General features: G+C 39.7%; 6 protein-coding genes and 1 long non-coding RNA gene across 24 annotated transcripts; 5 read left to right on the top strand and 2 right to left on the bottom strand.

The window, feature by feature from the left end:
* The first annotated feature begins 10,468 nt into the window (after positions 1-10,468).
* LOC128783697 (sulfotransferase 1C1-like) lies at positions 10,469-17,518 on the top strand. Of its 3 annotated transcripts, none has more exons than XM_053934712.1 (8): positions 10,469-10,553; positions 11,493-11,670; positions 13,347-13,484; positions 14,721-14,818; positions 15,161-15,287; positions 16,516-16,610; positions 16,821-17,001; positions 17,157-17,518. In XM_053934712.1, the coding sequence occupies exons 2-8, from the start codon at positions 11,505-11,507 to the stop codon at positions 17,267-17,269; spliced, it is 918 nt and encodes a 305-aa protein (XP_053790687.1). In that variant the 5' UTR covers positions 10,469-10,553; positions 11,493-11,504; the 3' UTR covers positions 17,270-17,518. The 3 variants fall into 3 exon arrangements, with proteins under 3 accessions (XP_053790687.1, XP_053790686.1, XP_053790688.1); XM_053934711.1 differs by having other exon boundaries at positions 10,500-10,653; XM_053934713.1 differs by lacking the exon at positions 10,469-10,553 and adding an exon at positions 10,995-11,033.
* A 5,079-nt stretch (positions 17,519-22,597) lies between these two features.
* On the top strand, positions 22,598-55,315 carry GCC2 (GRIP and coiled-coil domain containing 2). The gene is made up of 23 exons (XM_053934600.1): positions 22,598-24,783; positions 27,940-28,002; positions 28,657-28,741; positions 29,812-29,879; positions 31,006-31,110; positions 31,914-34,385; positions 35,056-35,125; positions 35,812-35,912; positions 35,993-36,091; positions 37,662-37,781; positions 39,208-39,372; positions 39,735-39,839; positions 40,406-40,568; positions 41,116-41,216; positions 41,351-41,428; positions 42,103-42,240; positions 43,435-43,556; positions 45,119-45,295; positions 46,848-47,065; positions 48,484-48,678; positions 49,490-49,629; positions 50,402-50,603; positions 51,750-55,315. The coding sequence occupies exons 1-23, from the start codon at positions 24,682-24,684 to the stop codon at positions 51,818-51,820; spliced, it is 5,160 nt and encodes a 1,719-aa protein (XP_053790575.1). The 5' UTR covers positions 22,598-24,681; the 3' UTR covers positions 51,821-55,315.
* Positions 55,316-61,858: 6,543 nt separating this feature from the next.
* LIMS1 (LIM zinc finger domain containing 1) lies at positions 61,859-129,789 on the top strand. Of its 6 annotated transcripts, XM_053935601.1 has the most exons (11): positions 110,595-110,776; positions 113,016-113,175; positions 118,393-118,459; positions 120,507-120,627; positions 121,463-121,612; positions 122,798-122,948; positions 123,718-123,810; positions 125,200-125,248; positions 127,360-127,435; positions 127,689-127,880; positions 128,263-128,347. In XM_053935601.1, exons 1-10 carry the CDS (start codon positions 110,595-110,597, stop codon positions 127,834-127,836), a joined length of 1,197 nt encoding a protein of 398 aa, XP_053791576.1. In that variant the 3' UTR covers positions 127,837-127,880; positions 128,263-128,347. The 6 variants fall into 6 exon arrangements, with proteins under 6 accessions (XP_053791571.1, XP_053791573.1, XP_053791572.1 ...); XM_053935596.1 differs by lacking the exons at positions 110,595-110,776; positions 127,689-127,880 and adding an exon at positions 61,859-61,934 and having other exon boundaries at positions 128,263-129,789; XM_053935598.1 differs by lacking the exons at positions 110,595-110,776; positions 127,689-127,880 and adding an exon at positions 64,093-64,113 and having other exon boundaries at positions 128,263-129,789.
* Positions 102,968-110,549, bottom strand: LOC128784219 (uncharacterized). Its single transcript, XR_008429402.1, has 3 exons — positions 110,259-110,549; positions 105,555-105,629; positions 102,968-103,437 (listed from the first exon to the last, which is right to left on the bottom strand). It is a non-coding gene; the product is annotated as an uncharacterized LOC128784219 (long non-coding RNA).
* A 3,476-nt stretch (positions 129,790-133,265) lies between the features above and the next one.
* Positions 133,266-166,963, top strand: RGPD4 (RANBP2 like and GRIP domain containing 4). Of its 4 annotated transcripts, none has more exons than XM_053935592.1 (29): positions 133,266-133,449; positions 135,976-136,043; positions 136,580-136,691; positions 137,588-137,740; positions 138,590-138,820; positions 139,264-139,409; positions 140,842-141,034; positions 141,743-141,833; positions 142,703-142,912; positions 143,442-143,620; positions 143,707-143,882; positions 144,194-144,317; positions 144,660-144,821; positions 145,185-145,322; positions 145,406-145,552; positions 145,974-146,156; positions 146,236-146,319; positions 146,804-146,939; positions 147,112-147,209; positions 147,728-152,093; positions 157,698-157,865; positions 159,211-159,303; positions 160,166-160,359; positions 160,761-160,989; positions 161,465-161,563; positions 161,735-161,874; positions 163,405-163,678; positions 163,797-164,131; positions 166,383-166,963. In XM_053935592.1, exons 1-29 carry the CDS (start codon positions 133,375-133,377, stop codon positions 166,686-166,688), a joined length of 8,910 nt encoding a protein of 2,969 aa, XP_053791567.1. In that variant the 5' UTR covers positions 133,266-133,374; the 3' UTR covers positions 166,689-166,963. The 4 variants fall into 4 exon arrangements, with proteins under 4 accessions (XP_053791567.1, XP_053791566.1, XP_053791568.1 ...); XM_053935591.1 differs by having other exon boundaries at positions 160,163-160,359; XM_053935593.1 differs by lacking the exon at positions 145,406-145,552 and having other exon boundaries at positions 133,267-133,449; positions 160,163-160,359.
* A 1,018-nt stretch (positions 166,964-167,981) lies between these two features.
* Positions 167,982-202,150, top strand: CCDC138 (coiled-coil domain containing 138). 8 transcript variants are annotated; one of them, XR_008429367.1, is made up of 16 exons: positions 167,982-168,062; positions 170,060-170,120; positions 170,812-170,890; positions 171,609-171,724; positions 172,369-172,553; positions 173,560-173,718; positions 174,898-175,017; positions 176,412-176,489; positions 176,565-176,675; positions 178,848-179,012; positions 179,752-179,868; positions 180,931-181,126; positions 183,421-183,597; positions 184,510-184,601; positions 185,140-185,218; positions 196,515-196,587. XR_008429367.1 is itself a non-coding variant. In XM_053935418.1 (16 exons), exons 1-16 carry the CDS (start codon positions 167,988-167,990, stop codon positions 201,952-201,954), a joined length of 1,920 nt encoding a protein of 639 aa, XP_053791393.1. In that variant the 5' UTR covers positions 167,982-167,987; the 3' UTR covers positions 201,955-202,150. The 8 variants fall into 8 exon arrangements, 7 of the variants coding, with proteins under 7 accessions (XP_053791393.1, XP_053791390.1, XP_053791389.1 ...); XM_053935418.1 differs by lacking the exons at positions 184,510-184,601; positions 185,140-185,218 and adding exons at positions 197,743-197,906; positions 201,941-202,150 and having other exon boundaries at positions 171,645-171,724; positions 196,515-196,653; XM_053935415.1 differs by lacking the exons at positions 184,510-184,601; positions 185,140-185,218 and adding exons at positions 197,743-197,906; positions 201,941-202,150 and having other exon boundaries at positions 180,934-181,126; positions 196,515-196,653.
* Positions 202,151-204,999: 2,849 nt separating this feature from the next.
* EDAR (ectodysplasin A receptor) lies at positions 205,000-278,469 on the bottom strand. The gene is made up of 12 exons (XM_053935421.1): positions 278,403-278,469; positions 231,860-231,928; positions 231,035-231,157; positions 229,776-229,957; positions 224,780-224,865; positions 213,978-214,064; positions 212,704-212,829; positions 212,541-212,615; positions 212,164-212,236; positions 211,277-211,436; positions 208,402-208,462; positions 205,000-207,028 (listed from the first exon to the last, which is right to left on the bottom strand). The coding sequence occupies exons 2-12, from the start codon at positions 231,908-231,910 to the stop codon at positions 206,709-206,711; spliced, it is 1,344 nt and encodes a 447-aa protein (XP_053791396.1). The 5' UTR covers positions 231,911-231,928; positions 278,403-278,469; the 3' UTR covers positions 205,000-206,708.
* Between the last annotated feature and the right edge of the window lie 9,889 nt (positions 278,470-288,358).

Raw genomic sequence — 288,358 nt, 5'->3', positions numbered from 1 at the left:
AGAATCCTGAACAATCCATTCTGAGGGACAGTCAGTCTGAATGGATCTTAGGGAGCACGGGCAAGGACCAAGGACAAGCACTCACTGGTGCAGCCTTGCTGGTGCACCTCTGGGATGGAGGCAGGATAGATGATGGGATCCAGGGCACGTGGAGGCTTCTGGCTTACTGCAGACCTGGCTTCCTCCATGAGTGTAATTCAGTCTCTGACTGCAGCTTGTATTTGCTGAGCCAGGAATCTTTCTCTCTCTCTCTCATTCTCTTTTACTTAATTCTGTACTCCCTCAGCACCGGATTTTAAATAAGACTACAATCAAAATACAACATAAATGGAGCAAGAAAATCTGCTTATGGATTTACTATCACATACCCACCTGTGATATATTAAAGAATCCTAGTCCCTTCAGCAGCCCAAAACTGAGTTAGCTTCTTGCAGATATAAGGAATAGGACAAGGCAGCTGGTGGGTGCTCAGGTCACTGTAGATGACATCAGGTGAGACGGAGTCCTTGGATTTAATTTAGACAGAATGCTTCTTTCTGCAACAGTCCTCATGATAGTGCTCCAACCCACTTCTGACATGTGGGAGATCTAGAGACACACTAGGAATGTTTATAAGTAGTGCTGTTGGCTTTTACATGCTGGAAAAGGAAACAAATAGTATATAGTACACAATCCTGCTGTATAACAACAAAGTTCAAGTATTTATCCCTGTAAAAATGCTGGTGGAAGCCTTGCCAACACCAGTTGCTTAAATAGAGGTGATCACTTGTCTTCAAATTTTGAGTGAGAATTAACTTTAAAAATAAATGCTCATTTATGACCTACTTCTGCATTTGTGTCATGAAATGCTCACACTTCTGACAAGTGTGAGAAGGCTTCTCATATTAGTGTTTCCTGGCCTTACTTTCTGAGATTTGCTGCATGTTGGCTGCCAGCTGACAAGTGAATCCAGGCACCTGTTCCTAAATTGGCTGTTCTGGGATAGCAGCTTCAGGTGCTAAGCCTTGAAATTGGCTCTGTGCAGTTTTAGACAATAATTTAGGGTTTTTTTTTACATTTTGTATCTATAACTATCACACAGAATTGCATTTCCTACATCCATTGGGATGTATCCACTGTCTTTGCACACTAAGGGATTGCTGAGTTACATACACAGAGTCCTTCAAGCAAGTCAGATGCTAATTTAGCATATTTCCAAGATGTTTGCCCATGTCTGACAGGCATGACCCACAGGAGATTTCCCTCCTGTAGAGAAGCAATTGGGGATCAGACTGGGGTGTCCAAGGGGATTAGACCCCTATTGCTTAGGCAGTTAAATTCATATAACCCTTATGCCCCAGATTAGCCCATCCCTGCCCCCAGGAACAGCCCCTCCACAGCTTCACCACCAACCACAAAACTCCCTGGAGCAAGCAGCAGCTGCCATCTTCACACAGCTTTGTGACCCTCAGTGAATCACAAGAAATTCCTCTAAATTCATCTCAGAATTTTCCAGTTTGTTACAAGGTTTACCCCAGAGACCAGACTAAGAGAGCACAATGAGCAAAAAAAGTCATTCAAGTGATGACAAACAAGCTTAAGAAGTAGCTGCAGTTATGTAGAAGTATGTCTTCGTGGTTTACAAAAATGAATACTTTTTAATAGAAAGGTGTGATCACTGGTCATGTTTGGCAGGCTATTTACAATAAAAGTTTTATTAAACCTCACCAGCTATGCAAGAAAGAAAAAAAATAATACCTTCTTTGAGAAAAAAAAAAAAGGAGCTTTATTCTAAAACATTTGACCCCCCCCAAACAACAAAACAATTACACAAATACTTGGCTTCAATCATATGCTGAAGTTCCCATAATCAGTGAAATAAAACATAATGGGACTTCAGAGTGTTTTGAATCAGCTACAAACTTAATTTTCCTTTGAACTCTGTTTCAGTTATATTTCATCACAAAATAAGAAGGTCATGAGGAGGGAGTTTTTAACTGGTTTTGGTATTTCTAAATAAATTGATTGAATCAGTCAAATTTAAAAATATGGGTTTCAGAATTCCCTAAACTGAGTGGTCACTAAAAGTCACAAACTTCCTGTTATATCACAATTTAGCATGTTGGCAAAATCCAAGTCCAATTTATGGAGAACAGTATTACCAGTATTATTTAGGTTATGTTTGTTTGTTTTTTTGTTGGTTTTTTTTTTTTTTAATAGCTGAGTTGAGCTGAGAGATTCTGTTTTCCCTCAATTAATTTAGAAAATCTGTGTGGCTAACACTATGGAAAGGGTGAAAAAGACATAGTCTTTCATAAAACCTGGAAATAAGCACAGATACTTGTACAAAGCAAGCAGATTATTTCACTATTTTAATTTGCCAAATTTTAAATTTGGCATATAGGTCAGTATTTATCTTGTAACTACTAGCCAGTGTTACAGCAGAAAGAATAAAATGAATGATCAGCCTGAAGAAAATCACCTTCATATTTAGCCACCGAAACCCAGGATCAATCATGGCTCATTGGTTGAATGCCATGTCAATCAAGGTATAACTCAAAAATATTTAGAGGCTTTCTTACATGTGAAAACACCATGCCTGAAAAAACAGTGCTGTCAGGTAGGTCACAGAGCAGTTAAATGTTCAGAACATGAGAAGTCAGCAGGAACTCCAATCTCAGAGCTTCACAATCACATGATAAAAATGATTGATATTCCACAAATTGAACTCTGAACATCATGTGCAAAGATAACCTCAAGAATTCAAAGCTTAGACAAGAGTCTTTGCATGTTGATTGATGGCCCTGTGTCACTCTGGTTTATGGCTTATGACCATTGGAGACTTCAAAATGAACTAAGCCAAACATAACAGCATCCCTGCTCAGTGAAGCAAGAATGCAGGATTCAGAAGCCAAACTGTTCTGTCAAAAAAGAAAATACTTAGCTCAAAAATTCTGTCAGACTTTGAACACTTTTGACAGCTTCCATATTCAATGAATACAAAAAAGACTAAGATGAATGCAATCAAAGCATCCAAAATATTTCTTTGACATTAAAAATCCCTAATTTGGTATAATAGCCTTAAATAATTCACACATCTCTTTTATGTAGGTCTCTCTGTCTTGGTTGTTCTTTAGAAGAAACATCTTCATTAAAGTAAACGAAAATAAACTATTCTTATACTGGATAGCATTAGAAACTGTCCTTACATACAGTACAAAAGTATGATAGTACTTTAATGACTTTAAAGATGAACAGCATATTTAAAAATATGCTGAAAAATAGCTGTCTTTTAAGCACAGAAATATCAAGTGTGTTCATCTGGTATTAGGACTGTCATTTCTTGTGACAGGACAAATTTTTCTCAGCATCTAAAGTGAAATGTCTATTAATGGTCATAATTACCCAATCCTTGAAATTCAGCCATAGCTGTTATAAAGACATTGCTTTGTAAGATATTTTCTGTTAATATGCAATCTTCTGTTCTTTAATTTAATTGGGAATCCACATGTCTGACATCATTTTAGTTAAAAAAGAAAAATCACATGAAACGGGATTATTAATATGTTGCTGATTTTTTTACCATTTGGAAAGCTGCAAACAGCATAGAGTTTATGAACCTCAGTAAATTCAACAGAAGAGTTTTAGGTCAGACATAAGCAATCTAAGGAAAGACACCTATCCAAATTTATAAAAAAAATAAGAGGCCATATTTTCTTGAATTTGTACTGAAGATACACTTAAAATATTTTAACTGGGATTTAATCATCAGTAGTGACTTTCTAGGAGATATTTTTCAAGACAACTAGAAGAATGCAGAATGAACATTGTTAAAAGGTAAGAACTTTCTAATACCTCAGAAACCATCCTGTCACACTTTTATCATTCATAAGTTTAGATCAAAGCACAAATACATGACCTGTTGTGGGGGGTTTTTTTGGTTTTTTGGTTTTGGTTTTCTTTTTTTTTTTTTTTTTTTTTTTTTTGTTATTCCTATTACATTCTTGCTTCATATCTGTTTTGAATTTAAACTCGAATTTTCTTGTTGGGAAAAACTGACAGCTGGATCTTCTCTTTCTGTCTTGCAGATGACATGTGCAACCGTGTACCTCAGCATCCCAAGGAAGAAGGCTGGACCTACAGGAACAGAAAGTATGAGACAAAATACACAGACAGCCAGAAGCTTACACACCTCCTTTACACTCTCTGGACAAGAGGATTGTTCTCTATGAAAAATGCCATTAAGCAGAGTTGAAAAGGTGTCTTGTTTATTGCAGAATTTTCACATGCCTGTGAGATTTTTTAAACCCTTAAACATTACAATAGTTTTTAATCCCCCACCAAGTTAGTATTCCAAACTAGCTCTTCTCTCATTAAATTCATATATATTACTCTACATTTTTATGGAAGCAGAACTCTGGCACGCACTTTAGAAATTCTACTATTTGTACAGAATATTTTTTCAGACCTTCTGTTCAGCATTCAGTTGGACAACGAAGATTTACACTAAAGAATTTTGCTTATTTCTAGATACACATTTGCTTTTATATAGGTTACTATTCCTCATCTATCAACTTGGAGGTGAGATTACTTAATATGTGCAGTTCAAAATCCATTTTATTGATAGCCATAGTTGAGTCTGGATCTAGCTTGACTAACTTCAGGAACTCAGGCCTTTTGCAGCTGCAGAGAACATTGCCACAACATTGCTTTTTCCACAGCTTTCTTACTGGCTACACTCATGTGATTGGCACTTCAGAAAAATGCAGCTTTTCCTGCTCTGCCTAGGGTTAGGGGTTAGGGATTAGGGTTAGGGGTCAGAAAGCCACAAAGCACTTTATCTGTGTATTTTATTGGGAAAGTACTTTTAAAAGCTGCAGGATTCCAATTATATTTTATCACTTGACTATGCATGCCCACAATAACAAGATTTTATAATAATATTACTGCGATCCAAACACATGTGGAGCTGCTCAGTTTTATACACACTGTAGACTCCAACACTTCTCCTTGGAGGAAATTCTATTGGAGAGTGAATACTTAAAACCAAGAAATTTCAGGAGTGTGATGGTAATGGAACATAAATGCTTCACTGATAGGGATAGCACTTAGGCATCGTGCTTAAATGTGTTTCTTAATTAAAGCCTTAGGACTATTCATTCAATGGTTACACTTAAAATATCCTTTAGTACTTAATTTGCTACTGCATAAATATATCTGTGATGACTATTTCACCTGTGTCTGGCTGGAACCCAATAATAAATACCCATCACAAGATTGGTGGTAGTGTTTGTATTTTATGGACACCTGCAGGATTGTTCTCCACAGCATATGGAGGTAGCCAGGAGACTATGGCAGGATGTATTTGTGATTGAGTCTAAATGTATCCCACAGTACCAGAAGTTTTTGTTACCTAAGGTTGCTCACTGACTTACAGTCAGATCAAGTTTAATTCAGTCACCAAGAGATGAATGCAGTTTTAAAATTCTAGGAGCCTCAAAGCGACACCTTGGTCTGTCCAGAGTGTTCTTTCATTTCTCCAAAGTATGCATTTTTCTGAATGAGGAATACAGGTTGGTATCTAAGGATAGCAACGGCTATCAAATATAATTTTAAACTCAAAATATTTTAACATCTTTTGGAATAAGAGATTGTGTTTTGTCCAGCAGAGGGAGACCTGAGTTTAAGAGAAATATAATACAAACATGAAGCATAACACAGAAGCACATTCTTTCACTGAAATGTATCAGATATAGATTTTAATTTATAAGAAATAGTACCCTATATTATATAGACCATTAAATGTAGGCAAAATATGAAGTTAATCAGACTTAAAACCATATCATAGTGCTTGATACTGATGTAGGATTTGTAGCCTTCATCCCACTTGAAGTCTGATACTATGGAAATAAAAGACAACGCAGCCAATCAAAAATAAAATCAAATTCAATAATAAAATAAAATAAGCACAGTGTGTTTTGGATGAGGAAACACCTGCCACCAGTTTGCACTCAGGAAAAGGTGAATGGAAACCTGATGGAAGTTCTCTGTAGAGACTGCCTGGTCTTTTTTTTAGAGTGGTCCTCTAAATCATTACTCTAAACAAGAAACCCAGTTCCTGGACCAGCCTGTTCCACCCTCATCTCCCTGTTTCAGAATCGAAAAAATTCATTACTCATTGCCTACTTCAAAAGCAGTTTTAAAGCTACAGGCAGTGACTTTTTACCTCACTGCAGCTTATCTGGCACAGTGCATTGTTCAAGGGCTACTCAGATTCACAGCTGCAATAGAAAAGAGACACTCAACAAGCAATCTTGGGTTTCCTTTGTCATACACACAAATGATATGCTTTGGGGATTACTGCATTAACAGGATCATTGCATAACTGAGAGTGGTAAGCAATGTTACAAACCAGTAAATTATTTGCCAGGTATGAAAAGAACAAGTAGAACCAGCACAGGCTTAATACAGAGAGGAAAATGGCAAATCTTCCCATGAGAGAACTTGAAAGTAAAAAGAAAAATATTGTACCTTACCCATATATTCTCTGCTTGTTGTGTTTTAATTATTCATTCTGGTGTTGTCAGCCTTCAGAAGAAAAACCTGGTGTAAGAGTCATAAAAAGATCAAGTGGTTGACCAAAGACTAAAGGAATATTCCATAACATATGATGTCTACTCAGCAATAAAAGCTAAGAGAAAGGAGGAGGAAGAGAGGGCATTCCTAATATACAGTGCTTGCCTTTTGGAGCAACCACTGTGTGTCCTGAAGTCCTGATTCCCAGGAAGTTCCGTACAACACCTGCAGATGGGAAGTAGAGAATAAAATCTTTTGATTTTCATTTACATGACCCTTGCTTTTACTTTAGTAAACTGCATTATCTCAACACAGAAGGTATTTTTCCCTCTTATTTTCTTCCCCACTGTCCTGCTGAGTAGGGGAGTGATAGAGGAATTTGGTGGGAAGCTGGTATCCAAAGTCAACTCACCACAGTCATTTTTGGCACCCAACATGGGCCTCAAGATAACAGCAGTTTTGTATTAAGTGTGCTGTAGCTATAGCAGGTATTACATGGCAAGATCCTGCGCAGGTCACAGCTTGTTGGCTGTGCTGCTTCTCTCTTTATTTTGTGAACATGTTAATACAAATAATGTCTCTGTGTTTTGCCCTGGAATTGCTGGCCTTGCTGTGCTGTATCTGCCTTGTGGAGATGATGAGGGAATACATCTCTCCTATCTGGGACTGACGTGGATGGTTTATTAGTCAGGCTCACAAGGTCCTTGTTTACCCTCACGTGAGTTTTCATAGTAATGATTAACATTGTTAGCATATTGTGGAGCTTGCGGAATCTAGTGTCATCCTGGTATCAGAGAAGACAAATTTTGCATGAGGCAAAATAGTAATGTGCCCTGAAGTGATCATCCCTGGATGGCAGGGTGTGTGGAAGGATTTGGGCATATTCCCAGGATAGTTACCTCCTCTCATAACCTGAGACTTTACACCTGAACAGACAAATCACTCTAGCAGACTGAAAATCAGCAGCCTCTAGCACTGTACTGGAGCCTGGCCTGTGCCCAGTGAGCCACAGTTCAATACTGTCAGAGGTCTGTAGTTGAGGCAGGGACACAAAACGTGTTGGAGGGCACCATGGTTGAGATAGGGATCTAAACAATGACAGTAATTATGAAAAAGTTGACAAGGAGAATAATGGATCCGTATCATCAATTAGAAAGTGGGCAGGAAAAAGACAAAGGGTTTTACCAAGAAGTTGTTTTTCAACAAAGAAATTAGAGGAAGGAGTGAGAGAATTCAAAAAGAAAGAGGAAGCAATACAGTCTCTGGCCACATCCGAACTTTGAGACATGCTAAAAGATTACAGCCAAAACCCAGGTGAGTGGATTTCTGTCTGGCTGCTTCAACACTTGAGTGCTTCAAGCCAGGGAATAGACAACCCTACCAGAGGGGATGTGACACTGCAGCTGGTGGTCAGCAACATAAGCGAGATAATCAGGGACATCAAGATCAGAGGCATCTGAGCTGAGGTGGTCATGCATTGGTGGAATTTGCATCCTGAGGAATATGAATCAGGTGAGGAGTTAATTTAGGCCCTGAACTCTATGAAAGCAAACTTCCAGCTCTTCAAGGAAATAGTCAATAAGATCCCCTGGGAGACTGCCTTCAGGGACAAAGGAGCAGAAGAGAGCTAGCAGATCTTTAAGGAAGGCTTCCATAGAAAGCAAAAGGTATCGATCCCCAAGAGCAAGAAATCAGAGAAGGCAAGAGACCAGCAAGAATGAGTAGGAAACTGCTGATCAGACTAAAGGGAAAGCAAGTCCACAGATAGTGGAGAAAAGAACAGATAGCCCGAGATTATTGAGATAGTCTGGTTGTATGGGGATGGGGTGAGGAAGGCCAAGGTAAAGCTGGAACTGGACACGGCAAACACAAAGAATAACAAGAAGGGCTTCTATAGGTATGTTAACCAGAAAAGGGAGGTTAAAGAAGGTAAACTCCCAACAATAAACAATGATGGAAAACTGGTAACAATGGAGGAGGAGAAAGCTGAGGTGCTCAAAGACTTTTTTGCCTCAGTCTCCAATGGTAACCTCTCTTCCCACATCTCTTGAGCTGAGGGACAGCAGGATCAGAACTGAGGGAGCAAAGTCCCTCCCACTGTAAGGAAAAATCAGATTCATGACTATCTTAGGAACCTGAACCTAAAGTCCATGGCACCCAAAGAGATACATCCCAGAATCCTGACAGAACTGGCTGATGCAGTTGCCAAGCCATTCTCCATGGCAGTCAGGTGACTGGGAAAAGGACAAAATTGTACTCATCTTTAAAAAGTGTAGAAAGGAGGACCCTGGGAACTACCAACCTGTGTTGAAGCTGTGCTCAGGCACATGGAGGACAGGGAGTTGATTAGGGACAGCCAGTATGACTTCACCAAGGGCAAGCCCTGCCTTATCAACATGGTGGCCTTCTATGACAGAGTAACCATATCAGTGGAAAAGGGAAAGGTTACAGACATCCTTTATATGGACTTATGTAAACATAAGTTTTAACACAGTCCACCCCAAAATCCTTGTCTGCAAATTGGAGAGAGTTGGATTGATGGGTGAACTGTTAGATGGATAAGAAAGTGGTTGGACAGTAGCATCCAGAGTGTAGTGGTCAATGGCTCAGAGTCCTAATGGACATCAGTGACAAGTCCCTGAGGAGTCCATACTGATACCAGGGTTATTTAATATCTTCATTAATGACAAAGCATTGAGTGCAACTTTGTAGATAACACAAAGCTGAGTGGTGCTGTTGACACATCTGAAGGACAGGATGCCATTCAGTGGGATCTGGACAGCCTTGAGAAGTGGGCCCGTGGGAATCTCATGAGATTTAACAAGACCAAGCACAAAGTGTCACTTGGGTCAGGGCATCTCCCAGTATCAATACAGGCTGGATGGGGATGAACAGATGGAGAGTAGCTCTGGGGAGAAGGACTTGGGGGCTGCTGATGGATGAGAGCCTGGACATGACCCAGGAATGTGCACTTGCAGCCCAGAAAGCCAAATGTGTCCTGGGCTGCAGAGGAGGCTGGGAAGTGGATTCAGAGAGGTGATTCTGCCCCTCTACTCTGCACTGGTGAGAGCCTGCCAGGAGTACTCATCCAGCTCTGGGGTCCCCAGCATAGTAAGGCCATCAACCTGATGGAGCGAGTCCAGAGGAGGCCATCAAGACAATCAGAGGGATGGAGCACCTCTCCTATAAGGAAAGGCTGAGGGAATTGGAATTGCTCTGCCTGGAGAAGAGAAGGCTTCAGGGTGACCCAACTGTAGCCATGCAGTACCTGAAGGGAATCTACAAGAAAGATGGAGACTTTTGACAAGGGCATAGAGTGACAGGACAAGGGGGCTTCAAATTGAAAGAAAGTAGGTTTAGATTAGTTGTTAGGAAGAAATTCTTAACTGTGAAGGTAGTGAGGCAGTGGAACAGGCTGCCCAGAGAAACTGGGGATGCCCCATCCATAAGATGGAGTTAATTTTCCCCACAGCACCCCCATAGTGCTAGTAAATATAAGTGCAGTAGGCTTACATACAGCAACCACCTGTGGGCTGAAGCTCTGCTTCCTGGGAGGTGTCTGGATCACCTGCTGATGGGAAATAGAGAATAAAATTTTTGAGATGTTTTTACCTTTGCCTGCACACACGGGATCTTTGCAATTTAGATTAGATATTAGGAAGAAAATTAATTATTCCATGACAATGAGAGAGACAATTTAATAATCTTGCTGCAGCTATTGACTGAAATTTTATGTTGTTGTCAGTAAAGAATCACACTTTACATGAGAATTCCAAGTATTTTTCTTTCACAGGATTTGAAAGGATTTCACAAATCGTGCCAGAAAAACTGCTCAGCTGTTGGCTGCTGCTGCACTTCCTCCTTTCCTCATACTGATAGGAAGAATGGAATCTCCACCCACACAAGTTTTCAGCCTACTTGTGCCTGAAGATTTAAGTTCCTGCATAGTTACCAATACAGCCAAGGACTGAAGATATTTAAGCAGGAAAAATTCTCTGGCAAGTTTCTTTTTCCTTCATTTTTTAAAATTTCCTGAGTGACTGCCCAGCCACCAATCCAACATCTCACTCCGCTCAGCTGAATCTGTATGAAATTGCTGTGAGTAAACAAGAAAACTAAAGAAAATAGTCTAGCAATGTTTGCTGTTGGGATTGAAATGTCTTTTTTTTTCTGGATGATATTTTTAGTTGAGATTATTTCTATAGCCTCCCCTTAAGCACAGCTTTCTTCTGACCAGACTCTGGAGCTCTGAAAGTTATGCTTAAGAGACCTCCCTGGGAGAAATTCAGGAATTAATAACTAGTTATTGTAAAACAGATTGATTCACATAATTAAAGTATAACAACCTTTAGTTAATTATCAATCTAGTTCAGGATATTTACATATTACATAATATAACATATTTCAAAATACAGCAAAAAGTTCCAAGAGTGCTAAGATCCAGGAACGAAACACAGAAAAGGTCTGCAAATATTTTTGTAAGTATAAGGCACAAGGGTGTGGCAGGCATTTCTGTTTATTTTCTTCACAGAGGAAGGGTTAGGTCCTGTATGCTGATTTCATTACCTGCTGTTATTCTCTGCCTTCTTTTGAATCACACCTCTGATTACTTTTTTTGCCTTTAGAAGTCCTCATACCGACCATCAGAATTTTACATAAATGTGCTTGATACGAGAATAATGACTTTCTTCTCTTCTTGTTTCTGAGTAAACAGAGTGATTTTTAGAGATGCAGAAAACTACCATTAGCAATACACTATGTATTTCTGAAAATGAGATCCAGCTTTAAGGAGTCTATATATGGATCCAGATAGGCCAAATCATGGCCAAAAAAAATCAGAGGACATGGAATTTAGTCAATAAGAGATACCTCAAGATGAGTAAATTCAGATTTTTTTTCAGAGCAGCCATGTTAATTCTAAGCCTTTCTTCACACAGTTCTCATTGGCCATGGATAAAATGAAAGATTTGAGCCTGGAAACAACAATGATTCGACCTGAGATATTTGAACTGGATGGTGTTCTCCTCACACAACCAATTGTCAGCATTTGGGACCAAGTGTGGAAGTTCAAAGCCAGGCCTGATGATGTGCTCATCGCAACCTATGCAAAAGCAGGTTGGTGCGGGTAGGAAACAGAATAGAAAAGTTTGGCATAGTGATTATTGTTGGGATTGGGATATTTGTTTTTTCTGTTGTGACTGATATTTGTTTAACTCCAAACAAGACATATTTTAAAGACATGAAGCTGTGCCAGCTGTGACTAGTAACTCCTGTCTTCTTTGGCAGATGCAACAACCATCTGTTACTACTGAAGTACAAATGGCCAAAATCTAATGACTGATCTAATGCTCTAAATTTTACCTTTAATTGAGATTATCTACATTTATATTAATGGTGACAATAGGAGTTTTCCCAATACGCAGTGATTTAACAATGCCTAGAAAGAAGTGACCATTACTAAGAAATAATAGAAACTTAACTGTATGACTATGGAACATATTATGTATTTGGGGAGTGATTTTTTTTTTGTGTAAACTAGTAGTGAATTATGAAAATTGATTAATTCTTTAAAATAACCAAATTCATTTAATAATTTTGGCCAACAAAATCAAATGCCACCATTAATATTAGCTATCTGGCATTTTACTCAGTCACTGGACAATATTTCTCCTCTTCATCAAACCCTTTATAATTACTACACAAGAAAACAATGAATAACAAGCATCAATATTAATTCTATATGAATAAAAGCATGTACAGTTTTAGAGATTCAGGAACAGATATGGAAGAGTTTGATCATCATAAAAAATAATTATTTGAATTAGCAACAATTTTTAAGGATTTTTTTTTTTTTTTTTTTGTATGTGTGAGTAGGGGAAAAATGTTTTTAACAAAAAAAACCCACCATTGGTTTTGTAAAACCTGAAAGCTTTTGATTTACTAACTGTATACTAAAGGCAAAACCACATTATTTTATCCAGCTGGGATTAAAACCTTCCAGCCACTGAACTGAAAATAAATGAAGTTAGGATTCCATTTGACATTATGTCATATCTGTATGAGATGCACAACACAAGCATCTTAAGAAGGGCTGAATCTCCTGCCTAAATTGCTTTCCAATTTATCCCTTAGCCTGTTCTCTAGCTGACCTGCCACAGTACCTCAGAGGAGATGTGGTTGACACAGAGATGACAGCTATAATAGAAAAGAGACACACAGCTATAAAAGAAAAGATACACTATACTGTAACTCTTACAAATGTTGCAGTCACTCAGGAGATGAAATGTTGTACAGACCTTCATTAATGTATTTCAAATGGAAACTTTGCAAATACTGCCACTTTTTTATATTTTCAAACTGTGAGTGAAATTTTAACTCACTTGAAGTTAAGGTATTGCATTTTTTTACTCAAATTCAGTATGAAAACAAAATTGAAATACCTGAATTTTTGTGAGGGATTAAAGGAGGGATTTCATTCCTCTGCAAATAATATTCTCTCAACAACAGTGAGTTTATCCCAGTGGTTTTTTTCAGTACTGGTGTGGGGACTTATTTCTTCAGGCAAGAAGAAGTCTATCTAAAATGGAATTCCTGAACTGAGCTTTGAGAATTACCTTTGTTGCTTAATTAGGCATTTTGCCTGTATTATACTCTTTTTCCATTTTGTCTATTATTTTCTATGCTATTCTTTCCCCCTTAGCACAGAGTCCATCCTTCTGGCTTTCAGTTCCCTAGTAGAAGAAACTCTTGGCTATCCTGGAGGGAAACATCTAAACACTTGACATTTTCAGGTACCACATGGACACAGGAGATAGTGGATATGGTTCAACAAAATGGAGATACTGAGAAGTGTAAACGTGAGACTACTTACAAACGCCACCCTTTCCTCGAGTGGTATTTGGCAGAGCCTCCGTCTGCACGTTACTCAGGTGAATATTATTTGTATTTTAAACAAAATGAAACAAAACAAGCACATAGTGCTGATGCCTTTTCCTTTCATGGAAAAGGTCTCACTTGCTTTGTTCTTGAACTAAGCACCATTTTGGCTATTAAGGACCAGTTCAGGTGCTTTAATGTAAACATCTAGTGCTACTCAAGGTGCTTCAAGGCTGGCAGATAGGATTGCTTGAGGTGCCACTGAAGACCATGATGTTTTGGAGTGGTATCTGAAGCTGTGTTTGATACTACACAGTATCTAAACCAGCAGCAGATATGTATAAAATGGCAACATGGGGGCCATTGAATGCTATTCTGTGATTACAGGCTGTAGGGAAGAGAAACAGATGTCATTAACGTATTTCCAAAAGGTGCATAAGGTCTTCAGTGGTTTTGCTACTCTTTCAAAGAACTGCTGCTCAGCTCTAGGGTCTAGTCATCTAAACAAGCTAGAATATTTGGGCAACCAGCAGGCTTCACTGGCTTGCAGTTTCTTACAAAAGTCTCCCTCAGCAAGGGCTCCATTTTCACACAAATCGTTAAGTCAGACTCTCGCATCTGAAGCTAAAAATCTTGACTAGCTCTGCAGAAGTGCTACTTTTTCTCTTTTAAACTAGACTGTGTTGACACAGAGAGAGAGAAAATATGATACATGACAGAGGATGATAGATGATGACAGAGGAAAAATTATGGAGGTCATGATAGATGTTTAAAAGGGAAAGGGGAGGAGATAACACATCTCCAAATATCACCAGATATTCCCAAGTAGTCCCATATATCCATAGCTACTGAAAATCCACTGTCATTCTTCTAGTTTCTCTTTATGTGCTATCCACAAAGTCTAGTCAGCCATCATATTCTTGTATCCTAGAAAGAAACTAAAATTTCTTACCTGTAAGGTGGAAGGAGACCTCTAAATATTGCAAATTAAAAACTTTGGTTGGATAAATAGAAATTGGTATTTATCATTATCCCTTGGAAAGAAGGTATGGGCCCAAGAAAGCCAAAAAAATAGAAATCTTTTCTACTCGAATACACAGGCCAAATTTTCTCTAGAAACATTGAAAATGCTTATGTAATGTTTCTATGTCACCCTGCTAGTAAGTGCTTTGGAGATGAATGATCAGTGCAAGCTGAACTGCTGGAAAGTCACAGTCACATGTGTGAGCATAGGAAAGAAGTGCTAGTGCAATTTAGAGAACAACTTTTCATAATTAAACATCCCACAGGTCTGGAGTTAGCTGAAGCCATGCCATCTCCACGAACAATGAAAACTCATCTGCCCGTGCAGCTGCTGCCTCCATCCTTCTTGGAGCAAAACTGTAAGGTAAGGCTGAAGAGCCCTATTCTACCTCACAGACAAAGAAAGTGACATAAACCAGGGAAGAATATGCTTTCCAGAATCTCTGGGAAATCAAAAGGTCTTTAAAAATATTCTTCCTTTAATGTGCAAAGTCTATGGAAATCTAAAGTCGCAACTAAGTTACCTGAGCTGGTCTAAAGTCACAACTAAGTTACCTGAGCTGGATTTTAGAAAATGGCAGCTTCAAAGCAAAACCACTTAAATCTCTACTAGCGGGCTCTAAGAGAAAACTCCAGGAGATGCTCCATATCTACATTTGTATGTTCAAGTTAATTTCTTTCTCTCTCTCTTTTCATATCGATAAAGATAATCTACGTGGCAAGAAATGCAAAAGACAACCTGGTGTCATACTACCATTTCCACAGAATGAATAAAGGATTGCCTGATCCAGGAACCTGGGAGGAGTTTGTGCAGAAATTCATGACTGGAAAAGGTGATTAACTGCAATCAGTTGTATACGAGATTTTGATCATTTTAAGAATGCACAACATGGATTTTTTAATTTCAGTTATGGTTTGAAATCCTGCACAGACACTATGGAAGGATATCTGCTGAAGATATTCCAGTTATAATTTTCCTTCATTCACAGGTTTTTATTATTACCTAAAGGATTAAATCTATCTTTATGCTCCCATTTTGGGAAAAAATAAAAACACTACTTTTTATTCTGGTATAATTCAGAAACACATATGACAATTTTCAGGCTTCATCTCTTTTCTCTGAGATTAAAATAAGCCATTTGAAAAGGAACAATGATTTAAGTGGTTTTACTCTAACCTGATAAAATTTGAAATTTAAAAAAGAAGTGGAGAGTTAATTTTGCTAGAAATGTGCAGTGTGAATTTGAGATAAGGGAATCTTTGTAGCTAAATTAATGTAAATCAGGCATCTGAACAAAGACAGTTATCTAACTAAGGGCAGACAACCCCAGAAGCTGATTCTTCCCTTTCTAAAAGAGGTGCTGATATCACAGGATATCCAAGAAACAAAACCTGGTCAAGTGGATGACAGTTTACAGTTTGAGTCATTAAAGCTTCCTTAGGTCATTAATATTTTTGCCACCATGTAGGCCTAGAGTAACCACTGTCTGGACCAGCATGAGAGTCACATGTCCAAAGGAGACCTTATGTCTTGTGTTTGACCAGCTCAGCTTCAGAGCTCTCTGTCCCAGTGCAGCTAGAACATATTTACTTCTGTCTTAGATAATCAATTTGACACTTGCTTGAGAGAAGCAGGCATTTCTGGTAGCATAGCAATATTAAAACCAGGTAGAATCCTAGAATAATGCAAGCTGGAATGGATTTTTGTTGTCCATACATTCCCAACCCCTGCCCTGCTCAAAGCAGGGCCAATTAAGACAAGCCTTGTCCAGATGATTAAATGAATACTGGAAATGTGTGTTTCCATTGACTATAATGCATCTGCATTTGTTGCCCTCTAAAGTTACAAATGAATCCTGTTCTGAGCATCCATAAACCTGAGGGATTAATAGCAAAAATGCTGTAATAGGCACAGAGCACAGCAGTGCTTATTATCACATCCATACTGATTCAAAACCAGCTTGGAAATTCACAGGTACTGGTTAAGAGGCAAACTTGAGTGTCACATGTTAAAGACACAATCAGCATTTGTAGCTGCTGCTGCTGTTACTTCTTTTTCAGTCCTCTGGGGTTCCTGGTATGACCATGTAAAAGGATGGTGGAAGGCAAAAGATAAGCACCGTATACTCTATCTCTTCTATGAAGATATGAAGGAGGTAAAAAGCTGAATATATGTTTATAGAGCTCTGAAATCTGTAAGTCTAGTAGAGACTAACTACAAGCAACAGTTTTATATTATAATTCCAGTATCAGCAAACTACAGAATAACCTGATATTCTCTGTGTGAGAATTGTAGCTCTCACACGATGTTTGATTTCTTTGCTTTTCCTAGCTCTGTGTCTTATACCATGTAATTGTCTCTGCAGAATCCAAAGCGAGAAATTCAGAAGATTGCAAAGTTCCTGGAGAAGGATCTGAGTCAGGAGGTTCTAAACAAAATAGTCCATAATACCTCATTTGAGGTAATGAAGGAAAACCCCATGGCAAACTACACTAAAGACTTTCAAGGAATAATGGATCATTCCATTTCCCCATTCATGAGAAAAGGTACTGAGTTTGTTACTGATATCAACTCTGTCTGGTTGTCATTCTGTTTTGAAATAAGCATTGAAGTATAAGTATCCAATAAGTTGTGGATAATGAGCTTCAGGAAATACTGGTAAATCAATATTTTCTCTTTTTTTTGCTTTGCCATTTCTTAGGGACCGTTGCAGACTGGAAGAATCATTTCACTGTGGCACAGAATGAGAAATTTGATGAAGATTATAAGAAGAAAATGTCTGATACCTCTCTTGTTTTTCGCATGGAATTGTAATTACTTGTAATTGAAATTTATGATCTTCAGCCTTTCACATGTTATATATTTTGTTTTTCTTTCAAAAAATGTCAGTGTCCCTAAGATTCCAAGATCTTCATTTCACACATCACAGATTTTTCATTACTGGGAGAGAGTCCAAATTATGCCAAAGTTTAAGTCTCTCTCAAGAAAATAATTCCACTGGACACTTCTCAGTCACCCCTACCACAGTAACTTTCAGCATTAATAAAAATATTTCAGACATGCTATGGGTTTTGATCTTTGTAAAACTGCAGTTGATATTGCTGGCATTTTCAAATCAAACTCTAACAGAAACTAGGAGCCAACAGGAAAAAAGGTGTTAAAAGAATGTAACAAGTTGTATGAACATTAATCAATAAACAACAATGTATAAATTTAAAGGTGGTCAAGTACAAAGAGAGGAACAGAAGTGCACAAAGTAGAATAAATTTCATTTTCTCTCATTTTAAGTTAGACATAAGAAATACTGTTGAAATGAAAGCAACATTTCCAAAAACACCAAACGCCCATTACTTCCTTTGATAAAAATTGCTGAAGGGCTATATAGAGGCATTTATTTACAGTCTAGCTGTGGGCACAGTAGTCCTTATTGCATCTCACATTTGCCTTCTGAACTGGATATCTTAACATTTGGAAAATTCTGAAAGTTGGTATGAACCACATGGAGAGTCAATGCTGCAAATGCCATCCCCTCTTCACTGCTGCAAAAGTGTTCATCAGTTACTTCATGTCATTGCCTTCTCCTTTACCTTACTCTTAATCAAATATATAAACATCTTGTTGAGGGCTCTTAGTTGCAATAGGGCCTGGTAGATACTGGAAAATAAAAACCAGTTCTGCTTTAGCATTAGTACCATAATTACAGCCTTGCTTTGAGCTTGTGCAAAATTAACTAAAGCAATTCATAACCCATTTAATTATAGGCAACCATTACTAATCCACTTTTGGATTTGAAGTGCCATCATGGAGCTTGGCACACAAAAAAGGCCACAAAGACTTCCTGCTTAACTGAGTTTGCACTCTGAATATTAGAGGAAACAGAATGTAGATTACAGCAGCTAAAGGAAAGTACTGTCTTAGTCTTGTTTAGTCTAGTTTAGTCAAGTTTAATACAAAAAAATGTCTGCTGGGGATATTTTCTCTTTGGCTCATGGAGAGTTAAAAGCTAAAAAGCTGTAGCAATATGAGCAGCTGTCAAATGCAAAGCTCATTTCAGGCTACTTATTTAATCCACATATTGCAGTCATTGATGAGGCCATAAAGGGCAGCACATATTTAAAATGAATGCAGTCATAGAGGGCAGTAATACCTTGCATCAATTTGAAAACAAACAAAAAGTTGCCTGTTAAATGTAGGAGTTACATTGTCCTGGCCCACAGAGTTTTCCCCAAATATGCAGGAATCACTGAAACTGGAAGCATGTATTTACTACATTAGTGTAATGTTTTTAAAGACTTCAAGGCCCACAGATTCCTGCCCACAAACAAAGGATATCTCAGCAAAATGACTACCTGAGAAAAATTATCTGTCAGAGGCACTGCTGTTCATCACAGCAAGGCTAAATACCAGCTTGAGGAGCTTTCTGCTACTTGTTTGGGTTTTGTTTATGATTAACCTGATTTACTGTCTCACTAGTATGAAGAAAGGGTGTTGCCTGCTCTTTGAGATATTTCCAGTCTCTTGGGTTGCTCTATGAAACCACGAGTCAGCACAGTTTCTCAATCTAATCCTCATTCAGTGCCACAAGAGGTATCAGTAAATAGAAAACATGCTTAACCCAGTAGCTTGGTGACATTTTATGAGCAGTGCTGTACAAAAGGTCACACAGATGACCTTCCCTTGAAATCTCAAAACTATCAGAAAAGCAAAATGCTGACAGTGGCTGAAGCCTTATTTGAAAAGGGAGTTGCATAGCAACTGCAAGGATAAAGGCACCGTATCATAAGGGACTAGTATCACATTGGGAAAGTCACCTTTGCTCTCACTTCCTTAGGTAACTTTTCGCCCAGCTGCAATTCAGCTGCTATAAACAACACATAAAAAGTACCATGGGTCAGACTGCAGTCCTAGAATACAAAAGGGGAGAAACAACCACTTGATGTGATGGCCACATAAGAAGTGGCCTTTCTTATGCTATTGATATTATCTTTCTATATATTCAAAGACAAGAATCTTAACTATTTTGACAAAATATAGCTGGCAGGAGGATAGAAAAGCAGGGACTTTCTGCTTTTTATGCCTTCTCAAGCCACCATAGCTGAGAGATCAACTTATGGATTCAATCATGATTTGCAAAATGTTCACTAGTGTAAAACTACAGGGAGTAGTTTATTGTTACCAGTGAAAATTATTTGACCTGTAGTTATGAAGAAAATTTGGGAAAAAGGTTAATGGGTTGTATGTATCCCTCAAAGGTCATAGATTCTACCATGGTTTGGTGTCTATTTTGACTGTATGTCAATAGAATTGTCCATATGCTTCTGGGCATATGCCTCATCTAGTGTGCCTTTAACTTCCTTATCTTTAGGTCTGACAGTTGCTATCTGCAGAAGAGCTTTAAATGATGTGTTTGTATATGGAGATTTTTTTACTAATACCAACAAAAGTTGGTAAGAGATTTAATATATTTTTATGTAAGATACTGTAAATCAATGAGCACCTGCAGAAGGAGATTGTATGTGCACAGCCAAATTATATCAAATAATTTGAACTATTGTTACACTTCTGATGCAAACACATGACTCTGTTTACTGTGGAGATAAAACTGTACAGAAAGATATTAGACATAAGTCCTAAAAATACATCCATGCTTTATTTTCATCCAGTTATCTAGATGCACAGTTATACTAACCTTTTCAGATGCAACATCTTCAATGTCAGTTTAACAAGACTTGTGTCAGTTTAGCTAATGCAATCCCACAGCAACTTCTCTGATGCTGCTTGTTTCTTCTTTTAGAAGAAAGTGTCCCTGCTGGGTTTTGATAGTAAAGAAACTTTGTTATTCATCTCTAAAAAATATTTCAAGGTCAGTGTTGATTAATACATGTTAACCATTCACGTGGTTCTGTTTTGCAGCTCTGCATTAACAACTACCAAAACAAACCCTCCCATGGGAATGACTAATGATTCCTGCTTCAATACAGACTGTTTAAAAGACACTGCTGTATTAATCCTAGAATAGTCATAATTCCCCTTGAGCTTGGCTGTCAATTGCAGCTAGGGAAGACACTTTACCTTCACATGGAATGCAACCATTTGTGAAAGAGAATGAAAGAAGCACAGAGCTCCAAAAAATTAAAGAAAGAAACAGAGAAGGGAGCTGTTCTGTCTTCCTAGCTAGCATTCAAAGACAGAGGGACACTGCTTTCCTTTCCAGTAATCCAACTGTAGATGATCTGCTTCATACTTGAACTGAAAGTCTCTGCTTCTCTGGTTAGGAAAATAGACCATACACAGGAAGAAGATTTTATGTAATTTGTCCTATCCATACAGGATATGGATATCATACTTTATATTAGTGGTTTACATCAACATGTTCACAGTGTGTTTTACCTTGACAACAAAGTTAATTATTAATTCTGGCATTTTTCAGAAGTGCATTAATATATTTTAAGCCTGGACTGAAGCTTTCATTTCCCTCACATCCTCAATGAATGCTGCAAGGTCTGTCTCAGCGTAAGCTGTAGGTGAGCCTAGGGGCACACTGAGAGTGAGAGTTAAGCCCTTCATACTTCTAAGATGCAGCCAAACTGTGCTGCCAGACTGAAAGTAATGGGCTAAGGCTGGATAATAAACAAGGTTCTGCCTGCCCTCCAGACCAAGCACTGTGTAGGTAGATCAGGAAAGCCATAATTCAGCAGCACCCTGTGGTTAATGTCAAAGAAGCAAATTACTCATGGATTATTTTGCAGAAGGGCTTTGGCATAGGCTGCTGCAAGGGCAGTTGGTATCTATCAGCTGTGTGTGCTCAAACTGTCTTCTGAACTGAAGGCTCACAGTCAAATTCTATCCATCTACCATGACTGTGGAGACAGAGGCATCATGTTGAAAGCTACACTGGGTCCTGCTCTGGTACAGGCAATATAAGTACAGGTAGAATCTTAGGTCAAGCATCTAAAAATTAAGGTAACTATTTTTTTTTTTTTATTTGTTAAAATTGGGCCTTTTGATTCACAGTATTTTGTTATATTACCAATAACACTCAGCTACATTTGCTACTATCTCTGTGTGCAATTAAAGGTTTTTCATGCTCTGTTAACAGAGCAGTCTTGTAGACAGACCTCATCCCAGGTATGAAAACAAAATGGTTCCTTCTGCGAGTTTTACATTAATCTATCAAAAGGCTTGTTGGCCTTTGCTGGTGAGAACACCAAACTACCCACCTCTGTTTCCTATTACAATTTAAGACCAGAATTAAGGACTGTATATACAGTCCAATTTTTTAACACCTAACCAAATCCTTCACACACAAAATGATACTGAGACAACTCTTTTTTCACTGTACCACATTCCACTCCTGTGGGAATCTGCTGAACCTCAACCCAACAAAATGGCCATAGTCAGCCAAATAATCTGCACAGAGGGTGTGCTTTAAGTTTCCAAACAGAGGAGAACAGCTAACATACTATAAATTCATATGTTGTTTTCCTTTATATTAACCTGGCATGTGAAAAAACACATAGAAGCAGCTCAAAGCAAGAACTCTGACTGGCCCAGCATGGGTCAAAACTAAGAGTCTGCAATCCTCAGAACTTGTTGCAAAGACAGATTCTACAGGGGCAAGTATTTAAAGCATCTGCTCCTTTATGCTGAAAACACATTCCCCAGTAGCAAAATTACAGGTATTTTCTCATTCTGTGCTCTTCAGAAAATTCTTGCAGATCTAATAATTCCAATGATAGTGAACAAGCACTTGTACCCTGCCTTGATGTAAGGGCTAATTACAGCCCTGTGGGACTTGGCTTCTCAACAAAAGCAGAATTGAAAATTTGTTATTCTCTGCCCCAACACATCTCACAAATCTCTTGGCAATCTTGTTTTACATAGACAATGCTATTTTAAAAGATGAATTAATTATCTTTTACAAAGATAATAAAATCATGGGATATAGGGACTATGTAAATTATTCTTGTTTTTCTCACTTATCTTGTCTCAAATTAGCTGCACTTATTATTATGTATCAGCTTACTGTCTCCTTCTAGATAGGTAAGACACAATTCATAAATAGTTTAAAAAAACTTTATCAGACTATTGCAGGTACAAATCAACATTTTTCCTCACAAATTTTAGAGCAACTTGCACTTTATTGTAACAAACTGAAACAATCAACAGTCAAAATCCTCAATCTTTTTTCTTAGTTTTTCTAGGAACTTTTTAAATTCTTCTACCATTCCCTAACCAGGATTCTTTGCAATTGCTATTGCAATTCAGGACCAGAATGAAAGACTGTTAAGACAATCTCAAATGTACAATGTACCTAAACTCTGTTACATAAAACAGAGGGAGGGCTGAGTGGTCCCTAGCCAGAATCAGATACAGAAAGCCTGCAATGAGTTAGCCAGTAGTTCGTTGTTTTCAGTACTAATACCTCTGAAAACTCTTTTGTGTTTGCCTTGGATGAGCTCCAAAATCAATTCCCTCGTAGGTTAAATAATGAGATGACCCAAGAGTTGGAACACAATACATATTGTCTGAAGATGGGCAGAAGGAACAAATTTGCATGAACCATTGTTTTTTCTGTGGTTTCCTAAAAGAGAAGGTTAGTTTACTACAGTGTTCTTCCCAAATATTCAAATTCAGTTGGAGGCTGACCTCAAAGCACAGAGCCAGTATGGAATAGTTTGGGGTGAAAAGCTTCTGCTATGGAATGGTTTTGGAAGGACTCTGTCTCAAAAGGCTCTTCTTGAAATTGTGTGAAATCCCCATGTTAGGTCAGAGCAACACAGGCATAGGTAACTAGTTCAGAGTACCCCAATGTGAAAGGGGAAGGAAAGAATAAATCTGTTTAATGTCCTCTGAAGCTTCTAAAAAGTATAACAATAGAAGTAATGAAAAACCACTGTCATGCTGTTTGGTTAGGGACATCTGTTCCTTGCCAGCAACCTCTGTGAGCATGGAACCAGGTGCTCCTGCTACAGTTGTGTAGCTGCATAAATAGATACATATGAATATATATAATGGACAGTGAATGCTTTGGAGGCAGAAAAAAAATAAGAAAAAAAATACTTTCTTAGGTATATGTGAAGAACCTTTCTGCTTTTTGTCACTATTTGCCATTTGAATTTTACAAGAAGAATGACAGTAAGCAGACTTGAAAAAATGCAATTATTTTTCCAAGACAAGCATTTCAACAAATGACTCTCCTTTTTAATAAAAATACATATCCTCTCATGACATTATAATTAATTTGGTAATATTCAGTATTCACCTAGTGAACCATAAACAGAATAATATGCCTAAATTGTTTTTCCCAGGCAACTTTTCATTAAAAATCAATTACTTATCATGAAATGTGAAAAATTAGTCAGGCACCACCAAAGTTCATGCATGGTTACAATGAAAAATGTGTGCCCTTTAAAGTAGGCATTGTTCCTCTCAAACATGTACTCAAACAGGCATAAAAGGTCTCTTTAAGAACATGTAATTACAAGCCATAACACCTAGGTTCTGCTATTTGCTCTGGTAGTCCTTCACATCCATTTTTGAATTTACGGAATCATGGAATTGTTAGGGTTGGAAGGGACCTCTGGTGATCACCTCATCCAACCACCTGCCAAGGCAGGGTCACCTACAGCAGGTGCCAAAGGTGGGGTTTGAATGTCTCCAGAGGGAGACTCCACAAGTCCCCGGGCAGCTGTGTCAGTGCTCTGCCACCCTTAAGTAAAGAAGTTCTTCCTCATGTTGGGGTGAAACCTCTTGTGGTGTAAGGTCATTGTTCCTGGTCCTGTCGCTGGGCATTGATGAAAAGTCTGGCACCATCCTACTGGCACCCGCCGCTTTTATTTGATAAATAATTTAAGTCACTTTCCATCAAGGTATTAAAAATCGGCCTTAAATCGCTACATTTCCGCCCGAGCACATCACTCTTCACCTCACACTCTCCTTATGGCGGCAGCGAGACACGCGCCTGCAGCACTGCTTTGCCCTTAGGAGCCCTTCAGGAACAGGGAATAGCGGGGTGCACTCGTGTTGCAGCCGTACCCCTTCCCCTTTCCCCGTTTTCTAAAGCGGAGAACACAAGGTCGGCAGCGACACCCACTTCCCAGCCCACGGCCCGCTCCAGGCGGGCTCAGGCGCCCAGGCAGCGGGTCCTCAGCGCAGCCCCGCCTGTCCCCCGGGGCGGCGCTCCGTGACGGACAGGCCGAGCCCGGCGAGCCCGGCGTGCCGGGATGACGGAGGCGGAAGCGGCTCGGGGAGGATGTAGCGGCGCTGGCAGCGGCTGTGGCGCCGCGATCTCCCCGCCCCTGCAGCCGGCCGGCCCCGCCATGGAGGTAACGCGGCGGGCGGCGCGGCTTGGGCAGAGGGGCCGCGGAGCCCTCGGGGTGACCGCAGCTGGGGCGGGTGCGGAGGGGGCGGTGCGTGACCTTGGCACGCAGCACGGGGGACCGGGGAAAGTGCGGACCAGCCCCTCCCACGCCGCCGGTTCCTTTCCCTTCCCGCGGCGACGCGCGGAGAAGCCCGTGGGCCGCTGGGCGCCCTTTGCCGCCGCCTCGCAGCCCCCGCGGGTGGCGCAGCCCCGGCGGGCGGCAGCTGTGAGGGAGGCCGGGGGTGGGAAGGGGGGCCCTGCCGCTGCCCTGCGGAAATGCGAGCGCTGGTGCGGGCTGCGAGGGGCTTGTTTAGTGCCCCTCCTGCTTAGAAGGTTGGGACGTCCCCCTGTTGGCACGGGCTGGGGAGGGTGGGCAGCGTTGACTCGAGGGGGGCGACACTTGGGTGACACACGGCCAGGGCGTTGAGTGGTTACTTGTGTGACAGCACCCACGGGCAAACAAGGGTTCCTTTTCCACTGAGGTGACCCGGTGTGTTAACAGGACGTCAACTGTGAAACACCTACCAACGCAAACAAATAAAACCACTGAAGTACTTGTATCTAGTGTAGCTTTTATAAACACCAAGGCAAATCCAAAGGCAGCGTTGAGGAATTTTAAGTTCACACATTAAATTAACTCTCCTGGTAGTGCCTGTGCTGCTCGTGTGCCACATTCTAATAGAGATTCAATGCCACTGTTGGTTGAAGCAATCACAAGCGTTTTGATGTGACTTGGTACACTTAGGGTTGGTGATGTCTAATAGTTGCACACTGCTCAGAAAATTGCTGTTCATGATGGCCACTAATGCCACAGTTCACAGCAAAGGCTAATATATTGCATTTATACATTGGTTAGGCTTTCTAAGAGTATGTTAAGCTATTGCAAAAGTAAGGGATAAATAGCTGTTAAAATACATAGAACATCTTGAAGTGTGGCATGGAAACCCCTTAGTGTAGGGGGTAAAGTAGGCTTGAAATAAAATCTAAAAAAAGAATGTATGTGTGTGTGTGTGTGTGTGTGTGTGTGTGTGTGTGTGTGTATATCGGTAAACTATGGAAGCATCCAGATTTCAGAATGGTGGACTAGAAACTGTGGGAACCCAGGGCAAGGGGAATATCTCCCTGTCTACCCTGGGGTGCTCTGACTCCCCAAGCAGTGTTGTATTGGGCTCAAAAGTATACTTAGTAGCTGCTGGCTTACAGCTTGGATGCAACTAATCAATGAAAAGTTCAGGGTTTTTTGGTGGCTTATGTTCCTCATTTGTCTTTTAACTCAAGTGGTTGAAGCCCTCTATATGAGCTGCCTCTGGTTTCTGTTACCAGAACAGCAAAACTGGATGCATTGTTTTACACAGTATGTGATTCTGCTTCTGTATGTATTAGCTTAAAATAGTAAGGAGTAAAAGTATTGTGAGAAGAAAATTTGTCTGACCTTGCTGTAGTATGGAGAGTGGTGAGCTGTCATTTTCTGAACAGTACATGCAGTTTGTTATAATTCATTATGCTGTCCAAGTGCTAAAATATTAGGAGTGTAAAGGTTGACAAAGTTTTACATGCTAAGAAAATCTGAAACTTTAACTTTATAGCTTTGTTTTTCCTAATGCTTTGCAATACGTTTTTTTCTAATAAGTTTCCTTTTGCCATCTTAAAAAAAAAAACCCCAAATACTTAGCATATGTGTACATAGATGACTATAACTGCCTTTGTCCTTGGTCTTGAACTCATATGGTACTTGAACTCATATTTCTAAAGGTGATACTTTTTATTATCTGTATCACCTCTTCTGTCTAAATTACTAGTGATTGCCCATTCTCATAATGGTCAGATCCAGTTTGGTTCTTCCTTAGTTTCTACTATAAGGGTTTTGATTTTTTTTGGCAGAACGAAGAGAGTAGCAGAATAAAAGTGAGGGTAGGTGTGTACACATACACACACACATCTAGATATATAAAAATACAAATATTTATATATTAAATATAATTTTATATATTATTAAATATATTTATTTAATAAATAAAATTATTTAATAATAAATTATTATTTAATTTAATAATAAATTATTTATTGATAAATTTATTAATAAATTTAATAATAATAACCTCTTTATTTTTATACTCATGCACATATGATAGATAGTATGAAGAAAAAAGTAGGGTGAAGGTGAAGGCTTGGAAATGCTATTCCTAATACATTGGAAGCATCTGTTCCCTTTTCCTTCGCAGCATCAAGGCTGCATACATTTCTTTGTGTTCCTGATTATACATAAGCATATCCCATATAAACCACTGTAAAGTAACAGTCTCCCAGGTTAAATCTGTGGAAGTTTACAGTGAAAGGCATTTTGCTTGTATTTTAGGGATAGGGAGTCCAGAATTTGCAGAGCCTTTTCAGATATGTTTGTCAGGGCAGCAATCCTAGTGGGAACTAGTATGTTTAAAAAAAAAAAAGGAAGAGAGGGGTTATAATTTGTCCAAATGAGCCCTGACGTTTCTGAGTCTTTTGGAATATATTTGATAGGCTAACAATTGTAGTGATAAGCCAGTGTGTTTAAGAAGGAAACAAGAAACTATTAGTAGCTTATGTGGTTTAAAAGTTCCCAAGGTTTGATTTAACTGCAACTCCAATACAAGTTTTTTTAGGTGTTTTTTTTTGTTGTTGTTTGGGGGGGGTGTTTTGTTTATTTGGTTGGTTTGGTTTTGTTTTGGTTTTTTTGTTGTTGCTCTTGCTTTTTTTTTTTTTTTTAATGTCTCTTTTAAGAACAAGATAGTGAGTCATGCTTTTGAAACTGCTTGTAAATAAAATTAATTTGCAATACTGTATCAGCTAGCTCTACATGTCCATTCAGTAATGGAATCATAAGATCATACTGGTTTGGACATTGGGAGCTTTCTATTCTGCTGTTCTAATAATCACAGTAGATCTTTTTCTGTTGTTTTTGACTCATCCTCCAAATACATGTTGTTTTAAAAATTTTGGTTTAGTTTTTTTCTTGTGCTTTTGCTATATTCAGTTCCTCTCTGTTTGGAGACTTTCAGTTAGTTCTTTTGGTAGTCTTACACCAAAAAGTCTGTTACTGCAGATTGTACTTTATTTTGATAGATTGTACTTTATTTTGTTGTAGGTTCAAGATGCTGGGCAAGAGATGGTGGCCTCTTCTGGAACACCAGGATCAGGCAAATCCAAGGTAATCAGTCCTCACAAACCTAATATATTTGGCTAGCAGTAGTTGCAAGGGTTAACATGCAAGCTGTGACTACTAGGAAGACAAAGATATTTTTAACATTTCTTCTAGACAGGAAAAATTAACTTATAAACATTAAGATAAAGTGTTTTGGAAACCATGAGAAAATAAATCTCTTTTTGTTATGTTCACTTCCTGTTATATTTGATAAGTTATTAATGGCATCTAGTTTTGGCAGCAGTCTGTTTCATAATGGACCCAGACATCTTTGCATACATAGGAAGTAAATTTAAACAATTACAATGTTAGGTCAGCATGCTATTTTCAAAATATTGCTTAAATTGTATTACTGAATTGTAATCCTTCCTGAGTTTTCGTAACTGATGCTGCCCAATTGTGTGTTTCAGAATTGTTTCAGAAATGTACAGAATGAGGAGTAGTTTCTGTTACTGTAATTGAAATTACAGAATTGGATAACAGAACATCAGTAACTTGGACTGTTATTCTTCTTTGAAATGTTACTCTTCTTGCAAATGTATGGTAGGAGTTTCTTGTCCTAAAATTCAGCTTTTTGGGCGTCAGATGCTAAAATGCCTTGTTTCTATTTCCCTCTGGGTTAGAGGAAACTGGTTTCTCTGATACATAGTTTCTTTACAGCTGGACACATTGCCCAAAGAAGACCTCATCAAGTTTGCAAAAAAGCAAATGATGCTTATACAGAAAGTGAAGTCAAGATGTGCAGGTATCTTACTGGAAAGTGCAATTTCTGCCTTAATGCTTGGCACTACCTGACCTTTTCAAATATCACTGTGTGTTTTTGATAGGTAGATTTAAATTCTAGGCAAAAATACTAGACTTTATTTTTCTTCAATTTTGCTATTTATGGTGGGAGGACAAGGACTGAAGTAATTTGATTAAGAAAGAGAAGAAAAGAGGCGTTGCTTTTGTCAGGTATTAAATTAATTTTGGTCTGACAGTATGGCATGATGGAACAGTGTAGCTTGTGGAAAAGTTGAAGTGGGATTTGTCATTTTCTCTTCCCTGTATTGATGCAGGTTGCTTTTCAGGAAGCAAATGGGAGGAGGAATGTCTGATATTTTTTTGCCTAATCAATAGAGTGTAGTTTGTTGTAGAGTACAATGACTTCTTTAAGATACTTGGCTACTTTATATTTGATAATTTATTGCTTTAACAAGAAATTATAAAATATGCCAAACAAAATTTTATGCTTAACACCTGAAAGTACCTGTAAATCTGTGCTCTCATGTGCTGTCCTTGTCCATTCTGCTGTCCCTTTTCCTCCAGTGGCCCACTACTTGGACTGGTGTCACTTCCCCTTGTTTGGAATGACAGTTATGCTGTCTGCTGGTAGCTGCCCTCTGAAACAATAAGGATACAGAAATGGGCTGTACCGGGCTTTTCCTCAGTGTGGTTATTCATAAGATCTTGCTGTTCTACTTGCTGCCTATTTTTAGAGAAACAGTAGAAACTGAGTATATTTCCTCTGATTTAAATTGACCATGAAATAGAAGGTAAGAAGATCTTCAGAAAAATTTCTATCTGTTGTCCCTATCCAAGCAAGGAAGTTTTGCTTCCTCAGGAAACCATGCTTGGTGACAGGACTGGAGAAGTAGTACTGAATATTTGTTCTCTTTCTGTTAGTTCTTTCTATCACTCAGTAACAAACAAAAGTTAATGAAATAAAAGACATCTCTGATTTGAATAGAAGTGTTGTCAGGCACAGGATTTACTAAAAATTTGCTATTGTGATGCAGCATCAATACATACTATCAAATTTCTTTACATTTTAAGAACTGGAGAAAGAAATTGAAGAACTCAGATCTAAAGCAGCTGCTGCAGGAGCTGATGATATTATTCAGGTAGGAATATGTAATTGGTTTCTATTGTATTATGTAAAGTTAGCTGAAATAAATCCACATAAATAATTTGGTAGTTAATAGCTTGAAAACCATTACTCAAATTGAGTGGAATCAATCTGCAGGAATCCAAGACACTTCCTAAAACCTTTTTTTTTTTTCTTCTCCCCTCACATCCTTACTCCACTTGCCAGCAAACACTCTTGGTTCTGTGAGGAATAGTACAGAGTAGTACACTTTCCAGGCACTTACCACAGCACTTCAGTACTTGAAGAGGGCTCATAAGATGGGATTTTCAGCAGGGCCTGTTGCCATAGAACAAGGGATAATGGTTTTAAACGAAAAGAGGGTTGATTTAGGTTAGATATAAGGAAATTTTTTTTTTTTTTTACACAGAAGGCAGTGAAACATTGGAAAAGGTTGCTCTGAGAGCTGGTAGATTCCTCACCCCTGGAAATATTCAAGATCAGGTTGAATGGGGCTCTGAGCAACCTGATGGAGTTAAAGATGTCCCTGCTCACTACAGGGGGTTGGACTAGATGGCCTTTAAAGGTCCCCGCCCACCCAAACTATTCTGTGACTCTATGAATGTCCCCAGGAAGACTTTTCCTCGTGTGGCTGGTTAGACCAGCTTTAGTTTATTTTGGAGTGACCATTGCAGAAAGACTTCAGCCATTTAGAAAAAGTTCTGAGACAGTTGTTTGATAAGATTAGAAATACATAATTAAAGTTGCATGTCACAAGAAATACTTTTAGGATGTTTTTCTCAAGATAAGGGTTATAGCGTATGAAATCGAAAATTAGTAGTGAGGAGGAATTTCTTACTTACAGAATTGTTTTGAATAATTTGGATGGAGATTTCTTTTCTACAGAAAGGGAACTTCACCACCATCACCTGGTAATAAAAAATTAGCTGATCACAACTGCAATTTTTAAAAGAACCCAAAATCATTGCTTTAGCCTACTTGTTTCATATCAGTTGCATTTGGGCTGAAAGCAATTTTTAAATTGCTGACTGATGTGTTTATTAGATAAAAAGTGTCATAATCTATATATGAGTTCCTACATTTTGCAATAATCACTGTTTCAATTGTTCCTTCTTTGAGTGATCTTTCTCATTTAATATTAGGCTCTCACAGAAAGGCTGGATGCTGTACTTCTGGAAAAAGCTGAAAGTCAGCAGCAGTGCATAGCTCTGAAAAAAGAAAACATTCAAATAAAGCAAGAAGCAGAGGTACTGAAATGAGCCATGGAACATTACTGAAATATTTCAGAATTTTGTTTATTTTCTAGGTTTGCTTGTAGTGTATCTATTTTTAATCTTTTTCTTCACTTACCTGTGTTCTAGCTCTTAAAAATGTAAAAAAATATAAAGGCTATATATATAAAATTTATATATTTTCTCTGTACCCTCTGGTTTATAGTAATAAATAGAAAATTCTTATATGCACTGTCTAGATCCACAGCTGCAAGAAGAATTCAGTCTGTGCATTAAAAGCCTACATAGGCTTCAATCAATCAGCTCTATCTTTCCATGGGAACACAAAGGTTTACAAGGTAAACCTTTAGATATTCATGTGAGTTTTACCTCTAGATATTCATAAGAAGGAGTCTGCCAGCCAAGGCACCTATGTTATATCAATAACCTCAATTAATGATAAAGTGAAGACTGAATTGCTTGCAATTGATGGATATTGTTATATTCCAGATACCTGAATTTGATGCACTAAAAGTAATCTGATCCTTAATACATTATCAGAATAATTGCTAAAGCTAAAGTCTATCATGACCATTTTGTGAAATTATGCTGGTAAACATGATCTAGGACTTAGTTTTCCTTTCTCGTTTTGCAAATGTTCTTGTACTCTCTGTAGTGTCTTCTGAATGGAGTTGTCCTAATACAGTTAGATATTTAAAAGCTATAGCAGTTTTTAAAACTGTGGACTACTAGGTTTTCTAATTCATTATTGTAAACAGTTCACTTGGAAATTCTGTGTGCTAAATTACCCGCATTTAATAATTTGCTTGTTTGTTTAGGCTGCGGTGGCTAAAACAGAAGAATTGCAGAAGAAAGTGGAACAAGCAAGAATTGACTCTCTGGAAGAAGTAAAAGCTCTGAAGAGTGAATTAGCAAATGCACAATGCAAGCACAATGAGGATTTAAAAAAGCTGAAGATGGAATTAGATGAACAAGTAAAGAAACAAATAGAGCTGGTGGAACAGGTTGAATGTTACAATGATAGTCAAAAAGAAGTTAAAAGATTACAAGATGATGTCCAAAGAATTACATCTACTTATGAGGAGCAAATTTTGTGTCTGAACAAGCAGTTGGAAGCTGTGAATGAAGACAAAAACAAAGAAGTGACAAATCTGCAAGAAACTATTAAAAGCAACTCTCAGTGTTACCATAATGAAATAAAAAATCTGAATGAAGAGCTTAAAAAATTAAAAACTGCTCATCAGGAAGAGGTGTCAGAACTAATGCATCGGATTGAAATATCATCTAAAGAAAATGAAGAAAAGCAAAATCAAATAAATCAGTTAGAGCACAATCTGACAGAGAAAAATGCCAAGGATGAAATGTGTGCTCAGGCTGACCAGTGTGAATATGACTTGGAGCAGCTGAGAGAAGTCTTACATAAAAATTTAGAAAACAAGAGAGATGTTGCAGATACACAAGAAGAACCTTGTGTAAAAGCAAAAATGGAGGAAAAAGTTAGGTACCTGGAGCACAGTTTAGAAGAACTCCAGTCCCAGCATAGTATATTAAAAGACGAGTTAACTTATATGAGCAATGTCAAGATAAAACTGGAAGAGGAAATCCATCGTATGAAGGATGAGTACTTTCATGAGCGGGAAGACTTGGATTTTAAGATAAATGAATTGCAGCTTACTAAAGAAGATTACTGCTGTGTAATTGAAAAACTAAGATTGGAGCTTCAAGCAGCAGGACAGCACTATGAAACTGCTGCAAAAGAGCACAAATTAGAGATTCAAACTCTGAAAGATCAACACCAGAGAGAAATTTCTGAATTAAATGAAACGTTATTATCTGGTTCTGAAAAAGAACAGATGGCATTCGTTTTTGAAATGCAGGAACTTAGAGAACAACTTGAAAAGCTAACTCAGGAGAAGGAAGAAGCAGTGTCCAGTTACAACAGCCTGAGAGAAACAATGGAAACTCTACAGGCTGAGCTAGGTGAATCTGCTGGAAAGATCAGCCAGGAGTTTGAATCAATGAAACAACAGCAAGCTTCTGATGTCAGTCAACTGCAACAGAAACTCCGAGCTGCTTTCAATGAAAGGGATGTTCTCCTTGAAACTGTAAATCGCCTCCAGGAAGAAGTAGAAAAATTGTCATCTAATCAGTTAGAGATAGAAGAACTTAAATGTAAAATTGTTAGTCTTCAGGAGGACAATAGCACAATGAGAAGTTCCATTGACCAAAAAGAGATTACTGTAAGAGAACTGGAAGAGAAGATTGTTGCTCTTACTGATCAAAACAGGGATATTTTAAATGATGTAAAATGCTTGGGTGAAGAGAGAGAAACACTTCAGGAAACGTGCAAGCAAGAACAAGTTAAAATTCAGGAACTTCAGCAAGCAGTAGATGTTGCTAACCAGGGCAATAATGACCTGAAACAAAAGGTGGAGGAATTAACAGAGAGACTGAACGAAGCTTTAACTTCAAAGGGTGAAAATACTCAAATGCTAGAGCAACTAGAAAAACAGATTGAATCTCTGGTACGTGATAAAGAACAGCTTTCATCTGAAGTGTACACACTTCATGAGGAAAATAAGAAACTCAGTCAGGAAAAAGGTGAATTAAGTGAAAAGCTGGGAAGGACTACATCTGAAAAAGATAGTTGTTTAGTATTGAAAGAGCAGTCTGAAAACTTAGAAAAAAAACTACAAATGATGACTGCAGAAAAAGACCATATATCAACATTACTTGAAAATGAACAAGTGCACACATCCCTTGTAAGAACACAGCTGTACCACCTACTTGAGCAAGTGGGGTTCAGCTTTTCAGATTCGAATGAAGAATATGATTCTCTTAACTTGTTAAAAATTGCAAATGAATGCTTGTCAAAAATTAAAGAAGAGCAGTGCCTTGCTCTACAAAAGGAGGAGGAAGTCATTAGTTTGCAGCGAGAAGTTGAGAGATTAGAGGAAGAAAATACAGCTCAACATAGAGAACATAGATCCCTGATTGAGGATTTTGAAAAAGAAAAAAATCTCTTGAGAGAAGAACTGGAAGGAGTATTGTCTGAAAAAGAAGCGCTTCAACGCGATATCCAGGAGCTGAGGAATGCCAGTGAAAAAACAAGGATTGAAAATCAAGATCTTTTAGCTAATACTGAAGAAATCAGTCAAAAACTTGCTCTTTATGAAAGTCAAATACAAGAACGGCAAAAAGGACCTGAAAAACAAGACGACTTAAATTTCATTCTGGAGCAAAAGGAAAATGAGCTTAGAAATGTGAAAGACGAACTGAGTTCTCTAAAGGTTATATTTTGTTATTGAAGTATAAAGACTAAACCTCTAAAGTCTTCAGAATTAAGGTTCAAAAAATACTTTCAATTCTCTCTTTTCTTGTTTTTTTCTTTTTTTTCCCTTGGCCTCAAAGTGAGTCTCCCTCCTAGAAAGCACATATTTCAGAGTTTTCTAGCACCTCAGAATTCCCTTCTTTCCCCCAGGAAAAAAAAAAAAATTAAACAAAACCAATCATAATGCTTTTTTGACAAAAGTTGCTTGTACTTGAACCTTTATTCCCATCAATATCCCTTGAAGCAATCGATTGACTAGATGGACTACCTGACCTCATAATCTTTCACCTCTAACTTTCTGTGGTTCCATCTCAAACAAAACTTCTTGATTTGCATTAGCTTCAGGTCTTGGGAATTGCTGGTTTTGTAAAGCTGCCAGATGCAGAATGAGGGTGTCTCCCCTTTTTTGTCCTTGGACAGGATGGAAAGCAGTTCTTAAAAGATTGGAATGTTCTGCTTTCAGCATAACTGTGCTTTCACCAAGCTGATGCAAAGTTGCTCATAAGGGCTTTCCTGGTTCTAAGAACATAGTTTAGCTGTAGGTGAAACTTCTGGTGGCTTGTTAGGGACAAAACAGGTACCGCAAAGAAACGTTTGTAATACTTCTTATATCTTTGTTTATGATACAGAATTTAATTGAGACAATGACTGAGAAAACTGATCAACAGTCTTCAGTGGCAGAGCTTCAAGAAAAAATTGGTATCTTTCTCACTTTTTTCCTGTTGTATAAATGGTCTGACTTCTTTGGATATGTACCTTTTCTTTCTTTGCATGATTGTCCTGTATTTCCACAAGTCGAGGAAGATGAGGAAGTGGATATTAATGCATCTTCCTACAGTATTCCTTCCACTGGGGATTTAAAATGTTAGCAATTTTAAGTTAGATATGATTTGGTAGTTTTTAAGGCTTTTTCTTCCTCTGTACATCTGTCTATAAACAGTGTAGTGGTTTTAACCTTTATTTTTTAATATGGGAAATTTATCAGTAAGAATCCCTGAGGCTACCAGAAGGAAAGGGAAGTAACACTGCCAAAACTACTGTTGCTTTATTGCAGTTACCCCAACACAAAAGCAGGAAAATGCTTCTGAGTTGTTAGATTTATGTAGAAGTAGACAGGAGTATCGCTTTTAAACTGTGATGGAAGCTTCTGAAACGGGGAAAGATTGTCTCTAAGATTGCCTCTAAGTTCTCTGTGTGTCTGGATGTTTTAGCTTCAAATTAAGTGCTTGACTGAATGAAATACTTGGACATCTCCCACTGCTTTATATTTTGTTTGGTTTTAAAGTCATGCTGATGTTTGTGTTCTAATTGAATTTCGTTTAATTTCATTTCTTGGGAAGAAATGGAAAGGTATAATTATAAATTTTCTTATGTATTTCTTTTAGGGATGCTTGAAAAAGAATCTGCTGAAAAAGGAGAGAAGCTAAATAAAATTAAAGTGGTTGCTGTGAAAGCAAAGAAAGAATTAGATGCCAGCCGAAAAGAGGTACCCTGACTACTTCCTAATATGAATAAGATTCTGCATGGAGGGCCTTGTTTTAATGACACACTCTTCTTTCCAATAAGATGCAGACTCTGAAGGAAGAGTTGGAGTTGGTTCGATCAGAAAAAGATCAATTGTCTGCTTCAATGAAAGATGTAATTCAAGGAGCTGAAAGCTATAAGGTAAGAATAGTGCTGCATTCACAAAAGACAGTAAACTGTCAGAAAATACTTTGGGTTTGAAGCCTAGCCTGGATATATGTTGCTATTTAATTGCACAATTATGTTTGGCAAAAGAAATTATGTCAGTGCAGTTGAATACCAGAATCAAGAAATGTAAGGTTCTCTAAAGGGAACCATGCAGCTGCTGTCAGAAGAAAATGAGACACTTCCTTTCTACTGGAATGCTATTTTTAACCCTTTTGAATCTAGCATCATACATATCAAGCAATATGTTGCTAGGCAAAACATGAATCCCTGTGAATTCTGAAAAGTACATAAAATTGAAGATCAATTTGAAAATCCTTAAATGATAAAGACAAGCTTGTAATTTCCTGGGAGCAAGTCTTTTTGGAGCACATCTCTGGGCACATGAAGCAGAAGCAGGTGACGAGTCAGCATTGCTTCCCCAAGAGAAAGCTGTTCCCTGTAAGACTTAGGAGAAGCTGAGGGAACTGAGGTTATGTAGTCTGGAGAAGAGCAGGCTCAGGGGAGGCTTATCGCTCTCTCCAAAGAGACCTGAAGGGAGGGTGTAGTCAGGTGGGGATCAATCTTTTCCCTCAAGCAACAAGATAGGACAGAGGGAAATGTCCTTAAGTTCTACCAGGGGAGGTTTAGATTGGATATTAGGAACAGTTTCTTTACAAGAAGGGTGCTTGAGCATTAGAACAGGAGAACAGGGAAGCAATGGAATCACAATCCCTGGTGGTATTTAAAGTATAATAAGTAAACACAGCAAGCACTTTATATACAAGAATATAAACACGGCACTTAAGGACATATGTTAATGGTGGATTTGGCAGTACTGGATTTACAGTTGGATTAAATGATCTTAAAGAATCATCTAAATGATTCTGTGACATCGTCAAGAGTCTTACATCCACTCTTGTCCCTCCTTCTCCCCCCAAACACAAGAAACATTGATAACTTGAAGTGATTTCAGTGGAGGGATGACCAGGGTGCTCAAGGGAATGGAATAAGTGAGGAGAAGTTGCTCAGCTTGGAGAAAACTTCAAAGGAACCTGATAGGAGTCTTCCAGTACCTACAAAGACATTATGAAGGGAAGAGAGGTTATTAATGGTGGTGCAAGATAAGACAGTAGTCCTCAATTGAAGGGAGATATTCCAACTGGAGACATGAATAAACATTTTTATGTTGTGAGAATGATCAAGCTTTTGAATAGGTTGCCTAGTGGAGTAGCCATCTCCATTTTTGGAGGTCCTTGGAAAGACATGATGGGACAAAGCTCTGAGCAACCTGGTCTCATTTCACTGCTGACCCTATTTTAAGCAGGAGGGTGACACCTGCTGAGCTGTCTTCCAACCTGAATTATTCTAGAATGTCATGGACTGAAAGGGGTTTCTCACAGAGCCTGTAAGGGAATGATAGCTTTAATTTTATTCTGATATTTCTGATGTTGCAGTAAGACAACTCATATAATGAAATACTAGGTAAGCATGCCTCAGAGGTATAGAATGTGCTTATGCAATACATCTTGTAAAAAACGATGCCTTTGTGTTTGTATGTGTTAAGAATCTTTTGATGGAATACGACAAGCAAGGAGAACAGCTGGATTCTGAAAAAAGCAGAGCAAATAATCTTGAACGTCAGATAGATGACCTCACAAGACAGCTACAGGTGTCATCTGAGCAGGTCAGTTCCATATGTGGGTCTGATCTATTGATAAGTACCATAAAAATTAATTCTGCCTATTGGGTGCAAGTCCTAATCATGTGATTGTTACTATAGTTTCATAACCTAAGTGTGTTTTAGGTAGTGACTTGAAATTCAGAGTGGTTTGTTTGTTCCTTTTCCACATTTGATATCTTACCTGGGCCATGACAAAGATAAATATATCTAGAATGTCTGACTTTGTCAATAGAAAGTGTTTATTTTATCCCAGGTCAACTCACAGAAAAGAGCAGATCACCTCTGGCTTGATTTTGGACCTACAGCTCTGCTGCAAATATCAAACTTGCACTGTTTCTCTGACTGCAACCTACATTTCTCGTTAAGTGCAGTAACCTTTAACTGAGACATTTTTTTTTCTTCTATTTCTTCAACAAAATGTGGCTTTGGGACTTTTTAATTTTTTTTGTTTAATCAACAGAGTGTTTAAATATACTAAATAAATTATAAATTTTGCATTTTTCACAAGGATGAGACTTTAGGATGCATTGTAGAGTACTGTAGTGGCATTCAGAAGAGTCTTAGATAGTAATTAAGAGGCTGTGAGACACATTTTTGCAAAGCTTACTACAATGGTTTTAAATCCTGGTATTCAGGATTTAAATTCCCAGGCCCCATACACTGAAGATCCACCTAGGCCACTGTTTCCTTATAAACACAAGCCAGTAGTCAATAGCATAGGAAGAAATAAGAAATAATAGTATATATTCTGCTGATCATTCACGCTTTGCATGTTTCAAGTTAGTTATAAAGAATTTGTAAATAAAACGCTGTTTAGGTAGTTGACATATTTCACTTATACTTCATTCTTAATAGGCAAAATAAAGACTAGCATACATCATTGAAAATGTCAAAATTAAATCTGTTAAAGTCATTGCAAAAGTATGCCTGATGCAGTAGAGTTCTTACTATGTACTGGTGGAAGACTTGGTGGTTCAGTCAAAGCTTGCAGTTCAGCCTTTTTTAGGAGTTAGTAGTATGATCATTTGTTTATAAATACAGGCAGCTGTATTTGGAGTGTGGCAATAGGTATTGAAATACTGTATGGTTGCAAGGGGAAGGTGATCATGCAGAAAGCATAAGTTTTTGGGTATTTTTTTCAGATTTCTTTTGATTCTTGCCATTTTACAGAAAGCTGGGCAAATTAACTGAACAAAATAACCAACATGTGCTTATGGCTTTAATTTCACCTGTTTATTTATCTGCATTAACAGAATTAAGCTGGACAAAAATCATCTATAGGAGTGTTGTTTGTAAGGGATTTTGATAGAAATCAGTGTTGGGTATTTTTTTTTTAATACAGAAAATATTTTATCTGTTAACATTGCACAGCTTTTGTTCAAAACAAAATTCAGCTTCTGTTTTTATCATTCCTCTGTGCTAATTTCAGCATGATCAGTTGCGCTCTGCTAATGAAGACCTCCTGGCTCGCGTTGAAACACTGCAAAATAATGCTAAGCTGCTGGAAACTCAGATACTGGAGATACAAAGAGCCAAAGCAAAGGCTGACAAGGAGCTAGAAGCTGAAAAGCTTCTAAGAGAGCAGAAAACAAAGGTAGTACTTCATAGAGATGGTGAATGGGCTAAAGCATTACTTTCACTGAATGTGATTTCTGTTAGACCTTTGTAAACTGTGTTTGTATACACCAGGTTCTGCACTTTGCCTCTGTCTTACTTGACTTTTTTGAAAACTTGGTCTGTTCACTGAAAGAACTTTGCAAGGCTGTCAGTTCAGGTTAGGGGTATTTATACAGAATGTGAAAACCACTTCTGGTTCACAGTGATTTCCTAGGAAAGGAATCAACTATCTTTGTACAACGCAAGTGTGTGTGCGTGTGTGTGTGTGTCTAAGTATAGAAAGATGTTGGCATCTATTTTGAAATTGGACTGCATAATTGACAACTGCTTAAATTTCAGGAACATAGTGGTGCTCTCCGAGAAATGGAGGAGCTTCAGATGCAACTTCAGAAGGAAAAGAAACATCTGCAGAAAACTATGCAAGAGCTAGAGCTGGCCAGAAAGGTAGAGTTGCTATCCATGTTAGTGCTTCATGGACTACTGAAGAGTTTGGCCCATCTGGCTGTGTTGAATGCCTCCCTTTCTGTTCTGAGGATTTTAAAGCTGGAGGTTTGCAAAATGGAGAATGTGAGGGCTTTTGCCCCTGGTTGTGTGCTTGGAGAGCTGAAATGTACTTTTGAAATTGGTTTTGGTCTTATTTTTTGTTTGTTTAGCTTGGGTTATGTGGCCTTTCATGAGCAGAAATAGGAATAGAATTCAGATGTCTGGAGTACATGTATAGTGCACTGTTAAGAAATTGCCTTGGTTGTAAGGACTAAAGATGACAAAAACTAATACATACAAAATACCTACTGATAAAACTAGCAACAGGTTTTTCAAAGCTTTTGATTCTGTTTAAAAACAGATTATTTACTGAGGATATGGAAACCCAGAGGATAGGTAATGTTTGTGGATATGGAGAGAGACAAAATCTTTGTCTGATGGGCAATATAGTTTTTTACAGAATTACAAAAGTCTTAGCAGGCAAGGCAAATTATAATCTTTAAAAATTCATTTTGTATACCTTGCAGGATGCTCAAAAGAGTACACTAATGGATATGGAAATAGCTGATTATGAAAGGCTAGTAAAAGAACTTAATCAGAAGATTACTGATAAAGACAGCAGAATAGAAGATCTGGAGCAAGAAACAGGGATTCAGAAAAAGAAACAAGAGACCCTACAGGAAGAAATAAGTGAGTAAGCTATAAACAGAAGAGTCACTATGGTATAGTTAGCAGTGGTAAATATACAATTCAGAAATAACTTCTCAAGTCAGCAAGTGAGGGTAAGCTTTGCAGGGAATACTAAACAGTTGCATTAGAAAAGCAATTTTTCTTTGATTGATAACCTTTACTAGGTTATCAATCACCTAATCCAGTGTTCAGCACTTAAAAGCCAATTTACCTGCGTGTCATACTGTGTTTATTGCCTGATAAAGTTATGAATAAGTTCTAAATATTGGTGACTGACAAGGGTTTCATTCAGATATACCACACTCATAAAACTTTACTGATTACCATGTGAAAATTCCATTTCTTCCTATGCTCAAGTGTAAATCTTGAAAACATTTCATTTATTTTACCTTTGTGATAACTTAAGAAAAGTTTACTAAAGTTACTGTAAGCTACTTGTTTGCAGCTCTTAAGGAATCTGTTGGAATTTTTAAAATATTTCCAGCATTTTTAAGGAAATATAAGAGGGGAAGTTTCCTTTGCATATAATTGTTTTTCTCTGCATTAGAGTCACTTCAGTCAGCTATGCAACAGGATGAGGAAAGAAATGCCAAGATAAAACAACTCCTGGTGAAAACCAAAAAAGAACTGGCTGATTCAAAACAAGCTGTAAGTCCATCGACTAATGACTGTGTATTCTGTTTTTAAACTAGATTTTAAAAAAAAACAGCTGGTAGCTGAATTTTTAGGTTACTGAGGTTTGGAGGTTTTTTTTTTAATCTCCAGGTAATTTTATCTTGCAGGAAAATGACCATCTAATGTTGCAGGCATCATTGAAAGGGGAACTGGAAGCCAGTCAACAACAAGTGGAAGCCTATAAGGCAAGAAAATTCACATTTTGTTAGTACAAGTTTTCTCATTTAAGTAGTAAGGGTGTGATTTGTCCTGGGCACATGGAATATAGGCTGAAGAATAAAGAGGTGCTATTTTTACTTTTAGGCTACTGGATCTTTTTCTTAAATGAGTTTTGTCTGTTTGCTGCTTTCCCCAAATATTTTTTCCTATGATTTTCTTTATGTGGATTTACCCTTTTTCCTCTTTCCCTTTCCACCAAAGGAGAGGACTGTGGAGTTTGAAGCTTGTAACTGGAAATTTTTTTTATGTTTCTTTCAAAATGGTAGTTGTTCAGTTTAAAAGCAGAAGAGCACAACATTGTCAGCAAAAATCTTAAGTGTTGTGTATCTGTATATTGAATAGAAACGTATTGGAATATAATAAAAGAAGCAGGGAAGGGAGAGAGGTTGGCTTTCTTAAATGCTGCCACCCCAGCATTGTAATTATATCTTCAATTCTCTCTTTAAACAGCATCACTTTTTAAAAATTATGTGGTAACCCATGTCTATTTTTTTATTCTATTTTTATTGGATTTTAATTTTGTATTCACCAGTTATATGCAGGAATTACTGTAGTAGAGTCCTAGGTGCTCAGTGGCATGTTTCCTTGGAGAAGTAAGAAAAGTTTTCATGATAGTCAAGTTTTCAACTGACTTTTTCAGATTCAAGTGGCTGTACTGACATCAGAAAAGCATAAAGTTCAGGAACAACTGCGAACGTCTTCAGAGCAGCACCAGCGTACGATGAGTGCTTGCCAGCAAAAAATTGCAGCCCTGCAAGAAGAGTGCAGAGCAGCCCAGGTATTCCAGTGGAAGAAGTAATCTTAGAGGCTTAAGAAGGGAGATTGCTTGCACTCTTTGCTTCTTCAAAAATATTTTGCAGATTTTTCACTCTTTTATTTTTGCCTGTCAAGAATTGCAAATTACCTCAGTAATTGAGTGGTGGTATAAAGGACAAGCCAGACTGTCCTGGTTGACATGTATCACTTGGGGTGAAACAGCTGGACTTGCATACTGCTATTTACAGTAGGGAAAAAACTTGTGGTAGTGGGGAGACAGGGTTTATTTAAGATGATCAGTAAATATACACTCAGAGAAAAGAAAATTCTTTAAAGAAAAGAGCACAAATAAAAAAAAAAGTATAACTTGCTTCATATAAAACCAATTAACATAGGTATCACTTTAAAGAAAAAAAAAGCCATGAAAAATATATTTGCAAGCACCTTTTAATATGCTGAAATATGAGCAGCTTCTTAATTGGCAGCTGAATTACATGGAAAAATGACACGGTTGCTGAAGTTGTTTTCTTGGGTTTTTTTGTTGTTGTTGTTGGGTCTTTTTTTTTTGTGAGAGGAATATGCAATGTGAGTTCTGGAAGGGTGGCAGTAATCTTTGCTGTGTAGTGTACAGTCAAGGATGACGCTACTGTGATGTGAGGCAGTTTTCTATATGTCCACAGAAACTCAGGCAACAGGTGAATTTAGAAGAAAAGACAGACCAAACACCTTTACAGTCAACTAGAATATTATATCTGGTGCTGTGTAATACCATTGCAAGACTGACTTAACTCCTCAGAATTATGCATAACTTTATGGCACATTAGAATTTTTGTCACCCTTGTAGTATTGGAGAGAAACAGAATTATACATATTTCTGTACTTTATGTTACCTTTGCCTTCATTTAAAGCTGTTCATAAATCTCCTGGCTTATGAATCTCTCAGTTGAATGCAGTTTTTGAATTTTCAAGTATTCTTTCTTTTCTTTAATACTGGTATACTGAAAATCAGTGTCTCAAGTTTCACATTATATGATACTCAGTTAAAATCTAAAGAAACATTATCTGTTATGGTGGTTGCTGTTTTAATTACCTGTTTTAAAGAAGGAAATGCAGCAGGTGGTTTTAATTTTTTTCAGTGTAAGATGCATTTCATTATAGAGAAATAAGGGAGCAATAGTCAATAGTATAACTTACGGGTTTGTTTTCTGTGTGATAGGCTGAACAAGCATCTGTTACATCTGAATTTGAGAGCTACAAAGTCCGTGTTCATAATGTTCTAAAACAGCAAAAGAATAAATCTACTTCTCAGACAGAATCTGAAGGAGCCAAACAAGAAAGGTAAAACTAACATTTTTACTTGATCTGCAATCTGACTGTGGCACTGTCTAGCTGAACAGAAGAAATACTATCAGTTCCTACTGTTGTGGTGCTCTATTAGTTTCTAATAGCTGGATTTGTCTTTTTAATAACCATTATTTTTGTGTAGATCACCTATTGTTACAGTTGGTAGGAGAAGTAAGCTCTTAGGAATTTTTTTATGACTCATGAGCAGAAATTAGCTTGCACATTCTATGTAGTCTTGATGCGTCATTTTCTCTCATGTGAAGTAGCCAAGTGCCATTTGCAACTAAGAAGAAAAGAGCAGATTGGTTCAGTTCAACTGAGCTCACTTTGAACTTTTTCAGGAGTGAGTGGTTAAGTGTAGGTAAAGCTCTGGATGCCAATTCAGTCATCAGTTACTGCAGATTTATGAAATCCTGTATGTTGTATCATATGAGGAAAGACTTGGAAGGAAAGTTACACTACCAAAAGTTCCCTGAAAATCCTTTAAGTACAGTCATAAGCCAGGTGAATTCAGATTTACTTCAGAAAATGTCTCAACTCACTGCAAAAGTCAGTCAGTTTCTGCAAGTTATTTTTATTAGCCATTGACGACTGCCCTTGGTGACAGACCGGGCGTTTATGTGTGAAATGCCAGGATTCGTTTCTGACGTGGACCCTCAGTCGGTACCGGCCATTGCAGCCAAACATCCACCAGAGGGCGACTTGTGCCTTGTTAGAGGACTTGGGTTTAGGGCTGGTTTGGAGTTTTTGAAACATTCTTGCTTTTGAAGCAAACAAACTGTAAGAGTTACATTTCTTTGTCTGTCCTTTATGCAAAATTTTAAGAATTTCTGGTATTGTTAATTTTTTTGTTAGAGAGAACCATCTTGGAAACATTGGAGAAGCAATAAACAGATGACAAATGGTTCCCAAAGAAATTACTTACAAGTATTAACACTAAGGATTAGTGAGATACACAGTTCATGAGATAATGGAGGTGTCTGCATATATAAACACAGAAATCAGTAAAAAAAGAATGTGTGTGACATAAGATTTTTTTTCTTCCTGGTATTTCTGATTTTGAATTGTTTCTGACTAACTGAGTTTATCTGTTATGGACTTGATGTTGCTTTCTAGTAATTTGCTCAAAATCTACTCCAACCATTTGTCCCCTGTATTTGGTCTTATTGAACTGATGTGCATTTACTAAACAAATGAGAAAAAAGCCTCACTTTAAAGAAGAAATTTTTTCTCCCATCTGATTCCCATATATTATTTTCCTTCTGTCTTGTCCCTCCTTGAAGTAGAAAGTGCTATCAGTCATGCTTCCTACCCCAACAGTTGCATTCCCAGCAGTTCAGATGGGATGTGGCAAACCTTCTTCTGTCTATGTTGAAACAGAATCTGATTGTTTCTGCTGTAGCTTATTCTAAGATTATTTTGGTCTTAGTGCGGTGTTGATTAATAAATGCGCAAATTGGATCAGTTATCCAAAATGTAGTGGCTATGATATAGGTTCTGAAATAATGTAATTATTTTAAATGCATGTTGTGTGTTTCTTTTTCTTCCACGTGCAGGGAACAGTTGGAAATGGTGATAGATCAACTTAAAGTTAAGCTGCAAGATGCTCAGCATAATTCACAGATGAATGCATCTGAACTGCAGGCATTGCAGTCTGAACATGACACCCTACTGGAAAGACACAATAAGATGCTGCAAGAGACTGTTGCAAAAGAAGCAGAACTCCGTGAAAAGTATGGTCTGCTGATGAATATATATGGATATTTTATTTTGTTTGAATTTTAAGATCCTAGCATGTGGAAGCCTATAACTGTACTTTACAAAGAAAAAGCATGTTGTTGAGAAAGTGAAAGGAATTTCAAAAGGATTGTTTGCTATTTTTCACAAGCCATCAGACACTTCCACAATGACAGTGAAATAGTAGCTGATAGGGGAATTTGAGATTTCTGCAAACCTTCTACCTCTTAACTATCAGATCTAAAAATTAACTTTTTTAAGCACGCTGACTATTTTTAAGTCTAATGCCCAGCACCATATTTGTGTTGTACCACTCTACTAAATTTTATAGATGTTTCCTATTAAAAAAAATAAGATAGTTATATGGAAAGCAAACAAGTTCACTGACAAAATACCCAGTTCTTGTCCACCAAGTGCCTTTCTTACAGAAGGTACTATATTTTAAGTTTGTGCTTGCCAGAGGCTTAACTTACCTTAATTTGCCTTATTTTTGTTTCAAAATGAATGGAATCTGTTTAATCTGTATCACTCCTTGTAAAGTCACATGAGTGCCTAATACTTGAGCTCCACAAAAAGAGTCTATCATTGTCTTTTCTTCTCCATTTAGGGTACAGAGATATTCACGTGAAGTATTAATTAGAAATTACTGATTGATATTAGGAACTGTTGACTTCTTGTCACTGTCTTTGTACAGTTTTATCTGTTTCTGATAGCTACATCATGATTCACTGTAGTCAACCTAATTAAGTTCTGCGTTTTTCTGGAAACAACCCATTCCATAGTAGGTTCCCTTTATACTTAAACAGTGGTCTTTTCTGCTCAGGCTCTGTTTAAGTCTGTATGCTTATAAGGGTGAGCCCTGGGCTTAGTTTTTCATAAATGCATTCCATAAATGCTTGTGACTTTATTGATTATTATATTATAATATATCATGTCTATACTATATATTATTATTTATTTAATATATTTAATTGCTTGTGACAATTTTGGTGTGTTTCTGGAGTACCTCCAAACCAAGTACAACTGATGAGTTACTGACATTTTTCTTGCTAACAACTACACAATTCTTCACTGAAAGTTGAGGTTTAAAAAAAAATAAACTTAGCTTCTTAGAAAGGTAAGTTTTAGAAGTCCCAAGTAAGTACTTTGTAAATAAATGTTATAGGAAGTGGAATATAAGTGACATGCCCTGTATGATACTATAAACCGTCATGATGCAGTTTTAGAATTTAAGTCTGTTTAGACCACAGTGTCTCTTAAGTCTTTCATTATTTCCCAAGATGTCTGAATATTTTGTTCTGGAAATAGAAGTTGAGTTTATATAGCACAGTCCATTCATATAAAAAATAATGTGTAGCTTTTTCAGTCTCAGATTTTCCCTGTAAAAAGAGGACTTTAAATGCAAAAATGTTGCACACATAGTCATTCTAAGATAATCATACATGTGAAAATTGAAAACTGCCTCAAACTGTAAAAATTTTGAAAAGTTGAAAAACTTACAGTGTTTTGCTGCTTGTATCTTACTGTTTGTGCATGCACTGTTTTCAGACTCTGCACACTACAGTCTGAGAACATGGTCATCAAAACAGAACATGCCCAGGCATTGAGTCAGCTGACAGCCCAGAATGAAGCTCTCCGGAACAATTTCAGAGATCAGGTCAGGAACCTGCAAGAAGAGCACAGGAAGACAGTAGAGACACTTCAGCAGCAACTCTCCAGAGTAGAAGCTCAGCTCTTCCAACTCAAGAGTGAACCAAGCACTAGAGGTAACTTCCAGGCAGAATACCAGGTTTTCATGGGTTACTTAGAGATTTGTGTACTTCAGACTGAAGCTAAAATGTGCTTACAGTGTTTGATTCTGTAAAATGACCAGCAACTTGTTCTGGGAAATCTGCTGCATGCTGTATCAGTCCACAGATACCAAGTCAGGAATGCATCTTTTTTATTATTTACTGTTGCTTCAGAATCCTAAAGTCCTTGAATACATCCAGAGGAGGGCAACAAAAGTGGTGGAAGGACAGGAAGGACTGTCCTATGAGGTGCAGCTGAGGACTCTGGGTTGGTCTAGTTTAGAGGAAAGCAGGCTGAGGGCAACTTCATGGCTGTCTTACAGATTCCTGAGTGGGGGAAGTGAGGAGGGCAGTGCTGACCTCTTCTCCCTGGTATTCACTTACAGGACACGTGGGATTGGTTCAGAGCTGCCATGGGAAGGTTCAGACTGGACATTAGGAAGTGTTTTCTTACTGAGAGGATGGTCATACTTTGGCACAGGCTTCCCATTGAAGTGATTGATGCCCCAAACCTGTCAGAATTTAAAGAGGCATTTGGACAATGTCCTTGATAATATTTTAACTTTTGATCAGCATTAAAGTGGTCAGGCAGTTGGACTAGATACCTATTGTCGGTCACTTCCGACTGGAACTATTCTGTTCTAGAATCTGCACCACTGATAGTGGTATCTGCAATATCAGACAGATGGAAGGAAATTACTTTGTAAACATTGGTGTTCTTATCATGTCTCAGGTTTTGGAGCATGCTGCACATCTGCCTCAAGTATGAAGTGTAAAGCTAAAGTGTATTAGAAGCTATTTTAAGAATGTTTGTTATTTGTATACATGCTATTTATTATACTTGCTATTTGATCCTTCTTCCAATTTAAGATTTTACTGTCTTCAATCTCAAGTGCTATTTTGAAATCTGTAAAGTTTCTAATCAGGATGTAGTTGGACATTTGCCAAGCAGCAGTAACAGCTTAAGAAGTTGCTCTGTTATTAATGAAGTAGAAGGATAATGCACACAGTAATAAAACAGAAGAATTTACACCTCCCACAGGACTGGTTGAAACAAAAGTAAATTATTTTGCATTAAAGGTATTTGTTACCCTCACCATAGCTAAAACACATCTTCAGGGAGATGTACATGAAGGTTTCACAATTACTGAAATAAAAATTGCCAATCAAGTTTGGGTTTAGAACCAGACTTTGATTGGAATGGCCATTTGGAGGTGAAAGGCTGTATTTTGCTATTATAAATGTTATATGCATATCTGGTTATTTCTTTTGGCTTCACCTTCCCCGGCATTTTGAAGACTGTTTTATATACCACTCACAATCTGAAACTGTCACACCTAGCAAATAGCCCTCCCAATTTAATTGTGATATGAACATCAGTAAGTATCTTTCAGGTCCAGCTGTTTCAAATCTGGCAACAAAGAACTTGAGAGAGCGGCGGAGCACTGACCTTCCTGTGCTCGATGTGCACACTGTGGCTAGGGAAGAGGGAGAAGGTATGGAAACAACAGACACAGAGTCTGTGTCCTCAGCCAGCACCTATGTTCAGTCCTTGGAGCAACTGCTGAACTCACCAGAAGCAAAGCCTGGTAGGTAGAACGTGGCTTTCAGAAGTGCTTGCCTACATAGGTTGCAGAAGTTCATGCCCTCAAAATATTTTAGAGCGTTATGTTTTCATGCTTTTAGGTGCAAGACACAAGTCTAGTCAAGTGCCACTGAGTTTACTGTCCTGAATTTGTAGGAGTTTTATCATTGATTAAGGACTTACAGTAGGACATTTCTACAGGTTTTAGTGATTTAAAGATGTCATATTTCTGAGCTTTCAGAGGGAAAAGACTGGATGAGCAAGTCAGTGAATAGTTACAGAAATTTTTGTATTCTGGATAAGTCTCTACTAGGGACAGTTAAGTGCTGATATAACCCCGTTAGTGAAAGGATAAAATTTCTGTTTATCTTAATGAGGCTTATTAGAACAGTACTTTATTCATAAGTTTTTTTTTCTAGGAAAGGGAAATTCAGCATGAAAAAGAATGTTTTAGGAGTCCCCAAAAACCAGAAAAATACATGGTGGCATATAATCTTGTTTTAAAAGTCTACTGAACACTTCATGGATAAATGTTGAAAATCTCCATTTATGGGTAGGAAACAAGGAATAAGTTAAAACCAGGTATCTTGAGGTACTCTAGAACTATTTTACCAGTCCCCTTCTAATATATAAACAGAAATAGATCAGAAAATAAGCATGCAGCAGCAGCATTGATGCCTGTTAAGTCTGCACTCTGACTTTGCATGAATTCTGTTCATAAGAAACTACATTAATCAAGTCCTGATGTTAAGTTAGTATGAAGTAGATGCAAGTGCATTTTCCTTCTCTTAGTTTTCTTTTCTAATTAATTCCAGAACCATCTCAATGGCAAGCAGATCTCACCAAGGATGAACTAATTCAGAAACTAAACACAACAACTAAGAGCGCTGATCACTTGAATGAATTACTTCGTGAATCAGAAGCAACCAATGCAATCCTAATGGAACAAATAAAGGTTAGCAGACACACAAGAGATGTGGGGACAGCTCTAATTTCCATGATCTGTTTCTTAGACCAAATATCTTTCAGAAAATCCCAGTCTATAAAATTTTGGTGATGTAAAACTTAATTTGGGAGGAGGCTTTTATTCCACAGGTCTAATTAGTGCTTCCAGAGTATACTTCAGTTTTTTGGGGTTTTTCCCACCACAGTTTCTAGTTGGCTGAAGAGAAGTGGGAGAGGGGTGTAGGAGTAAAAGCTTCTATAAAAAAACTTCAGGAGCTGGGAAGTTTAATATTTATTAAAGGGTCTGTACTATTTTCACTTAGATAAAAGTAGTAAATCCCAAGGGAAGCATTGTCTGGTTTCTCTTTCTGTTTTAGCTGTCTTAAGTTAGAAGCAGACACATGAACTAATGTATGAGTGAGCTTTCTGAAGACATTTCTCTAAATGTACTAAGCTTTCTTTTCTAAAATGCTTTTAAATTAATATCATCAGATTTCTAGCTATTTAACTGTTCCACTGTTACTAATCTTTTATTACTGATATTGTATCTCTATACTGCACAAATTTAATCCAAAAAGGGTATTTTTAGTCAATAACTTATTTCTTACAACATTATCACATATTTAATTTTCACTGAATTTTTGTCCTGAATATGCTGCTAAACATGCATTATTCTTTTTGAAGCAAGCTGCGCAATTCATTTTTTAGCTCTTCAAAAGACCTTTGTTCAATTACTCATTAAGTGAGGCAAGCAGTATTACATATTTTTTCCTCATCTGCAGCTTCTTAAGAATGAAATAAGAAGATTGGAAAGAAATCAAGAGAGAGAAAAGTCTGTGGCTAATCTAGAATACTTGAAGAATGTTCTGTTGCAGTTCATATTTCTGAAATCAGGAAGTGAGAAGGAACGGCTGCTCCCAGTCATAGACACCATGTTGCAACTCAGCCCTGAAGAGAAGGGGAAGCTGGTTGCAATTGCCCAAGGTAGGTGGTGTTCAAAATATCGTCACAAAAAAGAGAAAAAGAAAGGAAAAGGATAGTTCTGTGCTGTCTGTTGTGTAGACCTTTGAGAAAAAACAAAACTTAGTCTCATAATGCCAATGAACTAGTCATAAAACCATTTTCTTTGTTAGGAAGTTACTGTTCAGTTTTCAATAAACAGAAAAAGTACTGTGAAATTGACATAAAATATAATTTCTTCTGAAACATTCACATTTTAGGAAGACAATGATAAGATGAAAAAATTTAATGTGTTCACATTTTGAGTAGAGTTAATTTTTTTTTTTGTCAAAATAGAGGTTTATATAATGGAATTATTTTCTTTACAGATGTTCTAAACAGATAACTGAAGTGGTCCTCTCAAGGCAGTATTGCAGATCTAATATTAGTTTCAATATAATACATTTAAAGATATCTTAAAATATGCTCTTTGTTGAAGAAATAGAGAGACTAGGGAAAGACAGAGTTAGGTATTTACAAGAAATTAACACCAGATTTCTATGTACAATAATTTTGTACAAATACAAAAAATGTTCTGTTTCTACTTCAAATACTCTCAGCATTTGTTCCCTTAAATGCTTTTTAAGATATTGTTTGTCACTTCTCAATGAGAGTAACTGTAGCTTCTTGTACTTCATTAGCAACTGACCTTATCTGACTTTAACTGATAAACTGATAAACTGACTTTATCTTAGAATTAATATAAACAGTCAGCAACACATGCACATATCAGAACTTAAAACTTGTGAACAAAATCACATTAGAAAGGGAAGTGTTTAAGTATTGCATTCCATGATAGACTGTGCATTTGGAAAAATAAGATGTAAGTTAAGTTCATAGCATGTTGATGTTGTTCTGGCCCTCTAATGAAGACTGAACAGATTTTTCTGGAGAATGGTGATAAACTACATTTTTCAGACATTTTTAACTACCCAAAGTAAAGTGGACTTGGTGGTACAATCCATATCTATGTCAGCCCAAGAATTAATTCCTTTCTCAGCAAGCTTAAGGACAGCATTTGAAAAAGGATAAAGGCAAGGAATGGAGGCAAGGATATGTAACCAAATGATGCACTGTCCAACATAATAAATGTCTAACATAATATAAAATATGTTTTTCTTCCTCCTTCAGGTGAAGAAGAGAGTACCTCACGGCCTTCTGGGTGGGCTTCATACCTCCACAGCTGGTCAGGTCTTCGATAAAGCAGTGGATGCACTGAGTCTTTAAAAACATTCCACAACTGCAATACTCAGAAATCTTACTGTAGATCTGCTGGTGTTGTAGCATTGAACTACAGGGTTTTATTTGTGTGTGTTTTTTTTCAGCTTTTTAGGCTCTACTAAGAAAGAAGCCTGCAGTAGCTCTGAAAGATGGTCCTATGTTATGCTCTGGCAGCAGTGAACTATTTTTCTTGTAAATGTTAAAGCTGATAATAAGAACTATGAAAAGTGACAAATTCATTGCAGATAGCTTGGAAACAGAATTTGTCAACCTGTGATAGCTCTTTTGATATCAGTTTAAAAGTTTGACCTTATATTAACTGGAATAACTAGAGTTTAGATTTTAAGCATTTAAAAGTGTTTACAGTTGCTTTCACATATCACTGTCAGCTAGCTAATCTATATGGTTAGTATTACTCTCTGCACATTTAAGAAATTTTAAATTATTTCCTCTCTTGTGATGACTACAAAATGTACGATAATTAAGAAATAGAAATGGCATTTTCTGCTTTAAAGTTGTTGTTTTTCTTAAACTATTTTGCTTTTGCAGAACATGAAGGCAACAGTTCACAAAATGTAGAGGGTGCAAAAATCTGTATGAAATACAGTGCTTGTCACACCTGGGCATGGTACTGTAGTAGAGATTAGTGGCATCTATGGAAGCCTTAGTATACTGCTCCAAGATTCAGAGATCCTAAGTGAGCTGAAGCTTTGTGAGAAAGAGCTTAAGACAGGGCTTTTTAATCTGAGGTTGAAGTTTGTGGGAAAGACCAGGAAGAAATGTTCCATTACTGTAATGATGTCTCTAATTGGATGGCAAGACTACTCATACTGACTTAGTCATAGTGAAGACACTAAAGAATGAATCTGAGCCCACAGGTCAGACTCCTAACATTAACTTCTGAGAGAAAAGAATGAAGCTTTTGTCAATAGATGCATTTTTTAAATGTTCTAATGATTGAAGAACTTATTCTCTCCCTTGCCTGTGTGTATGTACGTTGTTTGCACAGATATTTGCACAGATGAGATATCTCTGTTCCAGGTTGCTCAACAGAATTTTACAGGTTTTTCCCAAGAAAAATAAATTTCTACCATCTCTTCTTCTATTGTCAACACAACACCTCTTTTTACCTTCAGTTGTCTTCTTCCTTATACAGTCCATAATGTCTTTCACCATCTTAATTTATTTGTAAGGTTTTAAAAAGCATACACATGTGTTTGAATCCAGCTTATGTTTAAACCAGTCTTTCTGTCTTTTTCACTCATACTTTCATATTCTCTGTGTTGTTTTACAGAGAGTCTTTCCCAGGTACCCATACAAATACTAAATAGGGTTCTTCCTTTCCTATCTACCTTAGCTCTGAGGAGATGATGCTTCTTCCTTTAATATTGCCTTATTTCAGGCTGTGATTAATCTGAACATATGGACAGCAGAATGGCAGCATGTTAAGAATAAACTGTTCAGTAAGGTTGCTTTTGGTTTAATTTTTTGCTTGTTGCATATATTTCAGTAAACAATCAACAAAGCCAACAGGCTTTATTTAGGAATTCTAATTCCTTTCCACTGTCTTAGGAACTTCTATTTTCTTCCCCTCCTATATATATTTTAACTGGAACTTTTATGGTTTGTGCTTCTGGGGAAAACATCCTCTGGGGACTTTCAGAACATAGAACTGATCAACAGTAGTTTGAGGGATGAGTCTTTTTAGATGTCTGTAGATAGCAAACAGGAGGCTGTGTTTAGGCTTTCTTGCATTTGCCTTTGGAACAATTCGGACCAGTTCTCGGATGCTGGATTCCAACTCTATTCAGCTGGATTTGGTTAATGTCACTCAGAAGAATGCCAAAACAGCAACAGGAGAGATTTGAAACATATATAAAAGTAAGTGCTAGTCATCCTCCTGCTGTGATTTTAACAATGGATGCACATGAGTAGAAGGGTATGGTTTTGTCTCAGTTCACACTCCCTTTGCAGCTGACCTGATTTAGTCTCCGCTATTGCTTAAGAGCTGTGACAAGTTCCTCTTAAAATGCACATATTTCAGAACTGTAAATTATTGAACACTGTAAGCTGTGAATAAAGGTGTGCAAGTAACATATGACACTGGCTGTATGAAATACCAGTTGTTTATTGACTTCTTTCAAGTCTGAGTTGCATGCTCACTGTTTTTAGTAAAACTTGAGTACTGTACTTAAGAATGGAGTGAACAACTTGCATTAATATATTTTTTTACAATGAAAGATAGAGATCTTAATTAATGTAAAAATATTTTAATAACTGTTACTAACTGTTTTCTGTTGCTAAGATTGCCAGAACTTACCTATGTGGCAATAAACTGACTGTAAGAAAAGAAAAGTTTAACAGACACTTGAGTAAATGGCATAGAAGAACATAAACTGGAAAGAGGATTATTTTGCATAGAGAACTTTTTATATGTCATATATTTGCATTTTAATGTACAGCATTGTAGCTGTGATTTGCTTTCAAAAAGCAGTTTAAAGTTTTAACTAGTACTGCTGCTTCTTGATATACTGTGGTGCTCTTTTTTGGAAGAGCACTGTGCTGACTTTGCTTTCTGGTTCTTTTTGTTTTCTTTACAGTGCCATACTTACTAGAATTTTTCACAGAAAATATCACCCTTGCCCAAAATGTTTATAAGCTCAGGACTGATTTTTATCTTTTAACAGCCTGCCTTCAGTCCAAGCATAAGGAGGGCATAATAATAATAATTCTGCTGTCACTATACAAATTATACATTAAGTAAAAACCAAAAATGGGAGTGATTCAGTGTTCCCAAACCTGCACTGTGGCTGAATTTTCAGCTGTCGAATGCTGACTTAGAAATGGGTTATATGTCTTTCATTTTCCCTTTACCTAGAAGGGAGACTCATCTGTGCAAGCAAAAAGTGCTCCAGCTGAAAGACAGGAAGATCAGAGCTTGTCAAGCTGTTGTATAGATGTGGCCAGTTGAAGGAGAGTAAGGTTGCTTTTTTCTTTCATGACCCTCATTCCCCAAAGTATAACTGTGGGAATACAGGGTTCTATTATTTTCTAAATTTAAATCCTCCTTCGTCTATCTCCCTTCATCTATTTGCTGTGATAAGAGATGATATATCATGAAATTGTGGAGGAATGCCTAAAAATTCTCCTTACTTTGTACTAAGTGACTTTGAAGCCAGATTAAACATACATGCTTCATTTGGCTTATGCCTTAGCTTCACCCAGTGCATCAATACTTCCTAAATTACCTGCTAGTTCTACTATTGTTGGTACTGTGAAAATATCTCCCTTAGAAGCCTTGCAAATAGCAGTCATTACTCACAAGCTGAGAAACCGAATGTATGAAGAGATAAAAATATATTTGTTGTAGTAATTTCAGAATTGCTAGTCTGGATAGATAAGTATTTTGTTTGGAAATATGTCTTTGATGGCCTTTTCATGTGGCCATCACTTCAATAAAATTCACCTTTACTCAACAGAGTGCCTTTTCTTTTCCCTGAATGCCTGTTCTTACCTGAGAAAATGCTACTCAGGTGGAAGGTAGAAAACAAGGACTTTCTGCCATTGTATTGAAGAGATTTTTATGGATCTGGTGTAGTATCCACAGCCTCTGTTTTGGAAGGCAACTACAGCAATGGATTCTTCTGCATGAACAGAAAAGAAATTGGTTTGTTATAGAGTATTTTTAGAAAAAAAATTTTGAAAAGCTCATTTAAGTGACTTCAAATGTGTTACTAGATTGTCACCAGCAATCTGACAATATTAGACATGAAGGAGAGGAGGGTTGCAGAAGCTGTTAATGGCCTTATTAGCAGGATTGCATTTAGTGTGTTTGAGTACTAACTACCTTATAAATCAGCACACTTTTCTAATTGCACACAACTTTGAGATGGCCATAATTACCTCTTCCCTAATACGCTGTGATAATTTTTCTTTATCTGCATAATTGTCCTATTGCAAAGACTGCATGCTCAGTGGATGAAGAGGTGCTTGGTTTGATTTAGCAAGAGTTTGGCGTGTTTATTTTCTTGCCAACCATTTTTCTTAGACCATGCTTATTACACAAATACGTGGTCAGAGAGGGGATCATAAGCTGTGAACAGAAGCTGTGAACATGGATACAAGGGTCAAAAAAGAGAGCCTGATACTTCCAGTCAACTTCTAACAGCTTTCACATAAGTTTATATATGCTATGGGGAAGGGGAATAATAATCTGACTACTTTTTAAATGAATTTGATTAAAATCTGTCACATTGTGAAAGGATGAGAAGATGCATCTTAAATTCAGGAGCTTCCTTCCTTTCCTTCCTGTCCTGTGTTTCTTAGGCTCATTCTGAGGATTCAGGCTGGATTGAATAGTGAAGACTGAGAATAGTAAAACAAGTATGGAAATGAACATCAGTTACTGCTCCAACAGATCAGCATGCCTTGGTATTGGCAAATTTTTTTTTTTTTTTTTTTTCTGTCAGCCTAAAGGCTTCTTAAGAATCCAAGGTAAATGTAATCAGTGTCAAAAACAGTGTGCTCTTTTGGGCATGGGCACAGTCCCAGTCCTCCCACAGCAGCCTTTGAAAGTGTTTTAAATTGATAGACACTGGATAGCAGCTGTGTACAAGCATAGGATTTAAGTGGGGTTTATTGTTTCATTGCCTGAAAATCGAAGCTTGTTCTGAGAACACTCAGACTGTTTCCGGAGGGGAGGTACATATTCGCTCTTGGCTCTCTTGCCCTTTGCAGCCTGCAGAGCATATCAAAAATAAAAAGCATAGAAACCATTATAGAGCTTCAGAAAAAGGCTTCTACCCAAATACTGTTTTACTGTTATTACTCCCCTTTGTGGAGTTAAGTTGCTGATGCTCAGCATTACTCTTGCCAAGGGAGAAGGCCAATCACATCATTTTGGCTTAAGCATCCCTGTATTTATACAGACTAGTTAATATTCCTCTCACATCTAGTTACAGCTTTGGCTTAAACCTGTAGCTGTAGCAGTCCAGGTGAAGCTGCCCACCTTTGCAAGGGGTGGTCCTTCTGCTCCAGGGGGAGAGGGCTACAGCCTCTCCAGGGGAGAAAAGCAGATGGTGGTGATAAAAACCCTAAACAGGTCCTGTTGTTGAAGTGGCATCTCTCTCTCCCTGCCCTGACTACCCACCAGCCTTTCTCTTGGAAACTGGTTAAACCAGTTGATTGCAGTGGTGGGGGATATTGGATATCTTGCAGGAAGAGGATTTTCAGAAAATGCAGAAAAGCTAAGGATAGGTTTTGTAACATTCTGGGAAAGATGGGAATTGCAGTGACAAAAAGCTTGAAATAGAAAAATTACACACTTTTACTATAAAAAATGTGAGAGTAATACCATGATCTCCAAGAGTCATGATTTCTTAAAGTACCTGTTTTGTGGTGCTGCCATAAGTTTTTTCTTTAGCTTTTACTGAGTCTGCACAAGTACTGATCTTGTCATAAAGCAGAAATTTATGCTGCTAAATATGGAATTTTATTGATCAATTTTGCAGAGGTTTGAGATTGATCAATTAAAGTTATATCCTTGGTTTTGCAGTCTACTTCCCTCTTCCAAGAAAAAATTATGCCGAATATACTAAGTGTGTCTAAAATGCATGAAGCAGAAATCTGACTTGTTTTATATGGATGTCAGAATGATCACTGAAATGTCTTCCAGTATTCTGAGCAAACTACATATTGTTTTTAATAATAGAAATGTTTTTTAGAGATACCAAATAGTGGTCAAAACTTATTTATTCAATTGATTAGTGGAGTTAATAATGCTGAGCAAAAATGTGAAACCTAAATAATACATTAACTGTTAATTAAGCTGTTAATTCATTAACAGCTTTGCTAAGAATATTTAGCTGGACACCCTATGTTCAAAAATTATTCCTACTTACATGGTCAAAGCTTCCTTCACTGTTGCTTTAGCTTCATAGCTTTGGAGGTGTGACATGAATACTCACACAGTTTACAATTTAAATCCATTGATTATGTTAAGTAAACAACTATGGGGCTGCTCTGCTAACAGGCTCTCAGAGTCAGAATAGGCTTAGATTGGATATTAGAAAGAAATTCTTTACTGTGAGGGTGGTGAGGCCCTGGAACAGTTGCTCAGAGAAGCTGTGGATGTCCCATCCCTTGAAGTATCCAAAGCCAGGTTGGGTGGGGCTCTGAGTGACCTGGTCTAGTGCAAGACATCCCTGCCTGTGGCAGGGGGGTTGGAACTGCATGATCTTTAAGATCCCTTACAACCCAAACCATTCTATGAATCTACCATCTGCAGTTGCATGAAGTTCTGGAAGAAAGCAACAGCTCAAGCAAATACCACAGTTAGAAGTTCCATACTCATGTCTCTTCATACCACTCTGGCAAAATCATAAAAAACTTTTTCATTTCCAGAAAAAGAACTTGATGTAACGATGCTGATATCTGTGATTAGAGACAGGCAGCCAAATTCTTTGACCAAGCAGCTGCCTTCTCATCTGTCCTCAATAAGCCTTCCTTTCTCACTTCTTCCCCAGGCCTACAATAATGGCCTTGTTCAATGTCAGCAAAGCTGTCCATGCATTTAGCTCTGAATAGGCTCTGTGCTGTCACTTAAGAGTGACAGAATAATTTAGGTTGAAGAAGACCTTGAAGATCAAAGAGTCCAACTGTTAACCTGGCACTGCTGAGTCCATGTCACTAAAGTGTCACTGCCAGCTGCAGTACAATAAGTTTGGTATTTCAACAGTGATGGAAAATGTAAAGTAGTCTGGAAACAGAACATCAAAAGCATATGCCTACTTAAAACTGCATTTTATGCTGGTCTTAAAGGGAGAGATGAGAGTAAAAAAAAAAAAAAAAAAGCATTAATTTTGTGATTAATGTGCTGGTCTGGAGACATGGAGTCCAAATTCCCTGCTTTGCCACATGCTTCCTTTGTGAATTTAATTTCAGCGTCTCTATTTCCTGACATGCTGGGGATAATGGCACTTTTGTACCTGATGCCAAGTACATTAGCAACACAATGTTAAACTTTGTGATGGGTTTGTAAACTGAAATAAGTAGGCAGACTACCATATTTTCTTTAAACTGCATAGGAAGAAAATCACCATAGCCTGCATTACACTGGAATGGAAGGAATGATCTCCTTAGGAGTCTGTGGTGTGTGCTTTGTGAATCCTATTAAATTACTTGCTTAAGTATTCTAGACTGAATTTTACAAGTTAATTAGAATGCCAGCATGGCCTAATGCTATGTAATGGATAATTAATAACAATTAAGAATTGTTATTTCTGTTGTAAAGCAAGACAAAACAAAAATTTAAATCAGCCCCCAAGGCGCAAACTTGCTGCAAAGTGCAGACAGCCTGAGGAGGGAAACTCTGAAACTGAATTCCTGGTTTTTCTTGGTACTTAGAGTTTCCAAAAGCTGCTAGTACTTAGTGTTTGGCATTTGTACGTGCTTGGGGAAGGCTCTCCCACTCTCTATGAGAATGCCTTTGCTACTTTGAGATTATATTGCTAGCAGACTAGGCTTTAGGGATTTCATCTTTAAAAGCCCTGGAAAACTGTACGTTATGCAATTCTTGCTGTACGTTATGCAATTCACTTGCTGTTAAATCCATTAAAGTGCCCTCCAAAGGAAGCGCCACAACGGCTGCGCTTGTTGGCTGGCACTGCCTGTTAATTATTTCCAGAATTTACTATTTTGAAGTCTGCGGCCCTGGTGGTTGCACACCTGCCCAGCCACCTCCCTGCCCTTTCAGGCTGTGCTGGTCAGTGGTGCTGCTCTTTAGCAGCCAGGGACATACATACAGCTCCCCAGGAGGATCGGCAATGAGAGAGACCCTGAAATCCTTGCAGACAAGCTGAGGTTAATTAAAGACATTCATGAAGCTGCCTACAAGTAATGGCAGACTGCCCAAAGCAGATTAGAAAAAAAACTAGAAGGGTTGTATTACCTTCAGCTGGCACAGAATGAGTACTTACTTATTTAGATGATATAAGGAAGCTTTGCTGATAGACTCATTAAAATGGGTGAGTGTTTTGGGGTTGGGCTTGGTTGTTTTGTGGGGTTTTTTTGTTTGTTTTAATTGAAGGGGGTGGTGTGATTGGTTTTTCAACATAATCACACCATTTTTGATGTTGGCATGTATATCTGGAAGTCACTTGTCCAACCTCTGTTCAAGCATGGCTATCTACAGCAAGATTCCTAGGATCACATCCAGATGCTTATGGAGTACCTTTAAGGGTGGAGACTCCACAGCCTCCACAGACAACCTCTGCCAGTGTTCAGTCACTCTCACAGCAAAAATTTTCCTGATGTTCAGAGGGAACCTTCTGTATTTCAGTTTGTTTCCTTTGCCTCTGTTCCTGTCACTGGATTCCACTGAAAAGATACTGACTTTGTCCTGCTTTTACCCTCTCTTTTCAGATATTTTTATTAATTGGTAAGATGTCTCTGAGCCGTCTCTTCTTCGGGCTGAGCAGTCCTAGCTCTCTGTCTCTCCTCACAGGAGAGGTGGTCTAGTTTCTAAATAATCTTAGTGGCCATTTGATGGGCTCTTTCCAGTATGTCCATGTCTTTCTTGTACTGGGAAGCCCAGAACTGGGCTCAGCCCTCCAGGTGTGGCTTGACCAATGCTGAGTAAAGGGGAAGGATCACAGCCCCCTCTTCTGGCATATCATCCCTTCCCTTTTCAGGCATATATTCTATTTTCCTCTTTATGCAGAAATGTATCCTCTGTGATGCTAAAGTCTTGCTGTGTTTGATTCCTCATCCTGGCAAGCAAAACTGAACCCTGCCAAGGAGAAAAATAACAAATAAACAAACAAAAAAAAAGGTACTACAGACAGTCTGTGTTTCTACAGCTGTAGTCCTCTCTAGAACCATGCTTCTGGCACAGCCATCAAATACATTTGTGCATCATAGTCCCCAACATTCACATTCTTTTCCTGTTTCTGATGGATACCAAAGTAGATGTGCTTCATATTTGAATTATTCTTTCTGATCTGTGCTCACTCATCTGTGCTCCACTATGCTGATCTTCACTGGCTTAACATATTCCTTTGATCTGTCTTCTTGGAGCCATATAGATATTTCCTTAATCCTGGCAGGCAAATATTTGCATTTTTCATTCCAACTCGCCACTTCCTTGTTCTGGGACAGCAATGGGTGGCAATACAGACAGCTCAATAACACCACCTTTTCTGTTATGCTCCTTTCATTTCTCCATAGTCTGCCTTTCAAACTTCCCTGATTTGGAATGAGGTCGCTTTTCTCCAAGTGAAGTGGAAGGTTTGGCCCCAGGTTTGGCAGTGTTGGAGGTAACTTTCTTACATTTACTTTATAAACTTCTGAGCCTGAGCGAGGTGCTAGCCTTCCCCCATGCCATTGCTTATTAATGCTCTTACATGCTTAAATAATGTTGATCTAAACCGGACTCTGGCTCCAGCACAAGTCACCTAAGTATATTTGGCGCCTCAAGGTGTGGCGACAGCTTCCTTGCTACAAATTATCCTGCACTACCCGACCACGTGTAGGAAACAGTGAAAATACTTGGAATTGTTTTGACATCAATTTTCGGTTCTGGAAAAAAAAAAAAAAAAAAAAAAAAAAAAAAAAGCCGAAAACAACAAAACCAGCAACAGCCGCTCCCAGGTACCTACTTCGCGTAACTCCGCGGGGCGTTCCGGCCGCCGCATCTCCCGCGGGGCTGACGGAGGAGGCAAGCGACCTCTCCCGCGGGCCCAGCGGGAAGCACATGGGGAGGGGGGACCCCAGCTCTTTGCAGTGGGCTCCGTCCGCTTCTCGGGCTGGGCGGTGGGATCCCATCTCCCGGCGGTGCCTCCCCTCTTTCCCGGGCTGGGCGGTGGGATCCCATCTCCCACCGGTGCCTCCCCTCTTTCCCCGCGCGGGGGCGCAGCGGGGCCGGGGCGGGGCGCAGCGGAGGGCGCCCCCCGGCGGCGGGCGGTGCCGCCCAGCGCCATTACCGCGGCCCGGCGAGGCCCCGCCCGCCGCCGGTGGGGAGCGCTTGGCGGGAGCGGCGGGAGCGGCGGCCGCCGCGATGCTGGGGGTGGCGGCGGCGGCGGGGATCAACTGTAACAGGTAGGAGAGGCGCGGGGGCCGGCCGCATCGTCCCGTCCCGCCTCCCGCGGCGGGCGGCCGCCGAGGGCGGCGCTTTGTCTCGGCCGGGCCGCTGTCACCGGCTGCTGCCCGAGAAAGGCGCTTTCCCGCTGCTCCCGCGGGCGCCGGCGGGGTCGGGCTGCGGTCCCGCCGAGAGGACGGGGGGCCCGCAGCCGTGCAGGGTGTCCCTGTGAAGTGTCCGTTTCACGGAGAAACTTTTCCCTGTCCCGGCAGCCCCGGGAGCCGCTGCGAGGGGCACTGCAGGAATCCCTTCTCTCCGCAATCCCCTGCTCGGCGTTAGGCGCTCGCTCGGAGCGCTGGGGTGGGCCCTGTGCCCTTGTTACGGCGATCGGGAAAACACCCAGAACTGGGGCTCGCACGTCCCGGGAGCGGCGTGAGCGCGGTCTGATGCCCAGTGCGCTAAAGGGTGCCCTGTCCTGGGCGGGCGGTGGCTCTGTTAAAAGCATCATACTAAATAACCTCGGGTGTGGATGTGGTGAGATTCGTGATGTTTATGCATATTCCACAATTAGCGAGTAGTCCTGTCTTGGGGACTGGTTAATGGGGTGGACTACGGAAAGCAAAGGCTGCTCTGCTCATTGCTCAGTGTTTCAAAGCCTCACCCTGTGCAGTTTTTTCTTGGGAAGAAATGGCCCTAATTAAAGCACTTGGCAAAGTGTTGTGCTAATATGTAAAAACACGGAGCTGAGGGAAGGAAAAAGAGTGATTTTGTAGCTGCTGTGGACTTGCAGGTACAGGACGGCTGCTGGCACACAAACTTTAGCCTGTCTGAAGACTGCCTTATCTTTCCTGCGCTCGACTTCTCCTGCAGGCTCCTCCAGCTCTCTGCCATACCTTTGGAGAAAAGCTGTGGCAGTTGCAAAGTCAGGCTGAGTTTGGGCTACAGAGGTGCCATCCTGAGCAAGGTGAGCCAGTCTTCTCCCGGTGTCAGTACCCTGATGTCCTGGGCAGGATCTCACCAGCCTTGACCAGCTGCAGTGCAGCCACATGCTTAGAAAAACATGATAATGTGATTCAGGTGTCCTTATGTGTTGTGGGTAACTGTTTCTTCTTTGGATGTTCCAACAGCCACTTGCTTTCATAGTGGGTGGTAGATGCTTCCAGGCCAGGATTCTTTCTGCATTCCTGAAAGTGGCCGAGTTGTCAGTATTTGTGCCGCCAGCGTCAGTCGGTCGCGACTGCGCGTAGCTCTGTGTCTTTCAGCCCCACACAGGTGCTCCGGCTGAGCCGCCTCTTTGGCCAGGTAAACAGAGCAATTACATATTTGGCATTTGTTCTGCTGAAGCTGTCAGGGAGTGGGCCAGCTGCCCTGCTGGTACATGCTTCCAAGGATATGAACTAAGCTACACCCCTGGCACAGTGAGAGGTTTTGGGACGAAGTCAGACTAGAGCCCCCGCTTGCAGAAACTTGCAGAGATGAAGTAGCAGGGAGGTTACCTGCTGCAGCATGCGGCTGGCCAGCACATCCCGGGACACACTGGTGGCAGCAGAGCCATCCAGGGTGCGGCTGGCGGCTCAAGCATCCTTTCACAGCAGCAGGAGCAATGCTGCCTCCTGGCCAAGCAAATCCTCCCGTGGCTGAGAGTCAGCCTGGAGTCCTGCTGCTGCTGGTGTGCCCTGAATAAGAAATGTTTGCCCAGTTAAGACTGGATGTGGGGCCCCTTGCCTAAAAAGGCTGGCTTCCTCTGTTCCTTTCACCATTCTTTTGGGGTGAATGGTTGTATGGAGGACAAGGGCCTGTGCTGTGGTTAGGGAGGTGAAGGTGCTGTGTGGTTCACTGTCACAGAAGCATGGCTTGAGGGAGCAGAGGGAGGTGCCAGCCAGGACAGCAGGGCTGCTCATGTAGCAGGGGACACAGTGGTGAGAGGGTGTGGTGCCAGCTCCTTCGGATGAGCTCCAAGTCATCTGGCTGAGGGGGTTTTCTATAGACGATTCCAGTCCACTGAAGTTGAAACAAAGGCATAGGGCTCTTGGAGGATGCATTTTGATTTTGTAAAATATAAGGAGGGAAAATTAAAAATTGATGTGTTTTCTTGTTTTGGTTCTTTGGGTTTAAAAAACCCACTAAAAATGTGACTATTTCATTCAAACCTCCTTTTTAACAAAATGTAAAATGATCTCAAAGACATCTGGTCAGCAGGTATGCACAAGGAAATACTTCTCTTTGTAACTTTTTTTTTTTCCCCTCTTTGTTTTATGGAGCTTTTTGAACTTGAGTCACTCCTGTGGCTTTTGTTTTGCAACTAGAGGAACTTGCAGGCTGGTATTGTCACTTGAACAGTCGTTACTGAGGCACAGCTTTCTCACTCAGAATCACGCTGGGAGACCAGACTCTATCCTGGAAGAGAGGGATTTAGGTAAGGAGGGATGCACAGTGGGTCGATGCTGGGTAGTGGTGGGCAGTTCAGGATTGCTTGGTGTGCTGCCTGGGGCTGATAGCTCGTTGTGGCAATGCCTGCTTGCTTTATAAATGTCCTCTGAGTTTTGTGGGCAGCTTTTTCAGCTGGTTGTGCTGAACTCATCTTGATGTGTTGTCATTGGAATAAGTTTCATATGTGGTTCAGAGAAAAACATTAGGTTCTCTGTTCAGAACCATTATTATCTTAAGCTTTTGTAGTTTCCTAGAACAAACAGAGTTTTTCTTTGTAGCAAGAAATGCAGGCCAGCATGCAGCAAAATACTGGAAAAAGCCAGGTCCTCCTGACTCCAAGTATAACTACGCTTGAAAAACAAGTACAGACTCATTGGATTTACAGTTCTTATTTCACTGTAGACTGTGAAGCTGAAAAACAGGGGCACACTTCATGGTGTTACTGGCTCTGATAGGGGTTTCTAAATAAGAAGCTAAATGTGGTGCTGCAGTTTGGTCTCAGTTGTAGTGCACAAGTCTTTTTCTTACAACTTGCTCCATACAGTTACTGCAGGGGAACCATTAATGGTCTGCAATATACAGAGGGTGGTTTGCACAGTTAACAAATTCTTTCTCAAGTTGCAGTGAAATATTTATTATTGGAGCACTTAAGGCAATCCTTTCAGCTCCTGCAATTGTGGCTTCATGCTGTGTGTTAGGTTACACATCCTGATTTGTCTGTGCTTTGTTCTCTTCCAAAGCCCAGTTCAAAAGTTTTTCACTCCGTCGCATAATGCAATCTCTTATTACTTTTCAATATAGGGAGGCTTTAATTATTAGCTGTGCTAAAAGCAGCTTGATAGTCAGTGGGGAAATTACTTGTGTCAGGCCTTTCCACGATGGTGAGTGCTGATGACAAGGAAAGTGAAACTGACAGTCACGTTTTCATAGCCAAAGCCTTCCCTTGTCTAAGCTATGCCTGGTGTGAACCAAGCAGCCGTGTACGTGGTCTGCTGTTCTTGTCGTGTTGGGATGTGCTACAGAGCACGTCACCCTTAACAGCCTGTGCAGAAATGCTGCTGTTGGGGCACAAAGGGTGAAAGATCCTAATTCAGTCTGACAATTAGGGAAAATGTAGCAGGGGACTGTGCCCTGGGGTTAATATTTTTCTTCCAATTAGGATGCTTCTTTGCAATTATTTTAGCATTTCCCTTCCTGTGGTGTGTAAGTCTTTATGAAAATGCTGACTTCTGTGTTTTAAACAGATAGAAGCAGGGGGAAAAACAAGTCTGGATACTGTAATTTCCTTGTAATTACTATGGTTTTGTGTACCATAGGAACTCTTTATGTCAAACAGTTTGCTGAATTTGTCTCAGCATCGGGTGGCTGTCAGCAATATGCAGGATGCCAGAAGCTGATGGTGTGGACAATGACAAACTATGGACAAAGTGGACCTCCCCTACAGCCTGAAACCATGTTCCTCTGCCAAAATGGCATAGTCTGGAGCACCCTATAGTGCATGAAAAATAGCATTACAACATGGTTGGCACCCAGGAAGAGGTTTTATGCTCTGTATTTTTCATATTGATTGCTTTTCTTTATATGATAAATAAGAAGTTCTCGAATTCCAGCTTGGATGATCCTTCTTTTCATCACTTTTTGATTTATTAAAAAACCTCACCAGCCACTTCTGTAGAATTCAGTGAGAAGGTGGGTCCTTAATCATGTGGATTTAGGGTTGTTTCAAACACTGGTTGCATCAAATAGTTTGAAGAACTGAGAACACACTGGTGGATATGTTGTCTGAGTAAAACCTAAACTGGTGTGAAGAGTAGAGTTAAAACCAGGGGGGGTGTGGGTTTATTTCTTGTATCATGGGTGGGGAATTGATGTGGATCTTCTGGGGAGCTAAGGCATTGTAATGACTTTATGAACATTTCCTGGGTGGCCAGAGCAGCGCAGGGTTGCTGCTGTGCTCAAAATTAAAAGGGTTTTCTCTATTAATATGTTGTTTTATTGTAGTTGGGGGCACTGGGAAAGACCACAGCAAAGCAATACAGTAATGCCTGCAAATATTTGGGAGGCAACAACATGGCAAACTGGCTTCAGTCCAGACCTCACACTGACATTCTGCAGCTGTGGGATTGATGTGGGGAGAGGGAACCACACAGAGAATTTCAAATCCACCCTGAGAGGGGAAAAAAGGGACCTTGATACTTTGCAAGGACTCTTTTGTGGGGGCCTGGCCATCCCCACCGGGGCTGGGTACTGCCTGGCCAGGGCAAGGAACTGGCTGTCAGCCTCCTGTCTTGCAGAACAACAGCATCCCTGAGATCTCTTTTGGTGTCTCTTGGCACACTCCACCTCTGATTTGGGAATGAAAAATACACTTGGCGAGTAGGGTAGAAAGGGATGCCACTGGCACTGCTAGGGTAAGGCAGCCCCTGTGGATTCAGGGATGAATTGGCACAGTGGCCTCTGCTTGCAAAACCCTCTGGTTTTCGGGAGGAAACGCTTGCAAATAGGCACATATTGCTGAGCTTTGTGTATGTTCTCTTCTGAACTGTGCTGGTAGTAGCACAGACTTGTGTTTCATGGCAGAGAGATGGGCATTTGTGCTGTATGAAGTAACTTATTTTTGCTAGGTTCTGCTGTGAGTGGGCTGAAATTCACTTGGCAATGGCTGTCTCCCAGACCCAGCTCTGGCCAGTGTTATGATTCAGGACAGATCATCTATGGGCCATGCCAGGGCAGCTGCTCTTCCCATGGGCAGTGATGATTACACAGATGTTTTAATTAAGCATATGGTTGTGTTACAGCCGCCTGGGGTGACATGCACATTCCTGTCCCCCAATATTTCTTGTGCCAGCACCAGGGACTTGAACCAGCTGAAAACCTATGGTGAGGGAGATTGGTAGATACATAGATTTTAAACTGAGTTTGTCTCAATCTGGATCGATTCCTTGATCTTGTGGGTGGCAATGATGTTCATGGGAAAGAGCTTGGGAAAGGTGGCAATAGCCATTTCAGCAGAGAGCGGTGTGAAAAGTGGAGTTGTGTGACAAGGTGTTGGGGATTTAAAGAAGGAGGGAGCAGTGTTTGGTGATGGTCTGGGTTGGGTCTGGGGACTGCTTGTGGCTGCCCTGGGTGCGACGTCAGGGTGGGGAGTCCATGCTCTGATGCTCTGGAAGAAGGATCACCTATCTGCCTACAGGTTGTTGTGGAAGGATTGTCTGGGCAATTTTGCTTTCTGTTGTGGCAAGTGCACTTGAGTGTGTTCTCTCTGCAGCTTGCTGTCCCCTCTTACTGCTCTGCCTGAAGGGAAACCACCCTGGCAGTGGTTTGTCACAGTTCTCACTGAATTGGTTTGCAGAAGTTCACCTTCAAAGGATTCAGAGAAAGGAAGTCTCGTGTCCTGCCCCCCGCCCAACACGTGGTTTATGGTTAGAAAAGGCACAGAGAATAGTGACGCATCTTGATGCCTGTTTAAATCTACCTGACATTTGTTGGTATGACAAGACTTCATGATCTGGAGATGCCCATGAGCTTTCTTCACCCATTGCTTTCAGGTCCCAGAGGAACTGGATGCTGTTTGTACCCACTTATACTGTCAGAAAAAAAAAAAAAAATGGAACAAGATATGCTATGAGCACTTGCAGGCTGAGCTCTGCCATGCAGAGACAGAGCTGTGGGACAGCCACAGCACACGTGGCTGCTGGCTTTTTCTCAACCACTGTGCCCTGGAGACAAAGCAGGCTGTGAGAGAGGGGCTTGTTGGGTGGGAGGTGTCGATCAGCTTCACTGGAACTGAAATAAGGACAGGCACTTCTGTAATGAGACATTTCTGTAGTACTTTAAACAACCCAGAAAACTTTTTTTCTCCTTTATGTGCTTCCTTTTGTGAGTCTATGCAGTTGCAAGAGAGAGGCAATATTCTGATTATATGAAAAAGGATTTGAAATGGAGCATTTTAAAGCTGCTGTTGTTAAGAAAAAGCTGACTTTTGAATCTTTGTTCCTTCATTCACATTTTTTTCCTTTTTGTTAGCCAGTCTCAGGAAATGAGAACATTCTTTTGGCTTTCCTTGCCTGAGTCACATCTTATATATATATCTATCTCTATATAAAAATATGTTAAAACATCTGGAGATGTTTGTTTCAGAGAGGTACTTGTTTTGTATTAGAGTGTCTGAACTTTAAGTGTTTATACACAGTTGGATGTTTCCAGAATTTCCCATACTTCTCTGGTTACAAGGACATGTATATATTGCTCTCAGAAAAGCAGAGGGAAATGTGCTGATAACCTAGGGAATATATACAAATAAGTAAAAGTGAAGCCTTTCAAGAAAGTGAGAATTTTCTATTTTTTTTTTTAAATTAAACTATCAAAGCTATTGTTTACCTTGAGTTGCATCCAAATATGTAGTTGTTTAATGTTTGCTATGTATTAAAAAATAAAGGTGTGAAGAGGGAAATCAGAAAATACTAGTATCTTTTTCCTTGTTCTTTTTTTCTTTAAAAAAAGGGGAAGGAAGTTTTTAAAAGCTTATTACACCCATCTCTGCTACTGAGTGGGCTGACACTGGGCTCTGGCAGTGCTCTGAGTGCACGGTGGGGTCTCCCTGCCTCCCTCTGTCCTCCCACCGGGGTCACACGGAGATCGTGAGACCGCTCGAAAGGAAAAACAAAAATCCATTTAGTTTAAACCAAAGGCCAAATATTTAACTTTAGTGGGGGAGGTGGTGAGATTTAGGAGAACGAGTAAAATTCCCACCCTTGGTTGTTTAACATAGCTGCACTGAAAATAATGGGAAGCCAGGGATGGTGGGTGCTGGTGGTGTCCTGTGCAGGGAGGGATGCAGGGATGGCAGCGGGGTGTGAGGATTCCCCTAATGGGCTCCATCTGCCATGACCACATAATCTCCAGGTGTTCACAGCAGCTTCTCCTCCCACAACTTCCACTGAAATGCCCTTGAGTTTATGGCTTGGATACAAAACCGCTCACTGATCAAATATTTTGATTGCATCCTGGCCTTCCTGTTAGTTTCTTTGATCTTTTCTGATTAGTGGATTATAGCAGACTTTCAAAAGTCTTGTTTGTTGAAATAGTTGTATAAATATGATCCTCGGGGTAGGTGTTATTTAGAAACGTACTTATCTCCCAGAAAAAAGTACTTATCTCCTCCTTTTGCCCCTTTAGTGGGCTCATTTGCTATTGTGCATCAAAGAAGTGTGATTTCTGTAATTATATCAGAGCATAGCAGTTTATTGTTAATTGTTTGAAATAATCCAAAGGCCAGTGGGTCTTATTCTTTTGGCTGATTCCCTGCTCATTCAGACACTGAAGAACTGTTTCAGGTTCACATTTGAAAAAAAAAAAAAGAAATACAAGAAACTCACAGAACCTGGACAGTCTGGGGTGGGGTGGAACTAAAGGCCTCGCAGCCCTGGAGTGAATCCCCCTGTGTTGAATTCTCTCACAGTTAAAATTTGTCTCTTTTCAAAGTGAAAAGGCTCCCCTTCTCCACAGGCATCCTGCTGATATGATGTCCCTTCTGAAATGGCTTCGTGCAGCCTCACTTAATGCCATGCTGGAAGCTGGATGCCTTCAGGCACTGGCACAGTGCTATCTGGTCACCATGTGGGGTTTAGCTTTGTGGAGAGATGAGTTCTACCATAGCTTTGCAGTCAGATGAAGTGAGGGAGGAGGGCTGGAATATTGCTGGTGGCTACACATGGTGTGAGCCTGAAGGTCAAAATTTCCAAACTTTGTCTAAGACTGAAAGCCACATTTTCCTTATTGTCACATGAATGATAGGAATTATCAAACTTCACTCCAGCAGGACCTGGATAGAAGTTGAGGGTTTTCAGGGGTGGTGGGGTGTTCCATGTGTCAGGGCTCTCAAGGAAAGGTGGGATTCTCCTTGGTGTTAGCTCATACCCGAGGCAAATCTCACCCTGCAGCTGCTGCTCTTCCGACCCATCCAATCGAGGTGAACATGTCCCCTGCCCAAGGCAGACCTGTCCTCCAACCCAAACCTTTCTATTATCCCCTCCACAGCCTGCATTAAAATCTGCTGCTGGACTGGGCTTTCATCTTGAAAAGTACAGAGCAAATGAAGCACTGTTTTGAGTGTCATGTATTAACGAGGCTGCTTCATTTTGATGTGAGTGAAGCTCTCTGTGCTTCTGATTGCTGATGCACTGCAAGGGAGAAATAATTTGGACTTCTTGTGTCAAATTGCATCTGAGTCACAAATGTGAAAATCAATATTTTTATCATTAGCATGCAGAGGTGGGCAAACAGTACAGTTAAGAGGATCCTTGACATCACCCTTGGGAGAATTACTAGCGGATGAAAAAATGGCAAAGGATCCAGGAACAGTAAGATTGCATTACTGCTTAGGTTTCATGAGAAATCTTTCTGCTCACCTTGGGCTATTTATTCATTTATGAATAGCTTTGTCAACTTGTACTTGAAAGAGACATTCAAGAAGTTTAATGTCATTGCGTGATACTGGTGTCTTTTCAGGGCAATTTCAGGCAGGACAGATTCCCAATGAAGGCAGGATTACATAATGAGTATTTTGTGTCATCTGAGGTGAAAGTGGTCTAATAATTTTTACCTGATGGATTTTGGTAATGTTTAGCTGTGAAGTGGCTTGATTTCAGTTGTGGATTTTCTGTTAAGTCGAATAGCACACAGATAAAAATGCATGTACAAAAAGAAGCACCAGAGTTCACAGAAGGGATGGGATGGGGCAGGTGCTGGGATCTCAGTCACTGTGTGCCCAGCAGAGCAGCTGTAGTCATCTGAGCCATCACTAGGGTGGCTGAGGTGGTGGTAATGTGGCCTGGGAGGTTTTCTGTGGGAAGAAGGGCTCTGTTCTCCCAGAGGAGGAACTGCACCACTGAAAGCTGTCTTCTAGTGTCTAGCCTGTGTAGGCATGAAGGGTGTTGATGGTACAAATGTCAAACAGAGGACTTTTATATATGAGTAGTGTTCCTTCTTTGGTTTGCATTGTCAGGTATTTGCCAGTTGTCCATGCCACAGTGGGAGGAGAATATACTGAAAAGCTGCTGAGTCCAGATTTTTTAACCTATCATTAATCCTTTGCCATGAAAGCAAATGCAAAATTAGCAGGGCCTCAGTTCCAAGTCAAAAGGTTTTTCAAACTTGAAAAGAATAATAGATCAGCTGTGTTCATGGTTTAAATAGTAATGTTCTTGGAGATGCAAGGAAGGCAGGGTCTACCTGAATTAATTGTGAAGAAATTCACCATTCAAAAAATGCTTTTCTTTATACCACAGAGGTCTTGTGGTTTCAAGTTCATGTGGATTTAAAGTTTAATAAGGCAAAAGCGTTGGTGCTGTCAGTATCCAATATTTCATGTTTTGGTGGTCAAGTGGAAGTGTTGTGAGGGCATTAACAGAATTGCATTAACTGAAAATTTTTCCTATGCTCTTTTCCTTATGATATTAAGAGAAGTCAGGGAGGACAAGGAGATCATATTTGTTTCAAGTATTCTTATCTTAAAGGGAACATTAAAAATGTTTAAAAAGGACACATTTGCTTTTCAGAAATTGATAGAAAGTGAAATGTGTCTAAGTAAAAAGAATCAATTTATTTAGTCTGAAGACAATACAGTCCTCATGCTCATGCAGCGTCCTTAAGTTAAATTTCTGAGTTCACTCAGGTCAAGTTGAGTTTAAATTTTAATTTCCTTGAAGCCAAGAACTCATGTGCAAAACACATGTCCTCAGTTAGCAGGACCTGGGTTCACCCCCACAGTTCGTGGCTTATGTGAGGGTTGAGTGAGGGTTACAAAATCTTTTTTTGTAACATAGATCTATCTGGCATATTAAATATTTAAACAAACCACACAGGTAAGAAGAGTAGCAGGAGAAAATACTTTTTTTTTTTTTAAGTGATTCTGCCATAAATTTTTCCTTAACTTTATTCATTGTGTACAAGCAGGTATTGCAATAGGGTGTTGTCTCCAAATTACTATTAGCAATTGCCTGGTCAGGCATATGAACAAACACAGGGTGCCCCTTCTGAAGTCTTTCCTCCAAGGCAAGAAATGCACCATCAGGAATTAAGATTTTAAAACCTCAGCAGATGATGATGTGGCACCAAAAGCACTGTGGCAAGGGGTGCTTTGGTGCCTGCCACCTCCACAAATAGTCTTTTGACATTTTGTCCTAGATGCTGGAAGTTGCACTTGCCCCTTGTCAGGATGCTGTGTACCAGAGGAGAAGCTGATGGTGTGGCATGGCACAGCTCAGCCAGGGGAGAAGTCCCAAACTCCTCGATGGGAGGTAAAGGTTACAGACCTTCCTGCCGTGTTCATCCTCATGGGCTTCCTTCACTGACATGCAAAGTTTGCTCCATATAAGTAACAAAGGAGTTGAGGGAAACAAGTAGCAGTATTGTGGAACATCAAGCACAAGGCAGTAGTTGTCAGCCTGCATAGTAACATGGGTGTGGGAGCCCTCCTGGCCACCTCACCAGGTGGTAATTCTGCCTCTCCTATCTTTTCTCAGCACCAGAAGAGTTTTTTCTTCTGTACCTTATCATTTTTTTATTGCCTTATGGTGGCATACTATGATGTTTGATTTCCTAATAACTGAGGTATATCCTGTTTCTTTGCTTCTGTAAATAACACATTTTGTGTGCTAAAACGTGTGCTTTTACAGAGGACACAAATCTTCAGTGCTTCATCAACCCACACTGCAGCAGTGCCTTTCTCTTCATCACAGAGGCATGATGAACCAGTTGTACTCATAACTTATGTGCAGGGGGGGAAGAGAGGAAACTGCTGAAGTCAGGGATGGTTGGCTTATTCAGTACTTATGAAGAGCCAAGCTGAGCTCAGTTCTAGCTAGCTGGCCAGGGTGCTACTGCTTGCTTCCTAGAGCTCTCTGCATAGCTACTACTTGCATGACCCCTTACAATCAAGTTCCTTTCAAATCTACAGGGGTGTGTTACTAACTTCAATAGAAATAGATTAATGAAGCTTTGTGACACTTTCTCAAGACTGTATGCATATAAATGGAGAATTCTGCACCAGTTTGATTACCTTCAGCATGTTGTTAGGGGCAAAGAAATGACCGTATGTTTGACCTCTCACTGTTTAACGTTTCTGATAATGTGCAAATTCTAGAGGTTAGTGTGTTAAACTAATACAGTTAAGATAGCAAGTCTTAACCTATTTTCCTCAAAGCCAGTTAAAATTCTACTGCCCTCTTTAATGGGGCTTGATGTAGTCTTAAGGGTCTGCAAGTGGAACATCAATGGCCAAATAAGACAAAATACCTGCTAATACTTGGAAACTAGTTCTGTCAGCTTTGAAACCTTGCTGTTTTGTCTGAGATATAGGGACAAAACCATCACTGTTTTGAATTAGCTCTGTATGGATGGTGCAGTAAGGTCGGCCTTGTAAGAGGAGGATATTTTCCTCATCTCTGATTTCTCATTTAAAGAAGAGCAGCTGGTTATTACACAGATGGGTCCAGCATGCCTGGCTAGTGTCACATCCCTGTGCCTGTAGATGAATGTCTTCAGCTGAAGTTGTCATACACTGGATTTGATACCTATTTTGTATACGTTACACTTGTTTTTATAAAAACTAACTAAGGCCATTTCAGCTTTTTTTTATACAAATTACCTGAATTTAATTTTAAAAATTGTCATTGTAACATATATATATATATATATATATATATATATATATAACCAGTTTTTTGCTGCAGTTGGGGTTTGCCTAGTTTGGCAACTGGCCATGCAGATGTAAATGTGTGAAAGAAAACAAAAATTGGAAAAGCAAAGTGAGCCACCAAAACCACAGGTCTGCTTGCTCATAGGGTCAGAGCCCAGATGAGTTTGGTTTCAGTCTTAGGCAGTGGAGTGTTACAAAGTTGTGTATTAACCCAGTGTACTGCTAACTAGTATCACTTAATTTACATTTTGGCCCAGTAGCCAGTTGGTGGTGGCCTGCATGTTGTTCTTTGGTTCAAACAAAGTGGTTATGGATGGGGAAGCAAGGAGGAGGTTCCTGTTCACTGGGGCTTTTGTGAGTGCTCAGTCACACCTCTCTGAAGTGTGAATTTTACAGCAAGTGAGCTGTGTTCATGAAAGGGAGCTGAGCTCTGGGTTGGCAGTGGAGTTACTGCTGCAAGTGGGTAGGGATTGGAGTGGGGTTGGTGTCTGTGGAACTGTGGATTGTGGGGCTCCTGGTGACTTGCCTGAGAGCCAGGCTCTGCTTCTGGCAGAGGTGAGGTCAGGGGATCTCTTGGTGTGGTGGTGTTCTGCACTAGTTAAATTTTGACAAAGCGTGGGCACCCATTCAAGAGAGAGCAGGGGAGAAGGGCTGTGCCTTGTAACAGTGGTTAGTGAATGATACACATGAATAAAAGAGCAGCAGGGAAGTTGACATTTATACATCAACTTGGTCAAGAGGATTTATGGTGCATCCCACAAGCTGTGGGGCTCTGAATCACCTGTGGTCAGGCAGTTCTGTACAGAAGAGGTTAAAGAAGGAAGGTGAATATAACACAGTATCTAAGTCACAGTGATTTCTAAGAATTTATATTGCTTGCTCAATGTTTCTTGCCTTAGTTGGCATTGTGCAAGTATTTTTCAGTGATATTAAGAACAGCACATTGGGGTTTAATGGTAAAACAGTATTTCTGTTAATTTGGTATCATCCCCCTGTTCCCTATGAACTAGATTTGATTTTGGACAACTGTAATGATTTATCCGTTAAGTTGCTGAAATCATAGTCTCTATGAGTGTTGTATTTTTTTTTTTTTTTCATTTCTAATTAATTTATGCTGTGGTTTCTACTGAGTGCTGAACACTCAGTAGAAGTGTTGGGCTGCTCAGAGCTACCTTTTATTATCTCCTTTGTAAACACTTGTGGAAAAGCCAATTTCTAAAGAGGATCGTTGCAAGGCAATGTTAGAAGAGATTTGCTGCCCTTGCAGTATCAAGTAATTGTGATATTAAACAGATTATTGGACTACTTTTGCTTTCACATTGTAGCATTCCCATTGTAGCATCCCAGAAGTTGAGGGGCTGGGAGAGGGAGTGCTTTAAGTACAATGATTGCTAAAAGCCAGTAAAAAGAGAAGAATAACTCTGCTGCAATGGGATTTTTAGAAGGGGCTAGCATTTTTAGATATGTTTTATTCCAGTTAACAGTACTGGCAGATTTCATTTGGGCTATAAGGAACTCTGGTTCCTATTCCACTTTCTGAAAGATAAAAATGTTGGTAGATTTCAGAGACACACTGGTAAGTTTAGGTGCAGCTTAGGGTTGGGCTTATACTTACGTATGATGCCACTTGGTGGGACAAACATGGTCAGACACAGGCACAAATGATGTGTTTAACTGGGCAGAGCACACAGCACAGTATTTATGCCAGCTGTTGGAAAACTAAAGGTATCTTCATGGTGGTACGTTTTATAGCAGGACAGGTTAGCTGCCACAACTGTTTTTAAAACATCTGGTCAGGGTAAGAAAGTTTCTGTGGACTGGTACTCAGCATCATCCTGTTGCAGCATGTTTGTACCCACCCAAGAAGCTGTGAAACAGGCTATGCGTAAACTGTGTCTCCGAGCTGTGATTTCAAGGAAATAGCAACTTGCTGAAGGTCAGAGAGCAAGCCAGGAATGGTATACAGATTTTGTTGTCGTTGTTTGTTTGGGGAAAAGAAAGCTTAAAAACAAACACACACAACCAGCAAACAAAACAAAGGTAGCCTTTGCTTTCCCAAACGTGTTGCTCTTAAGAGCATCAGCAGCGAGGTACTCTTGAACTGGCATTTCATCTCCTCCCTTATGAGGGAAGAACAGCCCCTATTGTTCCTTAGTGGTATCTGGTTTATGAATTTTTGTTTTTATACTCTTACTTCCAGGTTGATTGGACTGATTGTTCTGTGTTTGGGAAGATTCCTTTGAGCAGTCAAAGCATACTTTAATGATTGGCTTGAAGATAAAGCAACCTCCTCCCTGGGTAGAGGCTGTTGCTCTGAGCCCAAAAGGAGGGTGTTGTTCTCCAGCTCCTGTCTGGAAGGTGATGGCAGCCTAGCACAGTCCCCTCTTCCCTCCCTTTGGGTAGGTACGTGCCATTTGGCATGGTTGGCCAATTTTAATTCCTTAAATTTAATAAAACCATGCATTTCTATTGTATTTTATCCACATACAAATAGCATATTTATTAAGATTTCCCTAGCTGAAAGGAATTCAGTACGAAATCCTGTGGCTGTTCTGACAACAAGAAAATTTTATCTTTATTTCTCTTTCTTTCCTTTTGCCTCTTCCAGTGTATAGTTGCTGTTCCATGGTTCCTGGCACTGATGATTAAAACTGAGGGCTGATTTAATTTTTTTTTTAATATCTTTTGACATTTATAGGCTGAAAGTCATGGACATGGGAAAAACAGAAATTAAAGGAATTTTGTGCCACTTCGAGCATTTTTTTTTGAGAAAATCTGATTTAATTTCAAGTCTTAGGTACAGAATAGTTCAGGATTATTTAAATCTGTATAATTAAAAAGCTGTTTTTCTGTAATGAACCCAGGAAGAGGAGGCACTGGGTTACAAGTCCTGTTTTGGGAACCACTGAGCATCTGAAGCTGTTCTCATTCATGTCAGCGGAAGTTCAGAAACATTTCCCCAACCATTTTTTTGAAGGTGCTCCCCTGAGTCTCACTTTTGCATATTGTATTTCATATAATACTGGTGTATGTCACCTTCTCTGGCTTTATTACTGTCTTGAATTAATTTACTGGAATTCCTGTGCTTTCTTTTAAGCATTTACTCTTAACCACTAATAAATCTGGAACATATTCAGACTTGGTAAGATGTTGGACTTTACAGGATGAAACTTCATTGTTTCCCTTTATGGGCTGTGGCTTCCAAAATACCAATTATGGTAATTGCCTTCCCCTCCTTCCCACCATCCATCATCTGAAGTCCTCTCTTACTGCATCAGCTTTTTCTACCCAAACTGTCTCTGCCTATTGCTGCCTTTGTCTCCACTTCCTGCTGTGGGAAGAAAATTCCCTGCAAATCCCATCTGAACTGCTTCATCTGCAATGACTGCAAGAAGTTTTAAGTAACTTGAAATGGCACAGAAGAACAGCCAGAGGCCCAGCCTGAAAGATAAGATTTGAAATTAGAGTACATGCCTAACATCACACATTTTACTGAATTCTTGTTTTCACCCTTTTTTTTTTTTTGTTGTTGTTGTTGGTTTTCTCTTATTTGTTTCATTTTAAGTAGTTAGCATGGGTAGTGTCTTTTCACATTTCTGTGGCTGCCCCCTCCCCTTATTTTGAAGCTCAAAAATTAGTACTTAAATGTGTCCCATAAATCACAGAATCATGGAATTCTTAAGGTTGGAAGGGATCTCTGGAGATCATTTTGTCCAACCCCCCTACCAAGGCAGGACAGGAAGAGCAGTGACACAGGAATGTGTCCAGGTGGGTTTTGAATGCCTCCTTGAGGGAGGGAGATTTCACAGCCTCCTTGGGCAGCCTGTTCCACTGCTCTGCCACCCTCAGTGTAAAGAGGTTCTTCCTCATGTCGAGATGGAAATTCTTCAGTTTCAAATCTCTAGTTGTTGCAGACACCAGCATTAATTAGTGGATTTCTCTGGCCCCAATCTGTCTGTTCCTGGGTTGCATGTTCGCAGTCATGGGGGAGCCAAAAATGACAAAAAACCTCTGCTTTGCTCCCAATTGTCCCTGCTCGCATTTCACAGCATGGCAGTGATGTGGTGGTCACTGGGGTGGGGCAGGGAGCAGGGCACACAGGAGGTGCTGTGGGGATGTGACCAGCTGGACTCCTATGGCTGAGCTCCTGGCTGCTGAGTGTGGTTGTCTTGGGCTGTTTAGTTTGGTTTTTTTTAATTAAAACTTCCACTGCATTTCCCCCCCTCCGAATATGAAGGAACCCAGATTGTTTTTCCATATGTACATTCAGATGAAAATGGCTTTCTTCCTGTTTTTCTTTCTGTCAAAAGAACTATTGGATTTTTTGGAGTAATATTCAAAGACTTTCTTTTTCCCCTCAGGCTTATTCTTTACATTGGACTGATGCCTCATTTTTCAGTAGCAGATCAGAGCTACCAAAAAAGGAGTCTGATAGCTAAGCAAACTTCTTAAAATTTAATTTGGTACTTAATGAATCAACATTAGTAATTGTATGTTGCTGGCATTACTATGATCTAAAAATGGTAGTAAAATAAAGATGGTTTAGGCTGGGTTTTTTTTTTGCTGTCCTGAATGAATTCTGTTATGGGCTGTGTTCAAAATAGCTTGGTATCCTTGCAGATCTGTATTACTTAGAAAGCAGGAAAGTCAATTTTACAATTAACTTCTTTCTTTTTGAATATCTAGTACACAGAATTCACTTCTACCTTTTGTCAGGCACAACATCTGGGGATTTCCATTTCTTCTGCTAAGTCTTATGCTCAAATTAGGGTGGTGAGAGTTATTCTTAAAGATGTGCATCAGGCTTTTTTGATCTGTATGGCAGCACTATTTTCAAATAATTTCATAAGTTTTGAGTGCCTGTGGAAGTTCCAGGTTAAAGCAATGTCTGTCTAGGACTCATATTTTCCTTATCTATTGCTATCATTGATATAAGCATGTAACTCACCATAAGGGAATTAATTAAGGGGAAAAATAAGCATATAATTGTAATACTAGTTCTGTTACTGCTCTTGTTCTTCTAAGCTTGTCCTATTTTTCACACAAATAAAAATGACCCATACCTTACCCCACACCTGATGTTGCTGATCTTTTTACTTATTTATATGCTGAGTATTTGATGTGCTTCATTACTTGATGACTTGCTATTTTTAAAGCAGTTAGAAGTAAATAGAAATTGAAATGGGAATGCCCGTTGTCAGAGGAAGCACAAATGATGTGCCAAAAACCTACTGTGGCAGGTTAGTACTGACTTCAGACCTCTGTTTTTTTCTGGTTGTCAAGGATAACCCATGATAGTAATTATTTATCTGAACATGATTGTATATATGCATAACACATATGTGATGCATATTTAGGTTGCCTTAGAATCTCTGTGAATGCTCCTTCCTCACATTCTTTCATGAAGGGTGTGTGTCCACAGAGGCTTTAAAAATTACTTTTAAGGGAAAAAAAAAATCTTGAGAAATGGCACACCCTCTTGTTTGCAAAAACCCTTGTGCTGTTTTTCTTTTGGTTATGTTTCCTTTTGTTTTCTTTTTCCTTCCTGAGACTGATGCTACCTGAAAGTTGCCCTGGAGTATTTGATGGTGGTACTATCATAAGAGCCTGTGTGATGGGCCAATACCAGTGAGCAGATGACAGTTGCTGTAACCAGCTCTTAAACCCCTGCAGTCTCCTTGTGTGATGTTAGAACTGTATGCACATAATTTATAAATAAATAAATGTACCTGTATTGGGGATATGAGCTTAATTTTTTTTTCTGATAAAAATACACAATCAAAATAATTTGGAGACCATAGCTCTAGCAGACAGAAAATAAGTTTTCTTTTTTTTTTTTTTTCCCTTATTTGCCACCAGATTATGGCCCTGCTAAATTCAGCCCTCTGCTCATGCGGCCTTCTCCAAGCGTTCAGACACTGTGTAATGAGATGAATCCCCCACGTAATTTGGCTGAATACACCGCCACCTCCCCAACAGAAGACATAAATGAAGGGGTCTGGCTGAAAGGGAAGCCTGTTTGCAGCCTGCCTCACCAGTGCAGTTAATTGAAATGCATCCACGTGATCCCTTCCCTTTGATTTGAATGGGAGCTGGCTGGTTTCCCAGTGCAGGCAAAAGAGCTGTTTTCTTCTCCTAAAGTGAAATGCCTATTTCTGATGTCCCATTTACCAAGGACAGTTAAATGAAGTAAAGGGGAAGGGGCACAGCCAGCCAGTGGGGTGACTGAGGCCAAGAGGTAGCAAGTGTAGTGCCATAATTGTCAGGGCTGGCAGGGTGCAGCAAATGTGGAGATGAGGCAATTCGAGCAGTGTTCCTGCTGATCCACCCCACTGTGCCTCCGGGCCTGGATTCCTTCTGTCCTGCCGCTCCTTTTCTCTTAGAGAAATGCTTCCCTACCCTCTCCAAAAATGAAAATGCAGGAGCCTGCCAAGGTGCTTTGGAGGATGGCCTCTGGTGGGCTGCAGGAGCATGATCTTGCTCCCCATGACAGATAAACAATCTTCAGATGAATCTTCAATGTCACCCCATGTGATGTTATGAACATGAATTTGTCCTAATGGCCACCACAGGAGCACCCAAGTGGGCCACTGGTGCAAGGGAAGTGATTCCCTCTCTTCAGACTGCCTAGTGTAAAAAACTCAGGAAAAGGAGTAGGACAGACAGGCAGATGGACATCTCATCTAGCTCATCTGAAAGCCAGCGCTTTCAGATCTGACTCTTGAATGCGGAGACCATCAGCCCAGCCAGCAAACAGGCTGCAAATCCAAAGTTGTGCTGCTAATGAGGGCATTGCTTGAGAGCCTTGAAATCCTTCCCTTTTGTTCAAGTTAAACTACCCCATTTCTTTTCTCTTCATTTTTAACTAAGCAGCTTTCTGCTAGAGTGTATCTCCAGACTTCATGTGGTCTGAGGCAAGGATGCAAGTCCAGAGCAGGATTTGGTCCCCTGTGCTGCACCATCTCCTGCTCCTGAATCTTTGATAAGTGGTGGTGCCTCTGCCCCAGTTCCAGAGCTGCCAGCTGAGTTCCACACCAGCTTGTTTACAGGAATGCTTGAGGACAAATAGTGTAAGGACCGTGAGATGCTTACTATAGTGTCAGACCTGTGCATAGCAGAGGGAAGTAGCCAGTGGAGGACTGATAGGTAAAGCAGTTAGTCATCTGGGGAATGACAGACTGCCTTGACACCTTCTTCCTTCCTAAAATAAGCAAAATCAGGTAAAGCTGCAAGAGGAATACAGTTCTGAAATTACAGAATGTCTAATATTCCATGTAATTGCAAGCAAAAAAAGTGTTGATTTATGATTTATTATTCAGTACTGAGCAGTAGGGTGATCGAATTTGATTTATAATCAAAGTATTCTTGTTTCCCCTTTATGATTGGTTTTGTTACAGTGAGCAGAATGGAGTAGTACCTTACTTTATCTTGCAGATAAGACTTCCCTGCTTTGCTGTAAAGTACCCCTATTTTTCAGGGACAAAAAAACAGAATAAGATGCTGGTGTCAGCTTGGAAGGTTATTGCATAGCTACTGTCACATAAAGCAGAATTAATAGCAAGAGCTTTAAAATATGTACAATATGTGCATTGACTTCCTACAAACTGGCATTCTTCACAGTTCCTGGTAGAAGTTACACCAAAGTTTATGTTTGTAAGGTCAAAGACAAGATTTTTATGGTGAATAATTACAGAAAGTTGTTTTGGTTTTATCTTCTGAATGGTATCTTTTTGCTCCTTACAACAGGGAGCACACACTTGTGCCTCTGTGTTGCTGCACATAATGCTGCACATTCCTGCTGTGCTGCTGGAAAAGCACCCATACAGAAAGTCCCTGGATAAGCCATTTGTGAGGAAGAGGAGAGTGCATAGGGACTGGCAATCCCTCTGGGTGACAGAAGGGGAAGTGGATGATATACAAGGGTGGTTTCTGTAGATCCATAACCTCACTGCTCTTGACCTGAAGGTGGAGTCGTTCTTGAGGTTTACTGCAGTGATACACAAGACAGACACGTGGACTAGGAAGGGCTGTCTGAATAAAAGTATTTCAGGCTATTATGACTTTCAGAAATAAAAGTTGCATACAATTCTAGTTGTTTATAACATTCTTCTGCTTGGAGTAGATGAATTCTTATACAAGTCTTTACACTGTTCATTTTCTCTGTCTCCCAAAACAGGGTGGGAGAAGGGCAGGAGAGGAGAGCAGCATGGTGGGTGAGGTGGGAAGGCGAATGGTGAGCACAGAAGTTGTCAGTGCCAGATATATGTGGCAATAATATCTGTTTCTTGAGAAATATGCAAATAGGCCAACGAGTATGTAATAAAAAACTTGAAGGCAGTTTCATGTTGGAACACACATTTCTTCAAACTGGGATCCAGCTAATAATGTGAAGGAAGTCCAATAATCCAAACACTTATTCATAGGTGGGGTTTTTGAATTGGAGAGCTTCAGACTCTTTCTGAGTCTCTAAAGTACTTTGGAGTCTTGTGAGAAATTGTACTGAGAACACTTGAAATTTTAAAAGGTGACTCACTGTATTCCCCTCCAAACAATTAAGTTGTTTCACTGAGCTCATCTTCACTGGTCTGGTATGTAATAACTTGTTTTTCCCTCTGCTGATGCCTACATTTATTCCTCCAATAGTGTTCTTAAATGTGCAGCTTCTTTATGAACTTTTTTTTTAGTGCTACAATTGATCAATTATCCAGAAGTTCATAGCTGCATGGAGGATTGCCACAGATAACATAATTCTGTGCAGCTTCTTGGTCTGAGCATTGAACAAAGCGCGCTTGAATGAAATCCAGTCTTTGCAGTGCATTTTCCCTCAGGTTGGGGCAGGCATTTATGCCCTGCCATCTCTTCTGCCCTGTGGTCCAACCCTGGCCAGGTGGGCAAGTCCAGACAGACATCACCTTGGCTGATCCTTCATCCAGAGAATCCTGAGTTGGCTCTGAGATTCAAGGACAAAGTTAATGTCTGCGGGTGCTGTGGATGCAGGGCTTCCTTCACAAGCCAAGCCACTGCCTGTGTTTTGTGAAGGCTGGGGAGTGGGGCAAGCCCTTGCAATGCCCTGGTGAGACAATGCCAAGCACAAGTAACTTGGTATCATTGGGAGGAGAAGGGGAAAGGAGTAATTCCTATTCCTGACTCCTGATGGGTGGAACAGTGAGTAGCAGAAGGGAGGTGCGACAGAAGGGAAGCAGGGTGGCCGGCGGCAGCCAGCTGGCCCCGGGTTGGTGGCAGCATGCCTGGGAGGGGAGATCCCTGGGCCCCTGCCAGGGAGTATGGGAGGAAAGCAGCTACTGATGGTGTTAGTCAGCGTGACTGCTGAGTGCTGTTCAAAGGGTTGGAGCGCTGTAACAAGGACGGATTGGGCGTTATCTCATTTCCTCTTTCACATAACCCCAGGGAAAAGGGAGAACATTAATGAAACCCTGGAGGTGAATGAAGCCAGATCCAGGCTGAAATGTGTAAGGGATTTCTCACAAGAGATTTGTCTTTTTGGTCCTTTTGTACCATTCCATAGGCATAACCTTCGTGGCTGCATGTTGTTTATTTTCCCTTGGCTGCCTCTCTTCCTGTTTAATCCTTAAAGATAATAATATACATTAGTAATGGTGAGGAAGAATGATTTTCCTAACATTAATGTCAAACATCGTGTGATACAATTTCTCTAATATTTTGGCTTAATACTGTGTACATTCTGCCAGCAGCCGTACTGGATGATTCAGAGACTGCTGTTAGGCCTATTAGGGATGCTTTTTCAGAGCTCATGTAAGAGGCCCCAGAAGACATCCAGAAGATAGCCCACAGTCTTTATATTTGAAAATAGTGACAAAAACAGGCTGTTGGAGAACTAAAGCTCAGTCAGCCTAACTTCGAACCCTAGCAAGTCATGAGTACAACTAACAGTCAATATATAAGCACTTACTGAATAATACAGCATTAAAAGTGCCACATGTATTTCTAAGAACAGATCGTTTCAAAGCAGCCAATTTTCCAGGTCTGGCAGATGAGCATGTCTTATAAACAGAATGGAGGAAATAAATTAGGTGTATCTGCTGATGCTATCTCACACTAAATTTCATAAGCAAACAAGAGAAAGAGGCTTTAGAATTTGAGTGACAGTGATTGACTTTGTTGAGCATAAGCCTTGCAAATTCTCTTCTGCGTATCCACTTGTCTGCTCTTGCCACTCTTGTTGTTGTGGACCATTCACATGAGTGCTGCCGATACCTCCTCTTGTTCCTTCATCATGCCCTTTTGAGGCATATTAGTGTAGACTCAGGGCTTAGTTTCAAGAAGGCATATTGCAGTTCGGAAATAATGATCTAGGTGAAGTTGCTGGAAGGGAGGTGTGCAGCTGTATGAAAAGAAGCATTTGGACAGGAATTGATGTTTTGACACAGAGCCACCAACAGCGTCCCCCTAAACAGAACCTGCCTGATTGCACCTTGCAGGAATTCTCTCTTTTATCACTTGCATTTAATAAGTTGACCAGTGACTTGGATGCTGCAGCTGAAAGTTGGCTTACAAAGTTTGTGGATGTCCTTGACTTGGATAAACCTTTAGGGATACAGGAGATTAGTTAAAAATTATCTTGGCAGTCTGAAAAGAGGCTCCACAATCAAGAAGCTGAATTTTCATGAAGAGAAATGAAAAGAGTGGTTTTCACAAAAGAGAATTCAAATGACCATGGGTTGGGCCATTTGAAGGATTATTAAAATGACTTATCATGTTTTATGATGCGCCTGCAGAGAAAAACAGATCTTATTTTGGAAACACTGTGCGTTTAAATATAAAGGAAGGTTGACCTAGATTATTTTGAAGAGACTCTATATTTATTACTGAAAAAGCCTGAGAGTTGTTGTCCTGCCAGAGGAGGATAACAGAGAAGCCTTGTTAAAGCAACAAAGCACTTGAAGAAGATTGGAAATGTACTGGCTGGTGCATGCTTCTTTACTGAAACTTAGGAACAGGGTTGTGTCCATGGATGGCAAATCTATTTTGATGGTATTTTAGTGCATCTGTAGCCTGTGTAAGTGAAATAGAAGGGATATGATAGGCCTACCCAGGAAGTAAAATCACTTTTTTTCTCTGAAGCAGTATTTCCTCCTCCAGTGTGCTCTTGTGTCAGAAAGGAGACAGGTACAGCGATGTAGGTAGTTGAAGTCAGAGATCCTGAAATGGGGCTCATGCCCTGATGTACCTTAGATGAGTGTGTCAGTTTGGCCCATGGCTATGCTGTCCATGCAACAGGGTGTGTGCATCTCCCTGCATATCAGGATGCAGCTGCAAGGAAAAATCAAGTTGAGCTAGGCATTATGTAGCCATCCTGTTTGTCTTGCCCTGTCATGGGCAATGTGGAGGACAAGGTTGGGCAGAATGGCAGGGATGTTGTCTTACTTCTAAATAGCAGTACTCTTGTGGAAAGGTCAAGCCTTTCTCCTGTTTTTCATAGGTATTTTAGAGGAGGGGAAGCTTTTGACAGCTCCCAACATCAGATACTTCCTCTAGTCAGCTGCTGCAACTCCAGTCCTGCAGTGCTAGGTGTGCCATGTGCTCGTGGCCGGCACTTGGGTCCTTGCAGCCTGCTCCTGCTTCAGTCAGCTCTGCCACTGCCACTGGCCCCAGGAGAGGACAGTCGGTGAGGAGAGCAGGTCTAGTGGTGGAGCTGGTATTTCCCATCACTTCCTAGTGAGGAGCCCTCAGTTCAGCAATGTTTACCCTAGGGCATTGCTCCAGGCCTAGCTCAGGTGAAGCAGTAACCCTTTTGAAAAAGTTGTCTTTAAATAGTGCAGTGAGTTCAAGAGAAGACAAATGGCTGTCTGTCCTCTTATCAGTTGAGAGCAGACTATTGGTGCCATTTCATAGACTCGTAGAATTTGGGGTGGAAGGGACATTTAGAGGCCATCTAGTCCAATGTCCCTGCAATGAGCAGAGACATCTTCTACTCCATCAGGTTGCTCAGAGCCCTGTCCAGTCTGACCTTGAATCTTTACAGGGTCAGGGCAGCTACCAGCTCTATGAGCAACCTGTTCCAGCATTTCACAACCATCGTAGTGCAAAATGTCTTATTTGAACGGCTGTAATTGTGACTTTTTACCTGAGTCAGCCTGGCTTGGAGGTCCGGCTCTGATTTATGTAGATTTGCTCTTAGCTTTTGGTGGCCTGGGCTCTGCTTTGGATGGCAGCTGTGATGACACTGACAGGAAAGACTGCAAGGGGAACCCCAGGGGCGTTTGGGGCTTTTTTTTCCCCCATTTTTTGAGCAGGCTTCGCCTTTCCAGCCTGGCAGTGTGGGGCGGGGAGGGCTCTGCGGGCAGGGGCCCTTTCGCGGGCCGGGGACGTGCGGAGAGGCCCGGGCTGCTGGGGCCCGAGCGCGGCTCTCGGGCTCCGCCTGCCGGTGCGAGCGCGGCCGGGCCGGGCCGGGCCGCCTCACGGCGCGGGTCCCCGGCACGGCCCGTGGGGAGGGGGCGGCTGCAGCCGCGGGCTCCGGGAACATGATGAGGGGACATCTCACTTCTGCTGAGCTGGAGGGATACTTCTTGCATCTTCCTCCCTTGTTTTGTGTATGGCACCCACTGGTCCTTTGCCCTACAGCAGCTGCATTCACTAACCCGCCCTCCCCCAAACTTAGTCTTCTCCCATTTTGGTGGCTGGGAGAGAGCTCTTGAGAGAGGAAGACGTGGGCTGCTCCTTGCAGCTGGGGTGAAGGTGAGGGAGGAAGGAGTGTATGGGGAAGGGGAAGGAAGAGCGTCTGAAGGAGAAAAAAGGAACTTGGTGAGCTCCAAGGTCAGTTGGGCCGTCTCTTGTATACACCCTCGGCAAACTGGAACAGCTGAGGCATGAGTACATATTTTCCTTCTGCTTGTTTTGCCCCGGAGACGGTGATTTCAGGGGGTGATGAGGCAGACAGCTGCAGGGTGTGACTGTCCGGCTTCTCCACCAGCTCCTGGCAATGCAGGCTCCTCAAAGGTCTCTTTGCAGACGGTGGCTCTTTTTGCCTGAAGCAGAGAGGACACTGACTTGTCCAGAAGCTGCAGTATTGAGCGTCCTAGAGCGTCTTGGGGGTTTGGCTCTACCTGTGTTCTGCACTTCTAGTTCATGCTGGCCTGCTAGAGGAGCAAAGAAAAATACTCTGCATCTGTGGAAATGTGGATATGAACCAGTGGTTCCCTTCCCTAATTAACTTTTGCTTATAGACTAACTTTTTGGTCTAATTCTATGCTTAGCTCAGGTCCAGTCCCCTCTCTGTTACCTCAGGAGCTTCATTTTCACTGCAGAACCACATCTGCTGACCTCTTTTGCAGGAAGCCCTGGTGTCAGGAGCAGCTGATGGGCTTGGCTGAATCATGTGACTTTGTCTGGTGCTGTTTGGCCCTGCACTTCCCATCAGGTCTGATCTGGGCAACCACAGACTGCAACGATCTGTCAGTGCCCATGAGCATAGTCTCTCTGAGGCTGGTCTTGTTCTACTCTCATTGGTCATAATTTTGTTCACAAGTTTTCTTTCAGCATGGCTCTTTTGGAAAACAAGTTGGTGATAAAAGAGAGCCAACTACTGTGATGTGAACAAAAACTGAGAAATATGGTTTAGCCAGGCTAGCTGGTTAATGAATTACTCAAACATGTTTTAAAATGTTAATTGAAGAATTAATTCTTGTTTTCCTAGTTCCCTTTTAATGGATGCTTATTCACATTAACCATGAAGTGTTGCAGCTTTTGCAGTCATCATGAATCAACAAACTGTCCTTGCCATTTTATAAAAGCGGAACTGCTGGCACACGAGCAATATATTAAATAACATGAACTGGAGTAGCAACCAAGGCCACTCATTCTGTATAACTGGTTTGTTGTGATTTTCTTCATGCTCAAGAATAAAATGCTGTTACCTTGATGTTTGCCACATTTATTTTGAGAGACAAAGCTGTAGTGCATTCTTTTGCCTGGGAGGGTAACTGTCCACTGATAAATTTAATGAAACTTTACTGCTGCTTTTGTACTTGAAGGGTCTTTGCAGGAAGAGATAAGAAGTTCAAATGAGGAAGCACTATGTGACAGTATGGGAAACAGCAGCTTGGAAAGATAAACTTACATTGTTAATTTGTCCACAGAAAAGGGTTAGCGATAATGTTAAGTGGCCTGAAGACAGAAATAGGAGCAAGAAATGGGATGTAGAGACATGATGAATGAAAAGCAAAATGAGGCTCTCTTGGTATGGTATAGCATTATTTTGTGTGTATGGTGAAAGCAGGTGGTAAGGAAACTTTCCTGTCTGACCGTTCCGGAGGGTGCCCTGGCAGTCATGGGGCTGAAGCCTGAAGCCATACTGCTGTACAAACAAGTTCTGCCTGCAGCATGTCCCTGCAGAGATCAGGTTGTGGCCTAATTTCTTGGTCGCTGATGGTGAGGAAGGTTTCAGGTTCCGTTTTTTACAGATCTTTGTAGCAACTGGCAGGGAAACATTGTTGATTTTAAGGGTATTCTTGCTTTAACCTGCAAAGAGCTGCCTGAGGCCTTTGAGGTGTCCCAGGGATTCAGATTGCTTTAGAAAAACTGAGTTTGAGTCTCTGTCCATACAAGAGAGACATATCTCAATTCTTGTTTGTCTGGGCAGGTTCACCACCCTAACCTGCTCTGTGAGATGGTGGTTTTTGTCCCCAGTTAGTCATTGTTCTGTGCTGAGGTTGTCAGAGATGGCAGTAGCCTTTCAGTGTGTGACACTGTCTGCCTTCATCTCAGAAAAGAAGAAAATCAGAGGGTAGTCCTCTTTCTCAGCAGGTGGGAAGGTGGGGAGATGCAGTCTTCCACTCAACATGGCACCAACAGATGCTTGTGATAGGTTGAAGTGGCCCTGCTTGTTTCTTTGCTGCTCATCAGTGTTTCCAGGGATTGCTGCTCCCATAAAAGGACCTGGAATGCTGTCCTACTGTTCTTATGGTTTTGTACTTCTGTACCATACAACGATCGTATATAATGAAAGCTTCAGCCTTTCCTGTGAGGTAGAAGGTTTGCTTCCTCCTCTGTCCTTAGTGGTTTTGAGATGGAGAATTGGCATGACACAGTTTGTGGAGCTGAACTGTGAATTTTGTTCGATTTTTTTTCTCTTTTTTACAGCATGAAGTTTTACAGAGCCAAAGAAGGAAGTGGTTTACTGAGTCACTTAAATTATTATTTTTTTTATTTTATCACAATTACCAGTAATAACCACAGTGAAAACATGCAAACAGCGGGCATTTGATGTGAAGCTTTATATGGGAAAGGCTGCTCATTGTGAATGTGCTGCCAGCAAGGCTACAGGCTGACAGTAAGTGTCCACCTGGTCACTGGGGCTGAGGGTCTGGCTCAGGCATCTGCTGAAGTGCACATTGCGCTGTCTTCTGAGCCAACAGCCTGGCTATGAATTGTATGGGCTTTTAGTCATTCACAGGGAAATTCTTGGGAGCAGGAGCCATGCATGGGAATGGTGATAAATAGAGTTAGGATGAGGAGGAATAATAGTTCTACTTGCTGGGTTTTATTACTACTAGCAGCAAGCAGCACGGTATTAGAGCTTTTAGCAAAGTCCTTTGTTGTTCTGGAAATGCACAGAGGTATTCTGGTATTTCCAGTAGTTTTTTATCCTTTGCTCCCTGGGAGTGGTTTTAGGGACACTATTTTGTCCCCACCCAGAACAGAGGATTCATGGTCAGTTTGAAGATAGACCACTGCTGACGGGTTTTCTGCTGGCTGAGGAAGAGGACACTGCAACAGAATCATTGAACCCAAAACTGTAATTCCAGTGGAAGGAAAATATTTGTCCTACCTGTTACAGAAATTGTGTCGCTTCTGGTGTGGTTGTGTTCAGAAGTCAGTAACTTTGTCAGCGAAACAAAGCTTTTACGGTAGGGCAGCTGTGTATTTTTGGTTTAAGGCTTTTGCTCTGATTTAAGAATATTAAGTATGTTTTTCATGTGCTTTAAAATATTATGAAAAATCCATATGAGATGATATTTTTATGTTTTATGCTGAATCCCAAAGGAATTTTTACAGCATTAAGGGAAGGGGGGATGGCTTTTCCATTTTACATCATCCTGAATGTCCAGGTTGAATTACTTTCATTTCTTTTGCACTGTTTTTTTTTGTTTTTTTTGTTTTTTTTTTTTTTTTTTTCCCAGTATGGATTTTTCTGCTTGGATATGAATTACAAGTTTTAATAATTTTGAAACCAAAATGTAAATACTTAAAAACATAGAATTTTTTGAGTTGCTAAAATTTGCACCTTGCCTGTGATTTTTAAGTGTTTTTACATGTGTTCCGCTTCATTCTTTGTAGACACCTGATCTACTTTCTCTATTTTGCTTTAGAGAATATATGAGTTCTTATATACAATAAACCATCATACTACAGGTTTCTGAGCATTTAAAGGTGATACTTTCTAGAGACCCACCATTTTCTACCTTTCTTGGAAATGCTGGTCAGAATATAGAACTACTTTTCAGTGTGTCTGACCTGTGCTGTCTCAAGTGTTTTCTCTGTGCCCTCACTGCCTCCTCCCCTTTCCTCTGTAATGTGTTTTCCATGCCTTTGTTTTTTGGGCAGTAGAGACTGTCTGATGTGGCTGACAGATGTTTTTACAGGCATAGAGTCAGGATCATTGCTTCTTCTGGGCTGTTAAATTCACCATCTCTCACCATACAACCAGCAGCATTCAAAGGCTCTGGTGCTCTCTTGGGAGCTCAGGGTTGGATTGTCCTTCTAAAACACCAACCCTTGGAGCTGTAGTGTCACCTACTGCTTTTATGGCTGTATTTGTTTGTGTGCCAGGAGGTGGTGATACCTTCAAGCCACGTGCATGTTGTCAGGGTTTCCAGCTCTTCCAGCCTTCTCAAGGGGATTGTACTGTCTTCTCTCCTTGGTATTTCATTTCATTATAAGGAGGCAAAACCTTGATGAGAAGCTTTTCTTTCTCTACTTTTAATGGAGCGTTAGTAATTTGAAAAGTATTTGTAAGACAGAAGGTAAAGGGTCCAGGAGAGTAATTGCTGGTAGTCAACAGAGAAAGCAATTTACAGGTTGCTGTAGTTTTGTTTGCATTTATTTAACCCTGATGAGTGATGTTTGGAGAAAAATTAAGATTTTCTAATAGTCCCATTCCTTCTCTGAAAGGGCAAAGTCAGTCTGGGACCTGTTTTGAGATGTCCCACTAGCTCTCCACCCAAACCAGGGCTCAGCAATTGCCCATCTGATATGTCTCAGTCAGCTTTTCTGCACCCCTGGAAGGGCTTGTGGCTTTTGGAACTGCCAGAGCTAGTAATTCCTTGGGGTATCAGGGCAGCTGCTCTCTGGGCAGTTTCCAGTTTCCTTCATTTGCCACATGTTTTCTAGGTCTGCTTATTTTTTTAATTTTTTAAAACTTTTTTTTTTAAACATGGAGATGTCTTCAGTCTTTTGTAGCATCTACTGGGGAACTTCTAACTACCCAATAAGCCAGGTGGCACCTGGGGGCCTTTTGCCCTCATTTCTAGAGGCAATTTATCTCATCATAATAGAATAAAGTAAACCTTCTGGACATATCTACAGTAGCAGAGTGCAAATAGAAGTAAACTTTTTTAAAGATAAGACTTTTCAGCTTAGGATCTTCATGCATCATAACCAAGGTGCTTAAATGTAAAAGGTGGGTTTCTGACTGGCTTTGAAAATCTCTGTTAGGAAGAGGTTTTTAATTCCAAGACAGTAAAAATTACTCAGAAGGGTAGGTCCTGGATCTAGAAATGCAGGTTGGGAATTGCTTGTGGTTTTTTTCCACATTCTCTGGGCTCTGAAAATGAATCTAAACCGTGATTTTATTGGTTTTAAACTATCCCTCCCCTCATCATTTTGGTGTGGAGTTTTTTTTTTTTTTTCCTTTCTAAGATGTTACCCCATCATATACCAGGCCATATGAGTAATTTTACCCACCTTAAGGCATCAACTGTTTGCCAGCTTGTTTGTCACTCTTTTTTTAAAAAGGCTTAGGTACAAATGGCAGGACAAAACTGATTCATGTTGTGTCACGCTTTCTTCTTTGCACACCTACTCATGCATGGATCATCTCCTGATTAACAGCATAAATTTCTGGCTATGATGCCAACCTGCATCTTCATCCTCTGGGCTCTCATTCATGTCTGCTCTCAGCTTGGCCCTGATCTGAATTACTAAAATATGTGTGGGTTAATCCGTACCTCCTTCTGGCTGTGGTTAGAAATACTGGCACGAGAAACAAGGCAGTGTTTTCCCAGTAGAGGGAGGTATTGTAAAACTCAGCCAAAGCAGGTTTCTGCTTGCTGGAGAAAAGTGTGCTTTTTGCAGAGTTTTTTTTTCTGCTTAAATTAAGAGTTCACGGAGCAGCATGTGCAGAGAGCTTGGAGTAGGAAAGCAAAATACCTTGCTCCATGTTCAGGCAGACAGAAGATTTTCCCATGTTTGCTTTTTTTTTTTTTTCTTATTATTGGAATAGTATATGTGGAATGAGAGCAGGTATCTCTGCCACACTTCACCGAAACCTTGTGGGCTGCCAGCCATGGAGGTGGAGATGCCTTTGGTACTGCCAGGATGAGATAGGACCCCTGTTCTCACCACAATAACCCTACCTTCCCTTTGCCCCATCAAATCCCAGAGGACTTCAGTGGGTTGAGTGCATCACTGCTCTGAAGAGTTGAGCACACCATAGAATCATTGAATAGTTTGGGTTGGAAGGGATCTTTAGGAGCATCTAGTTTCAACCTCCCCCCTTGCAGTGGGCCAGTACATCTTGCACTAGACCAGGTTGCAACCATCATGTAGGCTTTTACTTTACATTGTATGGCAGGGACACACATTAGTAAATGAGGTTTAACAAAAACTAGTAACTACTAAATTGCAATTGCTAAATCCCACTTGGTCAGCTGGAGCATGGACATAAATCCAAAACTCTGCTTTGTAGTGTGGACATAGATAGATCAAGTGCCTCAGTACTTAGCCTAATCCACAGATTAAATCTGCTTGCTTCAGGATAGATTTATCACTAAGTGGAACACGGGAAGAAACATCAAAACAGGTGTTGGAATGACATTAGACAAGGAAGGAAACATATAATTACTTATTTAACTCCTTGAATCAACAGTTTCGGCTCCCATGAAGCTTTAAAATTCTAGTTTCAAGGTGTGTGTCCTTAGCATTTGAGCTTGGTATTCTCTCTGTGCATTTCATTTTATCACTGCCAGTCCCAGCAGGGACCTCACAGTGTGGTACACTATTCCTTGACACCCAAACCCATTAGCGGGGACTCATTCTGCAGGCGCAGAAGGGTGTGAAGCTTTGTTGGCATCAGCACATCATTTGTGTGCTTCAGGGATTCTTGCAAAACTGCCAGAAGGGTTATTGCCACCTTCCTTCATTTTCTGCGGCAAGTCCTTTGCTGAGGTGTATAAGCCTTTTCCTTCACTTTAAAGTATGCTTTCTTCCAAATCTTGTGAGAAATAGTAGAAGACGGTCACTCTTGTACACATTCCTCTGGAAACTGATTCCAGTGATAAACGGCATGGAGGAATGTGCTCCTTTGAACACGCAGCCACCTTGTAACTGTGAGCACACTACAGGCATTCCTATGGTGTTCTTAGAATACTCTTCTGATTATTGTTTTGACTGACTGTGCTGCCATGAAAACAGTTTTTTTCTATCGATTTGAAAATCTTCAAGTAAATTTAATTGAGATTTGGTAGTTTTTTTCAAAGTTTAGAAAAAACCCCAAAAACAAGAACGTGCCACTAGAGTGAATAACAACTTTTCCGTGTGGAATAAGAGACCTAAAACTTCATCTGTTCTGGTTTCTATAGCTAGTGTATATTCTCATATAGGCTTATGAAGAGATGTCCTGAATTTGAAGCACTTGACATTTATTGTTATTCCTAAATTCAATTACATGTTTTCCAGCATAATGAATTGCTGTTCACATCCCTTTGAATGTAGTATAAAGTAGCCAGGCATAACCTGTCTATCTGAAAAGATTTTTAAACTGGAAAATTCTGCTGAATACCTAGACTCACCAGAACAGCAGTACTTTCATAGAAATTTAATGGAGAGCACTGGAGGAGGCCTGGAGTATCAAGGTAGGACTCTGTAGGACTGCTGTGAAAACTCAGCCATGAGCCTTGTCCCGCATAATTAAAAAGTTATTTACTGCTTGTGATGAATGAAGGACTGTATACTTTGTCTCATTTCCACCTTGTGCTGGTTAGACGTGGGGGAATAGTTTCCTCTACTGAAAGACAGGTACCACAATGATTATCCATCACATCACAGCAGCAATGCTGGCTTTCTCTGGGGGCAGGAGGATGGTCAGTTGCATGAGGGAAGAGTCACGCACTGGAAAATGAAGAGTAAACTTCAAAGCACAGGATATACAAGAAAGCTGTGCATTACTGGTAATGAGAAAAGCTGTGGTAACTTGGCTGGTCCTCAAAAATTCTGATGGAATGTGAAAGGTCCAAGTGGCCTCATCCCACATGAGAAGAATGTAATTTCTCAAAAAAAAGGAATTATAAACAGAAGATAGGGGCTAGGAAGGTAAAAAGGGGTGTGGGGAGCAGGAGGCACTCACTGGGGAAGCTCTTCTTGGAGAGCCACGTCTATTGAAGTTGCTTTGTGGAAGCATTTAAGTGAGTTAGTCGAGAAATAACATTTGTGTTCTGCAATGTCTCTGCAAAAAAACACCCTTATAACTTGTATTTGATACTCATAACCTAAAGTTTGACTGTTTGGGTGAATTCAGATTTGAAACCTTGTCTCTTGTGAGGATTCATGGTGATCCCACAGGGCAGAAAATGAGTCCAGTTTGCATTTCTTCTTGTAGAAAACTTTTAGCTTGTTCTGAAGCCCTCCAAGAAAGTGTTTTCTATATCAGCATAGATCCCTGTTGGAGTTTGCTGAAGAGGCCTGTGAAATGGAGCTATGGAGCTGAATCCCTGGTCTTACTTTAAAAACCTAACCATCTTGCCCTCCTTTATATTTAGGTGGATTTGATCTGTATAACAACTCATTTTTGTGTCTGGACTTGCTGTATTAATTTAATTTGCATACTCTGTCTTGGTGCAGCTCTGGTTTCCAAGGACATTTGAGTAAAAGTTGTTGCCCAAGCACAGCAGCTGATCATGCAGATAAATAAACGTTTAATGAAGTGATGTGTTTCGAATTAATGCAATGTGCAGCAAAGTGGGTGAAGAATTGTCCTTTTATTTTTTATTGGCTTGTATCATGTTTAATACAGAAGTATTCAGTATATGCTGAACAGATGCCTACTGTAGTGAATAAGAATCTATGAGCAAATTTATAGGTAATAGTTTAATTTCAACAGTTTACAAAGAGCTTTTTCACAGAAAAAAATGTACTCATCACTTTTTAGATTATTATCTAAAATTGATTATTTGGACAAAAATAAGTCATTTGTACACAGATATTTAAAGCAGAGTATAAACTGTTGGTAATGTATAAAAGCTGCTGTGCCATGAACATCTGTCATCTGCCATCCTGAACCTCCACTCATAACAGCATTAACTTTTCATTGGATCGCTGATTGACTGAGTGCAGGGAATTGGCATTTAATTATGTTTAAGCTTATCCTACTGAGTACTGAGAAAAAAGCTTTAAATACTTCATTTGAAACTGGAATGCAGCGTGTTTAGGCAAATATTGTGATTGTTCTTGCTTTTATTTTCTGAGGATGGGAGCTCAGATGTGTATAGCTTGTTGACAGTTCAGTGTGTGCAACCCTCTAATATCATGTAAATCACTTTGAATTTTTGCAACCATTATCTGTTTGGCATGTTATGTGATTCCTTTTCCAAAACAATTTTGTTATTTTTCCATTGTGTGATGTTTAATATTATGCACTGATGACATTCCAGACTGAAGCATATTGATAGTATTATATAAAACTACTGAGTTTGTGTTCAGTCTGGTAATCTCAACAAAATTGGTGTCATATGATATACCCAGTATTACCTATGTTACACATTTTTCCTTTAGAGAAATTAAAAAATACTCTTACATATATTCTGCTACAAAATAAACACTTCAGTAATGAACTCTGTAATTCATACCAGATAGAACTTGTTTCCTATAATAGTCAAAACAGTCCTTGCAAATTGTTAGGTTTCTTGGCTTTTATTAAATGCAAATTCATTTTAAAAACACACCTTCCCAATTCACCATGTAGAAGTAAAATCTCTGAATTAAGTTTTTTGTTTATATGTGTCAAGAATAATGTCAAAGACATAGTAAACATTTTTCAAGAAGTGGTAAGCTTTTTTGATGCCTCCTGAAATGAAGTGCTTTATTTACTACTAAAATTTTACTATGTGAAATGAGACACAGAGCTTGCAAAATTGCCAGCTAACCGCCTTCCTGCCTTGCAGGAAACTTCAAGCACTTCCATTCCTGTTTTACAATTACACAGGACACTCCATCACTACAAAATGTGACACACTGGTATAGTAGTTTATAGCTGAGAGTAGGAAGACAATTACTTTGTGGTTTTCTTCTGATTTTCAAGGTAGAAAAAGAAAAATGCACAGAGCCGTTGTGTTCCTAAAAGAGCATTTTAATGCTAGTTACTGAAGTTACTTTGTGGCACACTTTGCTGCATTAACCTCCCTGTCAGAGCTTGCCAAAGTGCTTGAGTACCTCTGACTTTTCATAGCTTTAATGACTTTCCTTTTGTCATTAATTAGAACAGGAAAGCGTGAACAGCTCATTGCAGTCCTGGAGATGTGTAGCTTTGTGCGGAGGCGCTGGGAGAGCCGCCTGCTTTGCCCAGCACAGGGCAGGGTCGTGCCTGTCGGGGCGGTGAGAGTTCGAGGAAAGCTGGAGAGAAGGGGGTTGAGCTTGTCGCACACATCCCTTAGGTGTGATCAAGAGATAAAGGAAATGTGGTGCCCTTTGGGAGGGTGTGTACCTATGAGAAACAGGAAGCAGCTCGGCGGGTGCCTGCCCTGCCTGCCTGCAGAGGTTGGTGGCTCCGGCGGGCGCAGGTGTGCTGCTGACACACCGCCCAGCCGCTGCTCTCCAGGCATCTTGGCAGGCGCGCTCCTCGGCTCCCACAGCTGGGAGAGGCGGGGGAAAGAAACCCAACCCAAAGCCAAAACACCCCTCCTCACCTTTAAAAAAAACCAACCCTCCTCCAGGTAGGGGAATATGACGGCTTTGCAGCTGAAAGAGTTGTCACATTCAGGTCTGTACAGGAGGAGACGGGATCGTCCTGACAGTGTCCTGCCCGGGTCACAGGAAGAGAACCTGAGGTGAGTGCAAATGGATGGTACTGCCAGGGCACCGAGCCCTTCTCTGCTGCCCGCTTGCTTCGGTGGTTGTAACAAACAAAATGCAACCACAGCTCTGGAAAGTTGCTGCAAAACATGCATCGAGAAGCAGCCCCGAGGCACGATATAAAAACCCCTGAAGGAGGGATAACAGGAGCCATACGATGACCTTGCGTGTACTGGCGATGGTGTGACAGCCTTCCCTGACTCTGGGAAGGGCAAATGTTAGCCAGTGTTTACTTTGGGATCCCTTCTGATGGCCAGCACTCGCAAGTAAATAAGCATTTTGGAGCCTGACAACTTTGCTCCGTCTGCTTTGAAGCTAGTTCTGGGTCACACAGGCTCTGTGGGCTGTGCTGCTTCTTGGGTTGTGGCACAGTCCCTGTGCCAGGCTGGTGGTGTGGAGCTGGGTGGCTGCTGGGCTCTGGGTTTCTTCATGGGGCATTCTTTGTTGTGGAATGGGCTTTAGACAAAAGCATGCAGCAGGGCCACTTAGCCTGACCTTACTCAGCAAGGGTGACCAAAAATTAGAAAGCCGTTTAATGTCTGGGGTTATCTTCCTGCTGCTGTGAACCTTTTGAAAAAAATTAATAATGAATTTGCAAAAAACCTCTGTTTGGAGCAGAAAGATCTGTTTGTAACTTGAGTAAGTGCAGACACCCCCCAGAAAAAAGTAAAAATGCTAAGATGTTTTTCTAAGTGTGCTCAGCATGAAAGCAATCCATTCCCACTTCAAGCTCCTCAGCAAAGGAACCTTGTGTATCTGCTAACAAAAGCTTCAGTGGAGAGGAAGTACTTCCTATCTTCTAATGTCTGTCTCATTGTATTTTTAGATTATTTTTCCTTGATAATGGTTGTGCGTCAGGTTGGAGTGCTGTGTAATTTGAAAGGTTGTTACTGTGTTTTTTTCAGCTATGTTAGCAATTTCTGAAGAATGGTTATTCGGACCTAGGGGATTTACTCTTTTGTTACAACTAAGGACCTTAATTGTGACAAAATGTGTGATTGTAACTTACAGAGATTATTTGCCATGAGCTGTCAGAAATATCATATCACTTCTAGGAATGTGTTCACTTGCAGGTCTGGTATGTGTGTTTGATATCTCTCTGTAGTATTAATTCTGAATTGGTTTCTGAGATGGATTTCTAATAACATTAGCAGTATATATGTTATATTCATATGACTGCAGTTGGAAGAATAACCAGACTTAGTAAAGTAAGAGATGGGCAGAGATTCTTGACATTTTTACATTTTTTAGTTTATTTTGTACAAAACTAGCAATGAGGAAAAATAGATCTATTTGGGGAAGAGAAAGCCTCTTTTTAAAGCATGTACATAAAAATGAGTACTAGCTCTGTATGGTTGTGTTGCTCTTATTACTATGCGTATCCAAGATGGGAATTAGATCATTTTGGCTGGATAGGGGGAAGGGGTTTGTTTACTGCACCAGTTGAAGTCTGGGTGTTTTCATCTCCTGAGCCTCTTCTGGTTAGAGATGAGAAACACATGAAATTGGTCTTGAGAAATAAAATCCAAATTAGAGGAAATAGCGAATCAGGGGCTTGTGAATCAGCAGAGGGCAGAGTGTTGGAGGTACAAGAAGATGAACAGAGCGTGGTCAGATGATGCTTTTAGAGCAGGGAGACAACCCATACCTGCAACCAGAGCTTATCTTATGTTTGCTAATAGCTTAAGCTGGTTCTTATTCAAACTAAACCTTGCTCCTTCCTAACCTATATTGTGATATTGCAGTGTGTTGCAAGGCAGGCTTATTTGTCATTTTTACTGCATTCTCCATGACAAAAGGCTATGGCACTATAAATACAGAATTATGACATATCAACAGGGCAAAGAGCAATTGGGAACAAAGAGGAAAAGCTCATTAGTTTTCTAAAAATGGAAAGCTCTAGTTTTTTCTATATATTCTCCCAGTGCCACTTAGATGCCTGTGCTTAGCAAATACTTTCAGGGTATCTAAAGTCCACAAGAAAGACAAGAGGTTTCTTTTATGTCAGCTAAATATATCTTGCCATCCATGGCTTTTCAATGCCTTCCCATAGTATCTCTCTCCAGTTCTTTGTTCTAGTGCCCTTGTATTTTGTTTTACATACATATTAATCCAGATGTGTTAAATAATATCAGCCCTCAAGCAACATTTCACTGAAACCTGCTTTCTCAGTTCAAGTAGTGTTCTTCTAATCCTGGGCCAAAATGTACTCAAGATGCCAGTGTCCCCAGGTCACCCTTTGAGAACTTCTGTATTTAAAACCTTTAATTTCAGCTGCTGGATCCAGCCATCACAGTAGGAGCCAGATGTGCTTGGTAGGACAGGGACCTGTGTACCTGCAAACTTCAGCTGAGACACAGCCAAGTGTTGGCATTACAAAGCAGTTCAGCAGGGCTTGGTGCCAAAATTCTGCATTTTTCTTTCCTGGGAATGTCAGTGTGATTTGTACTTAAAATGTGTGGGATTGCTAATAATTAGGGAACTGTGAAACAAAGTACTGAAACTCCTAAATGTGCACCAGAACATATGTTTGTCATATAATGTATGACATACATTTAATTTGTCCTGACAGCACAGCACATTGGTGGGGATGGGAAATTTGACTTCTCTTTCTGTCTCACCCATGTGTCACTTAACAATCCTCTCTGGCAGCCTTTTAATCTGCTGCTAGAGATGCAACTTGTGCTTTACTGACTTTTTAAGGAGCTACAGCCTGTCTGTGCCATGTAAAAGGTGGTCTGGATAGCTCATTCTTTTCTTGAACTTGCGCAGTACAAAAATGTGCTTGGTTTAGACCTCCATTGAGGCCAGGGTGCTGAATGCAGACCTCTCTTTGCCTGTTTGAGCAGACTCACTAGCTCATAAACCTAAATTATACGGGATGCTCCCTGGGTGCAGAGTTCAAAATGCAGGAGGACGCCAGGCACCTTTATCTCTCTCCTGTGTGCAACAGATGCAGCCATCCTTGAACTAAATGCAACCTGAAAAATCTGCTTTTCAGAAGAGACTGTTCTGAAGACTTGTTCTTTTCCAGCTATATTGATTCACTGGGAAAACGATGACATCTTCTGTAGGTCTTGTCTTGCTTTGTCTTTAGAAACAGCATGTAAAAATTCTGACTGTATGCTGAGCTATTCTTTCTTGCTTTTCTCAGCAAACAGGATGCAAAGGAAATTGTACACATATATTTATGATTAATCATTAGGAATCACTTAACAATAGCAGTATGGTTGCTATTTTTGCTCTTTCCCCTTCTCATCCCATGGGTTTTTGTAAAAATAGAATGATTCCTCTAAAAGAATTGATACTATTAGTTCTCAAGGCTCAGTACAAGGTAGTTGCAAAAGAAGAGGCAATTGTCTTTGGGGTTTTTTTTTGGCAATTACACTTAAAAATTAATTTGATCACTGGTAGCTACTATCTGTAGCTCTCTTTTCCAATTCCTTAAGCATTCAAATGCCATTAAAAATATAAATGACTTTTAAAGAGGTTGGTCTCAAGTTTTTTACCAAACAGTAAATTTCAGCATTTACAATAAATAATCATTGATGAGCTTCCATCAGTGGCTGTCGGTCACTCGTAACTCACTGCTCTGTTCTGTGCAGAAAGCACTGTAGGTGTTTTCCATATTAATAGTTTTAATTTATAGTTGCATTCCTTTTGCTCTCTGCTGCTGAAGCTGATGGGTACATGCATGTGAGTAGGTGCAGACAATCTTCTGCTGGATCTGTTCAGGCTCCTGCCTGCCTCTGCACATTGACTCCAGGCTGGAAGGCATGTGGATGTGCCCCAAAATTTCAAGCACAAAGACTTCCTTGCAGATGAAACAGGAGGCATAAGCACATTGTTACGTCCCACTGAGCCTTTGGGGGATAGGCTCTGCACAGCAAGGCTTTTTGGTGAGTGTAAAAAGAAACACATGAATAAAATTCCCCCCATGGGCAACACGGTAGGGCTGTCTCCCTTTCTTTATGAGATACAGCGTTCAGGAGTTTTGCAAGGTCACAAATCTCTTTAACGTGCCATCAAAAGCACATGTGTAGCAGCCAGACAAGGTGTACAGCTGTTTCCAGCCATACATCAGCTCTGAAGACCTGCTCTTCCTAGGAAGAAGGAATGAAAATCATGGTCAGGGACTGTCTGGGAAACCAGGGACCTGTTGAGCCTTCAAATGCTTTAGGGTACTGAGAGCCAGTTAAGCTTCCTGTCTGCACCTGGAAGCTTATTTAAATTTGATTTCTCCTGGTAATGTTTCTTTATAGCATCACCAATGTCAACAGTTATATGGCTGCTTTCTGTGAGAGTTATTTAACTTGCTCACCCTGCCAGTGTCACCTACAGGTGAAGCAGTAACTATTCCATACCTTGGTAAAAAAAGTGATTAATTTATTAAAGCAGGAAAAACTTTAAAAGAAGTGCTAAGACAAAAAAATTGTGCTTCTCCCTAATAACTAAATACACCCTAATAGCTAGAATAGTGGAGAGCTGAGTGCTACAAATACTCATTTTAATCAGGTGCTTGAGAGCTCTGAACTAAGAAACACTTCAGCTTGTCTGCTAGCTGCTCTAATTGAAGAAGGGATTTGTCCATGTAAATGTAACACTGAATTGGTACTATTAATTAGAGTAGCTTACAGCCAACAAAAATATGCTTCATGGTTAGATTTAAATATTGGGATACCTAGAATTTGCATTGTGCCTTTGTTTGAGCTACCCACATGACTAGAGGCTTTACTGTTGATTTGTGCTGTACTTTTCATTGCTCTAGGGGTTAAAATAACTCCTGAGGAACACACCCTTTTTTGCTTGCCTTCTCTCTCACCCCCTGTCTCCTACATTGCATAACAACTAAGTGATTTTGTTTGACTTGCTCACCCGGACTATCACCTCTCATGACTGCAAATGACCGCAGATAGCTGCTTGTGTAACATCAACCAAAGCAGTAACTGCTTTTCCTCTTAAATCTATGATTTTAGTAAACATGTAAGCTTCAATTAGGATTTTAATTATAGCAATTAGGATTTGCACTGCTCTTATTTACAGGATTAGCTGACTAAAGGTAAATTGCACATTTCTTTTGCTATTGTTTTCATGTGTCCTGATGATACCTACCCAGAGGTGTTCTCTAAAGAAAATGTACTGTGATTGCTTATTATTCTTCATTATAATTAAGCTGTCCTTTGAATGCAGTCTGTCATACTGAAGTAAGTTTACACACAGAAGAGAAAAACTAAATTATGCCAATGTTACCACTTAATAAAAATTGCTAACTTGCAGGTATTTGGGAGAAAATTTTAAAAGGTTGTAAGTTTGGATTCCCTTTCTGTATATTTTTATTTTGTTTTCCTGAGGTCTCTGAGCTGTTCTGGGAAACCTGAAGCTAGCTGATACAGTGTCCTCGAGAGGACCATGAGCCTTTTACATGATGCTCTCCAGGCATGGGAACAGTTTGCCAAGTATGCTGCTTCTGAGGATGGTTAAAGGCTGATGCCTGTGGAGGGAGGTAGAAGGAAAGAGTGAGCCTTTTATGGGATTGCCCTTGGTAGTTACCCCAGCTTGCCATCAGCTGTGGCTTAGGGACTTCCTATGGAGTTTGTGGCATTCAGTGTTTTTTCCTTCAATTAACTCTTCTGGTCTTGTTTTGCACCCAGCAATCTCAGGGCATTTATTAAGTCACTCAATGCTCTGAATTTTCATGTGTATTGTCTGATGATGTAGTACACATAGTTATGTGGTTTTTCCTTGCTTGATTTGTCATAGCTTAGGCTGCCATTGTTCAATTTTCATCTTTGATATATTCCAGCTTTGTAGAAATTCTCATTTTAGGTAGTTGCTGGTAGAATTCTGAAATGATGGCTTCATATATAATACTCTGTGAACAGTGTTTTTTGATGATACTGCTCAATTTTGCCAGCAGATTCTAAGTCATCCTGTGATGTGTCTTTATAGATGAACCTTTCTGATCTTTTGGAGCCTTTTGTCCAGGAAGAGAAATTTGGGTTCTGACTTCTGTGACATATTTCCTTGTAGCTCTTCTGCTGTTTCTGGCTGCCCTAATGGCCATAATAGAACTAGAAAAAAATGAATTAAAAAAACTTTTACTATTAGCCTCCAAGGAAGTAACATACTGACAAACAAAGATAGCAATACCTGGCAGCATTTCTCAGCTTGTGCCTTTTTAAATTAAAGATTCAAAATATTTAAACTGTTCCAGCAAGGAATGAGTGGACAAAGATAGAGCAAATGTGAAATGATGTTTGTCTTCTCTAGCATATAAAATCCATGCATGCCACACTCTTCATAGATCATAAAGTTCTTGATCCCAAGGTGAGTCTACCTTTTGAACTCTGTTTCTATGCAACTATTGGACTCCCACTCAGAGTCATGCCTCAAAACTGCCCTGGCTGGTCCCCTTGTTCCAGTCTGGGAAGTTTGCATTGAAAGCTATTTGTCCTGCACAATATTTGGCTTTCTAGTTTTTGTTTTGTATATTTCTTCTCACTGACTTCAGAGACTGAAGTGAAGCATACCCTATATTTCTGATACATTGCAAAGTTGGTCCTAATATATATACTTTTTAAAAGGATATTGTAGCAGTGCAGCTTCAGAATAGGATAACTCCATGAGCTGCCAAGTTGCAGGTTATGAATTTTGCCTGAAATATACAAGTAATTGCATAATTTTAAACTCAAATTCTTTCTAAAATGCTTTCTAAAGCTACTCCTCAGATTACTCCAGGGTATGTAGCAAAGCAAAAGGAAGCTTGGCAGGGCTTGAACCCCTCAGATTGAAAGCTCAAACCGCTGTCATCTTCCCTCTTTCCATTGCTTCTCTTCTGTCAAACAAAAAACCTGCTGTTCTTTTGGATGATCCCAGCAGTATATTCTTGTGAGGGGTAACTTCAATATCTTCTTCCCTCATAGGTGATATAATAGATACTGTAAGTGTCCACTGCTGCTTTACTTATTGAGGATTAGTCAGGTGTTTGGACAGAAACCATTACTTTAAGAAAAACCTGGCAAAAAGGTTTAAAAAAACCTTGCCAAACCTTTTGCTAGAAAAATGCATGGAACTTTGCACAAACTGCTAACTGAAATTCATTCATGTTTACTTGACAGGTGTGCTACTAGCATTGAATAGCTAATAAATGTATAGTGCAAGATGAAGACCTTTAGTTTGTATTTTCCTAAATGTTAAGATTGTCATAATGAACTCAAAATGTTATTTGGTGTTAGTGTTATTTGTTGACACATTACTCATTCTTGAGTCTTATGAACATAAACTGCTTCTGGTTGTTCTCTTGGCAGTTGAATATTAGGGCTATTATTATTTCATGCTGCTGTATTAGCTGCAGATGGCTTAGCTGTCTGCCATCTTCTGCAGGTTTTAAAGCCTGGTGATGCTGTAGTGAATGTAGGAAGAGAAAAATGTGAAACTGAAACCTGGAGTGACTAATAATTACAATTTGGTATGTGTGTGAGAGAAGAGGAACAGCTGAGGAGATGTTTTCTATAACACATTATACTTCTGCTAAAAATTAATTCAGGCAATGAAAAAACTTGCACATCATCATATAGGAGCTCAAACTAATGAAGGTGAGAAGAGATTATGTTGCTGAAAGTGTAGATTAATAGTAATAAAATAATAATAAAAGATGTGTGTAACGTGCGGGTTACTGAAGCTGTAGGTCAGTCCTCAGCATGGTGTCTCCAGTGGAGATGTGACTATAATAAGGATGTTGCTGTGGGCTGGGAAGCCTGGTTTTGCAGTTATCTCTGCCCTACAAGGAGCTGTATGGATGTACTGGAAGTCTTTCCTGATTGCTGGGGTGTTATGTTGAGTCATAGTATTAATTATAGCTCCTGGATGAGCTGCTCAGATCATGGTGTTCAGCTTGTCAAAGCTTTGGTTCCACATAGTGCAGGCAGATGACTCAGGCAGAATCAAAGGCTGGCATTTGCCTTTACGCTGAGGATTCAGTGGAGGATTTTTGGTGGATGTCAGTTACAGATGACATGAACTGAATATTTGTGCTAGGAAGCCATTACCCTAAAGAGAAATATGTTACTACATTTTAGAATCATAGAATCATTTAGGCTGTAGCAACCTCTTAAGATTATCAAGTCCAATTAATAACCCATCACTGCCAAGTCCACCTCTAAACTATGTCCCCAAGTGCAACATTTACCTGTCTTTTAAAAAGTTTCAGAGATGTTGACTCTGCTCCACTTCTCTGGGTAGCCCGTTCCAAATGCTTGACACCCTTTGCATTAAAAAAAAAAAAAAAAAAAAAAAAAAAAAAAAGGAAGAAGAAAAGAAATTTAATGTCCAATCTAAACTTCCCTTGAGGCAACTTGAGGTTGTTTCTTCTTGTCCTGTCACTTTTTTGGAGCTTGGCGGACTTAATCTTCTCTTTTCAGGCTTGAAAACGTGGTTCTTTTCAGAGCGAGTGTCTCAGGGACATTTGATGTGCAGCCCCTAGTATTGGGTGGCTGACCTTTTTTATTATTCTTAAATTGCAAATGAGGATGTGTTATATGAAATCCATCAGTGCAAATGTATCCTTAAAAATTATAGAGTTGGAGGAATTTGGATGCCATAACGAAATAGACATGCAGTTGACTATGCAGGGTGCAAATTTCAAGAATAACCAGTCATGTACTGTGTCTCATGCAACACAAAATTATTTGAGTTCATGAGCTTCTCATATATGATAACGGTTTGTTTTGTTTTTCCTGTCTGCACAGGGTTGAAAGAAACAGTAGTGGGGGAGGAAGAGATGAATGTTTTAAAGAGTATAAAATATCTGTACACAGAAGTCATTACTTGGTTTATACAGAGCACAGCTTCATTTGGTAATAGATGTAACCAGCAGGAAGAAAACACAATACTTTGCTGAAATATTACTTATAACAGGAAAATGCTGTAGTTGCATATTGCTCTCCCTTTCTACAAATTCTGTCAGAGGCTGATATTTCACTGTGCCTGAATGACTGAAAAACATTGTGTGGGCAGCTGCTGCTTACCTGTCTATTCCAGTTATATTTACTTCCTTATGGAGAGATGGAATGTGAACCTTCTCTGTTTATGGAGACCAAAGCATTTTTTGGACATGTTTATACTAGAATAAATTTATACTGAAGGATATGAAACAGCTAGAATTGCCTTTTTGTTTGCCCTGTTTAAACTCCCACCACATAAATTTAATTAGGCATTTTGAGGTGAAGACTAAAGAATGAAACTTTCAGGAACACTCAGAATACACCTGATTTTTACTGCGGTGGTTTCAAGATGGTTTTCCATAATTTTTAATAGAAAAAGTAGTTAGAGCAGTGCTGAGCACATGCGAAAATCCAACCTGTAAAAATATGCATTTGAATTATATAAAAGATTCATACCTTTTTTCAAACTGCCTTAGGAGACCAGAAAGTATTTTATTGCTTAAGAGATAAACAGTTGCAACAACCAGAACCCAAGAGTGTTTTTAATTTCAATAAAAAACCCCCACAAAAGGTCAACTAGTGCTTTAAAATGTTGGTGCAGAAATCAGAGCAGGGCACTGCAAGCCCACGCGTCTTTTGCAGCCAAACTTCTTTTCTAGGTTGTTCTGTATTTTGCGTGTGAGAGTCACTGCATAGCAGCTGTTAATGCACCATTGAAATGAAGGCACTCGTGCCTATGGGGGAAGTGGTGGGATGCGCTGTGCTTACTCATCCCCCGCCTGTCCCCACGGCTCTTTCGGCGTCCCGGCAGCGCCGGCGCTGCAGCAGTGTGTCCCGGTGGCACAAACAGGCTGCCAGGCAGCAGCTGCCTTTGCCAAGCACCTTGTTTGGAGCCGTGACTGTTCCGCACACGGCTATTTGTGGCACGGAGTGAAATGCTCAGCGGGCTTGGCTGGCCACGGAGCCGTCTCTGTAAGAGTCCCTGTGTGCCCCTGGCAGCCGCCGGCATGGGCAGCCAGGTTGGAAAGCTGTGCAGAGAAAGCAGCGTGGAGTGAGGTGGCAGTCATCCTTCAGCAGGGATTAGGCAGTGTGCCTGTTTTTGCTATTGTTTACCAAAGCCCTTCTGGTAACTGCAGTGGAACACTTCTCCCTCCCTTTTCTTACCATTTCCTTCAGCACCTTCCCTACCATCAGTTTTGGCTTCTGATGAGATCCTCAGTGTGCCAAGAGGAGACCGTCTTTTTCTTTCATACCTACCTTTTCTAGTTGAACACTCAACTTCTTCCTTTTCTCTTCTCCCTAACACTGCATCTTTAACAACAGGCTGCTTGCTATGTTTTGTCCCATATCCCAGGGAATGCCCTTGGGAAGCTGCTGCTGCTGCAAAACAACCCCTTACATACTTCTCACTCCCCATGGACAGCTTCACCTCAGAGTAACCTAGAATTCTCTAATGAAAATGCAGTGTATTTTTAACAATGTATTTCAGATCTTGGCAGCATGCCTCCTATAAAATGTCAGAAAAGAAAAGGATGGCCAGCTGCTCTGGATTTGTGGATTATCAGACCTTTGCAGTAGAAACTCTGTTTTGCTTCAGTAGCATAAAGGCCCTTTTTAAACTCCTGTCAAGCTCCTGCTTGTTTATTGGAAAAAATTGGGAGCCATTCCTCCAGCAGCAATGGTAATATGACTGGAGAACCCACATATGGAGTCCTGTTACTTTGAAGGACTTATTCCTGACAAAAACTAGGAAGATAAAACCAGGCTTTTTGGATGGACATCTTACTGCACTAACTTGCTGTACTACTTGCTTTGCTACAGCCATGCAGAAGACTGCACAGTGGCAAGCTGAAGAAGCAATCAAATGTTTTCTTGTTGACCAAAGAGAATATGAGGCAGCAGAAGTGGCTTCCAACCACATTGGTCATCTGTGGATTTCAGGTTATTGCAAAATTGTAGTAGCCCACCAGGAGAAAGTCTCTAAGGGGCACTTTTGATTTGCAGCAGCATCTTCCCAGGAGAATTGTCTGTGATCTGGGACAAAATACAGGAAAAGAGTTGGGAAATTGTTGAGAAAATAATGATAAGAGGAAGAGATAGGCTGACTTGCTGTTTATTATCTTAGTGGTTTCATGCATCTTTACTAACCCATAAATCAGCATTTTTAGTCCACTGCAGTCAGTCTCACTGAAGTTTTTTATACCCACAGAAGCTCAGCACTGACCTGTGCAAAAAGTGTTGGGAAGCAAGATGAAGAATTGGCATCACTATACCTGCATGTCTGTTGGCAGACTGCACATTTTCATCACTCATTTCAGAGAATGCAGAAACCTTTTGTTCCAGGACTGCAATGGTGCTCTGGCAAGATCTTTGTGGCCTCAGGCTACAACCTGAGCATTGCTTCATCTGCAGCTTGCCCCATGACAGATAAAAATAGGGCTTGAGCTGCAGCCAGGCTGTGTCAGGGGTGAGGGTGCAGCCTCCTTAGCCTGTTAGAGCTTGACTCCTGGTAGCTCTGGCATAGGGTGAATAATCACACCTACAGACAGGCAAATAAGCAGGGTCATGCTGCCTGGGTCCCACCTACGCAGGGAAATGGCTTGCCTAGGGGGTTGCTCCTTGTTGAGGGGAAGTGAAGGCAAGACACTGACCAAACCCATTCCACAAATTTGTCAGCAGAAGCAGCAGTGTAGGACTGTGTTGGCTGAGCTGCTGGAAGGTGACTGCATGCAAGTTCAGGCCTGCATGGAGAGTGGCATGTGGGCTGCTGTATGCTTGCTGAGCAAGCTGTCCTAGGTGATGGTGAGAGATATGGCCAAAAAATATCACCAACCAGACCCTCTGTGGTAGGTCCTAGGGAAGGTGCAGGTATATTAAGAAATTGTAGCCTTGACTGGACATTCTGTCATATCCTGTGACAGTATAAGAGGAAATGGCCTCAAGTTGTGCCAGGGGAGGTTTAGATTGGAGATCAGGACAAATTTCTTCATGGAAATGTTGTCAAGCGCTGGAACAGACTGCCCAGGGAAGTGTTAGCATCACCATCCCTGGAGGTATTTAAAAGATGTGTAGATGTGGCACTTGGGGACATGATTTAGTGGTGAATGTAGCAATATTAGTTTAATGGTTGTACTCAGTGGTCTTGAGGTCTTTTCCAATCTAAATGATTCTATTACTCTCTCATCTTAGTTCTAGTTTCTCTATTTGTTCGTGTTACTCATCTCCTTCTTGTCATCCTCTGCTTCCTCATGCCCCCTCACAGACTAGCAGATTCTTCAGCTGCCAGTGTGCTGTGTGTCATGAGAACAGAGTGCATGCAGTTCTGCAGTTCAACTGATTGCTAACAAGGCTGAGACAGTTCAACACAAAAGTTAGTAGTTACTCAGGAGGGCTTCCCAAAAACCTTCCTTTTCTGCAGTTAGAAAGTGCTGGAAGCCGAGTATCCCACATCCACCACAAGCACTGTGCTTCAAAGAGGGAGAGCTTGAAAGAGTATAATTACTAGCTACAAATCTTACTTCAGTTAGTGTTCTTACATTGGATAGTTGTTCACATCACTGGAAATAAAGCTTTGGTTTTCCTCCTTCATATATTGTCCATTATGGCGTGTCTGTCAGTTTTGTTAATGGCCTGAGAAACACAACAGAAATCAAACCATCTGCCTGTACCTACCCCTTGTCTGAAGTACCGACAAGAGGAAAGACACATGTAGATAAATTCAACATGTATAACTTAGAAGACACAAGTGGAGCATTAAAGGCCAATTTTACAATGTAATTAACACACTATCGCATTAAAGCAATATTTACCCGGAGACAGGAGTCTTCTGCTTTCCACTGTTGGTTTGCCCATGATAAAATATTGTTGGACTCTGCCTCCACACCCCCTCAGCAGAAAAAAGCTGCAGCCAAGTTTGGTGGTGAACTTATTTGCTCACACAGGTTACTCACCACAGCTCTCCTGGGCAGCTTCTGTCAGCAGCCAGCAGCGAAGACCCTTTCCAGCATCCGAGTTTACATAAGGGCCTGGCAGGGGAGTGTTCTCCTCTGTGCACAGCCAGCCTCAGTAAATCTCAGCGTGACAGGCTCACAGCCCTGCCGCTGAACTTTTAACTTGAAGCTCTAGCAGGGTGCTGAGTAGCTCCAGCTACATGACACGAGCTGTGAAAGTAAATCACTTCGCTGGGAACAAGGGGAAGTCCAGCATATTGTTTTGCGGACTTTGCCTACAGTTTGTTTGCAGTATAAGCATAGAATATATACACCTGGGAAAGCAATCAGAGCGAGATGGACTTCCAGCGCAGAGCTCAGCCGTTCCCCATCCCAGAGGATGAAGAGGTTGCCTACAAGGTCGCTCCTGATGCTCACAACTCCGCAGGAAATGAAGGCGAGAAACCGGTGTCAAAATTGCAACGTAGGCACAGTGAAATAAAACTCTACAGAGAGTTTTGTGACTTTTATGCAAGATTGTAAGTTCATTCTGTTCAGCTTCGGGGTGTAACTGCAGTGACATTACTGGTGTATTGTACATAATGTATTTTATTATCTGGGGCTCAGGCTGTGCAAGCTGTTCTCTCATCCAGCCTTTGCCACTGTTCTGCTTGAAACATTGCCAGTTGTAACAGTCAACTAAAATTTGAATTGTTACTTTAAATTTCATCATTAATTGCATCAGAAATTTTTATCAGCAGTAAAAATGGTGTTGGAATTTTTTAAGTAGTCTCTCTGCCTTCAGGTTGTTTGCCATTTATTCTGGGCAAATGGGTAAACCACTTCATTAATGCAGAAGTATTACATACTTCACTAGTTTTACATATATGATGTGTTTCAAAGTGAAACACTTTTTCCTGAAGAGGGAAACTGTTTTTATTTGTTTTTGAACTTTGTTTCATGTTTTTGCTTGGATTATACTTTACGTACAGCAGTGCTTAGCATCCTTAATGCTCAAGCACTGTCGAAGTGATGATGAAAGATCCCAGTTTCTCTTGTGATTATTCTTCATTTAGATTGATAAGGAGGATGGGGAAATTGAGGTTTTGCCCCACAGAAAGCATACACAGTCGATGAAGACCATTGACAAGCTTTATAGTTGATCACAGTTTATGTGTATAGTCACTGCAGTTTGTCCATAGGTCTGTCTGTTATGTAGGGGTTAGACCGTCCTGTGTCTGATCTTCACGTGAAATTTGCCCACTCCTTTCACTGTGAGGGCAGCGGATATTTGGATTGCAGTTACTGTTTTCCTCATCTGCAAAGATCAAGTGAGAGAGAAAAAAAAGTGCCAGCTAATAATAACATGTCAGGTGTGACCTTGTGTAGGGCTCTTCTGTGGGACAGTGTAAGAAATAGATAAAACACATTCCATTTTGAACCACGTGCTAGGTGTTTCCTTGCTCCCTTGGATGGTGTGCAAGGAATGAATTCAATTCCTATTGAACATGGTAGGAGCCCAGAGGTCTTATCCCCTTGAAGAGATAAGAAGGAAGCCTTGGCATCTTGCAGAGGACTGTGGGCTCTGCACTTAGAGGCACAGCATATCATTTTGATAGCTTATCAAAATGTGTGCCTGCATGCACATGTGTTTCAAATAATGTCACTTATCTAATAACCATTCCACATAAATTTTGAGTAAGTGGTTTTGTCAGCTGACATAACATTGTAATGAAACTAGACCATTGCCCTATATTTACTCTCTGCTACCACATGGCATTAGGGCAGCGGGATGATCTTGAAAGGCAGAGCTTTGAGAGTCTAGATATGAGTGATAGAATGTTTGCAAAGGAAAAACCAAAAGAGCCTTTTGCTGGCTTTAATTACCTGAAAATCAGCTGTACGGTCTTCTGCAGATGTGGACAGCTACCACACTGCCATTTTTTTGGTCCTGTGCCTTTGAGAAGCAACCAAGCTTGCTGTTTCAATATTTCTTTGCATCCCTGGCATGGGTTTGCCAGCTTGTGTTGGCCTGTGTGTGGGTCGCAGTGGGGCAGCCAGAGCATTCCCACCCTTCCCCTTAGCCCTGGAGTGGGCTATGAGCTGGCACATGATCAGCTTAGCTCCCTGAGATAAACCCTAACAAACCAATCAAAAATCCCATGACTTCAAACTAAATTTGTAAAATTACTTCAAGCTATGCAGAGCTCATATAAAGGATAATTATTTGACTACTCTGTTTTTCATTAATATCTGCCAGACTAGATCCTGCAAACGCCATCACAATGTTTATTTAGAGCTCTGAACCAAGGCCGTTATATATGTATATTTTAGAATTTATATATGTATATATTAGAATTGGTTTACAATAAATCATTTATGTTTTCCTGTGTGATGCCAGTCCTTAATCATTAATATTTGCCCTTGTTTTCAGTCATTTTAATGTATATCATAATTTTTATACTACTTTGAATTGCCTTTTTTCATTAGAGAAAGCCTGTAAATGTGTCTGTAGTGACAAGGTTTCTGTTTGGGGTTTTCAATTAATTACAGCGTATCACAGGGATTTTGTTTCTAAAGAGTTAGGGAGCAAGGAGAAGTGGTAGTTTTATTTCTGAGGAGATGCCACAAGCCATGAAGTTCATTGAAAAACTTGTGTTGAGCAGCTTAGCATTAGGTTGATGCAGTTTGGTCTGGTGAGGGGGGGGGAAAGACCGACGACCAGTCTTGTTGTTTATTTAGGCTAATTTTCTTTTTTTTTTTTTTTTTGAATGACAGCAACATGGCGAACGCGCTTGCAAACGCCATCTGCGAGCGCTGCAGGGGGGGCTTTGCCCCTGCTGAGAAAATTGTCAACAGCAATGGTGAGCTGTACCATGAGCAGTGCTTCGTCTGCGCCCAGTGCTTTCAGCAGTTCCCCGAAGGGCTCTTCTATGAGGTAAGCGGGGCAGAGGACCCCTCCTGTCCCCATACCCCCTTTTGAGCCTTCATTCCCATAGCAGAAGTAGCTACAGACAGGTGGATAGCTTAGAAAGTCCCATGGGAGGATCTGGGCTCTAAAAGATAATGCCCAGTAAAGCGAGAAAAAAAAAAGTAGCATTTCTCTGCTAATTTGGAGGACATCAGTGTATATAATGTTCTTTAAATGTGGACCTTAATGTTATCAGCACTGAGAGAAAAATTCCTGGAGATTTTTTTCTCAGTGCAAATTTTTTCCCTGAAACTTGTGAATCTGATGTATCATACTAGAAATACATAGGAAACATACTTCCTAGAGGAGAAAGTCATATAGAGGGAAATCCCAGCATCATGTGGTCCATAGGAGGTTTATCACTGAGTTGAGTGAGTCCAGTTTGGCATTGGAAAAGAGATGATCTGTATATGAGCATGCTGTGATCCAAATCAGACAGGGCCAGTATAAGATCAACTCTTAAGTTTAACATTCTAGAGCATTCGAAATTATCAGTTCTTAACACACTTTCAGGGGTTAAGACCTGATCACATTCATTTCTCACAACCTGATCACATTTCTCAGCTCCAGGTTGATTTGCCTCAGCTTAGGAGGGTATTTTGGAATAGGTTTAATTTTCTTTTACGTTCCCCTATCATGGGAATTCAGAATGTGGCTCAGCACAAAGTGGTAGTGAAAGCTCTAGACTGGTTCATAAAACACAACGTGATTAGTGTAGGGAACAATAGATGGTATGAGACAGGGAATTACTGTCAGAGAGATAAGGCCCTGCTTGAGTAGCTTACAGTCCATCTTAGGGTGGCAGTTGCAGGATCTGAAAAGGAAAATGAGCAGAGTGTAAAAGGAGCAATTCTGTGCTCTCACATACAGGTGTCATCCTTTGGCAAGAGCGCAATAGTTTATCTTCCATAGAAGCATTTCTAATTTTACAGAGCCATGTTATGTGGTAATGAGGAGAGGCTGAGAGAGGAGTGTGGATTGCAAAAGAGACTGGCTAAGGAGATTCCTGGGGATTTGCTTCTTCTCACCTTGTTTGAGGATCAAAAGGTTCTAGGGATAGTGTTACACAAATTGTAGTAAATTAGCCTCTAATGTTCCATAAGACATCAAAAGGTGAGCTTCAAGGCAGAATTAATTAAATAGAAACAAAAGAACACCTCCTGGACACTTAACAAGTTGCATTACAATTGTTAATATATACTGAGCTGACTCAGGAAAGAGTCCATCCTGACATGTTAAGACCTGAGGCAAATGTAAAGTGATACGAACATTTCAAAACTAAAATATTTGTAATTATGTTCATAAAATTGTATTAAACCAATAAAATGTATTTTTCTCTAAATAATGAATACTTTATTCATTCTTTTTCTGACTCAGAAAACAATGAGACATTCCAGGGACCTCTTTCAGAAAGCTTATTGGTCCTTAAAGATAAAAGTTTGGGAAATCATGCTCTAGGCAACCTGTATCTTCTAGAGGAGACTACAGCAGAAAGAAAGTCCTACTTTTGGACCTAGTTCAAGAATGTTACAATCTCTCTGAGTTGGCCAGTCTCTCATGGGTGGCCATACCTGAATCTCAGTGGCAGAGGCAAATATCCTAGGGGTGCTTAGATATACTGGATGTGGGCATATTGCTTCCTACTGCTACCTTGTTAACATTCATATTCATGATGACTGGTCTTTGAGCACTCTCTTGCTGAAACATGCGGCTCTCAAAGACAGTAAGTCAGAAGTGAGTGCCAGTAGATTGTCCCAGGAATTAAAATAACACTGTGTGCTAAACATGTTTTGGCTAATGTTGCTAGGGTTTTTTTTTTCAGTCTGGGTAGCCTGAGAAATGTTACATGGAAAGTGGAAAGTTTCAGTTAAGGATAGACACTTCTTGCCACATTTATTACAGAGGTAAAATAACATTGGATAGGCTGAGGATGCTGGGCCTGTTCAGACTCAAGAAGAGACAACTGAGAGGGAACCTCATCAATGTATATAATTGTCTGAAGGGAGGGTGTCAGAGAAGGAAGCCAGGCTCTGCTTGGTGGTGCCAAGCAATAGGACAAGAGGTAATGGGCAGAAACTGATGCACAGGAGGTTCCACCTGATCATGGGGAAGAACTTCTTTGCTGTGCACTGGTACTGGTTGCCCAGAGAGGTTGTGAAGTCTCCATCACTTGAGATACTTAAGAATCATCTGGTTGCAATTCTGTGCAGTGTGTTCTAGGATGACCTTGCTTGAAGAGGGAGGTTGGACCAGATCACTGTACCTCCAACCTGATCCATTCTGTGATTCTGTGAGAGGAAGGAAAGCCCTGAGCAGGTAGAAGGTGGGCATAGGTTGTTGAGTGCTCAGGAGTGGCTGACAGTGCTCAGAGGACTTGAAATAATCTGTATCACTGTCAAGAAAACCTGACTGGAGAAGAGGGGCAGAAAGGACATCTTCCTCAGACTGGCTTAATGCAGTCTTTGAGGAGATGGATGTTTTGGAGGTGTGGCCAGGTAATGTGTTTTTCTGAGCAGGTTCCCGTGGGTAAACACAGGCATTGTTGGTTGCCCAGCATGAGCTTGTGTTTATTCTGTGCCTGGTTTAGCTAAGCTAGTATTTCTTGGAAATGATTTCCAGCTCTTAGCAATTAGGAAGACAAATATTGTTCTCCTGCCTATTGCAAGCCTTGCAGGGTTCCCCCAGTTAGTCATTAAGCTGCTTATCACACTTGCTGTCAAACAGTGCCACGATAAGCCTTCACGCTGTGTTCCATGGGTGGAACTGGTCAGCTCTCCTGTGCTGCAGGACTTATCTCTGGGCTGCCTTGCAAGTGCCCCCATAAGCACAGCTCCCTGTGCTGTGGCACTGGAGCCAAATCGCTCACAGGCACAAGTGGTGCCCATCCACTGCTTAGAGGCTGCACAGCATAGCAGAGGTTTTGTGGATGTCCTCTTGAGCCTGTGTTAGAAATGATAGATTGGATTCCTGAGATCTGCATGCCTAATGTTGCACAGAAACTGTGGGGACGGTGTATTTGATTTGTGTTCCAGTTTGCTCAGTAACATCATTTTAGCAAGTTTTTTTATGCACTCAATCTAAACAGAACTTAGCACAAGCACATTCCAGTAGAGTTCTGTGTTCTTTGCTGTTAAGTGTGAAGTGGTAGCAATTCTAGTCTGCTTGTACTCCACCACCTGGAAAGTGTGTGTTCCCTAGGGCTGCTATTGTAGAGTTTCTCTATAGGTAGCAGTGCACAGTCCTGTACTAATGGCAGAACAGATGGTTATGTTAGTTTCTATTCCAGTTATACCTTGAGTGTTTTCTTAAAATGTTTTTTACCAAAAGCTGCCTTATAGAAACAATCTCTAAAGTTTCAGTTTTTGTGCATGACTTTTCACTTAAGTTAGCTAAAAACATGCAGGTAAGCTGGAGGTTATTTCACAGTGAGATTTTTTATGTAGAGCCATTTGCCTCGTGGACCTTCAGCATACAACAGTGAAATGACCTTACTTTTAAACTATGTACTGTAAGATTTGTTACAGAAGCTCAAGGCTTTCTGTGATAATAACTGCTGGGTCATCCACAAAGGGCAGCACAAAGGAGCAGAGGTTGAAAATAGAAACAAGACTGAAGACCAACCTGCCTGACGCAAACAAAGAGGGGAAGAAAACTTGTTTGGTCTGTTCAGATCAACATGTGGTGGCTTTGAAATCTGAGCAAACCTAAGCATCCCCCATTGGACCACCTGTTTAAACAGAACAGGAAGCTTTCAATTTTTTTTTTTCTGTTTGGAAAGGACTTTATCATGCAGGAAGCAAGTACAATTCACAATGAATGAGTAATTTCCATTACTCCTTGAGAAAGTAATAGCCCTGTACCTCTCAATTTTACCATTTTTTTAAAAGCCCAAACTAAAAAGTAATATGTTTTAGAGTATTACACTGGAATAACACTTGATAAATTTCTGACAGAGGCTTCTGAAAAGGTCTGTACTGAGTTAATGTCCTTCTGTTCCTAATAGGTGCAATTCAGGTTGGGCACAGTTTTCTAACCATAAATATCTAGTGAAATGTTTTATTAGATCCCCATCTTGCCAGTTGCAAGAGTATTTATTATATTTATATTGTATTTGATCCTTGTCATTTCATATTATACAACAGGTAATCTTGAAACACATTTCTGTATTCTCTGTCCATGCACAAAACCTTACTTTGTGGGTAGTATTTTATGCTACTCACTTGGTTTTGTCTTAGGGCCAGTGAAAAGAAAGAAGCGGGGTTTCCTGCTGGCCTCCTTGTTCCACTGTTTAAACTGAGACATTGAAATCCAAACATTTTATAGCATACCTGATATTGTCTACCTGGTTTTGACATGCTCATTGGCATTTGTGTCTAATAATAATGGTGCCTGAAAGTATCTAAATATTTCCCTTCATTTCAGCACATATTTGCTGTTGTTGGCAGTACTGTTGAATCTTTTTATTCCATAGGGTTTTTTTTTTCAATTAAAGCTTGAACTGTAGCTGAACTTATGTAAGCTGTGATAAAATTCAAATCCCTTAAAATCAATTTAATTTGATCAATGTAGTGAACTTTGCTCTTTAATATTTGGACTTGATTATCTTAAGGGTCTTTCCAAACCTAAATGATTTTATGATTCTATGAAATAAGCATCATGAAAGAAAAAGCTTATTTCCCTTCATGTTTTGGCTGAACTGCTCCATAAACTGCAAAGATTTCTGCCCCTGGGTGTTCTTCCTACCCCAACCTCCACCCTCTGCTATGCTGGGTCATTCTGACAGGAAGTGTATGGTGAGGAAGACATCAAATAGGTTTGGGAAAAATCCTTCTCCCCTCCTGCTGGCCAAGGCTGTTTGTTAGCTAATTTCCTGTTCAGAATGAGTTTGGTTGCTTCAGTTTCAGTAGTCTGTCAAAAATTTAGACGTCTCTTGTGATGTAAATGGGTGACAGAAAATGCCTTACACTCTCAGCAGTACTGGAGAAATAGTGTGCTATTAACATTACATGCTAACTAGTAGGTGAATTAAAGTGGGTGGATGTAATGCCTAGCACATGTAGCCCATGGTCTGGTTTTTTTTTGCTCAGCCCTCATGTTTTACTACCTAATTTTATCTGGAAACACACCAGGCTGTTACAGCATTTATGTTAAGTGCAAGTTCCTCATCCCTCTTTCTATTTGCAGTTTGAAGGGAGGAAGTACTGTGAACATGATTTTCAAATGCTTTTTGCCCCTTGCTGCCATCAATGTGGTAAGTTTTAAGGTGAAATACTTCACACTGATCACAAATGGGAGTGTCACTGGGGGAAGATGTTCTGCCCTTGTATCTATTTCCTGGGAGGTGCTTATGTTCAGCTGAGTATCTGAACTTCAGGAATGAGCTAGACTTCAGAAAAACTGGGGAGTTGCATTTTCTAAAGGTCATAAACCAGTAGGATTTAAAAATAAAATTTGCATTCTTTTAGTAAATAATTTAGCTGTTGAGCTAATGGTCCAATGAACAGACCATTCATAAAGTCCTGATTGTATATACTATTATATATAATACTCCTGATTATTTATATCGGTACATCTCTATGTGCTGACATTTGTCCCTTCTCATGTAGCTGAAACCATGCAACAAGACTTTGTCATCTGCTTTGACTCCTGTAACCCACCTGTGCTGTCCTACTTCACAGAACCTGAGACAATATTCATCATCTAGTGTTATAATCAAGTGATGGTCAGCTGGGCCCCCACTGATTTTTTGGAAACAAATAACTTTCAGGCTTCAGTGTCTTATGTCCATCCTACATGATACTGAGGGTTGTTTTTTATTTGCCACTGTTGATGCTTGTGCATCTGCCATGCTGTAATCACTTGCATGTTTTCTTTTTCCCCTGTGTGTCACACATTTTTCTGGGCCAGAGCTGGGAAGCTATTATTTGACTATTCTCTAAACTGCTCTGGAAGCCCTTGTTTCTTTGGCACCTTTGGCAAGTTGAAAAGCTTTAATTTATCTCAGTGAGGCCTTTCCTTTTGTGGAGGGAGGCATTGAACACCAAGGGAGAGGGAAGCAGATGCTATGGACCTGTGAATTTAAGGCTACAGATGTGAACAAGCAGAGGAAGAGGAAGAAATGAGTTGGTGGCAATTTGTGAGGAGCTATACTGCCTGTCTCCAGGATTTCTCCTGCACAGCTGGCACGGCTCCACCTTCTCCTTTCCTCTCTCCTGGTATTGCCAGCTCCCTTAAAACCTCATCAAGGTCTTGCTCAGAGCTGGGATTTTCCACTTCTTGTGCTTAATTAACACAGACAAAGTCAATGGGGCTGTTGTCAGTGATGAGGCCTTGAGCATTCCTGACATGCCTGGACTCCATTGGATTTGTTCTTGAAAAGCCATGACTTCATGGGAATGCTACAGAGGCGCATGCTGGATGTTATCGTCCACACCGTTACCTGCCTGATTTATCCCCTTTGGCAGCTCTTGGAGTTGTTCCCCAAAGCCAGAACTCAGCCTCTGACAGCACTGGGAAGCTGACCTCCCAACACATTTTGCACTGCTCAGAACCCCTGGCTACACTGTCCATCAGCATAGAGAACAATTAAGTTACATGTGATGGACATCACTGCCTGTGCAGTACAGTCACACTGCATGCCAAACACTAGTTCTCACACTATTTTTTTAATGCCTTATGGGACAGGACTCCTAGTGGTAGGTCAGAAGTTGTGTGTGTTGGATTTACTGTTCTGCAGCTTCACTGCACCTTTGCATTTGGACTCTATGGGAGTTTTTTTGCAGGAAGTCCACAGCCACCCAAGCTCAGTTCTGTTGTACTTCAAGGCTTGGTCCTAGTGGAGTAGAAACCTCTGCTATGTATGTGGCAAGTTAAAATTGTCATACTCTTAAGGAAAAGAAGGAGAAAAATTATTAGGACACAAGAAAGCCCTTATTATATTAAGTACTCCATACATTTCTTAAAAGCTTGAGAACAGATAAGTAAAACCAGTGAAAGGGACCAAAATAGGTTTATTGCAGGGAGAAGGTGGAGTATGCATGTCAAAGGACTTGTACATAAATAGGAGATTGTGCTATATCAGCAAAAATGTTTTCTTTTAACCCATAACAAAAAACAACAAACAACCCCAAATTTCCAGGGTTTGGAATCAGAACTGTGATATTGAAAGCAATGTGTCCTACCAGATTCTGGGGAAAGGAAAGGAATGATGATTGTAGTCATGGTAGTGATTCATTTGTGAGTTACTTTTAAGTTTGTCTAGTATGGTGTTTTACATCCTGGTGTTGTGTTACTTACAGGTGAGTTCATTATTGGTCGTGTTATTAAAGCCATGAACAATAGCTGGCATCCAGACTGCTTCTGCTGTGATATCTGCCAAGCAGTATTGGCTGATATTGGATTTGTCAAGAATGCTGGCAGGTAAATCTCCACCCTTCCTTCTGTTAACTGACCATAAATTAAATGAACCAATAGTGGGACTGAGAGGTTTTGGTTCCTGAGGCTTTCCAGCTTGAATGGAGCAACTGAAGCATTGTGACATGGTCTAATCATGCATCACAAAACCACAAGATCACAAGATCTTGAAATATTGACATTTTGCCTGCTTCAACACCAAGTTTCATGGCAAACATTTTCTTTACCCAGTGACCTTTTGGGGTCATTGTTATATGTAATAAGAGAGAAAACTTTCAGATACAGAAGCATTGTATTTTTTTTAAATAAAAATGTTTACTTTCTTTTTCTAACTTGGTTCTCCAATTTTGGTCTGGTTTGGCACCATATTTAATAATTGCTTAATGTTCAGTAAGACCCTTCACAGAATCAGATATTTGTGCCAGCTATGATCAAAAGAATGTTTTACCAGTGGATTATATGGCCATTGGCTTCTTATGTATAATACAATACACAGAATTATCTACAGAAGTAGGACCTGTGTGCTCATACAGCTTCTAATCTATATTTTTAAGATTTTGAAAGTAAAACATTCATCAACGAGAATCTATAAGAAACCTTGTTTTCTGTGTTTCAATACAGCTTTAACTCAGGTGAAGAAATTATACTTCTCTGGTGACAGAAAATTAAATGATCACACTCAGCTTGCACAATCATTTTGGTGTTTTGAACTTGGTTTGCCTTAGCAAGGAAGTTGTTTTAGTAAGACTCAAAAAAGAGCTGATTGAAATGAAGTTCTGAGAGATTTTTGGTTTATATTTTGCACTGTAGTACTTACCTCTCTTTTTTTATGCCGTTTCAGACATCTCTGCCGTCCTTGCCATAACAAGGAAAAAGCCAGAGGCCTGGGAAAGTACATTTGCCAGAAGTGTCATGCTATTATTGATGAACAGCCTCTCATATTCAAAAATGATCCTTATCACCCTGATCATTTCAACTGTGCAAACTGCGGGTAACCTGAGTTCTGCAAAGGGAAACAGGAAAATGCTGGGCTTATTTGCTTCATCGATTTAAAGTGAAAACTTGTCCTGTACAACTGACAAGAGGGGATGGGGTTTGGATGTCTTGTGGCCAGATATGTGTTACTTGCTTTTGGCTTAGTGGGGTTCAAACAACAGCTGACCTGCTGGGGACTAGAGAAAGATTGGAGTCTACAGGACAAGGCGGTACCTTACAAAATACAAAGTATCAACACAGATACCATTTCTATAGTAGTGGAATGATAGCTCACCATTCTGCTAGGAGGAGAAGTGGTTCTCTTTTTGTTGCTTGAATAACTATCTTGCCTATGTTTTTTTTTTAGTTCAACGGCATCCAAACTTTGTTCTCTCTTTTTAAAGCCTGTCGTTTTTAGAAGCCTTCTCCTGTCTCATTTTATCATCTTCTGCAACTGCAACACATGAAACTGCACATTTCCACATTCTGCACTGATGCAGAGATGTAGGATGAGCATTGGAGAATGGAGCATTGTAGGACATAGCATGGATTCTTAGTTTATTTCTGCTGCAAAGGAAGCTATTTCAGTGCCACAGCAAAAGCTGATTTGAATAACAGTATGTAGTGTTATATCAGTGGCAACCAGTTGAGAGTATTTGTGATTACAGTCACCTTTAAGGATTAGCTGTTCTCAGTATCTAACCATGCAAATTACTAAAAAGTAGAGTTTATAAGATTCTGCAATGGGAAATGAATGGGAAATGTGGGTCTGTAGTTCTCTTGCTCTGAAGTTTCGTACAAGGAAAATGTGACTAGATATAGAGGACTACATTCTACTTTCAGTTGAAGTTATGCAAATCTAAAATAAACTGGTGATAAGTGCCAGAATATAAACCAAACATGTGCAGCTTTCACACACAGATTTGTGCTGCTTAAGCAGAATGACAATAGGTCAGTAGCTGTTTCCAGAGAGACTTGGTGCACCTCGCTTTGCAGCCTGTTCTCAGCTTACTGAGATCAGGAGTGAGCTGTGTTGAATTCTGTTATATTTGATGCTGCTGCATTACTGTAGTATAAATACAATTTCTAAAGCAAATGCTATTTTTTTTTACTTCACTTTTTACTTGAGAGTAGAAACTCTCAAGAATTGACATTTTTGAGTGCCTTTATTCATGCTCTCAATTCATTAACTTTTGAACAGGAAGGAACTTACTGCTGATGCTCGTGAGCTGAAAGGAGAACTCTACTGCTTACCCTGCCATGACAAAATGGGTGTCCCCATCTGTGGAGCATGTAGGAGACCAATTGAAGGCCGTGTGGTGAATGCTATGGGCAAACAATGGCATGTGGAGGTAAACATCAGATGCAATAGGATCTCTCTTACAAATGTAAACCTTATTATCTGTGTTTTTGCTGTTCAATTTCAATGAAAGGATTCTCAAAGTTTGCAGCAATGATTATAAATGCCTTCTCCAAAACCCTCTTCAACCTTATTGTGGCCAGTCTTCCACTGTGAAATAGGAGTTACTTGCCACCTTACAGAGGAGCTTTGACTGTGAAACTAAAATCAGTAATTCAAAGGAAGCCCAGCAAGGTCCTTACAAAATAAAATTTCAGAGCTCAAAGCAGTACATGTGGAAAAGCAGTCAAATCTGTGCCACCCATGTTACTAGGCATCATAATACCCCTAGGTACATATTTCTTTAACAGTTCATGTGAGGGTTTATATTTCAAGGCCACATACAAGATTTATTTCTACATCGTCCATTTTAATTAGATAAGTTTCTTCTATTGTTTTGAAAGTCTCTAGGAAATGCTTTCTTCACAAGGGTATAATGATAATGCAGATTATTTAATAACTTTTAATTCTGTTCATTGATAAAAATTAAGACTCCATTGCTTGATTTTGTCTTGTAACTTTTGAATTTAAATGTTGAAGACATTAAAAGAAATATTATTTCAATGGTCTAAATGTAGAAACAAAAGTTTTAACTCTGCTTTTCAAGATGGCTTAGTAGACTTCAGCCATGTTCAAGTAGTGGACATGGTTAGTTTGCTTTCCAGAAAAAAAATAACATTACTTCCAAAAGATAAAAAAAAGTATTGTAATTTTCTTTGTAGCATTTTGTTTGTGCAAAATGTGAAAAACCATTCCTGGGTCATCGTCATTATGAGAGAAAAGGCTTGGCGTACTGTGAAACCCACTACAATCAGGTAAGGTTGCATATTTTTAAAATGGCATTAATTGGTAAACTCACAAATAAGTTTTATTAGATAGAGAAGGAAAACCATGGACATTCTTCTGTTTTGTTAAAGGCACCTCTGGGTGTAATGGCAATTAGCTTATGTTCTGTTGTGTTTAATTTATACAAGTTTCCCTATTCATCTGTGTGGCATTAAAAAAGAAAACTGCAGGTATTTCACAAAGGCTGGCCAGGACAATCAGTATCAAGTTGTTCTTCAAACTTAGCGGTACTTAAGTAGAGCTCTTACGGGGCTTTGACGTGTCTGTGGATCAGAGCAGCTAATGACAACTAATCTCTCCTAAGAAGTTAAAGAAGATTTGTCACTCACTGACTGCATTTTGGAGGCCTCAGTGAGTGGCATGGGTTTCCCTGCAGCTGCTGCTGTAAGACACTGTGTGTTGATATATGCTGTTGCTCAGTCATTAGGCTGATAAAGACTTCCAAGACTAAATTTGTCAGAAGACACCCTCTAGTGACCACTTGCATGTATGTAGAAGTTACATGTGGCAGCACCACCCCTCTCCAGATGCCCTTGGATGGGGAGTCCACCCCATGATGCATAGACATATTTTTCTTTGGAAGCCATCTGTGTCACGTCACATTCACCTCCCTTGCTTACATAAATACACGAGGAGGGGTTACACTTGGGAGTTGCATGGCATCTGCTAATTACAGATGGATTCTTAATTGGTCATTAGTGATGAAGGGCAGATGACTGGTGCTGGCACACTTGTAGACTGTAAATGCTGTGACGTTCATAGTAATACTGTTGCAGCTAGGATGGGCCAAGTCCGTACACCAGACAAGAGCTGTGTGTAGAGTGGATGTCTTTTCTGAGGTTAACTACTACAGTAAAAAAACATAAAAACAGTAAAAAACTACTACAGTAAAAAAACATACATTAAGTTTTTGGCACTTCTTATTATATTGTGGACAAATGTTAAGACTAGAAAAAAATTATTGTTTTTTGTCTGAAATTTTCCTTTTTTTTTTAGTCATGCATGTTAGTCCAAATGTTACATTTTCTGGTTAGTAACCATATGTATATGACACCAATTGCTGTATTTCAAATCTTCAGGATTAGAGAAATCTTGAAACAAAACAAAATCATACTTACAGAGAATCAAAAGTAGATACATGTTTTAATCTTTAATATTATCAAGACTTCTTGTGATGAGATGATGCAAAATGTACTTAGAAAACCAAACCAGACTTGCCAGCATTCTCTTTATTTCACTGGAACAAACAGGAAAGCAATTGCGCCCATCAGCTGAAACATAGTTATTTTGCTAGTTTGATAAGTTACCTTCAATAAAATCATTATATTAAAAATTCATTACTTCTCTTTCTTCTTCAGCTATTTGGTGATGTTTGTTTCCATTGCAACCGTGTGATTGAAGGAGATGGTAAGCACTTCCCTGTTTCCTTAAGGTTCCTTTTTGATGGAAGTTCTCTTTAAAAGTGAAAGTAAGGGAGAAGCAGCCCAGTTTTCATTAAAACAAAAACAGATGTTCTCTTGACCAGAAATTAGAGTGGATTAGTCAGAGACTAAATGGTAGGAAAACCTAACATCATTTCATGATGGTAGAAGACCACCCCATGGCCAAAGAAAACTGTGAAACCCCTTAGTGATATGTAGAGATCAGGGATGCTGGAAGATGCTCAGAAGTGGCTTCCTGCCACACCACCTTCAAAAAAGAACACATGCAAGGGTAAGAAGGAGCATACAGGCATCTCCACAAATGAATTTGTGGATCATGAGCCAAATTTGAAAAAAAATATTTGGATACTGAAAAACTGAGGTGGGAACTGTTAGGATTTTTTTTTAAATGCCTTGCTCCCATTATCCTGGAGATATTTGAATCCTGGAGATATTTACCTATCTGTTGCAAGCACCTGTCTTTTGAAAATCTAGGCTTATGATAATGTCACAAAACCAGGAATGATCATACTTCGAAACATATGTCCTGTAAAGGCAGAACTGCAAGTAATTTGTTTGTTTTGTTATTTTTTTGATTGGGTTTTTGGGGAGAAGGGGGTGGGTTTGAGGTTGTTGTTTTGTTTTTTTTTTTTTTAAACTAGCTCTGATAAAATGCCAAAAGCAAATTATTCTACCTGAAATAATGTGACACTATGTGCCTATTTACCCCATCCAAAGTAAATACTATGTTAGCCTCATCTAAGCCAAAGGCATTAGCAAAGTAGGAGGAAGCTTCTAACATTCAAAAAGAGACATAAACTAGTTTATAGTCATGTAACTATAGGGTAAGACATACATTCTGTAGATGTGCTTTCTTTACATTTTCTGGACTGCATTATGCCTTCAGAATGACAGTCCAAAATGCTTTACAGGAAAGAGTCCTCATTTTCAGGAAAATTCTACAGGAATGAGCAGAAATTGAACTTTTCTGATAACTACATATCTGTATGATTCTAAGCTTTCATATATAGTCCGACACCTGTATTGTAAGTTTTGGTCTCTGAACTGAAATCAGTATACACTAATTTCTTTATTTTCAGTGTACGACTTCAATTACATTTCTTCTTTCATTTCTGCACACAAATTTTGAGTCAGCTGTCACAGATTTGGTATCCAGTATTGGCTCTGTTGGATGAAACAAATATCTGTAGCAGCAGTTTTTCAGGAGGGTGTTTATGACTGCATTACTGAGGATGCTTGGGAGCAAAGACTTTCACCTGTCTAGTATTATTCTGAAAAGTAGTGGAGTAACTGTGTATGTGTGGACATGCTTGCCCCATAGTGCAGGAAAAGCCCTCTGCGTAACAATGCTTTGGTTCTCCTTATTATTGACAAAATACTTTGAGAAAAACATTGAGAGATTGAGTGAGAAAAACATGATAAGAAAAATATTGTCCCGCATTCTCTAACTTAGGAAAATTTTGGCAGGGGAAACTGGAAAGCTGTACTGAAAGAGAGAAGGAACAGGAACTGGATTTACCAACAGAACAAATAGGAAATAGTTTCTCTTCAAAGCAAAGAATAAAGAGAGTCCAGTTTTTTTTCACCTTGGTAGTGCTGATTTACTAGCAGTGTCTGGCTGCTGGCTTCACATTATTTACTTCACCTGGGAAAGTGTTAACTGTTGATTGCAATGCAGTCTGAACTGGATCTGAGAAATGAAACTGTATAAACACAATTGTGCTGGATTGCTCTTAAACTGGAAGCATTTCCTGATTAGGTTGGAACCTGGCCTCACAGAACCATTGCCTGAGATCAGCTGGATATGAGATGAAGTGGAAGTGAAAAATAGGAGGCAGAAATAGGTTAAGCTGGTCTTGCCTCAGGGACAGCTGTATTAGTGCTTCACAGTCCTGCTCATTACACTCTAAAATGTGCCTCGCCAGTCTGGCCACGTTATTATTATGGTCCTTAATACTTGATACAAGAATCAATGACTGTTCTTCACACCTCATGAATATGTAAACTTAAATTTTTTGTAATAACTTTTTCTTTTTATTGGTAAGGCTAATGGTTTCTTTTTTCCCATCTCCCTAGTTGTGTCTGCTCTGAATAAGGCATGGTGTGTGAACTGTTTTGCTTGTTCAACTTGCAACACTAAGTTAACCCTCAAGTAAGTTTATGGATAAGTGTGATGTCTTCAACACATATCAGTGGTTCTCTTCGAAGTGTAGATGTTGCTATAGTGTAGCTGTTACTGTATGAAAAACATGTAAGCAGTATCAACGGAATAAATGTGTCTTTCTTCCTCTTGCTCCACTTGGTACTTTCCATCTCTTTCAGCTGCCTCCTCAGGTCTTCCTTCAGTTAGTCTTCCTAACTCTTCTCCTTTTCCATCCTTTATTTTTTCTTGTTTAACTCTAAAGGGATAAGTTTGTTGAAATTGATCTAAAACCTGTCTGCAAACACTGTTATGAGAAAATGCCAGATGAATTTAAGCGACGACTTGCCAAACGGGAACGTGACGCAAAGGAAAAAGAGAAGCAGAAAAAGAAAAAGCCAATCTGTTTGTAAACTTCTTTTCCTTCTCACCGCCACCTCTGCTCCTTTCTTCTGTGGTTAGTCCTAAGGACGGGTTTTTTTGCACTTTTGCATGAACTTATGGCAGTCAAAACCAGAACATCTTTCACGCAACTGCAACTTGAAATACTAACTTGTTATTCCATTATCTTACGTTTAGTCTACAATTAGATTTGAAAGGCTTTCTAAATTACACAGTTAATAAATATGAGCTTTTGGGTAAAATCTGCATAACTTAACAGGGTATTGTAATCACTGTCTACAGCGTATATAACTTGTAAAAGTAACTTTATGTATTTGTATAAATTGGGGGGTTAATTTTTTGCTTGTGCACATTGAATAGGAGAATTTTTTTAAATTCTTTTTTTCAGTATCTCATCTGCTAAAACTTTGTTTGTTTCTTTTGCTTTGTTGTCTTAGGAATAAATTTGTTGAGTTTGATATGAAGCCTGTCTGCAAAAAGTGTTACGAGAAGTTTCCTCTAGAGCTGAAGAAAAGACTGAAGAAATTAGCTGAAACTTTGGGAAGGAAGTAAAGGCTTCATCTGCTCTCCTCTTCCTTTGTGAAAATCTTATAGATACTACTTGTGCAGTAGGGGGGAGTTGCTGCTTTGAGGCTGCAGTCAGACAACAGATGCTGATGCATGCCTTCTATCAACCCAAAATATATTAAGGTTCTCTGTTCTTTATACACATATGCTTACTTGTTGACAAAAAGACCATACTTCCAAAATAAATACCAGCTCACCTGAAAGGTTTCTGACCAATAATGCCATTGTACTGATGCAGGTGGCCCATTCTGTACACTAATTCTCTGTGGAACTCTTCAGAGAGAGAAAATTTGCCTGTGAACACCACCTGTAAAAACAAACTTTGCAAATATGCCCAACTTAAGGATGTGTATTGTCATTTATGTTAGTGAAAATATTAACCTTCATATTAAGCATGCAGACAAAACTCACCCAGCTCAAGTGATTTGGGTGGGGAACCAGTACACTTTGCCTCATGGAAAAATTCACACTTGGATTTCAGGCCGAGTTGTCTCATTAAGGAGCCTTGTTTCAGATGGTTGAAAACTATCAGATTTCTAAATACAGCCACTGTACAAATGACATACATAAAATGATAAAAATTATAGATTATGCTTATATGATGAATGTTTCTACATCAGGCTTAGCATGAGATACTTATATAAAAAATGTATTCCTATTGCAAGAAATGAGCATACTCAGAACTACTTGAATTTTGCTATATTCCACTTAAAATAACACATTAACTTCTATATATGCTTTTGCATTCTATTTACTTTTTGTGCCTTATTCTGCTGGACCATACATAACAGTGTACCATTAAATATATATAGTTTTATATTTTATTTCATATTTTTATGCAGAAACTATTATAGAAGGTATTTTCAAAAGATAACATACTTTGCCTTAATTATACAGGATGCAAGAAGTATTTTATTTGAAATGTGAACATCTGCATTTAAAATCTAGCTTCTAGACTTCATCGATTTTCAGAACAATACTGAAAATGCGTATTTCAATTAACTGGCAATATTACTTTTACACCTCTGTGTGTAAATATGCAAGGTTTGATCCTGCTAGGATCTACTTCTTTAGCCAGCCATCCTCAAGGACTGAGCTTACAAATAATAAAAATTCTTTATAACATACATTTAATTGTTTTATATTATTGAGTTCTGTCCATGCAAATTTGTTTTATTTTTCCCTTTCTTATAGAAAATACAGCTACCTAGGTCTTCTTGATGGTACGAAGTATGCAAACTTTTTTTTTTTTATTTTTGTACATTAGTGACTTAAACAGATTTTATGTAATTATGTAACAGGAAGTAAAATTTTCTTTCCTGTTTATGAAAAATTAGTTACTTTAAAACATCCGCTTTTCTGTGTCATCAATAAAGGCCATGTTATTAAACCTCGTATTAGCTCTCTGAAATAAATGCTTGAGATGGGTGGGAAAGCGGTAAGACTCTCTTGGGTCCCTGAGCTTTTTACCTGTGACTATGTAAATACTTCCTTCTTGTCCTGATTTACAGGAGACATATGCCTTTCCTAAAGGTATATTTGTCTATATGTAGTTCTGAGGTTCATAAAAGAAACCACAGTTTGTTTCATAAAGAATACCTTGATTCTTCTGTATATTTTCTGAATTGGCACAGTCACTAGGTTTTCCTAAAGAAAGTATCTTGTCTGAGTGCAAAACATACCCTCCTGGTAACTTTTTCTCTCCTGTTTTCACTCTAATGAAACTGTCACCCCAAACTTTCAAGTTATTCCTAGAAAGGGTATTTTTTGACTATTTTATCCTACATAATTATTGAATGTGATAACATTCATAAATGTAGCCAGCCCTTGACCCTGTTGAAGACTATAAAAGCTTAAAATGTCCTCAAAAATTGTTTACTTAACTAGCACATAGTCCTTTTGGAATTTTGGACTGTGCCATGGATTCAGTAGAACACACACACTCTTGCTTCCTCCTGAAGTTAAAACTGACTTCTAGGTTTTCACATTACACTGACTAAACATCTCCTCCTTCAGCCTATGTGTGCTCAGCCTTACTGCTCAGAGTTGGGAAGGGTCACTAGCCCAAAGCTGAATGGGCAAGACCTGGCTCATATCCACATTGTTCAGGGTTACATCTGTTTGCAGCACAGTGGCCTCAGATTCCCCCTCCATTCTGTTGGCCTTTGGGGCCTGACATAGGCTAGGTTTTTCCATTTTCAAGTTCCTGATGGTGAATGCTTCACCAAGGCAGCACCTTCTGTTTCATGAACTCTAGTGTGTGCATGTCAGAGCTCACGATGTAGCTCTCAAAGCATTTGAGGGTTCAAAGCCTGATGAAGTATGGAAAAATGTTGGATGGAAGGAACCACTAGAGATCAGCTAGCCCAGCCATCTGCCCACAGTGGGTCTAATTTCAGAGTTGCATCAGTACAGAAGGTCTTGCTTGGCCAAACTGTGAACATCACCATGCAAGGAGATTTCACAGGCCTTTGTGGATAGTATGTTCCAGTGCTTCATCACCCTCATGGTGAAAATAGTATTACTGGAGTCCTATCTCAAGTGGAGAGTTCCCCAAATCCATACTGCTCTCTTGGGAACTTTGTCATGAACTGTCATTTGTATAATAACCCTTGCACATGGTCATGAAGAGGATTAGTTAAAAGCAGTTGTAAAGCAGAGCCAGGGAGCAAGCTAGCAATTAGGCAGCCTGGACAATTACATGTCTGGTGTTGAAGCTCATTTCCTGGCCCAAAGTATTATAAATATTTGAGTAGCTGCATGTATTTTCCTAAAAGAGGCAGAGCCTAGTACTGTTTTTCTACCTATAAGGTCTGTCAAGGAATCCATGAGCTCGAGATTTGGAAATGGATGCCTCAGAAGCTTTGTCCCTTTCTGCTGCATGGATCACTTATGCATGGGCAAGAGAGGTTCCTTTAGAAAGCCTGATCAGGCTGGCAGTAGGGAGCACTCCAGAAAGCCCAGTGGATGTTGCTTTAGGGGGAAGAGCTGAGCCTAAAGCCCTTCTGCTGCCAGCAGTGGTGCATCCTGTGCTCAGTTCCCATGAGCACAGTCAGGTTGCAGAGACAGCTCCCAAGCCAATGCTGTCCTGCCCACTGCTGCGATCATAGGGGACAACATAGGGGGTGCCACTTCTACAGTGCTGGGTGGGACAGTGACCAGTGCCAAAGTACTGGACCTGGTCTATATGAAGGCAATTTCCCATGTCTCCCCATCAGCTGAAGTGCACTAATATTGTCCAGTGAGTCAAGTAAACTCCAATGTTCCTTTCTGCACCAGCACCAACACTTCTATTACTTAGCCTGGCAAGTGCAGATAATAAATTGTTTGATAATCCCAGCTGTAGGCATACCATTAAAAGTACAGAGGAAAAGAATTTTTTTTTAAATTAAATCCAATGTCAAAATAAATCACCATTAATAGAAGAAAGAATAAAAGACAGGATTAATTCTTTCAATCACAGTCTTACATGGATGTTGCTGATCTTAAAGAAAAAGTTGGCTATGTTTCCTTATTTTTCCTGCAAAGAGGGTAAGAGCTGTGAGCCTGTCAGTATATTTTAGCTGTAGCAGGAATTCTGTGACTGTCAATGGGTCGTTTGAGATTGAGAACTGGAGAAATCTTTAATTACACTTCTTCAGAGACATGGCCCAATGGCCTCATTTTGACCAAAGCATCTGAACTGGCAGGAAAGATGGCTAATTCCAGTGAGTAGACTCTGAGGCTTCCTGCTGGGAATTTCACCACAGGGCTCATCCTTGAGCCACCAAACCTGTAAAACTACAACTTGCAAATCTCTCCTGCCTTAAGGGTTGCTGGTCCATCTTTTAGTCCATGTTCCCAGTTGCGTTTTAGGGCTTAATTGTTTAATTATACTATCCACAGTGCCTGGAAAAAAAGGTTTCTCACCACAGCTGCTACAATATTTGGAGACTCATTTTCTAGAACATTGGATCTCAGTCAGAAGGCCCTTATGCTTACAGATTAAATTTATAGTTGCTCTGAACCACAAAGTATAGCATCATAGAATATTACAGGTTGGAAGGGACCTTAAAGATCTAGTCCCAAGCCTCTGCCATGGGGGACACTTCCCACTAGGCCAGATTGCTCAGAACTCCATCCAACCCTGCCTTAAAAAGTGCCTGGGATGGGGCATCCGCAACCTCTCTGGGCAACCTGCACCAGTGCTTCACTACCATCACAGTGAATAATTTCTTCCACAATTTCTTCCTAAATTGCCCCTCTTTTAATTGTACCCATTACTCCTTGTCCTATCACTACAGTTCCAGACAGAGTCCCTCTCCTGCTTCCCTGTAGGCCCCTCAGATACTGGAAGGTTGCTGTGAGGATTTCGCAGAACCTTCTCCGAGCTGCACAGCCCAGACTTCCTCACCCTGCCTTCGAAGGAGGGATGCTCCAGTCCTCCTGTCAACTTCGTGTCTCTCCTCTGGACTTGCTCCAACAGTTCCATGTCCTTCTTATGGTGAGGGCACCAGAACTGTTACTTAGCTTTTGGTAAAAATTTGTTATCTAAATACAGATCCATATATATACACATATATAGAGTATACTATTTAGGTTATAAATATGTTATCATCATATATATTTTTATATATCACTGAGGTGAGTCTATTGTAATTTTAGGTGAGTAAACGCTAACACTTGACTTCTCACAGTTTTCCATGACACATTTTCTACCCCGGCTCCCGCCCCCACCCGGCCACGCGCATGCGCAGATCCGGCCAGGTCCCGCCCCGCCCCCGGCCGTTGATACGGGGGGCGGGCGGCGGGCGCGCGCTGCGGCTGCGCGCGCCGCACGGCTGAGCGGGAACTTGCGTAACGCGCGGCGGCCGCGTCGCTGCTGCGCTTCCTTCCTCCTTTCCCTCCGCAGGCGCCGGGCCAAGGCCGCCGGGCCGGCCGGGAAGGCGCGTTCCGCCGCGACAGAGGCCGGGCGCGGTCCCCGCCGCCGGAGCGGCGGCGCCATGATGAGGCGAACGAAGCCCGAGGTGGAGCGCTACGTCGCCTCCTTGCAGGCCGCGGCTGCGTCCCCCAGAGAGGTGAGCGCAGCCTCGCGTTGCCCGCCCTCGCCGGGCCCGGGCGGCGCTGCGGGCTCTCCGTGCGGCCGGTGTGGGGCCCGTTCCTGCGCCCGCCCCGCGTGGGGCGGTGGAGGCCCTGCCGCAGCGCGTCCTCAGGGACCGCCGCCCCTCGCGCCGCGGGGGGGCCTCGCTGCCGCCGGGCCGGGGGGCGGCTGCGCTCGCTGCCCCTGCGCTGCTGGGCTGGGGGCGGCTGCTCTCTCCGGGCTCCCCGCGCCGAGCCCGGCGCCTCGGTGCTGGGGCTTGGTCTACTTGGCCCGTCCTCGTCCTTGGCGGTAAGGGGAAAAAGGATCCCTCTCTGGAGGGATGTCTTTCTGGAGATACTCAAAACCCACCTGGACGTGCCTGTATCCCGTGCCCTAGGTGACTGAGCCATTGCAGGGTGTTGGACTAGACGATCGCCAGAGATCTCTTCCATTCCTGACTATTCTGATATTCTGTGCGTTATGGTGTCTTTGGGAGTATTTCTGAGCGCGTAATTTCTCAGGGTCTCTGTAAATCGAGTGAGGTAGGGGAAGCGAGGAAGCGCCAAGGGGTTTGGCGTACTGGAGCTGCTTTCCCGACCTGGGAGTAGTGGTTTACTAGAGCTGTGCACCTGTAATTTACAGCTGGTAAGCCCTAGTGTAGTTTTAAAGAGTCCATCAGTTCTCTGAGTACAGACTTCTTCAGTTTTGTAAGAGTTTAGTTCCTGTGTTTTCTGAGTTTCGTTTCTCAGAAAAAGATTCCCGGGTTTCATTTTTTCAGAAGAAGCAAGGAACACGTGAAACACTTTCGGTTTTCTTTTATGTGTTGTGTCATTAATATTCTTGTCTTTGTAGCAGTACTAGGAAAGGAAGAACTGGGAAAAAATCATCTTTCTGTTGTATTTTAGTAACTGGCCAGAAGGATGAGGACCTCTGCATAATTTGTTACCATTTTTCATTGTATCTGGAAAAGGATCACAGTGAGCAGTCTGATGCAGTTCATGGAGCTATTTAATCCTGAAAGATCCTGTTCTACTGCTCTTGAATTGATTTTTTTTTTTTTTTTTAGTTAGAATATTCAGCACTGTGTTCTATAGTGTGAATACATCCATGTTCACCATTATGCAGTAGGGCCTTTATGCGGGCCTTGTGTACATCAACATTATTTGTATCTCTTTCCTAACAGCAACAAGGTTGTTCTGTGGCTTAATTGCCTTGGATGCTGTTTAGAGCAGCCAATGGCAAGGGCATTACTCTCAGAATCATAGATGCTCTTTAATTGTTTTGATGTTCCTACTGAGCTCAACAACAAAATAAATCCTCTCCTGTTGTGCTTTAGACCAGCTGGTGCATATTTACATGTTTAGGTTTTTGGTTTTTTTTAATAAGTAATGCTTACAACTAATTGTCTGAGCACAGTCACTGGTGGAAAATGTTACTGATTTTCCTATTGTGTTGATTTTAGGAGTGGGGGTGCTTATAAGGCTGCAGAGCATTTATTTTGAGGTTTCCTTTCATCCATGTTTAAAAGAAGATGCCAAATGCAGCTCCATTCTGACATGCTTCAGTGTTTCTCTTTTATAAAAGGCTTCAAAAATACAGTCTGGAAACTTGAGGTATCCTAGGAGGCCTGCTTTAATTTTTAACTTTAAAATTTTAAGCTTCTAAAAATTTTGCATGAATAACAGTGGTGAGAGAGAGAGGGAGACTTATAACTCAAGTGAATTCAAAATACACACACTTGTTTGGAATCATAGATATAACTAGCTCCAGTATTTCTTTGTTCAAAAGCAAAATTGTTTTTGAACTGATACTGAGAACTCAAGCTTTAAATTTGTTTGGTTTACTTCTACCTTTTTGCTTGTAACTCTGTCAGTTCTTTAACTCACTTTTCACTTTGCCTCCTGATCATGCTTCTGCCACCTTGGCTGCTTTGTTTACTACCTTGTAACAGGAAGATTGTTTCACCTCTTGCTCCTAGGTTATTTATGTTAAAGTCATTTTAGTCAGAAATCAACTACTGCATAAATGCATTTCTTACCCAAATTGAGAATGACTTAAATGAAAGTTGCTTTTTCCTCAAGAATACTTAAACAGTAGTGTCTAATGACAGTACACTACAGTAGGGCTAAATGGCAGTTCTCTCTGGATTTGTAGAATACCTTTTTTTTTTATTGCAAAGCAATAAACTAAATGTAGATGACACTATAAAGAGTGATGTGTGAAGTACCCCGTATATAAAGGCTTGTTGTTTTCTCCTCTTGTAATCTTATCTTCCTAGTAACCTTTTTATATCAAAAACTTTTATTCTTTTCATTCTTTTGTTCTTTTTATTCTTTTCATTCTTAAAACTACATCTTTCAGAAATGAGCTCTTATATATGATGGATGGATTTGAGCTGATAACAAATTGTCAAATTCAGTCACTTGAGTATTAGGCATTGCTGAAAAGAAAGGTCACTCAATAGGGATTTACTTTTGAAGTACCGAATGTCTAAAGTGTGTTTGTCGTGGTTTTTCTCCTTCAGAAATCGATGAAAGGATTCCTCTTTGCTAAGCTGTATTTTGAAATAAAAGAATATGAACTTGCTAAAAGGTAACATGCATTGATGGACATTTGTTTTTTTGTTCTCCAAAGTGTAAAAGAAAAGCTTTGTTTATATGAAGTAGACTAGAGAAACCAAGATGAATATCATGCTGCTTTAAGCTAGCAGTCAGTGTGGACATTGAGTGCTATTTAGATCTTTGTAAAACAATAATTTAAAAGAATATTAGCTACATAGTACTGAAAAAACTTATCTGGCTGAATTGGCTGGTTTTTTGCTCGTTGTATTAAGTAGTTCTTACCATTTCTACATATTCCTGCTTTCATTATTTTAATCAACAGAAATAGTGGCTGGTGAGTAAGTAGCATTTGTACAGGTATAAACCATGTTGCTGCTTGCTTAAAGGACCTGACAAAATGCCTGGAACGAAACATGTCTATACTTCTGTGGTCTAGCCAAAGCATCTAGAACAAAATATATCTGTGTGTGCTGTATGGCAGATAAAGTTGCCATTAGAGCTTGGGTGGGAGGGGGAATGTTAGTGAAAAATACTGGTCAAGTAAACTGACTTTTTTCCCCTTCATAGATACATATCTACATACCTCAATGTGCAAGAGAGAGATCCCAAAGCACACAGATTTCTTGGACAAATTTATGAAGCTGAGGATAACATAGAAAAAGCTTTTGGGTGTTACAAGGTAAGTACTACATTCAACTACAACCCCTAATTCCTTTATAAATGGACTTCTAAAACCCTTCTGTGGCAGAACATTCTCAAAACCATAGAAGAAAACACACTCCTGGAAAAACTGTGTCATACACATTTGACAATGGAAAGCACATGAAGCACTGCAGAGAGGATTCTTCACTTGATATTGTTTGCTTCTGTAGTATATTTTGAAGTTGCTTCTTTGTTTTTTCCTCTGGACTTGATCTTTGTGCTACCTGCTGTTAAATTCTCCCCAAGTCATGCACAGCCTCTTGGACTACTGTCATAGAATCCTGTAATGCAAGCTGTGATGACAACTGGAGTTTAGTTGCTATTAGAAAGCTGTACTTACTGTGTTTTTTGTTTGGTTGGTTTTGAAGAGGGCAGGTGCAGAAGGGAGGAACAAATCTAATATCTATTAGGCAAGCATATAAACCTCAAATTTCCAGTTGGATTGCCTTTGTTCTGGTTTCAGAGAGAAAGATGTGTTCAGAAGTCTGGCCAATACAACTCTATATATGAAGTGCTATTGCATTTCTTAAACTGTGTCTTAATTTTTTTAAGTTTTTACACCTGGCTAGACTAGAGGTCGTTATAGTCCTGCTGTCTGTGTATAGCAGTAGCTAGTGATAGATTCTGAGGAAATGGTGTTTGAATTATTTCTCTTATGCTCTTCTGAATTTTAGCAGTTTTATTTGGGTGCTGTAAACTAGTGGCAGCATGTAGAAAGGCATTACTTAAATACTCTGTATTTACGGATTTAACTAATTTGAATAACTGGGTATGTTTGTGGGAGTGTAACTCTTACCTGTTCTACATGGATCATAAGTTAAAGTTGCCTTTTTTTTCTCTTTTTACTCCTGTGTCTGCATGGGGGAAAAATAGCGTTCTGTGGAGTTGAACCCAACACAGAAAGATCTTGTATTGAAGATTGCAGAGTTACTATGCAATAATGATGTTACTGATGGAAGAGCAAAATATTGGGTTGACAGAGCTGCTAAGCTCTTTCCTGGAAGCCCTGCTATTTACAGGTTGAAGGTAAGTTCAAAATTACCTTTGTTCAAAGGCTTGAATAAACTTTCAGCACCTGTCTGGAGTGCCTTTTGCATGTGACCTCAAGCAAAACTCTCACTAAATTATTTTAGCATCTTTAACATTAATTAGATGTTATTCTCCTTCTAGTCTGACATTTTTGTCCAGTTTTAAAGGAAGCTGCAGCTGCATGCTTTCATACCCTTTCTAATGTTTCAAGTTTAATCCTCTTGCAAAATGCTGAGAAATCATTTATCACAGTCAAGAAGTTAAAGACTAGACAGGTGTCACTTGTTCTTTCCATTGTGTCACTGGCAGGAAGGTAGCTGATCTGTGAACTCAGACTTTCTTGCTTTACACTGCTTTTTTGTTTTTAAATCTGTATTATGATCATTTCTGTGGAATATGAGAAATGCTGTAATTCTCAAATACCTTGTAAATATTTTGCACCATGCAATGTCACTTTTGCACCGGTATTTTAATCTTGTATAGCTTTTTAATTTTGTGTAATTTTGGGCAGCAGCCACATTGAAGTCTCAAGGTGTCTGGGTTTTTTTAAAACAAGGTAGTCTATGGCATGGTCTGCTGTCACTGAACCAAATGTTTTGAGAAGCATGTCTCTCTTGGTAAGAGGCAAATTCTTCTGAGAATTTTTCTTCTATGATAGTCATATACATTTTTAAGTATCTGAGTATTTCATCAAACTTCATGTAGTACCTGAAAGCTATTAAGAGTACTGTAGCTAGAGCAATGTAGTCTATGTAGTAGAGGAAAGAATGACACCTAGTACTGTAGTTGCTCAAAAGACTGATGTGGGAAATGAAATCTTAACATGTTGCCTTCATGTTTCAACAGGAGCAGTTACTGGATTGTAAAGGTGAAGATGGGTGGAATCAGCTTTTTGACTTGATTCAAGCAGAACTTTATGCAAGACCAGATGATGTCTACATAAACATCAGACTAGTTGCACTCTATCGTTCAAATAACAGATTAAAGGATGCTGTGCTCCATTGTCAGGAGGCAGAGAAGAGAATACCTTTGCAGTCAAGCTTGGAATGGTGTTCCTGTGTTGTAGAGACATTTGAGGTGTTTAATCATATTTTGATCCTGTGGTAGTCTTCCATATCTTTTTACCTGGTCTATTTCTCTTAGTGTCCTTATTCTGACAGCTATTTCTCAAGGGATTTAACTCCTTCAAATGAAAGTCTACTGAAACCAGTGGAACTACAAAATACTTCTTGTGTTTTTTTTTTTTTTTTTTTAATTGGAATTTTCTCCCTAAAACTAAACTTTATAGAGCTATTGAGTTTCTAACTTGAAAAGCTGAGTTAGACACAGCAGTTCCACTAGGGATAAAATTGCTCAAACAAGTAGTTCCCTGGAATTTTTTCTGCTGAAGAATATGTTAAGGTCTCACCTGTGAAACTGGATTATGCAATAAATGCTTCTAGTGTGTTTTGGAGAAGTACTGCCCTTGTCTTCATGGAAGGATGACTGTTCCTTATCCTGTGATGAACTTTCTTCTTTAGGAATATCTGGAATCTTTACAAGACTTGGAGTATGATAAAAATAACTGGAGAACTATCAAGAAAGATCATCTGCTGGCCTATTCCAGCTTTGTCAAACTGACACTTTCTTCTAGAGATGTTCAGGAGTGCAGAGAGGCACTTGAAAGGTACAGTTTAAACTTCTCTGTAGTAAGAAAAAGCACTCTAATAATTGTTTGGGGTCACATAACATCTGCCAAGCTTCTGTTTCACAGCTGATCTTGTTTTTGGATGGGAGAGGATAGTCTCTGTCCTGACCACCAAGAGTGGTTCTTACTGGGTGTGAACCCCAAGCTATCTTTTGACAGATGTTTGAATGGTCAGCACACAGCCATGGAGAAGACTCATTTATATCCTGGGTCTTTGTACCTTATTTTCCTTTGTTAAAAAAGCTGTTCTGTTCAGCAATTGCTGTTCAGCAATTGCTGTTCAGCAATTGACTAATCCAGATTTCCCAGACAGTTGGAAATAAACACTGACCCAAAAAATTCCAATCCAAACAAAGCAACAAAAGTCTAACTGAAAAGCCAAAACTATGTCTTGTGTATCAACTTTGTCCTAGTCAGTCTATTCTTAAATAACACAGCACACTGGAGTAATTAGGAACTTTGTGTATATAGTATAATGGGGAGGGATGAAACCACCTGAAGCAAGAATAGCCTCCTTCAGAGAAAACTGGTGGTGTTACAGCTGGCTTAAAGGCTTACTATCTGCAGTGCACCTATAGTACAAAACAGTGTTTTTAGTCAGTAATTTGATTTTGATCTGTTTCTTTCTTGCCATTATCTTTCCTATGTTACTGGTTTTTGTTAAATTATTGTTGTTCCTCAGTAGTATAATGGCTGTTATATTGCGTTCTGTAAAAATATTCTTGAGTCTGTTAATCTTGCATGAGTATTTGAAGCAGTACAGAATGGATGAGCAATATATAATGTCCAAGTATGTTTTATTTTATTTTTCTCCTCTAACATTGACCATGTTGGGTTTTCTGCTTCTGATTTATTGGAGTGTTTTGAGATGTTCACATCTGAAGCACTTCCAGATCATGGCAATGCTAACAGCCATTATAGCCTTGTCCAGTAATTGAATAATGGTTGTAACTGTTTTCTGGAAGCCCTCTCCTGAGTGGGAATTATATAGTAATCTACAGGCACTAGAGTTTCTGTAGTACCTTCTTTTTTTATGAAGAGCCTGTTAAACAGTATTGTGGATCTTTCTGATACGAAAAGGGCAGAATCAATAATACCTCCTGTATGTCTCTAAATCTGCAGTAGTAAACAAGTTTTTTCCACATGCTTCAGGACAATAGTTTTAAAAGTAGCTGTGCAAAAATGTCATGAAAAAGACTAAGTATCTAGGTAATATTTACTTAAATAAACTTGAGAGCTTTGGGAGTTTGAGGTGATTATACTTTCTAGTAACTTGGGTTTAAGCAATAGAAACAGTATTTAACATTGACTCATGAAGTTACTTAATTGACAGTTAAATAGCATGAACCAAAATCAGCTGCTATAGCTTTTACCAGGACTCTGTTTAGAATTAGTCTTCTCTGCATTTTAGTTTTGATCGTGCGCTTCATTCAGTAAAACCATATGTGAGTGCAGCTGATGAGTTGTCTCGTACTTATGTGGAAATGAAAGGACAGCTGTACATGCATGCTGGAGCTTTGCTGCTGAAAATGGCCCAAGACAATGAGACACAGTGGAGAGCTATGTGTGAACTAGCAGCATTGTGTTATCTCCTGAGTTTTCAGGTAAATGATTTTTCAGTCTAAGCCTTCAGTTGATGCTTTTCTTGAAATTTTCTAGCTGTGCATGTGTTGAATTCCCATATTCCTGAGATGAACTAGTGTTTGTGTATCTAAAGGAGAACTCTCTCCTCACTCGCCAAACTCTCCTCTCTCACAATTGTTTAAGTTTCAAATTACACAAATAGGGTGAAAGTATACCTTCAATTGTTCCCCTTGCCAGAGTAACCTGGTTCTTAAGTATTAGTGCATTCATTTCCTGCAGTATATTTCCTTTTTCATAATACAAGTACACATGTTGAGTGTTACTCCTATAGGGAGGGAAGGAGAGGAATTGAATAGTTCCCATATACTTGCTGGATAGACAACAGATTTTTTTAAAAATTAAGGTTCTTTGCCTTATGAATTCTTTGCCTTGGCTGTCCTTTTTATATCATTGCTTGCATTGAAGGTATTACTTACTCTTGTGTACACTTAATGTTACTTTCAATAGCTATACTTGCATATCTGTGTACTTTAGGTGAGTTCCCTGCTCTCTTTGCCCATCCCAGACAGAACCACAACCCAATATATGTACCTTCAGAATGAATAATGCCTGTTTTCTTATAGCTTTCTAATGCTAAAAGCAAGCTTATTTCCTAATTCCTAAGGCTCATTTAGATGTCCTGCTCTTACTGTGAAAAACCTCTAACAATTTTCTCCTTACTTCACCAGGTTCCTAAACCAAAGTCAAAACTCATAAAGGGGGATCAAACCGGACAAGATATGCTAGAAATGTTGGCCTGTGATCGAAAAAGCCAGTCTGGTAATAAAAAAATAGCTGCATAGTTCCATTTTAGTGCTGCAGATTTACTGTAAAGTCTAAGATTTGTTAAAGAACACATTTGTGTATCTTGTAACATTATCGCTCCAATATATAGTAAAGATATAAAGTATAGATTCTGACTACATACGTAAAACAAAGCAGTAGTTTGGTTCTGACACCTAAAGTTATTTTTCTCCTCTTAAGCTGGTGGTAGAGTGTGTTCTCCTTGTTTCAATAGTGGTTGGGTTTTTTCCTCCTTTTTGACTTTCTAGCATGCTAAGGTAGAATTTAGCTTTTATTGTCTGTTAAATCTACTGGAAATGGCTTCTGCCTGCTGATGCTATTTTGCAAGTATTGTTAGCCCCAGGAGGGAAAGAAAATACTAGTTTGTTTCCCTGATCTTTTCATCCTTTCACTTGTTCATCAGCTTTGTTCTTTTTCCTGCCAAGTATCGACAGTGTTTCAGTCTACAAAATTCTTAGAGAGCCTAGATGAAAACAGATGGAGCAGCCAGACATCAGGTTCATTTACTTCAGAATGGATTTCATTAATGCAGACTTCTGCCTGTATTACAGCCATAAGGTCACTTGCAATGCCCTTAGAATAGTCATGGTAGGAGGGCTTTATTTTCCTAAAGAACTGCATTTACAAATTCTTTGGGGTTGTTGTCACTAAAAGCTTGGCAAGCCTATGTGCTGAAACACTGACCTAATTACAGGGAAAACATACCTGCACAGTCTGTAGGTTTCATAAGGGGAAATCCTGATTCCCATCCAGCCTTCAGTAGCAAAGAGCGGTCCAGCATAGCAAATACTGCTTTCCTTGTGTTTATTGTTTTATTTATGTGAAGTGATATTTTTGTTTTCTAGGTCATATGCTGCTGAACTTAAGTCATGGCAAGCAAGACTTCTTTAAAGAGATTGTGGAATCATTTGCAAACAAGAGCGGCTCATTTGCATTGTTTGATAGCCTGTTTGAGAGTGGAGCTTCTAGAGAGAGGTCTTTTATTGGCACAGATGATATTGGAAATGTCAGTACACAAGCACCAGTGCAAATGGAACTTCACAAATACGATATTGGTAAGAAGTGTTACTTTCTGAAACTCAACACAGCTTTGTGTACCAGAACCTCTTCTGCAAATACTTGTGGAAGAGGTACTGGTACACAAATACTTGTATTGCAACAAAAGACAAATACCTGGAATAGCTGTCCAAAGTTGCCTTAATATCATAGGAAAGACTTATACTTTATTGCAATGTAAAGAAGTGCTTCTTCAGTAGTTCCTTAAGGATTTTTGGAGAAGTAAATAGGTTTGCTAAAATTAGGTGTCTATTGGATTGAATAAGGTGAGAATGGAGATGAGAGTCATCCCTTCAGAAGCTTAAGCAGTTGATGGCTTTAAGCACTTAGATGAACTTGGTATGTTTATCTATACTGAAGTTTGTAACCCCTTTGTAAGTGAAACCTGGAGTCTTGATGCTCATTGGTCTTAAAGTATCTTTGGCTTCTCTGACAGAGTGCAATGTGAAACCCAGCTTTGATCAGATAGTAGTGTTGAGGGCTTGCAGGAAACTGACTTTGTCATCCAACCTTGTTTTTTTTGCATAGGTGCCGTTCGATTGCACAATGGCAGTCTCCAGCACCTTGTGTGGCTTGGCTTGCAGTGGAACTCTATGTCAGTCTTGCCCCCCATGCGCAAATGGTTAAAACAGCTTTTTCACTTGCCTCAAGAAACATCAAGACTTGAGACAGATGCTCCTGAATCTATTTGCCTGTTAGACCTTGAAGTAAGTGAACTTTAAAGTTTTTTAAGGTACTGTACAAATTAAGTTTTATGATAATTAATAACTTTACTTTATTTTTTTAAAAACAGGTATTCCTACTTGGGGTGATATTCACTAGCAACTTACAACTGCAAGAGAAGTTTAATTCTCACTACAGTGCACATCAGCCTCAATTCTTACCATTGCCAATATGCAAACAACTCTATACTGAAAAGCAAAGATCCTGGTGGGATGCTGTTCGTACTCTCCTTCAGAGAAAATCAGTGTAAGGCTTTTTCAGTTTGGAAATGTTTGATCACGCCTTTAGGGAGTATCTGCTACAGCAGTTTGGATTGTCCCTATAGATTCTTGTAAAATTAATTTTTTGGACATATTTTTTACATTAAATCTTTTTTGTAGTAGGGACTTGATATGCTTGAAAGACTTCTGTAAAGGGAATTTTCATTTCTAACAGTGCATTTTTTACCTAGAGGCAAATTAGGATGCAGCTGCAGGCTGTATTCATCAAGTGAGTGGTATGTGAACAAGATGAAAACCGCAAAATACTAATCAAGGAATGTTTTTTCTGATATTCAGACCAGGAACAGCAGCAAAGCTGAGGCTTATTGTACAGCATGGCATAAGTACTCTGCGAACACTGGACAAGCATGGCCTTCAACCTGCCTTAATCATATACTGGGCAAAAAGCTTGCAGAAAACAGTAAGCTGAGATTATTTTTAAATACATGGAAGTAAAAGTGTTTTTCTTATTTTATCAATTATGAACAGACTGAGGGTATGGGGGATGGGATGAATGTGTATTATTAAGAAGAGCTGATTATTTTATCAGGCAAATTTATTGTTCTAGTCACTCTATGAAGTACTCTTGTCTTAAACTGTAGTGTTATTTTCTACATGTATGTTACTTAACATAGCTACTCTGCTTAATGTCAGAGAAGGACTTTGTTACTCTTAAAGAAAATAGGAGAAGGGTATGTAGGAATAGCATTTTCACTTGCATTTGTTGAAATAACATCTGCATCTATTCCCTCTTCTTCACCAGGGAATTAACCTTAATTCCTTCTATGACCAGAAGGAATATATTGGGCGAAACGTCTACTACTGGAAGAAAGTTCTGCCTATGCTGGAAATTATCAAAAAGAAGAGGAGTATTTCTGAACCTACTGATCCTCTCTTCAAACACTTCCATAGTGTAGACATTCAGGTAGATATTCACTCAATTGATACTCACTCAATAGTGTAGACATTCACTCAGTTGAGCCAAGGCTGAAGAGAAGGGTCTGTGTCAGAAATGTACACAGTTGTGGGATTTTTGTCTACATTGTACTATTCCATGTTTGTACTACTGTGGGACTCTTAAAGTTGAGATGTGGTAATAGTGTTTTAAAAAAGGGGGAAAATTCTCTCCTTGTAACTTTGGTCTTACCTTTGAAATGGTGTTTATGATTTGAAGGCACTGAACACCCCCAGTACCAACTTTCTTGAAAAAGAATTCTCCCAGTATTACAGGAAAGAAAGTTATGTTGTTCCATTGTGAAGTACAAGTTTTCCTTCACTTTATTTGTAGGTCTTTCAGGTTGCAGCGTATGAAGAAGAGGCACAGATAGCATTTGCTATGTTGGATGCAGTTGATGGTAAAACTGATGATGCTTTAATAGCATTTGAAGCTATTGAGAATGTGGTGTCATACTGGAATCTTGCTCTGGTAAGTTTGTAAGTTGCATTACCCAGAAATGCTTCTCTTTATTCAGTTTCCTTCTGACTGATACTATTTATCCTGTTCTTTAGATTTTCCAAAGAAAAGCAGAAGAGATTGAAAATGATGTCATGCTGCCAGAAGAACATGAGGAGCATAAAACTTACCTTCTTAAAGCCAAGTATTATCTAATGAAAATTATTGCGGAAAGCTCCTCAGATATGTCAGTTACTGAGAAAGTAAGCAATTCTTGCTTTAAAATCTTCTTCTAAGTAACGCAGTAGCTTAGATTACTGTTTGAAAAACAAAATTCTTTGCATTCAAGGTAGTTTTTTCCAGGCTTTCAGGCAAGTTAAATTCTGGGTAACTTCTGTAACCTACCAGATCATGTGGTATCCTGGCTACCCTGTGGATGAAAGCTTTAATGTAAACAAATAGCTTTTGGCACGGTCTTTTAGTTTGATAGTTTGAAAAAAAAAAATAGTTTGTGAGTTGTTTTCTTATGTGAATCCGAACAAGCTAAGAGCTTTGCTGAAAAAAACACCAGTATTTATGTAATGAAAGACTTGTGAATTGCTCAATAGCCACAATTCTAAATGTAGTTTGTCTTATTCTGAGGGAGAATTGCAGTCATGACTCATGTTTGAAAAAACTTTCTAGTTGCCAGTGTCTCTTGAAACTGTGAGAGAAGTGTTAGATACAGTGATCCAGGAACTTGGTGAGAATGGTGAAGAGGGAAGTCTTGCCTTCAGAAACGGTCTGTCACGAACTGTAGATTCAGCAATGAAACATTCCACTCCGTCACCAACCAAGTTCTCTTTTTCACCAACTAAGACTTACAAGGTATGTTAGCTAGTTATTATTTCAGGGAATTATCTCATAAGAAAAATTCAAATGAATCAATTAACTTTTCTTTTCCTAGTTCTCTCCGAAAACTCCCCCTCAATGGGCAGAAGACCATAAATCTATACTTCAAATGATTTGTCAGCAAGTGGAAGCTTTAAAGGTAAAAGTTCTGTCACCATATTCACTAGTGAACTGTTGGCCTTTTAGTTACAGCAAGGATCTAGTGATAAGAGCATGGGCTAACTTACAATTCGTAGAATTACTTTCTGTATATATCTGCCTAAAATGAGTACCAGAGTAAATCCTTTTGCTTAAAAGTTCCTCTTTGGGACTTGGACAGGAGTGCTAAGGCAGCTCATCTAAGGGACTCTTTCTGTACGTGGAAAGAATTTTGCTTTTATCAGCTTCTCCACTTGGTTCTGGATTTTTTACTGGCTTGTTCTGGCTTTAGAATACTATGGGAGTACTTTGTACTCCTTGGCCATGTCTTGCATGATCTGGCAGGTTTTTTTTTAATTACCCCCATACACCGGAGTGAACATGCTTTTGAATAGCAAAAGGGTGGCGATGATGCCTTATATTTTCTTTGACAAATACCTGTGCAATAGATATTTACACTCTTGCTTGGCACCCTGTCTCAACAGAATGAAATGCAAGAAATGAAACTTAGTAATTCCAACGCAAATGCATCTCATCGGTGGCCTGCTGAAAACTATGGAACTGATGCAATGCCAGACAGTTACCAGAGAGCACAAAATCTTCATGAAGCCCCCTTAACAGGCAAGTTGCTGCAGAATTTTTATCTAAATGCTTAGCTAAATCAAATAAGACTCTTGAAAATAATGTTGAAATGTTTTAATGATTCACAGTTAAAAACTGATTGCTGGGAAGAGTATGTAGAAAACAACAAGAAAAGATAAGTGCTAACTGTTTTCCTGGTGTTCCTTTTTAGTTGCTACCACTGGCCCATCTGTATTCTACAGTCAGTCACCTGCCTATAACTCTCAGTATCTTCTGGGAACTGCTGCAACCAATGTAACACCAGCAAAGGTGAGAATAAATTTATTTCTTTAAATTGCTTCAAATGATCTCCTGAAAATGACTGACTGGTTTTGATTCTGTACATAGCTGGATGCAATTGCAGTTCCTTATGTAGTATTTGGTCAATTTAAACTGCTAGGGATAAAATTATAATTTTTCTCCCTGCTTAACTTCTGGGATATGGAGTTTGGGTGGAAAAGCTAGAAAAATATATTTTGTGTGTGTACATTTCTCCTACCAGGTATGTATGATAGCACTTAACTATTCCCCCCCTTAATTGTGTGGCAAAAGAAAATGGGGTTTTCAGAGCTTTTTTTCATGGAAAACCCATTCATATTGTGCCCCCTTTTCAATGTTTGTTCTCAAATGCCCATCAAGTTTTAAACTAAGGTAAAACTGGTTTAGGCTTAAACTTGAAAGCATGCCTTTCTTTTAAGAGTACATGTTACATGGGCTTCAGAACAGTTACATTTTGTCCTCTTTGTTACTGTAATAAACAGAGCACTTGTTTTCTGCTTTTTCTATAGCCTCCTGTCTATGGTATGAACCGACTTACACCTCAGCCACATATATATTCCTATCAGCCACCACCCATGCATACACCACCTCTGCAAAACACTTCTGGTTGTATGTTTTCCCAAGAAATGTATGGCCCACCTCTGCGTTTTGATTCTCCTGGTGCTACACTAATTTCTCCTCGTACAGCTGATGACTATTACAACTACAGTGTTCCACAGGCAAGCGCCAATCCAACACTGCCTAAACCGGGGTATTTCACAAACCGTTCAGTCACCCCACCCACTTTAAAGCCTGCAGAACCAAAAGCAATGCCTAAATTTGGACAGCCGGGAACAGCAGAAGGATCAAAACCACCTCTTCCAACACCAGCACAGCCAAGTCAGCCAACAACTTTTAAGTTTAAACCTAACTTCAAGTCTAATGATGGGGACTTCACTTTTTCTTCTCCCCCTCAAGTTGCACCACAGCCCCTTAACGCACCTTTTAATAGTAGAGAAAGCCTCTTGGATCTTCTAACATCTGATAAACCTTTACAGGATGATAGATACGTTGAACAAAAGCCAGTTAGTGATCCTACAAACAGTTCAAGAAATATCTTCAATTTTAGCAATAAACATATTCCAGGTGTCTCTCTTCGAGAAAACACGGGACAAAATGCACACAAAAACCTGGGTGTTGAGAAGAGTGATGCATTTGGTGTTCAAGAACCAAGTAAGTCTGTATTTATGGCTTCAAATTTAGATTTGGCCAATAGAAGTCATGAAACAGAAGGAGGAAGCACCCATGGTGGAGATGAGGATGATGATGGTCCTCATTTTGATCCTGTGGTACCACTTCCTGATAAGATTGAAGTAAAGACAGGTGAGGAAGATGAAGAAGAATTCTTCTGCAACAGAGCCAAGCTCTTTCGTTTTGATGCAGACTCTAAAGAATGGAAAGAAAGGGGTGTTGGAAATGTGAAAATACTGAAACATAAAGTATCTGGCAAATTTCGTCTCTTAATGAGACGAGACCAAGTGCTGAAAATCTGTGCAAATCACTACATAAATACTGATATGAAATTAACTCCAAATGCTGCATCAGATAAGTCATTTGTATGGCATGCTTTAGACTATGCAGATGAATTGCCAAAGCCAGAACAGCTTGCAATTAGATTTAAAACACCTGAAGAAGCAATGCTTTTCAAAAAAAAGTTTGAGGAGGCACAGAATATTTTAAAATCCTTGGGATCAAATGCTGACACGTCTGTGGCTCAGAGCAGTGGGACTGCAAAAGAAACAGCAAATCAGGACATCAGGGAGCCCAACAGAACCACTTCTGGGACCATGAACTTGGGCTTTCAGTTTCTGAAAAATGGAACAAGCAGTGAACGTGACAGCAAAGGCACCCTTACAGCTACATCCACTACATCTAGCTCTAGCATTTCATTTGGGAAGGACGCTCAGCAAGCCTCTTCTGGTGGGTTTGGGCAGCATCTCTTGAAGAAGGACCAATGGAAGTGTAAAGTATGTTCAGTTCCAAATGAAGCAACTGTAAAGAATTGTGTATCATGTCAAAGTCCAAATCCAAGTATGTGGGAAACACATGGCACCCCATTAACTGGCTCTGCAAGTTTGAAAGCAAGTGGCGACGCAGTACAGGACAAGTTTGGATCTGCTTTTGCTAAAAAGGAAGGTCAGTGGGACTGCTCTGTATGCCTAACCCGAAATGAAGCAAAAGATGTGAACTGCTGCTCTTGTCAGAGTCCAAAACCTCAGAATCAACCAAATACACCCACACCTTCTGTTCAGGCATCTGCTGCACTAGGGCTTGGTTCCATTGCTGATACAAGTAAGCCACAGAAAAATGGGTTTGAAGGGCTTTTTACTAAGAAGGAAGGTCAGTGGGATTGTACTACTTGTCTTGTGAGGAATGAAGGTTCTTCACTAGCCTGCGTAGCCTGCGAAACGCCGAATCCATCTGGTAAACCAGCTGGTAATACTTTGCCAACTCCTGCTTTTGGCTTGAAAAGTAAATTGCCTGAACATGATGGAGGACAGATGGGAACAGGCTTTAAGTTTGGTCTTGAGCAAGGCAAGACACCACCATTTACGTTTCAGGTTTCTTCTGATACTGAAGCTAAGCCTGCAAAGGAAGGATTTAACTTTACAATGCAAATGCCTGCAGGTGGATTTAAATTTGGGATACAGGAGTCTAGTAAAAATACCCCTAAGAAAGATGAGCCATCCAAAGAGCATACGACTGGTTTCTCAAAAAGCGTTGATGAAAAAGACAAAAAGGAACTGCCTTCAGACAGTGGAATTGGATTCCAATTTCAAGAAACAGCAAACAAGGAGAAAATCGACTTTGTTTTGGGACAAAATAGCAGCACTTCTACGTTTGCTGAGCTTGGAAAAAATATTCCTAGGGAAGGCTTTCAATTTGGCAAAAAGGACCCTAACTTCAAAGGCTTTTCAGGTGCAGGTGAAAAGCTGTTTTCTTCACAGAATTCTAAAACAGATCAGAAGGCAAACACATCTGCTGACCTTAGTGAGAAGGATGATGATGTGTATAAGACAGAGGACAGTGATGATATCCATTTTGAACCTATAGTTCAGATGCCTGAAAAAGTAGAACCGTTTACAGGAGAGGAAGATGAGAAAGTGTTATACTCCCAGAGAGTAAAGCTGTTCAGGTTTGATCCAGAAACAAGCCAGTGGAAAGAACGTGGGGTGGGCAATCTGAAGATTCTTAAAAATGAAGTTAATGGCAAAGTAAGAATATTGATGCGGCGTGAGCAGGTACTGAAGGTGTGTGCGAATCACTGGATAACGACAACAATGAACTTGAAACAGCTGTCTGGCTCAGACAAAGCATGGATATGGATGGCCAATGACTTTTCTGATGGTGATGCGAAGCTGGAACAACTGGCAGCAAAATTCAAGACACCAGAGCAGGCTGAGGAGTTCAAACAGAAGTTCGAAGAATGTCAGAGGCTACTACTTGATATACCACTGCAGACACCCCATAAACTTGTTGATACAGGCAGGACAGCTCAGCTTATACAGAGAGCAGAAGAAATGAAGTGCGGCTTAAAAGATCTCAAAACTTTTCTGACAGATGACAAAACTAAACTGTCGGAAGAGGAAAGTGTAAACCCTGTTTGTACCAGCAGTACTTCTGATTTGGTTATAAAGCCACATGCTGAAAGTACAGGTCCTACTCTGGAGTGGGATAACTATGACTTGCGTGAAGAAGCACTAGATGATAGTGTAAGTAGTTCTGTATATGCATCGCCTCTTGCAAGTAGTCCTGTAAGGAAAAATCTGTTTAGATTTGGAGAGTCTACCACTGGTTTTAGTTTCAGCTTTAAATCTGCTTTGAGCCCATCCAAATCTCCTGCCAAACAGAATCAGAGTAGAACATCGGTAGGCACAGATGAAGATTCTGATGTTACTCAAGAAGAGGAAAGAGATGGACAGTACTTTGAACCTGTGGTACCTCTGCCTGATCTTGTGGAAGTGACCAGTGGTGAGGAAAATGAGCAAGTTGTCTTCAGTCATAGAGCCAAACTCTACAGATATGACAAAGATGCTAATCAATGGAAGGAGAGAGGGATTGGGGATATCAAGATACTGCAGAACTATGACAACAAACAAGTTCGTATAGTAATGAGAAGGGACCAGGTACTGAAACTCTGTGCAAATCACAGGATAACGCCAGATATGAACATGCAGCAAATGAAAGGATCTGATAGAGCCTGGGTATGGACTGCATTTGACTTTGCAGATGGGGAAAAAAAAGTAGAACTTCTGGCTGTACGATTCAAGCTGCAAGATGTTGCAGACTCATTTAAGCAAATTTTTGATGAAGCAAAGCATGCCCAAGAGAGAGAGACACTGATAACACCTCTTTCTTCTCGTGCCAATACACCAAAGGAATCACCATGTGGTAAAAATGCTGTAGCTGTGCTAGAAGAAACAACCAGAGAAAGAACTGATGTCAGCCATGATGAGGATACTTCTGATGCAACTGTAGAGGCTGCAGAGGTGTCAAATACTTCTGAAACACCAACAAAAACAGTGGTTTCTCCTCCAAAGTTTGTATTTGGATCTGAATCGGTCAAGAGCATTTTCAGTAATGAAAAGTCAAAGACATTCACATTTGGAAATACTTCAGCCACTGGTTCTCTCTTTGGCTTCAGTTTTAATCCCCCAAGAAAGAATGAAGGCCATATTCCAGCATCTCAGAACACAGCACAGAAAGAGACTGAAGTCTCTGAACCACCGAAAATCTCAAATGCTACTCAGAAGCCTGTAGACAGCAAGGTAGACAACTTGCCAGCTTCAACACAGGAGGGACCATCTAACTTCTCATTTAGAATTCTGGAAAAAGGTGAGTATGAGATTTACTAGAAATTTACTCAAGTATGCAACTTACAAAGTAGTCAGCTCTGTGCTATTCATTATTTTTTATTCTCTTGAGAACAGGTAGTTTCTTTAAGTTTTGATGCAGGTATTCACATGTTCTCCAGATGTTCAACTAAAGAAAGGAATTTAAAGCCATAATTATTTTCAAATAAAAATGAAAATGTATGATGCAGAATGGAAATTTGTTTACTGAGAACCAAATTTTCAGGTAGAGAGCTTAAACTCTGAAGTGCTGCATCTGGATCTTGGATTTAAATACTCAAAGAATTTGTGGATTCGCTTTTGGGGCTTAAATAGGTAGTTGATGTTGTATGTACCTGGGCCTTTGCTCTGAGTGGCCAAGTGTGAGAACAGCAGATGTAGGCTTCAGCTAAAATTTGCATTATCCGCATAATTAAGTAGATTGGTATTGTGGAACTCTTCTATACCTTTGTTTCAGGTGTTAAATACCGGCCTCTGCTATTTTGGTTGTGTAGCTTAACATCAGATGTCAGCCTACTTCTTTAGCCTGAAAAGAGATTGTGATGGCATACTCAGTGGTTTATGTTATAGTCTGAAAAAGATGCACAGGCAGAAGCTGTAGCTGTGACAGGAGCACTGTAATGTGCTGAAGTGTCTTTGTGAGAAGGATGGGATGTCTCAGAATTATGAACGTGTCCTGTCTCTTTATTAGCTTAAGTGTAGTAAAGTGGCATGCAGAAGATAATAGGTGTAGTCCATTCATATGGGTTGGATAAGCTTCTGTAGAATTAACAGATGAAATTTCCTGCTGTGAAGTATGACTATGGAATACTTGCAGAGCATAGATAAGTCTATTTTATCCTTTTAAAATTCCAGGTAAGCACTTATATACCAACAATTTATTTTTTTAGGATTTAATTTTAGCCTCTTTAAATCTAATCCCATGGCCTTTTGGACAAGCACATCCTCCATGCAACCTGATAGTAAAGGTATTTACATAGTGCACTGAATGTGTGATAAAAACACTCTAGCAGGCATGGGCAATAACCCAGCTGGGTCAAAGCAGCTGGCTCAGTAATCCTTATAATTAACATGCATGCTGAAGGAGAGTACATGAAATTGTGTGCCTGACTACTATATTTGTCCTATTAAAGAATGTTTCTAGCCCTTAGTATGTTTACATGAGCCAGCACAATGGATGGCCCTGTTCAAGCTTTTGGCTTCTGTTTGCCTTATTTTTTGAGGCTATGTGCCCTGCACTTTTTCCATCCCAGTTTTACGATGTGTGCACACTGGATCTCTTAAATTCCATTTTTCTAGAGAAATTACATTTTTGTTTTCAGAGAATGTCTTGTGGTGCCTGATGTGGTTTACTCTGTATCAATGAAATAGTTTGAAGATCTTGAGACAGCTTATCCAGTAAAGATCTTGAATGCATTTATTAGCCTCTGTGGAAATGTTCCCTTCAGTTCCCCGATTGTCACTGTTAACTGCTGCACTTCAAAAAAAAAAGAGTGCACAGAAGTGAGAGCCACCTTCATGTATAATCTGAAGTCCACCTTAGCTGGCTAGAAAACTTCTGCCAATTTGTAACCAATTTGTTTACATTCAGACCCTGTAAATAAAACTGTTACAGCTTATAGTTTGATTATATGTTACTACCAGTGCTGCTTGCAAGTATGCTTGCTGTAAGCATGCTCAACTTACACGTTTTTTAAAGTATTTTAATTTTAAATAACAAACTTTTAGTCTGCATAAGATGATCTTCCAGTATTAGTGTCTTACATTGTTTCAAATTGTCAAAATGTCATTTGATAAGCTGTTCTTACTTGAACACTGAATTCCTGTTCTGTATACATAACCTAAAGTCACTTGCTCTGTGTTTTCAAGCATCCCTGTGGATGGAGTTTATGAACAATTCAGTTCTATTTTCATAATATGGAGTTCATAATGTGGAGTGATTAATCATTCTGTGCCAATGCACACATGCAAGAACTTTTCCTACCTCACATTGATTGTGGTTTTATATTGGGGGCATATGGCAGGGGAGATGTATTTAAAGAAACAAACAAAATAAGCCTTTCTGGTACTTAAGACTGTTCTTCACTTCTACTTTTCTGGTAATTAGGTTATGATTATATTTTTAGTGATTTGTTTACAGTTTATAATTGTCTTCAGTGTAACTTTTTGGTCCTTGAACTCTGACTTAATAGTGAAGGATTTTGAGAAGTCCTTCCTAAATGAGGTTTTCAAGCCTATCCAATACAAATATGATAGGAATTTTTCTTATGGGGAACTTCTTTTGGGGAGTGGCTTCTGAGTTGTGCTAGAACAGCATTCAAAAGAAATTTAACCTCAGTAGTTCTGCACCTCCACACATTTATGTTTTTCTCAGGTCAGGTCATAAACTTCTTGTAAGTTCTTATTCTAGTTTTGGCTGGGATAAAGTTAATTTTTTTCTCAATAGCTGGCACAGCTCTGGGTTTTGGATTCAGTGTGAGAATAATGCTGATTACACACTGATGTGGTGGTTGCTGCTAAGCAGTGCTTACCCTAAGTCAAGGACTTTTTTTTGTCTCATGCTGTGCCATTGAGGAGGTACACAAATAAAAGATTGGGAGGGAGCTTTGCTTGAAGTGGCCAAAGGGATATTCCACACCATAGAACATCATGCCCAGTTTATAAACTGGTGGAATTATCTGGAAGAGGGGCCAGTAGGAGTGTGGGAATGGAGTCTGGCATTGGTCAGCAGGTGGTGAGCAGCTATATTGTGCCTCACTTGTTTTTCCTTGAGTTTTACTTTTTCATTTTAATATTATTATTATATATCACTGCTGTTTCAGTTTCTAAACTCTTCTTATCTCCACCTACAAATTTTAAATGTGATTCTCCTCGCCATTCTACCAGGTTACAGGATGTGAGCCAGCAGCTCTGTGGCACTTAATTGCCAGCTGGACTTAAACCACACCAGTGCTTTACAAGTTTGAGTCATGACAGTTACAAGCTACTGTACTTGTTACATGCTTTAGGGTTTAAACCAGTGCTTTCCTCTTATATTCAGAAGATATTCATTGATCAATACATGAGGGGAAATATCAGTATTGTGACTAGCTAGAGAGATTTAATGTCAGTTCAAACAAAAGTGAAAATACAGTACAGCATTGAAAAGAACTGTTGTGCATGATACTGTCCTGAATTTTGTTTCTTCCATATTCTACTCTGGGTGAAAAAATCTACACAAATTTTAGTTCTATTACCCTGAAACCAGGTCTTTTCAGAATATATTGCATGTATTTGTGGCTTCTTGTTTCATGGCTGCCTGTAAAGATATATTTAAGGTGTTTGCAAAAGTAATCTTTGTTGAAGTCTTTTATCATTTTGAGTAGATGTTTGGAGCACTAGGCTATTATTCCAGTGTTTGATAGATCAGTTTCACTGAGAACTTTACCTATTGACTAATCTGAAGTGACCTTAAATGTATTTCTCTTATTCAGCTATTTTGCCCAAAGGGTACTGAAAGAGACTGCATGATAAATAACTCTTTTTAAATGATGTCAAACCTGATGAGCAATGAGTGTGGTAAAACACTGGAACAGTATATTTGTTGCCATGGCTTCTAGCTAGATTTCTACTGCTCAAATTAAAGAAAGCACATATTTTTACCATCTACCTGACTTGAAAGAAGTGTTTTGTTATATTCAAAGATAAATTTTTGAAAATTTTCTGATCCTAAGGAAAGCTGCTTCTTGTTGTAGGACTAAATGCTCCACACTTAAACCTCAGGTGAACTTGATGTAAACTTAGTCCAGTTAAGACACTTACTTAACTAACCAGAATGAATAAAACACATAGTAATATGCAGGACATCTGCATATCTTCACAACACAGTACTATATGTCCTTCTAATCCTTAAATCAGCTAGGGTGACTGAGTTTTTTGGATAAGATTCTGAAAAGATGTATGAAAACATGTATGTCTTGCAGTCATGATATGAACTTAGAAATTTGCTATTCAGGAATTTTATCCTACACATACTTTTTGCAGACTCAGAGGACTTACTGTGATCTAAAAATCTGAGCAGAAAGAATTAGTCTACAAGAGTATGCTGGTGGTGGGTTTGAGTTCCTTTATAGCTCTGGTATATAAATGCCTGAAATGATCAACTTGTAAACAAAGGTGGGGCAAAGACTGAAGAAGTAATACTTTGAAAAAATACTTAAGTTTGAATCAGTACTTGGGATTTTGGTGTTACTTTACTTTATGCTGCTCTTAATCTACTGGACAATTAAGTAAAAAGTAATGAAAAGTGCTTTTAATAATCAGACTTATTTTAGTGTGTTAGTTGTCTCAGAGGATCAAAGTACATGTCTATAAACCTGTCTCCTATGTCCTTTTCTCCTCTTGCAATGATAAGTTAAATTGTATGATCAGAAAAATCAGTGTTTTTCAGGAACTGGGTACCACTTTGGTTTCTAGCTGGTTATTGAGGTTTCCTCTGCTTACACTCTGCCACAGACTTACAAAAGTATTTTTTAATGAAAAGCACAGCAAGCTTTTGAGACCACCTTCAGATACTGACTAAATTAAATCTGGAGAACAGATAATAGGCTGTTAGCAAATAGGCTGAGGTAGTAAAGCAGTCATTTTAGCCACAACAGCCACAGCTGTTGTGGCTATTGATGTGCTTATGACGTAATTCTTAAAAATAATTCACAGATTTGTTTCTCAGCCCTTTATCCCCAAATTCCTCTTCTCAAAACAACACTAAACCTAAACTAGCAGAACCCCAACCAAAGCATACCTGATGTTTAAATTGCTATATCCTCCCTCTTTGTTTCCATTCTCTCATAATAAACTGAAATATTTGTTTCCAAAGCTGTCTTGCAGCCATATATTTTATCTGCAATTTGCTGTAGACTTTACTTTCACCTTTAACCTTTGCACTGATAGTGCACTGTTCTCAATACTGGTGGAAGGAATAATGTTAATGTTGAAGGCAAGAAGACAAAAAGCTAAATAATACAACTGATGGTGATATTTCCATCCTGCAAAAGCTAGTTAAATAGGCTGAAAGCAATGTTTTTTTTTTATTTGATAGTGAAACTAAGAATTACTTTACTTAGTTAACAATAAAAGTTTCAGCAACAGCTATTATAGTAAATTTATTATTAGCTAATAAAAAGCTCAGCTATCTCATAAGTAATCTGAAATGAGTTCTATTCAGTTGTTTGGATAGGTTGTTGTACACAACTTCACTTTTTCAGGCCTGAAGTTTGCTTGTTTACCTCTGTTTGTCACCTTTGCCACTCTTCTCTCTAGTTGTCTCTTATGTGACATGAGAACTTAATTAAACAATCCTTTTAATAATAAAAAGCTGCAGCCATGTTTCATTTTAATGCTTGAATTCCAAAAGCGATAAAACAGTGTGTAAGTTTTGCTGTTCTGTCCTTGCGTCCTGTAAGTCTGATTTTTGTTTCCTGTCTATCAACAGTACAGAAAATATATAGGCCTTTAGAATAAATTTGGTTCCATAATAATGTGGGGTTAATGTTATTTCCTGTTCTGAAATTATTCTGTTTTAATTGTTTGTTCAATTTCTGTAAAAAAGCTGAGAAGACCACAGTGTCAGAGGATGATGTTCCATCTGATGAGGTTGTAATAGTTTACGAGTTAACACCTACTCCTGAACAGAGAGCTCTTGCTGACTTCCTCAAGCTCCCTTCAACATTCTTCTGTTACAAGAATAAGCCTGGATATGTGAGTGACGAGGATGATGGTAAGAAATGCCAAAATTCATATTTGTACTGCCTTTTTGTGGGGAAAGGATGTACATTACACTGGTGCAGCCCCACCTTGAGCACTGTGTGCAGTTTTGGGTCCCTCTGTGTAAGAAGGATATGTAACTGTTGGAGGGTGACCAAGGTGAACAGCCTTGGGTGCCAGACTCAGGGGGAGTGGCTGAGGTCACTTGGTTTGTTCAGCTGGGAGAAGACAAGGCTGTGGGGTGATGTCATCACAGTCCAAACCTTCCTCAAGGATATCAGCAGAGGAGGACGTGCTGATCTCCTCTTTCTGCTGCTCAACTATAGGACACAAGGAAATGGAGTGAAGCTGTCAGGGAAGTTCAGATTAGGAAAAGGTTTTTCTTCAAGAGGGTGGTCAGACCCTAGGACAAGCTCCCCAGGACAGCACTTAGAGCAACACACCCCTCAGAGGCCAAGCAATGTCTGGGTGATGCACTTAATCATATGGCTTGTTTTAGGTAGTCCTGCAAGGAGCAGGGAGCTGCAGTTGGTGATCCTTATAGGTCCTTTCCAACCTGAGATACTCAGCACTGTTAGAACCATTAGACACTGAAATATTTTTGTGTGGGCCAATGGGAAGTAATCCTGTCAGTGTCTTTATGGCCAAAGATGTACACGCAAGTCTTTAAAACAGAATAGCATGGTGGAGGCCCAGGAGTGACTAAAGGGCATTTGTTTGGTGTATTATGGGGGTTGACATCATTACCAAGGCATGTGGTTAGGTAAGAGGCATTTGAGCAAGAGACCTACTTTAGTCAATATTTTGAGACAAATAGAAAGCATTTTTTATTAAAAACAATCTAAGGTTCCCTAAGTGCTATACTAATGAGTTAATTTTCTTCTAAGACAATTCCTAATACTATTAGTAAGCTTACTTTGTCAAACCTTTCTGCATGTAATTAAGATTGTTTGATTCAGCAGCTAATACTTTAAATGGAAGTTTTGAAACATTGTATTCAACAGAAAATGGGAGCAGACAAGCCTCCTTCTCCCTACCTCAGCTAGCAAGTTTTTATGTAAAAAATCTTCAGTCTTCTTTCCTAAATCTGTTTAGTGGTCATCTTAATAAAATCACTCAGTAAGAAATATGTTTGCCTGTGCCATGTATCTGTAGCAGTCTAGGCTGGGAAAGTGCTAACTGCACTCTGGAGCGCATGTATACAAAGAAGTGAGGGCTTACTTGTTGACTTGTGTAACTCTTAAAATATAAGCAAAAATTACATATGCCTCCTAGTCTTGTGAGTTGGAAGGGCTTAGCAGACTTCTCTGACCTAGAGTGTGCCTGAGGCCTTACTCTTTTTTTTCTTTTTGTTTAAGATGAAGACTATGAAACAGCTGTTAAGAAACTTAATGGAAGACTCTATCCTAGTGATTCAGAAGAGAAAATGAAAGGGCAAGTTCCTGTAAAAGGTATGTCTTAAGAAATTTTAATTATTGTGTTTCATGTACTGAAATGTAAACTCTGAATCCAAATGACACATGGGTAGAGGTTAATTTTATGTTTCCTGGGATGGTTTTTAGAAGCAGAGATGCTGGGTGTAGAAAACCTGCATCTCAATGTACAGAGTTAAGCTCAATATGTTAAATTGGTAGTTAGCAGTAAAGGGGTACCTGCAAGAGAAATGTACATTCCAGGTAATCTCTAAACAAGAACATCAAAGTCTCTTCCTATCTCGAGTTCCTTCTGAATATGAAAAATTCAGCTTGGCATGATACTGCTCAAGAGAAAGCTGTCTAAATATTTGAATACTTGCTACTTCTGCAGTTACTCAACTGAAGCTTGTGAGTTATTGTTGTTCAATCTAAAAAAAATGCTATTTGGTCTCTATACTAAAAATACAGGTGTAGACAAATACAGGTGTGCTTATGTGTGTCTGTCTCACACTTCAGCATTGCATAACTTGAAGTCTGGGTGGGTACTTCTAGAAGTAAAGTTTGGGGTTTTTTTGAGGATATGTGCTGAAATATGAGGAGATACTGAAGGAAGTTAGTAGTAGTGGCAGCTGCATGATGAAATTCTTCATCATTGCATGGAAATTCCCTGATAACAGTAAAAAAACCACAGATTATGTATTTTCAATTCTAGTCGCCCCATGTTAGGTTAGTTAGTCTTCACTTCCACTGTTTAAGCAGTAATGCTGTCTGTGAAACTCAAGAAGTTTGTCTTCAAGTTGATCTGGTTATTATGAAGTTAACTTATAATGTCAGGGCTAAAAATTATTTCAGTATGTAGCTGCCTTCACAGCTATTTTCCATTAATTCTTTACAGCAGGCCTTGCAAGAAAAAGTGAATTCACCAATGAAAGAGAATGTGCTGCTACTTTGGAAAAGAAGCCAGCTCCTGAGGAGAAAGATGAAACAAAAGCTCTGCAGGTTCCTTCTACATCTGTTTGTGGTGTCAGTACTGATACTGAAGGTGACAGTCTAGAAGACTTAAAGTCAGAAGTTAAAATTCAAGAAATGAAAGTGAGAGCTAAATCTTTACTGAACTTCTTGTTATTAGACTTGTACAATCACTTCATATATGCGTGAGACAGTACAGTTTTAGAACTAAAACATCCAGTGCAAAAAAATTATTTTAGTGTCTTTGTACTGCCTCAAGTGTGTGCCAACACAGGAGATTTTATTTCAGGAAATAATAGTATTTTTTTAAAACAGACTACTTCAGAGATACTTCTGTCTCTTGTCAAGTTAACATCCTTATGTGTTAACTGTAATGAAAAACTTCAGAAAGCTTACAGCAACTTCTTTTGGTGTTCTTTATTTTTTTTTTGTAAGGACTGTTTTTAGACTCCTGGGGAGGCGGTTTGAATCCTAAGGTCTTCTAACTTATTTAGCTATTGCATTACTTTTTTGATTAATTGCAGGAGAATGAAGTTGTAAGCTCAAGTGACTTCGTGTGTACCAGTAAGGAAGAAATACCTTCTCCATCAAAAGATGAAGTGACAGTACGTGTCCAATCAGGTTCCAGCAGTCAAGAATCACATTCCACCACAGAAACTGTGCAAGTATCACAGACCTCATCACGAGCTGAAGACAAACCTGTAGATTTGTCAACTAAAAAGAGTGATTCAGATTGTTCAGAGTCAACACAAGGTAAGCTCAGGGGTATACTCTAAGATTTTTTTGTGGGAAACTATGCTTTTCTGTGGATCACTTTACCTAGCATAGTTGCTGTCGTGGGGAGAAGTAGTACCAATACTGAATTAGAAACACAGGTACCAGACTGGTAAAAATGTATATTTATCAAATTTTGAGTTGAATTTTGCTACAACAAAACAATGCTAGTGTCTATTGTGTAATTTAAATATGATGTACTTTCATTAGTTTACTGTTAAATACCATACGAGCTCTGTGGATCTGCATGTAAGTAGTATGCCGAAACTCAGAGTCATGAACCCATTTTTCAAACCATAATTGATGGTCATTATGACGTGTCATTAGAACTTTAAATTTATTGGGAGGAAAAAATGCTGTAGACAGTTCTCCAGTTTATTCTTGTGACTACATAAATGAATTTTCTTTAAGAAAGTAGAGAAAAATCTTTGACTTTCTCTTTTTTGTTTGATAGAAAACAGAATCATGTCATTTGGTTTTGGCAATACTGCAGGCCTGTCATTTGCAGATCTGGCATCCAAAAGTTCTGAAGACTTTGCTTTTGGCTCAAAGGGTGAGTTCAGCTAGTCTCTGAGACAAATCTCAGCTGGACTTTTGCTTCATATAATATACCTTTTGTGCACAAAATTTCTGTTGATCATTAGAAACAACAATTTTTTGCAAGTTTTTGTCAGAAAGGAAAAAAAAATACCCAAAGTTTAAAATATAACTCTCTTAATTGTAGATAAAAACTTCAAATGGGCAAATACAGGAGCAACTGTGTTTGGAGGTACCACCCGTAAAGATGAAGATGAATGTGGTAGTGATGATGAGGTAGTACATAGTGATGATATCCACTTTGAGCCAATTGTGTCCTTACCAGAGGTAAGATGACTTCTGGAATATAAAGCAACATTAAGATAAACATTTCTGCTAACACAGCAAGCTTTAAAATGTTTTGATTAACTAGTTTTGCTTTCTATGTTGCTGTGCTTTGTTCTGCATGTTTTACATTATGTTGAAGCACCTGTTTTTCTAAATCCTAGTACAGCATTGCCCTGGGGAGGTGTCTGGTACCTCAGTTAAAATCTTCAAAAGTGATTTCTTTATAATTTGACTGAGAGCTGATGAGGATGCAAATTTGTACACATAGCTCATAAAAACTAAACCATTTATATAGCACAGCTGAACATCAGGAAGGGGAACTGAATAACTGCTAGGCTTATACAACTCTGCTATGGCTTTGTATCAGTGACCTGTAGATTCAGTTCTGTGAAAGCCATACCAACTAAGAATTTTTAAGCTAGGCAAGAGATTTCTAGAATCACTAAGCAAAATTATATACAGTTAACATCACTAATGGATGAAGGCTAAGGGAACTGACTTTGTTAGTTTGAAAATACATGCTTTTTCAAGAAGTAAGAGAACCTTCAACTTTGAAGGTAGCCTTATAACTTACTGAGACTTCACACAGTTATTCATGTCTTGATTGGTTTTTATCCTAGTAACCATTTCAGACTCTTCTGATGATACCATCATATTGTCTGACCTTTCCATAAATAATAAAATTCAACTATAGATTAGTAGAATTATTGAGCAAGGCAAATAGAGTACAAAGGAACTGCATGTGGTGTCCTTCAATTTGAACAGCTTGTCTGATCTATTTTGTAACGTGCCTTCAACTTCTTGAAAATTTGGTGTGCCTTTGCTCATCTGTGTGTCACATTATGACTTCTATGATGCTTTTCTTCTCTGCTTCCCTTTTGGAGTTTCACAAACAGTATTTTGTCAGATACTTCTCCAGTTCTCTCAAGTGTTCCATGTCTTCTCCATGTCTTTGGAGAAGTGCTAACAAAAGGGAATTAGAGGCCAGTAAATGCATACATAAAGTGATGTGGAGAGGCTGTCGCGCCAAAGTTTTGTATACTTGGTGTTTATTCTGTTCAAATGCAAATATCGAATTCTTTAATAATGTGCTAAAGGTGACTCCTGGAATTGTAACAGTACTTCATCTTCACTTCTCAGTGTGCACATCATTCAGCAAACCTGAAACTTGGGGAACTTGCCAGAAGACTTGATAAAGTCTTGGAGTTTTGTTAAAAGAAAAAAAACCCCACACATAAGGAAAATCCCACCAAAACCCAACCAAGCAAACCATTCCCAAAGCAAAACCAACAGACACCCACCACAACTACATGTAGCATGGTGAAGGAGGATTGCAGTGCTGTAATTCTCAAATAGTGGAATTTGTGGCTCTTAAATTCTGAAAATGTTTTACCCATTTTGGTGTGATGAATTGGGTGTTGGTGAAAAGAACACACATTATAATATGTCAGAGTCTTCAGAAGTATATGTACTTATTTAATATCTTCGTAGGAAATCACAGGTTCTCAGTCTACTGTACTGTTTTTTTAGGTGGAGGTAAAATCTGGAGAAGAAGATGAAGAAATTCTCTTCAAGGAGAGGGCAAAACTTTACAGATGGGACAGGGATGTTACTCAGTGGAAGGAGCGTGGTGTTGGGGAGATCAAAATACTCTTCCATACACAGAAGAAATACTATAGAGTCCTAATGAGAAGAGACCAAGTTCTTAAAGTCTGTGCAAACCATGTTATCACCAAAGAAATGAACTTAGTGCCCTCTGATACATCAAACAATGCTTTCATTTGGACAGCCACAGATTATGCTGGTGAGTTTTTTCAGGTGGTCTTTGTTTTTTCTAGGTGGTCTGTGGTTTCTGTGTTTTGTTTTCGCCTGGAGATTGCTACAAGATGAAACTAAACAGACCTTCTTGGATTTATTTTCAGATGGTGAAGTAAAAGTAGAGCAATTTGCAGTCAGATTTAAAAGCCAAGAAATGGCCAATTCTTTCAAGAAGATGTTTGAAGAATGCCAGCTAAGCTTGTCAGAACTACAGAAGGGGCACTTGTCTTTAGCAGCAGGACTGTCAAAGGACACCAACCCTGTTGTATATTTTGAAGTTTCTGCCGATGATGAACCTTTAGGACACATAACCATGGAGCTGTTTGCAAATATTGTACCTCGAACTGCTGAAAATTTCAGAGCCCTGTGCACAGGAGAGAAAGGATTTGGATTCAAGAACTCCCGCTTTCACAGAATAGTCACAGACTTTGTGTGTCAGGTAAGCATAAAAGGAAGACTCTTCACTGAGAGAATGAGATGCAACTTGACTAACAATGGCACTTCAAAAAATTACTTATACAGAGTAGCACATTCTTGTTGGCAGCATGGATCCACTGTGCAGGATAGTGTTCTCTGTCCTTTCCCTACAAGGAGCTGAGAAATGATGCAAGCAGCACATGGTACCCTAAGATGCTTTTCACCTGTGCCTACCAGTGGCCTCATGCTTCATTGTTTCCTAGTTCTATCATGACAGGCTGAAAGAAAAAAAAATAGAGGGAGGTGGAGTCCTCTTACAATGGACAAGGGGGCCTGTTGCTGAACAGGACCACCAAGGAAAGTAGGCATTCCCAAAACTACCATTCATCCTTCTCTCTGTCTCCAGAGAAGAACTTTTGTTTGCTCACCTGTTAAGAATACTTGCTTTCCAGGCTTCTCTTGGACTCTACAGTACTCTTCATATTTCAGATAATGTGCACTTTAAAACTGGTATTTCAAGTATCATAGATGTTAGGTTTCAATCTAAAATAAGTCTTCTAGGTCCAATTACCATACAGTGGCCAGCTTTCTAAAACATCAAGATTTGTGCAGAGAACATCAGCCTCCAGTACATCTGTAATCCTAGGTAGACAGTGTTGGTTTTAAACCTCTGTGTGCATTCAGTAGCACTTGCAAATTCTTCATAAATGCTGAAGGCTTAGGAGATTGATCATAGCTCAGCTAGACCTTTCTTAAAATTCTCATCAATAGTTCATTGAGTTTTGGTAACTTGAAACAGGCAAGATGAACCAACATCAGTACGTGCTATGTTAATGATCTGCATGTCACTACATCCCCGAAGATGAGGCATATAGATGACTTTCTACAAGCCCAGATGTATACAGTAATACAGGAAAATAATATACAAAAGTAATGGGAAGGACTTCAGCCTGTTGGAGTGAGTCCAGAGGAGGGCCAAGACTTTTAAGAAGGATGGAACACTGCTCCTATGAGGAAAGGCTAAGAGAATTAAATTTGTTCAGCCTGGAAAAGAGGTGATGTAATGGTGTCATTCCAGAGCCTGAAGGGAGCCTACAAGAAAAATGGCGGGAAACATTTTACAAGCGCATGTAGTCACAGGACATGGGGGGAATGGCTTCTAGGTAAAAGAGAGTAGGTTCAGACTAGATGTTAGGAAAAAGTTATTTGCTGTGAAGGTGGTGGGACACTGGAACAAGTTGCCCAGAGAAGTTGTAGATGCCTTACCCTATCAGTGTTCTAGGCCAGTCTGGATGAAGCTCTAAGCAGCCTGGTCCTAGTTCTAGGTGTCCCTGCCCATGGCAGGGGAGTTCTAGGTGATCTTAAAGGTCCTTTCCAATGTTAACCATTCTGTGATCGTATATGAATGGCTTGTCACCAGAATATTAGCTATCTTTCGATTAGCTATCTATGTGTGTCTGAAGTATGCACTTAATGCTGCTTTTGTTAAACCTTTGTGCCTTTCTGATAAACTCATTTAGGATTTAAGCTTATTTTATTCCACATTCTAGAAAGGAGCAGACTTTCTTTTAAAGCAGTTAACTGCACCATGGGTGCCTTGATAAAGTGAACTTTTATCACATTAAGTGAGTATATTTTAAGTTTGATTTGCTTTGCCTGAACTTTCTTGAGGTACAGTGAGAAGCTCTTCAATGAGAACTAAGGCTGTATAGATAAAATTTGCACTGTCACCTTTATGTGTACACTCAAATTATCAGGAACCAGAAGTTTGCTACCTTCCAGAAAGACAGAAGACACAGTTACCATGCTGTTCAACCAGTTACGTGGCAAAGCTGTATGGAATTACTGGTCACTGCTTTGTTAACCTTTTTTCAGGTGATTAATTCTGTGCCTGTAGGGACTAAGCAAGGACAGGCCTTCAGTGAAGTTAATGCAGGTCCCGGCAGCTTCCAGGGCCAAGCGATGCAGGCAGTAGGAATGACAGGCCTAAAGGAATGTCACCATGGGGAGCAGGAAGATAAAGTGCTGTGTTCAGAATAAACAAGGGATACACCTTCTACTACTGCTTCCCTTTCCATGAACAAACCTGCTGAAGCTGGGAAGCCCTACATCTAAGCAAATATTGATACTTGTGAAAATGAAGAGTTCTTCCAAAACAAAGTCTTTACTGTTGAAAGGAAATAAAACTTTTGGATTATGTTTTAGGACTTTTCAGTTAATGCTATGTCTGTCTGTTTTTTTGTTTTTTTTTTTTTTTTTTTTTTTTTTTTTAGGGAGGAGATATAACTAACCATGATGGAACAGGTGGACGGTCAATTTATGGAACAGCATTTGAAGATGAGAATTTCACAGTGAAACACACTGGTCCTGGATTGCTGTCAATGGCAAATAAGGGCAGGGATACAAATAATTCTCAGTTCTTCATAACACTTAAAAAAGCAGAACACTTGGACTTCAAGCATGTGGTATTTGGATTTGTGAAAGATGGAATGGATGTTGTGAAAAAGATTGAATCCTTTGGTTCTCCTAAAGGGCTAGTAAATGGAAGAATTGTTATTACAGACTGTGGGCAAATATAGAATTATTTCTTTGAGTATACAGATGTTTTTGCAGTATAAATCAGTATTTAGATGTTATTGACTAATTAATTTCAACTTCTTTAAATGGACACTTCTGATGTATAAATGTAAAATTACAGGCTATAGTTGAATTTTTTTATGTGTTCTAATTGATTTTTTTTGCATGGAAAATAAAGTTCAGGCACTGGCATATTTCAGGTGTATTTGTGTTATCCTGACATATTTGTATTAAGTGTCAAATTTTAAAAATTAAATCCTAGTCTTGTTAAAATAAATGTCTTGTCTTCTCTTTGCTTTGTTTAAAAGAAGATAACTTGTATAACTTGGTTCTTGCTCTCATGAAGCTCTTTTGAATATGCAGATTGTAGATGCAAATTGTTGGACAGTACACTGAAGGCCTTTGAAAGGTAATTGGTATTCCAGTGAGCAGAAAGCAGGCTGATCCAGGTAGATGTTGGTTTGTTCTGTCTGCATAGTTTTTTAATGATTGGTCTTTGTTTTGCTAGAGCAATACACCACATTTGTTTTTGTTCTTAAACTATTTCTAAAAACTTGGCTTAATGAAAAACAACTACTTAGCATTGGTATTTTACCTGACATACTTCAAGTGTAACCCTCTGACTCTGCTCGGTGTTTATTAGCTGTGCTGCAGGCTCTAGCTTGTGTATTCAGCGTGCTTGTACCTTTTACAACTTTGCTTCTCAGGAGTGAGTATGCATGGGAAAATGTGGGGTTCATTTAAACTGATACTCTACAGCTCGGTGCTGGCAACACGCTTTTAGCTTAGCTTTATTTGGGAGTTCATTTCTTTTTAAAGGATGGCAGTAATACATCTTCAGGGGTCCTCGGGGACCTTACTACTTTGTCCAACCACTCAAAGGAGCCTGGAGCTGGGGCAACCAGGGACAAGACAATAGGACGTAGACTTACGCTGTGCGAGGGCAGGTCCAGGTAGGACAGCAGGATGAATTTCTTCCGAGAAAGGCTGATTGGGCATTGGCATGGGCGGCCCACGGCTGTGTTGGAATCACCGTCGCTGGAGGTGTATAAGGAGGTAGCACTGCGTGGTCCAGTTAGCAGAGTGCTGTTAGGCCGTGGGTTGGACGCGAGGCCGCGCTGTGCCGGGGGTGGAGAGGAGCGGTGTGCTTCATGATGATGATGATGATGACGATGTGTGCCCGCCCCGGCAGGCCCCGAGCGGCGGCTCCCCCTGCGCTGCCCGCCCGGGCCGGCGCTGCCCGCGGCCCCGAGTGCGCCTGCGCGGCTCGTGGCGGTTGGTTCGAGCGCGGCGGTGCCGCCATGGCGGGCCCGGGGCCCGGCCGCGGCCGCTCCGCCCGGGCGCTGCAGCGGCGCTGCCCGCAGGGGCCGGCGGGGGTGAGACGGGGCCGGGGCGGGCGGCCTGTGGGGAGGAGGAGGCGGCACAGAAAAGCCATTTCCTCCTCGCCGCATCCCTGGACTGTTTGGAGAAATGGAGGGTGGGGGGCCTGTCCGCTCATTGTGAGTGTGGTGCTGCTGCGGAGCCGGGCAGTGCGAGACAAAAGTGGGGTTTAAACAGACTTGAGGAGGTTACGTGCTCTTGCTACTCCTGTCCCTCACCCCGCGCTCCGATTGCCTTAGAATTGAAGTGCTGAAGAGTTGTCTTTGTCCGAGGAGGAAATTTCCCTGGAAATTGCAATTCCAGATTCTCCGTGGTACCAAGACACAGTTTAGCATACAGGTTTTGCCTAAGACCTGGTGCCTGCCCGTTGAGTGAGAAAATATGTGAATCCTCTTAGAAGTATATGTAAGCTTGTATGAAATGTATATAATTGGATAACTCATTTTTCTTTTTTTTTTCTTTTTTTGCTACAGTAATTGACAGCCTTACTTAGAATGTATTAGGAGTATTTGTGATTTTTTTTTTTTTTTTTTTTTTTTGGTAAAGCTTAGTGATTAGCTCTGTTGAGAGAGCAGGAAATTGTTCCATATCTAGTCAATCAGGAATCAAACCCATGGTTCATTAGAGACTGCTGCAATGGCCAGACAGTTAATTATGATGGGTATCAGTCCCTTGCCAAGTTATTTTGCACAGAGAAGGTTGGGTTCTTTGCACTCAGATGAATGAAGGAACGGTGCTGACAAGTCAAAAGTGATCTGCCTAAAAATTCAGCAGCAAAGACCTCCCCATTGTGGTGTTTCAAAAGCCTTTGATACTTAGTAGAAGGAGAGCTTGCTGGCAAGGCACCTTTCTTTTGCCGGAATTCTGCTTATCTTTCAGTGAAACAAATTTTTGCAGTTGTTTTCATCCATCTGTATTCCCAAATGCTTCCAGTGTGTCTGGGGGATAACAGGCCTTAAGTGCTCAGACTCATGCTGCAAGGGGAAGTAATATGGTGGAAAAATACCCACGAGCAACCAGAGATTGGGAGAGATTGAAATTGAGTTAGGTACATAGTTAGATTGGGATGCTGAGTTAGTCCTGGGAATCATCAATGAATACAAAACCCAGCCTTTTTTTTCCTTAGGAAGAGTGGCTTGCCATTTTAGGATCAGGAGCCATCTCAAATGTGATATGAAGATTTTGAGCTAAAATCAGGCTGTATGTGCCCTTAGTTCTTGCAGAAGGATTTGCAACTTGAGTAGGATGGTGTTCTAGATTCTCTGGGGAATTTTTCTTGGGGAATATTCTGTTTTGAATTACAGAACTGTATTTTAAAGGAAAGTAATTTTAAAAACTTATTTTTAAAAGACTTGTACTGAGACTTTAATGCTTGCAAGGAAGAAATGTTATATGTGTTTCTGTGCTTTGTTATTTCATTGAAAAGTAGTTCTTCAAGGGCAGGAACATGTAGCAGTTGATCATTTGATCTAGAGCATAGTAGCGAGATGCAGTGAAACAAGTACGATCATGAGAGCTGCCTTGAGTCTGATATTTTGTAATGTGCATTTAATTGATTTTGGTTGTAGCCTAAAATTTCTGTTATTCACTTTTTTAGTATGTACTTATAAATTAGTAAGAAAAAGTAGAGCAGGAAACTTCGGCATAAAAAGCCTAGATATTAAGGTAGAGGGCACTGTTTCCACAATTACCTATCTACTTTCATGCCTTTATTTTATGTTACTCTCTTCTTAGTGCTTTATAGCTTCTTAAACATTCTAACATAGAACACGACAAGTATTTTGGTATTAGACCGTAGAGAATATATTTGCCTCTTTATGTTAATATGAGGACCATTTACATTTATGTATTTAAAAAAACCCCTCTCTTTTCAAAGCCAGTAGTTTGTAGTAAGAATTCTGTTACAACGTGTGACTGTTAAACCAGTAAGTTGTGACATACTTTTTCCATGAAAATTCTGACTAGAGTGCAGTGGCTTTGTGCTTTCTTGTAGGATTGCCTCTCAGGAGCATTGCATACCAAATGTAAAAGCAGAAGCTCCCTAGTTTACAAAGGTAATACAAAGCAATGGTGATTTGATATCTTTTACAGGGAAAACATACACTAAAGCTGTATTGTTCCTAAATTTATTTAGTTTTGTATTTTCTTATTTTAAATAGATAGGTAATCTTGATCAGGGGGTTGATACCTGGGAGCCAACCTGGGAATATTAACAAGTAAAGAGCACAAAGGATGTTTGGGAACAATTGTTCACAGCCTGTTTGTCTTTAAGTCCTGCTTGACTTAGTTGGTAGCAGTCTATTTCATAATGCATGTATTTAGCTTTAATTTAAAGATACATAAATGTTTAATATTTAGAACACATTTGGTCTCTTTCAGAAACTGGTGCAAGGAGACAGCTGGCTAAATCAATGTATTTGTAAGACTTCTGTTACAGAAAAAATTCTGTAGGCAGACAAGCTCTAAAATTTAAGGAAGACAAATAATAAGCTAAATAATGAAAGCTAAATAATTCTTACTATGGCTTAAGCTGTTATAATTAAGTTCATAATTTGTCAGGCTGCATCAGTGGTGGTTTTGGTTCTTAAACCTAGATGGACATCATTGCAAGTACTTATAATAAGTCCTTATTGATTTCTTAATGTCAGCTTCTCAGATATGAACTTGTTTCAATTTTATGTATTTCAGGTGGCACTGACAGCTCACTGAAAAATATAACTATTTCTTTATCAAAATGTTCTTTAGAGTCAGAACTTACTGAAACTGGAAGAGAGAAGAGTATCAGATCTAGTGATTTCCAGAAAAGTTTGAAAAACTGGGATTGGTAGGAGGTGTTTTTATTTTTCCTTTATTATTTTTTTCTCATAAAACTCCAAATAATACAGATGTATTTGGACTGTGCAAAAGTTGTTTTAAGTTTCTTGTTTTCTTGTTAAGTAAAGAACTGTTTGTAGCTAATTTATGCAATAATGAGGATGTTGATTTTGATGAGGGATATTGTTTCACTTTCTAATCTAATCTGTGTATTTTGGAATTGCTAAGGGGATACAGGAATGACATAAACTTAACTAGGTGATAAAAAATTAACTAGGAGGAAAGAAATAGCCCAGACTGATAAACAGATTTATGTTTATTTAGATATAATTCAATTCCAAATGCCAAGAAATCTCTTTTAAGGGCTATTTTACACCAAACAGGAAAACATAATTTAAAAAGAGGGATTGTATTTTTAGTTCTCCAGGAATTTGGTGGTTTGTGGTGAGAGAAGAGTGTTGGTTTTACCTGTTATTTACATGTGCTTACAGCATATGTACAACAAAAGCCTAGTTAAGTCAGCAACATGTAATTTCTGTGGTTGAGATCTCTGAGTAATAATGCCTTTCATCCAAGTGATTTAACTCTGCTATTTGTTATCAGTAAAATAACAAAGTCTTACATTAAGCAATGTTTGCCTTTTTATACAATCTTGTTTCAGTCTCTGTTATGTATCATGTTAGAAAGTAATTGAGTAATTTAAAGTTTGTGTTGTTTTGTACTTTTAGTTTTGATGATGAGCAAGATTATTTTTGTGGTTCAAGGGGTCTAGACATAGAAGCAAGCAGCATTATTTGCTCTGAAACTGATGCAATTCAAAATGCAGCTATATACACGGGAACAGGTAATAAAGACTTAATTTTTTACATTCTTACATCTCTCTGTGAAGTATAACATGTAACTTAAAAAACTTCCTAGTAAATGTATTTCTGTTCAATTCAGAAATACAATAATCACCTGAAATGTATTTTAATGTGGGGACTTTAGCTTTCACATGAGTACTTTCTTTAGAATTATTTTATGAGGTTCAGATGTACTTGAAGCAATACTAACATTATTTTCTCATGTGGCATCCAGTAGTTTTTTAAGCCTTGTCTTGTTTTCTTAGATGTCACCCTAAGGTCTAATCAGCAGCAAATCACTTGCCTGAAGCCCTTACCAAAATAATAGGAGATTTTGGTGACGTGATTCAGTCTGTGCAGAGATTCCATACAGACATCTATATATCTGGGATTTCTATATTGCAGTGGAGGGCTTTATTTATAAAACTGTTGATTCTTGATCAGTTTGAATAAATAATGGAACAAGAACTTTGATCAAATCTCTGTAATTCTTTAGATTGCTTTCACATTTTGATATGTCTCACTCTGTACTTGTAACTCTGAATTCCTAGAACATATTTTTGCAGGTTTTGTGCAACTATCATATCAATATTTAGCTAGGAGTGATTTTTTAATGTAAAAATGCATTTTTTTCTCATGTTGACAGGCCTCACTTTACCATCTCATTTGTCTGCAAATACTCAAGAAAATATGCACCATGTTATCAACCATGGTTTGTTAAAGAAAACTGTGCATGGAACTGGTGCTCAGGCATGCAATAGGCAAGGTTTAATACCACATCACATCAGTCAAATTTACAATGAATTATTTGTCATACATCAGAAGCTCCAGGTAAGAACTGGAATCACCTTCAAATTTTTGTTGAATAATGCTGTGAATATTCTCACTTTTGAGAAAGAAATTTGAAATTACTTATATAGTAAAACTTACTTATATATTAAGACTAATATTTTTTACTATTACTTTATATTAATCACAGTTACTTATATACTAAATCTGTGTCTTCATCTGCCTCTTCCCCTAGATTAATTCAGTAATGATGCTTTGACTTGAATTTTGGGTAGACCAGGTAGATGGGTAGGTGGGCAGATTCAGCTTGTGGGAGTTGGAACACAGTGTTTCTACATCCAAGACTGTCTTGTAAGACACTGTGTGTGTAGAGGGAAGCACTCGCAAGCATTGCTTCTTTTGAGAACATCTGAAACTGTTCTCCTGACTCTAGGCATTCCAAAGTGCTTGCCTTCATAGCCTCCTCCAAAATCTCTCTATTCATCCCACCAGTTTGTCCCCAGCAGGTTTAAGCTACTAATAGAAGAGCCTCCTATATGGTTTTACTCTGTAATAGTTCCTAAGCTTCTGCTGGATTCCCTGCCATAATTGTCTTTTGCAACATATGAGATAAAAATAATTTTGTATCTCTTCTTTCATCACTGTTTTTTCAGGGATGCTTCTCACTAGTTGAAGAAACAATATCATTAATCTAGTGTTCAACACAGACAGTCACATCAGACTCTGTTCTGTCTTACAGTTAATACCATTATCCAAATATTTTAGAAGCAAAAGCTAAAGTTTAATATTCTAGAGCAACAATGTAGAGTTTAATTTTGCATTTTGGGAGGCTAAGCCATTCCAATGCACGTGGAGGTCTTCTGGGCTAATGTGCAAGGAAACTGAACAGAGCTGCCTGTCAGGATACTTTGTATTAGTAAGCTCTTGTGTAACTGTAATTTCATAAAGACCTAAATGTATCTCTGGGACAAAATTTTAAATTCGGCATAATTTGGGAAAACTTCACATGGGTTTCTAAAGTAGTTTAACCTTTTTTTTCTTGATACAGAGAGAAAGTTCAGCACAGCAGGAGTACGCTCTGCAACTGCAGAAACGAGAACATTGTCTAACAGAACAAGAAGCATTATTTTTTCAACACGAAGCAGCTTTGGCTAAAATAAGAGGTGTTGAGGAAGAAGTTCACACAAAAATTGCAGCTATAAAAGAGGTTAAATAGTGTATTTAATGATAGATATTGCTCCATATGCTCTTTAACTAATTTGTAGTTATCTTAAGCCATCACATGTTTGCTGGAAATCCTGCTTATTTCTTTGAAGCCCATGAAATCCCCAAAGGAAAGATTTAAATAAAAACTACTGAACAATATTGCTAGAGTTTTTGTATGACTTCTGTTTCAGAATGGTGCATTTACTTGTCTGATGTGTAGTACATTTTACAGTTACAAGTTAGGAGTTAATTTTTTTTGTAAAATAGTGAAAGCTATGTGACTATCTGAAAGCTATGTAAAATTAGAGGAAAAAAATGTGGTCTGTCTGTAATTGTGTGTAAGTTAGATGAGTATCTTTGCATTAGCTGTAGTTGCAGTGGATTTCCTTGGGAATGCTTTAAGACACATTGAGATCTTATGACGTAACACCTATTGCAGAGAGTACTAGCAAACAAAGACTCAAAAAGTTTGGAGGAAGACCAGCCTAACTTTGGGGGTATGGAAAGAAAGAGTAGTGAAGAAGAGTGAATTCATGGAAGGGGAGAAATGAAAGCTGGAATATCTTCAGTAAAATAAAACCTTGCTATTTTACCAAATCTGAGGTACTTAAATCTAAGGTCCAGAGAAGGTTAAATAGAAAACAAATTTCAGGGATAAGAGATGAATGGCAGTGGATATGCAGGTTGTATGTAAAAATTCATATTTTTGTGTTGTAAACCAGATCCCCAGTCTCTGCAAGGCATAGGATTAGTTTCTCACTCTGCATGATTCAGAGTAAGCAAAGACAGAAACATGAGTTGAAACCCCAAAACACAGTCACAACTTTTTTTGTAAATATTTGGAAGAGTGAGCTGTAGGTAAAAGCTTTGTCATTGATTTTAGTTCACAAATGCATCCCACATCTGAATTGTTTGAGAAATATACATATATTAGTTGGTCTGGGTAAAATAGGCAGCAATAGGAGCTATAGGCTGTGCATGTTGCTCTCAGTTTCTTTATAGATCCTTCTTAATAGGCAGTACAGAGCTTGTTTTTCTCACTGCTGACTGAACATGCAAATTTGGACATGAAGAACTTCATATTAGAAAGTTTGTCCAACTCTTTTAACACTTAACTGGAACTTACTGTTTCTAGAACAGTCTCTTTTAAAACATGTTCTTAAATTTGATATTTCTACAGCAACATGAGGCAGAAGTTAAGCAGCTGACAGAAGCCTTGAGAGAAATAACTAAAGAAAATAGGAGGCTGAAGTCATCATTTGACAGCTTGAGGGATGTGAATGACTCTTTAAGAAAGCAGGTAAACTTTATTATTTCCTGTCATAACTAATTCTACAAGTTACAGTCAACAATTTTAAATATTTGAGCAGCTTGAGTTTGCAAAATTGCTGACCTTTTGTTTCTCTAAGACAAGAATTGTATGAATGACTGAAAGTATTTTTCTCATCTGTTTCTAGTACTTGAAATTTAGCCTTTCTGACCTTTTACAATATGAAAAAGAAGTAGGATTTATTCCATTGACTCACTAGCAACAGCTAATTGTTAGGAAGGGAAAATCCATTGAGAATGGATGGAGAGAAAATATTTTGTGGCATAATGGAATCTACCCTGTGCAGATTTGTTGTGCCAAATGGCTATGCTGATTCTATTAAGTGAAAAGTAGAATGTTTATTTCTAACTTCATGTTTGATCAGTATTTTCAGTTATTTCTGCAAATTTTAATGAAGGCAGTATTTTCTCAATTTGTAATCTAGAATGGTGTGTTTCATAGCAATGCATAGAGTGGGAATTTGTCTCTCTTGACTGTTAAGTCTGATCTAAAATGGTGATACACAAATTATCTAAATGATTTGAGCATTGCTTATTCATTGACCTAATTAATGTTCTGATAATCTGAATACAATAAAAATCTACAGCAGAGCCTTATTCTTTCCCTTCAGAAAGTGAGACCTAACTCCTAGGATGTTGATGGTTCTGATGCAACCCATCTGTCTCGTTATTTCCTCTCACTATAAAATCTTTGCATTTCTGTGCAAACAGAGAGCTTCTGTGATGATCATGCTGTTTATTATTGTATGGATAAAGCATGGGGGTTTTTTATTTAAATAGAGGTAGCAGTTTTCCTGATCTTTTCTCACCGAGAAAACTGTTTTTTTAGCATGGTCAATAATTTCCTTCCCCATTAACAAGACTATGATAACATTCTTGAATTTGTGCATTTTTGTCACTTCTTCGTGAAAAGTAATCAAATGTGAAGTGCCTGTATATCTAGAGTGTCACTGTAGTACTTATTCTTCCCCTGCACTCTGAAAGGTTGGGCTGCAGATCAACAAAGAGATACTGCTGCTGTCTTATTTATCCTGGAACAGGTTGCCCACAGAGGTGATAGGAGTCTAACACCTTGGAACTCTTCAAAAGCTGTCTGGACATAACAGCCAGTTCTTCCTGGCCCAGCTTGAGCTGGGGGTTGGACCAGATGCCTTCCAGAGGTGCTCTCAAATCTCAACCAGTCTATGATTCTGTAATTTGTTGAGGGAAATGGATGATGATTTTGTTTCTATCACTTTTCATGCTAATAAGAAAAAACTTAAATAATTTAGCTGCTCAATAACATTAAGTTACTTCAGTGTGATAATTAAGTCAAGATGTGAGTTTTGAATTTACAGACAGTTTAATATTTTCTGCTTCTTTCAGTTAAGTGATGTAACTGAGTTGAACAAGAAGTTGGAAGGTCAAGCACGAAAAGCAAAAGCTCGTTTAGAAAATCTACAAGTAAGGTTTGTTCTTACATTTACCTGATTTTATAGGTAACCAGTGAAATATAATTAATTGTTATATTCTGTTTAGAGGAAGCATGAATTTTCAAAGGTACGGAAATCTAATGATTTGTGTCAAGTGATGAAAGAAGGCAAACCTGTGAAACAGGAGAAAGTGATGGCAACATCAAGAACTGCTGTGGTAAGAATTAAGCAGAAGTCTTGAGTCTTTTCATTTGGAAGACATTAGGCAGTGTAACGTTCTCTGTGCATCTGCTAGAAATTGCAAAATGTAGCTTCTAATTTTATTTTATGAGTTACACTAAGAAGAGAAACAGATTATATTGGGGGAAAACCCACACTTAACAAAGAATTAAGTTTGTTGCTGAAAATATGTCTTGGATTTCATATTGCTTATGTATATGCATATGTGTATATTTTTATTTATATGGCAAGTTTTCCTCCTCATACCATCATCTTTCATCTGCCAGTTAGAATTATAACCTGCATCCATTGTCACGGGTTTCTTTTGCTGTGTCAGAGCAAATCTTAGACTCATTCTGGTTACTACTACAGAACAGCACTATGCTCATGAATAACACCAGGTTAAAAGTAGTCTTTCAGATGTATCCAATAAAGAACCTTAATCTTCTAAACCAAAAGTGGTATACTGCTATTATTTTTTTGAGAAATAATCTTTACTGAAAGACTGAGATTAAATGCAGTGTTCATTCACGGTTCCAAAACAATCACTTTTTTTCCTTAAAAAACCTTCTTACATCACTTAATGAAATTCTTTCTGTCTCCATCTAGTTCCATTTATGGTATTACTCTGCCAACATCTCCCAGCTGGTTATGCTGTTTTTTTTCCAGCTAGAGGTAAACTGTGAAATGAGAGGTATTCACACCATCCTATCTAATTGATCTACAATGAATGCCTTAAGACTGTGGTGTCTACATATAGCCAACAAATTCTCTTTATTTAGGTTTTAGCATACTTTGGTTGCACATGAAATACAAATAGTATCTGTAGTTACAGTTCTGAGTGAAGAGGAAAAGAGTTATTTGAAGGTGGATAGAAGAAAAGTTTTGAGGTCATTAGGGAATTGTTCATGCAGCCTATCTTCAGGTATCTCTGGATTTCTTTTGTAGAGTATTTCATTGCAGTGTAGTAGAGCCAAGATTAGAGTTCCATTAAGTCTTTGTTCTTTTTTTAAACAATACTAGTTACCCAGTTAAATTTATCAACAGTGGATTGCATGAAATGAAACAAAGTAGGTCTAGTGTATTGAAATAAGAATTTCCCCATGTGAAGGACTTTAAAGACTTGTTTTCTCCTGTATTCCATTTGTCCAGAATTACAAAGTGTGGTGATTCTCTATTAATATTTTTTCCCAAGCTGTTTTACTACCATTTGACCAAGTACAAAATAAATTATGGGTATACATTTTTCACACCCAGAAATCATCACAATAGGTTTTTGTTTTGCACTGGGGAGTGAGGTGTGAGAGAAAGAAACACTGCAAGGTTCCTTCTGGGTCTTTGTAAGAAAGACTGACAACAAATGCCTTAATTAAATGGCTATTAAAATAAGACAGAGTAAGAGGAGGAATATAGAGAGTGAGTAAATCTTGTGTCCCATTAGATGCTGGGAACATTGTGTTCGTACAGCATCAAATGGAGCCCTGGTGGACTTTTCCCAGAGCATGCTGACATGCTGAGCAGAGACTGTCCGTTGAAAGATGCCCCTCCTTTTTGGCCACTCAGCATATATATCATTTTCTTGGAAGAAAACAACACTGTTCATGAAGGACGTTCATGGGAGAAGAACTTGTTGCCCTTTTAGACAAGGCCAAGGCCAGAGAGGATCAGCAGTACCAAGAGGGAGCTGCCTGAGTTTATCCTGCAGTCAGGCACAGGTTTAAGAGTGCAGTTGGTTGGTCTGTGCAGCATAGCACAGACTGCACCTGCTCAAATTAACTGTGGTGTGGATCTCTGAATCCTTGATGTACAGGAGTCTCCCAGTCAGGACTGCCACCTTCCAACCTTTGATCTGCATACAGTTTACCTTTCCCAGAGATACTGTAAATTACAGTTACATTCATACTATACAGCGTCTCAGGCCCTAGGTACAAGGCCCAGCAGAGCACACATTCAAGTTCAAGATCACTGTCTGCTTGAATACATTTTCCACAAGCTCACACTGCAGTAACTCACCTCTCAGATTATATCAGGCATAAAATTATCATCCTTTCTATTATGCATAATATTTCATAGCTAATGTACTGTCATGTATTTCAGTCTGTTACTGTTTTAGCTTAGAAAAAGCATTAAATTGAAAGCTGAAATATCTGATGATGTGAATATATTACAGCTGCCATTGAATTCACAAGTCTATGAGCTCTTAACTTATCTTATGGATTGGATCTCTGACCAGCATCTTAGCAAAATAAAAACTCAAGAAGCAAGAGAGGGCAGTCATAAACCTAGGGTTACCCAGAGCTCAAAGAACCCCTGTACTCAGGAAAAGTGTATGAAGGTAAAGGGATTTGGGTTGTTTGCTTGTGTTCATGTTTTCAGATTTTGCTGTGCTTTAAATGATTCTGAGAGTATAACAGGTCAGCATGTAATTAAAAGAAAATAATTGTTAGTAAGTCAATATTCATTCCAGCAGTGAGTTATAATAGATAATTTGTCATTTGTAAAGCATACAGATAATTTTTAATAAAAAATGTGGTGTCCTGTCTCAACCTAAGAGCTTCAACATTTTATTTCAAGTGACTTCTATGAGGTGATGGCTTCTCTTGTGTATTATGTGTGATACATTGTTTTAAGGACATCAAGGGTCAAATTTGCAATATTTTTATGCCTATTTAGATACTAAAATTTCAATTCATCACCAACAAAAGGTGATGCTATGCTGAATTTTAGCACCTCTATTGTTTTTCCTTATGATAGCAAGATTTAGAAATTGGTGACATGTTCAGAAAATTCACTTTGTTGTATTTATTCATTATGTAAAGGATCTGTAGGCACTGTGATTGGATTTACTCAGACTGAGCTCACATGTATCTCCACTCCCACATGTAAGCCTATGTAAAATTAAAAACCCGTATATGCATGTAATTCTGTTAGCTGTACTGGATCTGCCCAGAGAATATTTGCATACGTAATCTGATAAACTACAAGTTAGGAGATTTGTTTGTTTGTTTTTCACTTACCCTTAGCTTAGAATAGTTCATATACTGCATGTAATTCTATTTTTGTATATTTTTCAGCTTTTGCCTATAGCTACTGAGCAACTCCAGTGGATGCCATACGTGAATCCTAAACTGCACGTGCCTATGATTAAATTTATTTACTGGTCTATAAGACAGTTAGACACCGATATACAGGTAAAACAAGTGGTCCTCATGCAGTATGTTTTTTAAAAAAAAATCACGGAAGATATGAATGGATTTTGCATATTAAATACATATGAAAAATGGATGTTTTCAGGTAGCATATAGAAAAGAAACTGCTGTCTTTGTAAAACGTAAATTCATAGTGCTGACCACAGATAGGTAGCAATGAAAAACAAATTCTTTTTCAAGTTAAATTTAAATTTTGCACTGTGTATTTAAATGTAGTTTCCCTACATATGTGATCTCATCTAAAACTATATTTTTGCCTATGTATTAACAAAACTTGCACTAGAGAAGGCAGTTATTTTATTGTGTATTTTATGAATGAGTTTTGTTGAAAGTGATGGAAGTGAGTAGCAAAGCAGTGAAGAAGTTTTGATTTTTCTGTCCTCTGCTTGGTGTCTAACCACAAGACATTCCTTGCTCTTTTTGACCAGAGTGCCATAAGAAAATATTTAGCAATGTAATAAAGAAAAAGACAGTCACACTGGAAAAGCCCAGCATAATGCTGTCAATGTTCATTTGCTAAATCAAATGCTAAAACCTTTGTAAATATCCCGAGTTTAAATTCAATACAATAGTAAGATGTTTGGTTGAGTTCTAATAAGTAACTATATTTTAAACAAGAATATTGTGAAGTTTGATTCTGTAGAAATATTTCTACAGAGTTTATGATGAAAATGTAGTAGATGTTACTTCTGCAGTGTTCTTAACCTTCAAATTTATAACTTAATTCTGTAAATGCTTTTAAAGGATATGACTTCAGGCAAGCTTACAAAATTGAGTTAACTGAAGCAGCTTTTTCTGGAACCAGAGGCAACTTAAATAACATCAGAGTATCGAGGACCTTCACTAATTAATCTCTTGCTGAAGTGTGTATTGACAAGGCACCATGTTAATATTGTTCAACAGCTTTTGAAACAAAGCAGTATCTCCTATACTGATTATATTCCTATACATGGTCAAAGCATTTGCAATTTAATATTTAATTGCATGGAGAACATATGTATGTCAAGTAAAAATGTTTGTACTAACTATATGCACTGTTTGAAGCAGCACACAACAATGAGATCAACCATGAGGAGACTTGGCGAAGATATTTTCAAAGGCGTAGTGAGTAAGGGAAACCCACACAGTTCTTCTGAACAGTCTACAGAAAGTAAATCAAAATCAGCAGCTTTCTTTAAGAGTTTCTGTATGCCTCTGAGGTTTCTGTCAACTTTGATTGTGCTTAAAACAGTGAAACAAGGTAAGTCGAGATTTTTTTTTTACATTAATTTATCTATTTCAGTCATGCCTGGACAGAAAGCATTTTAATGATACTGTAGAGTCTATTATGCTTTATTAGTGAAAAGTGATTTTACTTGGATATTGTGAAGCAAAATATACAAGAATGAATCTTGCTATTATTCATTTTATGTTAGAATTTATGTGTTTTTTTTAATGTCATGACTTGTCAGACAAGTCAGCATTTCTGCAGAGTGAGGAGAAGATAAAGGTTTCAAAGTAGACACTGCGAGATTACACAAATCAGATTGTGTCTGGACAGTGTGAGAAAAGATGTGGAAAACACAACTCAAAGAATAAGATAATTCCTCTCTCAGCTGATTTGTTAACTGCTACATTCAGTTATGAAGTCTTATCTTTCTTCAGGACAAACAAGGAACAAGGTGTTGCAGATCCTTTTTTATGGAAGTCAGGTAGAAATGTAATTCTCTACTATTAAGAGCAGGTGTAAGATGTGATTGCTGCTTACCTGCAGCAACTTAGCAGTACTGTGTGTCTGCATAACTGGGATTTTCTGCAAGAATAAATTTTACAAGGATAGCATAAGAACGAACATCTCTATAACTCTTTTCTAGCCCTTTGTGGTACTAACCACTTATTTCTCCCTTTTCAAAGACATTCTAAAAAGCATGGATCATTTTGATAGCAAGTAATTTTTTAGTGGGGTTACAACTGAGCAATCTAACCTAACCTCAGAGATGGTTCTGCTTTCAACAGGAAGGTTGGACTAGATGCCAACCTAAATTATTCCATATTTCTATTTTTGCTACCATTTTTCCTCTGAATGGTTTGTATTTTAAAATATCTTTACCAGTAACATGTTTCTTTTGTCAATCACATGAAGAGATTGATACAGGTTACAGAAATGTTAATTTTCAAGGTACTCCTGAGATACCATGCAAAAATGTCAAAATCAGATGCCTGCTTTGGAATCTGATTTTTTAAGTCTCTTCCATGAAATATGTTTAATTTTGGGGCATTTCATAGACAGCAAAAATCCATGTCACAAAATTGCTACTATCTTGGGCACCTGGATTAACACAAAACAGGAATGCCAAATATTTTAAATGCATAAATAATGAATAAAGTTTTTATTCATGGAAGTTGTGCTTCTGGATTTGATGTTTAAGCATATTAGTATGTTTTTATGCTTAATGACTTGTGTAGTATTTGCATTATGAGTATGTATAGTAAACATGGGAATAAAATATGGTGGGACCATCCTGACATCATTCATGAATTAACACAGTGTTCCAGCTGTTGAGGGAACTATTTCAGTCAACATATTCTGGTGAAGTATGATAATTAGTCTCAAATTGAGACTCACATTCTAGGAATGTTTGATAAAAACAATGCAAGAAGAATTGAAATAAAAAACTAGTCATTGCAGAGACTGATTTACCCGAAGCAGATGAACACTCCTGATTAGAATGAATTCGTTTAGCTTTTCATGGTTGCTTTGTACTGCTGGTTGCTGTAGCACAGAAAATATGATCTGTTGTTAAACATATGTCAGATATCACCGTGTATGAATTTTGATCACTCTGAACACATGGCACTAATGCTGTGGTGATAAAATAGCAGATTTGGTTCTAACATATGTCCTCATTCCTTCAAAATGTCAGTATCCAGCAGATGGCACCCTAGTTAAACTTATGCAGTAGGATGAATGTTTCCTTCTACTTAATTTTCTATGCTCCAGAGGATCAATACAATTCCAAGATACTGAGGAAGATTTGACAGCAGAAAGTTAAGAAAATAGATTGGTTCACTTAATCTACATCCTTTGTATAATTTCTCAGAATGGATGAGAATATAAAATGTTTATACTGAAACTACAGCTTTTTATAGAAGGAATGGGACTAGTTGCTCTCATGAAAATAATTGCTCTCACTCAGAAAAATCAGCCACTGACTCCCTTAATAGAGATTTCCCAGATGTTGAAACCAGTGTTTTCTCAAATTGTGTGAGTTTGTATTTTCTTTCCTCTTTTACAAAATATTTGCAGGACTTTACATTTGTAAGTATATTTTTCTTAAACATATGAATTGTAGATAATTTTTTTCTCTACAAACAATGGATTGTTAAGGAATAAAAATAGGCAGAGGGTGTCTTTAAATAAAAAGTAAATTTAATATTTTCAGCTATTTAACTTTTAAGTGTATATCTGCCATGGTAGCTGTCAGATAGTTGTTTACATGGCTTAATGAAACAATGATTATAGAAGTTTTATTGCCTGTATTCTGATATTTTCAGTGGATTACCTGGCTCAGGCATTTGAGTCCCTTCGCGTAGACTTGAAGACAGATGAGGGGAAGGCCTTATTTTTGGAGTACCAATGTGTGCCTGTCATATTAAGTCACCTAAAAGTATCCAGTACAAGTCTGCTTTCCAGTGCTCTTGATGGATTACTTCAGATGACCATGGAATCTGGTAAATTTGGGTAATTAAAAAAAAAAAATCTTTATGAAAACAGGTGAGGAAAGCATAAAAACAATGGAAAAGCAGTATAAAAATACAGTGCAAAAGCTGTATAAATAGTCTAATGTACTATTAGCAATTCTTTGTATCATGTACATTCAGTAAAGACATAAAATGTATTTCTGAATTGTCTGTCTTTTCCTGAGTCATCTTGTATTTTCTTCTCCCTCTCAGTCACTGTCTTGTATTTCATCCTGGTTACTTTCTTATTTCTTGCTGTGAAATCATGTAGCTCTTTTTTCTTTGGCTTTTCAGTTTATTCCACTGTATTACCTTGCTGATATTTTTCTTTGAAGTCAGGCTGTGCCAGGGAACCCAAATCATGAAAACCTGCCAGAAGGTGGAGATAAAAAATAGGTTCTAGTTTCATTTCCTAGTTTGAATGACCAGTTCATCCCCAATAATTTTTCAGTTTCTGGGCTTGGAAATGGTATTTCTAGATGAGATGGTTATGTTTTGCTGAATTTTACTGTGCCAAGATGATAATGTTTTGCTGAATTTTATTGTGCTTTGGCCCTAGAAAAGCATTAGTAATCTTATTTGCCACAGCATTTCTCCAGGTGATACAGGTAAGGATCAATTGATAACCACCTGGATGAGCATGAAGGTAGTGACACATTCCAATGCCATGTTGAATAAACCTTGTGAGTGTTTTTTTTTTTTTTTTTTTTAAGATAAAATCATTCACTGCCTTTAAGAATAGAAATGTGTATTGTTTTGGAAGTATTTTGTTATTATGCATTGTACTAGTGAAATAGAAAGCATATTTGACTTGGGATGGTATGGTATGGCATTGAGTAAAAAGCAATTTTGTAACAACCTAAGTTCAAAAATATTTAACTAAAGTTCTCTTCTTCCTTGCAGTCTTTTTCTGACCAGGTAATGAATGCAGTCTTACACTATTTTTCCTAATAGACATAACTATGATTGGGAAAGAATTAATTGAATGCACAAAGGTAACAATCTAAGCAAGATGGACAGTGTTTGGTATTTCTTTGGGTAATGACTGTGACAGTAAATCGTCTGTTACCTAGCAGTAGTCATGCTGATACACTAGGTGCCTGTAGTTTGAAGAATAATAAAGATATATTGTGAGACTCAAATTTCGCTTTCTTGCTTCTCAAAGAAGTTGTATCTATGTGAAATCAGGGAAGGAAGAGTACTGTTTAATTAAATTGACATTTGATTGAAAATTATTTCTTGGAAACTGGATATAGAGCCTTATGTAGAGCCTATTTGGTAGAATAAATTGCCAATATACAATCAGGCATGGTCTGCCCTTTTCCAATTCATAGTGTTTTGCAAAAAAATTTTTAACAATGAGAAATAGCATTGTTGATGGGAAATTGTGTTTTCATTCCTTTGTAAGTTTCCAGTTAAAAAGTCATTAAAAGACAAACTTTGAAAGGCAGCAGTGACTATTCAGAAGAGAACTCATTGTGTTAAAGTAAAACAGGAATTCATGCTCAGTTTTAAATCTGTATTCATGTGCAGCTCTAAAGACAGAGGTAGTGGCTGTATACTAAAATATGGAGTCATATTACCCAAAATGACAGCATCCAGTCAGCAGGAGGTAAAGTCCAGACTTCTGGTTTTTTATGCAATATATACCATCCTAGGCATTCTCTCAATTTGTTGCAGTAATTTTCTGGCTCTATAGGAGTGTTACAATACTCTTGCTCAAAAATAATACCTTTAGAGATTAAGCTCTTAGAAATTAAATCGGAAAAAAGGCCAGTGGAAATTATTCCAGCATATAATTTTCTATAACTTTATTTTTAAAGTTTTTTTTTTTTTTAATGAGGTGTTTTTACAGATTCAAATCTCTGTTGTCCAGGCTGAAAAATGTGAATCAGATATGAAATAACTACTGTGTTGCAGTACTACTCCCTGTAACTGCATGTACCTTTTTTTTATAATAAGCAATGAACGCTAATGTTTCTGTGCAGTCCAGGCTTAGATGAGGTCCTCAGGTAGGTTTTCTTCCCTGTAAGAAATTATTTTTCTCCTGTTCCACAAAAGGAAAATAGGTTTCCCTCTTATATTGAGGATAATTACTTAAGCTGCATATGAAGAATCATAGCATGTGCTGAGTTGGAAGGGTCCCATTGGGATCATCAAGTCCAATACCTGGCCTTGTGCAGGACACCCCAAGAGTCATGCCCTATGCTCAGGAATGTTGTACAAATGCTTCTTGAATTCAGACAGGCTTTGTGCTGTGATCACTTCCCTGAGGAGTCTGTTCCACCACCCTTTCTATGGATATCCAACCTAACCCTCCCCTGACTCAGCTTCATGCCATTTCCTCGATCTCTGTCACTGGTCATGAGAGTGAAGAGATCAGCGTCTGCCCCTTCTCTCTATGAGGATATTGATGACTGCTATGAGGTCTCCCCTCAGTCTCCTCTTCTCCAGGCTGAACAGACCAAGTGACCCCAGCAGCTCCTCAAAAGGCTTCCTCTTTAGATCCTTCACCATCCTTGTGGCCTTGCTTTGGACACTCTCTCATACCTTAATGTCTTCTCTGTATTGTGGCACCCAAAACCTGAGCAGAGCAGGACAATCCCCTCCCTTGCCTGGCTGACCATGCTGTGCCTGATGCCCCCCAGGACAGGGTTGGCTCTCCTGGCTGCCAGGGCACCGCTGACTCAGGTTCAATTTTCTGCTGACCAGGACCCCCTGGTCCCTTTCCTCAGTGCTGCTCTCCAGCCTCTCATTCCCCAGTCTGTCTGTACATCCAGGGTTGCCCCATCTTAAGGGCAGAATCTGGCATTTCACAGTGTTAAACTTCATATGGTTGGCGATTGCCCAACTCTCTAACTCATTGAGGTCTCTCTGTCTTACTAGTCTAAGATACTTCTCTTGATGGAAACTAGAATGAGAGTCTGCAGTACTGCTTAAGCAGATTTGGGATTGGTTTGCATGTTCTTACATTTTGGATCAGTATCATTGATTTGGCTTCATAGTATGTCTGGTACAGTAGATTCAGAATTCAGGTTTCCCTTGCGAGTTCTCACAACACTGATGGTGCTTCACTTACTGAAAATATGTCAAATGCAACAGCTGAGGCATTAGTATAATCTTTTCTCCGTACAAGAACTTAATGGCAAATTAAAATTAATAGTCTCACTGCTCTGGATCTTACTGGCAGACAGCCTGTCATGCAGTCCATCTCTCTTCAGGAGTTTAGCATCAACAATCTCTGAGAGTCTTGACACCAACATTTCAATGGGAAATGGTAGAGGACTGAAAGGTGACATACCTCAGTACTTTTTTTTTCTTTCTACATCTCCTCTGTACAAGGGTAGATAGCACCAGTGTACTGCTCCAGCTGGGCCATTTGTGGAATTCTGTGAAGAAAAGTTTAAGACTTTTGGTACCCTAGGAAGCTAATTCCTATGTGTTTCTTGAAACTGAGTTGCATCAAGTTTAGCTGCATTGTTATTTTCCTGACATGTATGATTTTCCATGCCATTGTATAATTCTAAAAAAATAATCCCAGTATTTTGTCCCAGTATAGTGGGATGGTCCTGGCTGAACACCAGGTGCCCACCAAACCACTCTGACACTCTCCTCCTCAACAGAACAGGGCAAAGAAAATAAGATTAAAGAAATAAATTTTGGGTCAAGATAAAGGCAGTCTATTAAAGCAGAAGCAAAGTCTACACATGGAACAAAAGGGAACCAAAAGATCCCATCAGTAGGTAGTGTCTGGCCACTTCCTGGGAAATGGGGCTTCAGCATGCATAGAGTTTGCTCCAGAAGACGTGTCGTAAATAAGGAATGTGCCCTTCCCCTCTCATGCTGCCTTCCCTGTCCTCTCTTCTCTTGGCTTGTATTGCTGAGCAAATATCATATGGCATGGGAGTCAGTTTGGCTCAGCTGTTCTGCCTGTGTCTTCTCCCAGGATCTTGCCCAACCCCAGCCTGCTGGTGAGGGGGAATTTTACAGAGACTGTGTTGACACTGTGCTGGCACTGCTTAGCAGTAGCCAAGGACTGGTGTGTTACCGGCACCTATCTAGCTACCAATACAAAGCACAGCACTTTGAGGGCTGCTGTGAAGAAAATGAGCTCTGTCTCAACCAGACCCAGTACATCCAATCATTAACATTTTTGGAATTGTAACAATGTTTGTGATATCCAGAATATGTATATGTGTGTGGTATAAATCTTGTTTGCCAGTCTTGTTTGCCTCACCTCTTTTAGAGAAATCTTAAGGCCTAAGGAGAAGGTAGAGTCATGGTGCTCTTTTCCTTGAATCTGAGGCTTCAGATGACTGCCATAACATTCAACTTGATCCTTCTTTTGGTCTTTTAATCTAATGAGTGATCTATAAAGGCATCTTCCTTGCTTTTCATTAAGGAAAAGGGTAAGACATCTATTCCTGCTAATTTAATAGGGAAGAAAGATTTCAGTACCACAGCTTTTGTAGGTTTCCTTACTTCAGTTAAGGAAAGCAGGCTACCAGGCCATGGTGTTCAGTTTTTAGTCCCATCTCTAAGCTATGGTCCTTGTGAAGACAGATCTAAAACCAAAATCTTCTCTGACAGAATTGTCATAGCAAGTATTTTTAGTATCTTGTTAAATGCTGAATGGCTTGTGATAGATTTCTACAAATGCATAGTGCTCTGCCTGCCTTTGAAATTTTGAGAGCAAAACATATTAAGTGCTACATGCCAATGTTTCAGTTTAGTCAAATGGCACATAATGTATTTATTGCTTAACAAAGCTCTTACCATTTCCCATTAAAATTACTATTAAAATTCATGTTTGATAATTAAAGTAATTGTTGCTTCTAATCATCCGGATTGTTACAGTATGAAACAGTGGCTTCCAGGGCATCTTCATGCCCCAAAGCTCCTTCCCTAAGACTACAAATTTCTTTTCTCATCAGATCTTGTTTCTAGGACAGTAGTTGCAGCACACTGTTCAAGAGAATTCCTGAATACCAGAATTGAAACATTTTCTGGAAACAATCAAGTAATGAGTAGCATGATCTCATCAAGAAAATTTGTTCTGTGGATGTTGAAGAACATCACGTCATTGGTATTAAATCACCTTGTAGCTGAATACTTGTCATATGCAATCTTGTTCAATAATGTTCTTCCTGTCTTCTCACACAGCTTACTGTGTTTTTTTTTTAACTTGTAAATCAGTTAAAAGATTTCAAATGATGTAGTAAGTTTATATTCACCTATCAAAAATACCATTGTTAACTGCAGTCTGGTTCATGCCTGATTTGAAATCTGTTGGCAGAGAGCTCCCTGCCTCAGTTTCACATTTTGCACTTTTATACAAAGACTTCATATGTCTTAAATTCATTCTGCAGTGATATCTGACTGCTGTCAGGTGGATTAGTAGGTTCCCCTTTCTCAACCTTAAGTTCATTCAGTGAAATCAAAACTTACCTGCTCACTGGACATTACAAAATACTGGCATTTGCTTTAAATAAAACTTAAATATACTTTGTCTTCTAGCTTATTTCTGTTTTGCAGGGGGTATATTTTATATTTGTGTGTACTTATTCACAAATCAAAGTGAGAGCACCTTAAAAAAATCTCAAAATGATGCTCCCAAGTTTACTGTAAGTTATGGCACATTCTGGTAGGGCTTAAGTGTGATTTCTTAACCATATTGACATAACTGAAGAATTTTAATAACTGCAAAAGCAAGCTGTATTTATTTACATATTCATTGAACCTTACTTTTAATTCAAATTTTTTTTGGAAGAAAATACTATTGTCATGGATAACCAAGTCTGTGTCCAGATATAGTCTTGTAGGGAAGTTAATGAAGCCAGTGAAGATTAAAGGATTTTCTCTCTAGTAAGAAGCTGTGCTTAGTTACATGTAAACTGAAGTCTTCTTATGTTGACTATCTGTAGGACATGTCTCTTTTCCTTTTTGCTGGAATGCTTTCATAACTGATCTTAGGAACGTGCACTGTTCTGTGGGTACTTCTAAAATGTTGTGTCAGTGGTCAGAATTTGCCAAGAAAGGTCAAACATGCCCCTTTATGTTTCCTCTTGAGTCTTAGCATTTTGAGACTTTACAGACTACAAGCAGTGAAGGCATGGAGTAAAAAATTCCCATATGCTTAAACAGATTAAAATTCAACATTTTCCAGCATATTATCTTTACTAGTAACTTTGCAGGATTGCATCTTTTCAAGTTTCTTCTGCAGTACTGAAAGGATAAAAATGTCACGTTTGTGAATATTGTATTAAGGTAGGATTCCCCTCACCTGTATGAAAAGCAGATGTGAAATTGTCCTGAGGACTAGTGTTTTGAAACTATAGTGATAGAAATGATTTACAGCTTACGTGGCGTGAACATTGAAATGCAAACCATTTAAAAGGAAATCCTTCCTCTATTATCCTAATTTATCTTTGTAATTTTTATTCATTATTCTAATAACAGTGGATAATTGTGTTAGATTAATAGACGTTTTAGTTTAATATTTTAACCACAGATAAGGATCTCTAACTCTATTAAATGCAGACTAGATAATGCTAGGACCCACCTATATGTGCTGAAAGCAAGCAAGTACACCAAAACTTTGCACACATTTTTGTTAATTAAATTAAAATTTAGTTTGAATACTTTGATTTTGATGAAATTCATTTAGTATGAAGTACCCCTCTCTAATAACAAATAACGTCTGTGTCATTATTTTCTCCCTCTTTTAGTAACAGTCATGTAATGCTTAGCCATTCTGAATTTTGGACCCCAGTCTCTTCTACTCCAAAGGAATAAATAGAAGGAACTATTAAATATAAAGTCATGTAGAGCCAAGTAGCCATTTCGGAAGTAAAGTTTCACTGTTCATTTTGGGTAATAGTGTGGTTCTTAAGCAGTGTATCATTTTGAAGGTAGATGTGAGTGCTAACTTTTAAAACTTATTTTATATTAAAAAGAGTTGTTCATATCAGTATTTGGATACACACATCCCCTTTCCAGTCAATTTAAGTTATGAAATCTTTAGAACGTTGAAATTTATTCAAGCAAGATCTTGTTTGCTCTTATTTACTTAACTTGCATATTTTAATAAAAAGTTAAAACTACAGCTTTGTAGTTTTCCATAAAATTATTTACATAGGAAAAATATTTTTATACATATCTTGTTTTGTATTTGACTATCAGAACTACTGTACTTTTTAGCCAGCTTTTTTTTTTTTTTTTGAGCAATGTCATAATTTATATAATTCCATAAAGAAAAGCTTTCCTTGGAAGTGGAAAATAAAAATTGTGTAGTTTTAGTAACATCTGTGCATTGACAGAGCTCAGACTTTATATACCTGGTCACTTGCACTCTAATGTTACAGAACTACAGGTGATACCAAGTGATGTTTTTTTATGTTAAGGTTTTCTTAGAGTTTGTTTTTGGAACAAAGCTCCTTCAGGTATATACTGAGAGAGTTGTGATTCCTTCTGTGATTCTGGTATTTCATTGAGCCTTTTCTGGTTTCTTGAACGAAGTAACCCATAGTAGTGTACAACTACAATTGAAAATGCTACTTAGATTATTTGTAAAATGTTTTTTCTCTCTGTCAGGCCTCATCAGAACCAGTCTTTAATGGTAAGACTGTGTTGATTGCTCATATACAAACTGAACTCAATCAGCACAGCATCCTCTGGTGATCAAATCCATCCTTTGATCCACTGATAATCTGTGATTTTCCAGGAGAAATGTATGTTGATTTTTAGTATAATAACGTTATGCTTCTGTAATTCTAGCAAGTAAGAGAATTCTGATACCCATGTATTTTATACCTGCTGCATTGTAAGTAGGCAGTTCCAGCATGGAATTTCATTAGACTATTCCTACCTTTATGCCATAGTCAGTAATTAGTTCACCAGATAAGCACAATTGCAAAAGTCACTGTTTAAAACTGAAGTTCATTTTTAGTGAATTCCTTACACAACACACCTTCCAGCCATTCTACTAACGTCCATTTTCTGCAATATAAATATCACATGTTTTTTTCTCAAATGGTATTGATGTATAGTTATAACTGCTGTAGCATTTCTTTACCAAACAAAAATACCTGACTATTCTGCCTCAACAACTGTAGTTCCTATACACATACTTACAGATAAGCCTATAGTACATTTTATTTTCTTTTTTATTTCTCAGCTTTAGCTCCTGAAAATAACTTTAGATTTTTACTGAAGGGCACATAGGGCAAATTTTTCCATTTCTTGGTCCAAATCCAATAAATATATTGCATTGACTGTTCTCTCTTCACAAAGTGCTGCTTCCTGACTTGTTTTTTGCCAGTTTGGGGCTTTTTTACTTGTTTTTTTACCCACTAAACAGTGCACTCTTCCACACATTGAGCAGCATTCAGAAGAATGCTGTGAGAAACAGTGTCAAAGGTTTTACTCAAGTCCAGTTAGACAATATCCAGTCTTTTCCTCATCCACCAAGCAGGTTACTTGGCTGTAGATGGAGATGAGGTTGGTCAAGCAGGACCTGCCTTTCATAAATCCATGTTTGTGCTGGTTGGGCCTGATCCCTGCACATGCCATGTGGGGACACAGAATGACCTGCTCCATGACCTTCCCTGGCACCAAAGTTGGGCTGACAGGCCTCTAGTTCCCTGAATGGTCCTTGTGGCCCTTCCTGTAGATCACTGTCACATTTACCAGCCTCCAGGTACCCGGGCCTTTCCCCATTAACCAGAACTGCTGGTAAATGATGGAGTGTGGCTTGGTGAGCATTTCCCACTGGCTTCCTCAATACCCTTTGGTAGATCCCATCTGGTCCCATAGGCTTGTCTGTGTGTCTAAGTGGTGTATCAGGTCACTGACCATTTTCCCTTGGACTGTGGGAGCTTTCTTTTGCTCCCTATCTGCTTCCAGCTCAGGAGGCTGAGTACTTGGAAAACAACTGGTCTCGTTATTAAAGACTGAGGCAGTGAAGGCATTAGGTAGTCTTTTCTTCATCCTTTGTCCTATGTGTCCACCTCACAGCCAGTAAAGGGTAGTGATACTCTTGGTGGGGACAGTGCTGCATCATTCACTTACATTGCTGAAGCACGTTCTCCTTTCTCCCAGCAGATCCTATCTCAATTAGAAAATGAGGCAAATCTGTAATTGTTAATTTGTTAAAACATGAACTTAGAGTTGTCATTTTATTTCCTGATGTGACATAGCTTTAGGTATGAAACAGAATTTTCTGGGTAACTATAGCTGGTGAGATTTTATGCTGTGTGACTGATTACTTTGAGGGTAAATTTCATATGAATCCTGTCAACAATGATAAATTGCTTATTGTTTGTTGCAGTCTACCAGTCAAGCTAAGTTAATGCAACTACAGCACGCTCCAATGTTTTAAGGATACCACTGGAGGCTTTTGCAGATTATTTTAAATTGTGACAAAGTCCTGCCAGGATAAATTCTGATTATATTTTTCTAAAATGGTTAAATAGAAGTCAAAATCTATTCAGCCAAAAAGCCACCAAAATATTTAAAAATGTGAAGCTTATTATTTTTAGTTAATCAGCTAGAAATGCATTTAAATTATGTCTTTGTTTTTTTCATTTTCTGATTACTTAGAATATAATCTTCAAAAGCTTATCTGAATTGAATATATAAACAGTGTATAGAAAGTCCATTTAAAAATGTGTTTTTTCCTTTGGGTTTCACGTGATTAACTCTGCAAACATTTAGACATTATTACCACATTAGCTTTTCTGTTTTATAGGAAAAATCTTCTTTCTTAAAAGTAACATTGTCTTTTATGTTAATTTGTAAACTTCAAAGTCAGAATATTCTTACAGCATATATGTGTGTGTGTGTGTGTGTATTGGTTTTTTAGTGTAATATGTTTAAGGAACCAGTTAGAGCAGGACAGCAAAGAAATATTCAGGTCAGCTAAATATGGTATTTGTTTACCCTGCAGAAAAGGAATTAAAAGCATTTTATGGTTATTTAAGGGTATTTATAGGAATAAATTGTAGGATTGCCCTGTTCATCCAACAGTCTTAGTTACCTTCAGATCTCTCATGAAGCAAAGGTCAGATGAGTCAGCAGTCATGCTAAATGAGTTTTTTAAAGCCATTTGTTGTCTTAACAGGCAATAGAAAGAAGAAAAGCCTTTCTTCTCAGTTTGCTTCTTGAATGTGAGTGTTCTCACACATTTATTTATTCTTTTCTTCCCTTTCTAAGAATCTTTGGTAAGTAAGAGATACTGTTTCAAGTTTTTGTTGTTAAAGCACATTTCATCAGTGGTGCAGTGCAGGTTGATAGGACCGACCATTTCTGTTTCTTGGGAACAGGCACTCATTTGTGGGAACTCTAGCAAATTCTAGAATAATTTCTATAAATTTGTATCTCGATAGAATTACTATAAAGTTACAGACTACATAATTTGTAGTACTAAATTTTCATTGCTTTAGAGAAGGTTGTGTCTTCCTGCTATCGTACAGGAATTTTACTTCAAACACTCTTCAGTGATAGAAATATTTGGTCAGGAAGTACTCTTTAGATGGTGATTGTGTTCATTGGGCTTTGCTTATTTGCTGTTTCTGTTCATAGTTTTGTCACCACTTCTCGTGGATTTTAACAAGCTAGGCTCTCTAGGGCATTACAGCATCATACCAGAAGTGAAATTTTAGTTAATTATTTTTACAGGTTTAAGACTCTGCTGTATGTACTTAATAATCCCAGAATTCTGCGACAGAGAGCAGTGGCTCAATAAAGAGCACCGAGTCTTGAGTGTATGTCAGTCACGTATCACTAAATGTAGCACATGTGGTGAGCTCATCTAAGGATTTTCTGTTTGCTGTAATTGACAGATAGCCCTGAGGTTTTTTTATATGACAATTTCTGAAAAATAATACCTTCTGCAGAGAAAGTACAGAAATACTGAAAAAAATATTAAAAGTGGTATGCTTTGAAGACCATAAGCTAAAATAAAATGAGAAAAAGTATATTTACTTATCTTTTTTTCACTGATTACTGCTTTCTTTTCTACTTTACTTTCATTCTAGTTTTATATTTATTACTGTTACAATTTAGAGACATCAAATTGTAACTGGAAGTAGTACAAAAATAGAACAATGTGCATAAAACCACAGGTGTATTGAACATGGTAGAAAGAATGCAAGAAACACGGAAATAGATGTACACAGAAAAGCAGATTAATTTCTAGTGATTTATTGCCTTGATAATGCATATCTCTTTGAATAATTGTTGTTTTGCATTGCTTTGGGTAAAGAACAGAGGATACTTCAGCTATGCAAACCACAAAACATCTGCCTGCCTATTCCAAACTTTATAGAATGTCAGTTGTTGTTGCTTTTTATTGCTGCAAGGTTGGCCTCTTGCTACCAAACTCTGTTATTATCCTGCATCTGTATGATTTCCATCCACACATTCCATTATGTATGTTGTGGATACCATCTGTTGAATGTAGCATTTTAAATCAAAGGTGCAAAATCACCTCAGCTGAAAAGAGGAAAGATTACATATAGAAGTAGTTTCTCCAATCTGTGATTAAGACATTTGCTGTTTCTCAGTCTCTTCATTTGAGGGTTTAAACCAGCAAAGGCCCACAAGTCTCATGAGTTCCCTTGTATTAGGGAGGTGGCACTTGGTCATTTGTTTGAATAGGAATAACTGGGTCCTTACTGAATATTCAGCATTAATGCCCATCTCAGAAAATTAGTTATCTAGGCTCTCTGGCTGACTTTAAGTGCCAAGTTGATTTCTTTTTTAAGCCCTATTTCAAACAGTTTTCCCTAGCATTTCTTTGGATTTTTCATCAGTAAGCCTTCTGAAATAAATTAAAACCTTGAATTCACTCCAAGGCTACTTGTTGCATTTAATAAATTGTATGTCCTTGAACGAGGAAAGGGAAATTTTTGACCAAAACGTACATCCAACCTTTTTGGTACTGATAAAAACCTCTTGATATCCTATGTATAAATTACAGTATTCAGGATACTAATTTTTCTTAATGTCTTGTTTGTTGGTTTATGCTGTAATTTGCATATTGCAGTTTCTTATTAAATGGAACACATTAAATATTTTAACATTATTCAGTTAAAATATTTTCCTCACATCTGTATTCTCGTAATGTGAATGCCCTGTGGTATATGGAGGTCTGTTAATTTTAAGGAAAAACAAATTGTTACTTTTTTTCTTTATGTTTTTGCCATAAGTTAATCTGTAATATGAGAACCAAGAATGAGATAACCAGGGAACAGATTTAAGTTTATTTTGAAGTTATTAGATTTTGGGAACAGGGTAGAGGGAAATGCTTTTCACTGTGACATAGAAACTAATCCACTATTTTAAGGGAGTGTTTTTTGTATTTAATTGTTGTACAGATCTTACTTTACCTTTAATTACTGTGTTTACTCTCTTGAAACTGTGTACAGGGACAGTATGCTGAAAGACTCTCAGGTCTCACACAATCTCTTATATGTACTATCCCTGCCCATGTGATCTGCAACAGCTTAAAATATTTCTTTCTGAGATTTTTTGCTCAGCTTAATGTTCCCCTCCCATGGTCTAAAGGAAAGAATAATGATAAATAAGCATTGCATAAACATTTTCAATGTAAGAATTTTTATTTGAGTTTAAAATTATTCTGTTTCCTGTTTTCCTTTGTTCTCAAGAGAATAGACACTTTTAATTCAAGGATCAGTAGTGTCAGAACTCTTAGGAACCTGCATTTTTTTTTAATTCTATTTTTACTTGAGTTTTGCCTCACATGTTCAACAGAAATTGAAATATTTGGTTGTTGTAATTGTTGTACAACATGAAGCATTTAAGGCCTTCTAAAGGTATCAATAGCAGTTATACTTTTCTCTGCACTGAACTCTGTGATACAGTTTTTAAATTACTTTCTTTTCCAGGTTCCTTACAGCCTTTCCTGGAAGCTTGTAGTAATGAATCCTTCTTCCGGACTTGCTCTGTATTGCTTCAAAGTTCTAAGCTAGATATTGCAGTTTTGGAAAAGCTCTGTGTTATACTGCAAAAGCTCTCCAGAATAAAGTAATCCTTTATTACCATTATTCTGTTACCTATTTTTAGGTCAATGAACTTGGTGGCCTTTATCTGTTTTCTTTTCCAAAAACTCATCTCTGTTTTTCTCTCTATTCCCTCCACCATATACAATGCTGGACTTTTAATTGTAGCAGTTAAATTTAAACTCTTTCCATTATAGAGGTTTTAGACAAGCCTATCAATTAGTGCATAAATCTAGTTCAATTTGCAGAGTACAAACTAGGAAAAAGCCTCACAATGTAGACTTAAAGAGGAATTATTCCTTATGTCTGCAGGTGACAAAAATGCTTAGAATTCTTAGAAGAGAATCCTAGACTTCCAGTTTTACTCAGATACTTAGTAGTAAGCTCCTTTGAACATTTAGTCTTCTCTTTGACTTGCATTCAAGCTTCATCAGTTTTCATTTCCTTCAAAAAATTTAAGATTTGGGGCCAGTTAAGCCCTTCTGGGAATGTTCAACTTTTTAAACTGTGTTCCCATTGCTTACTGATTATTGCCTTATTGTAACAAAGGTCAGCATATCAATAGTAATGTGCTGCTGAGCTTCAGTGGCACATTGCTCAGTAGAGTCGTTTCATTTATGTAAGGGGATATGTAAACTGAGTAATTTTTACATTGGACTTAAAGGTGTTGACAAAACTGAGGTTTTCATTTTTCGTAAGGAATAAAATTGAACTCTTGGAAAAAGAGTTTTCCTATAAAATAATCTATTATAAATTATAACTGGCATTTACTAGTCAAAGTAAAATTGGCTCATAAATCCTAATTTTTTTATTTGTCTCCGAAATCTTATTTCACATGAGTGAAAAGCCCTGTTACAGTCTTTCCTTGAGCTTTCATTATACTATGTGTACATATCACTTACTCAGGAAAACTGATAATTTTTGTTAATTTTTGCCAAATTTTTCTCACCATGTATTGATAAACTTATGCTTAGAAACATACATAGAAGAATTACATTAAATACTCAATGCACATTTTACTTCATTAAAAATATTTTTTCTGTAGCATCTTCAGTGTTTATATAAAACCTCTCCATTTTAAATTGACAATTATTTTATTCAAAATCTTTTGCAGAAGCAATAAGAAGCTGTTTGAATTGTTTGGTCTTCATCGAATGTTCCAAGAACTGCGTAGAACTATAGATCCAGGTCACACCTTCCTCTGTATAAACCTCAATTCAATTCTGCTGAATTTGGAATTCTTGAGGAGTAACTCTCTTGACTCCAGTCTAAGTGCAAGTCCGTAGCACAAGCTTTCAATCTAATTATTGTTCTGTATAATTTATACCAGCTGCCTATGTTACTTGAAATTTGGAGTTGTTTTTTTTTTTTTTTTAAATACTGATTTGTAGAAATACATTAAGCAGCACCTCAATAATGTGTAATTTGCTGTGTATTGTGTGGATTCTCACTTATATTTCACTCATTCATAAAAAGGAAAATGAAAAACTTTGTAATATGCTAGATGGCTTTCTTCAATATTTTCTAAAGTGAAATAATGCTGCTGTTGTGAGTGACTCATGCAATGTAAGCAATTGAATCCTTAGAGTAAGCAGATCAGAAATACCAGTCTTTCCTTACAGGTATGAATCTTAGTTACTTTTGACTCTTCAGAGAGTTTTATAAATTCTTTAATTTACTTTATGGTTGATAAGTAGCAGACAGGTATCTTAGCAGATTATCTTTTGATAAACCTGCAGTTTTAATGATTAAAACCAGATTTTAATTTAACATAACTAGATGTATTGAATAAGAAATTTTGTTGGTTTGATTTCAGAATTTTCTTAGAGTTTGTTTGATCTTTTCCTGTATTTAAGTAACATTTAGTATTTTATCCTGCTTTGTATAGTGCAACTTTGGATGGTAATATCTTTGCAAATGTAAATAAAAGTATTTCTTTAAATGTCTGGCAATAGTAATCTGTAACATAAACTTATTTTATTTTATTGCTTCTGCTGTATTTTGTTTTAATTTGCAATACAGTCTTCACAGTACCCACATTTCTTTTCCGAGTATGAATATATTTTTTGTCTGCCACAGTTCAGTGTTTAGAAGTTCTTAGAAATAGGATACTTTTAAAAATTGAAATTAGTCTTTCATTGGTAATTTGTACTGTAAGTACTGAAAATCTATATTTATAAAATTGGAAATGCAGTTAAAGGTTAAAGATCTGTTGTATTTCAGTCTTTGACTAACACTGACATCAGTATTAAACTTTAGAGAATTTTTATTTCTCATTTTTTGCATTTTTGTTTGGTTAGTTTTGGTTTGATGATTTTTGGTTTGTTAGTTGGGGCTTTTGCTTTTTTGTTTGTTTGTTTGTTTTGTTTTGTTTTGTTTTTTTGTTTTTGGGGTGGAGGTGTTTTTGTTGTTGTTGTTTTTCACCAGAAGTCTTTGAACTGGTCTTTGAATTTGAGTTCTAACTGCAAATATTTTTCTAGCAATTTGACTTAACATTTCTAACGGGCTTTTCTATGAAATGAGTCTACACCAGATTTGGCACCAAGTATGTCTAGAAGAGAGAGCAAGCACTGTGCACTCTCTTGGCAGGAGACCAACTCTAGGTAATTTTTAAAAAACACTAATCACAGCTAAAAGAATTTTCTGACAGTTACATTTTGAAATAAGTATTTCTTCATCAGTAGTTTTGGGTTTCTGTCAAATTTACCAGCAGTGCAAAAGCTTGCATATACCTTTGGCTGGAGACAAAATCCTGTTATTTAGGAAGAATATTCCCAGTCCTCATGTGCTTCTCCATCTACTACCATTTAAAAATACTACAAAAATCAACAACCGAAAAAACCTGTAGAAAGTTGCTAGCTTTCTTATCTCCACAAGAATGTTGATTATGCTCTTAGTTTTCAGCCTTTTTTGCTGTAGTTTAATCTAATCTTCCTTGGGATCCCAATTTAACACAAGGTGGTCATCTAATGATGGCAAAGGTAATACATTTAAAAGAGACACATAGAGTATGATGTAGCTTTTAATACTGGTCCCTTGTGGTTTATATACAGTATTGTTTACACTCTAGAAAGCTGAATCACAGCTAATTTCAAGTTTTTATATCTCAATGTTACGTTTCTGTTAAAATGCAAAATAAAAGGGTTTTTCAATCTGTTAAATATTAATGCATTATATTGATGACCTAAGGATTAGACTAATCATTTTTATATTATGCAAATTTTTCAAGGCCAGGTTAGATGGGGCATTGAGGCACTTGGTCTAGTGAGAGGCATCCCTGCCTTGAACATCTGCCTTTTAAGCCAGCCCACGCCAGTTGTCCACACCAGCTCTTGTCATGGCCTTGCTCAAATATCCCTATCCTGTTATCATTCCCCTGAGTGACCTTGGCAGTCTCTGTGGGGAAGGAGAATAGAGGAAGCCAGTTGCATTCCCTGCTGTCATTTGGGATTTGTTTTGGCTTTTGGAAATGACAGATTTCTGTCAAGTTGGCCACACTTTGGGCATCTCTTTGTGTTAACTTTCCCTCGCAGATGGAATCCAGAATTTTCTGGGGATTTTTCTGCTTTTGTGGCATTTAGATACTATGAGTATCTAAATTTCTTCTACTTTACCTTTCTTCCAGAAAACTGTCTACAAGAAGAGACATTTGAAAAAGTTAACTGTACCTCTAGCTATTTCCTGCAGCTCCCTATTCCCTAAGGAATCATGGTGTATGTGAGCTTAGTTTTCTGGTTTCCTGCAGAATATGTTATTTTGAATATGCTATTTTAAATATGCAAAACACTTCTGTCAAGAGGTGAATTAATATCCATCTAGAGAATATAATTTTTCAGCCATTTTTTGTGAGACAATTTGAGGGGAAGTGAGAGACGTGGTGACCACCTGCCTTTAAAAGAAAGGCAGGGACTCACACTTCCTGCAAGCTGATCAGACAACACAGAGGTTCACAAGGCTACAATCTGCCTTGCCTTGCTTGTGTGTAGGTCTCCAGAAGTAATCAACTACCATCACTGGCATGAAACAGAAAATTTCTTGTAGTCACAACCTACCTTAAGGAAAGATAAAGAATTAACACACAATTTTGTCTTGCTGGGTTTTTTTGAACAGCTGTGAGAGTCCTCTTGTTGAGAAAGTCAACAAGAATATTGCATCTCTTCATGTTGAGACAGTTTTCATACCAGAAAAGACTACCAAATATGATGAAAAATAATTTCCCTTCTTTTTTTTTTTTTACAGGCCTGTTTACTGTAGGATTTTAATTACCCTTGCTGGTTAAAGAAGGTGTCCTATTGATAAATTTTTCAGACCTCATCTACAAAGCCTAGATTTAGCAAATCTGTAAGAAAGATTGTTCCCTGGGCACAGGACAGTTTTATTTGCAAAAGCTAAATAAAGTAGGCTAACATTACCCAACATGCACAGCTGTGCTCTGTTCATATTTGTGACTTTCACCAGCTGATAAAAAGTCTGAAAGTGGGATTTCACAGTTTTTTTCCTGTTCTCCTGAGCATGACTGGCTTGCATCTCTTTCTAATGTTATATAGCTGAATTTGATATATATAAAAGATTTCTTATAGCAGATAAATTTACCTGGAAGGTGAAGGTATGCCGAAGGCAACATGTTTTGAAGAACTTCTATTCATGGTCAGCATTAATGTCTAAAATACATGATTTAACTTACCAGACCAGATTTAAAAGGAGCTGTAAGTAGAGCTCATAATTCAGAGCTGTTACACTGAATCCTTTAATTATATACTGAATTTTTCACCTAAAACTTATATGCCTTTGGAGATTGATGAGCTGATAAAAAGCATTTATCTTCAGGATAATGTATTTAAATATAGTACAGAAAGTTGGAAATTTTGATCTATAAAGCAATTTGGTAATCTTCCAATTTCCAAATGGTTAAAGGGACTTCAGTGGCAGAGCAGTGACCCCTTGTGTTCCTCTGAATGATGTAATGCTCACACATTTTTAAAACTCACAGAAATTATTGTAAAAGTAATAGTGCTGTGCAGCATTGAGATCCTGCCTTTTACACACCCCTGAAGGACACTGTGATTGGCAAAGGCACCTTTATGTGTTATACTGACTCCTGTATTGTGTTGTGTCAAAACTACTGCTATCCATCTTGTCTTTTGGCCTGATGAAATCCTTGAATGCCATCTTCTGACCATGGTTAGGAATATCCTTGTTTATTAGACTTTTGTTTTTTACATAAGTTTGAAAGCACGTGTATCTATGACTCCCTTATTACTACTAGAAGAGATAACTTTGGACAAAATAATTTTCTGTTTACTTGCTTGTAGGTACTTTTTTTTGAGTCATCCTGAGTTGAAATGTAACAAGACATAACAAGACATTTGATCTCTAAAGTCACACTGAGAGAATTAACTGAAGAAAAGAGATCTTAGAAGCCACATATATTTTTTCCCAGAAACCAGTTCTCTTTGTGCCCATTTCTCAAGCATATTTAGACTGGAGCCAAGGAATGTTTCCCTGAATATAACATGACTCTCTGATCACTGCAGCTTAATGGTAAGTAATTGCTCTGATAGATGTACCCAAGCTAGGGCTACAAATTCAGTGGCTGGGATACTGCTAACAATAGTCGAAAGGTCAGCACAAAAAACATTCCTACTAATAAGTTTACCTTAAGATCATCTTCAGGTCCATAAAATGGCATCCTTAGTACAGTTAATTATGTACATCCTTAGTACAGTAAAAATAATCTATCCAGCCTCAGGGGAAAAAAAAGTATCATACGGTAGAGTTTCAAACAGGAGAATAATATCCCACCCACACATCAGCTTTTTGGAAAAGTAGCAGGCTTTTGAAGAAGGTTGGAGATAACTAGTGTTGCCAGACTGTTTTTTTGCTTCAGAAGAAGCAATATTCTAGTGTGTGGATTCAAGAGTTATTTATATAAGAAATGCAATTAAACATAATTTCTCAGTTCATGATCCTTTGAAGCCACAAAGTAGCAGTTGGATGTCTGCTTGATTTGTCCTCCTCCCTCCTGAAGTGTGAGGAGGATTTTTTTCGCAGCAGTCTTGCACACCAAGGCTGAATTTCATAAGCAGATGCTGAACTCTGTTTCCTTCCTGATTCAGTTGTCTTTCTACTCATCAGTCTTCAGCACTGCCTCCTCCTGACTTTTTGTTTACTTCTATGTGGTAGATTAAGTTGAAAATAATTCCTGAATTGTCTTGCTATAGTAACTTGATTCCTTATACAAGCCTGTTATTATAGCAGCCTCAATTATTAAAAAAAAAAAAAAAAAAAAAAACTGTTTTAATAAAGCAGATGGACAAATGAGATGCCTGTGTGTGCCCTGTATAACATCTAATCACTGATGCCTTCTGCAGCAGTGCATACAAAGGCTTCTTACCATTCTTCCCTACGTATTCAAACAGTCTAGTTGCACAGAACAGTGGCAAAAAGGAATCAGCATTTTTCTGTGCTCGAAGAGTAGTTGATAGTGATAAATTAATGCCTGAGGTAACAGGTGCTATGCATTATAAATCATATCACAATAAATAATCAAAAGTGCTTATTTGGATGTGGGGATAGAATATATATGCAATATTATGCATCTAGAACTAGATATAGCCTGAGACAGCCCATTCTTGCCCTGTTAATATTAATATATTGAGTGAAATGTGCACTAGGAAGCCTCTCCCATATATAATGAGGGCATTGGGCTCAATTTTCTTTTTATTATCAAGACAAGTATAGAGCTTGCTTGCAGAAGAGTGACTTCTGCATATAGGAATAATTGTTGTACTTCTGGGTAATGATTTTCACCTGCAACAGTAAGAATTTTTCTCTTAATTACACGTTCCCTAATACAAAGCAGGACTGCTGAACTGTCTGAAGCTTAGAGTTTGACAGGGAGAAATGGAACTGGCATGCCTTTTCAGCTCATAATCCAACCCATACTGCTGGGCATTTATGCACATTATTCTTTGTTCATGAATAATGTGAATATTATTAATTATCCTAAATTATACCATAGAAAGGCTGTTGTTGCTTTATACTGCAAAGGTGGCACCTACCCTTTTCAGCCCAGCTTACTCTCTTCTTTTTATTTATGTCATCAGTCTGGGACCATCAGATATGGAACACTATGCAGAGGACAGTCCCTGACTGCAGCCTGAAATCAGAGAAAGGCTGCAAGGCCCAGCAAGCTTCTCTAAGGAAAAAACTGGGACAACATTGGTCAGGCTAGGAAGCTGGGATTAGGTGAGGAAAGTCTTATAAGGAAGTAAGTAGTTTGGTCTGGGGGAAATCCAACTTGGTGCTCTGTTTTTTTTACAGAAGCTTGCCGTTCTTCTAGTGGTCCCACCTGTGCAGCCCATGACTGCATGAACACAATTATCCTGTCATGAAGTGAAAGCATCCAGTTAAGATTTCTGACAATGTTGGGAAGTACTGCTAATTTAGAAATGCAGAATGAAGACATGCTAATGAGAGTACTGTTACTGTGACATTACTCACTAGTCTCACAGTCTGCAGAGTTCTCAGTATACAGAAAAAAACTTACAGATTCTCTGAGGAATTGCAAGGGGCTTGGCATTTTTACATTACCTTCAAGGTGAATACAAATTCTCTTGACAAAATGGTTTCTGCTTCAAGTTTCCTAAGTGATGCAGAGAAGAATATCCTACAAGAATGCAAAGATTGCTCCATATATGTTACCAAGATACTCCCATACCACAGGAATGTGCCTGCCAGCCCTTGGCTAACCTATTTAATTACAGATTTATAAGGCAATGTGCTATTTAATCAAAGAAATGGCTAATACAACTGTGTTTGACCTCTTTCTTTTATTAGTATATTTTATGTTCATATTTTACAATATAATAAGTTATATATACAGCATTAAACAAAGTTATTAGAAAGTAAGCTTTGGCAAGACCTACAGGATTATTTTTTCAATCCTGTATGTCCCTTGTATATCAATAAAATACTGTATACCAAATAAAATAATGTTAAATAGTCTGTGTTTGCATTGGCACCATCAGTTTCAAAACTCTAACTTTTCATGGCCCAATAAACATAAAAATAAGAAGATTCCTGTATCTTCTTTGTCTTCTTTTTAACAAATATGTGATGTGTTGTTTTAAATGGCATATAAAACATAGGAGGCAGTCCACTGAATAACACTGTAGTTACACTGGCACAAGAAAAATTGAATCTTGATGCTTCTTTCTTTCTTTCTTTTCTTTCCCTTCTTTTCTTTTTTTTTTTTTTTTTAATTCTAGTAGCAATAGTAAAACCTGCAAATCCATGGTCTTGAAAATCATGTTGAAGATTGCTGAGCTGTAAGCAGATCTAGAAATCTTACTGAAGCCTGTTGAAATCTGTATGAATTTGTCATTGGTTTCAAGACAGCAAGAATTTCACACCTAAATTCCACATCAATCAGGTAGTTAAATTTCAAATAAATGCAGCTTGCTGCATCATTGAAAGAAGAGTTAAAATCTTATGAAATTTGGCATATGCAGATTAATTAAGAGCATCCTATGATGTGAAAGAAAGGGTGGAAAAAATAGTGAGAGGGATAGGTTTTATGTTGCAGTATTTACTTCCCCTAATATACAAATCAAGTGCTGAAACGATACTAAATATAGATGTTAAAGGGTGATGATAAATGTTTTGCACAATTATGATACTATCATAGATAAGATCTAGTTACTAAGTGATGGAATACTGGTTGTTAAATTCTGAGTAATAGTAAATATTTTTAGAGCATTTTGTTCAGTTGTGCATTTTGGAATTTAAGAAGTACTGCTTTGTAATTGATACGTCTCTTACTTTAGTGGTTGCATTTGGTGAAATCTGTCATCACTATTTTGGCTGTAAATTAGGCAAATAGGTTTGGTAACAGACATTGACCTGTGGTCTGAATGAATTTTAGATAAATTTTAACTGTGAAAATCAGATATTAGTTAAAAGAAAACCAAATTAGGTGAATTTTTGTACTTCACAAACTCACAATAATGCATTACCTTCCAGATGAGTTTGATGTCACTGGTGGATTCTGTGCTCATGGTCTAGGCTTACAAGAGTATAGCATTAAAACCACTTTTTCCTCTGCATTTCAAGGGTCTCTAAAGAAATCTACTCTTTTTGCTCTTTGTGTCACATGTGCACCACTGTTGTCTGGAATTCCTCTGGCTGAAATATAATTTGATATATAGATGACACTATCAGAAAAGTATATTTTTAATGGTAGTGGACAATCTGGTTTTGGTTTTGCTTTTTTCTTAACAGTAAAGAAAAGAAGATTTTGCTCTCCAGTTGCAAGGAGTAACTGCCCACTTTTACTGCCCAGTTGCTAACTAGCTTGTCCTCAGCAAGTCAGCAGTTGGAATGTATAATTTCTGAAATGTCAGAATGGACCAAGAGTGCATTTATGTACATTATGTAGATTGTTTTGAAGCACTTCAATCTGTAAGTTATGGTGACTCTTTTTCCATATACCATAGTTAGTCAATCTGAGGACTGTGCATATACACCTATGCACATAATGCAATACTTCTAGATTCAACAAACCCATAATAAGTGTAGAAAATGAAACTGGTTGGAGCAGATAGAAATGTATGTGCCTAATGTGTATTAATTGATACTGTATCTGTGGTACTGCTTCTGACTGTAACTGTTAAACCATTGAACCATTGAATGAAGGCCTAAGAGACACGAATATTTTCAGACAGCTATTCAATGCCTTTCCTGAAGGCTGGGCAGGAAGGGTATCAGAAGGGTTATTTGCCCTTCTACTCATACACAGACTGCAAAATGGATGTTTGTGTCTCTGCTTATTATCTGTAACTTTTTAACATGATCATTTTATTTAATGACATGTTTCATGCCAAGCTTCTTGGGAAATTTCTGCTCTCGTTTTGGTAGATGTGTTACTTCACTTTTAGAAGTCAAAAAGAAGAGCTTCCCATTGGCTATTGTGAGCAATTACGTAGAAGCAGCATCAATGATCTTTAGTCCAAAGTCTTTGATGCAGTGCTTACTGGAATCACACTTCTGATGTGGAGGTGCAGGCCCCAGGCAGGCATGTCAGGATGTCCCTGCTGGTTCAGGAGCTGGCATGGCTTGTGCCCACTCCAGAATGTCTGCACACAAGGATTCAACAGCATCCAGTCGCTCGATTTGCACGAGTTTGGTGAGCAGTTCTGGGATGCTGTAGCCTGCCGTGCTGATGCGGTCAAACAGCTGCATGCCATCTGTCATGCCGCCAATCTCATCCCTCTTCAGCCCAAAGCTCTCGGCGAGGTGACGCCACGTTTTCACTATGGCTTTCTCTGTGTTGTAGGTCGAGCTGAGCATTCGGCTGGTCTTCTCCAGACAGTCAAAAGGCAGCTCTGTAGGGCTCAAACCTGCAAAGGGATGGGGGGGATTGTCAGGTGGCTCTGGGTACAAGTCTTGACATTTATTAAAGTACAACAGATTACACTGTTAGTAATTAATACAGATAAAATCTTTAAGTGAAAGTTCATGATATATGTCTAGGTCCAGAGTTACTACTGCATATTACCAAATTAATTCTTCATAATGACAGTAGAATATCATAATAAGGGTAAAAAGTTGCCTGGAAAAGAAGTAATAGATGGATTGTATGAATTCCCATGGCTCTGCCCTTTCCTTCAACAATTTACTAGCTGTTAGAAAAAGTATATTGCAACTGTGTCCCTAGTGAGCAGGCCCATTAATATACTTCTGCATGTCAGGCTCAGTGTTTGAGCTCCAGAGACAGCTTTGACCCTTCCCTTCTTCCCGGAGACTGTCACCAGCAGCTGCTGAAACATATCTGTAATTGAAAGTTGCCCTTGTAGGAAAGTGAGAAGTGAGGTGAAGTAATGCTGCCAGATGCAAGCATAAAAGTCCCTGCAAGTGCTTAACTATCATTACTGTCATGAATCTCTAGGGAGGATTTAGCATTCATCCTGTGGGAAAAAGGCTCTTTTCTCCTGGACATATTTTCTATGGATTCATGTTCAGAAAACAGAGGAGAGAACCAGCTACAGCATTTTTCCCAAACCAGACTGCTTCTGTAGTTTTCCTGCTTCTTACTCATCAGCAATAATTTGGTGGTAGACAAAGCTCCCTGAATTACAGCATACTCATAAATGTGCACACAAAGTGTGTGTGTAGGAAGTAAATGCAGTTACATCTCCTGTTCTGCAGGGAACTTAATTTGTGTCTCCTGCTAAAACAGCTCAGGTAGTCAAGTGCTAAACAGGGACAAAACACTTACAGCCTGGCAACTCCACATTTTGTGAGATGTGGGACAGAATTTAGAGAAGCAGAGTAGGTTGAGACTTGTGTCTTACCCTCAATCCTGACCCTCCCCAAATCACACTTTCATATTTGGAATTTTTTTAATCTGTTATCTAAAGAAATAAGACCAACAGGTTTCCTCCAGATGGGGAATGCAAAACTGCTTCTCTGCATCTTGGTCTGCTTGTGTGTCCCAACACAGCCCACCACAACTCTTCCTGCTCCCCACAGGAAGGAAGGCCATGCATGTGCCTGGAGAGAAGCTGTGGCCTGCTCCAGCCCAAGCCCAGCCTGGACAGCTCTGTGGTCAGGGCAGCACAGGGTTCCTGGCAAGTGAATACAAATCTGCCTACAGAGTGTCTTCTTTGGTTTGGGACTATTTGCCATAGATAGCCAGAGGCCTTTCTTTCTTTATAGCAAATGCTTGTAATCTGATTTCGTATTTTAACATAGGCTCAAATTGTACACTCACCTTCTGCAACGTCACATACGTTAGCATACACGTCAAGTATCTTTTTCCTTCGACTTTGAATCTAAATGAGAGAGATTTAAATTAGAAGAGATTTATTTCATTATTTTTTCAGTTACAAGATCAAACAATTAGCAGATAGCTGTGGAAAGTCTGTGGGACCTCTCCATTTCATGGGGTTATCACACAGTGTCCTCAAGGGTCCCTTTTGAAGACTCAAAGAAAATGACACAGCAATTATTCCATGAAGAATAAACGTATTTCTGATTTCACTTGCCACTGCTAGAGATCTTTTTTTTCAACTTCTAGAATTTTTTTGAGAGCAAGTACTTTTCTGCTCCAACTCCTGAGAATGAGGACAAATGCGGTACCATATATGCAATGGTGAACATATGGATGTCTAGGTAAACCAGGTCAGGACTGAATACAGGGAATTAAATTCAGACTGAAATTGCCTTCTTCCAATAATCTAAGAGGACTGTAGAGGAGGGGCTCTTCTTTTCTGTTTCTTGACATAGACTGACTTAGTGCATTACTAATTAACTGAAATCTTTTACAGACAGGTTAAGAAAAAAAAGCAAGGTTTTGGAGAGGAAAAATCTGAGGTCTAGGGGAATCTAGTCATTTTTGACAAGCAAGAAACAAGACTGAAAACCTGACATTTTTCATGCCAAAAATGGACACTTTTATATAGTTTCATTTAGCAAAATATTCTCAAGATTTTGCTTTGGATTCAATGTGGAGTGAAAACAAATGTCAAAATGTCATGAGCTCTCAGGGCCTGAAATTTTCTTCCCTGTGCCAGCTCTCATTAGGACTGAGCTGTCTTTTTGACAGGACTCTAGCATTATCTCCACAAATTTGTCACTTTTCACTGCAAACGACACTTGAATAAAAGCTCTGCTTTCAGTACTTAGTTTTGTGGAAAGATTTTCCTCACTTTATTTGGGCAGTAAAGGGCAAGGTGCATCAATGACGTGGATTAATGGGCTTGCAGCTGGAGAGCACAGAGCGGCCACTCCACCTGAAGCGCGTCTGGCGGGCGCAGTGCGAGCACATTGTACCGCGGGGCAATGCAATGCAGGCACTGAGCGTCGTTCACTTCCTCCCCCTGTAATTTACGTGTGCTTAGTCGGTCACGTTGATATTGTTGGCTTGGATTACCTGTTTCAGAACCTTGAAACCAGGAAATTTTCTTTTAATGGGGTTTATTAAAACTCCTTCTAAGAAAACTATTGGGTGCTTATTTTCATCCTCCTTCCACTTTTAGGGTAAAGAAGCAGGTTAAATAATTCCTTGAAGAATTATGCACGACGCTCTTTTTACCAGAGCCAGAAGATGGGGGGTTTTTAAACCTTAAGCTGAGAGCAAACAGGAAATGTTTAGCCTGATGATCCTCTGTGTGGCTGCACATTGCAAATGGGTTTTTTTATAACTAGGAAAAAGAAGACTTGGTTAATAGCAAGTCTCTAATTTTCTTTATCCCTGTCTAACTGCTCTGAGTACTCTTTCCTGTGCTAGTAACACTACTTAATTCCCAATCTGAAGAAAATTACTGCTTTTCTAACTTCTGGCAACTGGCTTAATTGTGACAGCTTAGGTATGGAGAATCTTGATGCAATCTGCTCTTTCATTGAAAAAAGTCTGTCTTCAGCCTTGTCATCAGTCTTTAGTCCATGAGGATGTGTTAGAACGAGTCTGGAAGAAGTAGTCCATGCTTTAGGTGCACTTATGAGCTATCTATCTAAATTACTCTGGAGAATGTATCTATGATATAGGGTCTTTTGAAGGTAACCTGCTTCTTATGAAATATTCTGATTTCATGACTACTCAAGGTATATTATCCTATTTCAAGCCAGTACTTACAGAAGTACCATAAAGCTGGATATTTAGAGAGCCCTCAAAAACCTGAACTTTAAAGTATAAGCATTGGAATAGTAAGTTATTTTCAGATGGTCATAAATATCTACAACTACTAAACCATTTCACTTTTGTTGAGATTTTATGTGTCTGATCTCAGCTGAAAGGTGGTGTGTTTTAGACATTTTGAGCTGATTTTCCCAACAATTTAAAACATGCAAACATGAAAAGATGCATTTTCAAACCTATTTTTTTCTTAAACTATATCTGATGTTTGATATTAATAATGTGATTTGGACCTAGCTATAGCCATTTTAAAATAAATTAGAAATACTAAAAAATCAGAGCAGACATCTTCTTTTTAAGGGTAGTTTGATATTAACACAAACTGAGTGGGTTCTGTGGGTGAGGTGTGGCCCTAATTGTGCCTTAAAATGCTCCAAGTGAGATAAAAAGCCCTGCTTTTTATCTCATGCTCAGCAGGAAGAAGCAAAGGCCTTCCACAGCAAAACAGTGGATTACAGTGTCCTTCAGAGCACAGGAATCACCTTCAAACAATGTGTGTGTTTTTCAAAATTCCACATGGAAACCAAGCACAACACCGGATATTATTGAGAAGTCTGTGCTGTGGAAATACCAGTGCAGCTGGGTCAAGGTACTCAGATATTCTGCTGTCAGCCAAATCCAGCCTGCTTCATTATTTTACTATCTTAGCATTAGCTATGACAGGGGATTACTGTTATATGGGTGTTTTCTTTCTTGAAACTATAAAATATAGTACTCAAAAAAGCAAATTAATTAGTCTTGTAGAAAATTTTATTTCTATCCTTGAACACTATATATATGCATATATGTCATTATGCAAAGGAGATTCTATAACAAATTTGTCTGCAGAAGCTCTTGTAAATGAATCTGATCTACCCTACTATGCATTTTGGGGGGTTGATAGTTTATATTTTTTTTTCTTTAAAAAAAGTAGAAAAAGGCTCTCAATTTTTAAATCTCAAGGTAGCCTTACCCCAGTTGATTTATTGCTTGTAGAAGATTTATCTCTGGCCAAATGCACTAAAGATAACAAGCATCTCTCTGGAGTCCCTTGCTTGTCAACTGCAGCTTCTTCATCACTATCCATACTCCGGCTTAAGAGTCGTTCATTCTCAGAAGATGCATCATTTTCACTGTAAAATGAAGGATATGGTTATCTTAGTCTCTCATGGGTTGACTCCAGTCATCCTCTTTTTGCTTCCTGAGAGTAATGAAATAAAAGTGTTGTCTGTTTTTTAAAATGCCTTTCCTCTGAAATGCTGTGACTGTAATGGCCTTCACCAGCCCAGTGTGTACGTGCAATGTCCACCAAGCCCCACAGTCACAGGTAGCTTGCAAGAATCCTTTCATAGAGGGATTTTCCAACTGAGGACAGTGTTAAGCCCACCTTAATCGTGTTACCCAGGCAGGTTTGGCTACTGGGCAGAGACAAGTTGACAAAAACTACCACACCATGCCATGTAGATAATGCTAAGGACAAGGTTTCCTTAAGGTCTGTAGCAGCTATTTTTACTCTTCCTGCCTGGAAGGGAAGGGGAATCTCAGTAAGGTCATGTGAACGAGAGCTGCACTCAGGTCCCAGAAATTAACCTCTCAGAAGAGGAGATGGAGGCCAAAGAGCTGATGAATTGGTCACAGAGGGAATGGAGAGGACACAGGTGTCTCTTCACAATGTCTGTTATCATCTCTTAGAAACCAGAGGGGGAAAAGCCTACTAAGGCATCTGGTCTTCGCCCTGCTGCAGCAACTTGCCAAAATACCTGTCAAATTTGTTTATGTGTTCCACTGTACCAGGATGAATGATGACCATGTGCCTCCCCCATTTCAGTGAAACTGGCAATATATTTATCTTTTACCCACCTTTTGACAGCCTTAGCTGGAGTTGCTGTAAGTTTTTCAAACTCTTCTTTCTCAGAGAATATAACAACATTATCTGTAGAAAAACAATTAGAGAAGTTTAAATTGGCAATAAGTTTCCAAACCAGTGCTTTGTGTCAGGAGTTAGTTCTGCTGGCAACCCTACTGACAAAATAAATCTCTCTGCTATATTTTTAATTGCTATCAGAGGATTAAGTGACATTTTGGAAGCACAAAAAACTAGTACAGGCAATTCTTCAGTAAACTGATGAGGGTTTTATATACCCCAAAGGATAAACTGTAATGAAGAGAAAAGTATTAGGAATATTTAAGGCCAGTGTTGTCTTGGATAGAAAAAGCAAAACTAAACCAATTTGTACCTTGCACTTCTTTCTTCTCTTCTTGTGTGTTAGCCTGAGCTTCGACATTTTTTACTGAGTGGCTCTTGCAACAGGCTAGAATATACAAATATAACACTAATTATTCTCAGAACCTTTCTAAAAATAGCATTTGCAACTAAAATTTTACCTACTGAACAATTACCTTGAGCAGATGGCTTTGTTTTTACAATGTAAAACATGATGATGAGGACAATGGCAATAGCCATTATGAAGATAGTAGACATAGCAATTATAAGAGCTGTAGCCAGATGTCCTTGTCCTGAAAGATCTGCTGGAATAAAAAAAAAAAAAATAAATGAAGGAGAAGTCTTAGGATCAGAGACTAGTTAACAGTTTGCAGTTTGCTCTACACACAGTTTGCATAATGCTTTAGTTGATCTGAGTCTTAATTACTTGTTAAGCATTGAAAAACTTAGTGCTGGGTCTCAAAGGCAAGTTAATTAAAAAATTCTCAAAATTTTGATATTTGCATAAATGTGCAAAAACCAGTTGGTAGTAGTCATTAAGAATATTTGATGGTATGATTTATCAGATACAAAGATGTAGGAAATTGTATTTTAATATGGGAAGCTGTAGATAAACAAGAGTAGAAGCTTTTGTAGCACTGCATTCTTGGAATCAGCGTTGACAGGACAAAAAACAGTAAATATACAAAGGAAAAAAGAGCTAAAATGACTGTTGATAACTGTGGCTAACTCAAAAGCTCTAAGTTAAAAGGAGGACACAATGCACATGTAGAAAAATTGATGTTTTTCTAACAGAAACTTAAAAAACAGCATGGCTAAAATGTGAATTTAAAATAAGCTAGGTGAAAAGATATTCAGAAAGAAAACTTGGATGCAAAAGGCTAGAATTTAAAACGTGTGAAAGGATGCAGAAAATTATAGATATGCTAAAAGGCATGAAAGCTTTAATTTCTCTGAAAATGTGATCCTAACAGTCATGTTTTCAGACAATACCAAGAAGAACAGCATTGTCAGTATCTTATTAACTGTACCTTTCCCGTTTTGTCTTCTCAGGTTCAAAAATTTTAAAAGCCAAATGATCATGCTGGAGAAGTGTTTATGTTACTTCAATGAGAGACTGACCATATTTGTGCATGAAGTTATTTTCACCATTCTAAGCTAAGCTTTGTTGAGGCATAGTGCTATTTCTGTAAAGCTACAAATAATGAGCTAAATTTATTGCTGGCATCACTGGGTACAGCTCAAATCCTTTTTACGTTCAACTGACAAACAGCATTGTTGATTAACTGAGAAACAAAAATGAATTCTGTATTATTTCTAATAGCAGTTCTAGAAATCTGGAAATAGTGACAATGAAAATAGCAACAGATATTTTCAGTTTGTTTGCACTTTGTTGATGCCCTTTTCAAAACAAAGAGCTGCTAAATTAACCCTGTGAGTGCATTCTTACCTTTGTGAGCATGCTGGTAAGGTGAGAAAGTGCTTGTGCCGGAGGTGCTTGGGAAAATGGCTGAAATGCCAGAGTTAGAGCCTGCACCTGCAACATAAACAAAAATAACATCAAATTCCATTGATACTTTGTCCAGTCAAAGGAACAGGTTGGCTCAAGGAAAGAGAGCCTTTACTTGACTTGGTTGCATTCCCATTTATTAGCAAAAGACCCAAGAACTACTTGCTCTTTGAGATGTCCCTAATCCAGAAATGTGTTACTGATACACTGAAAGTTGGATTACAGACCATGTTTGCGCACACTGTCCCAAAGGAGTGAAAGTCAAACTCCTGAACAGATACGAACTCAGAAGAAAAAGCCAACTGTTACACATAGATTCCCATGTTATGGATCTGTCCTGGGTAGCAGAGAGTTTTCCAGGTCCAGCTGATTACTCAGTTTACAACCCACTCCAGTATTTTCAACTGCAGACTGAGACTTAGCTGGTAGATTCATCAAACCAGTGCATCTCACAAGAAACCTTCACTAGCAGCATCACTGTAAAGCTGCTATGCAAACCCTCATGACTCCACAGGAAAACCTAGGGAAGGTGACAAATAATGGTGTTGATTGCTTTTCTGTTCCATGGAGCTGTACTGTCGTAAAAGGGAATTTTAGAATTTCCTGGAATCTAACTGAGCAGTATGTGTCTTATGAACTCTTGTCATTCCAAATCTATATTCTGGGGAGAGTGAAAATTCACTGAAACAATAAATAAAGAAGCTATAGGAAAACTCCATCCTGTCAGAGGGATGAGATTGTCCAATAGGGGTTTCCAGGTCTAAATTCTACAGTCAAGGTTAGTCTTTCACTTGGTGCCATGCACCAAGTTTTCAAAGCATTAAACCAGGTAATAATATATTTTGACAACAGCAAACAATAGTGTATATTATTTGGAATAAAGCTGTTTATAGGAATGCTTTTATATAGGAGGGTGTTTGCACAGTATTCCAAAACAGAACAAAAATATTAGGGTTGGGAGTAAATGTTATCTTCCTTCTCAAATGAACTTTAATGCTATTGGTTAGTATGTAATGCAAACAGCTACTATCACCAGACACTGAAAATCATTTTCTGTCTTGGAGGAAGTATGAAATTCCTCCTGTTTTGTCTTGTTGTGGAAAAAGTCTAGTGATAATTAAATTCAGCAGTCCTAAAGGCAAAAAGCTGTCCCAGTCATCTGGTAAGGTGTGCACAGCACATGGCTCCACAAGCTGGTTTGGCAACTGGAGTAGATGAGAGCTCACTGTGCCCTTCTTTTGACCAAGTAAATATTCAAACAAATCAAATCACCAGGCAAACTTGACAAGAAATCAAGTGGTCTGGAATGGTCTGAGAAATGTTCTATGGTTAAGAACAAAGCAATAAGCACATTCTTCAAATGAAGAGAAATGTTTTTTTAAAAAGAAAAAAAAAAGTACTGTCTAAAATAAAACATGTCTGCATGTTGTGAATGAGAAATGTACACCTAAAGAGGCTGCAAAGTATGAGTTGCAGGTGTCTTCAAAAGAAATTTTCTCGAACAATCATAAAACTTCTTTCAAGCATCATTTGTTGGAAGGAAATGGATTAACTCATTATAATTGGTATTTTTTCAAATTGAATAAGGGTTTTCATTAGGTTTTAAATATACTAGCTTATTAATTCAGATGCATTTTGTATTTTGCAAATTAAGGCTAAGGATTATTACGTAAGTCTTGCCTCTGGTCCTTTCTCTGTGGCAGATTTCTTTCTAAGAATTACTTATGAGCTCCAGAAACTGCAAAGCAATAAGACTATCTAGGGATCGGTAAATGAAGTTGTCATCTGCATGTAGTGACATTAAAGACAGGTAATTTGTAAAATTTTCAGCAATTCTTCACAAAACTGAAGTAAATCATCCTTGGTCATGACCTCTGCGCTTACTCATTGTGGCTGGACAACAGAGGAATTGTAACAAATTGCCAGTGCTGTGGCCTGATACTTTCCTTCATGTTCATGCACACACACCAGGCTTATGTCTATTCTTGCAGCCCCCCTGGCAAATCCAATTACAGCCAGTTGGAATTCTGCATGGTCCTTGCAAGCTACAACAAGTCAACAGTAGCTTCTCTGACACTGTCCCTCAGTGAACACAGGCAAGCTGTGCTGCTTTGTCTGCCTGGAGTTTAGCTAACAAGCTTCAGCTCATCTCCCCAAGTGAGTTTTAGCAAACTTGTTTCTCTTTTCTTTCACTTGAACCATGAAGTCATTGAAGTATTTCTGCCTAATCTTTCAGTCTCTTGGTATTGTTAACTTCATGTTTTTCACCCATCTGTGAAAGGAAGCAGAGCCTTTCAAAGTGGGGAAGTTGGGCGGCAGCAAGTAGCACAGGAAGGGTAAGCAGGAAGGTCACCACTCTTCATTCAGCATCATTGTTACACTTCACCCAGCTCCACCCCACAGCAGGGCAGGACGTGCTGCCCACACCATGCACACACGTGGACAGCGCATCTCCCTCTCCTGTGCACACGAGTGAGGAGAGCCTTCAGCCCCAGAGCCTATGAGCACAATGTCCTCTGCATGGGAACAGAGCCACCTCGTTTGTTCTGTAGTGCTGGCATGGCAAAATCAGGCTGGTGCTAGAATGTGGTGGCCTTTTACACATGCCTGGGAGGGAGTTATTGTTACACATATTTTAAGTCTACTGTCAAATTTAATAATTTGGCATATCCATTATGAGCCAAAGTTTTCCTTTAGATGTGGCTTAGAAGAAAGTGCCAATTCATGCACCTGCACTACAGGAGGAACCAAACTGCCACCTCTGTTGAATTTCAGTTTATATACCTTTTGTATGAGTAAAAAGAAACAACTCATCACTTTTTCCCAGTCAGCACCACACCATGACTGCAATGTCAGTAGTTCCTGTGGACATGCAGTTTTGCATCCAAATCACATTATTAATTCTGCTTCCAATATAGATGACACATAATCTATAAAGACTTAGATATAGCCCAGGCAGAGGCATCCTAAGGTGTTATAGCACACCATATGGAAACAACTCTATTTTTTGAATAAAGACTGATGGCTGTAAAATAGCTGTGCAAAAGAGTGGTTTATATTCCTAGACACCTGTATGTAATACTGTAGGAATGTGATAAAGAAATTAGGAAAGAAGTTTATCACTGGTAGTTGGTCAACTTTTGCATTATAGACATTTTTATTTAAAAAAAATTGTCATTTAGTTATAACTTTCTTGGAGTCTAAACAATAAAAAAAATGCTCCATACTTATTGTTTAAAAGAACAATTGAATCTGTATTCACTTTTGAATGTTTGGGGATTTTAACTCAAAAGATAGCTTTAACTTAAATTACCATGCAGCTGCCTTTTGTTCTTTCAGGAAACAAATGCTGGGCAATAAAATACTTTTTTTGTTGTTGTTTCAATGAACCTTTCTGCTTTATGTAACAGACTATTCCAGTTGTTCTTGTACCTTGAGACAGAACTTACAATAAGAAGTAACAAACAAAACTACCAGATTTATGACAGGAGGAGGGGGAGGGTACAGGGAAAGGTTTTACCACCATGCCCCCTTGCAAGTGTTTGTGAGCGAATAAAATCTGGTGCAGTAGGAGACCACATGTGCCCCTGACATCTGTTGCTGTGGGTATCAGCTTACTGGTCCATTCAAAGTACTGCTGCTCACAACTAGCAACAGATTTTTTTTGAGTCTATTTAATACTTAATAACATGTTATAAAAATCCCCAAAGTCTGTACACAACAGACTATCAGAGTGATCATAAAATAAGACACATTTTAAAAATCTGCTCTCTATATGTGTATCTATTCGGTGCTCTTGAGTGCAGTTTGCTTTCTCCTGATGCATCCTTCCTCTCCCAGGCATAGTCTACTACGAATGGCACAGACAAGCTGTGAGTGCCATCACTGAGACTCTTTTATGGGCTGAAGTAGGATAAAGGACACATGCAAATAAGTAACTATCAGCCTGAAATATGAGATGAAAAATAAATTATACTGAGTTGAAATTCTATAAAAGTAGACAGTTTATAGCTGACAAAGTTAAAAATGGATTTTAACTAAACATAATCATAAATAAAGACCTAGATATGTAGAAAGTAGGGGTCAGAACATTTAAATAATGTAAATCTGTATTCAGGTATTTATGTGAAAGGTTTGCTTTCAAACTTAGGAAAACAACATTTCAAATGGAATGCCTGTGCACTTGAAAAGTCATAAAAACTAAAGCAGCTGTCAAAGCCAACCTGCTTTCTGAGGTGCCTACATATGATAATAATGTAGGTTACTTCAGTAACCAAACAAACCCACTCTGAAAATATCACTGATAACAGAATATATCCTAGGCAACACAGGATTGCCTGAGTGATCTTTATTTTACAGAATAATATAAGTTACTCTGATATCTTCTGGAGTCACAGGTAGATACTTCAGTTAGTGTAGGTAGCTATTACACCAGGAAGAGCATGAAGTAAATTAATTCCTGAGAATTAAACTTCTGAAAATGATGATAAGAAAGTTCTCCCTGACTTTTTGTTTTCAGTCTGGTCAATCTCTCTGTAAGTAATCTCATCACATAAAAGGAAAGATTTTTTTTTTTTTTCTGTTGTGCTTTCTATAATGTCTGTAACTATTTTATTTCTCTCTCCTTTTGCCAGGGCAGGAAAATTATGATGATTATAGGCCACGTGGCCTTAATCTGACAATTTATTCGCATCTGTTGAAGTTTTTTTTTAGGACTCACTGGGAGCTGTAATCATTGCACAGAATGGAAAATCATAGACAACCACTCCATGACTTAATCGTCTATCCAGGAATTCAGTGTTATCACCCCTTTCTCTGTGCAACATGAAGGGGATAATTGCTATTTAAACTTTGTTGTCATGACTTTAGAGCTTCATAAGGAAGAGAGCAAACCTGCCTGGAGCTGGTCTCCCATTTCCCAAGTGTCCTGGTGGCCAGACCATTGCAATGGGTGGGCCAAGGCTGCAGCTCTGCAGGTTTTTCAGCTCCTGAGCCCAGTCAGAGCAATCCTGCAGAGACCTGCAGAGCCTCCCATGCACGGGTGGTGCTCACTGTGGGAGCTGCAGCTCCAGCACCAGTGCAAACATCAAAGTCATTGGAGTGGTTTTATTGGGAAGAATTGCACCAGGACCACATAACCTCCTGAGGGATACCTGAGCTCAGCTTTCCCAGCAGCTGAGGACAGCAAAGGCCACATTTTCTTCTCAGATTCATCCCCCTTGAGGGCTGACGGCTAAAGCTGGCCAATTTTATCCTAAGATTGGGTTCCTTTCCTAATATGGACAAGGTCTTAGAGAAGAAGAATCAGACCATACAAGCAGTGAATAATAAAGCATGGCCTTCAACATTTTTCCCAGTACACATATGAATAGGAAATGGGTGTTCAGAGATCAAGCAACTCAAAAAAAAAAAAAAAAAGAAAAAAGAAAAAAAAGTATGTTAGTTCCAGATAACAAGCCTAAATTTTTGTAGGCATAATTTGAAACAGAAGGAAAAGAGGTCCTTATGTTGATTGTATTACAAAAGGATAAAACTGGCAAGGAATGGAAATTAGTGATTCAAAGAATGGAAAGTTAAAATAAAAATCTCTAAAATAATTATTTTAATTAATAAAGTGGTTTTGGCAGTAGGTTTGTTTGTGTTAAGCCTTTCAATTAAGGAAGCTGAGTTCTAAGTCTTCAGTACATGGATTTGGATGTGCCCCCCTGATTACAGCTCGTCACATGAAACATCAATTGTTAGTCAATTGTTCCATCTCATCTGTTTAGTTATTTTTGAAGTTCTAATGATACAATGATAAAAATAATATTTTCTATTTCTAGATGTCATTTGCTCTCTGGTATTTAAAAAATAGCCTGACCACATATATTTTCCTTTATCAATATTTTTCTTCTTTTTTAATTTTCCCAAGCTATCTTTGGTAGGTGTGAGACATAAAAACTTACACAGGTTGGTTATTGTATCTCTGTTCATAAATAAATCCAGCAAAAAAGGTGAAATAAAGTAACATGAAGTATTTTATGCACATACACACTTATGAATATATACAGTGGATTAAAAAGAAAACCCTCAATCAGTTGCTGAAATTCTCTAGACCAATAATCTGTGAGTGGAAAAGGACTTTTGATGCAATTGTGTAAATTCAACTTCAAAGTAAGTGTTCTTAAAGTTAGTGTAGCAGGGTTTGATTTTGTTTTTCTCCAGCATTTTTGAATTGGAGTGATAAATATCAAAGTTTGAAGAGAAAGAGAATTAATACACAAAATTGAGAGTTTCAGCTGCTAAAAGACAAAATCTCTTCCAGCAGTAACTGTACCTCTCTGCCAGAGAAACTCCATATATGGGGTTTCTGTCTTCTGTCTTTTGCATATACTTTTGCACTGGATAAAAGAAAAAGAAAACAAAGAAAACCCCAGCCTACACAGTCAGAGGTCCGAAGTGACTGCAGTTCCAGAGGTGTTGATGGAAAATCCAGCACCATTAACTGTGGGAAGCCACATCTCAGAGTGGTTTGGTGTTCATCACCTTAATGGCTTGATTTACATGGAAAACCTACTTCCCCTCCCTTTTGCAGTGCTGTTATTTATCACAGAGGTATCAGATCCCCATTTAGGCCAGCAAGGGGCATTGATGGCTCATGATCTGCCTCAAGCACAGCTGAAGCTCTCACACCTTTGGCGTTTTACATTGTGCTCCTCTGTGCTCAGCACAGACGCTCCTGCACAGGAGACTTGAGGGAGCTGCATGTTGAGAGGCCAGAAATCTTACACAGCTGTTTCACAGTGCACAAGATGGGGCAAACTGTAGTCTTTATGGTGATATTCACCTTCTTCGCAGTAAGAAAAAACCTTCCTGCTGCACAACACACATTGTTATGCTCGTGTGTGAACAGCCCTTTTCCTCTATGTGCCCGCTGCCCACAGGCTGCCACTGAAGCCTCTTACTCCTCCCAGGCTGCAGAACTGTTGCTCCCATCCTTCAGACCAGTGAGACTCAACACCATAAACTAGTGACATGTCTACCTCAATTAAACCTCTGGCCTCTGTGAATCATCTCCCTTTCCTCCCCCTCTTTTCCATGCTATTTTGTGTTATTTATGTCTCAAGTCCTTTGAGAGGGGGGAAAAAACCCAACAAGGTGACACAGGCCCATCAAGGAATTTTTTTCTCACTTCCAGTCCTTTTTACACTAATATTTCCTGATGCTGGGGCATGGGGCATGTCATGTCCTTGGCCATTTCAAATTTTATTGACTGCACATGAGCTAAAAGATATTTGCTTACCCTTTGATCAAACCCAAATACTTTTCTGCCAGATGAAATGTGTCATCAGGCAAATTTCCTGAGCAAGTTTCCATGCAGGGGCACATACCCCTGGACGTGGCCATCTGTAACACATAGTCCAGGCACTTCCCCAGCAAGGAATGTTTACAGCTAAGGAAAGTACCACTGTTCTCCCATCCTGTCTCAGCCCTAATGAAGGCCTCATTTTTCTGTATAGAGTTGTAAACTCAGAGCTTGTCACCCTGAGCCTCCTATTTTTAAGAAATTTTCCATTCTCATTTCCTTGTGACCTGCTGGGTCACCTTTCTCCAGTGGTGAAGAAGAGTCTCCAGAGTTTGAAGAATAGGAGCTCTGGGGGAGAGGCAACACTGTACTGTGGGGTTTAGGCTCCTGCAAGCTGTTCAGCTATTCTGAAGTTTCAACAAAGGAACTGAAGATTTCTGGGGCCACTTGGAGTTTTCATACTGGGTTCTCCATCCTGACAGCCAGTTAATAAGCAGAGGTTGTTCTGCACAAAGGAACCATTCCTACCAAAATTCTGGTATTATCCTTCATGTGACAGAAACCTCATCCTCTTGTTAAGGTTATGTGCTCAAAGCAGAGCACTTAGATGAGTTTGGAATTTGCAAACCTCAAAAAATTCCACGGTTGTTCTACACTGACATGTCACCTCTTCTTTGCTTCGACTGGTATAATCTGATGACAGTGAAATATGTGAAAAAGATAATCTGCTAATACCAGATTTTATACTGCCTTCTACAGCAACAGGGAGCATTTCAGGGGGTTCCTGCAGCAAGGCTGATTTTCCAGCTGGAGTACAAATTAATGCCTATGAACTGGGGGCACTGCCATTCCAAATGAGGTCCAGAGATTTAGGTATCATAAACCAAATTACCTGACCTTATTGGTTTGAGGGACTTGGATTTTGAGACACTTTCTTGCTTTTTGAACACTTGTAATCAAATGGTTGGCTTCATGGACTTGATTAAAATGGAAATATTTAGTGCTTCTAGGGCTAATGTTTTCTTTTATCTTAGTACCCAATCAATTTGTTGGTTTATGCACCTGCCTAAATGCCTCACAAAGATAATACATATTTATTCTTGTGTTTATCAAGCTAAAAATTGCATGTAGTTGATCAGTTCTGCTGATCATACTTTCCTAATAGAAACACATTACCTATTGTATCTGCCAGATATCCTACAAAAGATAAAGATTTATTTTCTTTTAGGTGAGTAAAAGCCATAAGGCCTAGTAGTTTCTTCCCAAATCAGTAAGTTATACCATGACAGATATTACTAACAACCTGTTTCAGCATGTGTTTGAGACAGACCGTCAGAGCTGAGGAAGGGATTAATTTCCAGCTATGGGCTAGCAGTATGCATGGTTCTACTCCCACCAAAGGGGCAGCCAGGTGCAACTGCTTATCCCCTCATGTCCCACGTGAGTCTATGTGTTGGGAATGGCTGGAGTACAGTTAATTTTATTAATAGCAGCTAGTATGGGGCTATGGTTTCGATTTGTGAACAAAAAGGTGTTGATAATTCAGAGATATTTTCAATATTGCTGAGCGGTGCTTACGCAGCACCTTTTGTTCCTCTCACCCACCCCATCAGTGAGGGGGCTCTGGGTGCACAAGGAGCTGGGAGGGGACACAGCCAGGACAACTGACCCCAGCTGACTAGAGGGACATCCCACACCATGTGGTGTCATGCTCAGCATATAAAGCTGGGGAAGAAGAGGAAGTGGAGCACTTCAGAGTGATGGTGCTGGTGTTCCCAAGTCATTATTACATGTGACGTAGCTCAGCTTTCCTGGGAATGGCTGAGTATCCCCATGGCATACTGAACTGCCCATGGAAAGCAGAGAATGGACTCCTTGTTCTGCATTGCTGCATGTGTGTAGCTTTTCCTTTACCTATTTAACTGTCTTTATCTCAATTGTTGAGTTATCTCACTTTTACCCTTCTGGTTTTCTTCCCTGTGTGGGTGGGTGTAAATGACTGGCTGTCTAGGTCTGGACTGTCAGTTGGGGATAAACCACAATCTTCCTACCCTTGTGTTTTCAGTTACCTCTGCACCTTCTTCCTGTATCTGGCATTTGTGTCCTCCCTAGCACCCTTTCCTCACCTCCTAAACAGATGCTATCTCACCAAAATCACGCTCACCCTGCTCTTCACCCAAGCCCACTGTCTCAGGCAGAAGGGCAATCTCAGGGCTGGGTGGGTTTCTGCAGCCAAGTGGGACAAGCAGCTGTACAACAGAGCAGTGACTGCATGCAGTCAGCTCAGGGAGATGCCTCCTTCTGGACTGCTATGCTCACAGGAGCTCTGTGAGGTGGTGATCAACCCCTGGCTCCTCCAAACTCTTAAACTGTAGGAAAGTGGTAGATGTTCATGTCCTATCCTCCTTTAAAGTGACTCCCAGAGCACCAGTGACACACAGTTCTGCAGCATCTGAACGAAGCAATTGCTATTTATGTACATAAATAAATGCTCTGGGAGTTCCAGCCCCTGCTTTCAAATCAAGCAGACAAAATATTGCAACTCCTTTTCATGACAAAGATTTCTAAAAGAAGAGAACATGGACAGGATTTTGGTTTTAGAGGCACCAGGTTTTGCTGGGGAACTACTCATTTTTTCTGCTTGTTTGGGTTTTTGTTGTTTTGTTTGAAAGCTTTTTGTCCTGACCTTCTCCAGATTCTCTGAGGGGGTGTCAAAGTAATTTGATCATTCAGAGAGAGCCTAATTTTTTTTTTTTTTTTTTTTTCACTTTCTTTGCCCCCAAAAGGAGACAGCAGTTTTCTGGGGGGTTGCCTCTGCAGGACAATGCTGGTGTGAGCTGTCCCTCCTCCCCATGACATGAGGATGGATAAGCCATTGCACATACATGTTATGCAAACGAACAGGTGCCTCTAGGGTGTCACACACACATTCACACGATTTCCTCAATTAGCAAACTAGAGATCCTTTTGTCCATGAAATCTACAGAACTAATTCTCTTATCAGTGCTGACCACCAGACATCAATGTTAACCCTTGAATCATTTTGCAGCAAAAGGATATGAAAAAGTGTGATACCCTTTTACTCCTACAAATTACAAATCTACAAATTTTGCCATGCTTTCTTTACAGCTGAACTGAAACTCAGTTACAAAAAAATACAGAGATATGGGATTTCCTGGAGCTACTGGTTAAGTAACCCTAATAAGTCCTGCATGGGATATCTTAACAGATGAAAACTGGAGAACAAATGATCCTAAAATCAAAGATTCTGATTTTTCCTCAAATGATAAGCATTCTCTCCCTCTGCTGGCAAGGCTAGTTGGAAGCAGAAATTGCTTAACTGGAGCTGGGTTTATTGTTTGAACATAATTATCATCACTGAAAGATTTCACATTGAGCTTCCAGATGATTTTAAGTCAAAACCAGATGAAGTGCATAGAAACATCAGAACACTTACATTCCTTGGTGTTGGGAGGCGCCAGCAAGCACGAGTAGCAAACCATCCCATAGATGTTCCGAGGTCTGTTTTCCAGCATGTAGTAACTGCAGTGAAGGGCAAGAAGAGGCAAAACAGTGCAAATTAATATGATATGACTGAACACGGTTCGGCAGCAACCAATTATAGGGAGATAAAATCATTAAAAAAAACTTTTATAAGCAATCCGAGGCAAAGATTATTCTTTTTTTTTTCAAATTGCTTGAATAGGCACTGTGTTTCTCTTCTTCCTTTTCTCCTAAAATGTAATTAATCAAACATCTAGACATGACAAGAAGTGGTAACATTGCCTAAAACAACATTAGTCTCCCTGCTGAGTTCAAGCTGCAGTTTACAGCATGCCTTGAAATAAGATTTTTCAAAGTAAGAGAATGCAGTTTTTTGACGCAGTAATCTTTCAAGCAAGACCACCAGTTGGATATGGTTAGCTAATTTTTCTCACAAACACATTAAGAATAATCTCTGTAATCTTAGAACCAAATCTGAGCCAGATCATAATAAAAAATACAGGGGAAAAACAACCTCACAGAGCAAGGCAGATTAGGTTTCACAGGTTTTTTTTTTTTTTTTTTTTTTTTTTTTTTTTTTTTTTTTTTTTTTTAATTTCCTTGCTGTATTGTTTATAAATTAGTCCTTGATAGTGGAATTAAAATGTGAAGGAAAGGTTTTCAAAATTTGAACTTCTGGGCTGCTAATAAAGTTGGTGTTGAAATATGGTAATTGGCTACTCAAGAGCTGGATCCACATGCACCTTAATGAGTAATTACATCAGAATCATACATATGTTGATGTAACATCATACTGTTGATGTTACAGATATGTCTTTACAAATCACTTGTAAATCACTACATATTTTAATGAAGAGATGAATAAATTCTTAATCTATTCTGCGGAGACAGGAACTCAACACTACAAACATTTTATGCAACTGGGGATCTGCTTTCTGCTCTTATATACCTGCCTATGCATGTGAAGTATGGGGTTTTTCTGGAAAATGTATGCATTGTTAGGAAATCACTGCTGAAACGGTCCAAAATCAGTTGGTGTATCAACGAATGACAAATAAGAGATACAGGTCCAGGAAATGGAATACACAGAGATGCAAAGGGGAGGCAGGACTGGAACAAGCTCACAGAGTAGGGGAGCTACACATAGCTCCTCACTTCTTTCTTACTGGTTTTAAAAGATTCACCCTCACTACATCCTTCAAATACCTCTTGGGCCTCATGTGCCACTCTACCATTCTCTCAGGAACAAAACTTCATCTTTCCTCTCTTATGAGGCCTACATAATTTTAGGTTGTAAAGGAGTTAATAAATACACAGGAAAGGGCTGCCAAACCACAAAAAAAAAAAAAGAGTGGAAGCCCAAAGATACATATAAATCTGTGAAGAAAAATACAAGACAGTTAGGATCCACAGTCCAATAGCTGTGTTGGTTTAGGAAAGACAAACAATCCTTCTGACAATTAATTAAATCAAGCTGGTGGAAGAATTCTTGGTTTTCACCACAATGCAGAATGGTGGAGGACATGTAAAGAAAACTGAAGAGGATACTCATGGTAGGCAACCATTCACTCATGTGAGTAGGAAACTCTGCAGTTGCAAACATAATGACTCACCCCCACGAAGTACTGGCAACAGATTTGTGTTTCTGGTTACTTTCCAAAGCACCAGATATTAAAGGTAATGTTGGAAATATGTGATAGCTTTACATCACCAACTACAGAGAAGTGACCCGCTAATAACAAAATAAATTTTCAGAGTATTACTCTTTCACTGTGATGTTTATTCTTTCTTTCCTTGGCACCTGCCAGGCTCAGGTTTGGAGGAGGCTACAGGCAAAATCCAAGAATAGAGGCTAGACTCAAAAATGGACTTGTTTTCCTGCTTAACGCCATACTGGCTTATCTCGGGCTAACCTTGGTGGTGTCATTCCAGACTCAGGGACTTGGACCCAGATTTAGGTCTGTGCTCCCACCTTAACAGAGAACCTGGGGCTGGCACAGGAGGTGGAGAGGGGTGGGTGCTGTTCTCAGCAGGGAACAGTCTGCAGAGAGACATCAAGGCGGAGTATCCTTGGTGAAGGCATCTGCTCCCTTATCCACAGCAGCAAGGGTGGGACTTAGTTTTGTTAGAAATTCACTGGCTAAACCTTTTCATGCAGAAAACAGAGAAGCATTCACTCCTTCTCTTAAAACCTCTCAGAGAACTGATCCTGCATTTGCTGTAGCCATAGACAAATACAGGAAATGGGGAAATGTCAGTAGAAGAGGCATTTCTGACTGCATTTAAAAAGAAAATTACCCCATTGCAATTCTATCTTGTGCGGGGACTGGAGACTTATCCCCAGCTGAAAATAGGTGCTGGGACAGCATAAGGAATATGTGTAATTATTGTACTTGCCCTGTTCTTACTCCTTATGGCCACTACTGAATGAGGACAGACAACCAGGCTAGAGAGACCCTTGCTCTGACCTGCCATTGTTGCTTGTAGTCAGCTGTGATCTCATTCTCACTCCAGGAACACCTAATGGATCACCCCATTGAGGGAAATAGCCTGAGTCACACCTAATTTCCACATTCTTAACCTGTCTATTTGGCATGATGGAAGAGCTTCTGGGCAGGGAGCAGAGGACAAAGCCTGCAGTGTCCCAGGAGGTTCAGTCTAGGTACCTCTAGAGTTCACTGGCAACTGGACTTCGGTTTTGAGGATCACAGCTTTGGAACTAAGCCTTTAAAATCTTCCCTGTCTTGCACACTTCCTGTGAGCATGAGAGTGTTGTTTCTATTTTATATGAGAGGGAACACAAAGAAGCAGTGGATGACCTCTCCTCTTGTACCAAAGGCCTCCTTCCCTAAAATTGGTCATCAGTAATACTGAAAAAAAAAGAAAACAGAAGGAAAAATATATAATTATCCAGCACTTATTTTAAGATAAAGTGCGGAGGATGGCTCTTGTAACCACTGGGAAAGGCTGCCCCGTCAGTGGTATTTTGTCTGAAAACTTTTGTGCAGAAGGTGCCATATGCTCATCTTTTCCTCAGGCTTCTTTACTGAGCTGGTGAAAAATAGCAAAGGGATGAGATGTCCTTAAGTGCAAAGAGCGGCATGTGGGCTGTTACCTTGGGCAGGTCTGCAGTGTGTTACGGAAGCAATCCTCTAAAAATGGAAACCTTGTTTTTATCCCTCACACCCGCTCAGGGGCTCTCTGAGGTTTACTGCCCAGGCGAGGGAGCACCCTGCCAGCTGCCATTCACCCTGGTACCTGGTTGTCCCTGTGGCACAGGGGACATTAAGGACAATCAGCCACTCACCAGCTCTCTGCTCTGACACACAGGTTCTGCATTTCACCCAACAGTACACAGGAGCAAACTCTGAGGACTCTAAGTAGCATGAGGAGTCAGGGCAGCTTCAGAGCTTGTTTTAGCTTATATTTAGTTTATCTAGAGAATTCCATCTATTCAAGCTTGGGCTGAGAGGGTGTTTCTCCTTAACTGCTGGCTTTGCCAAACAATCCCAGGACCTGAGCGTTGCAGGAGGAGCGGCACACAGCCAGATTCCGGCAGACCAGTTTCTGCTACAGGCCACACCTGTGCAAACACGATGTTTTGAGATTTCTCCCCAAGCACCAGCTGTGCAAGCTGATTATTTTCAGCCAGCACCCTGTTCCCACCTGGGTGACCTCATTAGTCCTGACAAAAATTGCAAAACAGCAACTGTGACCACTATTTAAGTTTCTTGCTCTTTATAATGTATGAGGGGAAGTCAAGAGGGAGCTTTTTCAAGTCACATCATCAGTCTGTTTGGCTGGCAGCTAGACAAGTCCTTCATTTTATTTGTAAACTGTGAAAATTTCACAAAGACTTACTGATAAAATAAACCTGGAAGCTTGCAGGGCCTCTTTAACAGGGCTTCCTGTACTATAAGGAGTGTGGGTTATACAGCATCTGCAAACTGCACAAAAGCCAAATGTCAGTAGGAATTACTCTCTGAACCAAAGAGGAATAGCGGCAGAAGCTGAAAAGGTATATAAGGTGAGGTTGTACTTTAGAGTATTTACTCACCCTACAAAAAAACATCAAGAGTGCATATATATGCTTGAGTTTGCGGACTTTCAGATGTAATATTGTCAAGGATATACATATCCAATGTAGCAATTTCTTTCTCACCATTATAATGAGAATTATACCGAGTGTGAGACCATTACAAAGATGAACTTGATAAACAGCACCTATTTTAAGCCCCTTCAGCCAGCCCTGAAACTTGTTTTGACTCTGAACAACACTACATACACAACATTAACAGCTCCTCAGACTCCATTCTGTTGTGTAGAAAGGACCTCAGAGACTAAAATGCCTTGGTAAATCTCACTGAACAGCTATGTTGGCTAATACTGTCAACCACTGACAAATGTGCCAGCTGTTCACATCTGGAGAGGAGATATTTTATGTCCCTAAACATGCTGTAGTTCCAGCACAGACCCTACAGGGTATTTAAGGTGCTGTCATGCAGCTCATATGTAGGAGGCAGGACTCAGAAGGTGACCCTCTGAAGCTACACCTGGAGGCCAAGCTGGATTTCTTCAAGTGTTTAAAATGGCACTGCATAGCTGTGCTTGTTCCCTTTCCATTTCTAGTAAGAGGAAAAAGTTTTCTAGTTGTTCCAAACAGTGAGATTTCAGTAAGATTAAAAACGTCTTCTTTAGGTCCCTTCCAGGCCTAACTGTTTTATGATTCTGTGTTTATTAAACTCACCAATGCTTTTGGAACATTTAAATGTGTTGTTTTAGTAGAGATGAAAAAGCATAATTTACCAGTATTGTACCTACAGTCAGCTTTGACATGGAGAGGCTGTCAGAGATTTTGACATCTGGAGAGTACCTCCCAGTAGAGGGAGTACCCAGTACCTCCTCTGCCTCTCCTTGGGCAGAGCAAAGGTCCGTGGATAAGTCCTTACCCTGGGAGACAAGGCCCGCACTCTGCGTCATTCTCCTGATCCCCAGGTGTCATGACTGTGGCTCGGAAAAAACCCTCGCAGTCCTTGTGCCGTCTGCATATCTGGTAACCTCCTTTGGAAAACTTCTCAGAAGGGCAGGGGATGCAGCCATAGTCCTCATCTTTGGTGCCATATCCACATGTCTGCAACAACACACAGTCACTCAAAAGCAGTCTTGTGCTGCACACCAACTTCTAGCAAAAGAGAATGCTCACAGCCTGCCCCATTGGCCTTGCAGCACAAAGGGAAAGGAGTCTGTCCTTTGGCCTGTTCGTGTTTATCCTAAAAAGACCATGCAGGGATATGAGGATGCAGCACACTGTGTGCTGGAGAGGGAGAAGGGGAACTGGAGAATCATACTGTTTGTGAGTGGCCCCCCATACTACTTCTATCATAGTCCAGCATATTGTGGAAGTGAATTTCAGCTGCGGGTTGGATAGAAAGCGAACTGAAAATGGAAGAATAGAGAAGATTCCTACAGGAGAAACACAGCTGCAGCAGGGCTATCAGCAGTTTCAGGCTAGGAGACCCCAGAGGGAACCCAAAAGGCAATGTTTGGATGAGATTTTGTAATCTCTGGACTCACATGTCCCAGGTGAACATTGCATTTAGATTAAATAAAACTAAACCCAACTGGTTATTCAAACATACTTGTTTGGGACTACCAACTGTGTGAAATGCTTGCAATAGGATGTTTATCCCATTAAAATCAAACAGGATTTCAGTAATTTATTTTTTTAAAATAAGCAATAATTATCTACTGTAAATCAAATGGTTACTTAGGAACCATAATTTAAAATATTGCAGAAACATCCAGGTTCCTCTAGTGCCGAAATATCTTAGCAGGAGAGCAAAATTAACTTGTCAGTGTGAGGGCAAGCAAGCCAGACTGACCGATTTATCACTCTGTGTTGGAATGTCGGCATCAGATTCTAAATAACTACTGAGATGAGAACAGACTCAGAGACTGTGTATGGAACTTCTACCTTTCCATTTTTACAGTATCCCTTTTAACAGGCTGCTCCTGGGATATGGACTGCTGGCGTGCATGCAAGATGCCTCGCTCCCAGGGCACACTTGGAGGTGTGAGTGCCCCTGCTCTGCATCCTCAGCCTTCCCATTTCCTTTCCTACCCATTACTTCCACGCAACAAAGCATTTGGGTTTTTTGCATTTAGTGCTTGATATGTTCCCCCCAGCAGCAGCAGAAGCTGGTATTACCATGTAAGGTTCTTCACCCGGCTCGCACTTGGGGCAGTCATGGCACATGCCAGTGGTCTGGTTGTAGTACTCGTTCTCACCGCAGTTGGAGTATTCGGCACTGGCAGAGTACACCAGGGAGACCTGTCACCAGAGAGCATTCCAGAGCACTGTCACTTCCACTGCCATCGTCCTCCATGCCTCACCCCCTCCCCTTGCACATCTGCTGTGGTTCAACAGGCAGCAGGGCCAGCACTGCAGAGTGAAACACACCTAAAGCTCAGAAGCAGAAGTGGTGACACTTCTAAATGGCAGCAGATGCAGGTTTCAGCAACCTGGTAGTTCCAAGAGTTTCTCAGAGACTGACATTCATGCTTGCTGTTACTGCCACTCCTTAAAACACTGAAGGCCACGGTTCCTGACCTGTTAACTCCCATGCTCTCCCACACAAGCAAATGCCCAAGTTCACGCCCTCATGACTCCCAGCTCTAATGAGCTTTCATAAATGTGACTGCAAGGGGCAACTATAACAACCAGAGATAATGCACTGCCTCAGGCCTCAACCACAGTAGGGCTGTGCTTCATGTCACAGCCAGGCTAGTGTGCTCTTCCAGCACTTTCTGTCTCTGCTCCATCCTGGGTCCTTCTCCTTCCCCCTCCTTCCTAGCAGCCACGGTTTAAACTGCACATTCTCAGGTGTTTTATGGAATGAAAATGATCTACATTGAGGTTCACTCCATAGGTCATGTGTGGGTCTGCTACCATTCACAGGTGGTTATGAATAACCCAAGCAGAACCCTGTTATCTTTGCACACTAGAGAGACATGTACACACAGAAATACCTACCATCAGGAAAGGGAACACGTGAGTCCATTTACGTTCACCCAGGTGAGCCATGCTCTCTTGATATTTTACCTGAAAAGATAGAATTGGTGGTTGTTTATGAACATGAGTAAGTATTTGTGTGTGTTGCCAAAATAAGAACAGAAGGGCTCATAAGCAGAACAAAGGTTACATGGGAGCAATGCCCAGAGGTCTAAACAAAGCGAGGGGGAGATGTGCACGTGCAATCGTGCACACACACAGACACCACACCCCCTAACTGCACATCTCTTTCCTCTCTTTGAGAAGATAATGGCAGGAGGAGATCCACTATTGCCATATTTACAAAAATCTGTAAAAGATGAGGAAGCATCTTGGCTTGCTGAGAAATCCTCCCCTGGAGGAATGGAGGGCTGTGTCTTGACCACTAAATGAAGGAGGTAGTCTTGACCACTGAAATGAGGTAGCCTGGCTTATGTCCACACCAATTAGTGCATGACCACACTACATCAGGTTTGTCTGGGAAAGATTCGTATGGAGCAGCCAAAGCAGAGCCAGGGAGTGACCCAATGGCAAGCAGTGTGGGCAGTCACTACACTAGGGCTGCACTTTCCTTGCCAGCTCCTGTGGATGCACTGAGAACACCCAGAGCTGCTCTCCCTTCTTCAGCAAGCATCAGCTGCTTTTTGTTCTTGATAAGCAAACTGCAGATCTGAGAAGTTAAACCCAAGGAAGGAGCCAAACCTTATATTCAAAAAGCTATTGAAACAGTTGGGAAAAAGAAAGGCTGAAATCAATGTTACAAACACATATGCTAATTTATTTAGTTTCTTAAAATGATTAATTTTTAATAAGAGCTAATGTTCCATGTTCAAGTACTGGATTTCTTTCTAAGGTGAAAAAAGAGACAGGAAAAGGACGCTCAAATTGGCTTTTTTTAGCATGATACAACCTATTTAATTATATTGTTAGAGCACATAACATGCCCTGGGGGTTTTAGAGCTCCAAATTGCAAGTGTTTGAGATACAGTTGCAACATTTTGCTCCTACCAGATGTAAACTACTCTTTCAATTTTCCATGTCTCAGACGCTGGGAGACTTTCAACCTCCCAGAAGAGTACAATTACTGCTTTGTGCCACATTCAAGCATACAACTTATATGAGAGCAGTGCTCCAGTATTTGAGATAGCTGCTAACATTTACATTTTTAAACACTAAGTAGATTAAGTAAAGATTATATCACTCCAGCATCAAGCTACGAACTTGCTTTATATGTTCCTTCCAGCAACTGGGCTAGCTGAGACAGGTAACTGGGTGGGTGGGTGGACAACCTGAACCATGAATATATTCGTTTGTGCAGGAAATTGCACTTTGAAACCTAGAAACAAAAGAGAATCGGAGATAAATTGTCCTAAATCTGGAGGTAAGAGATGGAAAATAGTAATTCCATTGTATAAAGTGTCAAACATGAAGTTGGATGAAAGCTTTGTCTGTGCAGTGCCGTTTCCTGGAAAAGTTCCAAGGATATGTATGTTAAACTGCACCCTAATTATAAAAGAGTTTGTTAGACCTTAGATATTAATATTATTAAGGCCCCACTGATACTGCTAAATTATCACATTTATTATAAATCTGGTCTGAGGCTGCTCAGAACAAAAAATTTCACCAGTAAATGTTGAATCTGTAAGTTTACAGTAAGAGTCTATCTTACAGCAAAACCATGCTTCAGTTGCTTTCAAGCCACCCAGATGTTCACTCTTTGAGGTACTTGCATGCAATCATAGCCAGATTTGAAAAATGGAAATGAGGAAGTATAGCCCACTAATGTTCCATACAATCTTCTTCATTTGGCATTTATTTACATAAAATGTTGAAAGTGTCAAGTTATACATAGATAAATAAAATATTTTTCTCTCTCTTAATATAAATATGCATGTGGGGTATGTTTTGTATGTAAACATACTTTTTCCCCCCCTGCATTCCTTCATTTTATGCAGCAATATGTCAAGCATATGGGAAATACTTATTTTAACTGGAAGAAGCCATTTTAAAGTGCTAGATTAGAACTCCAGGGGAGACTTCTCCCGCAAATTGCAATATCAAAAAAATTAAATTTTGGTATTCATCTTCCTATCCTATTCAAGTACATGGCCATAAATTGGCTGTGTTATTTCTGTTGGTTTTATTTGTTTGTTTGGTTGGGGTTTTTCCTCCTTTGGTGTTAAAACTAAAAACTCTTATTTTATAACACAGGTGCGAACATGGGAGTGGGGGAGGGAGATGAAGGAAGTTTCTGGCAGTAGGGCCACAGGTAACTAACTGTGTTAGTTGTCTCCTGTACTCAGCTGGGGAGATAGCTGGAGGTATCTGCCAAGATATGCCAGGCTGCTCTTGGGCTTGCTGTCAGTTTTCAGGCATGGTAAGTTATATCTGCACCGTGCTATCTGTCACTCATTAATCCCATCCACACAACAAGGGGTCTTCTAGTGCCAAGACCACTTCTGTTTCTAGCTGACACCTATGAAGACATGTTCAACCAGCCAGCTTCTGCCAAGAAGCAGAAAAAAGAGTGACCAGACATTATGGCCCCTAACCATTAAAATAAATTAGTTCTTAATTAATTCTTTTCCTTCAGCTGAAGCAAATTACTTTCTCCTATGGGCTGGAATGAAGCAGTGAGCAGGAAGGAGCTAGAGGTGTATTTTTTGCTGGGATTCTGGTATTGCTCCTAAGGAATTCGGGATCTCTGGCTGCTTGTCTGCCAAGCCCTGCAGAGATCCTGATTTGTGTTTTTGTTTGGGACGTGTGGGTGTCTCCAGAGAGGAGGTGTAAAACATAGATGGTGTCTTTGTGGATCAGGTGTGCAACACACAGCAAGTCTCGTCATGACTAGCGGGGGTTGCTAATTACAGCTATATTTGTCTTTTGGACATATTCGTTAATAGCTGGTAAGAATATACATGTAAGATGACAGGAAAAGGAAGACTATTTTCCCAGTGGCAACCACAGCAAGAAATGCTAGAGACTTCCTTTCTCAGCTACTTTCCTGTAGATGCAAGGCAGAAAATTGGGGAACAGAAGAGATGACTGGCACCCTATTACTCAAATATTTCTCCTCTCACATCAAAAATCCTTCCATACAGTCCTTGTCTAACTAGTAGGTATAAAGAAATGAATTAATAATTAATTAAATAAGTAAACCACCAGGTAGAAAATGTTTAGTTCATGCTGTCTAAACAAGAAAAAGCATTATTTATAGTAGTATTTATATTGTAGTTAGCCTTCGAATTTGATAATTTACTTAGATTATTAGGTAGCACTGACATGATTTATTTACAGCATCCGTGATTATAATCAGAGTAAATATATGAGATGTGAAACAATGAGGTTACCACAGCTGGTGGACTAAGCTAAAGCTCACAGCTTTCAATGGATGACCTTACATGTTCTTCTAATTCTCTGACTTCAGTAAGTAATACAGTGGAAAAATAATTTCCTATCATAGACTTTTCTGGTTTTTAAAATACAGTTTAAAAATGGAGGAAAACAAACACAGAAATGTTTCTCATGTAGACAGATAGGGACTTTTTCGTATCTCTGTATTTCCTTAGTTTCATCACTGACATAGGTATACTTCAATGACAGAAAACAACCTCGTGAGAGGGAGGGGCACAACCACTGTCTCAAACAACTTTGCCAATGCCGATAGGCCTATACACATTTCTTTTCTGGGGTTTCCTAAGCAGCAGTTTGCTTATCAGGTCTGTGGCTAGAAATGTAATCCCTAAGTAGTTGGCAAATTGGTATCAATCATCAATCCACATCCAAGACCCCAGCTAACAGCAGCAGAATGCAAGAAAAAGGTTTTCATATGAATAAAGGTGGGCACATTTCATGTCCTTTACAGGGCCACCAGCAAACCCAGCACTTGCCCTGAGTTCCCAGGGTTTATGGGAAGGACCTCACAAACCACCTCTTGCACAGATTATCACAGTTTTTTGCATGAGCTCAGTAGATAATCTCTGTATGCTCCCGATGGTGCTAAATCCTTCTTAACTGAGATAAGCATATAATCCTCACTGCAGGGCCCCACAGGCTTCAGAGTTCAGCAGCAGAGTTCAGTCTGGCTCCAGACTTCTGAAAAAAGATGCAGTCTGAGTTTTGCTTTCAGAAGGGAAGCCCATCACTGAATGACAATGATGGCACTGCATGCTCAGGGAAAGAATAAACTCAGCGAATTAAAAGTAAATGGAAACACAGAGATGATGGAAGAAAACTATTTTGCAGCCTTAATTACAGTTTGCATTGTTGTGAAAAATTATTGTACGGAACATTATTACATTCGTAGGACACCACCAACGATACTGTTTCCCACTGTTTCTTTATCACTTTGACCTTGCAAATACCTTAAGAAATTCTTCAGAGAGATGTAAAAAGTGCTAAAATGATACAACTCTATTCTCCCTTCTTACCCAAAACATCAAAAGGCAGTGAGAATAGTCCAAGCTACACATTAAACTTTAATTGCCCTGTGATCTGGCAACCCTGTCAGAAAAATAATTGATTAATCGGGCACAGAAACAATACTTTTTCCAGTGGGAACAGTATTGACAAGAGGAGACAAAAGATTCTTTAATCTGTTAATGGGGGCACTGTGTGCTGAGGACTGGGGACAATCAAACCTAATGAAAAGCCATCCATCTCCTACAGGGTTGCTTATTTGGAAACCATGTCTGGAAGTTGATATTTGAGCCTGTTTTTTCACCTTACATAAAGACACGTGTCAGCTCTCAGGTAGGTGGCCCATCAACTTTATGAAACATTCTTTGGGGGAAAAAGAGGCTACCATGCAGGAACAAAGCAAAAGCAGAAAAGAAGGAAAGACTTTTCTGTCACAGGGACATTCTTTTTTCTTTCAGGATTTTTCATAGAGCAGCACAGAGGAAAGAAAGAGAAAACAATTTCTATTTCTGCTCCTTGTTTTTGTCATGTGGAATGTGCTTGGAGAATTGTTTACCTGGGGTGATTGCTTGGTTGGATTCTGGTGAGGATTGTTTGAGCCTGATGGCCGATCAGATCCACTTGTGTCTGGACTCTTGCGAGAGGGTGACGAGTTGTGAGTCAGATATGGTAGTTAGAACAAGTAGGTTTGTAGTTTTAGTATCTCCTTTAAATAGTATATTAATGTATTTTAGTATAGTTATAATAAAGAAATCATTCAGCCTTCTGAACTGGAGTCAGACATCATCATTTCTTCCCACCGGGTTCACCTTTACAATACTTTTCTAACACACTTTGCACGACTGACACACATTTCTGCAGAAAGGGGGCATTAACAAGGTCTGAGAGGACCCTGGGGTTTCCCATAGTGCACACACTGTTGGCTGGTACTGAGCCAGCTGTGCCCCAGCCCCCTTGCTGCTGGCATGGCCCTGATTCAGCCTCTCCCCTGGGCTGACACTGGTTTTACCTGCCAGCAGCATCCCTCCAAAACCTAACCCTGCCAGGCTGGGACTGTTGGAGGACCACTGTGGTCTCCATTCCCACTCCGAAGTCCCCTCAGGGCACATGGCTCACAGGCAACTCCTCTCTGTGTTTCTCCAAGCCACTTGGGGATGTGAGAGGGGAGTGAGCATAGGATGGATTTTTTGGGCAGGAAAATGGTAATTAATTAATCTCACAACCTGCTACCACAACATATCCTCATCAATGATGCTTATGCTAGACAGAGTGGTGTTTTGGTGGGGAAGTGATACTGAAGGGAAAAGGCACTCATGACCTCCTGCCATGGATGCTACTGCAGTTAGTGACAGAATTTACTGAAATTATAAATGGAATAAAAGTCCCATGGTGACCATTCAACAATATTTTCTTTATACAAATAAGAAAATATTAGGGCAAAAATGTTAGCAGGGGTTTGCATCTCTCCCAGTCAAAAGGCTGCCCTGATCTTAGGAGAGGTTACATAGGCTCTTTTGCTTTCTTATTGGTGTTTTACTATAAATAAATTCTAAAAATTAAAAAAAAAAAAAAAACAAACACCCAGAAACCTTATATTTCTGACACACACACGTATACATATATATGTATATATGCACACACACACACACATACATATATATATATATATATATATATATAATGGGAAAAAATTTTCAAATGCTTTGGCCAGTCCCCAGAAGGATTCTCCTGAGTGGTACAGGCTTGCTTTCCACCTCTGCTTGTTTTTCTAAGGTGCTTGCCATGAAGGCTTTCTGATTATTTTCAGCTCCTACTAATGTCTTCCAGAAAGTGCTACAACAGTCATATTATTCCTTCTGGTTTCCTTGCTTAGGTATCTGTTTTCAGAGGGCTTGGGCTTTTCTTTTGAGAAGCACTGGCAATGGTGGTAGTGCTGGGGGCACATTAGGGCTGCACCCCATCCTCCCCAGCAGATCTCCTGCTCCACCGCCCAGGTGAGCTCACCTTGCTGCCAGCTCAGAGCTGCCAGAGGGCATCTGAGTTTTCCATGGAAATAGTGGGAAGATGAATCTTACATCACCATGAAAAATTGCAAGTGAACATGCTAGACTTCCCAGCCTAATACTTCTAAGACGAAAATTAATGAGCAGCAGCACAGTCATTCACTGTCTGATGGATTGTCTCAGTGCCACATCTGCTCAGTGCTCTCTCCATCACCATTTCCTAAGAAGTTTCCCCATCTACTGTTACCCAAGGGACAGGAAACTTGTTTCTGGAATTTTGCTGCAAGAGCAAGGTAAAACTGCTGATACAGAAACAATTTAGATTCAGAAGCTCTCCTGAGACAAGTATTGCTTTCTATTTGAAGCAGAAAATTAAAAGCTTATTAGGAAAGTACAAACTACCAAAGCAATGATGGTGCTTTTCTAACACCTTTTCCTTTTTGTTGTGCTTTACTCTTCTAGATGACAAGTAACATAATAAGAACAGTCTGAATCTTGTTTGTCATTATAAGGACCAATAAGGATTTGAGCTCATACTTTGCTTCTACTTCTCAGGGTCTCTTCCCGGGAGCTGCTGATTACCTTCAAAGATTGTAATATTTGGGCAGCAGATGATTTTTAGCATGGTGCAGACACGGTCATTCTTTAAATACAATAACGGTTGATTATTATATTTATTACTGTATTATTATTTACATATAATAATGGTTGAAATTTAGAAATACTTTACACGAAGGAACTGAGATGAAATCCTGCAGTGACCATTGAAAAAATTTATTGAAATTGTAAATAGAAAAAAAGTCCCAGGGTGACCATTCAACAAATAATTTCTGTTCTTAGCTCTACGGTACATTTGCATTTCTTAACTAAAAGCCAAATACTGTTAGAGAGATCAACACACAGTTCTAGTTTTCCCATGGTTTACATGAAAACATCTGAATTACTGCATCTGACAGGCACAGAGAATAGCAACTGGGGTGCAGCGGGAAGGAGATACAGGAGAGCGTGGTGGTGCCCCTGGAGGTACTGCATGGGGCAGGATGTTATCAGGAGGGTCCTGGCCACGAATTCTCCTTCCTTGTGCAAGTGCATTAAACAATGCTGCAGCAGTTTCACTGTTTGGCAAAGGCAATGGAGGCAGTATTATGTCGTGGCCATGTATACTTTGGTACATGATATTAGAGTCCCAGAAAAGCCTCTTGTTTGTCAACGGGCCTCTGTCTTACAGACAAAGGGATACATATGCTGCCAACAAACATTAAGTTTTTTATTATTCTACTTTTTACATAACTGTGTTTGAAGGGGACTTATTATTTTCGTAAACTAAAGGCTGGCTGCATTTAATTTCAAAACTGTATCCCAAGCTGCCCAGGCCACCATTGTTGGGAAGAGCAGGGAGAGGGAGCAGAGGGAGGGGAAGCTCTCTGCTGGGAACAGGGGCCACACAGCGAGCGGGCGCCGCGCCGGGGTGCCCAAGGGGAGAGGCGGCTGCAGGGCACGGCTCAGGGCCTGGAGCACCAGCCAGGGCTTGCGGGCCCCGGGGCCCCAAGCAGGGGGTTGGGGCATGGTCCATGGGAGCAGCCCCCCGTGTGCCCCATCCACCCACCCATCTCATGGGCATGACTCCCCCTGGAGCCCCAGTGAGGGGAAGGGGCACAGAGGCAAAAACACAGCTCCCAGTCCCAGTGCTGGGCAGAGGAACACGCCTAAGCAACCAAATCCCCCCTGTCTGTGGGTACTGGCGAGCTACGGCCTGCTGAGGCTATTTATGCCAACCAGCACATGTAGAGGCAGGAGAGGGAACAACCACCACCTTGGCTAAGAAGAGCTGAAGTTGCAGCCCATCACACGGACATGCCTACGGGAATCATGTGTTTACAGGCATGTGTATGTACACAAACACATCTATTTATACACACATGCCTTCAGAGAGGCTGACTGTCCTTCACATCTCTGTTCAGCCAGGATGTCCCAAAACTCCAGGAATGTCCTAGTGCAGTGGCATCTCTATGGTCAACATTCTTAGTAGGGTTGCAATTACAAAGTATGTTGCCTTTGCTCCTAGAGAAGGAGGGAGAAATGGGTTTTTCTGTTGGAATACTTTCTCTTTTGAGTCAATAATCATAAAATCTCTTCATAATTTCTCTGAGGCCCTCATTTCTTTTTTAATGAAGGTGTTTACATTCCTAATTAAGGAGTGCATTAAGCCTAGTGGTACCTTATCTGATAAACCCATTAGTAGGCTATGTCAAGCTGAGCGTTTCAAGGTAGCAAGCTAGCTTTAAAAACTGGTTATCCTCTGGGCTGAAATATGCAAACCAAGAGCTCACAATTAACTTGGGTTAATTACAAAATACCAGAAATGTAATAATATATTTAAAAATATAACACAGGTGCTAATGACTTTTTTTTTGTTTTCTCCTCCCCTTCTACTTTTTTCTCCTTTCTGCAGGAGCTTACAGCCTGTCACTTTGTTCCCAGGTAACACCCCCGCCATGCTCCACAGGTGTTAACCACCTTTTTCTCTCATGTGGAGGGATTCATTAGCATAACAAGATTGATCCAAGAATTCTTGCTTCTGCCTTGCAGTTAGCATGGATTTTACTGGTGCTTTCTGGACCTGATGAACGAACTAGGCTTGAAATGTTTATTTTTTTCTGTCAGTTGGTCTAATAAAAGACATTATCTATCTCTCCATGCCCATACTCCCAACACCACCAACACACGACTCAGGAAAACTTTGAGACACCACCTCCTTGCCACACAAAGTGTCAGCGTGTGGAAGTAACCACTTGACCTCCTTCCTGTGAAGCAGCAGCCTTGTGACTGCACCCTACCTCTTTGGGAACAGCTATTGCTTTCCAGCATGGCACACTCAGCCACTTGTCATTGCAGCTTGCAGCCCAATACACTCATTTAAATAAGACTGGTTTTGAGAGACCAGGCAGGAGTCTTCAATTCAGTGATTGCTCTTTTGATGGGACCTCTAGGACCTGTCTCATGCTCTTTATGCATATGAGTGTCAAATGTTTTATCAGAGGCCAAGGATTCTATGGTACCCTCTTTATTAGGAATTAAAGCTTCTTGTCAAGAGTAACTTAGGAGCCAAGTACCACCTACCAAGGACATATTGCACATTTAATTTGTGCAATGTCTCTACTGTGATTTTGCAGGAGAGGGAATAGGCTACGAGCACCCATCTTGAAAGAGGAGGTCAGTAGTGTCCAGAGGTCAGTAGTGTCCAGGGGCTGCTTGCTGCAGGTAGCTGAGCAAGCCTCCTGTCAGGACAGGTGTGGGTGTGCCTTCCATGGGTCCCACTGGTGCCTCAGCCTTGATGCCTGTGTCCTGGGAACTGAGGTAACTGGAAACCATTGCACACGCTGCGGGCCACCCTGCAATATATGAACGCCAAGCTTTGCCACCTGCTGACCTGACAGCAAGCACTCCAGAAAGCACAGGAGAAGTGGGGAGTTCAGGCTGGCAAACTAATGACCTGGAAGGCAAGCCTTATGTAGTGTTCAGGAAATATATCTGCAGAAAGGAAGTCATATTCCTGCTGCGAGCACTGTGCCAGGTGAGGTTTTCCTCTGTGCACTACCAGGTGTCTGTGACTCCCTTCCCCAGTCACCTGGGGCGAGCTGCTGACTGCCTCTGGCTTGGCTACTGCTAACCCCAGCCTACATATTCTCTTCAAATATACTGTATTTCAAATCAGCTTTATATTTCTTCTTCTCCCCACTCCATTAATTGTTCATTTAGCTGATTCAGATGCCTTTTATGGTGCTACAACCCAACTAAGCTGCTGAGGAGAAAAGATATTTTTATCACTCATAAGCACATCTACTGCCTCATCCCATTCCAGTGACATGGTCACAAGAAAACATGGAGATGCAGTTTCAGAAGCACTATCCTGTCCTGACACAGAGGTGATGTGATGGAAATATGGCAGAGCACTGTGGAAAAAATGAAGAGGATGGCACCAGAGAATAATCGACACAGCAGTGAGTGTCATAGTCTTAAAGACTATGAGTGTCATGGGCTTCATTTCTATCATCTAGATGTTTAGTTGCATGTTTAAAAATTTATAATCATGTAAAGCTGCTTTTTGATAAAAGTCTTTGGACATGTCATGAGTCTGGCTGTAATTGTGAAGCTAATCTCTATAATATTCTGTGTTGCTGTAGGAAAAACTAAATGAGGATAGGAAAGGGACCTCTGTGAAGCAGTGACAGTTCTAAGATGTATGGAAGACAAGGAGCCAGTGGGAGTATTTAAAGTTATCTCCAGAAACATCCAGTATGATCAAATAAATATAATATTTTCTGTTACCTACCAGAAAGTGACACATTTTCCTACCAGATCATGAGGAATGTTGTTTTGAATAAATATAGGTCCTGACAGCTGCTTTAATAGTTATGTGTAATACCTCATCAGCCTTAAGACATTTTAGACTTGGCTATTCTCTAAAAATGAGAACTTCCTATAGCTTCTCTTAGAATCTTGGGAATGTGAAGCATCACCCACAAACAGCTGAATACCTTCTGTTCCCTCTAACTGCAGTGTTTGCTGAGAAAGGAGAAATGCAGGGACAGCACTAATTGTACTGCAAATTTAAAATCGGATGTGAATCATCCTTCCCATTGAAAACATTTGAATAGATTTAATACTGCCCCACCAATGGTTAATTTAATGTTTTGATTTACCATATGTCCCATAAGTGTTCTCTTTACACATTTCACAAGTGAAGGTTGGCCAAGCTCAATCTCCTGAACAGGATTCCAACTCCACTGGGGGGCAGTGCATTAGCACATATATTAATAATGCACTCACCTGCTTCTGTGAAACCAAGATTTCAAGCTTTCTCTGCTTCTGAGAAAGCAAGATTTCCAGAGAAATGTTTAGCTACCGTGAGACATTCTGCTTAATAGAACAAATATGCACGAATAGCTCTCCTATGTGTACTGTTAGATTACTGAATTGCTAACTACACAACCAATGCTAACCTGAGGATGAAACCAAGTCTGAGTACAGAGATAGTTTAAGCTATTTATTGGCACCAGGATCAACAGATTCTAAATTAGCTACAAAGCTGCAGGGAATCCTGAAATGTGAAATCAGTTTGGTGTGGGATTTTTTTTTTTTTTTTTTTTTTTAATTCTTAGCCCCTCAGGAGATTTGAGATGGTTTGATCTTCATCTGGAGAGTCGTCAAAATTCCATAGAAACCTAATAGCCTGCCAACATGGGTGGTTGCTGCTTGCAGGCATTTTGACATGGCAAAGGTCCTGTCTGCAGGCTGCAAACCTGTATCCATCAAAGGCTACCTGGAACTGCATGAAGCCAAGAGCTGTGCAGTGTCAGAACGCGGTGCGCAGGATTGCAGGGGTAATGTATGCAAACCCCAGCTCTCCCAGGGCTGCCAAGCTGTAGGAGGAATCCATCTGGCCCCTTAATTATTCTGAGCTCTGCCTAGGAGTTAAACCCCACAGGGTGCTGCCACACCTCTATACCAGGGTTTGGGTGGGACGGTGCTCTGCACTCTCTGGTTAGAAGAGAAATGAAGCCTGGAGGGCAGCTGGGGAGGGGGGATGAAGCTGGGCAGAAGCAGAAACCAGAGCAAAAGTCTAGGTATGGATTGCTGTTATCCAGACCAGGAGCCTGCACTGGAGAGAAGGCACCAAGGGTAGAAACAGGAATGGGAAATGTGACATAACTGGAAGGTAGCAGAGCCAAGCACAGGCTGCAGTGGCCCTTTGGTGGGGTCCTGCCTGCTGACTGCTCCATAGTTGCCTGGTGGAGTTTGGGTTATGTGACTCCAGAAAATGGAATGGGGGCTCCAGGTTTGGAGGTAATCAGAGTGCATAGGGCCTCCAGGCTTGGAAGCAATCACGGCTTGGTGGAATGGAGGGGGTTGCTGAGGCTTCACGAAGCACAACTGGAACCATCCTTTGCCGAGGAGTGGGAGGGGAAGAGGATGAGCCTTAAACCAGCTTTGTGATAAGGCTCAAGCTCTCACTTGCAGGCATGGGAAAAGACAGCTTAACAGAAAGCTGGGATGTCTGCCCCATGGCAGCACAGAGAGACCCGCTTACATTTCCCTGGCAGAGCTCCGCTGTGCTGTGCCAAGTGCCTAGGGATGGTGACACCAATCTGAAGGAAGACATGTAGGTATTCTGGCCTGAACCCAGGGGCTGCAAATTGAGGGATACATGTACAGAGAGCAGCTACCATAGGTGAAACACAGGAATTACATGGCAGGAAAGAAGGCACTTGGGCAGATCCTGCCTTTCCGAGCGAAGCCCTCACCCTGAGCAGTGCACGTGGAGGAACCGGTTAGCTCAGAGGAGCCTGAGCTGGCAGGCGGACTGGGACTGCCCAGGACATGTCCCTGTACAGAACATGTACATTCTGTAACTCAATCACCCTCTCACTAGGGCCTTAATGTGCTCTCACTGGGGTCCTCATAATGGTTTTGCAGTTGCACAGCTGAGGGGAGATGGGTGCTTCCCTGTGTTGTGTTTCAGATGGTAGAGAAATGTAACATACCCACACCTCACTGTAAAAAGCACATTGAGGTGCTGAAGTGTGTCCAAAGAAGTGCAATGAAGCTGGTAAACGGGCAATGATCTGGAACACAAGCCTGATGAGGAGCAGATGAGGGAGCTGAGAGTGTTTAGCCCAGAGAAGAAGAGGCTCAGAAGGGACCTTATCACTCTGCAACCGCCTGAAAGGAGCCTGTAGCCATGTGGTGGTCTGCATCTTCTCCCAAGTGATAAGCAATAGAAGAACAAATGGTCTCAAGTTGCACCCAGGGAAGTTTAGATTGTATATTATGAAAAATTTATTCACTGAATGGGTGGTCAAGCATTGGAACAGGCTGTCCAGGGAAGTCACCATCCCTTGAAGTGTTAAAAAATCATGTGGATATGGCAGCTGGGAACATGGTTTAGTGGTGGACTTGGCAGTGCTGGGCTAATAGTGGGACTCAGTGTTCCTAGAGGTATTTTCCAACCTTAAAGATTCTGATACCTGCACCAGGACTATACCTGTGTTGGATGGCTTGCACTAATCCCAGTCACTGTTCTTGTTCCCCTTTGGGTATATTTGAACAGGTTTCAGAGCAGACCAGGGCAGAAGTGTTAGAGCTACTTAGGATCCCTCTAGGCTAGGAAGAGGCAGAATTTGCTGGAAGTTTGTGCTTACTCATCAGTCCCTGGATGTTTGGAGCTTGTGGAGGAGGAGGTTCTCACTGGGCTTTGTGAGTTTTGTTTTGCTTTGCTTTGTTTTGCTTTGCTTTATTTTTTTTTCAGGGCTGGGCATGCCATGAAGGGCTTTGTCTGAGAGCCTTGCAGCCACGAACGCCAATTTACCTCACCACAGGCTGGTGGATCACACTTGGACTTCACAAGGAAGAGAGGAGGGGCTGAGAAGGCACTTGGAGAAATGGCCTGACAAGGTCCCACACAGCTGCTAAGCTGTAGTATGGCTATGGCAGGGTGAGGGGTGAAGTTGGATGTGCCAGGCTCTGGGTGGGAGAGGTGGGCTCTTGGGAAGCAGAGCAGTAGGTCCGTGGCAGAGGAGAAATGCTGGCTGGAGGTATGTCACTCCACTCAGCTTGTGGATAGCACAGCAGTGCAAGGCACAAAGCAGAGCTGGCTAAAACTAGCTAAGATAATTCTAAGAAGATTAAAAATAATTTTGGCAATTAATGGATAATTCATATTTATCAGGATTATAAGAAAGAAGAAGAATAGCTCACAGCTGTAGATTTACGTGCTTTTTTTACTGTCCTGGCACTTAAGAATTCACTGTAATTGCAGCAATGAGAGGCTGAAGGGTCTCCTTGGATTACAATTGCCTGGAATTCAGATGATACTGCAAACACTTCTTCAGTTCTCATGGATCTTTATTGGAAAACTTGGACCATAGATGCTTACTGGTGTGCATATTGCATCTCTGTCTTATGGCCTCATGCAGTTTATTACTAAACATGGAAGAAATCAATTCTCCCTATATTTCATTTCTATCACATCTGACAGCTTTGTAGTTTGTGTCTATGTGTGTGATATTTGTGGCCAAGTATTTTAACATAAAAATTCCTTTTGCAAGGCCAGAATGGATATTTTTCCTATACATGTCCCACTTTTTTCAGCAATTTTGATGATGAAGTAACATTAACAGAATAAAGTTTACACTGAAACAAATCTCGGAACTACATTAAATTAACCTAATTAAAACAAGACTCTTGCATCTTCTCAGCTGTACTTTCTTTAAAAGCATATGTTCCTCCAAGGCACACCCAAAAAGACCAGACTATAAAGCCATCAGATTCTACAGAGAATTATACAGACCTTTGATAATTCATTGTATTAGTACATTAAAGTGCATCCTGTCAGAAAAAGAAAAAAGGTGTTTATGTGATAAGTGTTTATTTTATATAAGAGTTATCAAATTATTCAGTTGTCAAAAAACCACCAGGACAAGATGGGACCTCAAGAAGTTATCTTCTGATTCACACTCAGAGAAGTTACCCTTCTGATTCATACTGTGGGAATCATTCTCTGCCACACCAACAAATTTTTATCTAACTGCATCTTGAGAACGTCCAATGACAGAGATTACACAGTTCTCCCTCATCTCTTTATTCCACTGCTTTGCTATTCCTGCTCTTAGGCACCTTCTCTGCATGTCTCATCTGCATATCTCTCTTCATTCACTTGGAGCTGCTGCTGTTTTTCTTACCCACCACAGGCATGAAGGATTATTTCCTTATGCTCTGCAATAGTCTCCTAGGTATTTGTGACCTCAGCTTGGTCATATTTTAGGTAAAACACTTCTGATTCATCCAGTCTTGCACCGTTACCCATGATTTCTAGAGCTCTGTCTCCTTGTGCTTCTACCTGGATGTTCTCTACCGTGACCTCATCTTTCTTGAAATGAATGTCTAAAGCTGAATAGAGGAATTTTATGAAAGCCTTGGCCGCCCCGGATAGAGCATTGCATTGAAGAGTTTATAAGTTCTGTTTCACACATCCCCAAATGAGGTTGTGAGAGAATAAAGGTCCTGAATTCAGCTAGGGATCTGCTGAAGACTAAAATCTCATCTATTAAGCTGCTACATGTTTGAAGCTGGTAATCTTCTACTTGCTCTTCTCGTTTCTTCCCCACAAGCTATTTGGCATTACTACCAAGATGAGAAAAAAATATCTTACATTTGTAAGACATATATCAGTTTTGCAGTGTTTCTATTTATACCCTAGCAAATACATTCCAGTTGTGCCTAACAACTGTCCTGGGTTTTTCATTCTGCTGGAGTAAACTCTACTGAATTTTCTCTTCTGCCAGTGATGCCATAGCAACACATTCCCATTCTTCATGCTCCTTGCTTTGCCAGGCTGGTAAAGGGGATGTTGAGACTGCTATGGTAAGAGAGCTTTCATCTGGAGAACAAAAGCAATATGCACCCTCAGAAAGCTGTCATCGTCTCTCCTGCAGACTGCTGAGCCATGCCAGCTCACATCTTTTTGCTGTGATGCTGGATGAAAGCAGTGACTCCAGCAACATGAGCTGCTATTTTGAGCTGGATGCTCAAGTTGCTGAAAAAGATTTTTCTGGCAGAATATCTTTGCAATATTTCCACTACAAAAATCTGCTTTCATCCTCAAATTCTAGTGTCTCTTTTTTTGAAGACTGAATGTTTTACAGGCAACACACTTGCATGGTCAGGAGAGAATACAGTTGTGAGTGCTGGCAAGAAAAGTTCTGCTTTAAACAGAGCTGGGAAATTGTTCCCTTTTGTCCATTAACTTCTCCAAGTATCTCCTATGTCACTTGCTGGCCAATTGTGAGCTCAAACTACTGGAGGATGCCTTAATAGATAACATCTATTTTAACAAAACAACACAAAACTATTGATGTCTGCAAATATTCATTGCAGATATTTAACTGGTCTTTAAAACAACTGTGTTAAAATTTGCACAGTTAAGTGAGCTGAGAGAAATGGGGTCACTAGTTGCATTTAACTGCCATCCTGAGTGTAAAAGCAAAGCAGAGTGATATGTAATGAGTAGAGCCTAGGAAATGTTATACTGAAGTTTATATATTGTCTTTTTGGAGTACATTGGCAATGGCTTACTGTTGGCTGCATTTTTTTCTGTGTGGAAGACTGAAGGATGGCTTTCACATGGAGACACTGAGCTTCTCAGAAGCTTTCTTTAGTATGAAACAGTGACTGCTCCTCCAGAGCCAGCACCTCTGTACTTTGAAGATCAACAACTTAGAAGAAATATGGGAAGCCTTGATTGCATACAAACCCTAATATTTTTCCATCATTAACACTATGTGCCCCCTACTAACCCAAAGTTAGGGCAATCAGAGAGGGAAATTTCCATGCAGGGGGTGAAGTTTTAAAGGACTCCTTTAAAGGCTGCAGTAAAATCAAGACCCAAAGACAGAAAGAGATTATGAAAATATATGTTTTTAGCTTTCTGCTTTTTTTTTGGTCTCCTACAAAGACAGTGCATTAAAAATATACTGGAGTGCCATGCAGGTATATTATTGCTCGCCTGACTTTGCACCTTGAGAAAGCATTTGCTGGAGTCAAGTATCTGCTTTGAAAGAGTCAAACTGGTCAAAATTCTGCTTACACTATCACATGAGCAAGCCAGTGCTAACTGAATGTTCTTGGAGAAGTACAGGAGGGGGGAAGACTGTGTTTTATCTGCCAGCTACTCTCAATTCTAGCTGTTGGGATGGGACCATATTGTTTTGAGTTTATGTTGAGTAAAAAGCTTGTATGTACATCAAAGCCAGCTGGAGGAATGGAGGAAGCCTTCTTTTTGTCTGAATCAGCTCACACACAGCTAGGCCATACTGGTAATACTTCCTTCAGTACTTTCTGGAGCACCTTGAGGTGCTGCCTAGAGTCAGTTGGTGTAGTAACCTCCCCTCCTGAACAGGACAGATTTTGAGAGCTATCTCTCAAATCATCTTGGTATATTTTATTTAGTTATATTTTATGTTAAAAACATGTGTGTGTTGTTTCTGCAGGGCAGGTTAGAAAATACCTTATACACAGCAAAATGATGCCTGCACATCTGATCTGGGATCTGTGATGGGACAAGCATGTACAGCCGTGGGGAGTGGAGAAGGGTGGCACAGATAGGGCACATGTGGTTTAGAAAGATCACCAGCCCAAAAAGAACTAATGCTGGGTGCTCCTGGGCAACATGTGGGCTTGAGAGGAGCTGGTGCTGCTGCCTGCACAGAGCTCTGTGTCCACACACCAGGAGGAGACGGGAGGCAAGGTAGGACATGCAGTGAACCTACTTAGAGCTGAGAATGGTAAATTCATCAAATAGCTTTGAAGAGCCAGAAGCAGAAATACATTGTTTACTCCTTAGAACCTAAAATGTTATACAATTTGGAAACAGAATGGATGAGACTCTGTAGACTGAGAAATTTTGAGGGCTATTTTTTTCCTTTTATAAACAGCTTTCCTCCCTGGTGGCTGGTAGGACAGCCAGACTTTAACCCTCAGACATTTCTTTTGTCTTCTGTAGAGCTGGAACAAATGTTGGTAGTAATTTCACCTTAAATTAAACTTAGTTTTAATAAACATGTTTCTAGGATGCAGAACTCAGTTCCTTTTTTGTGGCCAGATATCTTGACCACCCTGAAATCATGGCTGCTGGATTACCATGTCTCCTCACGTCCTTCCATCTTCGCTACACTGTAGATTGCAAGTCACATAAATATTAGCAAATTTGTAATACCTAGAAGCATTGTTTTGCAGCCCTATAGGCAATTAATAGTGATTGCTGCAGAGCTCTTGCAAACAGGTCCATGGTTTCTGGAGTCCAAAGGCATATATCATAAAGCATTTTATGGTGCTGGTGAACTCACCTAGCCCAAATTTTTGGGAGATAGTGTTTCTAATCTAAAAATTGCAGCAAAGTGGTTATTCCTTACTGGTCACAAATAAAATTTCAAGTAATTCTGCCCTTCCTCCAGGTTAAAATGTCTGCCGCTATCAATATGTAAATAACCCAGACACAGACAGTTCTGGATCACACAGATGACTGTGGTGTTCAGTGGATATAAATAACAAGGAACTATTACCTCTTGGAAAAGCTGTTTTGGTAAATTCAAGTCTAAGCATGAAGCAAGAGAAACATAAATTTTAGGCCTTTCCTGTCAAACACGCTGTCTCGTCCCACTGGTTTGAAAAAGAGCAGTTGTTTCCCTTAGAACAGCATGAAAGCCTTGGGGAAAATTAAAATGGTGAGAGATTCAGTATGTAAAATATACAGTGCAGAACACTAGAGAAATCTCAGTCTGGGCATGAAGAATCACTCTTGTCACGAGCTGGCAGGAATTTTATCCCTCATTTACACAAAATTGAATTTGGGGGAATTGATCGGTGTGCCTGCTAGGTGAGCCATCTACTGGCTGTTCAATGCAGTGCCCAGCAGCTGACCACCTCCATCAACTCCAAGTGTTACTAGGTTGAGGGAATCTAATGCAGGAGGATGTGTGCCTACGTGAAGCAAGATGTTGTTAATTAGTCTGTTGCTGGAAAATATAATTCGAAGAATTTTTGGAAGAAGAAATGCCAAGTTTCTAGTTAAACTTGTTGAGTATCTCTGGCAAATTTGAGTAAGAAACTTTCTCTGGAGAGACTATAAAAATAACTGTTCAAGCCAAGTAAACAATGTATTCAATGTGACAACTTTTGTCATTGTGTCAACTCTAATTTTCACAGATTATGATGAATGAATAAGCAAAAAGCTAAAATAACACTAAAGGCTTGTAAACGGGGGGTGGGATTCTAGGAGAGGACCTGAACTGGTATTATGAACTAAACCTGTGAAGTTAAAGCACATTAAACTTCCAAGGCTTCTTCTGAAGGTGGCTGCTAGAACATTCTCATCTGCTTACTTAATTAATTTAACATCCAGCATGAAGAGACCTGGAACAGCCTAAGACTTACATCACCATGAAGCTATGAAAGCACTGAGGACCACACATGTAATTGTTCTCCTATGCTTGACATAGTTGCTGCTGACATCCTGTGCTTAAGTCCTGCATGTTGGCAGCCCTTCTAGCTGCAACTTTATCTGAGATGTATCTGTTTGAAACTCCCTGACTGTGCTGCAGCTGGAAAAGTGGAGTCTCCTCTCATAGGGAAAGACAAGGTCTTCCTAGATATATATATATCTATCTATATATCTATATATATATACATATATAGATATAAAGAGATATATAGATATAGCTATAGATATAGATGATATAGATGATATAGATGATATAGATGATATAGATGATAGATAGATATAGATATAGATATAGATATAGATATAGATATAGATATATATAGGTAGATATAGATAGATATATGTAGAGAAACTGGAAACTGCTCTACAGTGTGAGAAAGGACTAATGCTGCCTTTCCAACCCGTAGGAAGTTCAGGCAGGCCCACATGCCATTGTGTAGTGCTGCTCTTGTTCTTGGCCTCACATTACTGAAGGTTATCCAGCAGGGAAGGGAGGCCGTCCTGGAAGTGAACGGCAATAATGGAGGCTGGAGCATGACCTGTACAGGTAAGTAGACTAGCAGAATTTGTTTGTTGTGTTGCATAGTAGGAGCTTAGTTTAAAGGGGGGGGGTTAAGCACAGAAGGATAATTCCCATGACAAATTGACTGCTGTTGATCGGTTTGGAAGCAGCAAATATGGGAACATTTTCTCTCTTATGTAAACATGCTTTTTCTCTAAAGCCTTGGACCTGTCTTAAGAGGGTGGGCTTATGTGCAGCTGAGTAGACTTTAGTTATCTTCCTATGGATCAGTCTGACAAGTTGCCATAGATGCTTCAGATAACTTAAAAAACCTGTAACCATTACTACACCCTGCCTTGTGTGCCTCCATGGTCCACGGGAGCCCTTATAGCTGGATACAAGTCAAAGCAGCTTCCAGGCTGCTTTAATATATTTTGGGACTAAGCCAGGAGAGGCAAAGCCCACAGCATACCTCAGGCTCTGTGCTGAGGCCCTTGTTGCCACATGGATATATTTCTTCTGCTATGCAAACTACATGGTGTGCATGCAGTAGCTCCTGGTCACACTTTGCATGGTGCTTTAAACAGACATAGTCAGCCCAGCCATGTTTCCTAGGTAGGCTTTTTTTCACCTGTCCTTTAGAGATTTTTCTTTTGTATTAGGGATTGCAAACCTGTGATCTCCAGCATTGCTTACTGGAAGGCACAGAGAGATGCAGCTGTGTCTCTGTGAACAGTCCCGTGCTCCCTGTGTCATGGCACTCACTTCCATCTGCTGAGGTAGGGTGTATGCTGAGGTGCCTGACTCCAGACCTGTGAGGGATAGACACCACTGTTCCTAGACTAGGAGGGGCTGAGACACCTGAGAGGACGTGGTTTGTCTGAACAACCCTGTTTCAAAAGTACAGCCTGGCAGCTGAGGATGAACAAGACTGCTTCCTCCCTGAGGTGAAGCATCAGGCACAGCTGTGCAGGTGAAACCCCCCTGAAGTCTGAGTGAAGTTCTCAGCGATGCTGGCGGCATCTGGATTTGAGCCATGAGACACAAAGAGCACATTCTGTATGGCAGTTGACAGAGTTAATAAAAGAGAATCATGTAGATAAAACTGGTGGGTGTTCAATGCACTTAAAGGAAGTAGTCTTATAATTTCCCTATCAAAACAATACCACTAGTAAGCACCAGAGACCTACCCTAACATAAACCTATACTTAGCAGTTTGATCAGAAACATGAAAAGTATCTTGAAAATAGCCAAATCTGAGCTCAGAGACTGAAATACAACACTCTATACATTCCAAGTAATGGAATAATCACTAGCACATTAACAATTAAGTAACAGTTCAGTTACAGAGCATATGTGAAGTGCTGTAGTCTTTGCTGTACCAAAGGATTTATTTGTAGTCTGTTGCTTGCATTGAAATGACATGTTACAGAAAGATGAAGGGAGCCTGTCAAAGCCCATTTGAAAAGTCACTTCTTCTAAACAAGGCCGTCTGCTTTCATCCCTCTTTGCATTATCAGCTGAACTGCTGGCACCAGGTATTCAAGGAATTTCAGAGGGAAGCACAGTATTTCCTTGTCACTATGATAGGTTTGACAGAGCATTAGGACAATACATCCTGTCACACAAATTGACATATTGGGAAAGCAACAGGTTCTAAAAACAATACTCAGCTTACTTTAGGACTGGGATATTCAGTGATGGCTAGTGCCTCTTTTACATATGAATCACTCACTTTCATCCTTTAAAGGTGTTCAGAGAACTGGAGGTTGGGATGCTTCTGCTACAGACTACCTGGGTTTGTAATTAAAGTGCCCACCTCCACTCTTTTTTGTTCCCATGTACCTGTATCTCAGGGAACAGGTTTTCTCTGCTAGAGACTGAGCTACTCTCCCCAGGCTGCTGTACATCTCAGAGACAATTAATCATGTTTGCAAAGGCTATTGTTTATGTGGCCTGTGGTTCTGTGGTTAGTGGGCACGGCCTTAGATGAGATCCTGGGCTTTACCAAAGGGGCAGGTTTGGCACTGGTGACTGGAGACAAGACAAAGAGAAACACCAGTTGCTGTGCCAAGTGATGTGGGCACCCTTCCTTCAGAGGACTGGCACCCAGCCAGCAGCTTAGCACAGTCTTTGAAGTATCAAGCTGCTGACAGTGCTGTTTAAGATCAGAAAACAGGCATCCTATTTAAACCATGCCTGGTGCTTGAGAAAGGAAATGTTATCAAACTCAAGTCTTGGGAATGCAGACCCACAAAGGACCACCCCACTCCCTGCAGTGTGGCCAAGCAGCCAAAGTCCCGCTGCTCTTTCTAGATGAAATCTCTGAGCTTCTTCTATGAGGCACAGTCCAGAGCCCATTTTTTGTTAAACCTAAAATATTACCCCTCCAGTCACATGCTCCAAACACACACACTCTAAATGGAAGTGGAAAGTATTTCTGAGCGCAACACAGTGCTGTGTTTTCTACCATATGTTTAAAAGGCAGTGGCATGCTGCTGTGAAAAGCCATTACATACAATTTGTATATCCTTTCATAAAATCCTTCCACGTATTTTGGGATTGAAGTTATACAAATAAGACTGAAAAATACGGTCCTATCTATTATCTTCCTTATTTTTAATGACTTTTCACCATCCCACTGCATGCTGTTTCTCAGTAGCGCAGCACAAAGTGTTGGACTCATATAAACTTTGGGCTTCTGCACTTCAATGACATCCTGAATGAACTCAAAGGACCCTTGAAACAGTGCCCTGACTTTGAATTTATCCCAGGCAGACATGCACAGTCCTCGGTTCTGGTAGTTTTTTCTCTCTTCCACTGCTTCTTCCCAAGACACAGCTTGCAAACCACTCCTAATTCTGTCAAACTCTTCCCATTTTTATTTTCCAGTCAGAAATGCATGTCCTAGAAAAGACCACTTGCATGACAGCTCAAAGCTTTCAAGCTGCATCTGTCTTTCTGTCACTTTGCCCAAGGAAGTGACACTTTAGAGAGGGCAAAATTGTTTCTCACTACTTGGAAATCAGAGCTAATTTTTCCCAATCTTTTCCTCACATGTTTATCTTTTAGGGAGAGGCTAATTATGGACAACTTGTGGGAACATATTTCTAGGCAAGTATTAGGATGCATGCAAAGAATTGTACTGCAATTACCTCTCCTTAGAGCGGTCAGGTGCAAATAACAATATTTCAAGGCTACAAATGAAGTAGGCCCCGGACTTGTTTCAAGAACTTGTTCTCCTATGTGAAGAGGGAACACCATTAATTTCTCTTTGCTGTTTTGGAGGAGTACTGCATAGCAAAGGGCTTCTTTCTCTGTTCATTTACTATACAGTATCAGGTTTCCTGATGATTTCAAAGAAAGAAGAAAGTACTCAACCTGGCAGGACCAAGCCTGCCACCCTGCTCCGGCCCTTTACCCTGTGCTGTGCAAAGATTCAAACTAGAGACTTTCCCAGATATCACTGACACTTTGCTCATTTAACTCTTTTTTTTTTTTTTCTTTTTTTTTTTTTTTTTTTTTTTTTTTTTTTCAAGGAAACATAAACCAACACTGTAATTGTGCTTTGGCCTGTGGGAATAATATCCCAGAAATAACGTCTCTAGTGAAAGTCTAGTAGCTCAAGATCTCTGTGGAGCTGCTTCTTTCACTGCAAGACCTATAATTATGGCATTGAGAAGTGATCCTGAGGAAGCCCATATTTTCCCCCCAAGCACTCAACACAGACATGCCAGAGAGCGGGTAGGGAATGCTCTGGAGTTCACCCTCCTTCTCAACACAAGCATCACAGGGAGACCCTCCCTGGTGCCCCTTTGCCAGGCTCTTCAGCAGGGACACCCTGTGGGCACCTCAGTGCTCTCAGGTGTCTGTACTGTGGCTCATACTGTGAACACCAGGATTGCTACAATCTAGGTCCTAAAGCCATGGTGCTGTTATTTGAGCTGCTCTCCCGCCTTCTTTTCGCTCTGGGGTGAGCAAAGACAGCAGCTTTCTGGTTAGGAAGGATGGAAAGCCAAGCCAAGCACTCCTTTCCTCAGCCTTTGGACCAAATATAGCTGCTTTGGAGATGGAGATGGCTTGGTGGTGCTGCTACAGGTCTAGCAGTCTGTGCCTCCAGGCAGCAAATGCTTTCCTAGCATGACTGGAGGGCATAAGGGTATACTTCCAGGGTATTTTACTGGCCAAACTGAGGACTGAGCTCAGACTGGGTGAAATGGTGCATACAAAGAAGGCCTGGCCACAAAGGGTTTTGGGAAAGATGGTTTTGGGAAAGATTTTTGCTCCCCTTAAAATAAATAAGCAATTTTATCGGGTAAAATACTATAAACATGTAAACTGTTTCACATAACAAATCCTACATTTGAATTGCTTCATATTTTCCAAAGCCGTTTCCCAGTATTACTATCTAAACCCCTTTCTGAATTACAACTGAATTTATAAATTATTTAACTTACTCAGAAACAGTTTTAGCAGGTTTTGAGTGTGTGTATGTGAAGAAATAACTGGCTGAAAAACTCCTTTCTATGTGTAATCTTTATTAACATTAATGCAAACCCCTCTGCAACAGTGGCCTGGGGAACTCTGGTGATGGACACAAGTCTGAGGAGACTGGTCCTCATCTTGACACATCTGATGGTGATTGCCAAGAAGATGGGCTCTCCAAGGCTCAGCAGCACTGGGAACACTGTTTCATGGTGGCTCTTGTGTTATTACCTGCTAGCACTGTGTGCAAAGTAAAGCAAACAATGTTTTTTACAAGCACTTCATATCAACAGATCAATGCCATCACACACTCAAATTTGCTTTTCATGGATTCAGTGTAATGGGCAGAAAGATCGTTTCTCTAAAGTACTGAAAATCCAGGATCCAGAGCATGAAGGAATGCAAGAGGGGTAGTTCTCTGCTAGATTTTAAAATGTGATTACTCCTCACAAGCAATATTGTACATTGATCCTCACCAGCCTGCTGCCACTGTGAGAAACAAATCCATGACCTGCCTCAGATGTAGATACACTTGAACTTCACTTTGCCATGTGTCTTTAATAAAGAAATGGATCCAGAGAGAAGTGAGGTTTGACTTAAGAAGAGGTTCAGTTTTTCTGAAATTCCAGATGATAACACTAAGTTGAAGGTTTGAACAAAGTGCTAGTGTAAATCTCTAGGCACTGCAATAGGTCAGGCTTGAAAAAGAGCAGTTTATGTTACCAGACAGGTGCCATTTCTTTATCTAGCAATTTTCTATGTTGAAGTATACCTCATATTACTCATTCAGTAATGTCAAGGCCTGATCTTCTTCCAGGCATCTTTGGAAACATGAGGGTAATTTTCACAAGGCATAGGAAATTTATAATTTTTAAAAACTAGAGTGATCTTACTTTTTGGACATTCAGTGTTTTTGGTTCTCATACTCAAGAAAGCCCTACTTTGATCTTATATTATAGCCAATTTTTTATGTTCTGTTCTGTGATATTCATAGAAATTTGTTAGACATTAATTATCAATTCATACCTGTGATAATAAATTGCCTACACAATTTCAAAATCCTACTAAGATGTTGCAAAATCATCATATTGACATTCAAAGTAGGAATCCACTATATGAAGCAGCAAATGTAAAAGTTGTATTTACTTGGATAGCTGGGAGCACCCATGAAAGCAAGGAATAAGAAATGTATGATGTTCTTGGGGAAAAGGAAGTTGTCTAAAGACCAAGCAGTGGATCAGGAGCTTTCTGGATCTAGATGTGTTAACTAAGCAATTCTTCTCGTTTCTGGCCTCAACAAAGGCTCAACACAGCTGCCCACATACAGGGGGGTGGTGGCACCTGAGATGTCCTGTGGACTCTGCCTGACCCCCGTGTGCCACTTTAAAAGGCAGTGAGTCCCCTCAAGATCCTGTATCAGACCTGCCAAGCTCACATGGACATCTTACATAGCACAGCTTAAAAGGCAGTAGCCACACATAGGCAGGCAAATGAATGCAGCTCTTCAGAGGTTCTTATAATCATTTAAAAATCACAGGCAGAAAAAACCAGCACTAAAAGATCTCATCTTTGAGACCATATAAAAGAAAGATCCAGGGTGATTTTCTCATTTCAGGTTATTATGGTAACCTGTTTTCTTTTGGGGAAAGAATACAGATACAAACTTCCAGCGGCTGGTGCCCATGCAATTACTTATTTCTACATGATCTGAGAGTGAAAATACTATTTTTCTACTTCATACTCTTGCCGGTCACCAGAAAAAAGAATCATGTCATGTGAAAATTGCCATACAGAGTCAAACCAGCTGTGTTTTTACCTATAAACAGAACATATATGTGTAGGGGCTATATGGTATAATAAGTAAAAGCCATCAAAGGCACCGTTCCTCTGACTTTGAAGCAGGCCTGCGTTTTGAGGGCAGGATCAAAAATCTGGGGCCTCACACAGTAGATCTGTTGGATGAAAGGGGACAGGCTGAAGAGGTAAAGAAAAATCCCCAAACACCTCATTTTCCTGAACAAACGGAGCCTGTTAAGTGTGAATACAGTGACTGTAGCTTCCTAGAGCTCTCCAACTCCTCCTGAGCACATCCTCATCAAAACCTTTTCGAGATGATGGCTGTGATTAGCGTACAAGTAGCATGAGGCAGAAAGAAGCTGAGGTGCAGAAACGTCAGCTGCGTGCTGACCACCGCTGCATTTGGGGTTCTCTGATTGAAATCTTCAGGGAGTTCCATGTGCAATCACTTTGTTTTGAACAAAAACTACAGCTTGTTCACACTGTTTCTCACTCCCTTCTTAATTGTTAGAAATTAATACCCTTGACACGCTCTTAAACCACACTGTTTGGCAACTATTTTACAGTGTAGGCAAACATTTGAGCTTAGTGCTAAATATGCGGGTGCTGTACATACACAAATAAAGACTGTCTCTTTCTCAGAGATCTTACAGTCTGAAAGATAAAAGATGAAAGAGTGCTTGGAAAGATGAGTAACTGGGGGGATTGTGGGAGGGGTTCACCTCAGTTAAAATGTAAAAACCTGGATAACATTCAAAGAATGTACAGTTTTTGGTCCTGGAAGGGTGCATTTTTTTATGTATAACAGTTTTGTAAATAAGAAAAATGCTGAAACTGTTGACATTTTCTTGTGCCTGGTTTTGCTAGGACTGAGGTAGCATGTTGCTGCTAATTCTGACACTCCCAAGCCCTCCTGCTACAGTCATCCTCTGCACAAAGCCCAACGCTCTTGTTCAAACCACTGGCCCTGCTTGGGCTTTGACCTTGAGAGGTGTTAGACTTGGAGACCAGATATCTCTTGTATATGATGGATAACTTTACATTGAAATACAAGAAAGTTTTAGCCTTTTTTGCTTGCATATAATTAGGAAAGTTATGAGTCACAAAGTAAACAGAAATAAAAGTGATGCAATCAGCACGTGCAATTCCATTATTTAATTTTGCAGACATTTCTTCAGACCAAACCTATCTATCTTCAGACATCAAGCATGGGTTAAACACAAGGACCCCCAGACACAAGGGTACTGAGCTGCTCTCTCCTTGGGAAGGAGTAGTTGGGGTGTAGGCTGCTGGGGCACAGCAGCAGGGTGCTCAGCACTGCCCAGAACCCTTGCTCATAGTTGCCTCCAGGTTTCTAGACATGCAGTATTTTGCTTCTGGAGATGGAGGGACTTGTCATCAGGTAGCACTTCTCATGGTATTTATGGTGCAGTAGATATCCATGGGTTGTAACTTCTTCATATGTCACCTTTCATGTGACACTTGCATCCACAATGAAAGGACAAAGATTAATTCTTCTTTCATTCTTAGTATGGTTTAGTACACATCAGATGGTGCCTCTCTTGGTTTCTGGGATCACACCAGGATAGCTTGTTCCTTATACAATATTTGATGTCAAACACTAACTGCAGATCACAGACATGACAGAGATCATTTTGCTTTAGCAGTGTCAGAAGAGTTCAGATAGTTATAGGAATGATGTTGTTGCATCTTTTTTTTTTTTTTTTAATCTAACAAAGTGCTATCAAGATGCCACATGCATATGAAACAGGCAATCCCTGGCATAAGGATGTTGTGTGTCTGTTGTAAAGGCAAAGGTTGACGTTGCCTTGTGAATCCAAGTGACACACTTGGAGCCATCCACATTTTGATTTCAAGCCAGTGAAAACCAGATTTTCTTTTTGCTAGAGTTGCTGAAAGGTTGGTGAAGTGGGAGGCAGCTAGCGCCAAGGTAGAACTATGCATGTTACTTGTCATATGTCTTCAAGTGATGCATTCCAGAGTTCTTCATTTAATCATCCTGAGATAAATAAGCTGCTACTTATTAAAAACTAATTATGTTTTAAGCAGCCCAGCTGAAAGATAATCTGTGTTACAGAATTCCTAGTGGCAAAACATCCAGGATTTTTTACATGTAAAATCATGAAACTGTTATGGTGCTTTTGAAGTTTTAACACACTCATGCATTTGCTTGAAAACTGCTATGGAAGCAGTAAACACTCTTGTTTGGGTCTGATTCTTCAAGGTGCAATACAGGTAGCTCTTCACTTAACTTCACGGGCTTGGTTCTCACAAGTCTGACATGGCTGATAATATTTTTGAACTATGTGTTTGACAATCAGTGCAATAAAAAAAAAAAAATCTGTGGTTTTAGTATTGATTAGTTTCCTCACCAAAAATTACATTCCCAGCTAGAATACTGAAGAGGCTTAACAAAGACACTTTGAAGGGAAAGAAACCCAAACACAATGCCTTTTTTTTTTGCTTCTCTAATTGCTGCAGATGTTGTGCAGTTGCACCTATATGAAAAGTTAAATATTACGTCTCTGTAACATTTTTGATCTTCATTAATTACAGCTCAGAAAACCTTACAAAAAGCAGCCTGCCTCTTTAATACAAGTAAGATTAATTGCATGGGTGTTCAGAAAATGAGCCACCAGTAGTTAAACAAAAAATGTTTGTCTTTAAGCAGCCCTTGAATGATTTTTTTTTTTGAAACTGTTACAGGAAGTGAAGAGGCTGCCAAATTACCATGCCCTTGAGCCCCACTCTCATTATCAGCCTAAACGAACGCACACACCCCGTCACTTTCATCCTCTTCCAGGTCCAAGAAAAAGCAAAAAGGAGGCAAAAAAACCCAACCAACCTTCCACACAAAGAGGTGTCTCTGAAGTCTGGAATGCACCCTGGCTGTTTGAAGACAAGATTTATACCTGACACCCTCCTTTAAGCTCATTGTTGAGACTCGCCTGAGTTCAAATCAACCGCAGACTGGCTGCTGCAGGTACCTCATCTTACAACAACCACATCATCCAAGATAAATGCACCAGGAATTGCTATCACTTTGAGGTGAAAAAAAAAAAACGGGTGTGTGGGGGCGGGGGGACAGAAATCAAACCTCTGATGCAGGTAGTGGGTGGAGAAAAGACAGACGGGCATGAAGGAGTGTGTAAGGGTGTGACCAGGGAAGAAGCCAGCGACAGCCGCCAGCCTGCGGCATGGGGCGCAGCGATGAAATGGCTCTGGCAGCCTGTGTGGGCACCTGTGCTTTGGCCCAGGCTCTCCTTGCCTTTGGCAGCCAGGCTGTGGGACCAGGCATTGGGCGGGATCCTTAAGCCACCCCAGTGGCAGGGAAGCGGTAACCACTCGGGTGCTTGTGAAGGACTGAAAGGAGCTTTTTCACTTGGTGGGAGACAATGAGAAGGACTGTGCCATCAATTCATGTCATTCCCATGTTTTCTGAGGCAAGCCTGATTTCTTCATTTTAGGATCCTGTCCCTAAGTAAGCTGTAGATAGCTATTTTAATTCAGCTTTCTCTGGAGGACAACCCTTGGTAGTAAGGACTTAATTTTACACTGGATCTGTCTGGTGGGAGGCAAAGCCATAGGGTATTGAGAAAGGTGAAGCAAACAATAGGACAGACAGAAGAGAGTGCTCAGGACAGTGTCAGGATGTAGAGAAATACAGCTGAACTTCCTACAGCTCAGGCTGCTGAAACTCTAGCATTAACAGGACCTGGGCTAGTTATTGAAGGCTTTGAAGTGATGCAGGCAGAAAACGTCTGTCATAATGAGAGAATAACACCTGGCAATTGGCAGAGATACTTACTGCCTATATCATACTATTGCTCAAAGGCCCAATAAAAGTTGGGGTGTAAGGATGCAATTTGTGGTGTAGAACCAGCTAAGGAGCATTTTCGAGGTTGAAGAATTAGCATGGCATTTGGAATAATGCCCCATTAATCCAGGGCATTCAAAAATAGTTTTGAGGACATATTCTGAAATTAAACTGATAGAGAAAAGAATGCAGAAAAGATGACAGCATAGGTAGTTAATGCAAAATTTTGAAGTTAGAAAAAAATGCTCTTATGAAGCATTTCATAATGCCTATCTTGGATCCAGAGATCAGAAAGCAATACAGGATTAACAAAAAATTAAGGTTCCTACACAGGTTTGACCTGCTGTTGGGCAGGACCCATCAACATATTCTGGATTTAACCCAATAGAAAGATCTTTATTTGGTTTAGTTTTCTGGTTCTCCTTTGTCAACAAGTTAAGTCTTAGGGCTTTACAGGGCTTCTTCCAAAATTTCTGAGCTGACAGGGATGTTTGAGATCTGGGAAAAAGGAGCTGGTGTAATCCATTTCAGTTATAGACTACTTTCTATATTTAGGATTTTAAATTATGTTTCATTAAGAATGCAAATTATGAGCATTTCTAAGACTCCAGGTACTTGCATGTCCCAGCTAGCACATAAGCCTCATGCCGTTACAAATCTGAATAAGGCAGGTTAAGTTGGCAGCAGAATTAAAATAGGGCAAAAGGGAGGGCAGGAAGAGAGCTTGAACAACACATTCAACATTTGCTGACTTGGGTGGGAGGAAAAACATCTACACTACCAAACTGACACAACTGCATGTGAAGCTGCAGCATCAATCTCAGCTTGGCCACAGGTATCCTGTTCCATTTTTTGGAATTGAAAAACTTACAATTTATAAGTGTTTTTTAGATTTTTTTTTTCTGTGGGCCGTTTTGTAATTTTGTTTTGTTTTGTTTTGTTTTGTTTTGTTTTTCTCTTGGGGGATGATATCTTCTACCTGGTGACAGCAAAAGATTCTCAGAGAAATCGGTTTCATCAACCCATGACCAATGTATTTAAAAATGGAGCATGGCTCCTCTGCAGCAATCACGGGAAATGTTGCAGACACTTAGCCTGGAGCCTCCATAATTTGTGACACCAAGCTTCTGAGGAAATAGCTTTCAGTATTTCATTCTGACATTTCAGCTCTTGACAGCACTACAGAATGCTGCTTGAACCTAAAGTCAAATGCAATAAACTGTGCACAGCTTTGCCAAAAAACAAAACAAAACCAAACCAAAAACATGAGCAAGGTCAGTTCAGATTGCTATCACAGAGAGCCACAGGAGTGGGAAACAGAAATACCTGGCTCTAAGCAGCTGCTTCACTGCTGCCTGCCTATTAAAAATAACAGAATTTTCAAGAAAGAGTTACAGGTACTATCAGGGCCTTCTGGCCTAAACACAGAATCATAAAACCATTTAGGTTGAAAAAGAACTTTAAGATCATCAAGTCCAACTCTTAACCCAGCACTGCCAAGCCCACAGCCATGTAGAATCATTGCACTCTTCCTTCCCAGAAGGATGTTCAGCATCTCCCAAAATAAGTTGCAACAGTGATAAAAGACCATCAGAAGATGCAAATATGAATATGGATGACAAACTTGTACATGAACTGAGATGGTTCACATAATTTTTTGTGATTAAGTACTTGGCCAGGGTATAAATGTATTCTGTATTTGTACACAATGTGCATCTGTTGCTGGTGTTGAACAGTTCCTACTGCAATAAGATGCTAAAAAGGTTCCAGGAAACTTCTGTATACTGGCAACGACTGGAACTTTAAAAATTTCTTCTGAGCCAATGAAAAATAAATACTTATTTATATGTTATATGTACATATATGTTATATGTACATGTGTATGCAGGCTACATGGTAGATCCTTAGACACATTTTAGGCTCAAGATAGTTTTTCTGCAGCCTATGAAATTTTGTTTGTACTTTCTCCCTCCTTTGTGCTTCTGATCTAATAATTTTACTGTTCTGAAAATGGAACTTCAAAGTTTGATGCTTGTTATGTTATTAAAGAATGAGAGCACCAGCAATGAATTAAACAGCAAATGCCCTGGATTCACCAGCAATTCCTTCTCCACCCCCAGAGAGATGCAAGCTTTCTCCCTGTCCTCCAAGCATTTGCTGTTTTTTTCCCCATTCGGTCCTTTGCCTCTGATTAACTCAGTTTTTCCCTCACTGCACATGCTTTGTCAGGCCAATGACTATTTTTTAATGCTGCGTGACTCCTCTGGCTGCCATTCCCCACTCCACTCTAGCTCGAGCAGCACCTCAGTGGAAAGCAACAGGTATCCCTTCCCCCCTGCCAGCACCCTGTGCTGTTCCCACAGCCACTCTCATGTCTCTGCTGCTCTTCATACTTTTGGGAGCCCAAACAGGATTTGAGCATCCTTTCCTACAACCCTCATGTTTGCTGCAACACCGACCCTCTGTTCTACCTGCTCCCTTCATTCACCCGTTCTCCACAGACATTCAAGTCCCCCATGGAAAGAAGGTGCTGGACAGAAATCCCAGGCAACTCACTCTCACCTGCTTGCTGCCTATTGCTACCAGAGCAATGTGGCACCATGTGTCATCAGCCTCTGCCTGTAGGGGAGTCAATGTCAAGATCATCTTGCAAATTGAAATACAGCAGCAGTCATGTTTATGACTTGAGAGGGCTGTGAGAAGAGCCTCTTCCTGCCTCCTGGTACAGCTGTTTCTCTCCAAGAATTGAGGACAGCCTGCCTGATTCAGAGTCCCTTAGAGTCCCCCAGGTCCTGGTCTGGGGCAGCTTTTAGAAGTTGGCTTAGTCTGACTAAATGTGTTGCTCTGTGTAAGCAGTGGGAAAGTCATATTTGTAGTGGTAGCAATGTATTCTATAGCAAAACCCTATAACAGAAAATTATTTATTTCCATGACTATTTGCTTGAAATAAATAAAGGGTTATAGAAATATAATTTCGAGACGATAAAACTATCAAGTGCACAACAGCAGCTGAAGAACTACGTTTCTTTTACAGCTTGTCTGAAGTGTCACCATGTAGGGACCTGAGGGCATGTTAAAGTGAAGAGCTTTAACACAGCGAACAACGAAAGCTAATTCTTCTCCAAAAAAGGCAAACAGGAAACTTGTTTAAAGGACAAAACTTTCAGTGCATAGCAAGTGCTTGTGTTCACATGTGTGCTCAGGTTGCTTTCAGAGTCTGTTTTTTTCGGCTCTCTTGGCTCTGTCTCCAAAAGACATCTACAAAAACTCGTGTATGTGCATAAGAGCCAAATGTGTACACAGCATCTCAGTCACTTTGACAGCAAGTGACAGTTAATTCAAACCATGCATTACAGAGAGCTCATCCTTTCATGATACATGATGGTATTGATAGATGAGTTATTTTTACATTGAGCTTAATTATATCAAATCTCAGCCCACAAGTGTGCAGCAGAAAGGGTAGCGTTTTTCTTTGTTACTAATATGTGTTTGTTATTTTTCTTCTGCACTATTCACATGTAATTAAAAGTGACCCAAACGCACATAAATTATATGCCAATTAAAACCCTTTCATCTTAGTTGTCATGTCATGGATATACAAATCTGTTAAAAACAAAACAAAACAAAACAAAAACAAAACAAAAAACAAAACAAAACAAAACAAAAAACTCAAAAAAACTCACCCTGCCATAAGACCACCCTGTCTTTTAGCACCTCATGGTGACGTAAGTTTAAAGCCTTTAGGAAACAATGACTGAGTTTGCCTGTCTGCATGGAATCAGTTCTGTACATTTTTCTTGCCCATACTGTTGCATATATAAAGCTCCTCACCTGAACCCCTGCCTCACCTGAACCCCTGATGTCCTGTTTATTTCTCACGTGTATTCTTCTTGTAGGAAGAACTCAAAGCTGTATGCAGAGATATAAAACGGTTCTCCCTAATTTATATGCCAAATAAAACAAACTTCTCCAAACTTCAATTTTTAAAATATAAAGATCAAATTGTGCTGTTCCCGCTCCCAAAGTGGCATCAGCAGCTGAATTCATCCTGCCAACTAACAGAAAGGTATATTAGCTCAGTCAGCAGTTTCTCAACCAAATCCAATTAGTTTACAATACAAATGTCAGTGTTCAGTAACTGTAGTTACTGTACAACATTTAAACTTCAAAGCCATTCAAAAGCCTGGAAGTACAAACCTAAGATGACCACATTGATACCATCTATTACCCCTTCACTGAAGTTTACCCTGCAACATCTTTCTACTAAATCTCTACTGTGTTCTCTGCTTGCACTCCATATAATTGTTATTTAACAGATTGAAATGTATTGCTATAACTTTAATAAGGACTAAAGGCTTGATTACAGGGTATGGTTAGCACATTTCAAGGAGTATATGGTTTCCACAGATCAATTTATTGGTGCAGGTGTATGACACACTTTGAGTAAAATGGGACAACATCAAATACTCCCTCTATTTAAATTGGAACACGGAGCAGAATTTCCAACACCTGCATCTCAAGAGAGTGCCAAAGCCATGGGGTTATTGGATATTTGCAGGAGGGCTACTTTGTGGTTTTGGTTTTTTTAAACTGTGTGTATTTACCCCAAATTTTAAGTGGATTCCAAAGCAAATGGGCTTTGTGTGGCCATGAAGCAATTTCCCACACACACTTCCACAGCTTAATTGTGCACCCCCAGCCCCTTTCCCTTTCCCCTGTGGACCCCAGAGGTTTCATGGTGCACTACAGCATGTGACAAGGGTGCCTTGTGAGCCACTGACAGCACATGGCAGCAAGGTCTTTGCAATGTCCCAGTGAGAATAGCTTCATCTGGAGCTAGCTATTGGCCACAAGACACCGATCCATCAGAAATCATTCTTCATGCTTGCTAGTGTTCCTGGAGCTATTTGCCTCTTAGCCATCTTTGATTTTAACTAGCCTGGACTAATGTCCAGCATTTTTCTCAGGAAAGTTTCCTACTTCATTTGGGATCAGGCCAGATTCACAACAGGAACAGTGCCATAATGGACTCAGTGCTCCACAGCAGACACAGAAGGTGGCAGCATCCTTGCTACAGCCAGAGTCTGGGAAGAGACACCTCATAACAGAAATCTTCAAAATGCCTTGGCCCTGACCCTGGCAGGGCTTAGAAACCTGACAAGGCTTTGCCTTACAGCCTCCAGACTCAGCCCAAATTCCAGCCTATGGAACCTTTCCTACCACTGCTTCATATCTTTGCACTTAATACCCCCATCATCTACAGGGCAACACAAGGCCAAACACCTCCACCTGCCAGGATCCTCCTTGGAACCTCCTTCCACAGTTTTGGAAATCTTTCCTCTAAGAGGCTGGGGGGGCTCTATAGAGAGGGAGCTGTTCAGAGCTCCTGGCCAGGCAGCATGGCTACACAGGCTCTCTTAGGTTTGTCCAGCTCCCTCCTCTTGCAGCTTTTCCGTTTTGCATGACACAGTTTTTGTCTCTTTTTCACTCACTCACATGATTTCCAAACCTAGTGGCTGGGGCACCACCTGGGCCAGAGTTTGGAAACTGAGCTCCAGTTCTTACTCTGAGCTAAATTTAGATATATTATTACCCAGAGCCTACATCTCCACACACTTTGGCAGGTGTGTATGGATACCCTAGCCACCACATGGCAGTATTATTTTTCTTTTGCTCTCCAAATTGTCACTTATGCCTAGGAAAATGTAACAGTGAAAAAGCAAAAGGAATAGACAGGCAGACACCTCTCTTGGAATGCACAAGAGCTGGGGCTGGGGACACTGCTGTGAGTAAAACAGCTAAAGTCTCCACAGGCTGAGAAACACATTGAGTTCAGATCTCCCACCTGAGCTCCCTGAGCATGTAACAGTGTGACCATGCTCAGCAGGAGGACTTGACATGTGGCATGTGGGTCTGTTCATCCAGCACAGGCCAAGCCAGGTAAAGCATGTCCAGAAGCACACGTTCAGGCATGCAAGGAACTCACTGGATACAAACGTGGGTGTTGAGGTATGTAGGTACCTCTGTGGTGAAGAGGAGGCAAGCAAGATTTCTTAGTATCTAAGTTTCAGACTTAGCATGTGAGGTGACTTGTCAGCTAGGCATCCAAGTTCCTCCTTGGGATTAAGTCCTTGAAGATGCTCTAACAGAAAGTATCTGCTTCTCAACTCAGAGTGAGTCTTTGCCTAATCAAAGACTCAGAGAATACCTGTTATTCTATGCACTTTTCTCACACGCAGCACTAATTGCTCTTCTGTGATTAAGGAAAAATATTTTATCTATAAAAAATATTGCAGAGTTAAGCAGAATTGTTTATGAGTTTGCATATCTTCTGCAAAAATTGACATGCCTATGAAGGTAAGCATAGGTCTGTGTGCACCTCTTGTTTGATTAATCCATCTAGAATTAGTAATGGTAGGGAAAACACCACATAGGGCAACTTCTGCATGTATTTCTGGGAAACTTGAACTGTTAGCAATGTCTTTGCACTTGGCTTTGCAAGGGGAAAAGCAGATGTCTTTCAGTCATTTTGATTAAACTCGTACGGTTTCAGCAGCTTGTGCAGCAATTGCACCTTTTCTTTTAGTCCATCTCTGACATAGGCATAGGAAACAGATACAAAAGTACACCAATATTTTGTTAAAATAAATGGCAAAAACACTGAGAACATCAGGACTGAGGGAGCATCTCAAGTCTTCCCGCTCAAATCTTTATGCGAAACTGTTTGAAAAGGCTCAAACAGAAAGTTCTGAAGAAACAAAACAAATCCAGACATCATGCTTTCCTCTCATTTTCTTTCCTTCTGTGTTTTAGAATTCCAGAAGAAAAGGCATGCATACAGAGAAAAAAACGTTTTTACTCTAGCTGCTAAATGCATGTATCATTCCACTGCTTTTGTCTTATTTTTGTCACATATATTTTAAGAAATAATTTTATGATGCTTCTTATGAGTACCTCTAAAATTCTCCAGGGAGGCCTGCATAATTAGCAAGATCTTACTGAACTGGTAAGCCAGAGCATTTCGGTAAACACATTAAAATAATGCCAAGGCTGTGCTGTGGATGTTGAGCTCAACTACAGTGTTTTGTTGAAAGCAAGCACTCCCTTCCAAAGCAGCCAGTGTCTCTGCCAGCTGTGAGCCCATCACTTTGCAGTCACAGACTCTTGCAGTGATGCCATACAAAGCCTTTCGAGACGCTACAAACCACAACAAGTTCAAAACCTGACTCATGTCTAGAACTTCGACTCACTCTCTGTTGCTGCCTTAGTCACTGCCAGCAGCCCTGCATGCATCTGCTAATCCTGCGGTATCCTCAGCACCATTCCCTCTTGTGGGAAAGCCCTGGTTAGTCAGACTCGCAGCAAGGCAGGGTATTGTTAGATTTCTCTTACCATTGTGCTGCTTTGTTCTTGCATTCTCATCATAATGACGGTGCGAGCTGTTGGCCTTCCACACTTTCTTTGTGCCTATGTAAATTCAGTGTTTGATGCAGAAGAGGCGGAGACAATTTCTAAGTCAAGGGGCAGGTGTGAGTGAAAGGAGCAACCCAACAGCCAAACTATTTGAAAAAGAAACCTTTAATGTCTCATCAGCTCAGCACTAAAAAAAAAAGCCTTCATAACTTGCCTCGAAAACTGGAAAAACAGGGTGCCTAGCTATAATTTAAGACATTAATAACAACAAGATATTGCAGTTCCCTGACACATTTTGACTTTTGCACGGTGAAATGCTATCTTAAAACTAGGTCTGATTATAAAAATGTGAAACACAGTCAGCGACAAAGAAATTACAGACAGGTTTAGCCCAGGCTAAACTTTAGAACACACCTGAAAAAACACACCCTTTCTTAAGTGGACATTCTGACAAGGATATTTGCAATGTAACAACTTTACAGGACTGACCATGGTCTTCAGAGGTATTTAGTGCAGCCTTGGGATGTGACGCTCCAATTAACAAAATAAGTTTCAGCAAAAAGTATTTTTTGCCTGCAAGCAATGAGTATACACTTTTTCAGTCTGGAAGTCTCCTTTCCAGCACAGAAAACACAGTAAAGCAAGAACAAACACATCCTGTCATATGGGAATGGAGGACAGTACAAGCTGTCTAAATCTCCACAATTCATTTTTATTTCCTTGGTCTAGAAAAGGCTTTCAGGCCTGGACTTAAAGCTTAAGAACACGAGCAGCTTACTTGCCTTTTGTGGGACAATGTGACTATTTTAAGTTGTGTGTGTGCTTATAAGCTCCATCACTGTAAGTTACGATTTACAGAAAACAGGCATATAAATTTCCTCACCACAAGCATTTTTTACAGTCATCGTGGAAATCTCAACAAGAAACCAAAAGTCAAATTTCTTCTTGGATTTTTTCTTTCTACTGAAATAATCTTTTTTTTCTATGGCTGACTCATCTAGAAAATTTTTATGAAGTTAGTAACAAATGCAAGCATCCTGCTCTTTGCCCCTTCAAAGCTATCACATAAAGATAACAGTGTTTTCTTTTAATCTTTTTTTTCATTACTGAATATTATGCTTATAACAATCCTGCTTTGCTACAGATGGTTTCCTGTTGTTTCTGCCAAATATGAAATAGCTGTAAAACTTGAAAAGGTTCTGATGCTGTCACTGCATGAAAAATTACATCTACAAGGGAAAATTAAATACGAGCCTTACCCTTTAATTTCTTTAATCTTACTTAGTAAGTGAACTTTTTTACTCCCACCCCCAACTCAAAGCTTCCGATAACATGACCTGAAGGGAAAAACACAGCTATGTATTTTAGTCAGGTATAAAGCCTTCATTAACAAAAACAAAAAAAGAGGAAGGGGAAGTAGATAATTCTCATGTCCAGACCAACCAAACAGCCACCAACTCCAGCTGACAAGAGCAGTGCCTTTGGCTCAGTTTCATAAAATACATAAAGTCATTTCTGTTAGAAGACAGTGATGTTCCTGTTTTCAGTGCTATAATAAGGAAATCTGTCACCTTAGCAGACAAATTACTAGAAAATGGCTTGTGCAATCCCAAGGGGACAGAGCCTTTGCTCCTTGCGTGGGCAAACCTCAGTGAACTCAGTGACAGCTTTACTTGAACACAAGAAGAGTATTAAGAAACACTACAAAGAAAAATTTAATTTTATACATATGCTGAAGAAAACTTGTGATGCTCTGATGCTCTCTGTAGGCATAGTTCAATGCTAAATGGGTGAAGGGCTAGGAAAAAGGTATTTTACCAGCAAAGTAACTTACTACAGCACTTAAGTACCTTACAAGTGAAGCATCAATGAACAAGTGAGCTTCACAGCTCTCTGAAATTTCTGTCAGTAATTGACTGGCACCACATCAACAGATTCATTTTCTAGTAAAAAAAGTCAGGGAGCATTTAACCACATCCTTCTACCAACAAGGTAAGACTATGCTCACTGCCATAGATCTGCCTCTACAGGTTCTGGGAGCAGAGGCAAAGAGAGTAAATATGAGAAATTGCTCTGTCATTTTGAGTGCATTTGTCTGCTGCTGTACATAGAAGGTCTGATATCTTAGAGGTCTGCAGCACGAGAAGCTGTTCTGTATTACACTTCAGATTTGGCAAGCACCCATTTCTGCAGGAAAAAAGGCATTTAACTGTAATCTCACCCAATGAAGACATTAGACCTAAACTTTCCAGCTGCTCAGATCCCTACTATTCATTGTAGGGTTTGGATCTGATACTCATTTGCTACAAGACAGGTTTCACTCTTGGTTGGACAGAGAAGTTGGTGGAGTTTTAGGGTTTTTTAACCTGTGGTGCCTTTCCCTGCTGTGGAGGCTGCAATTTAAAAGTGGAGGTAGAGGTGACATTGTGGGCAGGAGTGAGTGGAAAATATGTACACTCATCAAGCTGCAAGCAGATGTCTCATCTACATGTGGACGTGCCTCTCCCATGTGCTGTCCTCCCAAGGGCACCACTCACTGCCTCCTCAAGGTTGCTCCTGGTGTTTCCCCATGCATAGATGCTTGCAGCAGAGATACCCATTTGTTTGTTTAGTCTGACTTCCACCAAAGCTAAATTAGAAACAGCCTTATGCAAGCCCTGGGAGACCTGCACTATACTGGGCACACTCCTGTAGTTCAGCCCAGCTGTGGCTCCTTGTTCACTGTGAAGATATCCAGGTCTGGGAGAGCAGGGGTACAAGGCATCTGTAAGGCTGACATGCTAGACCTGCTGCTTTCTCTGAGAGACCCTGCATGGTGCCTGATTTTGATCACTGACTGATCAATTGGGCCAGGAAAGCATTCACAGACAAGCACCCTTTATTTCTTTTTTGCAGTGTAACGTGTGTACATGGGGATCTTGGAAGAAATTCAGAAATTGACAGTCAGGTTGGATATCTGCTGACATGAGTGGAGAGTCTCCTATTGGCTTTATTGGGAAGTATATGGAGTCCCTTTATATTAATTTTATCAGGTTGGGTTTTTTTTTTTTTTTTTTTTTTTTTTTTAATTTATTACCAATTATATAATTTGGTCACCAGCTGAATTATTTGCACCTTTCACATCTAGTTAAATACCACAAAAGTGCTAGTACTGGATTTTTCTCACAACTGGTTAGAAAGCATGATAAAAAACATAACCCTACCACATCAGAGATGTTCTTCATATACCATACAATATTTGCATCTAGGTTTCCTTGCTGCTAGCCAGTGCCATCTGGTATCTGTTTTGGTCTGCTTATAAGAACTAGCAATTTTTGAAAATTGAGAGCAAAACAAGAACAATGGCTTTTTCCTTTGTATTTTACGTCCTAAATAAACCAACTGGATTTACACATGCACAGAAAATATACCCCTCCAACTGGCAATATATTAGCACATGCTTTTTCTGTATGGAAAATTTAAAGCGACAAGACTCATCACAGGGAAGTATTTGAATTTAATGAAATAAATCTGTGCCCCACGATGCCTGGATACTCAGTTTTACTTTTGTCTCTCTTGGAGGGTGTTGACACTCAGACTTGGTGATGGAATACATGGTGACAGCTGAGATAGTTATTGCCCTCAGCTGTGCGCTCTGTCCCTCTCTTGGAAATTATTACCCTCCTGCAGCTGGCAAAACTGGATGCTTTGTGAAACCAGCTTCAGACTGCCAGACTTCACGCCAGCCTCGGCTTACGTGAATCTGCCAGCCCATAAACTCCCATGGCTTGGAGGTGAGCCCACAAGCCATTGAGCCATGCCTGCTGTGCAGGTGGTAAACACTCAGACAGAAAGGGGGTGGCCAGTTCAAGGTGCTGCTGCTTTGCTTGCCCCCTGTCACGTACCGCTGTGGGTGGCAGCCCACAGATCATTCTTTCCTATGTTTGTAAATACAAACGTGTCTAACTCAGGGGACACACTGTCACAACTACCCACTGAGAGAAGAAATGGCAAAATCCCGAGTGACAAAAAGAGAACATGTCCCCAGCCTTTCCGGTTTTATTGCGGACTCCAATAGGAAGACAAATGCTACTTTAGAATGGTAATTTCAAGTTTTGCTTCATTATAAGAGGTAAATTGAAGTCCCTCATGTTTGAGGATGTTGTCTGTTTCATAGCTCCTAACTAGACCAGGCTATAAGCCAGCACCAGGTATTTTAAAGACTCTGCCTATTTTAGCCTTTGATATCATCTGTTCCTCATATATTTGCAGTCCCAGTGTTTCTCTTCCAAGAAGTGTGATATTGATGTACAGGGTCTTTTAGTCTTCTTTTCAGTGACAGAAGCCAAGTTCTAGAAAGCCTCAATTTATCAGCTATTACTGTACAGATCTTTTTCCCTCCCTGATCCTTCTCCCAAGAAGTATAGAGTTCCAAAAGAAAAATGGAGCATGTCCTAGGAATGCATCCTTCTAGCCTGGATAATTACAAATATCTAATCCTGAACTAATAAAATGGTTCTTGCTTCAAATGAAATGCAATATTCTGACACTCAATCTGCAAGTAATTGTATGCCGCTTTACTGGCACTTCAGTAGTTTTTGTTTGTGATATATCCAAAGGAAGAGATGGATGCACTGTCAGAATTAAAGCTCTCTCCTTATTTGTCCATATGTTTCTGCTTTGGTCCCCAGTCTGTTATGTTTCTGTAGAGTGGATAGAGCCCAGTCTTCATCTGCATATGGAGGTAGGGAAAAGGGTGAATGTTTCCTGGGTTCCTTCTTACCAAAGAGCTGGTTTGGGCTTGGATGCAACTAAGTTTTGCAGCACCACATCCTTCCTGGCTGCAAAGCCCAAAGAACCAGAAGCCCATTAACATGATCTTCAGGGGATGTGCATCCATCAGTGCTTACACAGCAGAGACAGAGACAGCAAGAAACTCTTAAGTCATGGATCTTTCTATGCCAGGCTCCAGAAGGGAGCAAGTATCTCACTGAAGATTGGTTGGGAATAACTGGATGCTGAAGGGTAGCAACTAGACTGTTCTTAGACTTGAAGATCAAAAGGGTCTCAGGTCCATCAACATTCAGGATGCTGCAAGTATAATCAAACTGATTTTTCTGAACTCTTTTGCTTTTTCTTCCCAATTCACCCATAGCCATTGACTGTATCAAAGTAACATTCTCAAAACACAGTATACCATGCACATTTTATTATTGGAGCAGGACTCTGGGTAGTCAGGTCATTGAGACCCTCCTAGCTTCCTGTGCACAGCAAGTGAAGCAAAGATCAGCAGAGATACCACCAACTGTTGGAGAGGCTCCTTGTGGGACAGGGGGACAGGGAATGGGACAACATCAGCCTCCTCAAAAAGCCTTTCTGCTATAAAACTAACACAGCTCTGGGAGTCACTTATGCTATATAAACTCTTACCAGCCATCTCCTCCCAAAAAGCAAACAGGAAGAATTTAAAGCACCAAAAAAAAAAAAAAAAAAAAAAAAAAAAAAAAAAAACAACAAAAAAAACTCAGCTCTGCAGAACAGTCTGAAAAAGAATGCCAGAAATTCTATGAAATCCACCAGGGACTTAGCTATTGATTTTGCACTGCAGATGGTCAGACATTATGGCAATGTGGCAATGTAAAACCTGTTGCTAGATTCATGATGGGTGATTCACTTCAAGCATTGTGGCTTAACTTCACAGAATGACACTTCTGACATTTCAAAACTAGCACTTGCTTGCGTCAGATCAGGAGGATGTGGCCCTGACTCCATCTCCACAGAGATTTGAAAATCCACTGGCAAAGCTTTAACTTCTTCATAAGACAATAGCAGATAATGTTTTAAAAGTAGTTTCTGTTTATCTTTTATTTTTTTCTTTCTAATGGACTTCTGAATATGAAAATAACGTCCTCTCTACTTTTGTTCTGATTTCCCCAGTGGAAAGAAACTGAAAAAACTGATCTACATCAAGTCAGAAGAAATGTGTGCAAAGTTAATATAATTCAGGAAACAGTGTTTGATCACTGAATGTTGCCAAAGAGGCAGCAAGAGCTGGGCACACCACCCTTGTGGGAGTTTTGCCATTGACTGCATCGGCCCAGAATCTCATCCATTTGTAATAGAATTGGATGAGTGATAAATCAAACAAAGGAACAGCAAGTTACTTGGCCTCCAAATAATATTTGTATGTTCTAGTCTTCGCTGTATGAAGGTTCTTAGTTTTCTGGGACAAGTATAGTCGAACACGTGGTCCATAAAGTGACCATTGGCAGAGGTCAGTTACACTTTGCCAAGGTGGACAGTCTTACACATCACAATTCTGTCCTTGTTCAGTAATAATCTAATTCTTTACAGGGACTTACCTTCTTGGAATATACATGGCAAGAAAGTGTCTCTGTTTTTGCAAATACCTCCCTGACCTATTGACACACCAGCCAGAACTTTTCTACATGTTAGGAAAGAAGGGTTTTCTGCAACAAAAGCTGCTGCTTCAGGACCTGTTGAATAAAAAGGTGTACCTGTTACCTTCTATTGCATCATAAAATGTATACTGAGTCTTGAGGGCCAGGAGGGCACCAGAAGGCAGTAAAGGCCTGGTTTCAGAATAATCAGAAGGAGAAATTAGATACATTTTACAGGAGTGAATGGAACGGCTGGTCTACACTCAGCTTCACACCAATGACTCATGTAGGGTGGGGCCATGCTGGCACCTCTCTGGTTATTCTGCTATAAGCAGTAGTTCACATTGCAAATTATCTACCTTTTAGCTGAAAAGAGAAACAGCATAGATATGATCTGAGACCCAGTTCCATCCTAGCATGGTTTAAGGAAACAACTCTTGTTGATGATATTAGAGGGGAATTCCTTCATTGATGACAACATGAGAAAAACTTTATCTTAATATTAATCTAATCTTCAAAAGCTTATGCTGCTATTTCTTGAAAACTGTGACTTGGATCATTTATCTAGCACAGCTATATGGATTCAGTTAGAAACTTTAGACTCTGTTATAATATTTCAGTCCTCCAAGAAATGCCACCTTAACACATAAAGTTGAAATGTTCCACATGAATTAATTTTCAGAGGAGTTCTTAACAAGACTATGGTATAATTGCATTCAGTTCAGCATTTTCGGTGAGATGATTTCCATGGCACACAATTCAATATGATGCCTTGAAAATTACCATCTTGCCATCCTATGTGAAAAATTAAAACCACATTTTTTTTCACCTAGCTGCAATAGAGAAAAATCTGTCTATCTATGCCAGTGGTTTTCTGCAAAATCTATCTATGTACTCAAAAAAAAAAAAAAAACAAACCAACCTGCTGGCTTTTTCTGGGCACATCCTCATCTGAGCTCTTTCTTGTGGTCAGACTACAGTATTGCAAACACAACACAGCTAGGCCGTGCCCTACCAACCAAAAGAAGTGGGCTAAGCTCTAGTAACAGTTTCATGATTGTCAATGATTTCCAGTGAAAATGGGTTCACAGAGGTTACCTGAAGGTGGAATTGTTCCCACTGAGTGATGTGGAGCCAACTTCCTGCTGCTGAATATATTTCCTTTATTTGACAGTTCTTGTCTTTTTTAATTTATCAATTAATTTCTTATTAGTATTGGTCTTCAATAGAGGATACCCAAACTTTCTTTCTTTTCACTTTGTACAACTTAGGCATTTCTGAGAGAGAAGAACAAAGAACTGAGGAATCCTGATAATAGTCATTGGGGTTGACCCTCTTTGCAGTCACATTAATTTCCTTTTAAAATTTGCGATCTTCTACGATTTTTCCCAAAGAGCTGCCAGAGATTTCTGCCACTTGCCCAAAACATTTCAAGACCTAGCATTCAAAACTGCAGCACACAACATCAACTCCCACCTCTGCTGTAGAGGAGGGGCAGCATGGACATTGGTCTTGTCTACTTGAATGAACTGCAGCCAAAAGTGTGAAAGATTTCCTTGTAGTTTGAGGCATGTAGAAAGGTTTGCAGTGGTACCCCAGGGAGGTGGTGCTCACTAAGCTCCTTGGCATTGTTGTGCTATTGATGAGGATCTCACCCCATGGGGGACAGAGCCTAAGTGCCATCCATTGCCCTTTCATATAATATCTAAAGCTTCACTGCTTGTAAAAATGAAAACATCTTTTCTCTTTGGCATACCAGGGTCTAGCTGCACTTTTTCTAATACACAGTATCAGTGCTATAGCTGTAGCAGCGGCAGCTAAAACCACCCAGCCTCAGTACAAATTGCAATCTTTCATAGTTGTGCAAGGTTCACAGAGGCCACTTCACCATTGGAGCAGATTCTGCAGTCCCAGCTGAGCTCTCTGCTCCCCCAGGCATAGCTGGGCATTTCAAAGCTACTTTGGTACCACGTATGGCTACAGAGTCCTGTGCTTGGAGCAGGTATGCAACACCACTCTGCCCAAGTACTTCTCAGTGTGGGCAGTAGCCTGCTTTCTTCTCTGGACCTCAGTCTCACAGTACCCTTTCACAGAGAGATTGTGGAAGCAGGGAAAATAAAAATCAGAATGCTATGAACATGTATTCACATGTGTATTAAAAAATAAATGCAAATTAGTTTGCAGTGTTAACACAAAACCCGAAAGAGCAGTTCCACTATCTTTTGAAGAAATTTATACTTCTATTGAAATAAAAAACCCACTGGATCCTCTAGAGTTTAGAAACCAGTCAGAACATCAATACTTCCAATAATTAAAAAAGTCTACCACACATTCTGTGCAAAGAAACGAACTTCTAACCAAAGGTACTACCAGGAACTGCAGCTACTTTCTAGCATTCACAGAATAAAAGCAGTTCTTTAGTCCTGTGCTAGCAGCAGAGAAACTCACTGGATGGTAGACCTCTTTCAAACGAAGCCTAAACCCAACACAATTTCCAGCCACAGTCCTCAATGACAGCCCCGTGACAGAGTGGATCCCGTCCCAGCGGCACGCTGGCTCTGGGGAGAGGCAGCCGATGAACTCGACGGGAGCCTACCTTGCACAGACGGGTTCACAGAAACGGGAGCCTACCTTGCACAGACGGGCTCACGGCCTCCGAAGCCCGGAGAAGGGCTGCTCCGGCGGGCACAGAGAGCGGGATGCCCGCAGCTGCTCCGGCGGGCACAGAGAGCGGGATGCCCGCAGCTGCTCCGGCGGGCACAGAGAGCGGGATGCCCGCAGCTGCTCCGGCGGGCACAGGGCGCAGTGTCCCGCTAGCTTGGGCTCTCACAGGTGCCAGCGCGCGTCTCCTCCGCTCGCAGAGTTTGTCATGAATGTCCCCAGCTGGGTCCCAGTGAGCCCGAACACCTCGGGGCCGGCAGCCCACGGCCCCGCGGTCCGCTCGCAACTTCTCCTTCCCTCGCTCTCCGCTGGGAAGTTCGGCAGAGCCGCGGGCGCCGGAGCGGGCTCCGCTCTCTGCGAAAACTCGCCTGCCCCACCTAGAGGAGCCCCGCGGGATGAGGAGGAGTCCCGCGCCCATGCCCGCTACCGCCGAGCTCGGATTTGGCTGGTGAACAGAAGGTTTTATCTGGTTTGGCTGAGAGAAGGGGAGCCAGAGCCTGGGGTGCAGGGGAATGCTTCTGGGGAGCGCCTGAGAGCAGAAGGGAGGGGAAAGTTTGATGACTGAACTGGTTCAATTTAGTGAATGTTGCGATGGCAAAATTAAACTGTCCTGCAGAAAAACCTGATTTTCAGTTAATTTGGGGTGGCTCCTCTGAAGCCCGCCTCAGTTTCCTATTTTTCAGTGGCAGTTTTGGAGACTCCCTGGACTTCCACAGGACTCTTACCAAGAAGGGATAGCATGGGAGACATCAGGAATCACTGGCTCCCCAGGAGCACACACAGCTCCCTGCTGCTTCTAGAAAATTCTAAAGAATAACCTAGACGTTTTACAAATTGAAAATGTCATGGTACCTTTCTGAACTATTGATTCTTTTCTTCCCGAGCAAAATTGAAGTATCCTTATACAGTTGCGTTTTCTAAAGGTTGCAAATTCTGGTTGTCAACTAGCTTCATGCAAGGGAATTACCAGCATTTCTGCAAAGACAGTGTTCCTTAAAATCAGAAAATGTGAAATAACCTACTCAGATAGCATTATTTATCACTGAAGTGAAAATAAATGAAACTAAAAACACACAGCCCACCTGCAAGTGGCTTGAGAGCAGTTAGAGCACTTAATTTAGAGGTCATAAAGGAGAAACATATCAACACTACACCTCCTTTTTTGAGCATCCAATATGTAGTATGAAAAACTGACAGTGCTTGATCAGTGGAAAGTATTTTTCAACTGAGACCTTTCAGCCTTGTTGTATACAAGATTCTTAAGTGTGTATTGGTGTGTGTTGTTCTTGTCATTGGCAGCTGACCTTACAGTCAACATCCCATTGGGCAAAGGCATGCATTGAAAGCAGGGATGTTTTGGTTCTTATCTAACATCTACCAAACTCGATAGTATGAATCAACATTAAAATATAATCGGTAATTTTTAATTTTATTAAGAAACATATTTAATGCAGTGGTTCCAGTAGTCAAAAGCTGACCCTGGACTACACAGCGAGTTGCTTCCTTCTTACCTGCAGAGAAGAAAAGATTACAGCTGGTATCACTACAACAGACAAAACATGGCTAAGCCTGTCTGACCTTCCACAGGGATCACTTCTCTTAGCAGCAGGTGAATTGTTCCTGAACATAAGAGAGACAAGGATGAAGGTGGTAGTATCAGGGCAGATTCACTGGAAATGATGGAATAAACCAGGAAAGTGGCCCACAGGATGTATCCATTCCTGAGAAGAGGCAAAGGCAGCAGGACCATGAAAGACAGAAGATAGTGTGGAGCAGAGGGCAGAGGGAGAACAATAGCTGTATGTCTCCATTGCCTGTGGAAGCAAGGCTTATACAATGTTTGTGTTCCCTCCGAATAGCATTTGAATCTACTGGCCAACAAAGATACATTCTCAGAAGCCTCTAACAATAAGCAGCTGGCTAAAGACAGTCATCCCAAATCTATTGCCTGGATTTAGAGAAAGCGCACTGTGAACACACCTTATGAGAAAGCAACAAATCCATGCAGAGAGAGACCTCACACGTTCTCCAGCCACCCAAAAAGCATACATCTTCTTAGACCACACAAGTCAGTCAACCCACAGAACACAAATCTGTAGGAAATCAGGATTCATTAGTTCCAGTACTTCTGGAGCAAGATGTTTTTCTGAGGATGGTTTGTCATCATGGGTCTGAGAGGCACTGGAGAATTTTATGTTTTATATCTTTGGGCCAAATTAGGTTAATTTTCATTCTTCTGTTTCTCCCAGTCTTCAAGGCAGCTAGGCTATGCCAAGGGAAAAATCACAATGCAATAGGGATACCCAAGGTCCTGCCTCTGAGCAAACTCCTTATGGTTTGGTTTTGAAGTCCACATCCTATCAGGGCTGACATCTGGACCAGAGAAGTTGCTCTGCAAAGACACTGTGTGAAAAAGAGAAACTCGTATTTTGCTGACCCAGCCACAGCGGAAAAGTAAATACAAAAGAAGAAGAGAAGAAGAGCTACCTTTGTCAAAGAGCCACCAAACTGACAGTGTGTTTTTTAAGCTGCCACATTGATTCCTGGCATCAGATAACAGGCTGAAAGGATTAACTACCCCTTTCAGCCCCTATGACAACTATATGTCACCCACCCTCTCTGACATGAGAAATTCCTGCACTGAGCACCCAGCTGAAATGAGGGGACATGCAGGCATCAGTGACAAAATAAGTATGTACAGCCACAAGAAAGGAAAGGAGGAATGAGCCGTGATGAACCTAGAAATTCTGGACTTGTGAGGCTTCTTACTGTTTACCTTTTCTATCAGAATGGAGGTCTATATAGCACATGAATATCTGTTGTTACATAATCATCCTTCCACCCTACCTTCGGTCGCACCAGAGGCAGCCCAAGGGCGAAGCATGTCACTGCAATATTTTTAAAGTTTGTCCAAAGGGCCTGTGTCTTCCCTCAAGTCATGGGAGAGGTAGAATGACATGAGAAGTGCCTGTATTACATGCCTAAAACAGACAGTGGGTTTGCCTGGTGTGTGTTCTTGCTGCTGTGAAGTAAAGCTGATGGAGCTCTCCCTTTTACATCTTCTGTCTCCCTTTTCTGCAGGGGCTGGTATCCTCCTGCCCCACTGCAGCACAAGACACTGGTATCCAGAGGTGGTACATGAGGAGAAGGAGAGAGCATCATAGCCCTTGGAGATACTTTCTCCTTTTGTGGTGGAAAATTATCTAGTTTATAATGAAAGTTGAGCTGTTTGTCATTGTCTCTCAGAAGAAGTGACATCCATTTTATTGCAACACTAAGAGCTGAGAAAGATACTGTAAGAAGGAAAATGAAATAATTGAGCAGAACTCTTAGGAATGAAAAGCCAACACTTCTGGAGATGTGCTTAATAAAGGGCCCCTTTCCGAGAGCTTACATTTATTTCCCAATATAAAAAATTACAAAATAACCAGCATACACCTGCAAAGGGCCCCCATTAGCATCCCACCTACTTCAAAAGATGGACTCATTGATGTTAGACTGATGACTACACATGAGCATATTCATCCAGGGCTTCTAACCCCATTCCTTTCCTTCATAACCCACCCAGTTGCCTCAGTCAGATGTATTGCAGCACCTACCACTGCCCTTAGCTTTTCTCTCTCAACACTTTCTACATCCATAGGGCTGCCCTTCATTGGTTCTATCTGTCCAAGACACATAGCACTGCTTTCAGATGCCACACTTTTTATTAGGCCAGAGAAAACACACATGGGTGCTGGTTTATGTAGAGACAAGTCCAATAAAGGTTTCTTGCACCAAGAAAAGTTTGGTTTATTTCAAATGGTACCTTTCAGAGATTCTTCAGGTTTAACTGACTCACTTCTCCAGCTGACTTATTACAAGCCCCCAGCCTTACAGATATCTGGGAACTGAAACTGCTTACCAAGTCACAAAACCCTACATAGCATTTGGAGAACTTCTTCCAAATCTTCAGGTCGACTGTTTCAGGCTAGCCCACTTAAATATATTTCTGATTTTCAGAATTATGTCTTTCACAAGAACCTAGTTCCTAGTTCAAAAGAATCTAGTTCTGAAAACTGCAAAGCAATTAGGTTAGCTCAAACACCCACAGTAACCATGCTCTTGAGTTTGCAATAAATATTTCAAATAATTAGCAATGTATTTTTGTGCCATCTAGAATGCATGCAATTAACAAATATATTAATCATGTCTCCTTTCCTAAAAGGAAGAACTTATGACAACTACTGCAGAAGTAGTTAAAACAAAACCAAATGAAAATACCCTTTCCCTTGCTGCTGAGAAAGAACACCTTACTTGTTATATGGTATTTTCTTCCCAGTCTTTCAAAAACTCAGGCAGGTTTTGGAGAGCACAGGAGAATGGATCCAAGCACAAACTTTTCTCAAATACCTGAAAAGCCAAGGGAAGAGAGGAAGCTAGGAAAGAGTTAAACTGAAGGACAAGGAACAAATGGAATACAGGACGCTTGATATACACTGTGGTATCAGAAGTATTCTTAAGAGGCCTCTTCAGGCATCACAAATGTCTCCCAGAGTTTTACTATTGATTTAATAAAAACCCTGGATCTAAGACAGTCAGTAGCTCAAACTCTTGATCTAGACATGATACAACATTTTAAACCAGTGATCAGTGGATATTTACTGTGTTACACTATATTTGAATCTACATTTGTACTTTCATTCTCTGCAGCATTTTTGTTCACATGTATTGCTTTGTATTGTAATTTTTCACCTTTGCATATATGCTTACCTTCTCTCTTCATTGACATTTCTGTACTTCCTGTTGTAAAATTACTTTCTTTACAAATGTCTTTCCATATAGTTTCACTTATTTTTATTTCTTGAGGTATATTCTAGAGATAAGACATTCATCAAACTGCTGTTTTCTTTTTATTACCCTATCGGTATATCTAAAACTAGCTCACATTTTGTGAGGTTTTATTATTTGGGGAAGAGAGAGAACTATGGGTATTAAAAACCATTAATCTCCGATGCTTTTAGATTTGCCATTTTTATTCCAAACTTTTTCAGTTCTAGGAGAGATTTCTTCCATCTTCAGTGTTCTTGCCTATCTTATTTAATTTCAGATTTTCTCTGCTGAAGTGATCCTGCACAGAAGATGCCAATGTCAGAAAGACTCTTTAAAATGCTAAACTTTAGGGGAGCCCTTAACATATGTGTATATTCAATGTAAATTATGCGTACTTACACACATGTTAATGTTCTGTTCCAAGCTAACCTTGCATTTTCTCTATTGTTCGAAAACAGTCCAATTTTATCTGTGTCTCTCTGATATCAAATTGTCAGAGGCAACAACAGTACTGTTGCCTGCAATACTGCTAATATTTACCATTGGCTTCCATTAGGAGACTTCATCATAACACAGATTTTGACTTAGGGATGTAAATTTTGGAGAAAGTAAAACTTATAGTTTGCTTTTTGCTACTATACACACTGATCTGAGAGAGTTATGCATCTCTGAATATCACAATTTGCATTTTTACAATTATCCAAACTTTCTTCTTACAGTGGATGTGCTCCAACATTGTGGAAATTGAAGCAACTTTTCCCCTGAAATTATTTCTTGTTAGTGTTATTGGCATTGTAGTGCTGATCTGCAAGGAAGAGAAATCTCCTATGCTTGTAATGACTCATCCCTGTGCACAGGAGAAATGCAAGAGCTGGGAAGAAACAGAATGTGAGAGGAGGGAGGACCCAAAAGAAGAAAAGGAAGAGAGGAAAACATAGGGCAATGGTTAGGTTTGAGGGAACAAAGAAGAGAATGGGACAATGACAGGCTAGAAGGATGGAAACATTAGCATAAAAGATGAAAGTTATGAAGATTAGCAAGAAGAACAAGATAAGGGAAGACTTATGGAGGAAGAGAGGGAGAACACTGGGAATAACCAAAGGTAAGTATAATTTTAAAGGCTGGTTTTTATTTTTTCAGTGTTTTGTTGATTTTTTGAGCATCTTTCTTTTGACATCTGAAACTAAAATTTGCAAGCTTCTTGCATCCATATGTATATCAATGGCTGGACAGCCACATACCCACATGTATGACTGCAAAGGGAAGAGGGGGACTCAGTAGGAGACAGAACTAACATGGCAAAGCCAGAATCCACAGTATGCTCACACTGGCTCGCCTCAACAATTTCAGTCCCCAGACACTGGACATGCACCCACCCCAGTCAATGTACATTAGAATAGTCCTTCTTTTCTTCCTTATGCAAAGTGCAAGCAGGAACATTATTAATGGCACAATAGCAAACCCTGCTAAACATACTTTAACTTTCTTGTGGAAGTTGCCAAGTACTATGGATGTCTCTTGTAAAACACTCAGTATTCCTCAGAGCTTTAGGAGCAATATTGATTGTATCAATCAATACAACTTCTCTCTAAAACAGGTGGTGTTAACTTGATGTAAGAGAAAAGGGAGGAAGACAGGAAGACGTAGGAGTAATGATAACCAAATATGCCCAATAATTTCAGATGTTTGATTTCAAATGCCTCAGGACTGATATTTCAGGCTGTATCACAATATACAGCACTTGATATATTCTGGAAGCTTGAAGTGGCTTCAGTGGCAGTCAGAAATTGAATCACTCTGTCAGGCCTGTATTGTGCATCTCTTGGGGAACAGAGTAATAGGGCAAGGGAGCCTTGGAGTTTCCAGAGCAGTATTGGCTGCCTGAAGTACTCAAATATTCCTTCTTCTGCTTCATCTCTTTGCCTTTACTTTTGTTTAGATGTTGCAGCAGAGGAAGCAAAGTCTAGTAAAAAGCACAGCATGTAGCCAAACAGAATATGGTATGTTGTGGTTTGATATTGGCCAAATGCCAGGCACCCATAAAAGTCATTTGCTCACTCTTCTGTTACAGTTGGGCAGAGGAGAGGAAAAAAATTGTGAAGGGGTCATGAGTTGAGATAAGGACTGGGACAAAAACACTCTAAGGGCAAAACAGGTTCAAAATAAAAGACATAAGGTAAATTTATTATTAAGAATCAGAGGAGGAAAATGAGAAGTTAAATAAACCTTTAAAATACCTTTTTTCACCCAGCCCTTCCTTCCTTCCCACTGATAGCATAGGAAGACAGGGTGTGGGGGTTTTGGTCAGTTCATCACTCAAGATCTTACTCTGTTTAGGGAGAGGAGTCTTTCCTCTGCTGTGCTGTGGGGTCCCTCCCACAGACAAACAGTCTTCCCAAAACTGTTCTGGCGTGGGTCACTCATCCACAGGGTGCAGTCCTCTAAGGGTAGGCTGCTCTAGTTTGGAAGCAGGGGCTCTCTCTCTCGATTCAGATCTCCCCCTGGATCACAGCTTTCTCTGGCATCCTCCTGCTCTGGCATGAGTACTTTTCACACTGGCTGCGAGAGGATCTCTGCATCCCCTGTGGACTCATGCATTACAGAGGGACAGTTTGTTTCACCACAGTCTTCATCACAGTCTGCAGAGGAATCTTGGCTCACTTGGAGCACCTCCTCCCCCTCTTTTTTTTTTTTGACCTTGATACCACCATGTTGTTTTCCCTCACATGTCCTCACTTCCTCATCTTCTCTGACCAGCGGAAAACCACAGATATCATTGCCAACAAGTTCCAGTAATTCAAGGATTCCTGCAGGATCACATAGCACTGAGAGGTTGATTTTGTCTAGGTTCAATGTCAGGGAATCGCTTGCCATGTTTCCACTGTTGGCCATGTGGCCCCACCACCACTTTGTCAGTGGGGGCTGCCATGGAGCTCGTGCTATTTAATGCCTCTCCTCACATGGGGTGCCAGGAAGGAGAAGCTGCTGCTGCTGCTGCTGTCCCTGCCCTTCTGCCCATGCTGTGGCTGGCTAGGGGTGGCCAGGCAGGCAAGGCTTGCCACGGGCCATGCCAACACGGCGGTGGCCACGGTGGCCCATCACCACAGGCCGGGATGGCAGCAGCCACCCTTGGAAAAAACTGCCTGTGTGCTGTTTTTATGTTCTTCTTAAATATGTCATCACAGAGTGTTACCAACCTCCCTATCTGGGCCAGAAGCGTGTCCATCTTCAGAGCCATTAGAGATGGCTCTTGGTCATGGTGGAAGCTTCTAGCAGCTTCGCACAGAAGTTACCCCCTATGCCCCCTTCCCCCCCACCACCAAAATGAACACATGGTAGTTTGTACTTTCAAAGTAATTCGAGTAAGTCCTTAAATTCAGTCTCAGATGCCTTTATGTTTGTATAACCTCTGCCAGTCAGACAAAGCTAGTCTCCAGCCCTGTCATACTCAGCTGGTGACTCCCTATGCTTGGTTTGGACACAAATCACTTTCCATGGATCAGGCTCCATCCCTCAGAAGTTATTTGAAACTTGACCACTGAAAGCTTTGTCACCTGACAAGAGCAGTAGTTACTAGCATATTAAAACATATATTTCACTGTTATAGTCATGGCTATATAAGCAAGGGAATTCTTTAGTCAGCAGTGATTCCTCTTCAAATAGCTACAGGATACTAAAGCTGTTTAGACACCTAAAAAGTGAATTAACTTGCAAGAATTATTTGTAGATATTTCAAGCATGTCCTGAGCCTGTAAACACCTTGCTTCTAGATAGAACTAGAGGCTTTCAGCTTGGAGTCTGTTTTCCTCTGTTGTGTGTAAACATTGTATAATACACTGGAGTATTCTTAGAGGAATCACTTAGAAAGGGTAACTAGAGCAGTGTTTTAAGCATTTGTTTTAAGTTTTTTTGATGCAAAATACATGATCACTTCAATTTAATAGAAGAATATAAACAGGGCATGAATGGTATTGAGTTTATAAACATCTGCCAAAATGAGGTTTTTAAATTAGTGGTGATTTTAGCTTTGGTTCAAACCAAAATCTAATTGACATTTGGACCATAAAATTAGGGGTAGAAATAACCACAGTGATGTCACAATTTGTCACTTAAGTGGTGAAAAAAAAATCTAAAGGCTTAGGTCATGAGTCTGGCCAAGACAAATTTCTATGCCTAGTAGAATAAACCATTCCATTCACTACAAGTCACTGCTTTCTCCAGAGTGACAAGAGAGTTTAAATTCACATCCCTAAAGGTCAATTACACTTTTATTACTCTTAATATATGTAATTAATCTTTAATCCCAGAAGCTTGTATTAAGAGGAATTATTCAGGGTATTTTCAAATACATGCCAGTAGCACATTTTTCAAACACAGTGCAATGAATTCCCATTTTGTTTATAACTTCTTCCTTTGCAGATTACTTCCCTTCATGAATGCAGATGGTTTGCATATTTGATTAATATTTTAATATGGTCTTGTATCACCTGAAATATATGACTGTGGTGTATAACTAAACTTCAAAATACATAATAAATTGAAACTGTCAGCTGGTTAAACAGATCAAATCCAGCCTCACAGTAATACTTCCACACAAGTGCAGGTGAGCAGGTAGTCAGGAGACATGGATGACACCACCGTCTTTATCATCTACTGTCCACTGATGGGCTGTTCTCCAAATATTCCTGTTTCCATTTTAGAGGTGAACTGTAAGGCCATACGCTTGCTCAGAGGTAGAGTCCCAGTTCTGTTTGTGCTGAGGCAGTTCATAACCTCTCTCAGACCAGCACACACCTTCTCTACCTTGCCCTTAGTTCCTACAGTGTATCAGCTGAACTGGTTGGGATCCTTTCCCAAAAGAAATTCAAAGCTTTTTTCAAGATAATTTCAAAATTCTAATTCCTGGGAAAATACCCTCAGGATAGAAGGCGTATGTAGGTGTGTGAGAGGCATGTGTGTTTGTTTCCCTTTCCAGCACAGCTAGCAACACAGTAGTCAAAGTACTCCCCTGGTACATTGGGCCTGAATTAAATTTTGGGCTTACACCAAGACCTCTACCAAGAATTTTCACTGCTTGCTGGTTAAAGGCTTTCATCTTCTTCATTTTTTCTTTT

This window comes from Vidua chalybeata, chromosome 2 (genome assembly GCF_026979565.1).
Source record: "Vidua chalybeata isolate OUT-0048 chromosome 2, bVidCha1 merged haplotype, whole genome shotgun sequence".
NCBI lineage: Eukaryota > Metazoa > Chordata > Aves > Passeriformes > Viduidae > Vidua > Vidua chalybeata.
This window is presented reverse-complemented; position numbering and strand designations above follow the sequence as displayed.

What these genes read in the sequence shown, in the direction of transcription:
- LIMS1 (XM_053935601.1), top strand. Translation starts at nt 110,595, where the DNA reads ATGGACTTCCAGCGCAGAGCTCAGCCGTTCCCCATCCCAGAGGATGAA. An exon ending in TGTGACTTTTATGCAAGATT is followed by an intron (nt 110,777 to 113,015) that starts GTAAGTTCATTC and finishes TTTGAATGACAG; the next exon opens with CAACATGGCGAACGCGCTTG. An exon ending in CCGAAGGGCTCTTCTATGAG is followed by an intron (nt 113,176 to 118,392) that starts GTAAGCGGGGCA and finishes TTCTATTTGCAG; the next exon opens with TTTGAAGGGAGGAAGTACTG.
- RGPD4 (XM_053935591.1), top strand. Translation starts at nt 133,375, where the DNA reads ATGATGAGGCGAACGAAGCCCGAGGTGGAGCGCTACGTCGCCTCCTTG. An exon ending in TGATCGAAAAAGCCAGTCTG is followed by an intron (nt 141,834 to 142,702) that starts GTAATAAAAAAA and finishes TTTGTTTTCTAG; the next exon opens with GTCATATGCTGCTGAACTTA. An exon ending in AGCAAGTGGAAGCTTTAAAG is followed by an intron (nt 146,320 to 146,803) that starts GTAAAAGTTCTG and finishes CTGTCTCAACAG; the next exon opens with AATGAAATGCAAGAAATGAA.
- EDAR (XM_053935421.1), bottom strand. Translation starts at nt 231,910, where the DNA reads ATGGCTCACCTGGGTGAACGTAAATGGACTCACGTGTTCCCTTTCCTG. An exon ending in TGCGGGCCTTGTCTCCCAGG is followed by an intron (nt 224,866 to 229,775) that starts GTAAGGACTTAT and finishes CCTTCACTGCAG; the next exon opens with TTACTACATGCTGGAAAACA. An exon ending in AACAAAGCCATCTGCTCAAG is followed by an intron (nt 212,616 to 212,703) that starts GTAATTGTTCAG and finishes TGTATATTCTAG; the next exon opens with CCTGTTGCAAGAGCCACTCA.
- GCC2 (XM_053934600.1), top strand. Translation starts at nt 24,682, where the DNA reads ATGACGGAGGCGGAAGCGGCTCGGGGAGGATGTAGCGGCGCTGGCAGC. An exon ending in AAGGAGCTGAAAGCTATAAG is followed by an intron (nt 36,092 to 37,661) that starts GTAAGAATAGTG and finishes GTATGTGTTAAG; the next exon opens with AATCTTTTGATGGAATACGA. An exon ending in GCTGGTTGCAATTGCCCAAG is followed by an intron (nt 50,604 to 51,749) that starts GTAGGTGGTGTT and finishes TTCCTCCTTCAG; the next exon opens with GTGAAGAAGAGAGTACCTCA.
- LOC128783697 (XM_053934712.1), top strand. Translation starts at nt 11,505, where the DNA reads ATGGATAAAATGAAAGATTTGAGCCTGGAAACAACAATGATTCGACCT. An exon ending in TCTATGAAGATATGAAGGAG is followed by an intron (nt 16,611 to 16,820) that starts GTAAAAAGCTGA and finishes TTGTCTCTGCAG; the next exon opens with AATCCAAAGCGAGAAATTCA. An exon ending in TTCCCCATTCATGAGAAAAG is followed by an intron (nt 17,002 to 17,156) that starts GTACTGAGTTTG and finishes GCCATTTCTTAG; the next exon opens with GGACCGTTGCAGACTGGAAG.
- CCDC138 (XM_053935414.1), top strand. Translation starts at nt 167,988, where the DNA reads ATGGCGGGCCCGGGGCCCGGCCGCGGCCGCTCCGCCCGGGCGCTGCAG. An exon ending in AGCTATATACACGGGAACAG is followed by an intron (nt 171,725 to 172,368) that starts GTAATAAAGACT and finishes TCATGTTGACAG; the next exon opens with GCCTCACTTTACCATCTCAT. An exon ending in TCAGATGACCATGGAATCTG is followed by an intron (nt 183,598 to 196,514) that starts GTAAATTTGGGT and finishes TTTCTTTTCCAG; the next exon opens with GTTCCTTACAGCCTTTCCTG.